Source organism: Neolamprologus multifasciatus, chromosome 20, assembly GCF_963576455.1.
Source record: "Neolamprologus multifasciatus chromosome 20, fNeoMul1.2, whole genome shotgun sequence".
In the NCBI taxonomy this organism is placed as follows: Eukaryota; Metazoa; Chordata; class Actinopteri; order Cichliformes; family Cichlidae; genus Neolamprologus; species Neolamprologus multifasciatus.
This window is the reverse complement of record NC_140458.1, coordinates 12,460,744-12,749,101: the sequence shown is the minus strand read 5'-3', so window position 1 is coordinate 12,749,101 and position 288,358 is coordinate 12,460,744. Positions and strand designations below refer to the sequence as shown.

Below are 288,358 nucleotides of genomic sequence, written 5' to 3'. Positions count from 1 at the left end.
AGACAACCTGGGGGAACAAACAAGCTAAAACAGCTACACGTAAGGCAGAGAAGAGCAGCTCTTGATGGATTTATACATAAAAATTGCAGAAGCTATTTTGATAGTCTTAACGTTAGAGGATAATATGTCTCATATCATATATCTGAACAAGATGTTCTAAGTTGTAATGTATGTCATAAAAGCACATTTTTTGTCTGTTTAAGTTATTAAATTACCATTATTTAAGTAAGAGGAGATGTTTTTTATGAGCTCCATGGTCAGGACATGTTCTTTGACCCAGTAGATGAAACCAACCTAATCTCATCAAGTTAGGTTCCATTTTCCCAAGAAAAAATAAAAAGCAAAAGATATTGATGTGTCAGGTTTGTCAGTGCACAAATGACAGGTTTATCTTAAAGAGAGGCAGACAAACATTACCTCAGAGCTGCCTCTTCCAGTGCTGCTGCAGACTTGCTGCACACCCGCAAAGACAGCGTCAGTTCACCGAGTCTGTTCTGTTCTGTCCCGGGGGGAAATTCCTTTCTAGTACTGTCCCCCTCTGAAGCAGACTGTAGTTGTCACTCTTGGGTCATATGATGATATATTTGTGTGCTTCAATGATGGAAAAATACCACTATTGTGAACTCATGCATGAACAGCAAGTCTGAAAGACGTGCAGGATTTAGATGGGGACTAGACAAGGTGTTTTAGATATAGAAAACAAAGTGCTTAGGTTAAACTGCTTGCTGGATTATTAGTTAATTCCTGGATCAACTGTTTAGCTTTAAGGCTCTATACAGGAGAAGCGTTTGGGAAGGTGAGTGATATTTGAGGGCAACGTATTTCAACCACCAAAAGAAGTGGCAACAAACATGAACCGGTGACTGAAAGTGAAATAAACCTTTGCTAAAGATTGCAGGTTAGATGTATGTGCAGTGTAAGAAAAGACTACGTCCCTCTTTTCACAAGCTGCCTCAAAGCCAGTCATGCAGGTTTTCTGTAATTAGATGAAAAATGGCTTTGGTCCCTCAGGGGTTTTGGCCACATTTGAGAGACAGAAGAGGTGTCTTTGCGTGCTTTTGTGTGTGTGTGTATGTCTGTGTTACTAAGAAAGGAGAAACGCTGACGTACAGAAGAAGCACTGACGGTTAGTACGAGTATATAGAGGCAGGTGGCAAATGAAAAGAAAACAGAACATAAAGTATCTCAGTGCTGTCCTGCTCTGCCTTATTTGATGTTTTGATAATGGTGTTACAGAGCACCATCATCATCATCTCCTGTAGGTGTTCTCTACTCATCCAACCCCTCAGTGTCTGTATGTGAACCAAAATCGTCAGCATGGATGCCAGTATAGCTCACTGGGTTGACCTACGTGTTTCCTGCACATCACTCCCCCTGATTTCTGTCTCTTTAACATCAGCTCCACTGTCCTCTCAATCAAAGTCCTTTCAGTTAAATGAATCTGAAAAAGAAGTCTAAAGGCCTCTCATGAGGCTTTAACCTGACCTAGATTTAAACGTGTCTGCCAGCATCTCTTTGATATAAAATACACGACAGGCAGTAAACTTTGTAAATCGACATCAATCAAATCTACATTACCACATCTGTCATCACCATGGAGCAGTGACACTGTTACAGTCTGTTTAAGACTGTGTAGAACTCCAAACGCCACTGGCATCGAGCATCCCCGGTTTATTCTCCAAGACTACAGTGATTTGTGTTAAATTGTGTGAGATTCCTCCCTAAATCCTGGTGATCAATCAAAACATTTCCAAAACAAGCCTTGGGTAACAAATGCAGGAAAAACCCTGTGGAGGAGGAGCTGAAGATGGCTTAGTTGAGTGTAACCCCCCCCATCCTGGGTGAGTTTATGATTAATCTAAGTTGTATCAACAGAATCAATATTTTTGCTCTGCACAAGAAACAAGCTTTGAAACTCACAATATCTGCTAACTAGGCTAATCTTCAGCCCGAGCAGATGTTGTCTGCGGTTTGATAGATTTGGGTGAGAGTAGAAACTGTCTGGAGCTCTGAAGCCTGCCAAATGCTTCTGTATCAACACCTCTTTTATCACCTGTCATCCTGCCAACTATGACAGTAATTCCATTTAAGAGGGCCACACTGACAGCACTATCATCCCATCATGGATGAGTGGCATTGACTGAGTGCACATATTTACATTTGACACGTGTTTTCTGAGAGTAGTCCTGGTTAGCGAGTGCTGTCGGCCAATGTTTGGGCTTCCTGGATTTATGCATTCAACAAAAAAAAAAATGAAGAAAAAAGATGAGCACATTCTGTCCGTGTTCTGTGCCAACCTGCATAACTGTATTTGCAGGTGGAAACCGTGTTTCATGTGTAGGAGAACACCACTAAATGGGCTGCCGTGATGTAAGGTCAATCCTCCTACATTAACACCCAGGAACACAGCGATTAAACATCAAACTCCTGATTCCTACTACTGGAAGGAGAAGAAAATACCCAGTCAACACCACCACCTGATAACTTTCAGCCTTAGGTAAACAGACTGTCTAATGGTGAGAAGAACTAGTGTTGTTTTACACTTGTCAGATTATACAAACACATATGACGTGTGTCTCGCGCTATAATCAACTAATCAAGTGGCCACAGTGAACTATACAGCAATGTGCTTTAAATAGCCTCGGTGGCTTAGGTATGTTGACATGTGCTGAGTTTTATGGGAAGACCGGCACACTAGGATTTGGCAGCTTCTTATACTCACAGGTTCTAATTAACACGTGATAAACACTTTTGTATATTTATCACTGTTCAGCTGTGTCTCACTCACAAAAACAGCAGCGTTATACAGAAAGACTCTTCTTTCCTTTCCATTTTTTATTTTTTTTTTACATACCTGTGTTTGATGTGCAAGTCAAAACGGCACCTCACGTTAACCGATTCCTGCCTGTTCTTGTGTGCTGGAACATCTTGATGCATCAAATTTAATCCTAATGTAGATTAAGGACATGAATAAACAGTGCAGGCAAGAGCGTCAAACAGATTAAGAGTTTTAAAAGAGCATTACAACAAATTATACTGCTTTGATGTCTTTGCAGAGTCAAAATGAAAAGTCCTACGGTTTTTCCAAAGTGCAGTGCTGTTTTGCATTGCCGTGCTAAATGTATTCTTATTCATGATCGTGGATCCACAATAACCGGGAACCATCAGTTTAAACCAGGTAAGGTGATATTTTTCTAATTTGCAATCAATCTTTAATGGCATCAGATGCAGTTATACTATTTTTGGCTCCTGGTTGTCTTCACTGACTGACATTATTTTAGGGAATGCTAAAAACAAATCCCTCTTCACATTTTCTTTTCACTGCAACATGCCACAGCAGAGTCCACAACTGTATGACGATTGCACCTTGAAGAGGAAAAATGCCTTTTGAAATAACAAACACTTGAAGCCAGCTCATTACTTGGGTGACATTGTTTCTTCCAAGGCAAGCCTCAACTTTTCATCATTATACAACTCTCCTATTGCTCACCAAAAGAAAATTTATTATCCTTGCTCAAATCCACTTAGGACAGTATGCATTCCATAGTTGGTTGGCTATGAGAGCCAAGCAGTTTGAGATGAATGCCTTGCACCAGCTGAGGAGATGTCAGGTTTGAAGCCACGCCTCCAGTGATTTTGACCACAAATAGATAAATGTGGGGTAATTAGTGCAGGCATTCAAGAACATGACAGTTATTCCAGAGAATCTGCTGAGGTGCGCTAGCAGCCCTGGGACTCTGCAGCTAGTAGGCGCAGCAGTGCTTTGAGCTAAATTCTAATGTCAGACTCCAAGGGCCTGATTTAGCAATTGATTTATTGCACCAGTGCAAACTGGGTTTTAGTGTTAAAAAAATGTTGGTATTTACATAGAGAGCACAGTAACAAGAGTATGTGTAAGTGGAGCTTGTAGGTTTTTGGGACTGACCTTGTTGCATACATATTTGTAGCACGTTCTCCTTCAAGGCATAAATTATAAGGAGGGAATACTTATATCAAGCACACAAACTGATTTACTAATGTTTGCAACATGAAATTTACTGCTAATTGCACTGACATTTAACACTGAACATTAAACTCACCCTGTTTACTCACAATGTGGGCTGCCACTCTATTGAATCATTAGTTATTATTAATCTCAGGCTCTCTTCCACAGTGTGTCTTTGTCCCGTCTTCCCCCCATCACCCCAACCAGTCCTGAGACTGGTTCTGTTGGAGTTTTTCACTCCAATTGTAACCAAAGTGCTTACTCAAAGGGGGTTCATATGATTGTTGGGGTTGTCTCTGTTTTCTTTGCATTATTGTAGAGTCTTTACCTCACAAAATAAAACGCCTTGAGGCAGCTGTTGTTGTGACTGAATTAAACTGAACTGAACAAAAAAGGATGTCTTATTTTTTGCACTTGATATTGAAATGAACTGATGGCGCCTGTGTTTAAAGAACAAGACAGCTTTTGTGAACCATCTGTAAAACTAACCCCACCTGTGAGGCCCGTACATCAGAATATTGTATTACATGCTGGTCTGCAATTTGTTGGCTTAATTTTGCTTTCTTTTATAATGTTGAGATGATCAAATAGACAATTGAAAAATATCAATAGAGAGACAATTATATAATGCAATGTGATATATTGTCTTTAATTCTTAGATACTGTTGTTTCTGAATCAATCTTCACAAGTGCTAATCCATTCATCCATCTTTTAGCTTCTGCTTGTCCAAAGCTGAGTAAGGGTTCGGGTTAAATTCTGTCACTTGTTCACAGTTCTCAGAGCAAAGAAAAGAACTAATGAAGGGAGGTAACTGTCAGTTACCTAGATTTTTGTCACGACCTAAAAGTACTCATTAGGATCTTCTTCTTCTTTTGGCTCCCCACTTTAGGGGTCACCACAGTGGATCATTTTCATCCACTCTTATGAAAATGATCCTGTCACATCACTCCTCTGCACATCCTCCTTCACTACATTAATGACCCTTGTCAGAGGTCCTTTTCTTTTCCTTGAGCCTGGCAGCTTTATCTTCAACATCCTTTCTCTGCACTTATCAAATCAGCCAAGCGTTTCCCTTTACAAATCATACTACTTACATTTAGAGTTATTACATTCACCTCTACACTCCTAATTTTGTCTTCAGCCAACAGCAGCACAGTTTCCACCCAATCCCTGACAGATCAAGTACACAAATATCTCTCTTTATGATCTCCATGTTTGATTTAATGATGGTTTTGCTTCAGATGCCATTTCTGATGCAACCTTCCTCATTTACCTGGGCTTTGCATAGGAAGAGAATATTTGTTTTTTATTGACGATCTGTTTTCCTTCACCCAATGGGCTCAGTTTGGCTCATATATACACAAGGGTATGGCATTAGTGACACTGGACTGTCACTTTCAACATTTCCTCTTTTGAATGTAAAGGGGCATTCTAAATCTATTCCAGTAGTTTTAGTGCCCAAACCTAACCAGGAAGTGAAAGCAAAAGTAAGAAAAGAGCATGAATAGGAACTGTAATTGGTCTTTTTTTTAAGCCAAAAAGACATTTGATTTAGTCTATCACCACCTTAACAACTTCCTAACACAGACTTTTTAAGAAGTATGCAATTTTCCCTCCAGCAGTAAAATCAGAATTTAGTGGAAATTATGTCAAAATTTTATTTGGATAAACAAAGGTTTATTAATATTCATTAGATATAGTTTAAATGAATTCAGTGCATGGTGGTTGTCTTAAAAGAATTACCTTTTTAAGTTGAATCCAATTGTAAAAACAACTGACTCCCATATGGACTTAAAAGGATATATTGTTCAGTATCTGCAGCATTCAGCGGTGCAAATTTTAACCAACATCTTTAATTTTATTTGATAGGTATTAATTAAAGTTCTTGACAGATTCACAAACTAATTGTTTTCATGGTGGTAAGAGAGAAAATAGGGGGTCAGCAAACTCATTAGTACTCATTCTCTCGTGACCAGCTGTTGTTTGGATTTCCAGGCAATAAGTCCTGTAGCTGATCAAAATATGTGACTCAGCACAGAAGCGGTAGAATGATTAAGAAACCAGCATTACCCCTAAAGCAGAATCCATTTTTTTATTTTGGAAACATCGAAAGTGTTGCCTTCATGTCACTGACGTGCTGATGTTGCCATTTCTGCTTTGAAGTCTGTGTAATTTGCATATTAATTCAGTTACTTTCAGAAACTTGCTGGGTGGGGAAAGAACACAACTGGGAGTAGACTGGCTGTGGAGACTTGCCTCAGGAGCTCTAGGCTTCAAATGTGCACAGAAGTAGAGAAAAAAGAAACACAGTTGCCTTGGCTTACACATGCGTATTCCATGTTAACTTCATTTGCTGACTTTGACATTATTAATATGACTTTAGTGTAAAATGCACCAAATCCAGTTCCTTCAAACCAAAAAGATTTGAATTCTCATCACGCATCTTTCAGATCATTTTGAGTCATCAGCTCTTGTGGGAACAAGTCTGAAGATAACCCATTCAGGAAGCCCATATTAGAGTCAATGAGGCAGATGAGAACAAAAACACAGAAAACATAGCCCTGCAGGTAAAAAATACTCATGGAAAGAGGAAGCTTGAAAGTGGCTGAATAACTTGCTTTGCAAAAGAGGCAAAAGAACTTGTAGCTAAATGTTTGCAGAAAAAAGCAGAAAAGGGAACATAAGGATCATTTACATTTTTATATTATATCAGGTGGGCACACAGCTCAACCGTCAGCTTTCAATGATGATAGAGATACATTATGTCATTCAGGAAAAACAGAACTTCCTGTGTCAGGAGTGATATATTTGTTTGGGGTGGAATAATCTTTTTCCCATCGTGAATGAAATGAAAAGAGAGGATTACAGTATCATAAATTCCTAAACAAAATATTTTCTGGTCATGAAACTGCAAAGCTTCACTACAACTGACAGGCAGCAGATAGTCACAGTTGCACATTTAAATTTGGATTCTCTGGAACCTTTTGGGACCACCCAGATCTGTGCATTTCAACAAACAAATCTCATCAAGGTAGATAAGCACCTAGCCAAAGTAAATAAGACGGCGTCATCCGTATTTTTCCTTTGCTCTTTTTTTTTTCTTTTCAGATGCAAAACATCTCACGGAAATGAGGTAAAACTCAGTCACAGGCTCAGAAAACCTTTTACACATACTGAGCCAACGACTAATTCTGTACAGAGGGAGCTATTTGGTCATTATTGCATCAGTCATAATAGCAGTGGTGGAACCACTGCAACCGTAAGTTTTATAGCTGAAGTCAAGTTTGAATCATTACTTACACTGTGTTGCCGCTATTAGTGACATAGGCCAGCCCAATGTAAGTAATGACCTTCAGTATACTTTTTTTCCTATGTGGCAAATTTCTGTAACCAAAACAGTTAAAGTTTTTAAGTCACTGATTCTTACTATTTGGTTATGCAGGCTTGGCTTCCATGCAGAAGTTGCACATATAATTAATTTGTTTTATGCAACCATCAACTCATTTAAATAATCTTGAATGGTTTGTCTTTTTTCCATTTCTATATCTACATTGATATATTTATATTTATATTGATATAAGGTGGTTGCTCCATCTATCGATCCATCCATGAATTCATTCTCTTCCGCTTATCCTCATCAGGGTCGTGGCTGGATCCTATCCCAGCTACCATGCCACAGCGGGGTACACCCTGGACAGGTTGCCAGCCTGATGGAGGGCTCACACAGAGAGACAGACAACCATATGCTCTCATAGTCACACCTTTGGGCAGTTTTGAATAACCAATTAACCTAGCCCCACTAACTGCATGGTAGCTGCAGAGAACCCATGCAAACAGGGGGATAATACAGAAACTTCACACAAAAAGGCCCCAGACAGATGGTGGAGTCAAACTCAGGACCTTTAAAGTCGCAGATACTGGACACCCATCCTGACACAACCCTGAAGGAGATTTGTTTCCATTTGGAATCAAACCAGCAACCTTTCCCTTGTCAAGTGAATATGTTAACCACTACAGAAGTACAACTGCAACGAAAAAAGGGTTCCCAAAAAAGTCCTGTAGTATTTACATAATGTAATTTTAGTTTAGTGAGTAGCCTCCTAATTAACCACTGGCTGTGTAGGTTGGCCGGAGGGGCTGGCCAGAGACTCTTTGTCCACCCCTCGCCTACACAAGTGTAAACAACTTGTTTACAAGAAAAAAACTTACAAATTACTGTGTTTTATCTATGAATAGAAAACACTAAAATCTACAAGTGATGCAGAAAGTTGCAGCATGTCCCAGACCATTTGTTTCTTCTAATATCATTTTATCTAATCTCATCTAATGCACATATATCAGCTACATAAAAAGAGAGAAATTCTAGATGTAACCTTATAACCTGCAGAGGCAGTTACTCTGGTATCCTGCAGGGGGTCCTAAACAGTAAGTCAGCTTCTCCAGGTCTAAACTGCTGCTGCTTCTGCTGCAGTCATTGTTCTTCCTAAGGTGACCCTGGTTTGATCAAAACTGAAGGTCCATAACTGCACATCTGAAACGTGATAGTACCGGCTATCTTATTCTAGTATCTACTGTTACCCAATGCAACTGGACAAACACTCCAGTACATTTCATCACTTGAAGATGTGAAGTGATTGCCAAGTACTTTGCCGCTTCTCTGACCAGCACTAATACCGAGCTTTGTCAACAACCTTTAATGCAGTGCACCTACTCATTCTAAAATTCAATAATGCAACTTAATCATGCCAAATAATTTAACATGAGTATGTTTTTAATAAAAGAGTGTACATTTGCACAACCCAACAACATGTCCATTTGAGTCTGAGTACAATCAGCTGTTTGACTCTGAGTAGATATGCATCTATAGACTCTGGCTACAGTGGAGGGCTTCATTTCCAGTGAATTGTTGGCTCAGAGCTGCCCTCTGTGTGCATACCTGCGTTTCTACATGAGTCTCTGCTTGTGTGTGTCGTTCCTTTGTGTTTTTGTTGCTTGCAACTTGCCTGCACCAGAACGTTCGGATCACAGAGCTTGAAATATGTACATTCGGTGCCAGGATCATTTGTATTACGGCACATTGCGCTGTTATATGCAAACGTGTCATGCAAATAGACGCATTTGCTGCAAACGGAAATCAGCTTTTCCCTCTCTGCAATCTATGAAACCAGCTGTCACTTTCAATCTCCTAGTACTCTTATTATTGCTCAGTAGAAACTCTCTTGGAAGCTATAGAAATTTCCAGAGTAGTCACATGATGTCTACCTTTTTTTATATAGTTATAGTGATGATTAAGGAATGCCTCTTGCTCATCTCTGATCAACTAAAGTGCATAAAAAAGAGGAGACTTCTCTTTTAAATCAGGCAGAAAGGAATGCACATTTACACTCACACGCCTTGGGGCTCATCCTGCACCAAACATGTTTTTTGGAGTGCAGAAGGAAGACTAATGGGGGTTCCTTTATCTGTTCAGCTGTTACGGCACACTGTCCAAGATCTGTCTTAAAATGTAATTTCTATTTTAGCTATGCATGAAATGTGACAAGAAAAGGGTATACCGAGTTAAATGTATTACAAGTACTTTTTCCACATATGTAAACATGTAGAACATATTGTTACAATGATTTAGATTTTGCTTTGCAATTGCTATCATATTTACAGTGGGGCAAAAAAGTATTTAGTCAGCCACCGATTGTGCAAGTTCCCCTACTTAAAATGATGACAGAGGTCAGTAATTTGCACCAGAGGTACACTTCAACTGTGAGAGACAGAATGTGAAAAAAAAATCCATGAATTCACATGGTAGGATTTGTAAAGAATTTATTCGTAAATCAGGGTGGAAAATAAGTATTTGGTCACCTCAGACAAGGAAAATCCCTGGCTCTCACAGACCTGTGACGTCTTCTGTAAGAAGCTTTTCTGTCCCCCACTCGTTACCTGTATGAATGGCACCTGTTTGACCTCATCATCTGTATAAAAGACACCTGTCCACAGCCTCAACCAGTCAGACTCCAAATGCCGCCATGGCCAAGACCAAAGAGCTTTCGAAGGACACCAGGAAAAGAATTGTAGACCTGCACCACACTGGGAAGAGTGAATCTACAATAGGCAAGCAGCTTGGTGTGAAAAAATCAACTGTGGGAGCAATCATCAGAAAATGGAAGACATACAAGACCACTGATAATCTCCCTCAATCTGGGGCTCCACGCAAGATCTCATCCCGTGGGGTCAAAATGATCATGAGAACGGTGAGCAAAGATCCCAGAACCACCTGCAGAGAGCTGGGACCAAAGTAACAAAGGTCACCATCAGTAACACACTACAACGGCAGGGAATCAAATCCCGCAGTGCCAGACGTGTTCCGCTGCTGAAGCCAGTGCATGTCCAGGCCCGTCTGAAGTTTGCCAGAGAGCACATGGATGATACAGCAGAGGATTGGGAGAATGTCATGTGGTCAGATGAAACCAAAGTAGAACTTTTTGGTATAAACTCAACTCGTCGTGTTTGGAGGAAGAAGAATACTGAGTTGCATCCCAAGAACACCATACCTACTGTGAAGCATGGGGGTGGAAACATCATGCTATGGGGCTGTTTTTCTGCCAAGGGGACAGGACGACTGATCCGTGTTAAGGACAGAATGAATGGGGCCAAGTATCGTGAGATTTTGAGCCAAAACCTCCTTCCATCAGTGAGAACTTTGAAGATGAAACGAGGCTGGGTCTTCCAACATGACAATGATCCAAAACACACCGCCCGGGCAACAAAGGAGTGGCTCCGTAAGAAGCATTTGAAAGTCCTGGAGTGGCCTAGCCAGTCTCCAGACCTCAACCCCATAGAAAATCTGTGGCGGGAGTTGAAAGTCCATGTTGCTCGGCGACAGCCCCAAAACATCACTGCTCTTGAGAAGATCTGCATGGAGGAATGGGCCAAAATACCAGCTACTGTGTGTGCAAACCTGGTAAAGACCTATAGTAAACGTTTGACCTCTGTTATTGTCAACAAAGGTTATGTTACAAAGTATTGAGTTGTATTTTTGTTATTGACCAAATACTTATTTTCCACCCTGATTTACGAATAAATTCTTTACAAATCCTACCATGTGAATTCATGGATTTTTTTTTTTTTTTTCACATTCTGTCTCTCACAGTTGAAGTGTACCTCTGGTGCAAATTACTGACCTCTGTCATCATTTTAAGTGGGGGAACTTGCACAATCGGTGGCTGACTAAATACTTTTTTGCCCCACTGTATGTCATAAATTACCTTATAGTTAGTTTGCATTGATGAAGATCTATAGCTGACTCTTATCAGGCTATAATGAACCTCCTCTTTAATTTAAATGTCAAAAGAAATCGTGCCGTTTCTGTTGTGTGTTTGTGTATGGGTGCACATGCACACATGCAAGCAAGTGGAGGCATGAGTGTGTCTAAAGAACATTCACAAGGTTTTCAAACATGTCTTCCTGCTCTGATTTTTTTTTCATTGACCAAGAAGATGCCAAGCAAATGATATTGGAGACACTTCAAGCAGCCTTTTCTGGTGCACTCAGCTCTAACTAAAACATTCGCACTTCAAAAGATCAGCTTGCAAAAGCCGAGAAGACGTGCACTGTCACAGCTTTAATGAGCTTTCACACCTTAAGCTCCAGGACAAAGAAAAAAAAATAAATGAAAGACTAATGAAATTAAGGCTTTCAAATGGGAAATTCCCTCTCTCGTTAAGTGCAGATTCATCAGCTGGCTAAATTATCCCAAAACAGAGGGATTTCACAATATTGCACACATAATCAATTAAAATGCTGTCTTTATGGGCATATTTCAAATATCGACAATAACAGGGATACACCTTAATGTGCTGTGTGTTTTCTTGTGTTCTTAAAGTCGGATCAATGATACTACCTCTAAACGAGCCAAAGCCTTGATGACAAAGGGTGAAAAGCTTCTCCAGCTTAGCCTCAACCTTAACAGTGGCACTGTGGGGACACCTAACATAGAATTAAATGCAATTATGAAAAAATGTTTCCAACCCAAGAGGTGCCTGTGAGAGAGGAAACCATAGAAGCTGCATTCATTTCACACAGCCCCAGGTGCCGAGAGGATACGGTAGTCCTTTTCATATTGGCAGCTGTTTGATCAGACTAACAGCGCTCCTTAGCCATACCATAGCTTCAGGTCTGATCTAAACTCCTCATCAAATTCAAAGGAGACACCGCGTCTCCAATGCACTCCGGGCTCTTTCCATAAACACCGCTGAATTATTCCTTTGAGCACCCCTTTTTTGATAGTGACGTCCACCTTCCTTTCACGAGGCTGAAGAAATGTTAACTACCTACCAACTACAAATTTCACAGCGGTAGATGCTTAACGATATTGGACAATGTCTCCATATCTTCCATGAAGGGTGTGAAATTGTACTGTGAGGGCATCTGATAGCTTGTAGATCAGCTGCGACTGATAGTGTTCTCTGTGGATTGTGGGAAATAAACAGGGAAAGTAGAGGGCAGCGAAAGAAAGAGAGAGAAAGAATTCATCACAGACACTGGCAGTGAAAGGAGATGTAGCTTGCCTGCCTCTGTGTTGTGTGTTGATCATGGTTATCGGACCCATGCTAGATGACTGATAACTAAGGTGTGGTGTTGTGTAATGTGTGTGTGTCTGCGTATGCCTGTGTGATCTGAATGACTGCACAACAAAGAGTCTGAATGGATTTAGTCAAAGCTCAAACTCTGATGCAGTTGCATTCCTGGAGCTTTATGATGTGAAACACCAAAGGAAAGGAAACAATGATCACATTCATAAGATGTCATTTTCTTCCACTTTTATCTGAGGAATTTCTTTAGTTTTTTGCCCCCCTTTTTTTCATAACGTAATGTGTTCACCTTTTCCAAACTGGGGCCCTGTTAGGAGGTTTTGTTTGAAAACCTGACCCCAGTCTCACTAGTAATGTACAGTATGGCTACTTAACAAGTAGCCATACTGTACACAAGCAATAACAACCATCCACACATGCACGACTCAAATTCCAAAAAAGTTAGAACACTGTGTAAAGTGTAAATAAATACAGAATGCGATGAGTTGCTCATATTTTATACATAATAGAAACATAGAAGAAGTATAACATTTTTAAAATGAGTAAATGTACTCTTTTGGGAAAAAGTAAGGCAATTTTGAATTTGATAGCAGCAACACAGCTCAGAAAAGTTGGGATGGGCCCATGTTAGTCCAACAAAAGTGCAGCATCCTCTCTTCTTTTACCTGGTTGTACACATCTGGAAAATGAGTCTGGGGTCTTCTTTGTCATATTTTTGTTTCATGATGTGCCAAATGCTTTGAACTGGTGAAAAGTCTGGACTGCGGGCAGGACAGTTCAGCACCCAGACTCTTCTACTAGAAAGCCATGCTGTTGTAATATATGCAGTTTAGCACTGTCTTGTTGAAATATGCAAGTTCTTCTCTAAATAATCAAGTCATCTGTGAAGCTTATGTTTTGTTTATAGTTTATACAACTTCTTAATTATTTGGCGAATGGGGTTGTGGTTAGTTGCGCTGAAAACAGTGTTGTATTTTCTCTTTATGGATTAGAGTGTGAGAGGCTCAGAACGAGTTGAGTGAGTCAGTAAATTAATCTAAACTCACCATTACTTTAGTTTTTTCAGTGGAGAATAACATTTTCCATAAAGTCATTTAACAGTGCTTCAAATTAGATGTGTCTGCCTTGAACCTATAATTTAAAATATGTAGTTTGGGCTATAAATTTGTGACATATCAACTACTGTATGGCTGTCAGTCTTGTCAAAGATTAAAGTTAAGACTAAGTTTGTGGAGGAGAATTTTAATTTATTAATTGAATGCTCCAGAATTACACATGCTTTTATGTTTATGAGTTTGTTTCCATAAACATTCCCAGTGCACAGAAATTAAGAAACAAAATCCTTTGTGAATTTGATGTTACCTTTGCCTTGTGTTCAACTCGTATGTTGGAAATTACAAAGGAAAGAGAAGAAAGCCACTAAAGGTTGTTCTGTGGTACTGGTCATCCCAAACACTACCAGACAGTTGTACTGAAACAACATCTCCCACTTCTAACTGCAACACCACACCATTGGATGCATTGTCCTCAGGATCGGTGGTTGTGGTTTCACGGTCCCCAATGAAAACCATGGCATCAGAATTTGTGACAAGTCTCATCCTCATATTTGTCTTATAGTTCACTATATGACCAGTAAATCTAAAGTAGTAGACTCCTCTTACTGGTGCAGTGAAATAACCTAAAAAAGAGAGAAAATGAGTCACAACTAATTGTGGTGAAATTAATGAAACCAATAATTAAATAGAAGCCTAACCTGCCTACCTGTGTTTGGGTTGTAGTGGTTTCCAGTGTTGGTAAAGACATTTCTGAAGATGAGTGTTGTTAATTCAACATATTCAATGTTACCTTCACCAGATTCCAGGAGGGAGGTAGAAAAAGCCACCTTCACTACTGTGGCAAAGAAAACAAAATAAGCAAATAAATAAATAAATAAATAAAGTAACCTCAGAGTAATTCATGATCATCCACTAATTATTCATCTACTTCTTGTACACTTATCAGGAAAAAAGAAAAGTATTTATCTCTGTTAATATTTTGAAGCTCTTGCGCTGTGGTATTTCCCCGTCAAATCACAAGACACATGAATAACCAATCAGTCAAATCATTCCATACATCCCAAACCGAAGCTTTACCTTCCCGCTGTTTCTCCAGCATTTCCACACGAAGTTCAATGACTGTCAACGTCTGCCTGATAGCACGGAGCTCCAGGTGAGCTGCTGCAAGCTCTCTAGCTTGAGCTAACATGATGAAAAGGGAGATAAATGAAATGGAAGTATATTGTGAAGGTTTACAAGTCAGAGAATAAACACCAAAACCCCTAACCCTTTACCTTCCTGCTGTTTCTCCACCTCCTCCACGTGAAGTTCACAGACTGTCAGTGTTTCCTGGATAGCGCCAAGATTCTGCTGAGCTATTGCAAGCTCTCTAGCTTGTGCTAGCATGATAGAAAACATGATAGGAGAAGTTGAAGCAAGTTGTAACAGTTTATGAGTAAGTAAAAATGAACACAGCAATACAATATTTAGGGCCGGGTGCATTTAGTTACCATCATTCTTTATCTGCAGTTCTTCAACCAGGATCTCAGCTGCAGTCATCCTGGCCTCCATGACTATAACAAAAGTGCATGTAAGCTTAGTTGCATCTATTTTTAATGAAGCGATTCCCTCATCACTGTACCTGTATTTTCTTTCTGTAAGGCCTCCACCAAGGCAAGGCAAGGCAAGGCAAGTTTATTTGTATAGCACAATTCAGCAACAAGGTGATTCAAAGTGCTTTACAGAGACATTAGAAACAAAAACAAATAAAAAGCATGATTTAAAATTGATTAAAACAAGCAAACAAACTAACTAATTAACAAACAAACAAACAAACAAAACAGTATATAAAATCAAAACAGATAAAATCAGAACAGTAGATAAAATCAGTAATTAAAATGTGAGTTTTGAAATTTAAGCCTAAGTGTGGATTTGGTGCTTTATTCAAATGCAGCTGAGAACAGGTGAGTCTTCAACCTGGATTTAAATAAACTGAGTGTTTCAGCTGATCGGAGGCTTTCTGGGAGTTTGTTCCAGATATAAGGAGCATAAAAGCTGAATGCGGCTTCTCCGTGTCTGGTTCTGACTCTGGGAACTGATAAAAGACCGGATCCAGATGACCTGAGGGATCTGGAAGGTTCATACTGGGTCAGGAGGTCACTGATGTATTTTGGTCCTAAACCATTCAGAGCTTTATAGACCAGCATCAGAACTTTAAAGTCTATCCTCTGACGGACAGGCAGCCAGTGTAAAGACCTCAGAGCTAGACTGATGTGGTCCACTTTTTTGGTCTTAGTGAGGACTCGAGCAGCAGAGTTCTGAATGAGCTGTAGTTGTCTGACTGATTTTTTAGGTAGACCTGTAAAGATGCTGTTACAGTAATCAAGCCTACTAAAGATGAATGCATGGACTAGTTTTTCCAGGTCCTGTTGAGACATCAGATCTTTTATCCTTGATATATTCTTGAGGTGATAGTAAGCTGATTTTGTTATTGTCTTGATGTGTTTTTCTAAGTTTAGGTCTGCATCCATCACTACACCCAAATTTCTCGCCTGGTTTGTGGTTTTTAGGTGTATAGACTGAAGTTCTCTGGTGACCTGTAATCGTTTTTCTTTGGCGCCAAAGACCATTACCTCAGTTTTGTTTTTGTTTAGCTGGAGAAAATTGTGGCACAACCAGTCATTAATTTCCTCAATGCATTTACCAAGAGCCTGTACAGGGCCTCGGTCTCCTGGTGACATTGTGATATATATTTGTGTGTCATCTGCATAGCTATGGTAGTTTATTTTGTTGTTCTTTATAATCTGTGCCAGTGGGAGCATGTAAATGTTAAACAGAAGGGGTCCCAGGATGGAACCTTGGGGAACTCCACATGTGATACTTGTCTGCTCAGATGTGAAGTTACCTATTGATACAAAGTATTTCCTGTTTTCTAAGTATGTTTTGAACCAGTTTAGTACAGTTCCTGAAAGACCTGTCCAGTTCTCCAGTCGTTTGAGTAATATGTTGTGGTCAACTGTATCAAATGCTGCACTGAGATCCAGTAAAACTAAGACTGACATTTTTCCACTGTCTGTATTCAGACATATGTCATTAAACACTTTGGTCAGAGCGGTTTCAGTGCTGTGGTTCTGTCTAAAACCTGACTGGAAGGCATCATAGCAGTTATTCTGTTTTAAAAAGTAATTGAGCTGTTGAGAAACTGCTTTTTCAATGATCTTACTTAAAAATGGAAGATTTGAGATCGGCCTGTAGTTGTTCATTTGTGTCTTGTCAAGATTGTCCTTTTTTAGTATAGGTTTTATTACAGCAGTTTTTAGTGATTCTGGAAACACACCTGATAATAAAGAAAAATTGACGATCTGTAACAGGTCTGACTCTAAAGTCTTTGAGACCTTTTTGAAAAAACTTGTTGGCAGGACATCTAAACAGCAAGAGGAGGAGTTCAGTTGACCTAAGATGTCCTCCAGGTCTTTGCTGTTAATCGGGTGAAACTGTTTCATGGTGTTTAAACAGTTTTTCGGTGGACACAGTACATATTCTGGATCTGCTGTTGATGTACCAATTGCTTGTCTAATCTTTTGGATTTTTTCTGTGAAGAATTTGGCAAAGTCATTGCAGGCCATGGTCGAATGAAGTTCAGCTGCCACTGACACAGGAGGGTTTGTTAGCCTGTCAACTGTAGAAAATAAGACCCGAGCATTATGACTGTTTTTGGTGATGATGTCAGAGAAGTAGGACCTCCTTGCACTCCTCAGTTGTAAATTATAATTGTGAAGTTTCTCTTTATAGATGTCATAATGAACCTGGAGGTTTGTTTTTCTCCATCTGCGCTCAGCTTTCCTACACTCTCTTTTTTCATTTTCACTAGTGTGGAGTTTCTCCATGGAGACTTCTTCCTTCCAGAGATAACCTTCACCTTAATGGGAGCAATTGTATCCATTACATTTAACATTTTAGCATTGAAGCTATTGACGAGCTCATTGACTGAACCTCTGGACAGGTCAGGTGTTAATGGGAAGACCTGGTTAAATATCTCACTACTGTATTCAGTTATACACCGTTTTGTGATCACTGCTGTTGATATATTTGTGTGGGCTGAGATTTTACTTTCAAAGAAAACACAGTAATGATCAGACAGGCCCACATCAGACACAGTAACCTTTGAAATGCTCAGGCCCTTGGAGATCAGTAGGTCAAGAGTGTGTCCTCTATTATGTGTGGGCTCTGTTACATGCTGAGTCAGCCCAAAGTTGCCCAGAGTGTTACTCAGGTCTTTAGTCCCTTTGTCCTGAGGGTTGTCCACATGGATGTTAAAGTCCCCAACAATAATTACACAGTCGAAATCAACACAGATCACAGACAGCAGTTCACTGAGATCATTAAAAAAGTCTGTGCAGTATTTGGGAGGCCTGTAAACATTAAGAAACACAACTTTGGATGGGGCCTTCAGCTCTAAAGCCACATATTCAAAAGACTGAAAACTTCCAGGAGATAGCTGCTTACATTGAAATGATTCATTAAATAAGACAGCAACCCCTCCTCCTCTCCTGCTCACCCTGGCCTCACTGATAAAACTGTAGTTAGGAGGGGTCGTCTCGATGAGAACAGCTCCACTGTTACTTTGGTCCAACCAAGTTTCAGTTAAAAACATAAAATCAAGGCTGTGCTCAGTGATTAAATCATTAATTAAAAATGTTTTCCCAGCTAAAGATCTAACATTTAATAAAGCCAACTTAAGTGTTTTAGAGGCATTACTTGTCCCCTCGTGTTTGGGAGCAGTCTGTGGCACACAAGGTATGTTTACTATATTTAAAGATCTTTTAGGGTGCAGCTCTCTGTGTTTTGACCAGGCCACATGTCTCCTTCTGTCACCTAAAAGTACAGAAATTTTAGGCTATCACCAGGCTATCCAGAACTGTCACTCTGTCTTTCAAGTATCTAAGCTCTACACTTTGCTCCACCACCAAGTCTCTCAGAGCCAACAGCTCAACCCAGATGTCAGTCTGAAGCACCTGATCGTCTTCACTTCCCTCAATGCTGGGCCTCTGTGTGCCAGCCAAACCTGTCTCATCAGAAGAATCATTGTTACTGCTGTTTATCTGGGCCCTGCAAAGATGGCAAAGCAGGAGAACCATAAATAAAGCCATGAAAGTCCTCATCTTCATTCACGAAATGCCCTGTTTGCTGTGTGTGCCTGGGTCATTTATGGGTGGTTTCAAGGCCAAATGTGTCAGGTGGATGGAGATTTGCCAAATGTGTGAGAAAGATCACAGCTACTGTAGTGTGGCAGGTATGGGATAGACAGGTGTGTGACTCAGACTTTTAAACACATATCACTGAGTGGATGGTGCAATGGAGAGCTTTGAATAGATAGACGTTTGCTAATAGGTATGCCCAGCTCTCTAAATGACTATTAAAAAAAACCCTCTATAAATACTTAGATTTCAAAAAACTCAAATGTTGCACAGAGTCAGAGTTAAATTCCTTGTTTCACAAGCTTGGCCAAATAAAGATGATTCTGATGCTGATAGCCTCAGAAATTTTCTAGGAATCCTCGAGCAACTGTTGGTGTCAGAGTGCTGTCACAAATGAATTAAATCAATTACAAAGGAATACTATGCTCTGTACAGATGAATCAAAGGTGGAGTTGCTTGTCCACAACTCTAACTTATTTGAGATTAAATACAAAATTTTTCAAGAAAAAAACCAATACCAAATACCAACTGGTGATATGAACCACTTAATACAACTAATAAACAGCTTGCAACTCGATAAAGTTTGCATGAAATAGCTGTCAAACTTTTCACCTAAACAATGCCAGCGATTCCCATACAATTATGCAAACCAGCTACTTAAAATTGTTTCTGTAATTTTATAAAAGATTAGTTTTGTTGTCCAAATACATCAAACAGCCAACAGTTCTATATGATATCCTTCTTCTTTTTTCTCCCTTTTTTTTCTTGTACACTGTAATAATGTATACATGTAGTTCACCATTATCCATGACCTACTTTCAGTGGCAAACACTGATATCAGTGTCCAGTCTGTGCAAGAGAACGGAGTACATCTAACTCGATTCTGTCAATAACACCGCTTGATGTAAACACGGTGATCATTTCCAGAGGCTCTTTTTCTCTGACAGGTGTCGTTGTTTCCCAGAAGGGATCTGGAATTATCCTCAAGTCCTTTAGCGCAAACGGGCATCCACACAGGTCTTTTGACTACCCGCAAGTTATTGTGACAAGCTAGGGAAATTTCCCACTGCAACAGGACCATTATGTGGGTGTGTTGCTTGTGAGTCATAAGCGTGTGCATCAGTGACAAGTTAGACAATTAGAGAGAAATAACAACAAATCAATCTGTCGTTAAAAAAATATTTCTTGAAGCGAATAAAGTGGTGCGAATGACATGATTTATGCTGATTGCTGCTTGTGTTTATGAATAAGAATATTGAGCAGCTGTCAGTCAGAACTCCTCACTGCCACGTACAACTGTATTCACACCAGATAAACACGCAGTCATCAATCTTTCTAAGAAAACACTCAGATGGTGGGAAAGAAAACACAGATGAGTAATAATGTTGTCCTTAGTACAGCAAAAAATACTGGATAGTTTCACTTTTTACTGTTCATAGAATTTTTCTATCTGCTTTTCTCTGTAAAAATCAAAGACCTGTCATGAAAAAATCTTTGCTGTAGGGGTAAACACAAACAAATGTGCATATCCCATAGGAGGTTTTAAAGAAGAGGGCCTTTTTTTTGGAAAGAGAACATAGAGTTTTCTACCTGTGTGCCGGAGGGGGCAGAGATAAAGACAGTAATAGTTAGACTGTGGTCACACTGGTATGCAGACAGTCATGAAAGCAGCAGTACCTGTTGCATCTTGCAAGTTCATTTGCTCAATATTGTGAAATTTAACCACTTAAATTGGGGAGACCCTTTCTTATCACAACTCTAGGTGTATGTGAATTAGTTGCAAATTAATTTAATTACAGATTATCTACTGATATACAGTTGTTTACTTGTTACTGATCAGTATCATCTTATTGTCAATTAATTGTATATGACTGTAAAATGACACTGTTTTGTGAAACCTTGTAACACTTTAACAAATGTTTAAATAATAAACAAACTATACAGTTTTTTTGCTTAAAATTATCTTTTTTTTTTTTAACTGCACTGTAGTAAACCAGCCTACACAACATATCTTATCTTTTGCCCCATATCTGTAAATACACAGCTGGTTGGTTCACAGCCTACAGCCATGCTAATGCTAACGGCTCTGTGGGACTGCAGTGTTATGAGCTAAATGCTAAAAAATGTTAGCATGTTACAAAGGACAATTCAAAGATAATCATCAAAGTTTAGTGTGTTAACCATATTAACATCTGCTAAACAGCACCCACTGGACACTCTATTAGGTACACCTTAGTAGTGTCAGGTTGGATCCACTTTTACGTCCAGAATGGCCTAAAAAAACATTCCTGAGAGATTTTGGTCATGTTTCCATAATGAGAATAAGGGGCCCAAAGTGGGCCAAGACAATTTCCCCTAAACTATTACATCACCAGCAGCACCAGTCTGATTCACTGACACAATGCAGGATGGTTCCATGCTTTCATGTTGTTTATGGCAGATTTTGATCTCTTTTTCAGACCATTTTTTGTAAAGCCTATAGAGGAGGCTGTGTGGGAAAAATCCAGTAGATAAGAAATTTCTAAAATAGTCAGACCAGCCCTTCTGGGTCCAACAACCAAGCTTTTCTCCTTCATTCAGTTCACTTCAGCAGGTTGTCTTGACCATTTTTACAAACCTAAATGCACTGAGTTTCTGCAGTGTGACTGGTAAGCATATAGTTCTGTTATTACATTTTTACAAAGTCTTAAAAGTATAGAAGCTAAATCATTTAAGTTAGCTATAATGTGGAAAATTATTAAAGTTGGAAATCACACACACACAAATCACTCACACACACAAGACCAGTTTGACATAAAAATGTGATAGTAATGTTCCAAATATGTATGCCACATCACATTCAGTGATAACTGTTTGTGGTACAGACACGCACACAGACAGTGTTGCAGGTACGTGTTCGCTTATTTACGGCAAAAGTGTTTTTCGCTTAGGTGCTTCCCCAGCTTCTCAGCTGCTTTGTCTCCAGCTCCGCTCTCCCTTGGGTCCCAGCGTCTTACAATCAAATGTGGGAAGGTTTGATTGTTATATTGCTCCCAGCCCAGTCTCCCTGGAACTCCTCTCCAAACCCACTGCACCAACTATTCTGCAGACTACACCCTGCCACTCTGTCATTTTATTGAGGTGGACGAAGAAATTTCTGAAAACAATATAAAAAGTAAGTTAACCAAACCTGCATGAGGGTTACAGACGATAATAAAAATATTTGCAAGGAATTTGGATAAAATAAACCTTTAATGAAAAATTTCTACCGTTGTAATCTTACTTCAGGGAGTCAATACAAGACACTCATAAAGAGAAAAACATGGTTTGTAGTGTCAGAAGTCCCACATGCCAAAGATATCTGGCATTACAGTCTGTCAAAATGGCAGTTAACAAGGCAGCGCATCACTTGTGACTTCTATCCCATTGGTTGCTCTCCCAGAGACTGTTGCCAAGGTACTGACCTGTGATTTAGACTCTAGTAAATCTTTCCACCCTCTGAGGTCAGTCTGCTCCTGCAGCAGTGACTCTTCCTTTCTTCTGTATCTGCCCTTCAGGCCCAATCTCATATCCAGGTCTCTTCCTTCGAGTCTGGAGACAAAGCTCTGTTAGACTTTTCAGGGCATGCATTGTGATTAATTCTATTCCCATAAATGAAAAATAGATAGTGAAATATCTAAGCGTGATAGATGACAGCTTGGTTGAACTATCAGGTGCCTCAAAGTGACAGGCACCCTTGCATACCTTCCTTCATTTTCCTCTCAGGCAAATTCCTCTTCCTCTGTCTCTTCTTCAAGATTTCCCAACTCTTCTCTTGTGTGTGTTTTTTTTTTTTTTTAAATATGTTTTCCTTTAACAAAAGACAAGCATAATCTCTTGCTCTGAAGTTTTCTACTATTATTTTTTTTCTGACTTTTAAGTTTAACCAGATAATCCTGCTATGCTCAGCCTGTGTCAATGCATTCACCCACAGGTCAAATCCTGTAAAAGAGTCTTCTTTTGTCTCTTAATATGATCCAGATTTTCTGTAAATGGTTAGTTATGATACCCTGCATAATTGCTGTAATAGAGATGCTGACAAATCGTGCAACCTGTAATCATACATCTATCAGTGTTACAGGTAATCACTTAGCAAGCTGACCAATCCCTCTAGTCCCTCTTCTGTCCAAGCCAAGCAGAGAGGATGTGTCTGTGCACCCTGCTACTGTAAGAAGTGGACTTGACTGCAGGTACTTAGCCTCAGCTTAATCTAATGATGCATACTTCCCCCTGTTTACGGCAGCCGGCGAAGAGGGAGCACTAGCCTGTGCTTGTCTGCTGCCGAGAATGCCCATTAACGCTCTTTTTCCCCCTCGGGTGATGACCACCTGAGCTATCAAAGACAAACGTGTCTGTAACACCACCCCCCCTTCCCTCCACCCTCATCATGCTCCATCTTCACCCCTCCTTGCTGTGACCTCCGCCCAGACACATGATGTACAGTCAAAACGGTTTTCCCCTGTGAAAGAGCATTTAGAATCTGTGCAACATCATCATCGTCACCATTATCACCAGTATAATAGCGATCTTTTCAACTATTATTTATCCTCTGCAGATACACAGCAGTCAAATTGGTACATAAAATATGTTCAGTACAATCCAGCACAGCAGCACCTTAGAAAGGAAGATATCCTCTCACCTGTTCACTCACTCACACAGCATCTAGCCAAGCAGATAATTTAGGTTGTAATTTGAGTTTTTAGATGTTGGTGATTTCTGCTGCCCTTTTAATTGTACTGAGGATGTAATTTTGTTTGTAAAACTGAAAAATATTCTTAATTTGTTTTTGTTTGAACTTTTTTATTGAATCTTATATGCAGCTGTCCATCCTGGTACCTTCATCTGTTTGTTAAACCGTTTCTCTTTTCACTCATTAAATGGATTCTGGAGCAGACTTCTGCACTGATATCATTACAGGTTTGTATTATTGGAGTGCAGAAATAAAACAGATTATGTTTTATGATTATTAAAGTAGTTGTTGGGGACAAAGCTGGGAGAGAGAAAAAAATAACATGGTACAAAGGTCCCTTGACAGAGAGCCAGATGGTGTACTTCACTGTTGGCAAGCAAACCTCATGCACCTGTGCCATTAAAACAGGTACTCAAAAACAAATGTTCAAAACTGACCCACTTTGGGTCACCTCACTGTTATATTTATTGATTGTTGGAGTATGATGTGCAAATCTCCATAGAAATCATACTTTTATCAATAGAAAGTCTGTAAAACAGTAAAACAGTCCAAATGATAAAGACAAAAACAAATATAAAATCAAGTGAAAACACCATCAAAGAACCAATATAAGTTAACCAAGCCACTTTTCTAAACATGAAGCCTCTTTGAGGTGGGCGCGAATTATCTATCTATCTATCTATCTATCTATCTATCTATCTATCTATCTATCTATCTATCTATCTATCTATCTATCTATATATATCATTATATATATCATAATGGGGAGTGTTTAGAAAGTGTTTAGAAAAGTGGTAACGAAATGATTAATATTATTCACTTCACCTGTCTGCTGTTTTAATGTTGAGGCTGATTACTGTACATTGACATAACTGCTCAGGGGTTTGTTATGATTTAGTACAGCCTAAGGGAAAAGCACTGCCCATTCAGTTTCCTAATCTACACAATATTATTAATAATCTTTTCAACACAGTATTATGAAGATATGTGCAGTCATGTGAAAAAGATAAAAAAAAAAAAAAATACAGCACTCTACACAGTCCTGTGAAAAGTACACTGTATGATTCACCAGCTTCATTAATGACTATCAGTCTATCTCACACGTCATTGTGGAGGAATTTTGGTCCACTCGTCTTTACAACGTTGCTTAATTTCATTCAGGTTTGCAGACATTCATGTTTGCACAGCTCTCTTAAGGTCCTGTAACATGATTTCAGTCAGGTTGAGGTCTGGATTTTGACTGGGCATTTGCAGCTAGCACCTCGATTATTTTTTTTTTCATCCATTTTGATGTAGATTTGCTGCTGTCCCTGAGATCATTGTCCTCTCTGTAGCAGTCTGACATATATATACCTCACATATGATTTGGTATGGAGAAGAATTCATGGTTGACTCTATAACTACAAGGTGCCCAGGACCTATAGCTGGAGCATATTCCCAGATCTTAACCCCTCCACCACCATGCTTTACACTTGGTTTGAGGTGTTATGCTGACATGCATTGTTTGTTTTTCACCAAATATGGTGCTGTACATTATGATCAAATGTCACCACTTTGGTGTCATCTGTCCAAAGGACATTGTTCCAGTTTTCTGGTTTCTTCTGATGCACCTTAGCAAACCTAACTTGTGTCTGAGCTTTGCAAGATCTGGCTTTAGGGAGGCTTTCCTAGGATATCCAGTCCTGGGAAACCAGTGACTTAATACAGATTTGATTGCTCCAGACCAGCAAACTGCCAAAACCTCTGCTTTTGTAGAGGTGCTTACACTTGTTGATGATTAATAATTTAAGTGAATGTCATTAGCACCTGACTGCTACTTATCCTTTAAATCCTAATGGTATCAGTAAAGGTGTAAAGGGACTGAACACTTTCTTTTTCCCATGATGAAAGACATTTGATGCATGTTAAAAAATATTCTTAAAATAAAGAAATATTAAATATATATTTATATATACATATAATGTATATCCTTTACCTTCCTTTTTCGAAGTGGATATTTAGCAGATATGTTAAAAAGCACATCTGGGATCACTGAGCCTACATGTGTCTCTATTAGAGTGACTTTCACCGCTATATTGGTCACTTCCAGAACTGCCCATTCCCATAACTCTCTTACAGTCCATCTTGCTTTGTCTAGAATATTTCACAACTTCCTGTCAGTATCACTAAACCCATAATAGATGTGTATATCTTCCCCTGTCTGGGATGCATGATTCACTGTCCCTGAAACCCAGCACCACCTAATCTTGAACAGCAGATAAAGCTAATTAGGGGAAAGAGACATCAATCAGTGCTCCAGGCCTTGTTATGTAGGCTACTGCACATACCAAGAGTGGCATCTCAGTCAATGGGTGTGTTTAAGAGCTTGAGTCAGTCATACACACATAGCTATTATTATGAGTTATGTCTAGAGGATGGCCCAGAACTTGAAGATTATGAATGCTGGATTGAATGTTTCCTTTATGTTTTTCAAACTAGCCAGATATAATAATTTTTGCCAAGTAAGCAGACTAAAATTAGAGCAAGAATTACATAAATTACTTTTCTGTTGTAATGACCTTTGACAGTATAACTCATGTGGGAGAACAGTAATCTGGCGAGGGGCTCTGTTTGGATGCGCAGCATGCATTAATACAGCTGTCAGTGAGAAACACACGCCCTTTCCGACGATTACAGCAGGTCCAGGAGGTTCACTGAACTCTGAGCAGTGACAGATTGTAGCTTGGGGGGAGGAGGAGTTATTTTTTTGTAATATACTAAAAGTGATTAAAATGTATTCACAATTAATGACCTTCAGTTTTTCTTTAGAACTTGTTGTGCAACTGTTGCTTTAGAGCCAACATTAGAGAATGTAGCATTTGTTTCATCCTGTAGGTGGGAGTGTAACACTTTCTATTTTATAAACTGCAGCAGCTGTAATGTGCAGAGTCTGCAAGACCTCACATGTTAAAATGAAAAGACTACTACGTTTTTAATTCAACACTACATGCCGATTACATTTATGAGCCATAAACCTGTATGTTGATCAACCTGTGTGTAATGATGGATGCTTATCCTAAGTTCTCGCAACTATTTGGACAAATATGAAAGCAGGTATTGGTATTTTCTATGTGTCAGGCAGTGTATATTTTAAAAGGTTAGCTGGGGAATAATGTTTATAATATACAATGTGCTAGATATTATTGGATGCATAATAAAAGTCGTTTGACAGGTGAAAAGAAATTATTTTAAAAAGCATCTCAGTGAATTAGACAAATGAGCATCTGCTTTTTGAATTGATAAAAATAGTTTTTATGTGAAATTATCAGTTTTATTTAATGTTATTGGAATTGCTGTGTACAAAATAACGAGACTTTTTCTGTCTCTTTCAGTTAAAAATGCAAACTCCACGCACCTTTGCAAATACAAATAGACCAGCACTCACCAAACCATCCGAGTGGTTTTTAAATATTTTACTAAAATACTTTGTTGTTTATGGGTTTAGCATAAAAAATATGATACATCCATCCATAATATGTCTGAGAGGTACAGAGATATAAAAATGTAACATACAATGTAGGATTAAATATATTTTGCATATGCATCAAAGACAGAACAAAAGCAGCAGTGCACAGTAAAAGAAATGGGACAGCTGTTCACAAATCATTTTTATCAATGCTATAAACCTACAAATAGCCATTAAACGCAATGATATCAGCAGAAAGTGGATATATAAAAAGTGGCAGAAGCTTGGTCATTGTCTATGATTTTGCAGAAAGCGTCATTTTTGTGGTATTTAAATATTTCATATCCCCAAATGTGTTGTTTCTGACTAAGACTTTGAATAATTTTTGAAAAGATATAATTTTTAAGTGGCACAAAGTAGAAAGCTTCTTTCCATCATTTCTATAGCCATGCTTTAATAATAACTTCTGCTGGACATTAGTGACAGTGGTATTGTTAAACAGTGCTAAAGATGAGTCCTAAGGAATGGCTTAAAGGTCCATATTGGCCACAGCACAATTCCAGCTGTTAAAGTAAGTTGCCTGTGATGAAGACGTATATCCTTGCATGGAAGGTGGTAAATGTCCCTTGTCTCCATAGCTTCATCTCTACGTTGATTAGGAAATCCCTGGGACCCTGAACTTGGCGGTTTAAGAACACGGCACCCGTGTAGGCATTCAGCTTCCTTGTGCTGAAGTAGTTTTCCTCATTTCCGCTTGTGATACTGACAATGATGTTGTCTCCGGAATAGGCAGGAGAGGGTCCGATGCGGAAGATCTGAGCGGGGATGATGATGTTGGATTGGAAGCTGAGGTAGTAGTAGGTGATTCTTAGAGGAGAGTTTTGACACTCCAGGTAGTTAGGACAGCTGATTCGCTCACAGCGCCTATGAGGGAGAAAGAAAGGAAAACGTTTTTTATACAGCAGCTTTATCACCTTCCAATAGCAAGACACTTCAAAATGACTTTAAGACACATTGTTTTAAATGCACACTGGCTCTGCTTTGCCAATGTAGCTCCATATCTGAATTTGTGACAGGTAAAAAAAAGCAACAACTACATTTCAAAATTATTCTATATTTATTCTGTACTTTGTGTTGTGCATTTGTTCATTCAAACAAGTCATTTTGACTTCTCTCTCTTACAGGACACCCTGTGTTTAAGGTATAATTCTTCTAATTGGTTATCCTTCACACACAGAAGGTTTAAACAAAAGACAGGCTGGGCTTCAAACGCTCACAACCAGACCTGTGCGCCTGAACTGATCAAAGTAGGGATATGCCATCCAAGTGACATCATACACAGCCTAGAGTAGAAAAAAACTGAACAGAAAAAATTGAAAATTATAATGATGACCTTCTGACTGAGAGGGATTATTTGTGCTTAGCTGATTTTTCAACAGTTGAAGTGATCCTTACTAAAATTATGCAACTGCCTATGACCTCCCCTCCCACCCGGCCCACCCAAAAAACCATAGACACTGTAAATTTTTACAAAGACCAAATGAATAGAATTCTTTAAGGCATGTTTTGACTTACGTGTCAGACACTCTTCGGTAGTTTGCCGAACAGCTAAAAGAAAGGCAGCGGTACCCTCCTTGAATGTTGTAGCAGGTCTCAGCTAAGGAGCAGTTATTGGCCCCTGTGGCACACTCATCGATATCTAAAACAGACAGTTTGTGCACAAGAGCTGGTTTAGTCACCGACTTGGTTAGTCACAGGGTAATGGAGGGGAAAAAATGTCCTTGTGGGGAAAAGACTATTCAAGCAAAAAATTGAATTAGTTTGACAAGATTTTTAGGCCAATAAAGTTTTACAGGCTGTGTAATTACTGCACCAACCAACAATTATATTTATCTGAGCAGAACCATTAGTGTATGCTATATAAGTGGGTGCTGAGCCATTTTTAAAGTCAGTTTCAGGGCGAAGCTCAATGGGGCACACTTGCTCTGAGGCGGCTGCAGTACAGTGAGCGCATGCATGTCGTGGAGGGCTATTCACCTCTGCAAGATCGTCCATTTGGAGACATGGTGTACCCATAGTCAGGACAAGCACACTTGTAACTGCCTGGAATATTCACACACTTATAGGTGCACAGATGGCCAATGCTTTGGGAGCATTCGTCAATGTCTGCATGACAAGGAGGATAAATCATGTCAAATTGATATATAAACTTGTCTAAACAAACGTTTTGTATAAACACGGTGCTTGCAATGTGTAATAGAGCATGCTGCACCTTCACATGTGTGGCCATCCTCCTTAAGGTAGTAGCCTTGTCTGCAGTAGCACTGGTAGGAACCATAGATGTTGGCACACTCCTGACTGCATAGGTTGGCCAGACACTCATTCACATCTGGAGATTAGAGGTTAGAGCTCATTACTGTCACAACTGACTTGATCAAAGCAGTTTCAATGTTTTTATCCTAACATATAAACAAGATGTTGTTATGAAGCCAATTATGGTTTTAATGGTTCCAGCTTGAAGGCATGGCATGATACACAGTACAATACACTAATGCAGCTAACCAGCACATGTTGTGCTGTGCCCAGCTTTCACATCAGATCAGCCTTACAGCCTGTCTATCAATGCATACAAGCATGGTGTCTCAATAAATACACAAGAACACATATTTTTATGCACAAATGCACAAAAATCTACAGTGACATGTGTCAGCATGCACAGACTGATGCGAACACACCCGTACAGGCAGACATTAACACATACACACCTTCACAGTTCTTGCCATCACCAGATAAGCGGAAACCAGAGGTACAAGAGCACTCATAGGAGCCTGCGGTGTTCTCACAGGTCTGGGCACACAGACGGCCTCGGTAGCTCCAACACTCGTTTATATCTGAAAGAAAGAGGCAGCATCATCATCATACTTAGGTGAGTGCACTTTGTGTTTGTGAGTTTGCATCCATGTGTGCAAGTGCGTGCACGCAACCAGGCATGTGCAGTTTTGTTGTCCTGCACAAATGCGTACGTGCCTGTGCGTGCTTGCGCGCATGTTAACGAGAGTGCGATGTGAGGGGACCATCTGTCTGCTGATAGTCTAAACACACGGGAGAGTCCATAATTATGAGAGTCACAACACAGTGAGTCCCGAACAGAGGGAGCAGTGGCAGCATCAGCCAGGGTGGGACAAAGTCCTCTGCTGCAGGAGACGTGATGGCTCAGCGGCTACTGCAGAGGCCAACAGCAGAGTCTGGGAAACAGCAGCAGCTCTCCCACAACAGAATAATAAATAGGGGGAGAAGAAGAGGCAGCCAAACCAGAGGGCTTGTTGTACAGTGGCGCAAGGAAAAACAGGAACTTTTTCTTCAGATTACATATGTAATGTCGTTCATACCTACACACATCCTTCTGAATGAATCATACTGATAGCCTGTTCGGCATTCACAACGATACGAGCCAGGTAAATTGTGGCACAGCTGGCCTTCTCCACATCGATGTATGTTGCTCTGACATTCATCCACGTCTAAAAAAGGCATCATTTATAAAACAAAAAAAGGAAAAAAGGCAGAAAATATATTCATGAATAGCATTTGTTTAAACAAGACACGCATACAAGACATGTTGATTTTGACCTTAAGTCTGCACATGTAAGGTTGTTTGTTCAATACGAATCTTACCAACACATCTGGACCCATCAGGACTAGCATGATAGCCACGGCTACATGTTATCTTTCTGTTGCAAATGTAGGATCCCATTGTGTTGATGCAGTTAAATCCTGGACTGCACGGCTGGGTCAACGCACCACACTCGTCAACGTCTGGCATTGAGGACACCACGGGGGGGAGGAAGATACGTTTTAAGAAAGGCGGGAGAAGAGGAAAGCCCCAAAGGCACAAAGACAAGGGTCCTGAGACCAGAGTGCAGCTTTTTAGCCACACTGTACTGCTGTGATATCAAAGCAACCACACATCACACAGTTGCATTCCTCTGGATAACTTTGTTGTTGTTTTGTGTGTGTGTGTGTGTGTGTGTGTGTGTGTGTGTGTGTGTGTGTGTGTGTGTGTGTGTGTGTGTGTGTGTGTGTGTGTGTGTGTGTGTGTGTGTGTGTGTGTGTGTGAGACATTTTCTCCATTTTCTCATTTCTCAGAACATTTCTTTCACACTCCTTTTATAGCGGCGTCTTCTGCCTCGACATGCCTCAGTTCCTGCCCCTGGGGGCTAATTCCACAGCATCAGTTTGTACTGGAGGAGGACATAGGATTGGCTTTTATCCACCCTTTGCAGCCCCTAACAGCAACTTCTCTGATCTCATGTCTGTGTGGCATTTAACCCCTCTGTCACTGCAGACCTGCTGATTCACCTGCATGACAAACAACCGTGCATCTTCCCGCACTATGATTCACCTGTGGGGGAATTTCTGTTGGTGCATCTGCCCGGATTCACTCATTTGTTTGTTTCCTTTTCTTTTTAAAAGGAAAAAAACAACAATGAAAAAATTGCTGTGGTTTGCCAATCTTAACGATTTCTCTCTGTGTGTCTCTTTTTCCTTGGCATCCTTTGTTTAGTTTTACCCGTTTAAGTTCTCTACATATTTATGGCTCACGTCTTCTGATTATCTTTTGTCAGTCCGTGTTCCCAGCATTTCCTGGCTGGTCTTTACCCCATGTTCCTGTGTTTTGGATTTAGTTTCCTTGCATCCTTGTTGTCAGTATTTGGATTTGTCTTTCTGAATTTTTGGACCATTATCTGTTTGAGCAACTCCCCGATTTTAAGCCAAGTTTTGTTCATTTAGTTTTATTTTGTTCATATGTTTATTCATCTTATTAGTAGTAGAACTCAGTCAAAATAAAAAAAATATATATAAGCAGAATATTGAGGAAAAAGGTCTTTACAACTAGTCTGAGGTAGAGGATCTTGTTTTGAAACAAATGGAAAAAATAAAGCAAAATAAAAACATAGAGACAAATATGTGATTAAAATCTGCAGCAATATCGATCATTTTGGAGTTGGACAAAACATAAGAGAAAATGATGATATGTGTCTCTGTACATGTAGGAAGGTTGTATGAAATTATATCTTTTGCTCACTTTTTGTAATAAATAAAAAGTTTTCTATTACACCTGTAACTGAGAAAACACAGTGAACTAAGCGCTGCAGGTCTAGCAAGGACATTTATTGGTTTCTCTTACCTACACACCTGCCCTGCATGTTGTGGCTAAAGCCCATAGGACATCGAGTTTTGGGGTTGCATCTGAAAGAGCCCTCTGTATTCACACACTCAAAGCCATCTCCACAGTTATGGGTTCTCTGCGCACACTCATTGATGTCTGTGGGAGAAGAGAGGGTTTAATGGGGATGGGAGAAATGATTAATTCCAGAGAAGATGTAATAGCACATTTTACCACTGGATGGCACTCTGGTTAAACAGCAGATCAAGTGTTTGACTTTTGTTGCTGTTCATTCATCATAAAGCACTCTAAGTCAAGTAATTACAACTTAGAAATCATGTGTATACTAAAAAGCTGCCATGAACAAAAGATCTTTCAGGTATATTAACCTGATTAGCACATCTAGCCAAACCAACACAAGTCTCCTGTGCATTGCATGAGTGAACACTGCGGTATATTCCCCGAGAGTCCCACAACACCTGTCCACTCAAAGATTTACCTGCTGAAAATCAGCTTTTCACATCTGCTGCCACGGTGTGAAGCAAAGCTGGAGGGAAATCATACTCTCAAAATATCAAAAAAAAAAAAATACAGATGTGTTTGTGTATGCCTGTGCATGAAAACGTTCACAGTAGTCTTGTGTTTTCAAGTAGGTGTGCAGTATTTCACTGCAAATGCTGTACAGAGGCCTAAACTAGTTCTGGCAGCCCCGCAGACACAGGGTAGGTCTCTAAACAGTAGATAGTGATTGAGCATCTCGCTCCTGACACAAACCTGGCAGACTCAGCAAGAAGCTGAGTGAGCCTGACACCAACGGAGAGACAGAGAAAAAAGCAGGAAGCAGGATAAATGTGTGAGAGACTGGTAGTGATTTCCCCACCCAGTGAAGTCAGAGGGATCAAGGAACCTTGAAAGGTCAAAGACTCCGCATGCTGCTGTGAGAGATGATTTAACCAGTCAGTTTTCTCTGTGTTTCACTTAAAAATTAAATACAATACTACTAAATACTGTAGAGTTAGGTAATGCAGCCATGTTCAGAGGTCACATTTTTAAAAAGTTATTTTGACAAATTCTTGTTAATGTTTTCTAGTTGTATTCTCTCCATCCTGCTCTGGGTGCTGAAAACGAGAAATGTAATTTTTGCAGTGGAACCCTGGGTTAGCTGTGGGCTACATATGTTTTTAATCTCCTAATATTAAAATAATTTGCACTACAGAAAATCATGCTACATTTGCTGCTAGCTGTCTCTGTTTGCAGCTACAAATGCGCAATCGAGTGCTTTGTATTTGATAATGGGAAAAGTCTTTATTTGTTCATCACGAGCCAAGATTTTCAAAATCAACGGCAAGACAGCGAGCACTAATGCAAGATTGCACAATTAATTTTCTGGTTTTAACTGAGTCATTCACTTCCCAGATGAGGGAGGAAAGCATTTGTTTCTTTTTGAAGGCTGAATGTGCTTCATTTGTGTGAGGAGGCTAAATGAGTGTTTCATTATAGCATCGTGGTAAGACATTAAGTTGGAATAAGTAGCACGGCACAAAGATGTTTTTGCATTATCTTACCTAGGGTGAAACAGCCACATTCTTGGCACATTGTGTGACAAATTAAAAGAAAGAAAAGGTCTGTGTGCTTTTGACAGACTATCATTAATTTTGCTGGTCTGATTGCTTCCAACCCGCTTTGGATAATGTTGTTACTTCAGAGCCAATGATCTGTTTGGAGGCTTACTTTCTTCTTAAATGCTCGTTTTGCCCGACTGAAGATCCTTTACATTCACAAGGAATACGGATTAGCTGAGTGTCCTTGCTCGAAATCCATCCGCAGTTTCAAATACTACTAATACTGATCTTAGAGGCCCTTCTTCCTGAACACTGCTGGTGCTTTATGAAGGAGACCACTGCACAGGCCCAATTTATGGTGCATGGAAATAATGAGACGCATAGGGAGGTTTACTATTTCATACCAAAGTTGGGCACCACCCACCCTTGAGCCTGGAAGCTCTTCATACAGTTAGCAGCAAGAAATACTATAGAAAAAGGTAGATTCTTCATGTTTTGGGTTTTTTTTGTTATTCAAGCTTACTGTGTGCTTAAAATGTCATAATTACAGGTTGATTTTAAGGTGAAGGGAGAATACTCATAAGGCTTATAAAGGTGATTGTGCTGGAACAGTGCAGTTTCATTACATTGTAATAACACAGTAGTTCACATACTCCCTTGCTGCCATTTACAATATATTCACTGTGGATGTAAGTAAATACATTGATGCTGGTTAATGCTGATAAGGCGTAGTGTACCTTCACAAATGTCATTGTTGATCTGGTATCCAGGCGGACAGGTGATCAGTCTCTGACAGACATAACTCCCTGCAGTATTCATGCAGTGCTCATTCAGCTGGCAGGCATGTGGAGACAAACACTCATTTGTGTCTGGATTTTGAAAAGAAAAGAATCAGGACAAATGTGAGAGTGTGAAGAAAGAGAATAAACAATGAGAAGTGCAAGGAAGAAGATGCACAGATTTAGAGAAACCAGACAAGATGTGGGGAGAAAAAAAATATGTCTTTGTCTGGTATCTGACAATCAGCAGTTTGACGCAGACTAAAGAGACAGGTCAGACCCTCCTCCAAGAGAAAGATCAGGAGTAAGACCACTGGGTATAAAATCCACACAATGAGAAATTTGTTGCCACAGTGAGCTGCTGTCACAGTTTGCTGCTGCCAAGTAGAGAACAGACCAATGGTTATAGCTTAAAGATAGATCCCCAGGGAAAGAGCTTACACACATAGCGCAGTAGCTGATCAGACTCAGGATAAAAAGGATAAAAAGTCCATTCTGAATGTAAATAAGAGGTATGGTATGCAGCTGCTAAGCTATATTGTGATAATGCATGGATAGTTGGGATAATCCCTTTGGAAGATCAAAACTTCTCCACTTATGTTTTCTTTTTCGTTTCCAGTTGGTGGCTAAAAGTGAAAGGGATTAAGGGCTGTATCTCCTCTGCAAATCTAGAGGTGCTGATGAGCGGAAGAGACAAAACAGTGGCAGACAGTCTTGCCAAGAAACTTCTCAACTGGAACCAAATGTCTGCGAGCTCAAGAAGAAGACTTAAATGAGTGCTGCAAATGCAAGCCGCTTTCACTTCTTCAAAGGTTTTCTGCATTATTTCAACATTTTACCTCCTTACCTTCACACGAGCGTCCGTCAGCTCTTAAAGAGAATCCTGGCGAGCAGGAGCATCGGGGCTGTCTGCCCACTGGAGTGCACTGTTGCTCACAGATGTTGTTTCCTGAAAATAATGCCGTGTAGTCAGGTCAAATGAAATGCACTGCATTATCATTACACACAGCACTACTTCAGCAGAAACAGAGGAGCGCTTGTGTTGGAGGGGGGAAAAAACACTCTGTTTACTGTAATGCCGTTTGCTTATTTTCTTCCAAGTTTCCAGGTTGATTGCTGACCTGGTCATATTCAATTTCATACTATTGGCTCACAGTGTGGCGGACCTCCACCCTGGTGTCATGGAAACCAAACAAGAGCAACAAAATGTGTCATGGCACTCATTATGATATGAAGAATGAATTACTAACACCAAAATGCCACTTGAGTTTGACATTTGCAGCACAATCACATGTGATGAAAGGGAGAGTTATATTCAGCGGCATTAAGGTGGATGTTCCGGTCTCCAGATGAATGAGCGTGCTCACTATGAGCCGCCAGATCTGCAGCTCTCTCTCCATTTATCAAGCACTGCATTTCTAACCTTCACAGGGGTCGAGTAGGACTGACGACGGAAGTGGAGAGGTGGGTTCCACTGCTGCTCTGTCAACCTCCTGCAGTCTGTTCTCCTCATCCACCGCCTCTGCACAAACATGAGTAATGTCAAGACAAAAGCGATGAATTACTCTGTAATCACAAATTCCACCTTTCCATCTACAAAGGTCTTCGAGACTTAGATCTTGTGCAATACCTGCGTTTTAGGATGATATGAGGCTAGTGGCTACGGATGAAAGTTGTAATAGCAATATAGGTGAGACAGGAAAAAACACTGCCTGCAGACAAACATTTGGTTTTATCAGTGAGGCCCATTGCTCACTGTAATTTGCTGAGAGCTCTAGCATTAGTATCCTGTTGAGACAGGCTTCTGTTGGTAAAAGCCAGTGTTGATTAAAGGCCGGTACGTTGCACAGTCTTATCTAAAAATACTCCTGAACTATGAATCTGAGCAGATCTTCACTTTTGTCTTGAAAAAAATAAACATTTCAAACAGCGTGGAAAAACTTTCACTAAATCCCATTTGACGACAGCAGAGATGTGACTAGTTGGCCATTGCTGTCAGTCAGGAAAGGGATGTTGTATGAATAGAATAATTATTATTAGGCACTATCAGGCCTTGCAGACAGGAAGGAACTCAACAGGCCAGGAAAATAATACACAGTGAATGTGTAGATAAATGGGCTCTCTCTGGGATGCATGCAGACTGTAAATCATTGCTTTAAAAAAAACAAATGGCAGAGAGAGCCTTTTCCCCATGCGTTGCTATCGCTAGAAAGGTCTTGTGGTATTTAGTGTGACAGAAAAAGACTGGTGATCTTTACTTACCTTGCAAGCAAGAGAAAGTGTCCTCTTGCAGCACATACCCGGGGTTACACTCACACCGGAAGGAGCCTATTGTGTTAACACAGATGTGGTGGCAGATGTTGCCCTCATATATGAGGCACTCATCCATATCCTCCACCTCAACAGGACTCTCCACTGCATTCTCCCCATTCTGCTCTTGACCAATGGAGAAGGCCTCTCTACGATACGGGCTGTCCGATACTACAGCACAAGGAGAGAGCAGCTGTTACTCTCACAAGTCATGGCATATCATCAAGAACAAAACCTGTTAATTACCTGCAATATTTACATGGAACATAGTAGTATGGGGGATTTATTTTATTAGTCTATTTTTGCAGGGCTGACTGCGCAGGACAACAGTGTCACGGCTGGGGCGGCAGTCGTGTGGTGGAGTGAATGAGGACCCGAGTAGTAGACAGCGGCGGAGGTGCGAGTGAGTTTTATTTACAGTGAACAATAACCAAGGTGAGGGCAGAACAGAACATAAACTGGGAAAAACTAATAAACAAACCTGAAAACATAAGGTCAGCGGGAGATACACAGAGATGACACGAAGAACGCAGGGCAGAGAGGGGCAGCGAAACGCTGATTAACACGGAGCAACACAGACAAACTGACAAGGAGCACAGACTGACACCCACTATATATATACACACACAAGGCAATCAGGTAATGGCACACAGGAGGGGAGCACAGCTGATCCTAATTCACAAGACGACAGGAAGACACAAGCTGACACAGTGATAACAGACACAGACCTTCAAAGTAAAACAGGAAATTCACAAAGACAAACTCAGGGACACAGGGGAACAGAGCACAGGAGGGAGAACACTAAAGCGCTAAACACAAGAACCAAACCCAAAGCACTAATACAAAATAAGAATTAACACAAAACACAAAATGAATCCAAAATGAAACACAAAACGCTGGGTCAACGACCCAGGACCATGATCAACAGTCACATATGACACCGTTTGCATCCCAAACAAGTTCATCGGTGGGCTATCACGAAAATCAATCCAGTGTAAGATAAATAAAATCCACCAAAACACGTGCTGTATTTCTAATTATGCTGAAGATTTAGCCATGCAATGGACTAAATGTCTGTCAACCTATAGCAGCCAAAGAAAATCAGTGTATGGTAACTTCCAATAACAGTGGACTAGAATAGAAATGAATACAGTGCAAGCAGGTACACACTAAATCTCTTATAATTATATTACATTTGGTTATTATATGTTTCTTTCAGCCGGTTTCTTTCTCAATATTGGAGAAATACCATGTTGATAAAAAAAGATTGATAAAATAAAATGACCTGGTTTGTTTTTAAAACTGGTGCCAGGCACTGCCGGATTCCCATTAATACTCCTGCTTTCAACCTGCAGCATGCCTTTCACAATGTGAATTCATGCATGTCAATATTTGTTCAGAATACCTTTTTTTGGCGGTGGAGTAAAGTTCAAAGGAGGCCTTTCTCTGATAGTGTGCCGGCCATCTTGATTCACAGTCCTCCCCTCCTCCCCCTCGCAGCAGGTTAGAAAGATGTGTCTGCAGTGAAAATCCAGGTAGTGGTGGGCTTCGCAGCGATGCCCCTCACTGCGGAACTGCAGCCCAAGGGAGCAGCAAGTGCAGCACTCCTGCAGTTCACACAAACAGCCTTTGAACGTGAAGTTGGGGTTTATGTAAGTTTTGAAAGTAGCATGGAAACAAGTCTAAAACCCACTTTGTGAAAAACAAAACATACTGTGGTCCATCCCATATTCATGATTTGTTCTCCCGGCAATGTGGGTCTAATGATGGCAGTTTTAATATTTCAACTGGTAGGTCAGCTGCATTGCCAAACAGGGAAATTACATTTTTTTATTAATCTATTTTTTTTTTACAGAGTATGGTCCCTGAGGATAATGCTTTGTGCTTTTAATGAGACCCTGACATCTCCTCTAGTAGCTCTGCAAATTGTTTTTTTAGTCAAATGTTTGAAATGGGACTCATTTCCAGAAACTTGGTGGGCATGCTTCCTGCCTATATAATTAATCTTACATATTTTCCCTTGACTCTTCATAGTGCCAGTAGCACTAAATTATAGTAAAATATATCGAGATTTGTGCTGTACTTTGTGGATTTCTTTTGCAGAGACCTGATTAATGGTTTCCAGAGGATAAAGACACTCATTGGCCATTTCTTTAGGTTAATTTGTTCAGCTGCTCATTAACACGAACATATAATTAGCCAATCACATGGCAGCAAGTGGACATGAAGTTCGAACTGAGCACCAGAATGATGAAGGAGGTGATTTAAGTGATTTTGGATGTGGTATTAGCACTGACAGGCTGGTCCGATTATTTCAGAAACTGCTGATCTGCTGGGAATTTCCCACACAACTATCTCTAGGGTTTACAGAAATTGGTCTGAAAAAGAGAAAATATCCAGTGAGCAGCAGTTATCTGAACAAAAAATGCATTGCTGATGCCAGAGGTCAGATGAGAGCAGCCTGCTTCAAGGTGTAGGAAGGGAATAGTAACTCAACCCCTTTTTACAACCAAGTACTGCAGAAGACCATCTCTGAACATACAGCAAAATAAAATCACACTGGGTGTTACTCCTGTCATCTTAGAACAGGAAACTGAGCCTACAGTTCACACGGACTCACCAAAAATGGACAATAGAAGATTGGAAAAATATTTCCCAGCCTGATGAGTCACAGTTTCTGCTGCGTTATTCAGATGTTGTGTCAGAATTTTGCGTAAAAATCACAAAATGATGGATCCATCCTGCCTTGCATCAACAGTTCACGCCAGGGGTGGTGTAATGGTGTGGGCAATGTTTTCACACTTCACACCATCTGAACATAGTTTAAACACCACCGTGTACCAGAGTAATGTTGCAGATGACTGTGTACTCATCTTCTAACATCTGCATCCAGCAGATTAACACACCATGTCAGAAAGCTCAAATCATCTCAAACTGCTTTCTTGAACATGACAATGAGCTCACTACAATCAAATTGGTTTCCATAGCGATCACATCTCAATCCAATAAAGCACCTTAAGGATGTCATGAAGCAGCAGATTGGCATCATAGATGTGCAGTGGACAAATCTGAAGCAACTGTGTGATCCTGCCATGACAACACAGACTAAATATCTTCAGCAAGTTCTTCAATTGCCACAAAGGATTAGGGTGGTTTTGACAGCAAAAAGGGGGTCTGACCTGTTACTGGCAGGATGTGAGTAGTGAGTGTATACTTGTAATGCTGGCAGTCACCTGAATGTTCCTGACTATTCCTCTGTTGCTACTGTTGCTATTTATGGGCTAGTTTCAGAGAACTGGTCCTAAAATTAATGCTAATCCTAAAATTTCATACACGGATTTATGTTCCCCTCCAGATAAATATCCCTTAACCTTTCCTCTTGTGCCATCATCAAGTCAGATAGTTTTCTCACACCGTGAAAATGAATTAGATTCCCTTAGCCTCAGATGTATTTGTGTTAAATACTCATTTCTAAATTCTTTGAAGACTTTTATTATTGTAAGCATATTAACAGACTCCTGTTAGCATTTAGCCAAGAGTACTGCTGTGCAAGAAATTCACAGAGCCACGAGCTTTTCATCTTGTTGGATTGATCTTTAGTAGTTACAAGTCTGAATTTGGGGCAGCTTTCCCCTTGTGTGTGGGCTCTCACTCGTTTTCTCTCTAGCTCTCAGCAAGATTACTGCTGCAAGTGCCCGGGAGTATGGGGAAACATAAAACTGAAGTAATGATTGCTGTGATGTAGCGTGGTTGTAGATGGAATAATATTACTAAAACTACAGGGGTTCCTCGAAAAGGTGGTGAAAGCCAATATTTAACACCTGTACAGTGCCAGTAATGGCCTCACGCTGCTCATGTGCCTCTGAACAGATGGGCTGATTTCCTTCAACAGGTCAGGTAGCAAATGAGTTACTTTGGGCATCTGGACATATAATGGTTACACAGTCATCGCGAATGGACCTCACTGATTACCTCAATGTCTCTCCTGCCCTGCTGCTTTTTTGACATCTTTAATTATGACGCCATGTTCACACAGTTTCATAGAATTGAAATCTGACATGTGAAATAGCCTAGGGCTGCTGTGAAGATAATAAAGTTTGCAAGACTGTGGGAATCTGGGGTTGTATCGGGCCCTAAATTAGTGTCTAGATTAAATAGGATCATTAAATAACAAGGGTTTGGCACAACACCAGTAAATCTCAGAGGACATCTACAATAAAATAAAATACTGGCAAATGTCGTGCTGAACTGTGTTTGCCAGGTTACCTGGTCACATATACTTGCCTTGTAATAATCAATCCCACATTTATTGCTGGCATCTTCTCTGCACATATTTCCTGCTCTGGCCACATTCACTCCAGCCATGCACCGACTTTCTCTCAGGGAACCGAGGCAGCACTGTTGTTGGGCAGTCCTGACAGAGAAAAGCACACATGAGAAATGACTGCAGAAATGTCTGGACTGCAACTGTGGCCTTCCAGCGGCAACAATTCTTCCAGAGAGTGTTACCACAGAGCTGACAGGACTGTGTTTCCAGGTTTCTGTGAATTCTATTAGATGGAGAAACTGAAATGAAAATCTTAATATTTAGCTCTGAGAATCATTCAGCAACAGCAAAGAAAAGTGAGCTAAAATGTGATTAATCGTGCAAAAAAACACCTCGTTGTAACGAAATGGGAAAATTACTTTGTCATTATGTCTTTTGTGGCCTTTAATGAGGTGAGAAATACATTCTTCTGATATGTTCAGTGAAGTAGATCGGTGTTACATAATAATGCCCTTACAAGCACATCGAGTGCATATCTTTTGCGGGTGGTTCCATGTTGTTACAGTGACCATTAGCCGAAGCCCATTTCGCCCCTGTCTCACAGCAGGTTTTCAGCTGCTCCTTGGCAGACACTGTAACAAAACACAAACACCAAGATCCAGATTTATCCTGCTCAGTGTACCAGGGTTTCAAGCCACATAAAATAATGTTGACATAATGCATATCGCTGGATTCTAATTGTACATCATTTTTATCTAAGAATCCCGTCAGCGAGATGCTGTAAAAATGTGGTTATTGATATCTGAAATACAATCAAATCTCATCTCCTGCGGGACAGAGTTTGCTGGATTCGGTGACTGCACGCTGAGAATAGCAATTACACCGTGTGTGTGTGTGTGTGTGTGTGTGTGTGTGTGTGTGTGTGTGTGTGTGTGTGTGTGTGTGTGTGTGTGTGCATTTTTTTTCTTTTCAGACTCCTTGACTCTCACTTTAAATGGCAACAAAAAGTAGGAAACCCCAGACTCTATAAAATTAGCTTCAGAGTAAAACTTCTTTTTTTTTTTTTTTGTAAAATCCTGGTTGATGACTGCTGGATCAGAATAAAGGGATAACATATTAGCACTTCATTTTAAACTGAGAGCAGACAGAGCAAAAACACATGATTCGGTTTACAGAGGAAAAAAAGAGCTTATGTGTGTTTCCTGAATAACAGGGAAGCGCATTCCTGTGCTGATTTGTGGCCCCTGCACTACTGTACAAGACAAAATTCTTTGCATTTATGTCTTCTCAGCCTGTCACAACTTGCAAGATTATAAATATCATAAAATTCACACCTAGCATTGCTATGTTTTCCTTTTTTACTCATCCAATTAACCCTAATTTTGCAAATAACATGTTCTTATCCAATTTACGTTCAAATTGAGACAAAAAAATGCTGCTACCCACTCTATTCAATACTCGACGATATATTTAAGTCAAAGCAACTTGTGTCAACATTACATCGGTGGTGATGAAAGTTAGCCTTCATCTTCTGTGCGAGATTAAATAGTAATCCATTCTGTGTTTTGGAGACAATTCAGTTAAGTCTGAAACAAAGCAGAGGATACTAGAGCATGGTAAAAATGATTTATTTTATTTTTAAAGATTTAAAAAAAAAAAAAAAAAAAACCTCTCAGAGAGCTCTAATTGGTCTCTTGCAGCATGGTCGTCTGGAAAATCAGCCATAAGTAAGAGCAGGGATCATAGAGAGGAAAGACCAAGCAAAAGTCTTTTCTAAAGAGATGATGCTCTGAAGAGAAATCAAGCATGCCTGAAGCCACTTTAGCTTTTTAACTTCCATGTTCACTTATTTTCATTGAACTATTTCTCTCTGACCTACCTGTGTAATAAGGCCCAAGCAATTACTCATAGCGGAGTGAGTGAATGCTGCAGTCTGCATAATTTAAGGGTTTAAAAATGAGGAAATCTAAACCTTGAAAGGCATGATGCCTCTTTGATACACAACTACAGTATCTGTATGTACACCGTGCAGGTAAACAAGTCCTTTTGAACCTTTCTGGAAGTATATTAAAAGACAGAGAACGACAGGGAACGTAATTATTCACCCTCTCCTTATGCCTCCTATTCATTTTCTCCAAGTGGCATCACTCCACTTGTAACAAACAAGCATAAATTCCACAAGTCAAATCAAAATGCGGGATGCATACATACAGCTCATCATCATGTTTCAAAAGGATTTTGCGTCTGTAGGAGATTATGTTTCATGAAAATAGCTACTGGGGGCAAAAACAATGATAAACTATATCAGCCAAACATGTATCTAGTCAAACCAAGTCTCTTCCTTTCTCTCTGACAGTCCTTATAATTAAGCCTGTGTAGATACATTTTCCATTCAGCTGTGCAATAATTAACTAAGCTAATTATTGTGCTTCCACGACAGCGATTCAAGATGCACTTGAAAGGTGGCTTAGCGTCATCTCTCTGTTCCAAGCTTGTCATTAAATCTGTCCATTAAAGTAACATTAACACCAGATGCTTCGCTTTTGTCTAAATCCAGAACTGGTGACATCACACCCTCTGAAAATATGAAGCTAGAATAACAACCAAAATGGGCAACTCTCAACATGTCTGGAGGTGTCATAAGGCAGCGCGCTGCCACTAATCAAGGCTCGCGTGTCTCTTCTTTTGTGCACTTGGACAGGTGGGCTGAAGAGATCAGGACCAGCACTGAGGAAAAATAGCGCATGCCAAAGGTCGCCGACATGCAAACTCAAGAGGCTGAACATGCCAGATGATTTAGGCTGAAAGCTTAAAAGCATGAGGAGATGTGTGTGTTTGTGCGTAGGTTGGGGTTAAGCGCCCGAGGAGGTGACACAATGTTCTTCCCCACTTCTACACGAGTACTTGCAGAGATATCGTGTCTTTTGAAACACACAGTCGCTATCCAAGAACAGCTGGCCGTGACACAACAGGGATGACTCACATGCTATGATTTCATTTCCAAAACAGACATTTCAGGTTTCAATTATTTGCAACTTTGGCCTTAATTTCCCTCGAGTCTGTGAGCCAATAATCGTGGGATTATTGGCTCACAGACTTGTAGTCATGGAATCCCTGAAGGGTTGTCACATTGTTTGATAGTTTTGCACAGTAAACGCCAATCCAATTACTCCTCCTTGTGGTAAAATAATCTGAATGAAACACTAATACACACTTTCCAGGGTTGCCACTATTTGCTGCATTGAATTACTTTGAATTATAGCTTCCTAATGTTTCCCAGTGTTAACACCCATCATCACAGCCCACACATTTTTGTGTATTTTGAGTTATATACAACATCTGCATCAGTGTACATTCCTCAGCACACCTCTATCAAATTATTTTCCACCGTCTTGTAATTTTAACCTACTTTCCCCTCCCTCATGGAGCCTTATGGATTCCAAGTTATGTTCACAAGCCATAACGCAGGAAATTTAACCATGTTTTGCCTGAGGAAATCCATACAAATCTTTGGACCTGACACATAGAAATAACAGCAGGGAATAATTCATACCTAATTTGTGCTTTTAAATTTTTAAAAGTCCCATTAGAAGTAATGTTTCTGCATTAGAAAAGTATAAATGAAATATTTTGTGTAAAAAGATGTATGGACTGGAGGTGAAATAGTCAATTACTTCTTGGATTACATGTATTTGTTCATATGCGTATATGTTTATGACAGAACTGCAAATGGGTGCAAGGCACAAACCTGTTATTTTTCTACAATTTATCACCAATCTCCCTTTACTTATGCTGTGGGTGAGTTTTATGAGTGGTTTCCAGCATCTGGATTTTTTTTAAAAATATATTTATAATCATGGGTGACATGAGGCTCAGGCGGTTTTTTAGTAAGCGGATGATGCATATGGGAGACAAGCCAAAATTAAATGAACTGAAAGATACTTAGATTAATTATCTTCTTCAAACTGATCTTTACAGAAGTTGGAATGAACTCTCACGTAGCCAATTCTGGATTTCACCCGCCTTTTATGCTAAGGAAAATTATACATTTCCCTTCCCCACGCCCACATGCAACATGTTGCAACAGTTTTGTTGGTAAAAACAAGCACTACTCCACATTATTTCACTTCACCTCTTATATTTCTTCGTCCTTTACTCTTGTGCCTTATCCACAGTTCCCGTTTTGTTTTGTTTTGTGGTTTGAGTTTGGTACAGCAGGAACGAAAGTTAGTGAGAGTAAGTTTGTGCAGAGGTGCGCTTCGGATGGAGTGATTACTGGGAAGATTACTGGGAAACCAGCATCCTCGTGAGAGATGGATAATCACATGGACTCATGAGGGAGAAGCAGCAGCGCCTGGCAATCAAGCCATAACAGTAGGCTCATTCATCAGATGGGTATTATGCTGCACACAGGTACAACCCCCAAGAAATCCTACACCAGGTTAGCCCCGCATTTAAACAGTCTAAACAATTCCACCCTCCTTCTGAGCACATTCTGGATCTGTCTGGGAAGGGAAAAAAGGCAAATGAGCAGGAGTTATTGACTGAAGAAAAGCACAAACACATTTGTCTTGGGCTGCAGCAAAGGCAACTCATTTATGTTTTGTGAAAAATGTCCGTGTTCTTGTTATTTATGTTTTCTCTTTTGCTGTCTAAATAACTTTGGCATCTTCAGATAATTGCACTGATAAAAAGGCATTAGTCAGGACTCTTATCAGCTGGGATTTTTCCTGCTTGTGCTTGAAGTGTCACCAAACTGGACGTCTTCCTTTAGTCCAGTCCAGTGAATTCTCACTTCATTCCATCATGCAAACTGAGTAGCCAGACCAGTTAGTTCGAGATCCTTATTGCTGGTGAAATACTATGCCCACTTAGACTTTCAGCTGTGTTGCATTATGTTTATCTTCTGTCTGTAGTGTCTTAAAAATATCCATGAAAGGATAGACGACTCACATCCTGGACACCAGACTACCTATGGATACAAATAAAGTAACCTCTCTGTACATGAGCTTCACAGTTAGTTCTTGAAGTGCGCTCCAACAGAAAAACCACATAGATGCATTCTGCATATATTGTGCATACCTGTAGGGGCCAGGCGCTGAAAGGAAAAATTGTTTCTGACAGGTCTCAACAATAAATCGTAGAGTTGGAAAGTAGCTTAACTACACACCTTTCAATGGCTGTTTGCTGGACAAAACACCAGGAATAAGTACGATTTCTTAAAAACCTCCCTTTTTAGACATTCATAATTTAGTTCACCCACCTCATATAGAAGCTCTATAATATAGTGAACCCACCAGTGCCTTAAAGCCATAAAAGCGTGTAAATGAAATTCTTCACTAAACTCGAAGCAATATAAATTTGGATTATTAAATTGTAATTATCAGATAAAGAATGCAGTGCAGATTTTTTTTTTTTTTGATTTATTGCATATATGTAAACTAACTTCACATATTAGACAGACTTCATCGTCTGCTTTCTATCCAGTACTCTGACCAGCAGTATATGCACCGAAGGGGAACTGATCTGTTAGAGAATATGCTAATAAACACATGAAGGATTTAAGCAAGTGGTGTGGTCTCACTGGAGCAAAGCAGGGAAAATATGAGACACAGACTTATTCGAAGCATTATGATGTAATAATTTTTTGTTTAAAGCAGTGCCTGGCTTACTCTTTGTTGCTGTTTAGAAACCTCGAGAGAAATAAAAATAGCATTTTCTTAATGCGAATGTATGAAAATGAATACATACTAGATATAGTAATTTTCCCTTCTGAGTAAGGTAGATAAATGATATCTTGGGAGAACAGTCTTTCCACGAACAATTGTTTTTCCTGGATCCCTGCCAGCTAAAATAGAGTGATTATAAATTCCTCCTGAAAAGAGAGAGGATGTGAGAGAAGGAAATGGAGATTTCCTTTGAAAGAGTACATCAGTACATCATCACGGTGTGATTTATTTTGAAGCAGGCCTTGAATGCATCAAAAACATTTCATGTTTCAGATTTGTTTTAAATTCAATACCTTCAATGAAAATTCACACAAGTAGGGATGCTTTGATTTATCAAAGGTTAGGATTACTTAAAACTGTGCGTTATATGTTAACTTACTTTCTGTGTAGGCCTCAGCATCTCGAGTCTGATAGCTGCTGAGTGTTTGAGGTTGTCTTTGATGCTCCTCGCCTTCCTCTCTCATCCTGACTGGAGCTCTTCTAGTGGGACTGAATTGAACTGTAGGGTATAACTGTCGTTCCTCTTTACCAGTCAGCTGCCTGTGCTCCACTGCCTTTTCATGTCCTTTGTTGGAGGCAGAACGGGGGTCGCCATGACTTTGTCTGTTGTGGCCAAAGGGCCGGCTGTTGGTACGCGCAGTGCGTGCTGTGTCTCTTAGAGTATCCTGTCCCGCTCTGTTTCTGTGACTGCCATGTTTCATGGGTCTTTCTCCAGTTTCCTGTTGTGGCCTGTGGTGCCCGGTGGTCACTATCTGTGTGGCAGTAGTTGCCTTTGGTGATGATGCTTTGTTTTCACCTCCTGTGGTAGTTGGATCCATATTATGAGTAACCTCATCCTCTGTGCTCCTTTGTGTGTTTGGGCTTACTTCTTGTAGCCTGTGTCTCCTTTCATCATGAGAGCTGAGGCTAGTGGAGCTTGACTCTGGGTAAGCTGGTGGTAATGTAGTAGATTCCAGTGGTTGGGCCAGATTTTGGATAGTGGAAGATGTTGGCTCTGCCAGAGTATAGTCATAATCCTCTGTGCCAAAACTGGGTGGGTCCTGCTTGTACAGCGGTAGAGTGTTTTCCCTCACCAGCTTGGAAAATGGTTCTGCAAGATTCGTTTGTTGGCTGTTGCGATTGCCTCGAAAGTCTCTCAAAGGATTGTTGTTCTCTGTAGTTGTTACCGACATGGGCTTATTAACACTGCGGCGGTCACAACCAGGGATGGGTGAGCACATTAACCTTCCACCTTCATCTGGACAGTGGCAAACTTGGCAATGATCTATCTGAAAGGAGTGCCCCGCTTCATACTTCTTGTTGCCATGGGCACAGCCAATACGACCACACTGCAGACATCCATCTGCAGGTTGTAAAATGTCAATGCAGTTGGGGGAAATTTCAGGGCATGGAATGAAATGACAGCTTATCTTCCCTCCTCCCTGAGGACAGGAGCACTCGGTACTTCCGAAATCCACAAAGTAAGATTTCCCCTCTGGGACTTTCCCATCCCTGAAGCCTGCTTTCACACAGTCATAGTACTGGTAGCCCTCACAGGTGCAGCCGTTTTGTATACATTTAGGACAGCAAGCGCCTTTTTCTAAAACATTTTCGATGCAGTTCTGGAGAACAGGACAGTCCACGCCTGTGCAGTCTCTCTGGCTTAGACAGACGTCCACGTACAAAATCATCGAACATAGAAACAATGTTGCTCTTTGCATGTTCATTTTGGATTTTTTTTTTTAATATTCACTTCTTCAAAATAAGCCTCCAAATGACATGGATGTTTGCATTCTTTAGCCTGTAAAAGTAAACAGTGATTATTGATATAAATTTCACAGCTATTATCAGAAGCATATTTTTCACTTAATGACCTGTCTGCTTTCATTTCACAACATGCCAGATGTACATATTTTCCATGCTTAATGTTTTGGCACCAGAGAGGGTGAAAGCTGTGGTTTATATTTTGATTGCACATGGAAATTTGGCAAACGGTGATGTTGACTAAGGGAAATATAAGCAATAATACGCCAGCTACATTTCTCAGTGCTTGAAAAAAAAATGTTGTTCAATAACAAAAACACCCTTCATACAATACAATAGTCAGTATTCAAAAATCTGTCACCTGAGTTTCTGAATGCATGTAGTATATTCTTAAAAATCCTGTCTGCATCCCTAGATTATGGTGGATATGTTGACCGAGTCACTTGCTGATATCTTTCCATAATAATTGTTTTCAGCAAACTGTGCTCTTGCTGTTGCCTACACTGAATTCATATTTTAAGTACATCAGACACGTTGATCTATACAAAGAATTATACAGGTGCTATAAATGTTTTTCATTAAAGTTCTGGAGTCTTTTCTTTGTATACAATACAGTGCAGAGACAGAGTGGCAAGATGCAGTCAGAGTGTGTCAAGCCTGTGAGAAAAGTGATGTGACTTCAGATCAGAGAGCATACTGAAAACCAGGTGGTTTCTATTTTACTTTTCCTGTTATTCCTCTCTGCTTGCTCTAGTGCCAAGCGCAAAACACTTATGTGATATTTCCAACTAAACAGTATGATTTTAAAATTAGAGAATAGCCCAAAACCGTTCTGCATGACAAACTTGTCTTAAGCTATTTCCTGCTGAAATGTTTCTAACTTAAACAGAGTTCTTCCTGAAGCTTATTCTGTTATCACGTTTGCACCAGCAACATTGTGGAGCAGATCCCCACCCAGTGAAGAGCTGCTGTAAAGGGTAAGTAAGAGTGTATGCTCAAAGATGACTTTTTCTTAAGGATAAACACCTGACTTGGGTTCGATGCTATCTAAACATATGGCTTTGAAATCTTGTTGTAAGTTTGTTTTCATGTGAAGTTGAGTAACTATTCAAAAAATATGAAATGCATCTATGCCAAGGTAATAAAATAAAGTCTAGATGTAATCACAATAGACTCCAGGTCAATAATGTGGCATCTGTTGCCATGTCTTCTTTTCATAATTCAGGCACAGGCAGAACAACAAAGTGCTTTGCAGCTCCATTTAAAGAATCAATGATGTCTTTGTGCTCCTGCTGCAAAATCATTTTACCAGATCTTACAGTCTCTAACCAGCACTCTGTTGTGGTGCTTTAGCAGTGTTGAACTCAGCCCTAAAAGCACTAAAGCTTCTGCCTGTTTGTCTATAAAACCCATAGTAAGTGAAATGGTAAGTTAAACATGGAAAGGACCACTGATAAGGAAACCATAATGTTGAAAAATAGTCTGTGGGCCGGTGTGTTCGGCTCAGGTTCGGTTCGGCTCAGGAAATATCCCGCAAAGCATTTCAATCTGTGTTTTGCCGTAGCGAAAAGGTGACCTTTACCCTTGTGCCCACCGAGACACGCGCGCGCGTGCACGCAAACACTTGTAAAAAACGCTTTTGCCCTCTGCGCAGGAGCAAACGCGCTGATTTGTCATAATTTAAACGTTTCGTTGATGGTTGATAAAACAGAGTGTCACACCTATTAATGCAAAGCAGAAACTTCCAAATCATTTACAATCATTTGTGATGAGCAACACCCCGCCTTAGAGGTGCCTTGACTGAACGTCTCAGTCACAGAGCCGCACATAAAGATTACATAACCGATGCTTTAATTCATTCATCAAATTATCCGGTCAGAACAGGAAACGGCAGTCCAAAACACTCAAACTAATATTAGCTGTAATTAGACTGCAATACACCGCGGTTAATTTAAGCGTCTGTTCATATGCTCACGTGATGTTTCATGAGATCTAAGTGAAAATCAAAAGAAGCTCATGTTTGCAAGTACTTTTTCAGTTTTATTTCTAAAAGTGCTTACCTTGCGAACAGGACCTTGCAGCGCTGGTGTGCTTCTGAGCAACAGTTGTGCGTAAAGTTCGGGCTCACTCTTTGGCTGGGAGCGCCTCCGCTCTCTTTTTTGGGGAAGGGCGGGACAGACTGCTATAGAATTATTTCCACCTTTTCCCAGCTTTTTCAGCTTCCTTTTGAGCATAATCATTCAGCCAAAGTACAAGAAATGACAACACTAAATTGTGCTTTGAGAGGAAAAAAATTAAGGAAGTTGGCGTTGTGTAAGTCTGTTTGGAAATTCAATCCAATGACGACAATGAAAAAACTGCCGAGTATGATGTGGTCTTATATGAATATAAGGACGTTTTAAACATCACGTTTGTTCTTTGTTTTGTACGTATTGCACAATTCACCTTGAAATCCTGTACCTTAGCAGCCAGATTAACACGTTTACTCACAAGTAAAGCTCATACCAGCATTATAGACATCACATGTTGTCTGTGATCTTTTTCAATGGGGTTTTAGAGAAAGCTGTAAGTGTATTACAGCTTAAATTTTTCAGACGGGATAAAAAAAAGGACTCCTCTGTGAATTCTATCTTCTCTACGTTTTCGCTGTTGTTGCTTTTTCCAGCTTAAACTTAAGGAATCACAGAGTCACTTTAGGAATAAAAACAAACAAAAGCTGCCTGGTTTGGTGAATAGACTGATCAGCCAAGCGGATGGGCAAGTGGCCACTTTGTTTCAGGGCCCTCCCTTGACTAATCAATGACATGGATGAGGCAGTTGCCCTATTATTAGTATTCTCTGCTTATTATAATCAAATGCAGGCACATTTGCACAAGTCACACTCTTGTGTGACCTCCCAGGTTCTTAGATGTATGTCCTGCTCAAATGAAATCTTTATGTCTCATCTAGTACACAGTTCAGAATAACTACTCTGCTTTACGTCTTTGTGACAGAATCCAAGGAAACAGCGCATCCAAGTCCTTGACAGCCCATTTAAACATGGTTGCACAACTTAGATTAGTGCATGAGTCAGCTACAATTTTTTTTTCATGGGTCAGTGATATGATCTCATCCAGAACGCCTGGTAGGCAACTTGTGTTATACCCCAGCAGGAGAAACATGTATGACGTCCACTGGACTCAAGTTCATCCTTGAACTGACCCACACATAAGATAATTAAAAATCAGAACAAATGAGCTAAGTGGTTGGGGAGCTATTCTGCAGAGAGACTGTTGTCACGCCTTTGCAGAGCATTGCCCTGCTATGCGTTGCCATTGTGTAGCTGTTAAAACATAGCTACACAATGGCCATCAGCTCCTGACCTTTAGACTAAGTGGCAGGCAAGTAAAATTCCCATCAAAAGTATTAAAGTTTTGCAGGAGCCTTTCTTCCACAGACAAATGACAAAGCTGATATGAAACAGATTTCCTGTTTGCACCTTCAGTAATATGTATGCTAAAATGCACTTTACTTACACTTTTGGTAATTACCACAACAATTTCAACAACCACATATGCTGGTTTCAGTTCTAAATTGTACTAAAACCAACACATTGTACCAGATTCACCATACTATACAATTAAAAAGAGGCCTGTAATTAACAATGTTTTAACAGAAATGAAATCCTAAATGCCTCTGGCTTTGCAGATCTCAGAACATTGGAGGGTCTCAGACTCCACAGAGATGTTTTCATGTTACAAGCAGGGACCAAACGATCTTTTCCCCCACAGTAGTTGACCCCACTGACTCTTCTGGGTCTTGAAACTCTCAGTGCAGTAATAGCTCTCAGCCGGTGAGATAATGTCATCTGACACGCACTGATTTAGGAGAGCTAATTGCACCCCACACTGTTGTAATTTCTTATTCATGCATGTTTGAATGGTGACTTATGGCCACTGATAATTGCCCAAGCCCAATAACTGCACCTCTGCTTTGTATTATCCTACCAAATGGACAATTTTGCTTTATTATGCAAGAAATATTGAGTTTCATACAAAGTGTTTATTTATTTTTTTATCGAGAGCAGTGACGTCTTTCTATCCTCAGTTCATTTGATGGTGACAGTGCTACGCATTAATGCAGTTGGAGTTAATGTTATCTTTCCATTTGGTGATACATTATCCTCTGCTTTTGTTTAAATAGGAGTGTTGGATAGTATTTGTTGTGACCCTTGCTAAGTAACAAGCAATATGAAATGGTGTCAGCTGATGGATTGCATATCATTTAATAGTAATTAAACAAAATGTCACTATAATCATCATAACACATAATGTGAATAAAACACTGAGCAATACAGTTTGTCTGCCCGAATCCTATCAATACGTACATGCAAACAGAATATTCCAGATAAATCTTCTAACAATACCGGTCACCAGAAACAAACCCTAACATCTGGCTAATGAACTGTAAATGTCGTAAAACCTCTTAATGAAAATGTCCCTCTTGTGCATTCCAGTATGTTTCTTGTCATTGCTCTGCTGCAGGTCCACTGGATAAAGTGAAGAGAGGAAGTCTTTAAAGTAACCAGCAACGACAGGGCACTAAAGCTCTGCAGGGGGCTACACCATTGGAAATTAGGACCCAAGTATAATGCGGTGAAAGTAGCTCCCCACATGTGTCTGCTAAAGACTTTCCAGGCTGCTGTAAAGAGCCATGTCTGCTGATAGAGGGTGCAGCCCCATAGAGCAACTGGCTTTAGTTAAACTACAGCAAAATGTTGGATTCTGCTTGGTTTGTTAATTAAATATCTAACAGTCTGTAGTGGGTCATTAAATATTAAATGTCACTTAAATAAAATCACTTCTGCAAAATTACAATGCCCACGATCATTAATGTGCAGAGCTCCAAACCCAAGCCCACTGAACTCAGACTGCTGGCCATGCTAAAGAAATGGCAAGGGAATTTAAAGCATGCTGTAGATTGTGTAAATGGATTTAATACTTGCAGCACAGCTCTTTAGCCCTCCCTGTTCTGCCTGTTTTACTTTATGTAGACCGTGTTAATCTGTAAGTAAAAAGGTGTTTTACTTCTCAAGGGAAATGTCGATGTTTAAAGATTTTTTCTTCTGTTATAATTCATAAAAACATCACCTAATGTAGCGTTGCACAGAGTAAAAAACACCCCAAAAAACAAACCCTGTGGACATCTATACTCTTATCACAGAGTTGTACCATGGTAATCATTTGTACCACTCCCATCTCCCTGTCCCTTTTTACATTTCTTGGAACACCCAAGAAAGTTCCCCGAGGCAAAGGCTTATTTCACCGGATAGTAACACCGTTTATTATGCCTACCTACAGCAGCTTTTACTGCGCCTCACACCTAGGGGACCTTTAAGGTTTGTGCTTCCAAAGCTATTTGAAGAAGTGACCCCTCCAAAGCCTATTACATTTCTGGTGAAAGGAGAACCACCATTTGAGAAGATTGCCAATAAGTAAGAGCTTAAGTAATCGCTATGGCCTTCTGCACCCACTTGTTTAGACCAAGCCAAGCATGGTGGCCAAGAAAGGTTCCTGATTTAAAATCAGGAAGGATGTGACTGCTGATGCATACCAGATGAGGAGACAATACATAAGATTGCCAAGTTCTGCAGGCATTTGTGATGCAGGAAGATGTTTAATGCACAAAGTATGAGTGCTGCAATATAATTTTGGACTCACAGTGTAGGTGAAAAACTTTGAATGACCATTACCTAATTTTTAAGTGGTTTCCCATTACAACACATTGGAAAGTGAAATGGTAACCCTTAAAAAACAACGGTTAGTTAAATCTTCTGCATAAATATTCCCATCTATTTTAGGATTTATTTGAGAAGAAATCATATAAAAATCTATCCATTACCAAAAAACAACTCAGATTGAGTACAAACACATTTGCCTTGGAATGAGCTCAGTCCTCCGCTTTGTGTTTTGTAGTCTTGAGCCTCCTCCTGCACTCACAGAGCGTGACATTCAGGTATTGTTTTCCATGTTCACAGACATTACATCATTCACTCCTAACATCAATTATATGTGAGCTGCCCATGGACAGGGTACAAAGATGAAACTAAATGTGGTACTGGAGCTTTCACAGTGCAGCCTTGTCAAAGTAAATGAAAGCTTTATTTTCTTCTCGGGTTTCATTCTCAGCTGGTATTACTGCACTAAAGAAAGATGTGTGACTTTATTTCAACCCCAAAACAGCTTGAAAAAGTCAAAACGAGTTGAAACAGCCATCACTTTAGTTCACGCTCCTTCTATAGAGTGAACGTACGCTGCATCTATCAAATATTTTGAATACAACTTCATTGGTGATATTAAAATCTGCTGTAACACAGCGCCAGACAGTGATGGACCTTTTTTTTGTTAATGCTGTCTGACGAAAACAATATGTCACCTTTGGCACAAAGCAGCATTATGTAAAACATATCAAAACCACAGTGCATCTGCTAATCAAATTGTGTCTATGTGTCTAGAAGATGAACAATTCAGGAGGAGCATTGCTGTATTAACTTCAAAGGAGACGGGAGGACGGATCAGAAATAATGCTGCTGCCAGTTGAATCCGCAGTGTATAATTAACAGTCTGTTAACAATTCATGTTTTATCTCAGGACCAATTTTTAATGCCAGAAATGATCTCACACACAAGGGGAAATAAGATTTGAGATTTTTAGAGCATTGCCCTTGATTTTTTTACGCATTAATCTTTCAAACACATCACCATTCAGCTCATTTTTATTCATATGGCCTCAAATCATTGTTCATTTGATAAATGCTGCAGTCTTTCAAGGGAATTTAAAACGAACTTTTTATGTTACTGTTATCTATGCCTGATGACAAACAGGTAGCTGTCAGTGACACCTAGGGGTAAAAAGTTGAGCATTGCATGTTCATGATTAATACTCGAGGCCCAAACAAGCAAATATTGGTAGATTTTCTTTAAATACCTCAATAAAATAAATGTAATAAGCAGATGTGAATGATTTCTGCCATGATGTGTGAATCATAGACTATGGGTTTAAAAATCTGTCATAAAGTACACATTTTCTTTATAACAGTTACTTATGGCAGCTAGCCTCTAAATCATATGCAATTTATAGTCAGTCAGATGTTTTGACAGAGCTGAAATCCAACCATCAATCGATTTATCAGCTGGATGGATGTTTTTTAAGATCACAGTTGGGTTGGTATATTTATTTTTGTAACTTATAGTTATTTGAATAACTAGAAGTTACAAAAATAAACAAAAATTAACAGTTCATTTCAATTACAGTCCTCTTAAACTCCAAGGGTTTTTCGGAGTTCGTGCTCTCAGATAACATGCCCAAAATGAATAGAGTATTTTTAGTAGTTTTGAGGTAACTTCAGCTTGTTCAGCTGTTTTCAGCTGAAAGATTCAGCTCACAGCTTTCATGTTGCATTTTTGCAGGAAATGCAAATTTTTCTAGTTTAGCTTTGGTTTAGTTTCTGTTTTCACATCTGTTTTCAGTTTGTTTGTTTTTAGTTTAGTTTTAGTTAAATATAACAAACTGTCTCTTCAATTCGGTTCAAGTTCATTCAGTTTAGTTATACTTCTATCAGTTTTTTATATTAGTATTTCTTTCTTCATTTTAATTTTTTGTGTTCAGTTAAATTTAATTTCAGCTTGTTTCAGAAGTGAAATGTAAGACATTCAGAAAGAATGTGACAACACAAACATGGCATTTTAAAGATTTCTGTATATAATCTACACGGCTACATAAGCTATATAGACAATCCCAGTCTCATTGAAGATTATGCGTCACTGTCTCCTTTTGCTTGGTGTATTGCTAAATTTGGCGAAATTTAGAAAGACTAAAACTAAAGACATTTCCTGTTTATTTACTTTAGTTAATGACTGGGAAGGGCCTTTGAGTGCAGTTAAGTTACTGCTATGCTCAAGAAACTATTATGTTCAAGATTTGATCTTTCTGATCTCTTGTGATATTGTGCACTGTTGTCCTGGAATCAGTCATCATAAGATATAAGGTATACTGTGGTTATAAAGGGATAGGTACTGCCAACAACAGCACTCTAATGTGTTGCTCAAACTATGCTCAGCTGAATTTACTTGAAATGATTTCAGTTCAGGTCTAGTTCTATTCTGTTCAGTTCTCTAATGGAGATTTGTTTGTGGTCTATATCATTTGACTTATAAGTCCTGATTTACTAAATAGACGACATCCTGGGATTTCCATTGATATCTCAATTCAATTCAATTCAATTTTATTTTATTTATATAGCGCCAAATCACAACAAAAGTCGCCTCAAGGTGCTTCATAGATACAGAGAAAAACCCAACAATCATATGACCCCCTATGAGCAAGCACTTTGGCGACAGTGGGAAGGAAAAACTACCTTTTAACAGGAAGAAACCTCCGGCAAAACCAGGCTCAGGGAGGGGCGGCCATCTGCTACAACCAAGTTGGGTGCAATGGCAGAGAGATGGGTCAAAATCAAACTGTGGAAGAGAGCCAGAGATTACAAATAACTCTGGCTGATACACAGCAGGATGAATCCATGCTTTTATGCTGTATATGCCAAATGCTGACCATAGCATCCAGACAATCTCTGTCGTTCAGCTTTGGTGAGTCTGTGCAAATTGTAGCATCAGGTTTTCTGATCATAGCTGACAGGAATGGAACCAGTATGGCTTTTGTCGTAGTTCACCTGCTTTAAGGATGAGATGTCCCTATGCATAAAGCTACTTTTGGCTGCTGCCTTAATTACAAGGGGTCACCACAGTCAGTAGCTCTCCATGTTTGACTTGGCAGATTTTTATGCTGGACGCCTTTCTCCTCCTTCCCCAACCCCTTCAGGATCTCCTCTCAGGAGTTTTCACTTGTTAGGCAAATGTATAATGAGATGTTCTTCTGCAAACCAAGTGATTATTTGAGTTACTGTTGCTGCCTTATCAGCTTGAAGCAGTCTGGCCATTGATGCTCCCCAGATATTTTCTATATATATATTTTTTGACTATTCTGTGTAAACCTCAGACATTGGTTGTGAGGGAAAATACTTAGATCAGTCCATCTGGCACCAACAACCACTTTTAAAGTCACGTAAACAACGTTTCTTCCCTGTCCTGATGCTTCATCGGGTTGTGTAAGTTCACCGACCTAATGCCATGTGATTGGCTGATTAGATATTTGCATCAACATGTAGATGAACAGGTGTCCCCAATATATCCTAGTATATTAAACTTGTCATTTGAATTATATTGAATTAGTTGACAGTATACCTTTAAGAACGAACTCACCAACTCTCCCCCTCCCCCCTTTGTTATGACGTTTCCTCACTCCCGGCATGCTCACTGGAAGTCCAATTATTGCTAATGGCGGGTATTGTATGAAACATGCGTATTTTAAGCTATCGTCTGCTGACTGTGAAAGAGTAAATTTCATATAAATAGTTGCTTTGTGTCTCGAAGAACCTTGGAATATAACCAAGGCTGAGGAGTCGAATAGAGCACCGAGGAGGACTTTGTAGTTCTTATCGTCATGCGGCAGCTCTCCGTTAACAACTGATACGAACTGAAACTGTGAGGAAGGCAGCGTGTGTTTGATTGAGAAATAGCTTCAGTGTTGGCAATGCTAGCTCACCTAACCGCCTGTCTCAGAGCCATAAGTCCAAAACTACTGCGGAAATAGCTAACTTAATGAGACGGAGGAAGTTTAGCTAGGACGGAAACTTAGCGTTCATTCATTCGACCGTTGGTAAATCACTTGTGAATCGGAAATGAAAGCGCTGACATTACTGTTGGTGTTGCTATTATTATTAACCGTTTATCAGGTTAAGTGTTCCTCCAAGCTCAATATTCCCAAAGTGTTGCTTCCGCTTGCCAGAAGTACAAGAATTAACTTCACACTGGAAACAACTGAAGGCTGCTACAGATGGTGAGTAGAAAAACTGGAAACACATAGCCGAAGGGGGTGTCAAGGTGTGTGGTGCATATGAGGCCACATGGCAATCTCTACTGTATGCACTGTGTGTACAGTTGAGGCCATAATGAGGAACACAAAGAGGCTAAACTTTTTAGGTTTAACATGGCTTTCCAGTGTCATTTGTTAGTTTTTGAGTTAATCTTTTAATCCAAATTAAAGCTAATATAAGTTAACTGATATATGTATATAATCTTAGTTTCTCTTGATGTCAGAGGGTGACAGTGTTGTTGACTAAGGAGTTCATAGTGGGTCGTCTTGGTGGTTTACTAAGCTACACTGCAATTGCTATTGTTTCTGTTATATCACCCAAGTACATGAACAAAAAAAATAAAATAAAATGTTGAAGCTTTGTAAAAGTATAATTTACAATAGAGCAAAGCAGAATTTTATAACAACAGTACGTTATAAAATAACCAGGGAGTTTATACGACTTATCGCTGTCCTTGTTCTTCAGGTCCTCCACCAGACCAGAGGTCGCAAGCATCCAGGCTGTGGATGAGGACCACATCAGGGGTTGCTCCCGGAAAGCTGTTCTCCAGGCTCTTTCCACACAGCCGTCCAGACTGACCAGTATTATCCTAGCTGAAGATATTGGTAAGAACAGCAGTAGCCTTACATCAACTGCCATTGGAAATTGATGCAGATTGTCAGATTGTCAACCAGGCCGTCAGATTAAAGAGTGTATTGTGTTATGGTTTAATAATTCTCCACACTATTGCATAAAGATGTAGAGAAATGTTCATGATCATGCAGCTTCCATCAGGGGAAAAAATTTGCATGCTGTATAATTACAGTGCGCAATCCAGCTTAAAAAAAGACGCTATAAAGTAGAAATGACAGCTTAAGGTGGAAATGAAGTACAACACTTAAGAGATATAGTCATGACAGGTGCAATGGCTGCAATTTTGCTTGTAATATTTAAATATTTTTGAAAACACCAGAAGTCTGAGGTGTATGTAGTCACTTTATTAGACCTGTGCAAGAACAAGCATGTGTCTCAAAAGACTGTTTTGGAAAATGGAGAACTAAGTGAGAGAAATGGCAACGTAATTAACCTCAGCGGCTCTGTTTTTAATTTGCAGTATGATGAAGATGTTTGTCTGATTCCCTTACTCTATTCCTGATCCAAGCAGACACATCTCCTTTCTAAGCCTGTCTGCAAAGAAGTATTTGTGCACTCTACAGACACCACTGTGAATTTCTCTGAAAAATCCTGGTAGATCAGCAGTTTCAGAAATACTCAGACAAGTCCATCTGGCAAAAACAACCATGCCACATTAAAAGTCACTTAAATCACCTCCTCTGACTGAGTGATGACTGCAAAGTTATGTTTGTCACAGTTCCAGTTCCCTGTAGTTTAATTCAAATTAGATAACAGAACTCAAACAGCCTAGAAATTCTTGATATTTACAATGTGGTGGCATGTTGTTTAGGTTTTTTTTGTATTGACAGAGGGTTCTTTATCTCACTTTTTATGGGCTTACAACCGCACATTTTTGCGGTTTAATTTTTACAACTTCATTCTTATCAATGCCCCCCCCTGGATCTCTTATTGTCTCTTTAGGGTTTGATCATTACTTTATAATCTATCCAAATAATATCTAATGGTTAGCTTCATACAAATCATTGTTGCACAACACATTTTTTCCATCCTTCCTTCTTTGCAGTTGTGAAATAAGCTGTCATCTGTTGCCTGAGACCCCGTGTCATTGCTCTGACATGGTTACCCTGCCACATACATCTGAAATGTTTCAAACAAAATACATCTATTTTTTCACAATAACTGAGCAGTTTTAGGTTTCCAAAAGCCTAATTTAATATAGCCTTTTCGCTCACTCTTTCATGCCCACTAACCAAAAAAGCCACAACATTTGACTTGACTGATAACTCTGCATACTACAAGGAATAAAGGAAGCTTTAGAGCTGCTGCTCTCCACTCTCATTTCCATACAGTCGCCATAAAATGTTTTAGTGAGGAAGTAGATTTCAGGCTTTGCATGTCAAATCAAATCTTGAAATGCATTTGATTCAATTTGGAGAAAATGTCCCTACGTACTTAATAGTCTTGTCTTCTGTTTGCAGTTACAGGACAGGTGCTGCGTTGCGATGCTATTGTCGACATCATCAGTGAAATCCAGATAGTGTCCACCACCAGAGAGCTACATCTTGAGGATTCACCACTGGCACTCAGGATTCATGCACTGGACTCTGAAGGTGACATTAAAATGGCTTCTTATTGGAGAGTGCTATTCTAATTTTAGCCTATTGGTGTTATTGATAAGGTAAATAGTTCCTCATATTGTATTATCACTCAGTTCTTAAGCTGTAAGGAGTCCACAATGTTTATGTTGTGCTCTGAGTGTTCAGAGTAATGAGTGAGCTGGCTCAAGGTAGTGTTGTCTTTGCCCCTCAGGCTGCTGCTGTGAGGTGGCTTTTTGTTCTGTTCGACTGGTTCCGTTTAGGCCTGGCACACTTAGTTTAATGAGCTGTAACTACAGCCTGATTCTTTCTGATGGTGGCTCGAGGGTCTGGTGTTATGGGTGTTATGCCATTTTTGGTTTTGTTTTTTACATTTATTTATTTTTGAAGTATACGCCATCTAAGGAATCTAAGGGTCTGTATGCATCTTGTAATGAGGTTCATTTTTGGTTTTCTTTCACCTATTTCAACTGCTTATTAAAGAGAGACAATTGATTAGTAGTAGTTTGGAGACAATGATAGCGAGGCTAAGGCTAAGACATCTTGGACAGTGTTCAAGGGAGGGATCAGTTTTAGTTTTAAGTTTTATTTAAATAGATAGAGGATATATTGAAAAAAGGATGGTATACATGGCGATGCCAGGCAAAAGGAAAAGACATGGACCACAAAGAAGCTTCATGGATGTAGAGGAGGAAATGCAGAGGGTTGGTGTCAAAGGAGAGGTGCTAGGGACAGGGTGAGATGTAGGCAGATGATCAACTGTGGCAACCCCTAAAGGCAACAGCTAAAAGAAGAAGGAAAAAAATTAGATGCAGCCACTAATGACTTTGGCCTTAAACCACAAGTTGGAATTTCATTGCAGATAATTCTCACCAAGTCTCACATAGCCATGTTTTATTTGGTGACTTAAATAAATATTTTGCTTTATTTCAGGAAACACCTTCAGCACCCTTGCAGGTCTAGTGTTTGACTGGACCTTAGTGAAAGATGTAGATGTGAACGGATTCTCTGACTCTTACAATTCATTACGGTAGGTTTGCGTGTGTTATTACTTTAAGGCTGTCTTGAACTACATGATTTATTTAAACTCTGATGGTAAACTAAAAATAAAAAAGTTATCTAGCAAACTGACTGCTAGTGTAATCATAAACAGCCTATTGAACAATCTTGTTGGATTTCTCTGTGCGGTATTTTAATTTTATATTTTTTGTCCCGTAAAAACCCATTTATCTCGAGTTTAAATATAATACAGAAGGATTACAGCTTACAATGTAGCCTCATATGTAAACTATAGCAGCTATGGATAGAGGGGTATGGAAGAAGTACTTATGTTCTGCTGTTTGATAGTTGTTTGATAGTAAAGATTAACACTTCTTATGGTATTAATCTCTTGATTTGGTGTTGGTGGTCCATTCTGAGCTGCGCCAAAAATGTAACTACACTGACTTGAGTAATGTATTTCTGATTTCTTTTCTGTGTTCAAGGGTACTTAAATTCTCAGAGTCCACATACACCCCTCCTGGATACATATCTGAAATGGAACGTGTTGGGAAACAGGGTGATATTATTTTAGTATCAGGACTGAAAACGGGACATGCAAAGCTGAAGGCAAAAATACAAGAACCTCTTTATAAAGTAAGATGGTGCAAAGGACATTTTATTTGCTGTTGTCACCAGTAAAGAGTTGAAATATTTCCCTTTTATTGTTATAATAATATTGTTTGTTTATTTATTTATGTATTTATTTTTGGACGGTAAAAAGAAGTCCGAGTTCTGGTAAAATTTGGCCCATTTTGAGTATTAACTTAGTTTGGAGACGAAGACATCTAAAAATAGCAAAATATTACATAACAGCAGTACTTTAGGATGTCAAGGCTGCTGTGACAGTTAAATTGTGTTTCTGTCTTGTCAACTTTTTTTTTTTTGTTTGGTTGGTTGGTTTTTTTTGTTAAGATGGCATTTTGTTTTCATCTGACGCACTTTTATTCTGAATAAATGTCCAATTAAGTCCATATGTAACAAAGGAAAGTTATTTTTGGCAGTATAGAAAATCTGCGAAAATGGCTGTTGGGCACTTGTAGTTTGAATTCATATCAGCATTTATAAAACTGCAATCTGTTTGATCTGGTTTGAAAAGGCGGGAAGCTGAAGCTGTGTTGTGTTGTGTAACCATGGTATCCATGCCACAGGATGTGGGTGCTGCAGAGGTAAGGCTGCTGATCTTAGAGAACATCCTGCTGAGCCCCGCACACGATATCTACTTGCTGGCCGGAACTTCGATCAGATACAGAGTCTTGAAGATAAGACAGGGAACGATAACAGGTCTGACTCTGTTTAATGAGGAGTGAAGTTCTTCATTCAATGTTTACTTAACTTGATGTACATTTCCTGAAGCTGTATGCAAAGACATTCAGTAGTACTACATGAGTTTGCATGAGTGTAGCTAATATATGAAGTGAAAATGTAGGCGAGTCATTGATGTCACAGATGAGAGGAGCAGCTCTGCATGGTACATAAATGCCAACCTTTCAGCTAATTTCTCTTTGTTTGTCTAGAGCTCTCTATGCCTTGTGATCAGTATGAGCTGCACCTTCAGAACAGTGTTGTTGGTACTAATGGAAACCCAGATGTTGCTGTGGCCAGTCTGGATCCAAGAACCTCCACTGTTACAGCAGTTCAGCTGGGACACATCAATGTGGTGCTGGATCATAAGAGTATCCTTCTGACCTATTGCACCTCTATTGAGCAGTTAATGTTCTGGTCTAGTGCTGTGCAAAAGTCTTGAGCACTTTTCATTTGTTGATATTTTACTAGGAAAATCGATCATGAACGGAATGATTAAACATGTACAAACATAAATGGAAATACAGTATATAAAACAAAAATAAAGTTGGTATTATTCTAGTGAGCTTGAAGATCAATATTTAGTATGATCAACTCTATTCTTCAACCCAGCCTGAATCTCTTTGGCAAGTGTTCATGTAATTTAAGTAGTTAAATCAATAGTTCTCTAGGCTTCTTGAAGGACACGCAAAGCTCTTCTTTGGATGTTGGATTACTTTTCTTTTGTATTCTGTAAAGATGATCCTACTGTGCTTCAATAATGTTGAAGTCTAAGCTCTGAGGAGGCCAATCCATGACTAATAGTGTTCCATTGTGTGCTATTTCTGTTTCAGTATGCTTTTACTGCATTGGCAGTGTGTTTGTGATCATTGTCAAGTTGAAAAATAAAGCCACTGCCTATCGCACACTTTCCAGAGGGTGGATCAAAATCTGATGGCACTTTTCTGTGTTCATTTGTCCATCAAATTTGACAAGATCTCAAACATCACTGGCTGAAATGTAGGCACCACACCTGTTACAGTGGATTTTGGAGTATGTGTTGTTTTTGGAATTTTTCATATATTAAACTGAACAAATGCCATCAAATTGGTAGCAAAGTGCACACAGATGTATTAAAAAATTGGTTTCTTTGCTAAACTGTCTGTGTAGACACAACATTGCTTCATCCATTGAGTTGGGTTCCTTTTTTTATCCTTGAATCCATGTTAAGGGACTTCAGAAAAATGTCCAAAGAAATGATCTTCAGGAAGTCTGGAGAACTATTGCTCAAGATCACTTGAAAAACAATTACAAGAAAGTCTGACTCTTTTGAAGCATAATATAAAGAACTGAGTGGTACCTCAAGACTTTTGCATAGTACTGTTTAATCTAATGTTTACTACAACATGTGTATTCTGTTATTTGTCAATTAAATGAAATGATTAAGTTCCTTTTTTTTCTTTATTAAGAGGAGTCTATCATTTTAATTTTCCTTAACAGTATCTTCTCAGGCCTTCGGATGCAAGGAGTGTCTCGCCTACCCAATAGCACCCTATATGTTGTTGAACCAGGCTATTTAGGTCTGTTTCTTTTTCTTCACTGAAAGTCTAATTTTAAAAAAAGTTGTGTGTTTTAGATTAAGTTGACCAATATTTTGTCTGCAATTTCTTTAGGTTTTAAAATTCACCCAGGAGATAGTTGGATTCTTGAAACTGGAAGAGTGTATGATATCCACATTGAAGTATTTGACAAATCTAGCAACAAAATTTACCTATCTGATGTAAGTGTTTCCATTAAATCATTTGCAGTGTACTAGCTGCAAATAAAAATCAATATGTAGGCAGTATTTTATAAATCTGTGTGGGTTATTTTGCAGAATGTCCGTATTGACACTACTTTCCCTTCGGAGTATTTTGAAATCCTGGAGTCTTCTTTGAATGGATCATATCACCATGTCAGAGCACTCAAGGAAGGCCTGACACTTATTGATGCAACCTTAAAAGCTGTCGTGGATAAAGTAAGTTTAGATGCAGCTTTGACCCTGGATTTATTATTATTGCTACAACCTACTGACACTTTCTTCCGCTTCAGTCGAGAGGGCTCGATCATTTCCTGTGCTATCTGTTCTCTTTCAGAGTGGAAATGTCCATCCTCTGGCCAACCCAGTCCACAATGAACAGGATGTGGAAATCTATAACCCCATAGTTCTTAGTCCCAGTATTCTCACATTTCCATGGCAGCCCAAAGTTGGAGCTTATCAGTACACAATAAAGGTAATCATTCCTTATTTAAGTGACTTCTGTTATGGGTCAGGCAATTTAAACTTAACATCCTCTACAAATTGCTTTAGTATTTGCATTCCTTCATATTCTGTGAAACACCATAGATCAAGCTTTATGTTACCACCAAGTCTAACTGTCAGATCCAAAAATTTGGCGTCATTTTTATTTAAAAAAAAAAAAAAAGACACCTGTTCTTTGGTGCTTTTCAGGCAACAGGAGGTAGTGGAAATTTCAGCTGGACTTCCTCAAATGCAGCTGTTTCCACAGTGACTGTGAAAGGGGTGATGACCACAGTTAGTGACATAGGCGTCAGTGTAATTTATGCTCATGATCTACGTAACCCACTACACTTTGGCCAAATGAAGGTAAGTAAACACAACACCGATTTTAAATGAGATATTTATATCTCATTGTATGAGATGTCATTGATTCTTCCAACTTTAACCTCATAGGACCTGGCGTCCACATATGTGGACATCACATTTTGGGTTGTCTAGAGCACAATACTAAATGGACTTTTGTTTTAAATTTTGATAGAACAGTGGCAATGTATTGTCCTTGTAAGTGTATATCAGGTAAAAAGAAAATTCTTTGTTTTTTACATTCATCAGGTCCCAATCAGCCCAAATAGAAAATAAAAATGCATGCCATGAAAGAGTTTGGGTCTTAGGAGGTCAAGGGCAAAGTACATTAATCACTTTTCAGTAACACTCTTCACCGTGTTTTGGATCATGCTTTCTTCCAGGTGTATGTTGTTGAGCCTGTAGCAATGGACTTTGCTCCTTGCCCAGTAGAAGCCAGGTTGGGCCTCATACTGGATCTGCCTCTCAGGATTTTTGGTCTGCTTGAAGAGGGGGAAAAAGAGCGGGTCATGTTAAGTGACTGTTCCCATTTTGACCTGGTGGTTGAACAGGAGAACTATGGCATCTTTGAAATACTAGACGGTGAGTCCTGTTAGTCTGCCTGGACTGGACTGTGAAGATGCAGTAAATTTAAAAAAGGATTGCCTGCTTTTTTGGGGGGGACATGGGAGGAGGAGGGATGGGAGGAGGGATGGGGCCAATAACTGCAAGTGGGGGGGGGGGGGGGGGGGTCTACTGGTGGCGCCCATTGTTGATTTCAAGTAGAAACAAACACTAGAATGAGAAAACATTTTAGATTTCATCACAGTATTTATTATATTCTACATCTTTCCAAAATCTTTAGTTTTCCGTTATGGAATTGTTTTACTTACAATTAAACAAATGTATAATTAAACCTTGTAGAGTGTGACATTTTTTTATTTTTAATAAATTGTCATATCAGATTATCATGTACTATGACTTTCTCCAACCCCATTTTTCCTGATTCACAGGGAGGCTGGCTCCAGGCCAGGACCACTGCAGTGGAGTGAGAGCCAAAGCTTTGGCTCCTGGGTATACCGTGCTTAGTGTCAGCTACACTCACGGCAATGTTCATCTCAGTGCCAAGATCACCATTGCTGCCTATCTTCCTCTCAGAGTGAGTCTAAAGGTCTTGTCCTTTTCAGGACTTGGCTCATCACGATGGATGAGGCATTTGTACATAATATTTTTTTTTAAGGCTTCCAGGATTCATGTCCAATTACTGATTTCATTTTTGGGACATTTTTAGTTATGCTCTTTTTTTTTCTGTCTGAGTGCGTGTATGTCTGAGATACACTGAAATACACAAATACTAATATATCTCAGTGTTTTCTACTGAATTGGATTCTGTTTGTGGCATTTTGGGTTGTGCAAGCAAACAAAGACACACCCATCTTCCTTTAATAAATGATACCATACATAAAGTGTGGCTGAGCTTCTATTTCAGTTGCTAAGTACCTTGTAGTAAATAAATAAATAATATATTAAGCTGGACTTTGAGGTGAAAGAAGAAAAGAAAATTGCAGTAAACTGCCAATAAGCATGGATCTTATAAGAAAACAGATTCACTGAAGAACATTCATGCAGATTAGTGAATGCAGACTAACCCTACAGAAATGCAATGATCGGCGAGTATTATATTTTTCTTCTCATTGGTTTTCTTTGGGAATTTTAGTATTGTGTTATACACAGGGGACACAGGTGTTTGTGTTTTTGTTTGTTTGTTTGTTTTTGTTGTTGTTGTTTTTTAAAATACACAAGCACTGGAAGACAAATGAATAAAACTGACAACTATCGCAGTGCAGTGAATGGATGCAACAGTTTGACATGTCACATCTTCTCTGCTAAAATATTTAGTCATTTTTGTGAACAACAGATACAGTAGCCGTCGTTTTTGTGCACATTACAATCGAGCTGTCAGTAGCATACGGCGTTGTTTAATGCCTCACGTGACACTGATTTGTGTTTTTCAAATTACTGCAGACATGTTTGTGGAGTTTCTTCGCTTGTTTTGCCCTAGCAGCTAAAGTTTGACCCAGTTTTATTTCTCTGCTGTGTAATACCTTGTATTAACATTTCCATAGCCAAGTTCTTCTTAACAGTTGAATATTATTCTGGCAGGCGATTGACCCTGTATCTGTTGCTGTGGTGACACTGGGATCATCGAAAGACATGCTGTTTGAGGGTGGGCCGCGGCCTTGGGTCTTAGAGCCCTCAAAGTTTTTCTGCAACTTGAGTGCTGAAGATGAGGCCAGCCTGAGTCTTACCCTGATTAGTCCCTTGTCTCACAACTATAATCAGCGTTTGGTCAGGGCAACCTGCAGAGCCCTGGGAGAGCAGGTAGGACCTTAAGTGTAATTGTATGTCTTGTATTTGCCATTCCCAACGCTAACTAAAATATTGTGTGTTTCTAAAATGAATATCGTGGTTTGAAGTCATAGCTAAAATCATAAATCTTATTCGTTCTATTGCCATTGCGATTAGCATAACTCAAGGGTATCCTTAATAAATTACTTTGATGGCTTACAACCATTGTAAAAGTACAGCTGTTTATCTTTCAACTGAATTTAAATGTTATTTCCAGGTTCTGGAGGTGATGGTGGGGAACAAAGCCAGTGTGACCAATCCTTATCCCGCTGTAGAGCCAGCAGTCGTCAAGTTCGTTTGTGCTCCTCCATCGCGCCTTACTCTGGTGCCCGTGTATACGAGCCCACAGCTAGACCTGACCTGTCCGCTGCTGCAGCAGAATAAACAAGTGGTATGCACGTGGTCACTTTTTAATAGACTCCTTTGCTGTGTTTAGATGTGTAGATTGATTTTTATACTGCTACTTCTTATTTATCCATTGATTTTTAACACTAGCTGAAGAAATGTCAAGTTTATGATTTATTTATTTCTTTTAATATGATCTTCTGAAATTTGATCTGTATGAAGGGGCACTGGAAAATAGCTAATTATATTTGTTAACAAAAAGAAGTCCAAGATCTTGGTGTTTTGTTTTTGTGTAATAGAATTAAACTGTTTGAAAAGCACATTCCTCATATAAACAATGATCTTCTAGGTGCCTGTTTCAAATTACCGCAACCCTGTTTTGGATTTGGCTGCTTTTGATCATCAAGGGAGGAAGTTTGACAACTTTAGCTCTCTGAGCATGCTGTGGGAATCCACAAAGGTATCGCTGGCCAGTATTGAACCCACTATGCCAATGAAGCTTCAGTTGCTCAGGGAGGGCAACAAACAGATGAAACTTCACGGTAAAAGATCATATCATTTTATATCATTTGAACTTTAAATTTATTAAATAAAAACAGGGGAAAAATGTAATCTTAGGGCATTTGAATGGAATGGTCAGTTATCAGTTTAAGTATTGCCAGGAATAGATTGTTTTTGTTTTTATCTACGATATTATTCATAAGTTGCAAAATGAAAAATGCATTGATTTCATATATTTACTTTTTACTTCTTTTTCTGATCTGTGATAGGACGGCAGGAAGTTCTTGTCCACCAGCAAACGGGCATTGCTGCCATCACAGCAACAGCTCTTGGTTACCAGGTTTCACACCTGGCTGCAGCCAAAGTCCCCAGTCCAGTAAGTCAAAATAGTTGCTCCGCTAGCAAGTCATGCAAAACAGCTTCTCGCTTCCTCTTAAAAAAGTAGAAGTGGTTAACTAAAGTATTATTCAAGATATATGGATTGTTTTTGTAATAAGGTCTCTTTTGCAAAAGAGATTCATCTCAGTGAGTTTAAGTTTTGTTTTGTAAACACTTTTCTAGTGATCAGGACTTCATCAGCTGAGTTGTTTTTTTTAAACAGTCATGTTGTCCTGTTAAATACATCTGTGACTCATAGGTCCTGTACAGGAGAGGAAAAAGATATTTTTGCATATAATAAACGTGTGGAAAGCTTTAATTTTGTTGTTGTATATTTGCATCATACATTTAATAACCTCAGTCATCATATTTGAACTTGTCTTCCTCTTCTTCTGCCTCTGTCCTCCTAAGTACGACCCCATGACTCCTGTCTCAGCCACACTGGAGCTTCTGCTGGTTGAAGATGTGAAGATTTCTCCTGACACAGTGACCATATACAACCACCCGGATGTGCGAGTAAGTTATGGGATTACTGTTCCAGTGGACAGACACATCAGTACATTTACTTTTTACCCCCCTAAGTCTGGACATCGACACTCACTGACTTCTCATGGCTTGTTTTACCAAAATGTATATTTAATGTTTATCATGAGGGATGTGATTTGATCTTTTCACCATTTCACCTCAGCAGGGCAGAAATGTGATTTACTCCCTCAGGTAACTGCTGAATTATTCAGATGGTGCTTATCACCACACCTAGTAGTAATGTGTACCCTTTGCCCCGTTTACTCAGTAAGCATTCCCCTCTTAATCATGTGTGACATGGGAGCAGGGTTAAGTAGGTGTAGGGGGTTAAATAACTGTTGGTGACCTGTGTTAGAGGATTTTAAAGAGGTGGTTATCTGTCCCCTTTTATGTAACATGCAAGGCCAGTTGCCTGTCAGAAAAACAACTGTGAACACAGATGGTCTTCTGAATCATTTTTGTGATTAATTTTCACTGCAGACTGCTCACTCCAGTTTTGTTTTGTAGGTGAATCTGGCTCTGCGAGAGGGTTCAGGGCACTTTTTTGTCAATACCAGCATTAAAGGGATGGTGAATGTGGTATTCCAGGAGGCTCAGGGCACCGCTCAGGTAAGAAGGAACATCTTAACTGTGTCTTTGAGGGAATATCTATTAGAGATGGACCGATCCGATATTGCGTATCGGTCCGATACTGACCCAAATTACTGGATCGGATATCGGCGAGAAATAAAACATGTAATCCGATCCATTAAATATCAAAAAAGCACCTCACAAAACTTGCTACACGGCGTAACTCGGCTCATAACTGACTGCCTCTCTCTCTCTCTCTCTCTCCTGCTGCTACTTCAATCGTGAAACTGCTTAATGATCAGCTGATCGGCTTTTCTGTCACGAGTCCGTCTCTCTTCTTTGTTTTTGGCCCACTCCTCACCAGAAAGAGGAAACCAGCGGCTGAACAACAGCAGCACGTTTAACCTTGATAAGCTGTTGTTAGAATTTATTTAATATTACTTTCTACACCAGGATCCTTTTCTACGTAGCTGACGGCTGGTAACTGTGCAGGGGCGGATCTAGCAAAGTTTAGCCAGGGGGGCCGATAGGGCATGAACAGGGAAAAGGGGGCACAAAGACATACTTTTCTTTCTTATTCTCATTTAAAATGTCTAACTTTTAATAATCTGAATTATCTGAATCGTACACCCAAATTTTTAATCTGATGTAAAATATATAGAAGTCCGTTACTGTATATAGTAACTGTTAAGTCTAATATACCCTAGTAAGCTATAGTATTTTTTCCTTTGGGGAAAGTACCATCTGTGAATTCTGCAATTCTGTTGAAGAAAGATGTTGAATCTATTTAATTATTCTTGAAAAATAATTTATTTCTGTGCGTTTTTCACGCTGCATCAAATTAAATTTGATTACATCGATTAAGCATCATGAGGTGGAGGGTGGGGTGTGGTTCCCTATTTTTTTTTTTGCTGGGAGTTTGCAACCCTATTAGTTAGGTTGCTTAATATTTCTGCTAAGTACTCTTTAAAATACCAGAATAGGAAGGATGGAGCAGGTTTAAGTTTATTAGATTGATCAGTGTTGCTGAACTATGAAATATTTTGGGCGCAGTGTATTTTTTACATACAGGTATAACAGAATAGCTTTAGTGTTGTTATTGATTTAAACTTGAGTATAAACTTATACAAAATGCAGCAAGATATTAAAAAAACGTTTTATTGATTAAAAAACACTATCGGATTCATATCGGTATCGGCAGATATCCAAATTTATGATATCGGTATCGGACATAAAAAAGTGGTATCGTGCCATCTCTAATATCTATAATGGACTGTGCACACATGTTACGAAATGTAGAATTTCAAAAAAGTGTAATGAAATGTAATTGTTTCATTTGCTGTTTGCCCAGGTCTCTCCCATCCTTCCAGGCATGGTTAAGGTGATGGTTCATGACCTTTGCCTGGCTTTTCCAGCACCCGCCAAAGCAACTGTACATGTTTCTGACATCCTGGAGGTTTATGTAAGAGTGGTTGACAAGGTCAGTGTCCTGCCTCAGCCCTTCATCCTGGAGGGGTCTAAGCACTACTTGACTATAAAAATCTTTCAAGATCACACATTCCTGCAATGCTTCAGTGACTTATAAGCACTAAATATGGTTATTGTCTTTGAGCACTTCCCTTTCAAATTCCACTGAAAGTCAGCTTGTCTTTAGCACTCATCATTAGGTTTACCCTTCCTGTGAACCAGAATTATTTTGCTGCTAATGGATGCTTCTCATCTCTTACAGGTGGAGATTGGCAAATCTGTGAGAGCTTATGTCAGAGTCTTGGATGATAATAGGAAGCCATTCCCTGCCAGCTATTTCCAATTCATGAATCTTAAACTCAAGGCAGCTTCTGCAATAGTCTCTCTGAAGTAAGTAATAGAAAATGTGTTTTACCTTTAGAGTGAAAGGGCATCTAAGGCTTTATTTTTTTGTTTCTGAATGTCTCCTCTGCAGACCATTAGTGGAGTCCACAGAAAGCGATACTGCTGTTTTCTTGGTGAAAGGTGTTGCCATCGGTCAGACCACTGTATCAGCTGTTGTTGTGGATAAAAATGGGAGAAAAATTGCTTCAGCGCCCCAGCAAATAGAGGTATAATTTTGTGGAGTTTTTTGTAGTCTATTTTGGGTCTTCTATTAGCGGCACATTTTATACAGGGAAAAAAAAACTTTTTTTTTTCTTCTTCTTATTGTAGGTGTTTCCACCTTTCAAGCTAATCCCAAGGAAGATGACCCTGTTAGTTGGAGCAATGATGCAGGTACGTCTAATTCGTCATTTGCTTCATTTCACACTCTAATTAGAAAATATTTAATGTGTACTGTTACAGTAGAAGATGGTCAACTGTGTGTGCAATAACTGAGCCAAACGCTCAGTTGAGAGAGAAAGAAAGGAAAAGGAAAAAAAACTCTGTCAGTGAGAGCAGGTATCCCTGATGTGCTCATCTCTGGCACATAGCTTTGACTGTGAGTGTACCCCCCACCCCCCATGCAGTAGACAGGACAACCAGTCAGAAGAAAGTTGTGTTAAAAGAAGAGGGAACAGAACTACAATGACTTTTTTCATGTGGATGGGCTGTGGGGGCTACACAAAGTCCCAGTGTATCAAAATTAGGATTATTTCAAACCATGAATCAAGCCGATCGTCTTCAGTAGATTAGTAAGAAGAACTAAAAAATAGACTTGGATATGAGCACAATAGGTCTACGCTGCACTGGAAGCACCCATGAGTTCATTCAGTTTAGTTAAGAGCCCTAGAAAAAAGCAACTTTTAGGTATTCCCTGATTAACAATGGGTACCTCTCCATGTTTTTTGTGTTTCATCCCAGGATCAGACCAGTTTTTTTGCTTGTTGTTAAATGTGTAAACCACTACACTGTGGAGCAATTAGTCAAGATTACTCTTTAAATTTATATTACTCCTTCTCTTTTCAATCCTGCTTGTTTACAGATCACATCTGAAGGTGGTCCTCAGCCTCAGTCCAATATCCTGTTCTCCATTTCTAATGAGGAAGTAGCTTCTGTTAATCCCATGGGCCATGTCAGAGGTATTGCTGTTGGAAATGTTTCTGTTACTGGACTGGTCCAAGCTGTTGACGCAGAAACCGGGAAGCTAGTTGTTGTGTCACAGGTAAATGTATATCTGTGGTATTTAAAAGTGTAATGCTTGGGTGGGTTTTGCACATAAGACAGACGAAACTATTTTGTTTCCTCAGGATCAAGTAGAAGTCGAAGTTGTGGTTTTGACTGCCATTCGAATCAGAGCACCTATTACAAGAATGGAGACGGGAGCTCAGGTGTGAACATTTTATACTTGAATCAGTACAATGGACTCAAAATCAATTCTTTGCTGTTTAGAGTTCAAATAACAATTTTAGACTCAAAATCGAAACCAATAACTGAACAGCGCAATTTTATTTTTTTGTATTTCTAAATCTTCTTTCCTTTTCTAGATGCCTGTATATGTGATGGGTTTGACCAGCAGTCAAACACCCTTCTCATTTGGCAGTGTGCTACCTGGTTTTACCTTCCACTGGTCCACTACTAAGAGAGACATCCTGGATGTCCAGCCAAGACACATTGAGGTACCCAGCATTGAGGATTTTCATTCTTGTATTTGATATCATAAGCAGCTTCTATTTTTGTCTCTCATTTACCATTGATCCTTTTTATTAGATTTACTTCAGACCTGGTGTCCATCCATTTCACTATGGTTTTTAAAACTAGCGTCTGCTTTGTCTCTGCTTTTCCCCTGCTTCCTCATCGCTGTTGCCTTTTTATTTGATTTGCTGCTTCTATTTTTGCCATGCTCATAATGGTCCTTGTCTTATCTAGGCTAATGTGGAGCTTCAGTCAGAGCACAACTTTGGCATGAGAGTGACTGGAAGAACGAGAGGGCGGACAGGGCTGAAGGTGGTACTCAGAGTTTCTGACCACACGGCTCAGCAGCTTGTGAACAACCTGCAGGAGCTCAGTGACGAGATCCAGATTCAGGTACAGCACCATGGCTATAGCTCACTTTTTATAGACATCTGTGAACAATGGGAAGGGAAACACAAAGTACCATAAATACATCCTATTCAGATATTTTATAAATACCCCTTTTATGGAGTGCTTTGCATATCTTGACTGTGTCCCCTGCTGCTTCTCCATAATGGGGAAAGCTGGCATTTAAGGCAGCAGAGCATTGAAATTGCTGAGTTTTAATAAAAATCGAAGCTGTTAACTTTGAAGTGATAACACTGCAGATTATTGGGAGCGCAGTGCATCCAACTTCAAATTGTATTAAACTATGACATGTCACTAGTGCAGAAACATCAAAGAATGATTAAGGCTCTCGCATAATTGGAGTTTCAACATTTTGCTTTGATCAAGGTCTATGACAAGCTGCACATGCTTAATCCCAAAGTAGAAGCTGGGGAGTTACTGATGGCTCCGAACTCGGCTCTGAAACTCCAGACTAACAGGTGAGTAGGAATCACCTGCACAGTGGGGTGTTTTTTTTCTGTTCCATATACACGTGAAAAACAGCTCTTCAGTATTTTATAGCATGTAATAAAAATATGTATACTGTTTGAATGAATGATGTGATTTTGTTTTTTCTTGTCCAATAGGGATGGTTTGGGTGCTCTCTCCTATCGAATGTTAGATGGTCCCGACCAGGTTGTTATTGCTCAAGTTGACGATAAGGGCTTCCTCTTCTCTGGCTCTCTCACTGGCATCTCTTCTTTGCTGGTTACCTCACAAGAGACCTTTGGTGTCAATCAAACTCTCATCCTTGCTGTGAAGGTCAGTTTAAGAGCTACAATGTGAAAAGTGTTTGAGATTCATGGTTTAAACATGATATCATGTGGATATTGACTATAAAACACATCTTCTGACCTCCTGCCAAAAACTGTGTGTGGTTTCACTGCTGAAACCTTGATTAAACAAGTTAAGCAGCTTAAAAAGCACAACAATATAAAGATCTAATGGTTTTGGCTCAAACATAACACAAGTAAACACAGTTTCTAAATGACAGTGTTATTTGTAAGGGTAAAAAACAAATTCCATACCTATATGGCCCAGTGTGAAAGTGATTGCCCCTAAACCTAATACCTGATTGGGCCAGCAACAACTGCATTCAAGCATTTGCAATATCTGGCAATGAGGTTTTTGTGGATGAATTTTGGCAAATATAGAGAACTGGGATAGGCTCCAGCCCCGCCACACCCTGAAAAGGATAAGCGGCACAGAATGGATGGAATTTTGGCAGAATTGCTGTAATTCAGCTGCATTGGTGGGTTTTCGTACATGAACTGCCCTTTTAAGGTAATGCTACAGCATCTCAATCAGATTCTGGTCAAAACTTTGACTAGGCCACTCCAAAGTCTTCATTTTGTTTTTCTTAAGTGATTCAGGACACCAAGAGCCCTTCAGCTTGACGTCACTGACACATGGTTGGACATTATCCTTCAGGATGTTTTGGTAGACAGCAGAATTCATGGTTCCATTTACCACAGCAAGTCTTGCAGGGCGTGAAGCAGCACTAAAGCCCCAGACCATCACAGTACCACCACCATATTTTACTGTTTGTATGATATTCCTTTTCTAAATCGCTGTTACTTTTACGCCAGATGTAATGGGACGCAGACCTTCCAAAAAGTTTAGTCATCAGTCCACAGAATATTCTCCCAAAAGTCTTGGGGATCATCAAGATGTTTTTTGGTAAATGTAAGGCGAACCTTCATGTTCTTTGGTCAGCAGTGGTTTTCTCATTGAACTCTTCCATTGATGCCATTTTTGCCCAGTCTCTTTCTTCTTGTTATATCATGAACCCATGAACCTTAAATGAGACATGTGAAGCCTGCAGTTCTTTAATGCTGTTCTGGCGTCTTTTGTGACCTCCTGGATGTGTCGTTCCTGCACTCTTGGAGTAATTTTGGTTGCTCGGCCACACCTGGGAAGCTTTATCGCTGTTCAAAGTTTTCTCCATTTGTGTGTAATGACTCTCACTGAGGTTCACTGGAGGCCCAAAGCCATAGAAATGGCTTTGTAACACTTTCCAGACAGAGAGATGACAGTGACTTTTATTTCTCAGGTGTTTTGTTAGGTCGTTGCACGATGTGTTGCTTTTTGAGGTCTTTTAACCTGCTTCACTTTATCAGACAGGTTCTATTTAAGTGATCTCTTGATTCAATCTCTTGTTCTGTCAGTAATCAGGCCTGAGTGTGTTTGGTGAAACTGAAGCTTTCCAAAAAATCTGGTTAATCACAGTTAATTCATGATTTAACAAGAGGGGCAATTACTGTTTTACACAGGATGCGGTAGGTTTGGATAACCTTTCTCTTAATCAGAGAAATCATCATTTAAAAACTGAATATTGTGTTTACTTGTGTTATGTTTGTGTAATAATAAAATTTTAAACATAAGTGACAAAAATGCATAGCCCTAGGAGTGATAGACATTTTTTTTTAATCTGCTATTTTTGTGTGGTATGGCTTGTATTTAAAAAAACAAAAAGACAACTTTCTTTTTGCCTTTTATTTTTCTTATTTAAAATCCTAGCTTTTTGTTTTCATTAGAACCCAGTAAGAATACAGGAGAGGGTTTCTATTGCCAGTTTTCTTTATTGAATCTTTCTAAAAATATATTATCAGTAGTAACTGCCTGTCGTATGTCGGAATGAGCCTTTCTCTTTTTTCTTTGCTCACTGAGAATTGGCCCATACTGGAATCGTTATAGCCACTCTGTAACTATTAGCAACAGCACAGGCCTTTGAAGTGACAGCTGACATCTCGCTGCAGTTACTGATTGCGACACTAATGTTATTCTTCAGGTGGTGCCTGTGTCCTATTTGCGCTTCAGTACCAGTCCGGTGCTCCACACAAACACCAAAGAGAACCTGAAGGCTTTCCCCCTGGGAACTGTACTCACCTTTACTGTCCACTTTCATGCCAGCACTGGAGAAGCACTACACAGCTCCAACTCCCACCTTACATTTACCACAAACAGGTGAGAGACTAAGCAACCTATAGGTTCATTAGCAATTCTCATTAAGTTTCAGGCTGTATGATTCTCAGATTGAAGCATGACCTCTAGACAAAGAAAAAGAGGAAGATTTATTTTTCTGTTAGTGTAATGCCCCAAGCTTGAAAAGCTATTATCCTTCTGTTCTGGGCCCTATTTATAGAGGGGGAAAAAGCAAGGCCTCGCTTTGAGTACTCATTAAGTGCATCTTCGCCCAGCCTCACATGAGCTAATGTCTACAATTATTTCAAATACAGCAAACCAAGTCATGTCAACCCACAGCCTTTCTAGCCATTATCAAATGTATTTCAGGTAGCAGGTTATTCATCAGTGTTCTCTATTTAGATTCTTGAGTGTTTTTATAATTTTTTTTATATACATATAGTATAATTTATATGTCTATGTATTTACTAGTACATATGGTATCGTTTGGCCTGTCCATGCTGTCGGCCATGAAATGAAAATGTGATGCTTTTATAAGGTGTTGTAGGTGCATAAATGCAATAAATGGGCCATTGCATCCCATTGCTAGGTGGTAGGAACATGATGGTTTAATATATCATGTATAATTCAGCTTTTGTGTATATAAATGAGATGTTACTGCTGTGAAAACAACAGGATGCTTTCATAAGGTTTTGTAGGCGCATAAAGGAAGAAAAAGAGGTCATTGTAGCTCGTTGCTAAATGGTTGCCAGGCAACCTGATGGCATCACATATCATGCATAACTGAAGTTTTGTGGAAATGAGATGTTGTTGTGATGAAATTGAAAAAATATATATTATACAACTCCTGATTGTGTAGTAGGAATTGAAAAAGAGACAAACACATGAACAGAAAATTTGTGTATTATAATAAGATATAATATTTGACCTGGAGTTTTTTGTCTTTCATTCCACACATGAGTCATCTGTGTGACAAAAAATATTGGCAACTCAGGTGATTTGAGGAAAGACTTGCATAGTACTCTGGGTCAGCACTGTCTGCTGGTCTAAGATTGGACAAACCATGAACAGTGTGCTGGAGATGTGGTCCGCTCACAACTTGGAAAACTATGGTCTTATTGTGAAAGGGCACTTTTAAAGGTCACTTAGAGTCCACGCCTCAGCAGTATAGAGTTACTTTGACTGCAGGTGAAGGAACAACAGCTTATTAGCCAGTGTTTGTCATAATGTTTGGCTCATCGGCGTATATATCTTTAATACTAACATTATTTTTGTTTTATTCTTCACCACTGCTGAGATGCACGATACTGCTCTACTACTCCTCTTGACTCATACTGTTGTACATTCATTTTCTGTACAATCCAACCACAGCAGTTGAAGTCACAACATCATCTAGTGATAGGCTGTATGAGGAGTTAATTTGATTAATTTAGAGAGGTATTCCTTTAACCCCAGTTTCAGAACGAGTTGTTTCCACCTGACTGAGCGAGGTAAATGTGTGTGTTGAACAGAGCAGTGTTGCACTTTTTCCAATGAGGGACTCCCTCGCCTGGCAATACAATAAACTTATTCTATTATGGTTTTCTCCAGGTGCTGACAGATGATTTTAGTGGGAAAGTAATCACATTTTTGATTGTTGGCCTGTGATAAAATTTGCCTAAGAGTCCCCTAAGAGCTTCTTTTACTGATGTCTAAGGCTGGAGCTGTTTTGGCCAACCTGTTTTCTAACTCGCTTGATTTGAAACACCCTGAAAAATTAGGACTTTCACAGAAACATGTACAAATGATAATCATAATTAAATCTGTTCCTATGTTCTTTTCTTTAGAGATGACCTTGTGCAGGTTGGGGTTGGGCCTGGTAATCACACCCTCACAGTGAGAACTGTTAATGTAGGACTCACACTCCTTGCAGTTTGGGACAACGAAAACATGGGTGTGGCGGACTATGTTCCAATTCCAGTGGGACATGCTATTCATATGGATGATGCCAACAAACTGATGGTGGGAGATGTGGTCTGCTTCCATATCCAGTTAACCAATCCCAGCGGTAAGAGATTTACATGTTAAAATGTCACAAATGCTGTCATAAAATAAAAAGCACAACAAAACATTGTGAAAGTTAATAAAATGTCTGTTAAATGGCACAAGTTTACAGTCTAGATAAGTATTTCTTATGTTTTCTGATGTGATTCTTCCATTGCTTTTCATTGACTTTCCATAAGGACAAAGTACTTTTTATGTCAAAAAAATGACTAAAGGAGTACCAATTTACGTGAATTTAAGTGTACTGTACATATTTTAAAAGCACAATATTATCTTTGCCTTCTCTGTAGGTGCTCATGGCACTTGGAGCTCCACTGCAGATGGTGTTCTTCAGGTGGACCCTAAAACTGGAGCCGCTGTAGCTAGAGACTCTGGGACAGCTACTGTGTACTATGAGATACCTGGTATTTTGAAAACATACAGAGAGGTATGTTACTGATAGTGCAGCTTGGTATGTTGTTTGGCCATGGCTTTAATGAATGTGCACTAATAAACAGACTTCTAATTATGCATGCAGTAGCATTTTGATCTTTCTCTGCTCTTTATACCTTTGTTCCTCTACTAGTGCAGAATATTGCAGGAATCTTCTAAACATGTATCATAACAAAAATTAAAAACAAGTGGATTGCATATCCATCATCACTTCCACTTAATTTATGCATAATGTGTGCGCATGAAATGCTGTTGTTAGGATTCTTGTACACGGTGCGTGGAAAGTATTAATTGGATCTCTGGATGTTGCTGTTCTTTAAATCATGCTTCCCCCTGAATGTGACCATAATTTAATGAATATTTGCTTTTAGAGCAGTTAAAATGTTTTTATGTTGGCTATCTATCTTAAACAGAAAAGAGCTCACATGCATTTTAAAAGGAACTGAATTAAGATGTTTTTTATCAGTGTGAGAAAGTCTTTGAAACAAGTGGGTGGAATGTTATATTCAGCACTCAGCTGTGTTTTAATTAGTTTGCTTCCCCGACGGTTTGATTTGATTGATGTAAACGGTTACTAGTGAATGCAAATTTCAGTGTGATTATTCCATGTACACACTTATATCTTCCTTAGATTTTCCTTTAGCTGTTGTCTCTTTCTCTATGCCTCTGTAGGTAGTAGTGGAAACTCCTACACGGACAGCAGCTATGGCACAGGCTACACCAGTCAGGAATGGCAAGGAGACAAAGGTTCTCCTGACAACCAAAGAAAGAGGAACCAACCTCATTGGTATTGAACTCTTATTTCGTTTTTTGTTTTTGTTTAAATGTTTATTTGTGTGTTTTAGAAGAAATGTTATAGGAATTTATTACTTTCACACAGCCAGGCTTGCTCTTTCACCCAATAATCACATTATAGTGCAGATATGGAAGCTGTGTAAATCATCTCTATATGAGAAACCATTTTAGCAGACATCCCAAATATCAGAACTTTCTGTTATTGTTGTTTTTGGATTTTTCCCCCTTTGTATAAATGTAAAGATTCATGAAGTCTTATTTTTATTTTTTTAATAACAAATTTCTTGTTCTATTGTGCCCTACAATACAGGAACCTGTTCCTCTAACCAGATTGAAGCTATTTTACAGCTGCAGCCAGAAACATCTGTAAACTGCCATCTCAGCTTTACCAGCGACATTGTCGATTTCTCTGCTAATGATGTCTTTAAAACGCACGTCACCTTTGACCCCAGCATTGGTAAGAGGCCCCCCCCACCCTTAAATTAAAAGATACTTTTAAAACATAACCCCCCTCCCCACTACATAGGTTTTTTTTTTTTTTTTATGTGTATGGTGTGCAAAGGGGGTAGGAAAGTACTGTTTACAAGGGCATAATCAATACCTGCATTGCCCATACAACGAATTTAGCAGGGGCTATAAAAGGTGTCCGGGTGATGTATTGAACCGAGCAGGCGCCCTGTTGCCTGAAATCACTGATCTAATTGTGTTTGGGATTTTGGGACTTCTCCCTAGTTGCTGGCTTATGTACAATGGGATTCACAGTGTGTTCATGAGGTTGTAACCATTCAGCTGAATTTTAAAGGGTTTCTAATAGAACTATGTGATTGTGAAGTGATACTTTCTCAGATATTCCGAGGTTAAAGGGGAAAAACACATATTTCTTGTAAGTGCCTGGCACCTTTTTTGTAACCAAAGTTATGTCAGGGCTCACATGCATGGTGGTATTCATGATCAGGTCTTGTACCAAATGTACACATTAGTAATTTATCTCTAACCATCACCTTTACTTGTGTCCAATGCCTCAGGCTTCTACACATGCTCCATGACCTTGCAGCCCATCACTGACCAGCAGACCCGCGTGCTCAGCGTATCCATGACCAACCTGCTGGTGAAGGCAGGCCTGGAGGGCAGTACTTTCTCTGGGGTACAAGTCAGTGCCAGACTGCCAATTGAGCCAGGCCTGTACTCAGACCAGACTGAGCTGCTGCTCTCAAACTTACACCCATCAGCTGAACTCACAGTCTATGGCCCTACTGCAGCCCTGTCCAATGTGGAGGTACAATATGTTTTTAAAGCTAAATAAAGCTATTATAATTTAATTCTCTGTGTTTTAGTGAACTTAAGATATGACGTTTAGAAGCATACATCACTTTGTGGTATCTTTAGGTGGCATCTACTTCTCCCAATATTGTTGTCCAAGAGAAGGAGGTACACCATGGCTTCCCCGGTTTCTCAAAGTACACCGTCAGTGCTGTGGACCCCCATTTAGCAGTTTCTGCTTCCATTTCTATAAGCAGCACTTCCTCCGACCAGAATCTTGTCATCCCAGTCACTTTGATTCACGTAGCTGATCCCAATGCTGCAATACAAGGTCAGATATTAACAGTGCAAATGAGAATCCACAGAACCTAAAGCCAAACTTGTCATTTTACTTTAAGTGTATTTTATGTGTAATATTGCAGGAAATGTAGCTGGGTTGTTTCACAATGTATTATTATAAATGTGAAGCTACTCATAGTTCATCGTAAATGATTCACATTGTTTAATCTTATAATATTTTCAATACATATCATCATTTTGTTCAATGACAGAAAATGCACATCTCAACGTACAGTGCTTAATGGTTTGTTGTTGTTTTTTTACCCTTCAATTGAACAGAAAATACAAATGTGGCCATAATGTAAAAAAAACCTACTGTATTGAGGTAATTAGCTGTTTAAATGGGTTACTGCTGAGTAATCAATGTCAGTCACGTAACCAGCCCTGCCATCTGTGGGAAATGAGGACACTGACATGGCATATTTTTAGTAACCATCTTTCCATTCAGGTATCAGACATCACCAGTGTTGTAACAACATCATTATCCTTTCTGCCGTAGCTAATATGTTGAGTGTGTTGTGTGATTTCAGCATTTCAAATGGGCTTGTTATCTCAAACGCCTCTCTCTCTCTCTCTCTCAGCAGCTGCTTCTCCAGTTGGTTATATGGAGGGGGGCCACTCCTTCCACAGCTTCATAAACTCCTACCAGATGATGTTCTGCACCCTGTTCGCTCTGCTGGCTGGTACAGCTATCATCATAATCGGTGGGTTGCCTTATTCTTGTTGGAATTACTAAGCCTTAGATAATTGGAGGACCTGTTAGATCACATTTTAAGAACTGCACGCTAGTTTGTTTTCTGACATCAAACTAATATATTTGTGTACCTGGAGTGTACCAAAATCGTACTTTTCGACAGCTGTTCACAGACCAAACCATAAGTACAGTTGGACAGTTACTTTTTTGGGGTGTGGGCATCGATTTCTGTGCACATTCTCATGCACAAAAATACTAGAAAATATGCATTTTAATAGGTTTACAAATTGCTGTTTAAAGTGTAACCTGTGTAAAAGACAGACTGTATGCTCAAAAAAGACATCACAGGTACGAGTGCCAATTAAAATGTCATTGAGTATTTTGTGGAAAATCTTTTGCACTCCTCGACTGTCTCAACTTACACTTTAATGCGTTTCTTTAAATCCACCTTCAGCTCCAGCTTGTTGTCGGGGTAACCCTGCTTGGAGTCAGCTCTTCATTTAAGTTGAGGCACATTGGAATGTTTTAATATTTACTGATGAATCAAAGCTATTCCAAGTGCTCAGCCTAGAAAGCTCTTAGGACGTTTCATCATTCAGCGATCCCAAAAGTACAGCCGAAGCAACCAATTAGTTTTGATTTGACTCAATCACTGCACACAGAATGCTCCTGTGCACCTCTACAGTCCTGTTGCCTCTGTCAGCCTTGAAATCAATAAGGCAACCATAACGGATGCACCACCTTCTCTGACAGATGAGGTGTCATGCTTTGAGTTTATCCCCCTTTTTTTTTCCTTTTCCCCTTTTCCCCTACACTACAGTCTATCATTTTGATGCAGGATCATTTTACCAACTAGGCTTTTCTATTTGTGAAGCTCGCCATCAGTTTGAGGGTATGGTCATGAAGTTGTACTATGACCACTGACAGGGAAACTGGTCATGATTACGTAGGTGTAGTCCAGTCTCTAAAATAATTTGTCCTTCCTGTGGAAGTCACATCAATTCTCAAATATCAATCAACTTCGAGCCACAAGTGAGTCTTCTGTGAATGAGACAGAACCACAGCCCAAAGAACATTAACTAGGAAAATGTCCAAATACTTTTGAATAACTGTTTGTGCCCTGAGGGGTGCATCTCACGCGAAACCCTTTCAATACTGACTTCTTAAACAAAATTAAAGTTGATACTTTGCATCCTTTTAATGTGGTACTTCTTTGTCAAAATTAATTATGCTAAAAGCACAGAGCCTGAAGAAAAGTTACTGTACTCATTATCCAGACTGTGTACAAGCAAGGTTTTTCCACTGTTACTGGAACATCCATTAAAGCTATTAACATGTTTTGTATTTTAAAAATTTAAATCCTTCAAACACAAGCTGATGCATCAGTGTATTGCAGTGGTACAAGGTCTTTCACAGTGAAGTACTTCTTTAACTTGACAGTCAGTTATCAGTGGTGGTCATAATTTAAAGCACCTAAAGTTGTAATACTATGTTTTGTGGCTAAGAGTTTTTATATAGGAAGGTCAACAAACACTCATGTTTTTAAATGTATCCCCCCGGGCAGTCCTCCACTCGGTGTTCACGCCAAGGGAACGAACTTATCATCCTGCTTTCATCCAGAGGACACCGCCGTCACCAGTCTCAGGTAGGGCAATGTCACTGTGACTTTACCCTAACAGCGATTTGTAAATAGATGAGAACATGCATTCATGAGAATATACAGCTTGATCAAAAAGCTGACTGTGCCTAAAAAGCAGAAAGATATTGAATTTTAATTTGGCTACTGTCCCCTTCAAAGTAGCCCCCTTATGCAGCTTTACACAACTCCCCACATTATCTGAAGTTGGCATCTTAGTCTGGGGGACAAATTACCTCTGTGAATGTTTAAGGAACCAAAAAAAAAGTGTGGACTATTGTTTGGACTCTGGGTGATAGCTTGACACAGAATTTGATGCTCTCTCTCTCTGCAAATTTGTTTCATCAGCTTTTCTAAACATGGACACTGGAGGTCCATTTAAAATTGGCAATGATGGTGTTTCTAACCATATATGAGGAAAAAATAATTTTCCAATGAACTGCTGTCACTGATGAGATGCGTCTTAATTTGTACTGTGAAATTATTAAAATGAGGTGCCATTGGCAGCAGCAGTGCTCTAGTGCAATAGTAGTAACTCAGAATAAGTGAAATATAAGCATAAAAGTAGCCTAGGTAGTGTTTTTCCTGGAATTTTTTTAGTATAAGACAACCAAACATGTTAGATTAACAACAGCTAAAGTGATTTTACAGTGTAACTCTTCCAGAGGTGCACAATTGTGTCATATGTTCCAACTTGAGTCAAAGCTTTTTAACCAGTTGAGTAATTGATTACTTTTCAGTTGGACATGATCAGCTGTTAGTATTTCCCTCCCCCTTAGCCTGGTTGTACTGATGTCACCTCAACATGTTATAAAGATCATTTGGATGTGAACCTAAAGCATAAATGATTTATCATTCTACAGACTCATTTGTCTTGAAGGAAGCTGGAGTGTTGATATAAGATGTATGTGTTAGCGTGTCAAATTATGCTGGTTAAATGACATTTACACCATGTAGTGTTTTCTAGATTGCTTTTATTTACTAATAACTTCTAACAGACTTCTTCCACTTCTGGTTTGTGTCACAGAGTGGTTGTGCCATTTGGCTCTTGATGGCTTGTTTACACTCTTTATTTAACATTTCTGTCTTCAGGTTTAGACTCACCATTATCAAATTCTTTCAACCGCACGTTACCCGGGACCAGCCTAAACAGCAGCCCCAGGTACCGGCTCTATTCCCCAGACTACAAGTCCTGATGAAGCCGGCTGCTTAGTCTCTCCTCCTTAAAATGAAAACACCCCAGGCCATTAAAGTGTAGAGAATGTGCCTCTGTCCCTCAGGATGAATGCTGTGGGGAGGTGACAGCAAAATCTCAGTATCTTTGTTTTGAAATGTTGGGACAGATGCATAAATGAAACAATTTCTACCGTGGAAGATCAGTTAAAAGGCAATGCAAGATTATTATTATAGGGCTGTTTTCCAGTTTTCTTGTGTGTTATGTTGTGTGTGTGGAAGTAAATATAAATTATATGTGTGTGCACAATTCTACATATCCTGTATGTATTTTTGTGGTTTGCCATGAAAATAGCTTTTTATACAAAACCACTTCATTGACTGACACCCAGTGAGCGCACTTAAAAACTTTTAGTTTATGCTCATAATTCTTTTTCTTTTTGTTTGCTTGGCTAAGTGTAAAATGCAGTAACTCAGGATAAACCACATTCTCTTATAAGACAGAAATCAACTGTTAGTTTGAAAATATTTATTTTTTACGAGCAGGTGTTGCTCTCTGTAATGTTGTAGTGTATACATTTTGAGGAAAAGTGCCGTCCACTGAATCCATCCACAAAGATAATGAACCCTTTAAATGTGCATATTACTGACCGTGAAAAGGTTGGACTACTTCTGTTTTAGGGCATTTTGGGGGGAGTTTGATTTTTCCCATTTTTCAATATTACTGATTTTCGAGCCACAATGCATCCAGCTTCTGTCTGATTCATTAATGTGAAACTGCAACGAAATGTGAACTGTCATTTAGTTTTTATCCCAGTGTTGCTTGATTGCAAAAAGCACTCAAATGTGACCAGGTCTCATTTCTGAAAATGTAATGCTTCTGTTTATTCCTACAGCCCACTTATCCTGAACAAGATTACTGTAGCATTGTTGAATTGCTTGAACATTTGATGTGTGATATTTGTTTTAAATGCCATATTTTTGTATGTGAAGAAAAAAATTAACGACCAGGAATTGTATTTATGCTAGCCACTCTGGGTTTGTTTGTTTTTTTCCAGATCCATGCCTTACTGTCACATCTGACCTGCATTTAGCACATGATGCAGTTATGAATTTGTGTGAATATACTCTCCTCTTTGCTGATTAAAGTTTTTACTTTTTCTGTTCACTGTTGTCAGAATTATTCATCAAAAACCTTTTGTGAATTTCTCTTCTTTCCACATGCTGTCAGTTTAGTATAATTGTGGCAGATGAATAGACTTACAGAAAGCATTGTCTTCTTTGAATAATTCAAAATGCAGAAAACTAGAAACATCGATTCTGTCACTCACATTTGGCAATTTTGCAACTCGCTGTGGATTTCTGCATCGACATTTCATTAATGTGCTCATTAATACATTTTGTTTTCCTCTTTGTTGCTTTTTGATGACATGATGTTCTTATCCTTTTCAGTGTTGTTGAAGTTGCATATTTTTAACTTCTCAGTAAATTGTAAACTACTTTAACACGATTAGTTTTGCGAAACATCAATAGCGGTAGAAGGAAAGAAAGGAGGACGATTTTTGCATTAGCAACGATTGACTTCCCACGTATCCAAAGGCCAGCAGGCTCTATACACGCATTCACCTTATTTCACACAAACAGAAGGGGGGTGAGGTGGGGCATCTTTCTCCTGGGCTCCCTCAAGACATGTAAAGGTCTGTGGCCACTGATCAAATATCTCCCATCTGTCTGTAACACTGCTCTGGGCTGCCGTGGTGGGACTCTGTCACCTGGCTCATTTGTATGCCCTCAGCAGCCGCCTGCATGTCAGCAAATGCAAACCCAAATAGGTGAGCAGAGCAGACCGTGCACCACAGGATTGTTTGTAAAGCAGCAGAACATCAGTCGTGGCACACATACACTACAATCCAAAAAGTAGCTCTTAGGGGTTTTCACTTTGTCGACATGTGCACTTTTTAGTAATTTACGACTTCATCTTATTTAGGACTGCAGCTAACGAGCCTGACAGCAGTTTTGATTAAATGCCTTGATCATGATGATGTATAATAAGGAAAGGCACACAATTCTTACATTTAAGTACTGAAGGCACATTTCTGACATTGTGGATTATTGGACAGGGGGATGAAGGATGACAGGCAAAGGGATGGAGAGACAGAGGAGGATGCTAGGGTGAGATGGAAGCAGATGATCGTCTGTGGTGACCCCTAAAGGAAACAACAGAAAGAAGAAGAAAAGATTATTTTTCTGATGCTCTGTTAATTAAATCATTTCAGCTCCAGTGTTGTTGTTAGGCTAGTCCCAGGGCTCAGTGGAAACCATATTGTGAGACATAAACCCTCACCGATGTAAACTGCTGCACAAGAAGAAGAATCCTGAGTGGGACTTATTCAGCTCCAGCTATAGTCTTTGCATTATTTCCCACACGCTCCTTATTTCTCAAAGGGGGTGTTAGACAGACAAAGCCTCAACTCATGCCTGAGAGCTGTTTATGAGAAAGCTCAAGAACACCAGCTGCTGTGGCCACAACGGGGGCTCGTGGGTATGCTTAAGATGTTGGCTGCCTTAGAAAAAGGAAACGTTTAACCGGTGTGTTGTGTTGTGTAAGCGAACCCGCCAACCTTTGACTGCCTTGCCACTTCAATAGCTGCTTTCAGGAGGCGCTGGTAGCAGTTGTTATTTTGCTGTCTGCTTCAGTTAAAATTCATTGAGATTCAAAAGTGAAACAGTGAACGTCTCTTAAATTACTCCCATCAACAGGTAGTTGCATGTGGCTGTACAGTATATTTATGGCTTATTAAGGCAGTCTTCCGTGGATAAATGACAAATTTATTTTCTCCATTAAGGGACAGAGGTTGTGGAAAAACTGCCTATCAGGCTGTTGTGTCTCAGGTGAAGCAAAACCGCCACCGTTCCAGATGTGTCACTATGCTGGAGGTGGAGAGGATCAATGATGTGGTACTGAATGAGACCTGACAAGAATGATAAGGCAGCTCCCACATGCTTTTCAGGACTGTGTGTGAAGATCTCTTTTTAAAGGGACGTCAGAGGCTGATAGACCTCATGACAGTATCGGTAGTTAATAGTCTTTTTTTTTTTTTTGCATATCTGTATAATGGATGTAAATACATTGCCGATGCATTTCCTAAGCAACACTGCGGCAGTATGACGAGAGAAGTGCTGAAGTTCAATTTTCAGGATTCATATAAAACACTCTAATCAACTCACTCTGTATTATTACTGTTTTGAACTATTGCAGAAGCACCATTCAGAAAACTCCCCATTTGGTTCATGCATTTATGATTTTAATTATATATTTCGTGCAATATGAGATCAGCGAGTAAATCGCTCTAACACCTACTACGCTTCCTCTCGTGTGCCATTTCAGATCCATCACACAAATGCACATCTATATGAGGTGGTTGTCGGCTCAGTAGAGACTATTTTGTATTCTCTTGGAGGGAAAAAGGAAATGTTTTCCACTCTGCTGGTGAGATTATTGGGGTCTTTCTTTCATCGCAGCTGGTAAATGTTTTGTAGGGCTGAACCTAGAGGCTTCGGGTTGGGTTTGTTTAGGGGCAAATATACTGTATGAGCGATTTCAGAAAATAAATCTCACTGGCTGCCACCCACATTGGCAACGCCGTATGACTGGTCAGCCAGAGGAAGAAAGGAGCCAAACCAAGAGCATAATACTGACAGACAGTGCGTTTGGAAGTGGTTAATACTCTGTGGGTACTGGCATTTGCTTATCCACAAAACAGGTGTTCCAGTACACTCAACTTGGAGTTGAAGGTATGGCTAATTGAGCTGTGTGGTTTGATAGTGTAATTGTGGACAAAGTTTAAAGGAATCAAATTTTTATGTTTGGGATTTTTCTGGGATTCTTTTTATCCCCACTTTCTGCCTTTAAAACACACGGTCACTTGAAGAACAGCTTCATCATTGCTGGATGGGCTTCAGTGACTTGCTAAAAGGCAATTTAATTTGTCTAAAAGACAATGGCTTGAGGGGTCCTATAAATGGATAGTAAAATTGCAGTTTTGGTGAGATACATTTTTACCTGAAGGCATTATGTGCCATCACAGAGAAATGCTTCAGAAGTAAGAAATAAAGCAAGGCATTGCGCAGCGCTGACATGTGACATTAGCCTGCGACATTCAGCTGTTAATAGCTGTATACGGTATATCCTTCTGGGTGGCATTTCAAGGCTCGTGCTGCTCTCCTTGGCCTCCTGCCATGCGGATAAGGAAGCCACAGGGAAAAACCTAATGTACTCCATCTGTACTGCACGTCCTTAAACTGCTTCCCACTGCTCCCGGTTTGAATGAATTTGCTGATGCTCTGTCTCCACATTAAAACAAGTTATCTCAGATGATCCAAGTGCAGCCGTCAGGTGGTGCAGCATAAAGGTAAAGCCCTCAGTTTCTTGGATGAAGCACTCTCCACTGCACTGTAACTGTATCCACGAACGCAGCATCTCAACTGGAGCTTTGAAAAATTGATCAAAAGAAAATGAGAGAAGGGAGTTATGAGAGAGTTGGAGCAGCAGTTTTTGACAACTAAAATGTGAGTGTGCATGTTGCTTTGATTCTTTTTCTCTTAAAAAAAAATCCAGCAATGGGGGAATGGTTACAAGAGCAAACTGCCATCTTCCTCTCAGTTCCTACACACGTGTTTGTAAAACCACATCCTGCAGAGTACCCATTGTGCTCAATTCCAACTCCCATTTTATTCTTGGACTCTTCTACAGTAGCTTTGCATACTGTTGATTTGCAGTTGAAAGTCATTTTTATTCATCTTCTTGCAGGGCATCAGTTTATTATCTGTGTGCATCAAGTTGATCTACCCATTCCTCGTGCCTTAACTCAACTTTCTTCTGATCCCTGAGACACCATATTAACAATATCCACACTTATTAACACCACAAGGAGCCAACAGTAGGGAAAAAAACACTCCGAGGTAGGCTAGAGCCCAAGCTTTTGGTTCCTGGGGATAGCTTCCAGATATCTGCCCTCATTATTTGAAACTTTGATCATGCTTAATATGAGCATCTGCCATTAGAGCAGTATATATAGGACAGGAATCAGTTCTTAGACATCGACATCTAAAAGTCTGTGTTTTAAAAGCAGGATGTGACAAACAAATGAGGTGAAACTTAAGCATCGACCTCTGTCATCAGAGTCGGGTGCTGCAGTTTGCTCTTGCTGTTGGTCTGGGACACCTCGTGTTTAATATACAGCCCCTTGTCCCAAATGCACAGAACACATCAGTCATTTCTGTTTCAAAAACTAATGTATGCTGCTGCTAACGCGATCGTTTCATTAGAGGGGAATATAGCCTGCTGGAGAAAATGGCAATACACAAACAGCATAGTAAACAACTCTGCAGGGAAGACGCAACAGCACTCTGTGTGTACCAGACTGTGTTACAGCGCAAAACACAGTCGCAACAAAGTTCTGCCTAATCAAAAATTGATCAAAATGCGTGCGGCTCTTTGCAATATGAATCCTTGTCGGAGAGAACAGACGATGCGTTTGTTGTCTGTCTGCCTGGAGAAGAGAAGAGAAGAGGACGTCCGCAGGAAATAGATCCGCTGAAATGGAAAAGGGTGGGAAAAATTAAGCTCCTGACAAACTCAACAGTCATTTACCCCCCTGCATTAGCCCAAAAGTAATTACAGCTGCCTGCAAGCAGTAGATTCATAAAACTTGAAAACCCCGCCCACTCCGTCAGCCAAGCGTCTGTTTACGAAAAGTCACGAGAACGGCATGGAGCGAGAGGGACCTAATAGAAAATGTCATACCGCGTTGCCAACGGGGGAATGAGCAGACTTTAGAGAGCCAGCCGGGATCCTCACGGTGAAGTCTGTCACATTCGGGTGAATGATATGTTGAAGCCTGCTTGACATTCCCAGCCTTGATATGTGAGTAGTTTCTAGTTTCGTGGCAGTGGGACTTGGAAACGCGTGTACCCGGGAGTATTTCTGATTCGGATTATCATCACCCTCATTGGGTTTTTTTGTTTTTGTTTTTTTTAAAAAAAACAAAACAAAAACAATGACAAGGCGTAAAAGGCGCAACGCACTGAATTGTTGCGCCTAAACCCCAGCCTGGACTATAGAGGACCATCTCCCCGGCTTCTGCGCTACGACAGGGAACGCAGGAGAAAAACGGCAGTTGGAGCGACATGGAAAGCCCAACGGAGAACCCTACTAGGGCTGCGGAATATTTGAAGGAGCTTAATAAAATAATCGAGACGCAGCAGGAGTTGTTGGAGAGGCAGAGGGGGAGGATAGAGGAGCTGGAGCAGCAAGTGTCCGACTTATGCTTGGAGAACGCCTGTCTGAAGGAGCAGTACCAGCGGCACCTGGCAACCTGCAGGCTGCTGCAGGGCAGCAACAGCCTCTCCACGCTGGGAGCCATAAAGGAGCACGCCACGCAGGAAAAGTAAGTCACAACGGCATCTTATGTTATTTCTGTCAAAGTTAAATTAATGCCGTAGAGCTGCGTTTGCTCATTTGGTCTTTAAAAAAGTTCTAAATGTGAGTGAAGTAATTAATGCTAAACGAGAGCCAAAGTGCGCGGAGCCACATTCATGGCACACAGTTACACAGAGCTGCTACTTTGGGAATCAACGGTCTCCTTTTATTAACGTCGCTGCTGCTGATGGGTTGGTGACCATACTAGCCATCGTCGTTATGTGTCTGTTGGTCAGTTACACACTCAGAGGTCTGCAGATCTAGTGCAGATAATATGCTGTACACAAACGTGATCTGTTCTGTGCACTTGAGAAAACCCCCTTTTCTGGTTCTTTTGGATTAAAAATTAGAGTTTTAAACTTGCAGAATATCGTTTGAACTCATTTAAAAGATCACTTGAAGGAGGGTTTCATGTGCGTAGACAAACACGTATCCTCCAAATATCCTTGATATGGAAAACTAGTAGTTGCAGCCTTTGGGAAACATCACACATATGCTACTTTGGATGAATCTGTTATGCAATAATAGTTTAGGACAGACCCAAAGGGTTAAGCCCCAGGCAGAGCAGATGAGGTAGGATAGTTGTGGGGCATTTGTATTAGCAGTCTGTCTTACCCTTCCTGTACCATTTCTGTGTTGAATTTCACTCCCTGTTGGCTGTATCTCCAAAATGCTTGCAGACGTTTAACTCAGTTTTGACGCTCTGCAGGATCACGTGATCGTGCTTGACCTTCATCTCCAGGGGCATGTTAGTGTCATGAAGATCACTGGCAGCAAATCAATACTGATGACTCATGGACTGTATGTCTTTGCCAGCTGATAAAGCCAGACTCATGAGATTGGGACATTGTAACACTGACCTTTAGTGAGCCCCATCTATAAATCTCACTTGGGTATTCTAGCTGATTTCGCTGGGGAAAAGCCTGTCACCATCTCATTCTGTACTGTCACAGTGTCTGAACACTATTTGAGTCCAGCTGTGGTAGACTGGCACAAAGGTTACAGAGGAGCCCCTGATTAAACCAGTGAACTTGATGAAATATGGCAGCTGTTAATAATGTAAAGTGGGATTTATGGAGGATGCAGGATTAAAAATGCCACTTAAGTGCAGTGAGTAATTTAAGGAATGCAGATGCCTTAAGCAAGACTGATTCTAAGATCTGCAAAGGTCATTTTAGCAAAGAGAAGATGGGATTTAAATAGCATATGCTTGGAAATTAAACTGTCTAGTCATGCTTCCCCCCTGTGTTACAAGGTCAGGGACAGTGGTAACAGTCGGCAAGAAAAAGAGGCCCATATATTTCTACTGAGTAACTTGTTTCTCTGAGGAATTCCCACTTTGGGAGTGTTCTCCTGTTTCGCCATATCTGTGCATACCTCCATAAGAAGGAGTGAGCAGCTTTCGTAAGGCTAGGAGATGTGCTGATACCACTTGGTGCTTTGGTATCACCCATGCCAGACAAGGACTGCTGTCCCAGTCCTTGTCTGTAGGTTAAATGAGCCACAGTTATGGTGTGTATACACGCATATTGTTTTTTGTTGTTGTTGTTTGTTTTTTTTAAATTGATCAAAGATCTACCAAAAGGTATCTACTTTTTCAAAAATATACCTGCAAAATATTAAGATGGCGGTCAGCCTTACCTGTACTTTGTTTATAGATAATTAGGATGTTGACATGCTTGTTAACTAGGGATGGGTATCGTTTAGGTTTTATCCGATACCGGTGCCAAACCGGTACTTTTGAAACGGTGCCGGTGCTTAAACGGTGCTCAAACCGGTGCTTAAAGAATGGAGAACACAAAATTGGTCCAAAAACCTCTCATGTTCAGCTGTTTTTTTGTAAAAAGATAACAATGTTAGCCTTTTCTGCAGCTACAGGGCATATATGGTATCACTCTTGGCTGGAAGCAGTGCTTAAACAATGGAAAAAACACAAACTTTGTCCAAAAACCTCTCATGTTTAACTGTTTTCTTTGGTCATTTTAGCCTTTTTGGCCAGGGTGAAGGGAGTATCTGCCATCAAACAAGAAGACAGCCGCATGTAGCTGTGATGATGTTTGCTAGTTCACCTTACATACATTAATGTAATAACGTGGTTAAACTACTCAACGTAAATTACACACGAACAACATTAAGCTACCGATGTTGCTAACTCCGGTCCGATAACAGGCACCACACCTCCAGTAGATGTGTGGAGCAAGACCTCTTGCTGTGAGGTCTTGCAGCAAGCTATCAAATACAGCGCATTTCTCGGCTTTAAAAAAAAAACCCGCTATGCGTCACCACGTGTTTCATCTGATTCGAGGTGTTACTTCCTTTGACAGTATCACAGTATCAGCTTAAAGCACTTGTTGCAGGCTGCTGAGTTTGCATCTCTTGCTGTGAAGTACAGCCAGACTTTTGACCGCTTCGCCTTGGGCATTTTTAATCTGTAGCTCTGTTCTAAAAGAACGTACGTACCTGGACCCGCCTACTATCCTCGGAAACTAAAATGATTGGCTGGAATCCAAAATGTATCATTCCATACCAGTTGGTGGCGGTAATGCACCTTTCAGTTGTTTGCCAACCGCCAATACAAATGTAAGGAAGAAGAAAGTGTATCACAGCTCAGGAAAAAAAAGCACCGAAATAAAGCACCGAAATGTGCGCTGCTTTTCGGTCTGGTTACTACCGTTTATGTCAGAACCGGTGCCATCATGGCACCGGATACCGGTACCCATCCCTATTGTTAACACAAAGTATTTAGATGGCTGTTAGTTTAGCACATTAATCCTAGCCATACAAAACTAAAATCTAATTTGTGATGGGTTGGGTTTTTTTTTTTTTTTTTTTTGTATAGGTCACCAATCATTGTACTATCATTCCCATCTTTCGACACATCTAAGAAGCTCATTTTCCATCAAAAATCCTTCTGGGCTGCTCAGCAGAGAGCTCTCATTTTGCTACTTGTATCTGCAGTTTCCTTTTCTATTTTTACCACCCAGCGCTTGTCATTGAGTCACAACAAATACTGGCCGATGAAAGGCAGCTGTAAGACTTGTATGATTACCCCCATTCTAGGCACACAACATGTCCACTCGTTTCTTTCTTCAGGAGGAGCTGCCTCCTATCTCAGAAACATGCATGCTGATGCCCCCTGTGATCACAATGAGTTTTTAAACACTTCAGTGCAAATCAAACATCACATGCCCGAATATCAAAATTATCTGCAAACAGCAGATGATAATGTTGTTTAAACACACGCACGTCAGACCTTTTAGCTTTTTGTCCTGAAAATCATCCTTCGGATGAGGCAAAGCATGCCCCCGCCCCACCCCCATGTCAACACAGTCTTTTGTCCTTTTTTTTTTTCTTTTTTACATAATGCCGGGAATGTAGACAAAGCTTTCTTTGCTGTGTCAGGCATGTCCTCTTTCCTCTTACTGTGGTAGTTGTCATTCCGGTTACGTAATGAGGAAGTGACTAGCATTAAAAGTACAGTAAAAAGGAAAGCGAATACCTTACCAGAAAAACAAGTAATTCCCCAAAACTAGGCCAGTTGTCTGTGTGAAAAGTCTCCTCTTGAGGAATAGATTGACCTTCTGATATTCTCCTTTATTTCTTGGAAATAAAGGAGAATATTAAGCATGAACTAACTAGAGTACCAACTCATGACTATATATTGGATATAAACTCCAAGAGATGCTTATTTTAACTTAGAATAACAGTCTGCCTGGTTTTTGTTTGAAGATGTCAAATATCTGACTACATCTACCTTTTTAAAAAAATTGCTTTTATTTAACCAAAATCAAAGTTTTTAAACATTTCTCTATAGTAATTTAATATGACTGTCTGATCACCTTTTTTTGTCACAAAGACAACGAGTGGTTTCGTTGAGTTTTGTCTTTCTCAGGAAGGCAAAGCCTGAAATTCAATGGTAGAGATAAACTTTTTTTTTAAGATTATGATCACTACCTTTGTAAAACTCCACCCAGTCCCATGTGCATTGTTGTTTTTACTTTTTAAAATTGATTGCGAAGCATTACAGGCAACAACATGTTTTTGTCATGTACTGGTAAATGTTGACAGCTTGGCTCTGTGCATTTCAGACTAACTGGAAGAAAATGTCACTATAGGCGTTATGTATTAGACAGTTATTCAAATGAATGGATACTTGAAAAACTGGCACTTCATTTGCCTATTTAAGCATAAAATGTCATGCAACTTCCATCACAAAAAAAATGGTGTTGATTTAAGTACTTGGGGAATGGAATTTATATGATTAGAGCTGCATAAAGTCAGTTTCTTAAAAATATTTAATAGTAATTTTCTGTGTTTTTGTTTTATTCATGGAGTGAACCAGAGATTTCCAGAATGCCCTTTGTGTAAAACGTTGACTTTAATATATTAGATTTGTTGTTATTTGTTCTTAAACAAGTGTAGTTAACACATATTTAACCAGATAAGGGCTCAATTGCATATTTTAAACGCAAAATTTCAGAAAACTGGATGTAATTAGTTGAGTGGGATTTATAATGATGTCTTTTTCCCAATTTACATGTGGTGTGATTCACCATGCTGTGGAAAGATGTTGGCTATAGATATATGTTCCCGTGAGACTAGAAAAGTAATTGCTGAGCTCATGCTGTGTGTTAAACTTTTTATTAGGAGGGGGGAAATGCATGGTGGGGGTTGGGGGCATGGTCACGTGATGCATTATGCCATTGTTTTGCTCATTTCTTTTCTTGAGATTAAAGCCATTACCTCTAACTCTTCCTGCTACATGTACCAATAGGTAGGAATGGGTATCGTTTAGGTTTTATCCGATACCGGTGCCAAATCGGTACTTTTTAAATGGTGCCGGTGCTTAAACAGTGCTCGAACTGGTGCTTAAAGAATGGAGAACACAAACTTTGTCCAAAAACCTCCTTATGTTTTTATTTTTAGCAGTCTCTTTTTTTATGCAAAATGATAAGCACCATCCAGCCCCACGCACGGGGCGATCCGCGCTAACTCGCTAATGGAGATTTACCACACCCGCAGTAGATGTTCTCGAAGCACTTGTTGCAGGCCTGAGTTTGCATCTTTTGCTGTGAAGTACAGTCAGACTTTTGACCGCTTTGCCTTGGGCATTTTTAATCTGTAGCTCTGCTCTAAAAGAACGTACATACCTGGGCCCGCCTACTATCCTTGGAAAGGTAAAATGATTGGCTAGAATCCAAAGTGTATGACATCTCAGGAAAAAAAACAAAACAAAACACCGAAATAAAGCACCGAAATGTGCGCTGGTTACTACCGTTTATGTCAGAACCATTATGGCACCGGATATCGGTACCCATCCCTACCAATATGTAGCGGATTTAGTGTTACTTCATTTTGCTCTCATTACAGGTCAAAATATAGTTTTTATTTCCTGATTGTCTTCTGACAGCGACTGTCTGCTGCAGCCAGCATGCCTTTTTTTTGTTAGATAGTGATCTTGAATAGAGTCTGATGTTTGTTCATACTGTATATGGGAAGCATTAAGCTATGCTGACAGGTTCAATTGTTGCTGGCTGAAGATGACATCTATAAGTCACTTCAAGAGGGCCAGGAAGAGAGAAACAAAAACACAACCATTGTAAAACAGCTGTGGGACTACAAGTCAAAGAAAAGGGGAAAAAGTCTACTGAATGACGCATTACCTTGCTTACTGGTGTCTCTGGTTGGCTATAAACAGACGGGTTTTCCCTGTGTGTTGTTTTTACTTTTTTTTTTCTCTTTGTCCTCTTTTGGACACAACACAGAGAGAGCAGGAAATATGATGTGAAACTGATAGTGGAACCTGTGGTGAAGAGTCAACCTATTTATCAGTGAACTCTACAGAAAAGGTTCTTGTAACATTGTCAGTCAGGTTCTCAGGATGGACAGCCACTGCAAAGGTATATAAAAAAATCTTCCCAGTTTGCACAGACCCTGTTATTTTATAAACTTGTCCACCTGGGTGACTACATAGTGGCTTAGAAGGACTAACAGAATAGGAATTATTCCCAGTCAGTGTCTGTGTGTGGCGTTCAGGCGAGAGTTAACAGTCGCATACATATTATGTTACTTCTGGCTCTATGGTGGCCTGCCTTGTCAGCCCTTTAGTTCAACAGTATTTATGCTGACCATATAGTTTCTTTCCTAATGGAGTTTGTTTTTAACAGCCCTCTATAGTTTCTTGTATTCCTTGTACTCACAGTGGAATTAAGGTACAGGTATTTCAAGACAGCGTTGCAAGTTTTCGTTGCACGCATTAATGATAAGTGGTTACATGTGCAGTTATGTTGAGACTGTGGCAGCTTTTCGGCCACGCGTCCCAGGTCAGTCTCGGAAGCGATTAAAACAATTACAGCCACAAATTAAATCTTTAATGAAACCTTTCCAGTGTTTGCGAAAAAATGTTTTTCCATGCGTGATGCAGTAGAAGCTGCTGTTTTAATCAGAGTGGATCCACTGTGATCCGAATAGGTCCTCTGGGGTTTGGGGGTAGAATACTGTTTGCTATTACTTTCATTTCTTATCTCGGAGCTGGTGGATGCATCTGCCAGGCCACATTTAGCATTCAGACTTTGTCCCAGGCCCAGATAGCCAACCGAGTGTAAACAAAATTTGTGATGCTGATGTGATTGCTGGAGTGATAACGTCTTCAACTGTAGATGACACACAGCTGATATGTCATTTCTGAAACTCTTCCTCTTCTTATTCTTTTTCTCACTCAGCCTTTTAGTTTTTAGTTTTCCAAAGTGTATTAAAGAGATATTTGAATGTAGATGTTTTGGTTATTCTATGTTTGAAAATTTGATGTAATTATGCACTGAAACAACAGTGGAAAATTCCGAGTCATGTTAGAGATTTGAGTTCAGTGACTGTGGGAGAAGACTTTGTTAAGGAATTTATTTTTTTTTTAATTCCAGGCAGTCTTTGAAAATGAAGAGCATAAAGAAGCATATGTGCTCTTGAGTGATCAATTATTAATCAATAACACAAGAAATTATTTCAAACACCAGTGCTCGAACAAGACTTCCGAATGCTTGTGAATGAGCAGCGAAGCTCTTGAGTTGCTGATGATGTGCAGTGCTAGGCTTGGTTACTTGCCAAGACACAGACTGCATAGTTTCTGTAGGGCTGTGAGAACAAGAAGAACATTTTTAGGCAGGCAGTGCATTTTCAGTATATGTTTTATAGATTCGTTTACAGTCATTTCATATATTCAGAAGCTGGTAAACTGTGCTTTGGAGCAAATGTTTGACAGCTAAAGTAGTTGGATATTTCATTTTCTTTTTAAAATGCATTTGAAATTTGGCTTTTCTTTAAATGTTCAACAACAAAATCTGAACCATTCCTATCTTGTAAAAAAATGGAGTCCCAGACAGTTTGACTAACCAGAGTCACTATCTTATGACTCCTATTGGTTGCACTTATCAATCACGGTAACGTGAGCATAAGAAACAATGAATGAGAGAGGTAAATAACTCAAGTGACACATTTATTGAAATTAAATAATAATAATCCACAAAACACCATAATACAACAATAAGTGAACAATTCTTCCCTTTTCTCTTTTTCCGTTCTCTTTTCTGTTTAGATAGACAAATTGTATTGTGCATTGTGCTGTGATACTGCTACATATCTTTGTGGTAAGCTATTGTGAGTTGCTCCATGAGATTCATTCCTAAATAAGGAACTTGCATTTCAATTTCTAAAGCTTTGGTTTTTATTATTTAATTTATCTCATTATATTGCAGATCCAGTGCTTGGAACCAAGCCTGTTAGTACTCATAGGAATTAGTGTCGTCAATTGAATCAATAGATACTCAAGTGCTTGATAAATGTCCTTTCAGGTAGCTGATTTTGGTCAGTACTCTTGTTCACTGTCATCTGTGGTTTTGTATTGCTTTCTGTGTGGGTTACAGATGTTATGTCTTGGCTTCTTTGCTGTAATTTGCTGCCTAAGAACAACTTAGTTGCCCTTCCTAAGCCCCCTCTGTTGAGCTTGTAGACTGGAAATTGGCAGGTTCATAAATACTTCACCCCATGCCACTGGAACGGCTTTAGCATGTGTTTTGGGACCACATGGCTGGAAATAATAGCATAATGGAGAAAGCTGCTTCTTGTGGCTGGTGGTGTCCACTCATTTACCCGGTGATCTGCTGAACAATCAGTGTGCCAAACCAAATTTACGAGCACATGGGCTCCCTCTCTCCAGCAAAGCCCCCTCTAATGAAATGCCCCTACTAGATTAATGTCTACACAGGGATGATTTGCATCCAGACCCACCTATAAATTTCAGGCAATGGCCAAAGAGAATTTGAAACTTGCACTCAAAATCAACTGCAGGCTGCCTTTAGGTGTAGTAGACTGTCCCTCCTCAGTGTGACTGCAGTCTTGCTGGAAGAAAGCCAGGCACTGCTGACCTCTGGTTCCAATCAGGCCTATCACGACACTGTTACAGTTGTTTTGTGTCCTTTGTTGTTGCTAGTTGCCTCATAAGATAGGATAATCATGGCCATAATGAACGCTGTTACCTCATGGGGTTACAAGTAAAGCCTTCACCAAAAAAAAACGTATATGTTTAAATCACCAAACTCAGCTGGATTTAACTTGCAAGTAAAGTCTTGATATGAATTCCTGTGGGATTTGAGAGTAATGATGTGAGTGGACTAGATAAGGCTAGTATGGCGCCATTTGACATGCGTTTCAGAAACCACAATGATTGGATTGTGACTGAGCGTCAATTCAGTGAATGAAATTTGTGAAAACAAGGATGCCTGAAAGTCAAGTTGTGTGGCTTGTTTGCATTGCGCTTAAATGATTTATGACTGGGAGCTTCAGGGATAAACCAATGGATCTGACTAAGGTGTGTTGATGGACATCGAAGCTTAAGTAAACATGCTCGTATGGTTAAAGTGTTAGAGTCATATAAACCTAACTTCTCGTGTGTTTTTCTTTTTTTTTTGGGGGGGGGGGGGGTCTTTTTAATAATTTAATCTAACTCGCTGCTGATGGTAGAGTATGAATAGTGAGGTATATCAATTGTCTCACCCTGCTCTGAGTAGGAAAGAAAGAACACACGCTGTCTTCTCAAAGCGCCGAACAGCTTTTGCAGATACAGTATTGTTTAGCCTATTCTTGCTGTTGGCCATGAAATGAAAATGATACAGTGCTGTTTTTATGGTGTTGTAGGTGCTGAAATTCAAAAATATATGGGTCATTTTAGCCAATTGCTAGGCAGTTGCTAGGCAACGTGATGACGTTATAATATATCATGTGCAATTCAAGTTTTGTGGCAATAAATGAGATGTTGTTGTCGTGAAATAAAAAAGAACAGTGTGCTTGCATGAGGTGTTAGGCGCATAAAACCTAAAAACTGGTTATTTTAGCCTGTTGCTGTGTGATTGCATGATGACATCATTATATCTGATACCTATGAGAACCTTCAGGGGCCCAAGATGTACTTATTAGCCAGGTTTGGTTGCTCAGCCCCTGATGCTGTAGTAGGATTTGGCAGACAAAGGAAGAAACTCACAAATAGACAGATATTTTGCGTGTTATAGCACAATACTGCATATGATGTAATGGAGCACTGAGCTCATAATTCACAAGTAGCACATTACAATGACAAGATTTTTTTCTGTGTTCTCATAGTTGGTTATTTTCAGAAAAAAGCAAACAAAAAACTGTTCATGGAGACAAAAACAGCTTTTTGCTATACAGTTACAATATTATGTTTACTCAAAATGTACTAAATGATTCTCATCTTTTTCATTTTTGTCAGTTTTGTGTTAAAGAAGATTTATGGATGATAAAATGTTCTCTTCTCTGTTTATTCCCTGATGTTTTTGCTTTCTTTATTATTGCAAACTGTGATCAGCACTGAAACAGCACACTTGTAGCGGCCACAAGGCCAAAGTATAGTTGCCTGTTCATTCTTTATTTCTTCACAGTTGAACCAATTATCTGCCTCACAGCTGTCAAAACCAGCTGATGCAGCAGCTGAATCGAAGGCAATTTGTAGCATAGTACCTGTGGAGAGCTGTTTGAAATGCTGCCACTAGTTTTCTGCCAAGTGGGAGTGCGATGTGTGTGTGTGTGTGTGCGTGAAAAGCTGACAAGGTGGAGGCTGAGTCAACAGTTAAACACAGATGAGGAGCTACTGCTTACACACACTCTTCTGAGTCACCATGGATAGATGTCAACACAGGCCTCGTTACAGCTGGCTAGGCTGAATTTTCTGTTGCGAGTACTTAAATGGTTTGTGTATTTAAGTTTGCTGATGGTTACTTGCTGGTTTAACAGGTTCAATTGCTTCCACTCAGGTGTTGGCTTGCGGTATGTGCGTTTCAGTGCTTGCAGATGGAGTGCACTTCTTCTCTTGTTCTTTATAACCTCAGACTTTGCAAGAGACTCTGAGGGCTCACCCAAATCTGAGCAATATGTTCAGGAATGCAGCATGAGTAAGAGTGAGATCCCCCTGTATCCAGCTCACTGTGCTAGGTCAGGTGTTTAAGACCACTTGGATTCAAAGTGGGAGAAAAAACCAGTGCGCCTTTTTAACACGATCAAGAGCTTTAAATGTCTGGAAACAAAAGTCTAATATTATTTAGATGCTATTGTAATATTGCTGATTGTGTTTATGTTTGAAACACAACCATCCAAAAAGTTGAGAGGCTGTTTATATACAAAGAAACACAAAAATAAATTTTAATTTATAAACCATTTAAGGCCTACGGCTCAGTTTCCCAGACATGAATTATACCTAGTTGTAGATCATAAACGTTTCTTTGATTTTTTTCCTTTTTCTTTTTCTTTTTTTAAATTTACTGGTTAGGCTTGGTCTGGGACTGCAGTTAATCCATGTCTGGTAAACATGCTGATTATGTTATTTTGAACATTGCATAGAGAGCTATTTTGAATCTGATGCCAGCAATCAGGGACAACATTGTTAGTTTAATTACAGTATTTACATGATTAGTTATAAAAAGAGACTCCCTGAGGGATTGTCTTCTGGGGAAAAAGTGAAATATTGTTGGTTCAAAGTGTTTGACAATATAGTACTAAAGTCAGATTGCAAAGAATTTGGGAATTCCCTTTAAAGAGGCAGAGAATCCACATCTCTGGATGAAATGGACAAAGAACTAATATTGAATGGCCCTGCTATTTGGGCCCTTAGGTATGACTTTATTAAAAATAGACATTTTCCTGTTGTGGAAATGTGTTGCTGCATCCAGAAATAATGTAGTTTAAAATTTTACCATGCAAAGAAACATAAACTATGTCCACTTACTCCTCTGGACCAGAGCTCAACTGTCCCGTGGTCTTGCAAAACAAAATTTGGACACTTTGTCCACAAAGCTAAGGAGCACAGGGAACATCCAACAAATTGTCTAAAATGGGGACGTCACCGAGCTTTTTCTTTCTTAAGCAGAGTTTTTTGTCATGCCATATGTAGTTTTTTCTCATACACAGTATAAAAGATGGACATAGCTACTAATGTCACCTGTTGGTATTTGAAGTCCCATTTTGAGCATTTCCAGCGTAGCCAAAAAAAAAAATATATGAAAAACAGGTCTGTTTGTAAAACTGCATGCTCATTGGCTAACGATTCTTAAAGTCATAAGGAAGCGTTTATAGAGTCAGAAAACTGCTACCCTATTTACTACTTCTGATGTTTTACAGATATTTAACAACTAACCAGGTGGGATTAACTTGTCCATTTTGGCTGTCTGACAATCATGGTAACTATGTAGGAATAAGGTCCCGGTCACATAGGCCTAGAAAGTGATCTGCGACCATCTGGCAACCTCCTGTCATAAAGTAAAAGTGAATATTCCACAGCTGGTTGCAATTGGTTGTTAGAGGTTGATGGCAGTTGCTCAGAAAATGATTTGCGAAGTCTTAGTTAACACAGGTCTACAGACAGGTCAGTGATGACCACAACCACAACCGGAATAAACTTTAATTTCCCAAACCAGTTTACAAACCACTTCCTTGTGATTGCTTTTGTTCGCTAGCTAATCGCCGCGGTCATAGTTTTAATGGAGGCGACAGACTTGTCTGTGAAAGTGCATCCCCTTCTGTACAACCAGTTTCACTCAGCAACATTATTGTACATGAAATGGACAACTTGCATATCTGTGAGGCCTTATTGATTCTTGACCAACATTCAAGGAAGACTGCTTAAATTAGCAAGGTGATGTCAAACCATATTCTGCACATATTTCAAGAGTAATGCTGCTTGGAAAAGAAAAACTACCAGAAAGAACCCATTGAAAATCTTTTTGCTCATTGAGTGTCTTGAACCTTTTGGGCAGCTAAAAAAAAACAGTCTTAAGCACAGATGGGAAAACTCTGACTGGTACTCCAGTGAAGATGATGAAAAATTAAAGTGGGCAAAAGAAGAATGGGGTTTTGTGCAGTTTTCTTGTACAAGTGTGAACGAATGTGTGTTTGTGAATAATTGCCACTTTCCTTTTATGCAGGAGCTGACAGCCTGTGTGGGTCACGCACCAGTAACTCCTCAGAGATACATAATTTGACAGCACCATGAGAAACAAATCACTACAGAGAGGACTCATTAGATCTGCTTAGCAAGACACATTTGTGCTTTTAATTAGCTGCTGATTAATACAGATCATTTAGGTCTCAGTAATATGGACACAAGAAGTGTGTATTGCACTGAGGAGCCTAAGACTTGATGAATGGCCTTAATTTATGTACTTGACTGGGGGGAAAAAATGGAAGTAAGAATAAAGACACACAAACAAGCATCTTACCAGAGAAGCAAGTGTAAAATCTACATCAAACATTAAAATGATGCATCTTGACTGCAGTGTTCTTTGAAAAGGAAACATCTTATAAAATATTGACAATAAATGTGAAAAGGTACACAAGAGCATCTAGCTTTGGTGTTCCTCCTCTGAGGGACCTGTCAGCGTGAGTGAGCTGTTATAGCCGACCGCAGGTTCAAGTCATTGATCATTTGATGGCATTGTTCTGAATGGAGGCAAGAGCCACGAAATTGCAAGAAGGCCTGTTCTGCTTTCAGTAGAAAGTTTTGAAAATTGAGTGCAACTCTGGATGTGATTTATTCATTTTCATCACAGCTTGAAGGAGTTTGATCGCAGAAGCTTAAAGCATTTCATAACTGCCACGCTTGCTGCTGAATTCCACAGTATATTATTCAGTAAAGCCACTAACTGTTTAGGTAACTTTGGAAATTACTTTGGTCTATCCAGTTCAGTCAAGGACTGCGACGTTCATAATGGCATTCCTTCTGTTAGCCTTGTCAAGTGCGAGGAGAAGAGGTCAGAGGTGAAGATGGGTCTGTGTGTCCTGATTGTATTTATTTATTTATTTTAAATGTTGAGGCCGATAGAACACAAAGTACAGTAAGAGAAGAGCAGTACAAATATGTGGTACAGCACTGTTTGCATGCAGTATTAAATATGGTCTCCAGTGTAGTAGTCTTATTTGCAATGTCATCAATCAAATGCCTTAAAAAAATAATAATAATAACTACAGTAGCTTCTGATATTTTCTAAATAAGTGGAAGGAAATGGGTGCACATGTTTTTCTTTATTGCCCAGTACTATTTTTTTAATTTTATTTTTGCCACATTAAAAGTGATGAAGTGCTAGAAGCTATTTCTTCAAGGCCTAACCCTACTGAATATTTTACAGTGAAAAACAAATAATGGGTTTCTAATTACATTGGGACAGGCCTTTCCTGAAAGAGGTGAGGAAAGTAAAACAGCTTTAGGAAAATGTGCCCAAGCTTTAATAATACATGGTAACGTATCTGAAAGTGAAGAAAATGTTTTACCTACAATAAGCCATACACAGTGTAAAAACAGGAATTTGTTGGAAGCAAGGTGTGTTTGTCTGTGTGTTGCACAGTAGATGATGTTCCAGTTTATTTGATGCTAAGCAGGGAGATATGATTAAATGAGCAGGCTAATGCATTTCTGCAGCCGTGTCCAGTTGCACTTACTCTTGCAGAAACGCAGATTGATAAACTCTGAGTCAGCGTTCTTTGCACTCGCTCTGGCCTCCCTGATCATTTCCTCTCTCACAACAGGAAACAGACTGTCCTCACAGCAACAGACTCTGTATCTGATCCAAAGGAGAAAGAAAAAGGGCTTAAATATGTACCGTACACATGCAGTGAGGTAAAGGGCAAGTGGAAGCCACTGAGATGGCAGTAAATGTAACACTGGTTGTGGGGTGGAAATCTTAATTCTACCACTTGAGATTTCACTTCTCTGCAGGCCGCTATTGGAGAAACCACCCTCACAGCTTGAGGAGGCCTTCCTGTGGAATGATACTTCCAATGGGATTTGGCATTTCATGCATTATTTAAAAGGCTTTGGGAATGCACCTGAAAGTGCCTGGTGTTTCAGCACAATGCAGAAGAAAAACAGCTCAACTTGGATTCTTGCTTTCATTCATGTATTTGTCATCATTAAGATGATAGTTTCCACTTAGATAAGGCAATAAAAAGTGGATTTCATTTTTATTTCCATTACCACCCAAATTAGCTTTGAGAACCTGAGTGAATTAATAATCCATTAATATTCTTTTCTCATATAACCCTACATTCTGAAGGCGCTTTTTCTCAACTCGCTGTTTTCTGTAGCCATTTCGGAAATCTAATTTAGCTCAAATCCAGTTGGTACAATTCCTGATTGAGTTCTAATGACTCAGTCAAAGAGGCAGGTCCTGCAAATCGCAGTAAAGCAGACATTAGAGTTTTTACAGTTCATTGTACATTGCTGAAAATATCAGCAGCAGCATGTCCTCAGTTTGATTCCTAGCCAGCAGGATGTGTACTTCATGCTTTCTTTCTCACCTTCTTTCTGCCTGTCTCTGCTGTGACTAATTAAGGCAAAAGAATGTCTTTAAATTGATGCACCTGTCACTTACAGCCTTAAAATGGCTTTAATTGGTGCTTCTATCATGTCACTGTAACCGTTACAGAACTTTATGGTGAGTTTCTGCTTACTGTTTAGGTAACTTGATCATTTTGACTCGTTCTAACAGCTCGTATGTGTTTTTTCAGCTGTTTCAGGCAATTCTAAAACCCACTGAGCGCTGACTGCTGGGGATGGTGAGCATCAGTTAAAGAGGGAAATATTTCCTTAAGGGATTAATAGAGATGCACGCACTGGATTTTTAGACATGAAATTCACCAAGTGATCAGAAACATGACTCTGTGAATGCTAATTTTAGTTGCTCTGTAACAGCTGGATTTGTAAATGAGCAGCTGCTTCTTGTCAGTTTCCCATATTAAATTAAGAATTGTATGAGCACTTGCATTTGCAGCCTTTTTGCCAGTGCCCTTCCATAGCCAACAAGTTAGTGACTCAGGGGCAGAAAGTCAGGCTCCATATGAATACAAATGACTGATGATACATGGAGCTGTATAAGATGCAGCAGACTGTCCATTTGTCTTCTGTACAAGGGTGACAGTTTTGCAGGACAGACCATAAAAATGAATGCCTCACCACACAAGTCAGGATTTCTGCAAATGCAGTAACAGCAATAGTAGTAGTACTAGTAGTAGTAGTAATATGAGTGGTAGTTGTAGAAGTTATATTCAATCTGTAGGCTGGTGGAGCTGTCCAGGGTACTGACCACTTCTTGTGTGCTGTGGCCACCTCTGAGGATGGTTGGTTAGAAAGTGTGAAGTTGTTTAAAAGATGCTTCACAAAGATTTGTGAAGCATGGTTTTTGTCTGATCATTTTTTTCACTGATGCATTGTATACACAGCAATCAATTTCTCCAGTAATTGTATCTGGACTGGAGGATGTGTGTCAATGAATCTCATCCCACCACTGCATTATATTGACTCCGCTGTATTCTTACCTCAGCCAATTTCCACAGTCCAAATGGGATTTGCGTTAATGAAAATGCAGACGGTATCAGGTTTCTTCTGTGCTTTATGGAAATAATTAAGATTTTTGGATGTCGTTGCTGAAAAATTGCTGACAGTCTTAAGGAGATGTTTAGGTGAGATATAAATATTTGAAATGAGAGGAATGGTACATGGCCAACACCCAGGCAAGCAAACAAGTAAAATGACTTGGAATGATGAGGAGGACAACAATCACCAATGAAGAACTATGCAGAGAATCATCAACAATAAGGCTGAACAGCACAACCCTTCCAAGAAGAGCCTTTGTATGTACAGTACCAGTAACTATACCGTCTATTCCCAAATTAATCCCTCATTGTTTTTGCCATGTGAAAAATGAAAAGTGGCGACAAAGTAGCTCATAAATCTGTCCTTATTCAGCCATACCGTTGGTTTATTGCCCCTTAATGCTTTGGTTCACAGTAGAGACTACATTTTATTTCTGTAGTGTGAATAGCACTGTACTTGCTTTTAAAATGCTTTTTACTAAAGGCAATTTCTAAAAGAACCTATGAAATGGCAGGGTCAAAGGTTCACAGGTATGACCGACCAACCTTGCAGCTAGAACTGCAATCAAGCATTTGGAACAACTGTCAATAAGTCTTTCACATCACTGTGGAAGGATATTGGCCCACACTCTTCTTTGTGTGGTTGTTTATGGTCCATTAGTCCATTGACTTTGAGTAGACCAATCCAAAACCTTTTTTCTTTTTCTTCATGGTCACTCAGATGTGAACTTGCTGGTGTGTTTGGGACATTGTCATAACACAAGTAAGCCTGAGCTTTTGGACATGACATGCTCGTTGGAGATTCTCCTTCAAGATTTTCTGCTAGAGAGGAAAATACATGGTTCCAGGAGACCATCACCACCATGTTCCATTGTTGGTATGATGTTCATTTTATGCTGTTAGTTTTACATCAGAGGAAACCTTCCAAGTCATCATGAAGATTTTTTTTTTTTTTTTTTTTTTTGGCAAATCTGAGACAAGACTTTGTGGGTTTTGTTTGTTAGTTTGTTTGTTTTTTCTGCCAGATATGTCATTCTGGTCCTGTCTCTTTCTTGTTGTTGAATCATGAACATGGAACTTAACTTAGGCAAGTGAGGGCTCCAGTTCTATTGTGGCCTCATGGATGAGTTGTTCATGTGCTCTTGTAGAGATTTTGGTAGGCCAGCCGCTCATGGGAAGGCTCTCATGAGAGAGCCACTATGCTTTCACTATAGTGTCCGTGAAGGTTCTCAGTCATCCAGGTCATCGTAGTCAAAGGAGCTTGCAAAGAAAAGCGTCTGGACTTCTTTAAGTTGCTAGAAGCCGTTTCACCTCTCATCTGAGAAGCTTCTTCAGTTCTAAGGTCAAATGGCGGAGAGTCCCAGATTTAAACCCAGTGGGAGTATCCCCCCAAAGAGGGACAAAAGGACCCCCTGATGATCCTCTAATCACATGAGCCAAGGTGTGAAAACGGGTGTGGGTCCCAATCAGCCAGAGTTTCGGGTGAGCTCATTGTAAAACCTGACCCCACCTTATCATGCGATTTCCTGAGGTCAGATGGCCCAGGATGTGAGTGGGCGTTACGGCATCTGGGGAGGGAACTCAAAACTGGATTATAGATGGCAGGAAGTTGGTGTCGTAAACCCCCGCCTCTGTTCAAAGATGGTCGCTCACAGTGGACATAGATGGCTTCTTTCACTCCTCTTTCAAACCATCTGTCCTCTCTGTCCAAAATGTGAACATTGACATCCTCGAAAGAGTGTCCTTTATCCTTTAGATGCAGATGGACAGTTGAGTCTTGTCCCATGGAGGTGGCTCTTCTATGTTGTGCCATGCGCTTGTGAAGTGGCTGTTTGGTCTCTCCATTGTAGAAGTCTGGGCATTCCTCACTGTACTGTACAGCATACACCACATGTGTTCTGGAGTTTTGTCTTTCAGGTGAACCAGTTTTTGTCTTCGTGTGTTGCTGGGTCTGAAATGCACCGGGATGTCATGCTTGACGAAAACTCTCCTGAGTTTTTCTGATACACCGGCTACATAGGGGATGATAATGTTGCGTCTGTCTTTCTTTTCCTCCTTCGCTGGTGTCTGATCTATGGTGGTTTGAAAGAGGAGTGAAAGAAGCCATCTATGTCCACTGTGAGCAACCATCTTTGAACAGAGGCGGGGGTTTACGACACCAACTGTCTGCCATCTATAATCCAGTTTTGAGTTCCCTCCCCAGACGCCTTTTGCCTTTTTGCCATTTTGCCATTTCACCTTAGAACTGAAAAAGCTTCTCGGATGCGAGGTGAAACGTCTTCTAGCAACTTAAAGAAGTCCAGACGCTTTTCTTTGCAAGCTCCTTTGACTTTCACTATAGTATGTTGACAGTCCCGGACTGGCCTGTTTTCCTGTTATCAGAGCTATGCTGTTAATTGGATTATTTATTTGTGTATTTCACAGCACTGTGGCTGTTACAACCAGAATAGTTGTAGTTTCACATTTCTTGTCCACGAGTTGTCTATTTTATTATGCAAGCCATCATGAAAGTTTTTTTTGCCTAAGGGCTAAGTGCTCTGCTATGAGCTACCCTAAAATTGTGTATTGAAAAAAAAAAAAGGCCAACCTTTTTTTAAGAAAGCACATACCTTTGCAGCTTTATACCAGGACCCATAGGGAGGAAAAAAGCAGCTAAAAAGAATTTGGCTCTGTGTCACTTTATTAACTTTTGTGATTTTCCTGCTGTGATGTGTCTGCCAGTCTGTCTGTGATGGTTTTGGTCTCTCTTGTTTCCCCATATACCTCAAGAGGGCAAAATGATAGAAATTTTACTCAATCCAGTACAGAGCGAGCAGCCACTATATGGCCTCAAAAACAACTGCAGAATTTAATCAACACCAAAGTACAAAAAGGTTGGGGTTTTTTTTTGTGTTTTTTTTTTTCTTTTGTCTTCAAGGACAAGATACTGGATTCAGTAGATGCATTTTTGACACACTCAGTGGAATATTTTGTAAATGTCACACCAAAGTTGTATCTAGAATATAAATTGTGTCCACTTCTCGGGAGACCAGATTGATCTGTTTAAAAGTGTAGCACCTGTCAGTGTCAGATAGCTGCACTTTACTGCAATAATGCAGCTGCTGAATCAAAGCCTGGTGGTTAGTGAGCCGTTTTATGTAACTTCAGTAGGACAGCAAAAGACAAGTGAAGCACTGCAGCATCCCTGTTTCTACCTGCTTAACAAAAAACATTAAAACCGTGTGTCTCATTTGTTTTTCAGATCTGAATGTGACGCCTCCAGAATGGTCAGGTATGTCCACCTGCTTTTAAAAATCTGTTATTATTGTTTTTATGTGTTTAAGTTGATGCATCTGCCTGATACTTATCTAATTTAAAGGAAAGCTTGTGCCTTTTGGGGAAATTGTCTTATTGCTCCAGAAAATACTTTGGTGAAGACACTGTCCTACATAAGTCTTTCAGTTTGAGTGAGGAAAATGAATAACCAAGGATCATGAGGCTAGCCAGGGTAAGTGAGGAACTGAGGTTGGACTGTTATTGGTGTTCCTTGATATTGCAGTGTGGAGGAAGTAATGAGATTTTTATGTCCAGTCCAAGGTCACACTCTTCTGTTGATAGTTGCTGGCTGTGTGAACTTTGATAGTTGGAGATTTATAGGTTTGTTTCTCCTGACAGAGTTAAGTTGTGGGTTGATTTAAAACTGTAATGTGAGTCCATCATTTGCTGTGAACAAAGCTGAGGGAATATGGCTTGCATGCAGAGAGCAGATGGGCTTCTCTTGCTGGTAAACACTCCTTATCTGCAGTTTCTCTCTTTAGGGATGTCTCGCTATGGGATCCAAACAGTCTCTCTCCCTGCCTCTGTAGTGCGGTGTATCAAGAACCTAACAGTGTCTAGAAAAGTTGAAAAATTGTGGCAGAGCCTTTCCCGTGTTTTTGATACCATTTTTCCAGGCTGTGTCTGTTCTTTCCTTATACTCTGTCTGCACTCCCAGGCTGCTTCTCTTCTGCTCTAAATGTCCCATTACAAATCTGAAGCAAATTCAGAGGGCCACAGCCTGAAGATGTGTGCCAGTCTTTGTCTTTGTACAGTCCCAGGATATGTGTACTTCAGTATGTGCTTGCAAAGCAGAGACGTGTGTGTATATGAGGTCTGTTTCACACTTGGTGTGTAAATCATCCCAGAAGATGGGTTATATGAAACTTTTATGTGTTCTGTATGAATTTGGATAAATCAAAGTGTTTAACGTTAATTTTCTATTTTGTTTTTTTACTATTACCAAATATTAATTTCACTTAAAACATCTGAATTGAGTTTTTAGCTGCAAGACTTTCTTTGGACATTATCAGGGTTATTGTCTTCTTCCTGTGTCTGAAACAGATGTGAACAGATTTTTTTGGTTATCATAATTAGATTTTTTTCATATACCTCAGCCCTGTAAAAGCAAAGCAGTAGAAATGGAGGACAAGGCTTGAGAGCCAAATAATCCCATCTCACCAAATTGGTGTTTTGATGTAGTTGGAAAAGTCTCAAATGGCAGCAGCCTTCTGCTTGCAATTCTTGCTTGTGAATTTGGCCATAAGTCCCAGAATCTTCCGTTCGTTAAGCGTCCCAAGACTGTTAATATGCTTATGTGTAAAATGTGGTTCGAAATTAAAGCATTAAGCATCTCTGCCAGCACAGTTTGGATCTTGCAGCTTTGCTGGAAGCTGCACACAAACTTGATACTGACTTATAATAAGTGAGACTGAATTCTTGCTGCTGCTCACTTTTTAGCAATAAAATTGATGGTAGTCTGTGGACAAATCAGTGAAAAGCTTCGTGACCTCTCACCCCACATTGCAGGACTAAATCTACACTACATTTTAGAAATGGATTGGTATGTGTGGTGAGAGAATAATAAAATACCTTTTAAGCCTATGAATAAATCCATCAGCAAACAGTTTAAGTTTCAAGCATTGATTTAATTAAATGAATAATTAGAGCAAAGTGCTGAAATGCTTTTAGGGAAGCTTGATATGTATAAAATAGTCCAATTGGTTAAAGAGGGTAACTAAATCTAAAAAGAACAATTTACCAATACAAAAACGAAGAAACTTATATTTGATTTTAAAATGAATATACACACAATCATATAACACAAAAAGCCTTTTTAGCTGTGTTTCTATGTCTGCAGACTCCTCCCACATGATCAGGAATTGAGCAAGCAAATGTGACACAAAATTATACCTTAGGCACCTGATGGTTCTTATCTATATCACGTAGTATGTCATCATGCTGCCTAGCAACCACTTAGCAGTACACTAAAAATGCCTCTATTTAGCATGTGCACTTCCTCTATAGGACCTTATGAAAGCATCATATCATTTTTACCCCTCAGCCATAAAAGGCTGATGTGGTATTATAATCACCCTGCGGGGCAGGCAGGCGGTGTACTCAAGTTTTCGAGTACAGCGATTTTATATTTTATGCCATAGGAGCATCTACTAAAAATCTCAGATGAGTTTAATCTCAGTGGCCTCAACCTTAAGCTCAAGCTCAAGGTCAGAGGTCAAGTTTTCTGACAATCTTGTGAACACAATAAATTGAGAATTATGTTACCTGAGATTTTCAAATTGACACCATAGGTGCATCTACTAAAAATTTCAGAGGAGTTTGAAACAACTGAGTCTCGCTGTTTGAATATTGACCTCAAGGTCAAAGGTCAGCTTTTCTGAAAATCACCTGGGATTTTCAAATTTATACTGTATGTACTTCGAGGCTGAGGGGTAAAACCAGTGGTTGCATGTATTTTTATGTCAAGAAAATAACATCTAATCTATATCCACAAAACTTAAGTCTTTAATTATAATATTATGATGCCATCAGGTTGCCTGGAAATCACCTAGCAATGGCCAAATAAGACTTACTTTTTGCCTTTATACACCTACAACACATGAACTCATCCCATCATTTTAATTCATGGCAGTATCATCTCATTTATATCAACAAAAGTGGAATTATGTTACAATATCGTCACATTGCCTAGCAACCACATTGCAACGGGATAATATGGCCCATTTTATTTTTTTCTGTTCATGCTCTTACGGTGCTTTTATGAGGTTTTGTATCATTTTAAATTCAGTACAATAACTAATTTATATCCACAAAATCTCAGTTAAGCATAATGTGTTATGACACCACCAGGTAGCTTGGCAGCCACCTAGCAACATGCTAACAAGACCTTGTCTTAGCAACACACCATTTGTGTTAGGTTAAACAAGTGTGCTAGTATTTTTAAAAAAAAAAAAAAAAAAGAAAAAAAAAAGTAAAATTTATTGGTTTGAGTGTAATTTGTTATCTCTTTGACTTTTGATTAATTATTTTGAGTTTTGGAAATACAAATTAGGTACTCAGTTAGATGCTTCACAATTTATATATTCAAACTGTCCACAATCTAAAATACTGTGTAGGTCAGATGTATTTACAAATTCAAGTAAAGGCAATCAATGTGATCATAGCAGTGGTGCAATTGAGATATAAAATGAGAAATTCTAAATATAAGAGCTACAGAACGGCTTTTAAATTATGATTTTTAACATTAAACATAAAAATTTGAAATGACATTTGAAACAATAAAATCTTTGTATACAAAATGTATAAATAAAGTCTTTTTTTAAGCCTATTTGTGATTCCATACTAAGTTTCACTATGCACATCTTCTGTGTCTTATAAAAAAAACTTTTTTCATGCTACTGCTTCTAATGTTGTTCCCATGATTTGGATATACTATCTCAGTGCAAATATTCTTAGCAACCAACCAGCAGCCAGATTCAAATTGCTGTGACAGCTACCATAAATTTCTCCGTCACTCACTCGATTCATCTTGGCCCTGAGTTTCCTTTTGTATCGCAGCTTAAAGCTGTTTACTGTAAAATCGCTACAACTGCCAAAACAGCACTCTGCTGACAACACACAGCAGACTTACAGTCACTTACATCTCTCACCCTGTTAATATGCCACACCATGACACAAGTGAGTCGGGTTGTTTAAAATTTTGTGTGTTACATGGCTTGGTAGGTTTCATTATCATTAATAATGGAAAAGCCACCGAACTTGGCTCAGGCGCTATAAATAAATAAGCCATGCTCCCGGAAGATTGCTTTGCACTGGTTTGATAGAAGTTTGAGTGAGCGTGTGGGGAGAGATTGGCCCAGTCGACGATGAGGATTATTCTTATACACACTCCATGGCTAATGAGAGAGGAGTAGCAACATGGCGGTGTTTAATTGGTCTGCTGTTGTGTAATCAGAATGGATGGTTTCATTCAGATGTGATTACACCCGGGCTCAGATAGGAAGGCAGGCGCTCATCAGCCTCAGTGACCTGCTTTTATTGGATTGTTCTTCAGTGAATGTTTAATGATAAGGTGTTCTCCCACTCCACATTTTGTACAGCACTCATTCATAAGCCTGACGAGCAGAACCTAGAGCTGAGGAGTAGTCAGGCACTTAATCACGCCAACTGCAATGGGAATGCAGGATGCAAATGCTCTTGTCTTATTTATACCTGTTTACTTGGGCTCGGTGAGATTGTGTTTTGTGATGGATGGCAGTTGTTATAGTTGTCTGGGAGTGTCTGAGAGCAAAGAGCAAGTTCAAATATTATATTGTTTCATATGCTGTATCCATGACTGTGGCCCTTTCGAGCACTCTACATTCTGTCTTTTTTTGTATTGAACATGTTTGGCTTCACGCACACGAAGGCCAGCTCGTCAGCAAGCTGCAGTAATAGTGGGTGACTGGAGGTATTCTGGAAAGCCTTAGCGAGGGCTGCAGCTTTGATTTCCCCGTAGTCCTCCGCAGAGAGTTGGGGAAACAGAGAGGAGGGGATTATACAGCTCAGTCATTATTGTAGGAATGACAATGAAGAGAATAAAGCTTTGCTGGGCTGTTGTTTGGGGGGCGTCAGAACCTCTTTTTAGAGTGCATCTCAAAATAATACCATAGGCAAAGCCCTTCCAATTAATTCAAACATTAAGTCAGAGTAATTTGTTATTGTAACAGGATTGTGGGAAGATTTATGACGTTCAGTGATATACTATAAGAATTAACATACAACATTAAAGACTGCACTCTTGCAACTTCTATTGCTCATGAGGCGTTTCCTAAAATAGGCTTGGAACTGCAGATTTCTCTCTGAAGAGAGGGCATCTCTCTAAAACCGCACAATGCGTGGGGTGAACTGTACTTAATTCACTCACAAATCTATCCTACAAAGAGCCGGGCTGTCCTCCAGTGCACTGTCAGGCAGCTGTACTGATACTTGTCTACAAGCACAGGAAGTGACAGGCCTGTGTCGCAGAACTGCTCCAGTGCAGTCTCGAACCCTTGGCCGGTGTACTCCTCAGGGATCACGCAAACCTATCTCGTGTTGCCAACTTCGATGGGTAGGACACAGAGTCTGCTGTTTGCACGAGTCCTTCTCGATTAAGAAAACTGCATTTCAGATCTTAACAAGGAATTGCCCTGAAACAATCCCCTACAGACAGGAGTGTGCAGTGTGTGGTGACAGAATCCAAAGATGCAAATTAAAGTCACATGACGTGTCACTCTCATGGGAAAGACCTGACATTTATTTATGGTCTGAAGCAAAGTCTGAGCCTTGACTCTGTGGGACTTTCTGAAAAACTAATGGAGGACGGGAAGAAAAATTCAGACTAATCCAAGGTTCATAACTCTCAACTGAGCCAGAGCAGAGACATTAGCATTTTTGAAATTAATAATTCATTGTGCCGAAACAGCAGCAAATGGCAGCAGCCATGACACAATTAGCCACTGCTATGTCTCAGGGCCTCGGTGCAAATTTTTTCATCTCGACGCTGTGTAGAAGCTGAGTTAAACAATGAACAATAATAGCGTTTTTCTTCTGAAGTACGATGCGGCTGTATGTTTTCGATGACGACTTCATTCTCTGGCAGAGATGGGTGGGTTGACTATAACCCACAGCTTGAGAAATGTGCTTTGCCCATGATAGACATGCAATCCAAAGGGGGGCTGGCTCAGTGAAAACCTTAACAGATGAGAGAGAAATATCTCTGTGGAAGTGATCTCCTGTGGAAGAAGATGAGAAATGCCTGAACAATCAGTAGTAGAGGAAGAAACTATTTTAACTTTACAGACAAAGCACAAGCTGTGAAGTTGCATATAATCAACAAAGGAGCTTAACTTATGTGAACGCCCAATTATGTAAATAGGATAACTTGAGAATGAGGCGACATAGGAGTTTCAAATTGGTACCGTTGGTGTATTTACTAAAGATCTCAGTGATCTCGACTTCAAGGTCAAGGTCAGAGGTCAAGTTTTCTGAAAATCTTGTGAATGCGATGCGATAACTTGAGAACATACTATTTTGAAATTGATACCATAGGTTTATTTTAGGAGGATGAGGGATTGCATTTATTTTCTTTGACGCAGTCAGATTGAGGTCTTTTTTTTCACATGCATTACATTTTACTGTTACCTACTGACATTTTACCCATATTTGTTTCAGAGAAATGTAATTATCTGGCAGTACAGACACCATTTTGTTATGTTATCAGTGTACAGCACTTACTTTGCACCACTGTTCACAAAATCAAATGAGAAACAGGTTTGGAGTAATAAAAAAAGAGTATGAAGTTATGCATACCTGGATGTATTTCTTGTACATGAAGAGTTCAAACATTTATATATCTTATTGAGGACATCTAATTGACATAATGCTTTCCCTAGCCTCATACCTTAACCCTAACCATCAAAAATGAATGCCTAAACCTAAGCATAATCTAATTGTAACCCTGATACTAAGATGACATTTTGAGCCTCTAAAATGTCTTCAAACTCATGGGGACGGGGATTTTGTCCCCATAAGTGACTGTTGGTCCCCACAAGTATAGTGCCATGCCAATTTTCTGTCCTCACAAAGAGTCTAAACATGGGCGTGTACACGCATGTACACACAAACAGACTCACACAGCCGTCATTTCATTTTAAAAATGTTTCTGTCATATCTGTCCTTGCAGGTACCACATTTCTGTTTTTTTTTCTTGTTTGTTTTTTGTAACACAGTGTGTCCTTTTGTAGGAGGCATACATCTCTACCAGCTGAAGTCACAGAGAATCCCGGGAGGTTGGTTTCTGAAGGTTGCAGAAGAGTCACCCCCTGCCGCAAGTGGAAGTCTGCTTCCTTTGGGTACAGTGAGATGTTAATTTTAACAGTTACTTCACATTCAGTTTGTCTCGTAAGCACTGCAGCAAAACAATATTTTCCTTGTCTTCCTCTTGTTAATGTCTAAAACTCTTCACTGGTGATATTGATCGCCCTGCTAATTAGCCTCTCTGTGTCAGAAGTATTGGCCGTGACAGCTTGACAGCTGCAAACTTTGCCACGTCCTAATGTTTGAGGCTTTGCAGCTGCTCTCATCAGCTTTTTATGACACAGCAGTTTGATTGCTGCAGTGCCTTTTTTTCTGATGTGCACATTGAAGTCTTCTAACCAAATGTACTGTAGGAGGAAATCATTAAGTATAGCCTTCACGAAATATGACCCTTCATTGCTGCGTACCCATTAGCCATGCTGAGCTTGGACCTTGACAATCTCTCAACAATGAGGAGGGAGCAGAGCACAAAGTCGCATCGATGGGACAGACTTGGGGGTGGTCTTTAAAAGGCATGAGAGTTTCCTAAGAGACACCTCCCTGTGCTGTATGCTTCATCATCAAAAAGCAACGTGCCCTAATCCACGGCCCAATTTTAGCTCGCGTGCAACCCAAAAATAAATCCTACTGCATAGTGGGAACATGCTCTATTTTTAAAGAGCAGTGTTCAGAGGTTTCTGATGAGTAGTAACATCTGTGGGTTGTTTTTAGACTTCTGTAACACTGCAGAAAGGAGGCTTTGCTATTTCTTGCTGATTAATATCTCATTCACTCATGCTCCATCTATTTGTCTCAATATGATTGTTATACAGTAAGTAATTTTCAGGCGTAAAGTTAATGGGTTAAATGGATCATGACTGCAAACAAGATGATGGCTGTGCTCTGAGGTTTAATGTTTTCCTCTTCAGCTCAGCAGCACTGCTTGCGTCCGTCAGTGTTTACTTATCTCCGAGTTAGAATGGGATAATTATTAAATGATGGTAAAAGAGAACAAGCCCCCTTCCTGATCGTTTTGGCTTTGCTGATTGATTTCAAATGGTCTTGCTTTAATGCTGTGTCCCAGATGTAATTATTAATGTGCGCAAGTTAATTATTATTGATCTTGAGAGCTCACAATTACCAACAGCAAAAGCAGAAAAATAGATCAGTTTGGTCAACATGATAGAGTTGTGTCACACACACACACACAGACACACACACACACACACACACAGTCGTGTTTCCATATCTTTGTGGGGACATCTAATTGACATAGTGCTTACGCTAGCCACTACCCCTAAGCCTAACCATAAAAACTGAATGACTAACCCTAACCCTTAGCCTAAACCTAACCATAACCTGGTTGTAACGCTAACACTAAAACCATATTTTGAGTCTCAAAAAATGTCCCCATAAGTGCTGTTGGTCCCCACAAGTGTTGTAAACTTCCACTTTTTGGTCCCCACAAAGATATATAAACATAGTACACACACACACACACACACACACTCATTTACACACTTGTACCGGCGCTTGCACACTCATACTCACAGGAAATGGTAAGTGACAGGGTGGACTGGAAGTTTGCAAATCAGATCACTGCATGGGCCAAAATGTAAGCAAACATTTGTTATAAAGGCCTTGGTCACAGCTGTCTTTTGTCAGGGTATGGTTGTTTTGGAGGGTATTATTTCCTTTAGAAAGAGAGGAAACTCGCTGCATATGGTGTTTCAAAGGTCCTGTGCCAGATTTGAACCCAGGATGTTGCACTGTACACCACAGTGACTAGAAAACATTTTTTTTTTTCACATCGTGTCTGAAAAGAAATGTTGGGTTATCGTTCCTTCTCGATGGACGCTGGGTGTTTGAGGCTCTCATCGACTGGGTGACTTTTTTTTGGAAGTATGTTTATGTGGCACTAACAAAATGGAGAAGGTGAAATATTAATTACTATGGCATTTGTGGCCTGCTGTGCTATGCCCTGCAGATTATTTCGGATTGTTTCAGTAATTCTTTGGAAACTAAGTTAAAGGACTTATTAGGGATTAATGGAACAAGTTTGGTGTCAAAGCTATGTCATTCACAGAGCTCGGCTTGCTCCTCATCCTCCAGAGTTAGGGCAGTCTCTGGGGGCGGCCAATTACATTCAGAGCATGTAGAGTGTCTGCTATACTGCAACAGCATAAACACACTCCAGGCACTGACTTTAATTGTTGCTTCTGCTGTATGCTTTTCTTTACTTCTCTTTACTTGTTTGCCCTGCTTTATTTACTATGTACTTGTTCTTTCTCTGTTCTCTTCTACATCAAAGCATTTACAAGCACAAATACCATTTCATCACCATTAGAGCAAGGCAATCCATTAGCTTAGATGTGAAAAACACCTTTTCATGCATAAACATGTATGTTTGAGTCAATAATGGACATCTGATTATTATGATTTTTTCCACTAAATCTGGTGATATTATTAGACTGTACAGATCAAACCAGACCAGTGCAACAACAATAAGCCTAGAAAAAGTTCACTTTCATACCACCAGTGCGGAAAAGCAATCTCCTTCAAATGTTTGGAGCAAAAAAAACTGGTCCCAGCAGGTTTTGTCAGTGCATGATTTGTTTTCTTTAATGTAGACAACAGAATGGAAATATTGTCGATTTTTCTCATTCAAAAACTGTCAAAACATCCAGAAACTACAGAGAAACACAGGCAGTAAGAGATATCATTTACAGTCTGCCCCATACATTTTGGAAAAATGACACAAATGTTGTTCAATCTTGACTACTTGATTTAAAATCTATGGTGGTAGTGTACAATGAAGTGCAGACTTTTAGCTTTAATCCAAGGGCTATAGTAAAGTTATTGCATTAATTCTTTAGGAATTAAAAACAGTTTTATGCATAGCCCCTCAAAAGTAATTAAACATACTAAGATGAATATAAGGATCTAAGTCCTTTGCCGCCGATGACTCCTGACATCTAGAATTCATGGACATCATCAAATCCTGTTTTCCCCCCAGCTTTCCTAGGCCTTTACTGCAGCTGCCTTCAGTTGCTTCTTGTTTGTGCGTCATTCTGCATTCAGTTTTGTATTTAATAACTGAAAAACAAATATGTTGAGCTGAGATCAGTTAATTGAGTTTCTAAGTTATTAGAAGGACATTGTGTGAGCTCCTCAGGCAGGTAGTTCCAAAGCTGAGGGTCCCTGATGGCAAAAGCAAAGTTGCTTTTAGATTTAATGATGGGATGCTGCCCGCTAAAACCAGTAAGAAAAACTGTGAACATTTTGCTACTCTTGGTGGTGGTCTTTAGCACCTTGTACAGGAAAATGTGTCAGCATTAGCTCCAAGCATTCACACGTAAATCACCCAGCTGAAACACTGAAATGTTACTGGTGTGATGATGGCTTGCAATGTAATAGCATATGTGAACCACAGCAAAGAAGATGGATTGCCTGACTTCTATCAGGACGCACACATCATTTTCCTCAAGATATATAATTCTTTTTCCATTCTTGACTTGCTTTAAAGTGCAGTAAATCAGGAGCTAGTGACAAATCGGAGTCTGTAGACCAAAGTAGAACAGAGAGAAGAGGAAACATCCATCCATCCATCTTCATCCGCTTTATCCGGGGCCGGGTCGCGGGGGCAGCAGCCTAAGCAAAGAGGCCCAGACCTCCCTCTCCCCAACCACCTCCTCCAGCTCATCCGGGGGAACACCAAGGCGTTCCCAGGCCAGCCGAGAGGTATAATCTCTCCAGCGTGTCCTGGGTCTGCCCCGGGGCCTCCTCCCGGTGGGACATGCCTGGAACACCTCACCCAGGAGGCGCCCAGGGGGCATCCTTGTCAGATGCCCAAACCACCTCAGCTGGCTCCTTTCGATGTGGAGCAGCAGCGGCTCTACTCTGAGCCCCTCCCAGATGGCCGAACTTCTCACCCTATCTCTAAGGGAGATGCCAGCCACCCTTCGGAGGAAGCTCATTTCCGCCGCTTGTATCCGCGATCTCGTCCTTTCGGTCACTACCCACAGCTCGTGGCCATAGGTGAGGGTAGGGACGTAGATCGACCGGTAAATTGAGAGCTTCGCTTTTACACTCAGCTCCCTCTTCACCACGACGGACCGGTGCAGCGTCTGCATTACTGCAGCTGCAGCCCCAATCCGTCTGTCGATCTCCGGCTCCCTTCTCCCATCACTCGGGAACAAGACCCCGAGATACTTGAACTCCTCCACTTGGGGCAGGACCTCATCCCCGACCCAGAGTGGGCACTCCACCCTTTTCCGGCTGAGAACCATGGCCTCAGATTTGGAGGTGCTGATCCTCATTCCCGCTGCTTCACACTCGGCTGCGAACCGCTCCAGTGCGAGCTGGAGGCCCTCACCCGATGAAGCCAACAGAACCACATCATCCGCAAAGATCAGAGATGAGATCCTGAGGCCACCAAAGCGAAAGCCCTCCGCCACTTGGCTGCGCCTAGAAATCCTGTCCATAAAAATTATGAACAGAACCGGTGACAAAGGGCAGCCCTGGCGGAGCCCATCACCCACCGGGAACGAGTCCGACTTATTGCCGGCAATGTGAACCAAGCTCTTGCAACGGTTGTATAGGGATCAAATGGCCCGTAACAAAGGGCCAGACACCCCATACTCCCGTAACACCTCCCACAGGACACCCCGAGGGACACGGTCGAATGCCTTCTCCAAGTCCACAAAACACATGTAGACTGGTTGGGCAAACTCCCATGCACCCTCAAGTATCCTCAAGAGGATGAAGAGCTGGTCCAGTGTTCCGCGACCAGGACGAAAACCGCATTGTTCCTCCTGCATCAGAGGTTCGACTAGCGGACGAACTCTCCTTTCCAGCACCCTGGCATAGACTTTCCCGGGAAGGCTGAGGAGTGTGATCCCCCTGTAGTTGGAACACACCCTCCGGTCCCCCTTCTTAAAGATGGGGACCACCACCCCGGTTTGCCAATCCACGGGTACTGCCCCTGATCTCCACGCAACATTGCAGAGGCGTGTCAACCAGGACAGCCCTACAACGTCCAGAGCCTTCAGGAACTCGGGGCGGACCTCATCAACACCAGGGGCTCTGCCACCAAGGAGTTGTTTAACTGCCTCAGTGACCTCGCCCCCGGAAATTGGCGGGTCATTCCCCTCATCCCCAGACTCTGCTTCCTCCTCGGAAGACGTGTCAGTGGGATTAAGGAGGTCCTCGAAGTATTCCTTCCACCTCCTGACAATTTTCTCAGTCGACGTCAGCAGCGCTCCGCCAGCACTATACACAGTGCAGGTAGAGCACCGCTTTCCCCTCCTGAGACGCCTTACGGTTTGCCAGAACCTCTTCGAGGCAGTCCGAAAGTCTTTTTCCATGGCCTCTCCGAACTCCTCCCACACCCGAGTTTTTGCTTCAGCCACTGCCCGAGCCGCATTCCGCTTGGCCTGTCGATACCTGTCGGCTGCCCTGTCAGGAGTCCCACAGGCTAACCAAGCCCGATAGGACTCCTTCTTCAGCCTGGTGGCTCCCTTCACCTCTGGTGTCCACCATTTGGTTCGGGGATTACCACCACGGCAGGCACCAACCACCTTGCGGCCGCAGCTCAATGCAGCAGCTTCGGCAATGGAGGCGCTGAACATGGTCCATTCGGACTCAATGTCCCCCGCCTCCCTCGGAATGCTGTTGAAGCTCTGCCGGAGGTGTGCGTTGAAGATCTCGCGGACTGGGGCCTCTGCTAGTCGTTCCCAGCACACCCTCACTACGCGTTTAGGTGCACCAGGTCTGTCCAGCGTCCTCCCCCGCCACCTGATCCAACTCACCACCAGGTGGTGATCAGTTGACAGCTCAGCCCCTCTCTTTACCCGAGTGTCCAGAACATATGGTCGCAGGTCTGGTGATACGATTACAAAATCGATCATCGACCTATGGCCTAGAGCGTCCTGGTGCCACGTGCACTTATGGACACTCTTATGTTCGAACAAGGTGTTCGTTATGGCCAAACTGTGATTAGCACAGAAGTCCAATAACAAAGCACCGCTCAGGTTCAGATCAGGGAGGCCGTTCCTCCCAATCACGCCCCTCCAAGTCTCGCTGTCGTTACCCACGTGAGCATTGAAGTCTCCCAGCAGGACAACAGAGTCTCCAGGTGGAGCACCTTCCAGCACCCCCCCCCCCCCCCCCCAGGGACTCTAAGAAGGCTGGGTACTCCGAACTGCCACTCGGCGCATAAGCGCAGATGACAGTCAGGACCCGTTCCCCGACCCTAAGGCGCAGGGAACAAACCCTCTTGTCCACCGGGAAAAACCCCAACGTACCGGCAGCAAGCCGAGGGGATATTAGAATACCCACCCCAGCCCGCCGCCTCTCACCAGGGGCAACTCCAGACTGAGACAGAGTCCAGCCCCTCTCCAGGAGACTGGTTCCAGAGCCCAAGCCGTGCGTAGAGGTGAGCCCGACTATATCTAGCCGGTACCTCTCAACCTCACGCACTAACTCAGGCTCCTTCCCCACCAGAGAGGTGACATTCCATGTCCCTATTGCCAGTCTTGGCAGCCGGGGGTCAGTCCGCCAGGGCCTCCGCTCCTGGCCGCCACCCGGCACACAATGCACCCGACCCCTATGGCGCCTCCTGCGGGTGGTGGGCCTGCGGGAGGATGGGCCCATGTCTCCTCTTCGGGCTGTGCCCGGCCGGGCCCCATGGACTAAGGCCCGGCCACCAGACGCTCGCCCTCGGGCACCCTTCCCGGGCCTGGCTCCAGGGCGGGGCCCCGGTAACCCTATCCCGGGCAGGGTAAACTGTTCCCTCGGTGTTTTTTTTCATAAGGGTCTTTTGAATCGCTCTTTGTCTGGTCCCTCACCCAGGACCAATTTGCCATGGGAGACCCTACCAGGGGGCAAAAGCCCCCAGACAACATAGCCCCTGGGATCCCTGGGACACACAAACCCCTCCACCACGATAAGGTTGCGATTCACGGAGGAGAGCTAGAGGAAACATAACTACATTAATAAAAAAAAAAAAGAAAGTTATTTTAAAGGGATGAATTCACAAAAAGAAAATGGATGACTTCCATATTAATTTTAAATTATACTGTTTTGTTATCTACAAAATGTTTTTACTTCTACATATAAAAGCAAGAAGTGAAAGTACTTACACTTGATAACAGGCTTTACTAAACCTAAGAAATGAAACTATAAAGAGATTAAGTTAAAGTTTCCCAGCAACCATGGTAAAAAAATGACATTTGGTTTATGGAAAAGTCAAATTGGGCTTAAAGTTGGTTAAAAAAGAACCTGTCTTTTACCTGTACAGCATCCGGCTGAGTGTATCGCTTACTCCTAGCTCTGGAATGACCTGCTAGAGGAAATTAAGTCGAGTCAGTCTTTCTTTGAGTCTTAAAACACATTTTATTTGAGTTTTTCACTTGCTTTGAATGGTCTACTTCCTCAGTACATTACTCAGTACAACTTATTAGAATTGATGTTGGCTTTATTTAAAATGGCCAATAAATGAAATGTAAAAAAAAAAAAAAAAAAAAGTTGACAACACGACAAATAAAACAACCAGCTGATCCGAGCACAATCGGGCAGAGAATAATAGAGTAATCTGTGACTTCTTGTTGTATTATAAGAAAGAAAGAAACACATAAATAACTGTTCATAACGAATGGTGGGAAATCTTTTTTTATTTTGTGTGACTGAAAGAAAAAAGTATTTGCCAGTATATCAGATTTTTACATCACCAAATATCTGTGTCCACATTGGTCTTAAACATCAGTGGAGCTCTAGTTTGTTTTTATTTTGTTCAGTCTTGGTTTTATTGTATTGCTCCTGTGTAGCATGTCGCAACATGATTTTTAAGCGCTGCTTTAAATAACTAGTTGTTATTATTAGTGAGCGATATACTGAAACTCAAAATACAGCCAAATATTTAGCTTTCAGTCTCATCATTTGCCATCTCCGCCTCTGTAACGATTTCTCCCACTTCTGTCTCTTCTGTGGCTCTGGTTTCATTTGTAAAGACTAGTGGCTGTTTCATTTCTACTCCTCTCCCATGACTGTTGAGCGTAGAGTGGGAGAGGTGAAAACAGGAAGTGTGTTTATATCAGACTAAGAAAGCGAAACTGGAGCATACAGCCAGTCCAATAGGGATGCAGGATCTCAGCTTATTGTGAGAAAGGATCATTGCTCTATACGGTTTACTGAGGGAAAAGAATCCAAATTCATCTGCAGGCATGTGACGGAAACTTGAAAGAAAATGGTACAAAAGCAGCACATTATATGTTATAATATAGGAATATAGACAACCACATGAAATGAGGGGTAAAAAAAAACCACATTCTCTTCCTCAGTATGTGTAAATTACATGAACAGAAAGCATGTTTTAACTGATTTTGGGTGCTGCATGTATTCATTGCCTGCAGCTGCCTTCTAGTTCAGTCCCGTCCAGATTTAAGACTTCTTCTGCACCCATCAAGCTCAGCCCAAGGCTGAATGAATGCTTTTAACTACCCAAGATGCTTTGCCTCTCTTCCCTCTCACGCTTTCCTCACTTCACGCCTCTCTTTTAATTCCCCCCCTTTTTTTTACTCCAGATATTCTCTTTGTTCTTTCACTCAATCAAATAGAAATAAATAAATAACATCTGCTGGTCTGTAATCTTTCACCTCCTTTGACTCTGTGGTGCGTATCTGTGTCTCCCTTTTTCTCTCATCAATTAAAACAACCCATCTGACTTGATTAATAGCTAAGGGGCAGAAGTAAATGTGGGATGGTGAAGTGTAACTCTTTCTGAAGTGTTTACACCCCTCTCTTAAGGCTCCCATGGTATTACCAGTAGGTTGTAAACTTGCTGTTACTGGACTGGTCCATTTATTTGAATTTGATGTTTGTATTATCTGGCATTTGACTTTTAGAAAACACCTAAACTTGGATCTCCACTAGTACATATTTAATTCAGGGGTTTTATGTTTTTAATTATAATTATAAAGTTAAATGACTTTCATAACAGGACCTGTGATTCCGTTCACTGCAGAGCTCATTGATTCCTGCAAATTGGCCTTTCTTCCTGGGATCGCAGACCCCCACCCTAACCTTCTGCTGATGCAGCCAATGTCTTATTTGCTGATGGCTGGAGGCAGCTCGGCAGCTCGGGAGACTGTGATCTAGCTGCAGGGGTGAATATAGTGCAAAGCGACATATACAGAGAAAAATGACAATATGTAGGTTCATGAACCCTGCATCATGACTGTTATTGCATGCATTTCATTGCAGCATTCCCCTTCTGTAAGGCCTTGACAGTATCCGTGGTCATTTGGAAAGGAGTTTAATGATGCAGTAAACATTTATTGTATGTGGCTGCAAACAGTCCCGGATAAATGAATGAGCAGTTGTGTCCAAGAGTTAGTGCTGGTTTTTAAAAAGAAAAGGAAGAGAAAAAAAAAAAGGAGCAATGAAAGTGCCTTCCGCCCTCCATAAAATTCAGACTGTTATTTAATGCTTTCTTTTTTGGTTCTTTTTCTTTACTCCCGTCAATATTGAAAAGGTTTGATTCCACCAGATGGGAAATTACATCTGTGCAATGATTTAATAGGCCTGTGAAATAGAAGGCCCACTACCTTAATGTGTTTGAACTCTTGAGAAAACTCTTTGAAGTTCCCAGCTTCTGTTTCGTCATCACATTCTCTTAAGAGTTAATTACAGGCTCCACGCTGCGCTCTGAAGCTGCATAGCTGGAAACACACAGTTTTGATTTAGAAGTAAACGCGGGCCATTTGGTTCGTAATAAGTTGCTTTGACTCTAAGTAGCAGAGCAGAATTTGATGCTTTTTGTTGTGCCATGTGCCTTTCACTTGACTCAGTTTTGCAGTTAATGCTTTTGGGCAAGATGCACGCATGTGTATATGGCTGTGTGGTTGATCTGTGTATGTGTGCTGTCACTTTCGCATGCAGGCAGCCATGCCGCACATAAACAGTTTTCAAGGATTGCGATGCTGTGCTATAAAGCCTGGCAAGCTGTCGGTTGTGAATGTTATGGCTATGTTTTCACTCTAACTCATTCATAATGGGGAGCATTTATGATTTTTCTTATTTTCTGTCATATATATGGTTACATTCACCTAACAGTGAAAGATTGTGCATTTAGTCCCAGGAGGACAGACAGAAAAGAAAATCTGTCAAATGAAACATTCAGATCTATCTACTGTGGTGACTCCATGTGGAGCATCTGAAAGTAGATTGTAGACAATGACACTTCAGTTCGATTAAAAACTGTCCAAAGAATTATGCAAATCTGGAAAGACTGTCGTGAACCTTCACCTTCGAGGAAGAAATGGGTTGGGAAAAAAACTTGTATAATCATGATTGGCATTTTCTCAAATGTTTGGTAAAATCAAATCACAAAAAATCCACTGTAGAACTCACAACCATGTTTAATAGTGAAAGTGAGGATATTTCCATGCATACAATGTAAAGAGAACTTGGGGTATTGGAGCTAAAGAGCTGAAGTAATCCACTCATCAGTGATCATAGAGATTGGACTCAGGAGTAGAGGAAAAAGGTCAGGTGGCCTAATGAGTCCTGTTCTAGAGTGATGGATGCAGCAGACAAAGTGATGCGCACCATCATACCTGGCGCCTGCCGTAAAAGCCTGTGGGGGCACTATTATGATCTGGGGTTTCTTCAGTTCAGTAACATTATGTGCCAAAAAATTAGGTCAGCTGACTACCTGAATATACTGAATGACCAGGTTTTTCCATCAGTGGAATTTTCTTTTTCCATGCCACAGGCATATTGCAAGATGACATTCCCATGATTCATCAGGCTCAAATTGTGAAAGAGTGGTTCAGGGAACATGAGATATGATTTCAAATGTGGAACGAAAACCACAGAATCCGGACCTTAACCCTAGTGAGAATCTTTAGGATGTGCAGGAGAGGATTTTTCGTTGTGGGCCGTAGTTTGCCTGGCAGCGTGTATTGTGGGGTTTTGTTTTATTTTTCTTCTTTTGCTTTTCCTTTTTTTTTTTTTATTGACAGTTGCCCATAATGTGTGGACTTAACTCTTTTTAAAAATGGTGGATGCTCATATTAGACATTAACAAAACTTTGAGTAGTGGTGAGTAGTCTCACCCTCTCACTGTTGTCTTTTACTTGTGAGGTATAGCATGTGTGGGGGGAAAAACATGTCTTAACACCTTATTTCAGGCTGTGGATTCAATTTCAATTCAATTCAATTCAATTTCATTTATATAGCGCCAAATCACAACAAAAGTCGCCTCAAGGCACTTCATAGATACAGAGAAAAACCCAACAATCATATGACCCCCTATGAGCAAGCACTTTGGCGACAGTGGGAAGGAGAAACTCCCTTTTAACAGGAAGAAACCTCCAGCAGAACCAGGCTCAGGGAGGGGCGGCCATCTGCTGCGACCGGATAATTTAAGCTGCAAAATCCAGTATAACATAAATAAGGTTTATTTTAAATATTATCACACAAAGCTTCTCTTGTAGAGTTCCCCATCAAGAATTACAGATGATTTATACATATCACCCACACAGCAATAAAAACTTGACTTATACTGTGTAGATGCTTATACTGCTCTGTGACTAAAACAGCTCTGACACTGGGGGGAATTAGAAAAGGACGTCCGGGGGTGCCCTGTGGGTGGGCGGTAAGTAAGTAACAGCTAACAGCATCTTAAAGGTCACAAATGTTGTTCATTTCACCTTTCAGTGGTTTTAATGTTGCAGCAAATTCAATTCAATAATCTATACAGGACTGCTAAAAGTTGTATAAAAAGACCCCAGAAAACTTGTAAGTTTTTTTTGTTGTTGTTTTAGATTTAAACTCGTTTTCAATCAGTTAAATTATATAAAATAGCTGACTGAAAATTTTTGAGAGTTTTGAGAAAGAAATAACATTTAAAGTAATTAATTCATTGTTGATTATTTTCTGCCTATTCCTTGGAAACTGAGCGTGTTTCATTTATTTGGGAAGATGCTGAGCATTTTGAAATGGTTCTGGGAAAATGTGACATGTATTTCATTTAATAAGAATTTTAAGGGTTAAATTGATTACAAAACAAAATCAATTCTAAACATGTTAGATTATTAAGTATCTGTTGGCATAGTAGCTTTTTAAAAAGATATTACCTAACATTTTGTGTTTGTTGTGCGGTCTCTATTTGGTCTGTTTCCAAGGGTAAGACCTGCCATTGGATGCACTATTACCTTGACAGTCATAATAACCACGCTGCAATTAAAAATTAAGACATTATTAAAATGAGCACACATTCTGCTTACAGTCGTAGCCTTAAAACCTTGAATCTTGAATCATTTATCAGCCAGAAAACCTAATAATAGTTTAATAATTTGCCACGACGTGATCTACGATATGACATACTGCTCTTGTTTTTAAAAAAGAAAAAAAGAAGAAAAAAAATTGTGTTTTCAGCAGATGAGAAAATAATTTTGAAAGTACAACATGTGTATGCACGGAAAAGTGGTTTAATTAGAATAAAATGTATTTGTGTGCTCCCCTTCAGAAAGGCAGGAGTTTGCAATTCTTCAGGCATGACTGAAATCCAATGTGTCTGTTATAAATGCATCCTGTCAGCAGTAATGAAAAGTCACCCAGATGTGCGGCGACAGGGCACAGGTGTTACATTTCAAGACAAAATCATGTGTGACACAAATGTGATTTGGAGAGCCTTTAGGTGGTACATGTGCAAGCACTGCACCTCCAGCTAGAAGAAAAAAACATGTCAGAGCATCCTTTTTTCCTCAACCAGTGCTTTTCTTTCACTGTATTACCCACTGCCACTTTCCGTGTTAAATTAGATATAGTGAGAGATTAGTGCTACTGTGCGACTGCCTCAAAGAGCTTATCCTTTCATTAGTTCCGTGCAACATTAATATCAGGCAAAAGAGACTGGGAGTGTTTCAGATCTATCTCTCAGTTTGATACAAGGCATTTGCAATTCCAAAGCACCGCATCAGCGCCCGGATCGAGCTGAGGGAAGAGCTCACAGGGATGAGGTGAAGGAGCAAGGAGTAGCTTATCCAGGAAATAAGACTGAAACATTTGTTCTCTTCTGCTTTTTCAGCTCTGCCACTCAAGAGCAGGGATTTGTCTGTGCATGTGAAACAAGATATTAAAGTATTGCTGCTGCTGGATGAATGATCTGTTTGTGTGGGGGTGAAATTTCCTGCAAGCGAGGAGATGAATGACAAACTGTACATTACAATTATGACGATAATAAATACTGTATCGCTCTGTTTGACCGTAGTTAAAATTTGCATGTATCTGGATTGTTTTCTTTCCTACTTGTTTTTACTATGCGAGTCAAGCAGTGCTGTAATTGGTGGAAATTGAGGCTTGAGCAAGAAAAGTGGATTTAGATCTTGCAATTTGTGACCTTACAGTAAGACAAACTTCTAATTAAACAGGATTTTTATCACAAAATGCAGTAATTGCATACTGTGTACTGTATACTGTATACAAACATGGAACCATGCAGTACATATTCTCAAAAGTAACTGAGCTTTACAGAAAAAAGTAATAGCATCATGCTACTTTTCATATTAACATTTTTAAATGAAAAGAAGACACAGATGAATGCTTTAGTTATACTGTGGAGGCTATTTCGCTGCAGTGGTTTGGATCTACTTGTTCCTTAGAGAAAGGGATCCGTGCTAATAATTACAAAGTCATGGTCTCCTCCAGGAGGACAATGCTCCATCTGAGTATGAAGATGAAGTAAATCATATGCTGTGGCCTTCACAGTCAACAGACTTGAACCGAGCTGATACCTGTTCTGTCTATACACACAGACATAGTCCAACAGTTTATTTTTCCTTTCATTTGTGTGATAAGCTTATAACTATGGATGTTCCTGGCAACTAATAACAGAAAATCTAAGCAAATATTAAATGCATGGAAGTTAAACATTGGCCAAAGAAATATTTTTTGGTTGGTTGATTTTTTTTTTTTTTTTTTTTGTGCCGTGTATAATGCTGCAAATGCACACAGTGTCACATTAATTTCCAATTTGGCTAATCTTATCAGTGCTAGCAGTGGTAGCTTAGGTTTCCTCCACTCTAGTGTCTATAACTCGGTGTAGAAAGTGGTCAGCTGCTTGGTTATATTACATTATTTGTTTTCTGACACGGCTAAAGTGGAGCGCAGCCACGCTGGTTCCTTCTTGCTCATTTACAACTTCTATTCGCAGAGAGAACGAACAACAGCGGGGCACAGCTGTTTGTTCATGGGTGGTGGCCGGTCATGCCATATGCTTTTTGAATTGGCAACTTTAATTGCACATTAATAAATAAAAAACAAACATGTTTAACTGACTTATTTTTGGCATCAACTCATAACACAGTCCATTTGTCTGGTCACCTCTCCAAAATTTGATTATAAAACATAAAGAAATTCAGCCCCAAAGTTGTTAAATTTGTGCTTATTTATAGTGAGCACCTAGAACAGTATAAAAAAGTATATAGCAATATAGTTTCCCTTGCATATGATGTTTAAATATGTCAGTTTAATTTGTAGGATTTTACATTAATTCACTAGTAATTGTGCCATAAATGATCTCTCTACGTCTTCCTTTGCATGCTGTATCAGGTATATATACCAAGTGCTGTAGCAGTATTACTGACATCGGCTTATGGAGGAGTCTAAACTTGTGATGAGCCTTAGCTGAGGCCCGAGGGGTCAAGTAATGTCTTTGTCTATACTTCATAGTTAGAGGCAGAGAGACAGCTCTTTGTTTGGCCTGCAATGAAAAGCTTGTCTGTCTTTTGCTTCTGATGTTCTTAGGCTTGAGGCCAAGTCAGTGACAGAAGGAGCCTTTGCACAGCACTGTGCCCTCTGCCAGCGAACTACAGAGAGGATGTGCAGTGTTGTTGCATGGAAAAACACAGGCAAACTAACCCTCTCACCTCTTTTCCCCAGAGCATTGTGCAGAGGTCCCCATCTAAAGGGGAGTGGTCAGTTTTCCTAGCTTTTGAGACTGTAGTTGTTGTGATTAGGAAAATGTTTTTATGGAACAAAAAAGCTATGGGTGTATTTTTTTTTTTGTAAGTATTATTACTGAAAGCTGAAAACAAAACTGAAATGACTGAAGCGTCAAGTTTTGTGATGTTTTTCACTTTAATGGTACCTTTTTGTTGGAAAGTACATAAACAGTACATAATCTTTGTTCATGGGTTTGCTTTGATACATTGTTAGCCTTCTTTCTTAAAGGGAGATTGCTAAAAAGCACATGCATTTGATTAATGTATCCAAATTAAGCATCACTGTAACATCTGGCGCAACACTAAACCCCCATGAGTGACAGCATCAGTAAGCTTACTGATCACATCCTGTCACATCTTATTGCAGAAGATGTAGTGCACTGCCACCGTGTGGTCTGTAGCTCTAAGTGCTGTGCTTAATGTCTTCTCTTTCGCTCTCTTCTTGCTCTTCATCACTCAGCTTGTCTTTGTTTGAAGTGGGCTGAAATCTCATGAGAGGAGACGGCTCATTTTAGGACAAAATATGGCTTCCTGCTGGCACAGTCGGTTCCACCAGTGCTTTTTACAGATTGTGCAGACACATGCGTAGCACTGCATTTTGAGTGTGCAGTTTTGATGAAATAGGAGGCACCTAGTCACCCGAAGAAGAGAAGAAAATAGATTGCACTTCACTGGAAATGTGTTGATGCATTGTTTTATACATAGTTTTTTTTTAAGACATTAAACCAAGCAGAACTTGCTTTATGGAGAGGACTTGTTATCTGTCAGTCTGTTATGTTTGTACGTCAACTTTAAAGTTGAGCTGAGAAACAGGTTTTTCATATTTGGACAATGGCAGTATTGTACAGCAGTAGACATTTTTAGTGTAAGATGAAGCTTAATGATTATTATCAGTGATGAAGTGTACACAGTGATGATTGTGATTATTTGTCTAAAATGTTGAACCATTAAACAACAGGAGGAGAAAAAAGTCAATCACAATTAGTACAAGAGGTTTAATCTTCCAATTGTCGGTACAGTTTAAAAAAAAAAATCAATCAATATGTGCTGTTAAGAATGTGGGCCTAATGAGTTTTAGGTTTGTGCATAAACGGTGCTGATTAATTTTCCGTCAATTAAATTATTTTCAGCTTTCATGCAAGAACATGAGGCACACTCAGTTAGCTCCTTTTGATTTGTTTTTTTTCCTTTGCTGTTTATGATCCACTAAGACAGTCCTGTGACCATCTCTATTTCCATCTTCACTTGCCTTCGTAACATTTAACGAATGTGTCTGGTGCCCCACTTTAAGAGGACAGACCTGTATAAAAGCCTGTGTGTTCATATCTTGTCTGTTTACGTATTTTATATTGGCATTCTTTGTGTCTGGTTTTGTGTGCATGCCCTCTGCATAATATCCCGCGTACCGTCTATGGCTGGAAATTCAACATCGTACATAAAGGTCGCACAGAAGCATATCTTAATGTGTGCAAAGGTACACCTGGCAATAAAATAAGATTGCAACTGAAATATCAACCTCAGCACTTGTAATTCAGTCTCGTTGTGAAGGCCTGAAAACCTCTCCTTTGTGCTGAATATGGTAACCATGAATTTAATGTTATTTGTCAGGTTTAAAGAACATCTTTCTCGCCCCTGTGCTCCTCGGTCTGTATGTGCCCTGACTACTAAATCTCTGCTCTTGGTTTGCTGTTTAACAGAATGAAACTCACCATCGTTCCCATCAGCCTCCAACCACCAAGTACCTTTTTGTCATCCAGGCCCACAAACACCTACACTGACTATGTTTAAAATATACGCCAGTTTGGTTAAAAAATTAATAAATGCACATTTTACATTACAGCCCTGTATTTTGAGTTAGAAATGGAAATAAAGCTATACATTTTAAAAATACAACAAAAAAGGCCCCGAACAGTTGAGCACCTGGAATCTTCCAGCCAGTCTTTGTCAGGTAGATGAGCAACATCCCCTCATTCTAAGAACAAATACACAATCAATCCAATGTTAAATTTAACATCAGATGTGTTCAAAACTGCAACAATAAAAATGACTAAGTGTGTGAGTTAGATGGTACAATATTCAATACATTTAGCAAAATGTTAAGTAGAACTAATATCATTGCTAACATCAGAGCCCTGGATGAGAACCGGAAGCATGTGCTGAGGTTATTAAAATGAATGCTCTTATTACTTATACATTCAACTGGTTGCCATCGCTGTCAATGTTGGGAAGTGACAAGATGTATACAGCAAAACTGTGGTATAGCCATTATACTAAGGCCTGTCTCCTTTGGTACATGTAAATTTAAATCTTAAATTTTAAATCTCACATTGCAAGCCAGGAAAATTTGACACTCTTGTCATTCGTTGTTTGGGAGTCTTGTTTTCCGTGTAGTGGTATGAACTGATCAGTGACTGTGACTGTGTTAACTGACTGTGATTAACATTACTTGATTTCCATGCACATACTCATAAATCGCAAATTCAAGACATGCCAGAAATTGAGAAATCTGCACTTTTCTTAATAATTACAGCATACACAGCTTGTGTGACTGCAATTTAGATAATGGACGTGCCGTACATCTTTAACCACTGCACATGTTCATTAACAAACATAGTGGTTGCACTAATTTGACACTGGATTGAAGTGAGGTTAACTTTGATGATGAAACACATTCTTCTTGGACTTTGAACCACAAGCTTTGGGTTTCTGTCTATATTCTACCGTGTGTGTGTGTGTGTGTGTGTGTGTGTGTGTGTGTGTGTGTGTGTGTGTGTGTGTGTGTGTGTGTGTGTGTGTGTGTGTGTGTGTGTGTGTGTGTGTGTGTGTGTGTGTGTGTGTGTAGCCTTATTAAGTCCCAATGAGAGTTGTTCTTCATACACACTATCCTCCCTACCTACAGTCTCGCTTTGGATGCTGTTGAGGGTGTCAAGTCAACAACACTAGCATGTATTTCCTAAGGGCATGGTACATTGTAGCTATAATAAGACACACTGTACATCATGTACATCTTGTGGTTGTTATGATTTATTTTTGCAAACAAACTTCAGTTTTCTCCATAATATAACTGTATTTCTGCTTGTTAGTTCACACTTCCTGTCTGGTTTTGGAATTACTTGCACATGATGCAATATCTGTGCAAGCCATGTTGTTTCTAATACCCAACTTGGTGTGTCAGAAATTACGAAGTTATGAACTGCAGTAATATGATTTATAACTTATTTACCTTTTGTTCAGATGATTATTTGCCATATTTGTCATATATCCATGAACTGATCTCCTTAGTTCTTTCATAGTTTTTAAAATATTTTTTTATGCAGACATAATTAACTAGAGCCATACTGCATCTTTACCTGCTTGCGCCACTCCTCATTAGACTGAAAAGCCCTGTGTGTTTTGAAAGACACTACAGAGAAAAGTGCATTGATTCCAGTGGAGAGAAAGATGCCGAGGGAGGGAAGAGGGGTTGGGTATGTGAGAAGAAGAGAAATGGTAAAAGAGAGAGGGAGTGAAAACAAAATGGGAGGGAGGGGAGAGAGAGAAGGCATGATAATGAGCCCTACCTCTGACACATCCTCCTGTTTCTATGGAGACCAAGGAGCCAATCATACAGCCCTGCTGAGGACTGTACTACTGAGAGCAGATAAGAGGGTGGAGAGAGGTGTACGCAGAGGCTCCTCTCTGTATATGAGAGCCAATAAAATCCCAGTAAATCTCCGAGTAGCTCTCCAGGAGGTAGTGTCTTCTTGCTTTCCTTTAAATGTGGAAGTCACCCCTGGCATTGATATCAGTAAAGAATTAGTAATCACAGAGAAGAAGAAGAAAAAGAGGAAGAGAGGCTTATCACGAGACATCTCCTTTAGAGCTCTACAAGACCCCACCCCACACCTCCTCTTCCACCATCAGCCCCACCCCCCTTAGCCCCCCACCAGCTGCCAGCCTCTTGGAGTCTCCTTGTTACATCACACGCACTGCTCTCTGGCAGCTCGTGTTTGTGACTGGGAGGGAGAGGGAGTGTGAATGTGAGTGAGCCCGTGTGCGCACGCTGTCCCACTGTCGAGTCCCGTTGACCAGCATACAGGATGGACAAACCAAGTGTTTGGCGCGCTGTGGTGAGCAGCACAGACCCCAGGAGAACAAGAGACCCCGGGTCCCATTCAAGCAGACCGGGCTCCGCCATGGGTTACCGGCTCTACGACATGTGAGTAACATGTTTTGTGCGAATGCAGACAGGATAGCCAGACAGACGGGCTCGCCTGCCTGGGCGGCACTGATGCAGCTCCCATTCATAGAGACAGCAGTTGAGTGGGTGGCGGTGGAATACAGGGTGTCTACCTCTCCGGTGTCCATGCTGAGTCACCTATGGCATCCGGACCTTGCTTCGTCCTCTTGTGTTCCCTTCCTGAGCCTTCATCGTAAACAACGTCTCTCCTGGGGAGGGGCGGCGAGGTGGACCATACGTTTGTTTGAATGACATTCTCAGTTTTCAGCAAGATGAGTTAATGCCATGTGGCTCCATGTAAATTGATAAAACCTATGTGTTGTTTGGTATTTTGAGTCTGCCATTATAACAGAAAGCACAACAGAGTCATGTGAATAATGGTTTTAGAGCCTCTGGTGGCTGGGAAACATGACTCATTTCTGGATGATGCTGTGACAGCTCGTACTGGGCACATGAGTTCCTCACAGCTTCTGCTGTATATTTGAGGGTGTCAGTGTGTTCTTGTGTGTGCTTTGTATAGTGTGTCTGTGTATGTGGCATTGCGTGTGTGTGTGTGTGTGTGTGTGTGTAAAATGCGGCTGGGTCTAAGCTGTTATTTTTGGGATGGCGATGAGTCCTACAGTCTGTGTGGAAAGCTTGCATTTCTGCTTCAGTAAATTATGTGTGAATTCTACTGTAATGAAAGAGAGACAAAATTGTCTTATGTGTTTTTGAAGCAAAATAATAGTATTGTTGTTGTTGCGCTCCACATTTTTTTTACATGTGCTCTTCTGCTGTGTAGCACATAAACACATCAGCTGAATAAGCATTTCGCTGCCTTATTTCTCTGCAGAGGGACCTTCAGGTTTGTTTTCCCTCTTAAAGCATGTCTTTGCTGCATCACTGTAGACCCTCTGATTTCCTTACAACCCTTTGAGTGTAACCATGTACTTGAACTTCACACATGTACTTACTAACTGATGCATAACGCTGAGCTGTATTACCCTGTCATGTCAGGATTTAATACCATACATGGGTATCCGTCATCTTAATGAATATGAGACCTTCATGGGTCTCCACTGAGTCTTTCACAGGCAATCTGGCACTGCCATTTAGTAGATTTAATCTCTGCCTTGTTTCTGTTCAGCCCGTATTAGTAAATATGGACACTCCTCAGATTTTAAAGTTTCTTTCATAATTACAATTTTGTAATTTTATGCTTAACTTTGAATTGCATTTCTGTTTTTTGTTGTTGCATATTAAGCAGTTGTGTTCAGAGATGGTCGCTTATTTCTTTCATCCTCATTCCCTCTCAGCTCCAAGTAAAATCTTTAACCAAAGACTGTCACATGACCTGGGTGAGGAGCAGACAGCAGGAAAGTGGAAGTGTTGTGCAAATTGTGGTTATTGTTGTCTGGAGACTGAGAAGATGTACTGCTGACTGACACTAATGCTTGTGACTTTTGTGTCTGTCAAACAAACTGAGGATCACAATGTCTGTTCAATACTCCTTTAATGAGGAGCTGGAGTTGGACAAGCATGTTGTGTTGTAAATGTCATTTCATCGTATTTGGCAGCCGCCCATCTCACTCTGGAATTCCGATGCTGTCCCTGCAGCAGTGGAATGCCAAAAGGATGATGATGTCCTGGGTTTCACCAAAGACTTTCCTGCCCTAAAGGGATGCAGAGGTTGTCTTGAGCTGAATACACCATCATACACAAAGTGTAATTTGTTCAGTTGAGTACAGTGGAACAAGCATGCATTGGTTTTGGCTCCTGTATATATAATATTCTTGCAAGGAAAACTTAAAGAAGAATAATTCAGGCATTTTCAGAAGGCATTTTATGCAAAACATTTACTCTACATCATATTCACACTGACACGGGTTGTTTTAAGGGACATAAATCAGTAGTCACTTTGCACCAGAAAAGCTGAGCAGCCACATTATTCAGTACTTATTTATTTAGCGTGTGCACAAAAAGAGTTGTTGCTTTTTAATAATAGACTATTTTTGTTTTTTTAAATCATAAAAAATGCATGTGTTGGAGTCGAGATTGCGTGACAAATCAATTGAGCTGGTATTACTGTTGTCCGTAACATTCGCATCCAGAAGGTGTGATCTTTGTCCATGGATTATTTTTTGGAATTCAGAATCACTTTCTCATATATTCTGCAGTGCACCGAATATACAACATTTCACGGACAAGGCAGGTAATAAGCATCAACTGGCTTTATCTTTCGTTGAGATGAGCCATGCATTCTTGGAGGGCATTTGTGGAGTGAATTAATTTTTAACAGATTGCCAATCCCTGTTACTAGATGTTCTAAATGCATTGCCCCCTGATCAAGTGACGCCAATGCTGATGAAAAAGAGAATGCGTCACCAAGGGGGTAAGGCAGTGACGCCACATTCCTCCACTTTGCGTGCTCTCTCAGTCTGCAGACCCAGCACACTTTGCTGTCAGAGGCTCAAGCTCAAAGACAACTGCCAGCACTGCTCTGAATATGCCTCTGCTGTAGACAGGAACTGTGAGATGCATGGAGCTATTGCATAAGACAACAACTGCATATAATGCATTGCCAGCACAAGGCACGACGAGCATGCTGTCAGTTCACATGGCATCAGCTGATGGGGCATAATGCTTAAAAGCAGGAAGTGAGTCACTTGTTAAAGCACGTGCTCTTTGTATGTACAAACCTGTCTTCATGAAAGCCCTTTGTTCTTTTTTTTTTGTCTGTGTCCATGTCCCTCATGGCAATTTTTAATTTACTCAAGGACTTAAATATATAATGTATTTGTTGATCAATTGCGTTCTCATCAGTCCTTAATTTTTGACAGGATATTTACACCTCATAACTCCCCCTCTTACCCCATCAGCATTGTTTTTAGCAGGAAACTACACAGAATATATGAAAACAAATATCATGCTTTTTTTTTTTTTTTTTGCTTTTTTTTTTGAAGGTGCAGGTGCATAGTATACTTCAACATCCAGTCAGTAATGTACCAGCAGTACAGTAGCATTTTGGTTTTCGCTGAAATGGCACAAGCTTGGCTGTGCTCAATCAGCTCAAAGGCTGTCATTTGCACACTAAAACGTCAGCAGCTGGACATCTGTCGACTGGCACTGAGATAGTGGCTGAGTTTGCAGCTGGAGCTGTGTCAGCCATGTGTGAGGATGATCAAACCAGTGGGAGCTGTGGGGCTCTCACGGGCACATCTCAGCGAGTTGAAGTTTCCTCAGGGGAGTAGCTAGTGCTGATGCATTTGTGGTTTGAAACAGCCCATAATAAGCCTCTGCCTTTGCCAATGGCACCGTCAGAAGCCTCAGCACAGAGGAGAGTTGGGTGCTTCAGAAAAGGATGCATCTCCAGAACATTTTGTTCCTTTAGCGAAAATAAAAATGGATATGCGGATGTGTTTGTCTGCAACAATGTTACATAATAACAACGAAACCAAGCGATCACTGACTACTGTTGTCTTTTCATTTTGATTGAGACTTTCGTGGTTTTCTGTTCATAATTGGAAAAAAAAAAGGTGTAACTGTCACACTTAAAGCCTTTTCTGCACAGTGCCTACCAAGTGGCTCATGCTGCCTTACATTGTTTCATACAAGACATGCTAATCCTATCAGGGATATTAAACATTTCAAAGCAGTGTACCTGCATTCACAAATCCTGGACAAGTGCATATACTATAGCAGTTCTGTTACCAGCCCAAAGGTTATAACACAGCTTCAGGATGGCTAAGAGAGACTAAAAGCTGTGAGATCCTCCTCCAGAAGCCACAAAGTATTTCCCCCACTTTGTTTTTGTTTTTTGCTTTGCTTTATGACTGTGTCTGGATTTTCCTGCTTCAATGCAAAACAAAAACTGGAGGAGTGAATTTACAGTCAGTATGGCTCATCCTCTGTTTCTCTTTCATTCTTCTAGGTTTTGCTTCCCCACCCTCTTTTGCCTCTGCTTCTGTCCTTTTTTTTCACCATCCAGCTAATGCTCTGCATGGCTGCTTTCAGGCTGACAGCTGAGCAGCTGTACTGTACAATCTGTGTGATACAGGAGCTTGTGCACATGCAAACTGTGCTGTAACTTTAGTATAAGATTAGCCGCCCTGTAGTATAAACTGTCATGCTAGTTGGACACTTTAACTTCTATGTCTCCATTTTGCTTGTAATGAAATTAACATGCTGAGCTCAGGACGTCAGCATCCCAAACAGATGGGGAAGAAAAGCTGCATGGCACACTCTTAAATTTTATGCTGCTATTTATAATAAATACATTTGTAGTGATTTAAAAATGGATCCTTTTGTGAAGAGTATTGAAGTTGGCCACTGGAGATCTAAGTGATGCCCTGCTTATGTGATGTGGTATGAATTAGGAAGAAATTACTTCCATGGTGTTTTATTTGTTTATGTATTCTTGAGTGAATCGGCAAACTTGTCGGACTCCTCGTTGCTCCGATTACATCAGCTTTTGTGGCTTCGAAGCCTTTAAAATATGAAAGTTACCCAAATTTGCCACCAGGGGGTGAACTTTTCTAACATATTCATTCAGACAGACTGTCCTTCACACAGAAATAAATCAAAAGCTCAGGATCAACTGTGTACTTAATGAAATGATGGGTATAATTATGTCATTATAATGCATGCTTATCTAGCTTTTTCCTGATGCTATAAGGCCTGGCATGGTTTTGGTAAAGGCCATCATCCTATCAGGTTCCTACTAGCAAAGGCAACCACCATCTTTCCCCATATTTTTTCCCCTCATCATGGAGTCTTTAAGCAACCTTATCAGTGATTGAGTGTGGCAGTCATGGGGGAGAAGTGGGGTCCTGTGGCTGTAGTGCTCAGTATCATCATTTATCACTACACTAGTTTAATTCAGCAGCACAGTGGAGACAAAACGTGTCACAAGGCCTTTCAAATGAGGGCATGTATTCAGACTGATGGTTGAACAGGTATTTTATAGCCTTTTTGATCTCAGAGAGTGTGGGCTGTATTGATCCACCTGCAGTGCTCTGAGGATTTCAGTCATGAAAGATTTGGAATATTTATATATTTTTTATTTTATTTTACATGCACTATACGGACAAAAAGTGTTGGCACACAGAATTTAATCTTTGAATTCAGGTGATTTCAGTCCTATTGCCACAGGTGTATAAAATCAAGCACCTAGCCATGCAATTTGGCTTTATATTTGTGAAGATCGTTCTAAAGAGCTGACTAAATTTGACCATGGTACTGTAATAGGATCCCATTATTGCAATACGTCAGTTCATGAATTTCTTCCCTCTTAGATATTCATGATCAGCTGTAAGTGGAAACTATTTAGCAACCACAGCAACTTGGTCATGAAGTTGCAAAAAATGTAAAGTTACAGAGCGCGGTCGCCAACTCTCTGCTGACTCGATAACGGCAGGGCTCCAAGCTTCCTCTGCCATTAACATCACCACAGAAATTGTCCCTGGGCCTTCATGTAACAGGCGTCCAAGCTCAAGCAGCTGAAGCCTTGTGACATAAAGCATTCGATAGTCGATGCAAAGCACACCGCCGCTGCACTCTGAAGCATTGGAACCGTGTTCTGTGGAGTGATGAATCAGACTTCTCTATCTTGCAGTCTGATGGGTCAGTCTGAGTTTTGGCAAATATCAGAAGAATGTTACTTGCCTGACTGTTTTGTGTCAACTGTACAGTTTGGTGGAGGAAGGATAACACTATGGGGTTGTTTTTCTGGGTTTGGGGTGTGTCGCTTACTTCCAGTAAAGGGAAGTCTTAATACTTCCATTCATCAAGAAATCTTTTGACAATTCTGTGTTTGTAGCTTTGTGGTTAATGCAGTTAAGACACTTTTCTGTTTCAGCTTTACTTTGTGCAATGGGACACCACAAAGTCCATAAAGGCATGTTTGAATGAGTTTGATTTGCAAGAACTTGACTGGTCTGCACAGACCCCTTACCTATACCCCACTGAACATCTTTAGGATAAACCAGAACTGAGATTGCGAGCCAAGCCCACTCAGCCAACATTGGTATCTGACCTCACAAATGGTCTTCTGGGTGAATGAGCAAAAAATCCCCTAAAAACACACTCTAAAATCTTTTAGAAGGCCTTTCCAGAAGTATGGAAGCTGTTACAGCTGCAAAGTGGGGGAACTATTCTGTATTAATGCCAAGGATTTAGGCTACGTCCACACGTACACGGGTATTTTTGAAAACGGAGATTTTCTGTTTTCGTTTTAAAAAATAATCCCGTCCACATGTTCCGCTGGTAGGAACATGCCAAAGCAACAGGTGGCGATATATTCCTAACCGTGTAGAAATGTTGGCCAATCAGAAGTCTAGAAGCCTCAGTGGGAAATAGTAAACAAAGCTGGGGCATAGAAGCAGAACCGAGTCGTATGTGTGGAGGGACAGTAACTGTGTGTGTATATGTAAGCATTTAAACACTGCAGAGAGTACAATTAATAGTAATAGTATTGTAGAAATTCATTTCACCGAAACAATAACATGGCGCACAGTGTGACGTCAAAAAAGGCGCACACCTTTGACACTGCGTTTTCTGCGTTTTTCTCGTCCACATGTAAATGCAAAAACTGAGTTTTCGAAAGTATCCACCCTGGCAGGCGTTTTTAGAAATATCCGTTTTCAGTGACCGAAAACGCCGTTTACGTGTGGACCGAAGGTGCAAACGCTTAGAAAATTTGCGTTTTCAAAAATACCCAGGTACGTGTGGACGTAGCCTTAGAAAGAGAAATTGGAAAAGCTTGTACTGTAGATGGCTCAGCATATTGGTCCACATGTGTGATCCGTGGTGTATGGACTTGTTCTCATCTGGTGCTCTTCCACTCTACTTGAGTAATGAAAATGCTTTTATACAATGTTTCTCTTTCAGCCACTGACAAACACATTCATACAAGCACTTTCTTCTACATCTAAGTGCTTTCAATCTAACATTCACACTCTAAATGCATCAAGCGCAACTCTGAATCAATTCTGAATGCCTAAGGATTCTTTGGCATGCAGACTGGAGCAGCCAGGAATTTAACCACCAACCTTCCGATTACCATATGACCTGCCCTAGCTCCTGAGCTATCGCCAGCAATTTTTGGCTGTTTGGCTTGCATTATTTTTTTTTTTTTGTAACTTGGGGCGATGCAGTTGATTACTGCTCTTGACTCTGATCTGCGCAAAAATGCACTTGACATTGTTTTACAGGGTAAAAACTTAAAGTAAAAGCCTTTATAGTGAAAAGCACCCATTTTGACCACAGTTAGCAGAACAGTTCTCTGCTCTCACATTTTTGCTCCCCACACATGTGGACGTGCCTAAGCTTACAATTTTGAACAATCATCAATCTGCTCATGAAATTACAGCCTGTTGCACTTGTATACGCACTTACTCAACTCTTTGTCCTAAAAAACCCCAAATAATAATACCCAAATCATGTGCTCTTGAATCAGAGCCGCTAAACTATTATGCCATCTATATTGTTGTAAGAGTCGTACTTCTTTGCCTTGACAGACTGTAATATGTTCTGCTAACAATGCAGTGAGGTTTTTACATACACTAACCACTGGAGTGAAAAAGAAAGGGACAACTAAAAGGGGTTTCCATCACCATTTCCAAATGGTGAGAAGAACAGAAGTTAAGTGCAGATACACGCTTTTTACCTACAGCTTAATTGTCGTCTCCATCTCTAGGTATCGTCTGATAATTTGCTTTAAATGTCACATGTAACCGTGTAACCACTAAAATTCAGAGTGCAGTAATGTACACAGGAGGGTAAGCGCACTTCTACACTTACAGCTTTCGCTGAAGTAAATTGACAGGAAGAGCACAGATTTGCTGATTTTTCTGTGAGATGTGTGTAAATCAGGAGGCCTAAGTTGTGACAAAAGCCTGATGAATGGTGCTTAGGTTCATTAATTCCTCAGTCTCCCTTCTGTTCACATAGGCTCCCACTAAAGCCTTTGTCCTGCTCTGGTCTTTCTATATCTTGGCTTGGGAAAGCGGACATGAAGCCCATATTGTGTGAAAGGAGTCATGTGGTGATTGACTCCTCAGCCCAAACAGATCTAACTATAGTAATTAGTATATTAATATGTAAATGTGAACATTACTCCACGTGTTTGTTTGTCTGTAATTGCATACGTGAGTTTAATTGTTTGTGTAAATATGTGGCATTTTGAGTGTTTGTGTGTTTGGACATAAACAATGGCTGAATATTGATGAGAGGCCCTTCCACGCCCGTTTCCCATGACTGCTGGGACTGGATGGCACTGCAGCGTGGCACTGCATCTCAGGCAGAGAAAGAACAGCTCTGTGCTTCTCTTCAAATGCAAAACCCCCTTTTGACAGAAAGGAGAGCAACGTTTTAAGCCTTATAGCTCTACAAGGACCTGCAGCACATGAGCACAAACTTATCTATGAGGGTATAATATGCCGGCCTTATTTATGCACCTGAAATCCATTCTTCCTTTAGTACATTCTTTCTGAATAGGTCTGCCAATGCACCATTCATATCTTACTTAGAGTGTATGAATCATTTTATTGAATATAATCTCACATTTGTTCCAGCAATCTAGGCACACTTATGGTTTTTATGATGATTCTATGACCTTGAAGAGTCTAAAAAAATACGAGAATTTCTTTATACTGACAAAAATCGGAGAAACCTTGAAGCTCATATTTATTTTAACAAAGCATGCATATAAACTTATGTGGTCATACAACATTGCAGCAGTCCCTCCTCGCTGAAAAGCCGACCAATCACTGGCTGCTCTGCGAAGCTTCCATTTGAAGCTTCAGTAGTACGGTAGTGTTGCCCAGCAACCAAAATCGGCACATTTCTGGGAGGTCCTGTGTGGATGGCAGCGGCTGTAACAGGGAGAGAGAGACAGAGTAAGAGGGAGAGGATGAGGAGCAGGAGACAGAGATAGGAGGACAGCAAAGGTTTGGGGTTTAGCTGGAAGAAGGAGAACAGGAGCAGTAGATGGCATTACTGAATGCATGTTGGCAGTGAGAGAAAAAATCCGGTCTCTTGCCTCATAGGAAAGTTTGTTCCTGCAGCGGGAGAAGACAGAAGAAGATTCCTGTTGAGTATGTGCTGTTCAAACACAGATGAGTGAGTTTTGGAATTCCTCTTCCTATCTGCGTTCCTACACATTCCACTACCTGTGCCTGCTGGAGCGATGCAGAGCATTGGATGCAGGCATGATGTCTCTGAGGATCCAAGGCTGACACACTGTGTGAAGGGACCAGCACAGAGGACACACGGTTGACCTGGATAAGAGTTAAAACGAAGCAGAAGCAGCTAATATAGAGATTATTTTTGGGAGGTGGAACCCAAGCATTAATACTTGGTCCAAATCAGTCCCAGAGGGTTCCTCGTAGGCCTGGCTTTCTGGGTTTGGCGATGACTGAGACAGGTCCAGAAGTGATGTGGTTGTTCTGGGCGGGTTAAAACCACTCAGGCTGCCATCCAGTGGCAGTGGCAAAGCTGGAGCTCCAGAGGAGAACAGATTTATCGTCCATGCCTGGGATTCACTGGTTGCTCCTCTGCTTGTGCCATGGTGCCTTTTAATGTTGTTCGATTCCACAGCTGTTCAACCGTTTGACTGTTTGACGTGAGGATGTGGAAGTTCAAAGCTTTTTGCCTGGATTACTGGCATGTGCTGTGTTTGCACCCACACAACAACTTTTATAAAAGGTATGTTTTGAAGCCGCTCATGTTTGGCTTAATAATTTCTTGCAGTTGCAAGTGCTACGTGTTTTGAACAGCTCGCTCGCAGCTTGTTGATGTTGCTACCTGTGCTGAAGTAGTCCCAACATCAAGCAGTTCAATATGTTAAAACCAACCCTCGACTTACTTCATAAAGAACATCTAATTGATAGAAAAACTGCTTTAGTGCTCAGCTCTGCTTGCTGACATAGTGGTTCTCATGTTGAAAGTCATAATTCAAGGGAGAGTGAGCTGGTTTAACCATTATCCATTTCTTCCAGCAAACGAGGTTACAGCTGTTATTGAAATGCTTGGTTAAGTAACTGTCTTGTCAGTGTCTGTTTAGTGTTGGCACAGCTGAAAAGAGTGGGCTGATCTCGCGGCTATCACTGAATCTATTCGTCTCCGTCCCACTGGGACCTCATCTTGTTCACCTTTCACCTACAGCGCAATCTATGCATGATTGATGAGGCTAGCGTTTTAGCTTATATGAAATTTGGCTCTGTTTTCACCTCAAAATGCCAAACTTCACCTAAGACTTGATTTAAGTGTCCTTGATGACATTTAAATTCATAAATCCCAGCAGTGAGTCTAAGCTTACAAGTTGCTCAGTCTTGACAATCATGTTTTAATTTCTGTTAAATTGAACAAGTTTTAAGACTCATGTTTCAAAGCTTCCACTTCTGTTTAAAGGTATATACTCATCTTAATTTATGCCCACATCTTCTCTCTGCCACTCTGCTGAAATCATAAAAAAAATGTGTTTTGTAATATCTGATATCCCACATATCCTTCAAGTTTAGCCCATCGACCCATTTTTTAATAGAAAATCACCATTATCTCTTTAGGTAGAATAGAAAAATACAAATGGATATATTTTCCATAATGATAAAGATGCTGTAAGGGGTGGTCTATTATTTGTTTGATGTCCAGTTATGAAGTATTTAAAGCAGCAGTTTTAGGCTCAGACACTAGTTCCCAAAATTATTACTTTCCCTTTTAAACAGTATAATTTAGGCGCAAGGTTTTAGAGCTGCACAGAAAAAGACTGCAATATTTTTTTTTGCGCCATTATCCCCCTGCTACACCAGAGAGATCTAACCACGTATGTGTGCAGAGGTTTCCTTTATGCACATCCCATCGTGCTGTTTGATGTCTCAAACAGAAGCAAGCTGCAGTGTGATGACGCTGATCAAGGACCTGTAAAAATCAGATGCACCTGCCTTCTGTTGAATCTCTGTATGTATATAAACACGCAGTTTTTCTTTGGCATTAGTACTCTGAAGGCTAGGACACAGTATGTCCATGATTCATTAATAATGCATCGTGGATTTAGCAGGAAACTGTGAATGTAGGCTTCAGGGAATCCCCCAGATTTAGGTGCATCTTTATCATTTATGCGTTCTATTATAATCGATTTTTTTAGCCGATGTTTCGTAGTGCTTTATTTAGTGCAAACTCTTGTATCAACAGCTGTTCTTACTTTTATGACTCAGTGGTTTGTTTGGAATTATTTAGGACACTTGTGTGTGTATTTTTCTTTCCAAAAACTGCAAGCAACTCATTATGTGTCTAATCCCACAGAGTTACTGGAATATGCTGGTCACTGGGTGTAACTCATTACATTGCACTGGCTTCAGTGTAGCAGCCTGTGTTGTTAAAGCAATGTCAGTGTAGTAACTCAAAACAGCCTCTCCCAGCTGCTGAACTGGGGTTCACCCTCTCTCCAGCGTGGCCTTCCCATTGAGCGCAGTGTGATTGTTGGATGCTTGCCGAAGTATTACCATGTAGACAGGCACAAAAAGCTCTCGTGCTCTATCTCTTCATCTACTTCTCTTTCTCTTGCTCACATTCTCCTTCTCTCTCTCTCTCATTAAAAGGCATGTCCACATAAACTAGTATCCATGAAACACATGACATAGGCCCAGCCCATCACCACTGGGGAGCATGCATCTTGGGAGCAGCAGATATGTGAAAGATTTCATTGGACTGAAGAAAAAGTAACAAAAAGCAGAGAGGGGTGTCTGCAGAGAGAGGGAGAGACAGAGAGAGAGAGAGGACTGGTGCGCGGTTTATTGTGGGTGGAGAGCTTTTGTTAAAAAGAGGGATGATTTTCTTCTGCTATACATGCTGGGCCTTTACCTTACTTGGTCATCAGGCAGCTTGCAAGAGCAGCAACTCTGAGCCTTACACAAACTAGGACGAGGAGAACTTTGAAAAGGCACACACAAAGTAACTTTAGCAGCGAAAGAATGAACTTCTCTGTGGGTTTTCTATGGAAAGTGAAGGATGTGGGGTGTAATTTGTGGTTGAGGAAGGAGTGAGCACAGACTGTTCTTCTTCTGGCTCATTTAAGGGGAGTTGCTGTAGTTGTTGTGTTTTTTTTTTTTTAACTTTTTTTTTTTTTAAACTTCCTCTTGCTGCCATGTACATTTTCTTCGGGCATGTCTGATGCCTCTGGTGATGTCACTGCCGTCTGGAATGCCATGTGGAAGTACTGCATATCCAGCCGAACTATAAGGTAGGAGACCATCTGGCATTGACCACTGCGGATGGCAGGGGCCTCCGAAAAGTGATGGTTGTCTTTCCGACTGACCACAGCAGTCTGTGCAGATATTTCTGACTAATCCAATAACATTCCTGTCTATATGCTCGGTGGTTTCCTTTCTAGAACTATGGAAATATACTATCACAAAGCAGAATAGAGCAGACTGGAAGCAGTCAAGACTTTTCAAGGTCTTACTTGACAGTTTACCTTATCAGGGACATGCCTTTAATAATAAAGACTTAAGAAGAATCTGTCTTTCTTTTATTTCTATCTCCTTTAAGTCCTTTCCCTTATCTTTGCCTTGCCATAGGACTACAACAGAAATGTCCTCTGACACATCACTTTGGGAATGAACACAAAAACCAACATTCAGAAAAGATCTTCTTTTCCACCTTACATTATTCAGTCTATAGTGATTGGATTTTAATACTAAGTGACCTTTTCATTGTGTCTTTTTTATTAATATTCAACTGGCAAACTGGTTATAAAGCTTGCAAGTATTCTCAGGTGTTCATATGACCTCAGTCAAACAGGCCTTTTTATAATAGTTTTGATTTGTGTCTCTTAAAATGAATTTCAAATGCTCCTAACCGACTGGCAAAACAAAGATTCCAGTCTTTATCCGTACAGGAAGTTTGGGAAGTTTTGATTTTTAGCTATCTTTTCACATCAGGGAGAAGTCACTGAAATTCATTCATTGGCCCGGATATACACCACCAATCATAAAGGACTGTTGTGAAGAATAAGGAAAAAGGAGGCTTGCAGCAGATGACGAACCCCCCACACAGCCCTGATCCTAACGTCTCCGAGCCTACCTGCGATATATGACGGTGCATGAATAATCAGGCCATTTCACAATGACAAGTCTCCATGACAGTCATAGCATGTTCAAACTTGAAAACTTGGAACCTAGAATGTGGGCGCTTGTCCACAAAATGCGAACTAAGAATATCAGTTGTTAATTTATATTTAAACATGTATCTAATTTTGAACTCTTGAAGATTTAAATCTAAAGTATATGACCTTAGGTTCTGTTTGTGCTGCTAAGCACTCAAGAAGAGTTTTCTTTTAAAAAAAGCCAATTTGCTGTTTGTGACCTAATCTACATGATAGAGGTTGGATTTCAAAGTTACACTGATGCAGAAATTGTATTGTCTGCAAATTGTCATGTCTGATGGATCTCTTTGCACAAGTGTCATGCATGGATTATATTCATTTGCACATAAACAGCTGTGTGTGCCACAGACGAGCAGTCGCTCATATTAGACTATTTTCAAGGCTGCTTGAAATGTTTCTCAAGGTCACATGCATTCTTGGCGCATTGTAGTTCAGTGTCTGTGCAGTAGAATCCTTGTGGAGTAAGACGTGTAGTGATTATTTATTTACCATTTATTTAAATAAACATTAACCTTATACACTAAAGATTCATTATAAAATGTGACAAACTTCAGTGCATATTTGTAAAGATATTTATTAGCTGGCCATGTGTGTAATTCTTTAGACAGAACCTACCCCAAATAAGTTCTTACTCCTTAAATTATGAATATAACCAAGAAAAAATAAACAGCACAGGTAGGTGGATCCTTCGCGAATGGGTTATTGATAACCATTTGCTTTGCTTAGGCGATGCATGCATGTCTGATTACATCATGACTCTTTTAGCTGTGACACTGTAGACACCAGGGAGCATTTGATCTCGCTGTTTCTATGTCAAAGTGTGTGAAGACGGGAGCATTATTTATTTAATGTCTGTGGATCTGGAGCTTTTCAGTGATGCCTCCTCAATCCACAGTGGATTTTCACGGGACAGAGTACTGAAAGGAAACTCTGCGGAGTGTATTCTGACTGAACTGCGATGCGAACCTGCAGCGCTTCGTGATAGGTAAAGAGGACCTTAATACTTGGAACGTGAGGTTAACTAGGTGTTTCAGACATGAGCCTAGTGTTTGTTGGCAGGCGGGAAACGAGAGCAGACACTGACCTCTCTGTTGGTTCCCTGCTTTGGCATACTGACTATAAGACAAGTTGGGTCTATTTGGAGGGGGGGTTGTAATGGAAAAGCAGCAACCTGCCAACACGAGCTTGCAGTTCCACTGTGGTGAGGGTAGGGAAAAAAGAAGAAGAAAAAACCCTCCCGGGTGGAAAAGCTTAGACGTGTCTAGGATAGAAGCCGTATTCTGTTCAAAAATGTCACAATGATGAAGATGTGAACAGGCTGTTATTGTTAATAAGAGGTTCTCTAGTTGCAGTTAGTCTAATGGCTTCCACATTTGGTGTTCAGTGTATTAAAGTGAGAGTAACATTTCTTTTATAATGGTTGATATTGGTCCTGATGACTTACATCTATGGCATTTGCTGGTCTGAGTGGCCCATCTTTTAACGTTCTGAAATATTAAGAAGTAGTGCGATGAAGAGTTGAAACGACTGTAAAACATTTTTTCCGGTTTATTTCTTCTATTAAAAACTTTATTTTTCCCCTGAAGCTTGACAAAATGCTTGTATCTACTAGAAAACTGGTTCCAACTGCTTCTCTTTGTATAGTTGACCATAAAAAGACCTTGATGCATTACTTTGTTCTTTTTCGCTTCAGTATTGATGTCTAAAGGTGTCTTTTTCCGATCAGTGCTTAAGTTGGAGTCAGTATCCACATACTGCTGAATAATTTAGATTCATGTCTTTACCGGAGGAACATCATATTGTGTGAAACGTTTTATTCTCTTCATTATTTCTGAAATTCATATAATCATTTGTAAGAGTTTGGTCACCCCGCTGTACTGAGTAGATGTTTGATCATGACAGTAATGGGTATATGTGCTATAGGCTCTCACTGTCTTTTCACCTTCTACTGCTGCAGGGCTGCAACATTATGGGAGAATATATTCGGGAACATTGCCTGTGCTGCAGTATCTACAGTGCTCATGTTAAGCCGTGCAGCTTTTGAAATGCTAATAAGCAAGTTTGTTTACTCTAATGCTTAAGAAAGCTTCCCTCTGGAGACACATTTCACGTTCACTGTGTTTGCTGGGGTGTCTGATGTGGAAAATGCACTAAACAGAAATGCATTGGGGGAAAAAAGTGCGATGTTTCTAGAATGTCTCCCAGTTTCCCTTTTTTTCTGTACTTTATGTGTGTGATTAAAGCAGGGCCGAAATATGTGTTGCCTCTGCTCTGCTCTTTGTGATCAGTCGGGGACAGTGAGAGCTCCGAGAAGCACAGTCGCTGTCGCTTGCTGTGGCTTTTTTTTTTTTTTTTTTTTTTTTTTGCGCTGTTGTACTACTTTTGATGACATATTCCTTTGCATCTCTTCACAGCACCTGCCCGGAGAATAATGAGCATGTGTGCTGTATTAACTTATGTAATGGCAAGCAAGAGGAGGGGTGAGTTTGGGGGGGCAGTGAAGGAGGAGGGGGAAGAGAAGAGTGATGAGCTCATGCTGCTGCACTGCAGCTCTTATAGACACACTCTGCATTTTGTGGTCTTTTTTTTTTTTTTTTTTTTAGCCATGTGTTATTGCACATGCACATATGCATTCATGCAGGCTTATTTTGTGTGTATCGGGCCGACTGATTCACTTTCACAAATAGAGCATATGTAGAATGAAAAAGAGCAGATCATAATTTTGTAATTAGAATTTAGCGTTCTGCTGCAGGCTGCCATCCGTGCTTTTCATAACTTTATTGAAATATTGCCACTTTTTTTTTATTGATAACTGATGATGAGGGAGAGACAGGAAATGGGGAAGAAAGTAAGGACTGACATTCAGTAAGTGGTTCCGCCAGCTGGTGTTCGAACCTGCAAGTCGGTCCTCAGAAGATTAGTGGTATGCGCTCTCAGCTCGATCATGTGCCTGTGGTTTCGTATTTTCATCGCTTAGCTCTGGCAGTGCTTTGCTATGAATGGGAATTGGCATGTGCACACTGTTCTTTACCTGCATCACTGTTGGTCCAGAGAGCTGAAGCTCAGCTGTGAACAAGCTGAGCCTCCTGAGCTCAGGCTGACTATTGGTGCTAATCCAGGAACTCTTTTCAGCTGCAAAGCAGACTTGCATTATCCAGAGTTAATGCCAGAAACAAGCAAGGTGGGGAAGGGTCAAAGGATGGGAGAGGGGGGGTAAAATGGCACGCCAGTGCATTTGCTCTATAAAACAGAGCGGTTCCTTTCGGGGCTTTTAGCTCTTCAAGGTTTTCAATGTCATATCATAAGAATACAAATTAGATGTGACACATAACACTCTCTGTATACTATGTGTTGTTTTCACCAATTAATATTTGATTATATACTTTATTAATCTTATTGCTTATGTGTGAGCATGATTTGTGGAATTAGCACATGTCCCTGCACGAGAGTGAAATAAGCATGTTGTCAGGGAGGCTGGGACTGCGACTGGTAAACAGTCATTAAAGTTAAATGTTTATCTTGGTTGGGGTCATTGGTTTGGACTGTTTAAATGGAGGTTATTTTGTTTTTTTATTTTACATACACATACACATATCTTCAGCATCTTTTAAAGGTATGGACAGTTCTTTTATTTTTTTTTGGTTGCTTTTTTTTTTCCTGTCAGCCTTAGCTGTTGCCTTGACAACTGGCCTCGGAGATCTGTGCACGTGCACGTAATTGTGATAAATCCTGATTTCAATCTATGAGAAACCATCCACAGAGACCCGTATCATTCAGTGCCCATCATAGTAGGAGTAGTACTATGTATATATTTTGGTTTTAATTATTTTGCAACATGAAAGCGCATAGAAACACGTTGAAGCATTTATCTATAATACCTACCATAACACATTCTAATAATCAACACTGTTATTGCTCTGTAAAAGGAAAACCCTGAAAATGGACAGTTTGAAGCATTTAATACATACAATGATTTGCTTAGCAACTTGTTATGAAAACATTTTTGATCATTATCAATCTGCTTTTAAATTTAGTTTATTTTAGTTTTTTAAGCTGTCTGTGTTTTACAGTCACGCTAGAAATCATTCATTCTCAATAAACAAGGACCGGTCATGTCAAATATATCAAACTTTTCTCCTCATGAAGACATGTACATGTCTGCCTGCAGCTTAAATAAGCTCCCTTGGGAGCTGAGTAATTTCCACTCCCTCGGTTTGTGTAGCCTTTGCTCTAAATTCTTTATATATACACTTTTTCCTCTTTTTGTAACATCCTTCCCTCTGCTGTTCTACTTTACATCAACTTTTTTCCTCCCCCGTCTTGATAAAGATGAGTGGGATGCTTTTAATCAGTCATATATCCCTAAGCACAGCATCATTCTTTGTACAGTGGACTGTACACCAGCACCATCTGTTGGTAGAAAGACTTCAGGACAGAGAAAAGCCTCAAGGACTAAGAAAATCTCCTGCGACTACTTGATAGAGGTCTTATGTTAATCTCCCTCCCACTGTGTGGATAGTCCGTGGGTTTGGCTGCATTCTCTATGAAGAAAGTGAGAAACGGTCAGAGTTGCCTGCCTGTTAATGGGCGCAGAGTCATACTAGTCGGGCTTTCCGCTGTGAGTAAGTCAAGTGCAGAGAGCTAAGAAATTAAACAATGGGAGATATTACGAGTCAAATAAATGAGTGGACCTGAATTCCACTGTGAGTCATCGCAGAAGGGAGAAAAGACAAATTAAGGCAGATGGGGGCTCTTGCTTTGTCTGGAGTCCCACAGCGGCTACTGTAGCCTTATAGCCTGTTTCTCTGGCTTTTCTCCCAGATTGCTGATACTGAGCTTTACTACCAAGGCTTACTTAACTGTTTCATATTATCTGGAAGATTAAAAATATAAAAATAACCTTTTTTTTGTTGATGAAATTGATTTCCGTCCTTATTTGATTTTCTTCTAAATAGAGAAAGCTGAGGTCTTTTTTTTTTTCTTTTTTTCTTTTTTTTGCCCCTTTGCGTTTTTCCCCATTGACACACTTTAAGAAAAAAAAAGAGAAATCATATATATAATTTATTTATTTATTTATATTTTTGATGGAAAAATGGTCACTGCAGGAAACCAAAGCACATGAACCATGGAGAGACGGAGCCTTATCCCTCAATGTGAGATGCTACAGTGTTTCTTATCCCATATAAGGAGGACACATGAAACATGTGACATAAACTGAATAGAATTCTTATTTTTGCATCAGAATTGAAGGCACTCTTAGACGACCTGTTATCTAACTAGAAATGCTCTGGCTGTCTGAGGATGTGTTCTGGTTGAGAGCTCAGATTTACCCTTTGGCAACACCATGTGTCCTAAAGAGAAGAGGGCAAAAAGGAAAAAAGGAGAAAAAAAAAATCAGTGACCTTGTAGAGCTGTAACACGCAGGCTCCACACATGCCCCCACTGTTTTACAGACATCAACCCAGCAGCTGAATAAATGACCACAGACCATTGCAGAGGCATATTTGGATGGGAGAGTGAGAAGACAGCTGATGCTAGAGAGAGAGGGGCTGACTAAAGGAAGAAAGAAGGGCAGAGATTCAAAGAAACTGAGGCTGTGAGGGACAAAGCTAAGTGAAGCTGATGATTGAGGCAGGGGGGAGGGTGCGCAGTGTGCGGAGAGCCTCCTCTTTTCATTGACGTTTAGGAGAATGTGCTGATTAGTGGAAAGTAAATCATTCAGATGGAGGTTCCTAGTCCCCCGTGTATGACTGGAGACTGGGAACAAAAACATGCAACCACGGTCACCTTAACTTTCTCTAAAGCAGCAGTTTGTCATCAGAGCCTGGCTCTGGTTTGATACTGTATGGACCAGCCTGGAGACAGATGTGTGGAGGTAGGTGGGCTCTGGTCTGAAGGTGCGTGTGAGTGCGGTATATCTGGATGTGAAGTGCAGGTTCAAGCTGTTTACATATTGTCCAGCTGTCCAGCAGCGTGTCAGGCTGGTTTGCATGCACGATCAATCATGAATTACTAACAAATTTGTTTAAAAAATATTTAAATGATTGAAAATCTATTTGTGAGAATTGTTTGTTTGTTTGTATCACGGACGGGTATCACGGACGGGTATCACGGACGATTGTTCTGTTAAAACAAGCTACTGGTCTGTGCAGATATAATATCGGGCTGAAACTGAACTGTAATAATTCATTTATGCAGACATTTAAGCTCCATATGTATGGAGAGTATATGAAATAGAGCTGTAGCTGCTGCACTGTAGTTTGGCGATACTCTAATGCGCTTTACTCTCTTCTTACTTGGTGTCTTATTTACAAAGTGCAAATTCAACCTCTTTAAGATTCGTGATACATTTCTTTCTTTTTTTTTTTTTTTAAATGTATCAAAAAAGAAAAAAAAAAAGTTTGTGAAGTGAAGACTTTTTTTCACCAGGCTGAGTCTCAGCACATTCCTGCTGATTGTCTCCTTCATAAGGCACATCCTGTTGATGTATTTTCAACCTATAGGCGGCTGCCGTTCTGTTTTTTCCATGTGTTTGCGAGAGGCCTGTGCGCTTTGTTCACTCGCACATCTTCTCATTAGTCCTCTTAACAGAATGGATGCTTTGGTGAGGACATCATTAGAACCTATTAGATGCACTGACCGTGACACTGTGTGTCCCCCCCTCAGTCTTATTCAAAACAGAGCTGCACTGTACTCCGTGTATGCAGACTTTGCATTTTCCCTACATTGCACGCAACTCAAACCTTCCTCTCAGTCTTCCCTCAGTCCATTTATATCCCTGCCCTGTGTTTACATGCTTTCACGTCACATGTATTGTTATCATTCTGTCCCCTGACAGGATGCCGCTGACTTATTGTATAGCAGATACAATTCAAAATTCCCTTCTGGGACAATTAGGCATGGCACAGCTGCTATGAATCTCAATGGCTTTTTAGTACACAGAATTTCTTGGTGTTTCATCATCGAATGCACACTAATTTCAAAAAATGGTGAACTGGCTTTTCTAAAAATGCTATTCATTATTCTTGTCCACATGGGAAACCATTAAAATATGAAAACAAAGCATTTCTTCTTCTTCTTCTATTTTTAACATGAAGCAGAAACACATCTTGTGGAAGAATTTACCTTATGTTGGCCAGATGTTTATGTACTTGAACAAAAGGTTTAGCCGACAACAATATGACCCGTCACACTCGCAGTGGCCCTCCTGTGGAACTCAAAGCATTAAGACTGAGCTGTAAGTGCTCTGCTCCAAACACATAAACAGATTAAAGAAGTATCTCATCCTGTTATCATGGCTGGTTTGAGGATGTTATGTCCCTCCCTCTGGAATGGCTCCTCTCAGCTGTTACTGCAGGATTGTTGTAGTAGGCTGAACAGTTTACTCAAAGTTTAAGTGAGGGGGTTGACCTTATTTTACAAAGTGGATTTGTTGAACAGCAGGAATGACAAAGTACACCGAAAGCTGACATTGACAGTTCACTTCAGTATAATGAAAGCCGTCACAGTGTCTGCATTTCTGTGTAGTTACCTAAACTGTGCTCAAAGTTTCAACAAAGCACTTTATACTTGAAGTCTGCCAAATGAATCTGAATCAACAGTCACTCCAGTTACTGGAATTGTAGAAAATTATCAAATTTAATACACCAACATGACCTAACTTGTCATAAAAGCTCCTGTACGATGGTTTTATTACCCTGAGTGTGACATAGACACGTGACTCCAGACCTGGAAATAAGTTTGTCAGTTTTACACGTGCAAAATTATGTCTGCTTCTCTTTGCTGTAGCCTAAATATTCATTTTTTCCCATATATTGGCCAAAGTTCTGCCAGGCCAGTATTTTGTTTTTATTATTATTATTTTTAAATTTAAAAAAAAACTCCACCAAAAGAGAAAACATTCTCCTCTGGACCATGTTGATTTTTATGTCAATCACAGATCCATGTGGGTGTGAGAATTACTTTCCACCGATACAGCCTCCTGCTTGTTATTGACCCTGGAGGCTATAAGGAAGTTCAGCTGATTAAAATTTGTCTGACAGAATTAGTCTGTTCTTTATTCAATAAAAAGAACACCAAACCAGCATGTCGAGACACTTCAGTCTTCTAGTTACACCCTTGAGTTCTCAAGGAAAAAAAGAAGGATTCCAAAAAGAACTTGAGATAGAGAAACATCCTTTCTGCCTTCTTATATTTCAACACCCTTGTCCAAACCTGTTTATCTTGGAAACATACATCATGGAAAAAAGAATGACTCAAGGTTAAAAAAACAAAACAAAAGCATCTGGTATCTTTATTTCTAATGCTGACAAGCTGACGAGCTAACGTGTCTTGACATTATTGTCATATTTGATAAAAAGAGCCAACTCCATTAAAGGTTAGCGTTTTGTCCTGTGGGCTCAGAAAACCAACCAGGGGCTTCTAATAAGTAATTGACGGGTTACAGATCGATGTACCCTGAAGCCTACAGAGACATATTTTGAGTCAATAAGACTGAAAGCTTTATGGACTAAAAATCCAAATTCACAATTTTGTTTTAAAATAAACCTTTTCCTTTAAAATGACGGGAATTTGTCTGTTCCAAGCATTGTGGTCATGCCCGACACGGCTGGCTGTCTCTTCTGTATCTTACTCCTAAAGGACTGGTTGTTATTGACTTCCAATGTGAGTTCGTAGCTGTCAAATATGCTTTGATTGTGTGCAAATTAAATGGAACCCAAACACCATCAACCGCTGTCAGTGTCAGGTAGTTTGTCACTGAGATGGCAAATTTAATCCATAGCTTGCGCCCATGTGTGACCTCCTTTTCTTGTAAAATGCTTTGGCACCATCTCAAGCGGAGGTTACAGGAGGCATTTAGAGAAATTAAACAATAAACACGGTGCTGCATAACTGCCCCTCTCAAAAAAATCTCTATTGCTCTGTAAAAGCCGGGCCTCGTGTCCCAGCCAGACTGCCTGAATGGAGTATATGTAGAAGCATAAGATCTGCTGACATGCACCCACCAGGTCTTGTGGAAATGTGGTATGAATGGAACTTGCACATTCAGGATATCTTGTTCCACTGTGGAATATGTCAACATGAATCCATTTCTCAGCACTCTCGTGACCTGCACAAAAGGTTTTCTCAGCTTCCTTTTTACGTTTGTGAGGAAAAGGAACGTAGATCGAGGATGCGTTATCTCTGTGCTTTTGTTCTGTGATTGATTGCTTCCTGGTTGTCTGTGGCTCTGGGGGGGAAAAAAAAAGAATCATGGCCACTTAGTCATTTTTCAACTTTTATAACTTTTGATCCTTAGGCTCATTGTCAAGATATGAAAACTTTGACATGTGTGTCTCTACGACTCTATAAAGAGGACAGGTGGGGATCATGAATTATTTCTTTTTTAATTCTGCTCCCATTGTTGAGGTGCTTTCAGCTGTGGCTTTCAATTAATATTTAAATACGACTGATTAAGTTTTCATTGCGGCAGGGAAAAGCTCTCATAACATGTAAACCAATCTTGAGTTTTCTCATGTTAATTCTGTGGCTGATCTGGTGTTTCTGCTTAGATGTGCAAAGTTTTTGAAAAAAGGGGAAAAAGAAAAAGTTAACAGTCAGGATTTCCTTTGACAACTGGGATCCTGATACAGCAATCCTTCCAGTACTGCTCAAACCTCCTGCCTCTTAGAGACTAAAACGATCAATGCAAGACGTTTGCACTCAGTGAACTTGTACTAGCAAATACATTTAGATATTTTTTCTTTTTCCCCAGGACATTAACAAATATTTCTTGTTGTTTGATCTGTGTTTTTTTTTATTGTTTAACTAAATTTCTCTTCTCAGTGTGGTGGTTAGGTTGATTAGAATGGAGCTAAGCTTGAAAATGCATTAATCTTTCGAGTAAGAGCTCCTCTGTGGCATGACTTGAATTGAAGCTTATTCACAGTATTTGCACACTAGATACAGTGTAGATACTCTTAGCTGCCTTCATTTCCCCACATCTGTATTCAGTTCTCCGGCTTTCTTTTTTCTCCTGAAATAACATTGGGTTTCCTGAATGATTCCTTCCCTGTCAGCCTAATGAGGGGCATTAAAATGAAATACATTTTACGCTTTCACTTCCAAGTGGAGCAGAATCTGAAAGGCGTAAAGAAGCAGACATGAGAAAAGCCGCCTTTACATGATGTGCCAATGCAAACAATGGCTTGTGCCAGTGTATATGGCCAAGTGGGAAGGAGCTCCTCAGGGCACCTCGAGGCTTAGTCGTAGTGTTTATGCTGTGGGCTTCGGATGCCATGGAGGCGCAGTTTGCTTTGCTTTTGTGAAGGGCAGCAAAGCATGGCAAGAAACTGGAGTCTTGACTGGGGAGTTCAGGGCTGTAGGAAAACAAAGTGAGGCAAGCTCTGGTAAAGCTATTAGACAGCTGTGTGCGAAGAGGTGAATTTTCGTGGAATGTAAGCAGTCTGAGTTTTATAGGAATACAGAGATTTCAATCTGCATCTCCTCACTGTATCTGTATCTCTTCAATCTCGATCATCTTCTGCATAAAATAAGAAACTTATGTAGACGATTTTAAATAAACAGTTTTCCTTTATTGATGCTGAATCGTACATTTGAAAAGAGACTCTGATTCAAAACCTTCCATGCAATTAGCATGTGTCTTCACTAGACACTTAATTATACTACAATCACCTCTAAGCCACAACATCATTTCTTGCTTGACTGCTAATGAAATCTTGTGAGAGATTGGAATGATTGAGCAACACAACGTGTTCAAGATCATCAGCTATTTAATCAGATCTCTGTTGCTGTCGGCAATGAATGGAATCTGATTGAAACAGCAATTATTATCATTGTAAGCCTTGAAGTCAATTTACCCAGTTTAATGATGTGACTTAGCTCATGGCTCCAAAATGATTGCATTGAGAGATACACGTGTATGCTCAAAAGTGCATGCACAAGTAGTTATTTTAGGAACACGTTTGGTTTATGTGAAATGATGGATTATATTTATCTATTTTAAAAAAAACAACTAAGATAATATTGATAGATAGCTCCACAGAATCTTTTCTGGAATCTGTGTAGCACCAGGACGTGATTTTGATAGTGTTTGGCAATAAATCAGGAGTCTGTTTGAAGACTGATTGGCCAGCATGGTGCTGTTAGGAAAACGGATGTTTTAGGAAGGTTGGACACGATATTATAAATATTTTCGGATATTTGTTGAAGATGTTTAGCCAATCAGTTAAGCCAAAGTTGCTTACACGGCACTGGACAACTTTGTACATTCTTAAAATGTGAGAATGTATAAAGGGAAAGCACTTTGAATATATTTAGAAGTCTATATAAGATATAGGTTACATATATAAGACGTCTTCGCTGTGGGGTCTTGCAGCATGCCACAAACTCATCTTTCCTGACCTGTAATGCATTTAAACCGCAGACTGTGTGACTTGAGACAGGTGGGGACTCTGCTGCTGCCTCAAATAGATTATTGCACAAACCCCTCCCCACCCGAAAAAGCTGGTTCGTTACATCCCGGTGCCTTTGAATAACCCAGCAAACCTCCTGATATGCAGCTGTGACAAACATGTCTGACCCCAGTTGTCCTGAATGACATCATCAACCGCATATCTGCCCCCAGACCTAATGTGCATCTTTAAGGGAACATATAGTATCATATCTAACCAGTGGGTGGCAATGTCACTCTGAGAGCCCATTGTGGACTGGGTCCAATCATTGCAAAGCCTCTGTCGGGTCTGTTTTATCGTTCTGGTGGCAGTGCTGTGCTCCTGCGGTCATCACGACCGCCATGAGTATTTATACCCGCTGTGGCTTATGTCACATTTACAGTCATGGCTGCTCTGAGTAGCACTCTGTTTACCAGTTGACCTCAAGATTTCACGGTGTCACTAAAAAACGCTGCACATCAATGCACTACAAAGAAACAGATAATGAGATGATATCAGCAGGGCATTCATTGGCCATTCTCCTGATGTGTATTCTTTCTCTTGTTCTTTACAGCTTTGTCTCACTCGGAGTGTTTACCAGAGCGTGTCACCTCACATGGGTCTATTTTTAGCAGGGGAGAACTGTGCTGTAGTATGTGTCCCTGATGGGTGGAGCTAACGTTAAGAGCTTTGGAGAAATACAGTAGCTGGTAATGGAGTGAGCTGAAAGGGGAAATATTGTTACTGGACAAAGAGGGTCTGCTTCTAATAATGGTTACAGCACAAAAGACACCACCTCTATTTATATTTTAACTGAGAGGGAGATGGCTACTTCAAGCAGACAAGATGACTTTGAAGTGATGTGTTAGTGTAGTTCTTTTTTTTCCCCCGATTTTATTTTAATGCAGACACAAAGAGTACAAAAGCATGGCTGGTTTCGTATAGTAAAGATTTGTTTTAGTTATCAGTGTCGTCTTGTGACCTGTGCCCGACTGCTGATCACAAGTTTCCTCCATTCATATTTCAAAGCTAGAGACTCCACCTGACCTGCATGTCTTTAAAATGTAAGAAGAAACCAGAGGACACCCACACAAACACAAAGAGACCAAAGAAAAACTCTAACCAAGAAGAAGTAAACCTTAGACCTTCTTTCCTTGTATGAGCAGGCCCAAGGTCATTAAATTGTTCTCAGCATGCTGGCACATTTGTAATTTAGATCAGTACATTTTTGGAAAAAGCCACACTGTTGAAATATTTTTTTCAAAACCACTATCATCTTTGCCCACATGTGATGCTATAGGCAGGAGCGTAGCATAAAACTGCATGCAGCAGAAATGGATCCTAAACTTCTGGCTCATGCTTTAAAAATTACTTGCCTGCACTGCTTTATTTTTTACATATTTAAACTCTTGCATTCATTCAGTTGTTCGTGGATTAAGGCTAAGCAATCTGTTGGAGCATTTATTGGCTGTGCATCGTGACCTCCTAGCTAAGTGTTCCTCCCTGCATCCATCCTTAATGATAATCTAAGGTAAAGTGGTATGAATATTGTAAATAAACAAGGAAGTGAATATTTTGGAAAAATGTCCCACTAAAGCTTCGAAGAATAATGAAGCAAGCCTGCTTTTTCACCAGGATTTTGTTTACTCTCGCTACTGGTCAGCCTGTCGCCAGACAATTTTCAGTCAGAGTTCAAAAGAATCTCACAATGTACTTATAGTTAGAGGAAAGGATATGGTAAATTAAAAAGTCAACTCTCCCAAAACCTTCAGTTTCTGTTTGCATCTGGATGCATTACTGCAACAATATGCAAACAGGGAAAAAGAAAAGCCTCAAAGACATCACTTGCCACCGATGATCTTTGATCATTCCCATAGGATCCCACAGGCAACACATCTGCTCCAGCTTTGCTGCCAGGATGTGATGAACAGAGTCTGCATATCCTTTAATTACTTCTATTTCAGCTCTATTTAAACATCTGCTGCCAGACCCTCCTTATGCACAGAAATTCTTTGTTCCTGAGAATTTACAGAGGAATGATGTGTTTCTTGTTTTGTTTTAGGGTTTTTTATGCCCCCTATACAAAGTTCTCTGTGTTCACAAAACTATCCCAGGCCACTACATCTCATTTAGTATGCTGTTGTATCAAACTATGACATCAGCCTATTCTAATTGTTTCCAGACCAGGCGAAGGCTGAGTTTTCATTTTATTTTCCGTTTCTTAGCGCAGGTCTCAGTCGCTCAGCATCCAGCAAAAGCAGATAATGAGTAACGGTGCATGATGTCATGTAGACAAAGCACCGTCTGCCAAACTTGTGACCAAGTTTCCAGGAAGCTATCACTTCCCCCCCCCCCCCCCCCCCTGTCGTTTCTTTTGCTTTCTTTTCTTCTGCTCTTTTTTCATTCTCTTTGCATTTGGAAAGTACGTGTTTTTTCTTTGCCTGATACTCGGGTACTACATCTGTGGGAAGCATTTGATAAAGCTGTAGGTATGTTGACCGCTTGGGGCCTGTTGGGACCGGTCCCCTGTTTTCTGTAGTTAGCTTTCTTTTTACTCTGAGACAAGAAAGGGAAGGAAAAGAAGGGAGGGTTTGGATTTGGAGGAGAGTGATAGAGTAGGAGCTGAAATGCAGAGAGACCATATGTATTGAGTTGAAGAAATACAGTTTTATGAGCGGAGAGTGGGCCTCTGCTTGGAATTCTCAATGACATCATTTTGGAGCAAAGCGTTGTGCAGCCAGGGCTCGGGAGATGGAGTGGGCCTTCACCAGACGGGACGACTAGACTGGGTTGTAACACTAGAGGAGGAGAGAGACGTGGAGGCAGGCAGACAGGGAACATTACACAGGACAGCTAGGTTTGTGAAAACTTTTACAGCCCAGTTTTACCTGGAATACCTCTAATTAGATCATTTCAGCATAACCCTCCTTGATGCCTAAACTGACGTTACCCCTGTGCCCCATGATGAAACAGTCATAATATACTTGAGGCTGATACACATCGTGCGCTCGCCTTCAAAATGAGACCACAATATTACTTCATATCGCAGTCAAAAACAAATAAACTCTAGTTAGCGGCTCCCTGTGGTCCACTGTGGGGGGAAGAGAAAACAAAGCATCTGCTGGGGCAAATATCTAAAATCATGCACATATTTCCAAACTAAATGCCTGCATCTGTGTTTGTGTCTTGGGTGAAGTGTAACAAAATGTTTGAGTAATGAGGATGTCAGATTTATTACAGGGAGGTCTTAAATTGCTTTTGTTCCCATTTTTGTTTATGGTGTGTTTGCGTGATAGGTGAGTTCTGTAAGTTGAGTCAACTATCTTGCAGCTCCATAAGGCATTAGCAGCTGTAACCGCCACAGTACGGGTCAAGGTCTCTAACTGAAATAGACCAGTTGGCCGGTTACTGTCTGTCTGCTTGCCTTTCTGCACATACTCATTGTGACTGAGTCACACGTTGCAAGTAAGTCTCCCCTGCTGTGATTCATGACACATGTTGAGATACACTTGCTTTTTCTCCTTAAGTAACCCTTTCTTATGCTTTTGTCTCTCATTTGCATCTTTCATTTGAAGCCTCAGATGAAAACAGTTCGGACAAGGTGATCATTTTAGGGGTTCGGGTCTGTAATTAGAAGAATTCAGGATCCCTCTCTTTTACAAACTGGTGTGGACGCCTCTGTGGATGATTGGTGTCCCTGTAAACTGGCTCCATGTGGGAGTCATTCTCCTCCGTTTCCTGTGCCTGTTGTCATTAGATAGAAAATACCTTTGGCTTGGGGGCAGTTTACTCCAACCCCCTTTTCTCAGAGGGGTGATTAGTCTCTGCCCTGTCTCAACAACACTGTGAAGTCCAGAGACAAGACACCATCACTGTGTGTGTGTTTGGGGCTTGGCGAGGTTTGCGCTGATGGTGCAGTACGAGGGGAATTTTATGCAGTGTGTAACACTATCCATGAAGCAGTGTTTGTTTCAAGGCGAGTGAAAATTGAAGACATAAAGATAGACAGCTTCTATTGTGTATCTGTTGTGATTTTCTGCAGCGAAAGACACCGAATCTGTAGCCCTTTTCTTAGTGCACATCTTAGCAGCCACTGCTCAGCCCTGAAAGGCTCTATTAATAGAGGCGCTCTCTTTTATTTGCAGTCGCTACCAAGTCAGTCCTTTTCCTTTTGTGTAAAAAGAGCTAACAAAAGATCCTGACATTCAAACACTCCAAACCCTGTTTCCTTCAACCACTCTTTTTTTTCTTTAAGTCACTGTCTCCTCATACTTTATTGTTTACCCATTTCTCTCTGTTCCATCTCACTCCTATTTTTCTACTATACCTATATGCACTTAACTCCTGCTGCCACTCTCTTACCCTCCCTCCTGGCTTTTTTTTTTTTTTTAGTGCATTGGTTTATCTTTTATTCCCAGCTGTCACTCTCTCAGTCTCTCCTTTTCATGTCTTTACACTGTGATAGCGTGCCTGAAAAACATGACTCTCTTTTCCACGTCGCCTCCTCTCTGGTCATGTGTGTCCCTTTCTTGCATGATAAGTGTTTCATCTCCATCTCTCTCTCTTCCTGCCCAGCTACAGAGCCTCCACACTTTCACACCCCCTTCCCAGCACCCCGCCCTCTTCCATACCGCTCGGGCCCTGGCAGAAACTCACACTCCCCTGTCTCATAGCCTCCACCCCCCTTATACTCCTACCAGCCCCGCGCACTGACGACAAAGAGGAAGAAAGAGAAAAAGAAAGGGCTCCATTTGACTGTCAAAGATTGCAGACTGCCACTTAGTACTGACCATGCACGCCTACCATTTATAGGAAACTGCTATCACAAGGCAACGAAATGAAAACGTCTGTAAGTGGCAGAGAGCTACAAGCTGTAGCAGATGGCAGTTTTGAGTTGTGTCTGTCTTTTAGAGGAGCCTTTTAGGGAGCACTGGGGACTGGTGAGGAGATCTGCTAATGTTTGGAGTACATCTTCTTACAAGTGCTGGCCAGCATGTGGTGTTTGCAGTGTAATTCAGAGAAGACCCAGTCACTGCTGGAGCTGGAGCTGAATAGCTGGTAAGAGTAATAGGAGAGTGTAAACTGTGCTTGTTTTAATGTGTGAGTGTGTGTGCTGTCATTGAATGAGGATACACCTGGCTGCTAACCCTCATAAGCCTGTGTTTAATAAACACAGGAGAGGAAGAGAGCTGCTATGAGTTCGAATCATTCACCGTGTTCCAGGACTCCATTTATAATTTCACATGATCCTCTTATAATGACGGCAGTAATGTAAAGCTTTGCACTTTAAATGACTGACTTTTATAGTGTTGTCTGCATTTCCAGCTTTGACTCCATTCTAATTAAAAACAGATCATGCCCTCTCTGTGCGTCATTGTATGCATGTGCTATCATAATATGTTTAGTCTTACTGTACAGAATCCATCTGAGTTGGATTGTTCCCCCTCCGCTCCGTTGAAGGGCATTCCTGTGGTGTGTCGTGGCCCTCCCACTTATTTGGCCGCGGCTGTGTGCTCTTTCATAGCTCTGTCTTCAAGGGCAGGTGCTGAGCGTAGTGCTGGAGGACAGCTTAATGATTCATCACTGAAAGATAATGACAGTGGCGCAGTTGTTGTTGTTTTTGTTGTTGCTGAATCTTGACATGAGGGGGGAGGATGGATGGTCAGACAGAACCAGGACTGTTAGTTACTGCGTGAGAGTAATATTGACTTTAGATTTCCTTAAGCAACAAGTCATTCAGTGGCATGTACAAACCATCAAATTACTCATCATACTGGCAGTGGCGTATGTTTCAGTTTGCTACTGTATACTTTTTTTTTTTTCATTATTGTGTGGACATTAAGTGGCACCTGATGAATGATTGCATACCTGTAATCAGCAAGCTTGATGCAAATAGAAAGGAACTTGAAGATTGTCCTCCACCAAGGCAATACCCAATTCAGCTTAGTTATCAAAAGGCTCTGCCTCAGCTCTCTCCTTGGCAGAGAAATGAAAAGCTGATTTTCCGGTATTAATAGGAATTTTACTGTTGCTAATTATCCTCAATTGGCTATGGTTGTAGTTTTCAAAACAAAGGAAAAATGTGCTTATTTTCTCGGGTATAGCTATTTAATACCCTTGGTTCTGATAACATTAGATGCCAAATGGCAGTCTGAAATATATAAAGACAGTCAGATCCTAAAACTCTCATTCTGAATGATACAACTTACAGTAGTTGACAGCCACGAGGCTTATGAGACTCCAGTTGACTATATACTGTCTGCTGCAAACTGTCAGGAGCATTACTGTTAGTCTGCTGGCCAGAGCAGCGTTCCAGCTCGTAGCTTTGTCCAACTGTAAATTCCCAACTTGCTCCTGTGTGTGTGGGTTTTTTTTTTTTTGTTTGTTTGTTTTTTGTTTTTTTTAGAGCAGCTAAAAAAAGTAATTCATTAGTCCAATTATTGGTACTGAAATGACATATACACCTGAGTGTTTTCTGGCAATTCGAGCTTTTAATGCTGGGATTCATCATTATGCCTCTGTGTGGTCTGCGAGACCTTTTACCTGAAAAGTTTATTCCATCACATCAGTGTGCAGTGAGATCTGGTGTGTGCATCTGTATTTATGAGCTCTCTGAGTTGCTTTCAAAAGAGGGAAAAACATCTGCTTTTGTTGTGCTTGGAGCGCATGCTGTCACTGCATGTGGGGCATGCGGTGCGGTATGGAAGCGCTGTTTCGTTTTATTAGAAGGGTCTCTTCACAACCTCTGTTCAGATACACACATAAAGAAATATATTTCTATAAATGGTAAGGTCCTACAAAGAAGCTACAGAAGAAAAGTAACTTTTTTTTTTATATCAGATTTGACCTTCCTCTGTAACTTTACAGGTACTGTAATTTAATATATAACAATGTCTAGATTGTTCCCCAGCAACAATGTTTTCAAACATACATGAGTCTTTTTTCTGCACATGCTAACACTTTAAGAAACTCCCCCATGAGCTGGCTTGGTTTCAATGTAATCTCACTACATTACTTACATGTTTTTAAAGTTGAAAAAATGGCAAAAGTGAGGCCTTGAATGCAATCCTAGTAGAAATATTTTTTCTATGGGTGTATTGCTTTAGTGTTTACAATTGAGTTATGCTTTAGTTTGGTAAACTTTTCTGTGACGTTGCTTGGAAGTTGTGCTAGTTACACACTGCAGCAGTCTCTTCCTCTCTAACTCCAGCCTGTACTTCATTAGCCTTCTGCTATTCCCAGAACTCCTGTAGATGTGACTCCTCTTTTCCGGGATGGAGGAATGTTTCTCCCTCAGGTCCGACTGATGGTATGGGTTGAGGCCTGGGCAGGGGCCTCGGCCTGTTTGTTCAGGATGTGTTTGGAGGAAAGCGAGATTGTCGATTCTCCCCCCACCACCCCTCCAAATCCCTGGATCCTGTGGCTGAAAATCACTGCCAGCCGTGCTGACGCGCTTATCCATGCCTACATCAGAGCTCATGGAGGGGGGGCTCCTGGTGGATAAAGAGCCAGACGGAGGGACAGTCGGGGCTAATATTGTGAGATCATATTTCAAGGCTTGTACAGTCACTATCAGGAAGTGGTGTGGCATGACATCACTGCTTCCCCCACCACTCAACAGTGGGTTCCACAATGCTCCCATATTAAAGGCCAAAACATGTATAAAACATTCATTTCAAAGTCATTTGAAGCCACTTGTATCCACCGAATAATTAATATCTGACTCTGTAATAGTTCTCCCGCTCTTTTTCCCTTTTCCACCAGCCATTTAAGCTTAAAATATCAGTGCAGATCTTAAAATGATGCACTCTCTTCTTATTCCCAGCTTTTTCCCTCCATCACTGGCAGCTGACCTCGCTCTGTAGAGTTTTCACTGACTTCTCTTGCAGTACAGCAGTACTTATTCTCACTCTGTTTCTTCCATTTGCTTTCACTCAAACACTCTTTGGATGCTAGGTTGGTAAAAAGCAGAGTAGTTATTAACAAAATGTAGCAAAGAAGCTGGCTCACAGGTCTCACCCGGGGGAAATCATTACAGTTAAAGTTTTAACTTTTGCCTTAATATGTTTTTAAATTAATATAATTATTATTTTCCTTTTTAGATGTGCACTGCTGTAATTATTAACGGTGGCATGCATATTGTGTTTTCAATGATTTCAATTAAACTCAATTCGTTTTACCATCTTATTAGCATAAATTGAAATTTATTTTGGTTCATAAATAATTACAGAAGCAATTAAGCAAAACAATGAAAAGGCAATTATTCCCAACAAATTGGTACAAAAGAAAAAAAATATTTAAACTGCATTACATAATGATAGCAATACTTTAGTCATCCTAAGAGCTCTGTCAGGTTACCGTTAGCAGGTAAATACTGAGATTAACATTCTAACATTTTCACATTAACAGTGCTAAGCTTGAATAACATCTACGGGGTCTAATGAAGCAGATAAGACACGCAAAGTTGACCTGATAATGGTGCTAGATGAAAATTAGGAGGATCAGTAAAGTCATTAAACTCACTGTGTGTACAAAATGTCATTGCAAGCAACGCAAAAATTAAAATGAGTTGAGCCACCGACCCAAAAATGGACATTGGTGCTGGTTTGGCTAAAAATGTTTGTAGAAATGAAGCCAAATGAACTAACAAAGTCAGAGAAATGTCACCTTTGTAAAATGCCCACTCCTTCTGACTAATGTCCAAATCCCTTGTGTCATCATAACGTTAATTCTTCATTTATCTCAAATGAAGAAATAAAAAAAACAATGACTGCCACCTGCAAGCACACAGTGACAACACACAGAGTGTAATTTTTAACTCCAGGGATGACAGCTTTGACAGATGGTTGGGAACTTTTATCCCAGTACTAGCGTTGTTCCAGCTATGTAAAGGGCAAGTCTGGCTCTGTTGCTGTGCACTGGTCCATACTAAAACACTATGTGTATTTTCTACCCTGAGGGGAGTTGGTAAGCATTTATTTAGCTTAAAGTTTCACTGTCTGACTGTGGGTTTGGCTGACCTTGAATGGCTCATCTCAACTGCCTCATAAGTTTACTGGCCAATTTACTAGATACATCTTGCTAAAACTTGTTTGAAACTCCTTTTGCCTTCAGAAATGCCTTAAATATTTGTGCCACAGATACAGCGAAGTGCTGGAGACACCCGTAGAGATTTTGGTTCTTATTGACGTGTTAGCACCACACAGTTGCTGCAGAATTGTCAGATGCAAAACCATGAAGTGGATCTCCTGTTCCACCACATCTCAAATGTGCTCTATTGGTTTAATATTTAGTGACGATGGAGGCCATTTGAGTACAGTAAACTCATTGTTATGTTTAAGAAACCAGCTTGAGATGATTTGAGCTTTGTGACGTGACACATTAAGCAGCCATCAAAGATGGGTACACTGTGGTCATAAAGGGATGGGCATGATCAGCCCATTAGTTTGGTAAGCTGTGGTGATTTAGCAATGCTCAGTTAAGAAATATCCCCTACACAATTGCACTGTTGATACCCGTGTGAACCATTGATACAAGGAAGAATGGATCCATGCTTTCATGGTGTTAACACCCCTACTGTCTGAATGACCCAGGCCTCAAACCAGGCACAATTTTTCCACCCATCTCTTTTCTAGTTTTGGTGAGGTCATGCAAATTGTAACCTCAGTCTCCTGACAGGAGAGTTGGCTGACAAGAGTAATACCAGTGTGGTCATCTGGTGCTGTAGCCCATCTGCTTCAAGGTTTGTTGTGTAAGTTGTTCAGAGATGCTCTTCTGCGTAACTTGGTTGTAATAAGTGGAAATTTTAGTTACTTTCCCCCTCCTGTCAGCTTGAAGCAGTCTGACCCTCGCTGGATAGTTTTTCCTTTTCGGACCGTTCTCTGTAAATCATAAAGATGGTTGAAAGTCCTGGTAGATCAACATTTTATGAAATACTCAGACCAGCCTGTTTGGCACCAACAACCATCCCACGTTCAAAGTCACTTAAATCCCCTGTCTTCCTCATTGTGATACTTAGTTTGAAATTCAAGAGGTTATCTTGGCAGTCTCTGCACGCCTAAACATATTAAGTTGCTTCTACATGATTGGCTGATTAGACATTTTTGAATGGGTGTACCTAAGAAAGTGTCCTATGAGTGTGTTCTTTCCACTTGCATCCAAATGCCATCTTAGTTTGTGGAATTAGGCTGAGTATTTTTGGGATTGTGCTTTTCCTAAAAAATATTAATGATTGCTTGGCAGCCAAGTGCAATCTGTTTTAATATTTCACTCTAAAATCTTAAGTTGAAAAGCAGTAGCGCTTTTTTGGAGGGGGGCGTTATTCTCCAAAGCATTTGTGTTGATCTGAAAACTAAGGTGCCTGAAGCCTTTGCAAACATCCATGACTCATATGTTAATCACTAATAATGACTTGCCTTAAGCCTTGCAAGTGTAGTTATTGCAATTTTGAAAACATTTTCAATTTCTGTTGCACTTTCTCTGTTAATTACAAATCTAGGGACATCAAAAGACATGCTGAGGCAGATATTACATCTGAGCCTCGCTGTCTGAGCTGAGCGGGGTTGCTCGGAAGTCACAAAAAGAGTTTACACTTATATTACAGTACATTTGCCATCTGAACTCTTGAACCAAATTCAGTTCCACTTTTTCGCTTGTGCTCTTTGCTGTGTTTGACAGGCTGTTGCCAAATGTTGATTTCAGGCAGTCCAATAAAGGAAGTAGATGTGTACGCTGCATGGGTGTGTCAAGTCACAGTTCAAACACATTAGGCTGCCAGTGAACTGTGCATTAATCGTATCGGAGGAGAAGGGAAGAAATGTTAGTTGGTGTGATGATCGTTACACAGCGGGTCGGCACCTCTGAAAGGCATTTCTGTTTTTTGACTGAGGGATCACTAAAGTTATATTTACTCACTCTTCTCCAAACTGGACTTTGTAACGAGAATTGGAACAGAGTGTCGTCGCTACTGCGAATATGATGTAATTCTCCTGGGCCACTGATTGGCCCCTGAGCTGACATAAACCTGAATTTCCTGGAGGATTCTGTGTACTCTGGACTTCATTTGACAGAAAGAATGGTGGACAAGATATGGAGGAAGAGTTGGCATTTTATTGAAAATAGACGGTCTCTTCGTAAGAGGCAGACCTCTAGTGTGGTAGAATGTAAGAGTGAGTGAGTAATCGCTTGTTTTTTGTTCCTTTCTCAGTATTTGTAAAGGAAGCAATTGCACAAGGAGTGTGTCACTGCAAATGTATTTTATTTTAGGAGCGGTTATGTGTCTTTTGTGTCTCCTAAATGTGGTACAGCAAAAACTATGACACACTAGTAATTTCTTCTGCGAAATCTATTAGTATCAGACAGCTTTGAATTTAATTAAGTGTGGTTTATGCAGTATGTCAGGATCGCATGCCCCAGAAAAGGCTATATTCATTCACACCCATGCTATTGTGCAATACCATATTTCTAATACCATACTTAATTGTATATAATGGATATTTAACTTAAGCTACTCTTTGTTCAGGCATTTTGGGATTGAACTAACCTGATAAAATTTAAATCCAGTACTGCCTCAGAGATTTTTCTTTCCTTCTACCGTCTCTAATCATCCATCTCTTTCCTGTCTTTGTAGTGTGGAAGGGGATGCACGGCCCAGTGATAGTGGCCCTTCCTTGGATGGGGGAGCCAGCTATGGCCAGGGTCCCGTGACCCACGGCTCAGCCATCAGCCCCGACCGATTTGACAGCCCACTTTACAGCCACGGGGTCCAGCCTGGGCCTCAAAGGCCCCGACGACCCAAGCTCCAGCACTCACAGTCCATCCTCCGTAAGCAGGCTGAGGAGGAGGCCATCAAGCGGTCCCGATCGCTCTCTGAGAGCTATGAGCTCTCTGCTGACCTCCAGGATAAACAGGTAAAAGACTGTTTTTGACAGAAATTCAAAGAGTCACATGATATCTGTTTTTAAAAAATCATATATTTTGAATCTTTTCTTGTCAGAAAGCTAGCTGTGTAAAGAACACTTTGTTAGCTTCTAACAGGACATCCATGATGATGACTTTATAGACCATCTGCAGCTAAGAAAACCAATTAAGTAACCCATGGGTCTTACAGTTAATTTACTTGTGTTTTTGTTAGGTGGAGATGCTAGAGCGTAAATATGGTGGACGATTCATAACTCGACATGCAGCTCGAACCATTCAGACGGCGTTCCGCCAGTATCAGATGAACAAGAACTTTGAACGTCTCAGGAGTTCTATGTCCGAGAACCGTATGTCCAGACGCATTGTACTTTCTAACATGAGGATGCAGCTCTCATTTGAGGGCCCCGAAAAAGTCCACAGCTCATACTTTGAGGGGAGGCAGGTGTCCATGACGGAGGACGGCACCCCGCTGTCCATGGTGCAGTCAGAATGCGGAGATATAGAGGTTCACCAGCAGGCCAACATGGCACACCCTCCACCGCAGGGTGACCTTACAGATGCCATCACAGAGCTGGAGGACGCCTTTTCAAGACAAGTCAAGTCTCTGGCTGAGTCGATAGATGATGCTCTGAACTGTCGCAGCCTTCAGGGGGATGAGGGTCCTGATCCAGAGGCTATCGGCTGCTCCGAGAGACAGGGGGATGTGCAGTATCAGGTGAAGTCCCACCATAGGGCAGCTGGACGGATGCGCGATGAAACGATGGCGTCTTATAGCGATGTTACTCTGTTCATCGATGAGGAGGACATGTCCCCTTCTATTGCCTTGTCCAGGTCAGGGGACCAACCCTCCAGCACAGAATCAGACTTACGGTTGCGGTCAGTTAACTCCTCCCAAGAATACTGGCCTATTGACCCCAAAGATGAGGGTCGTGACACAGACACAAGCTGCCGCAGCACTCCTTCTCTAGAGTGCCAAGAGCAGCGTCTTAGAATGGACCATCTTCCTCTGTTGACCATAGAACCTCCTAGCGATAGCTCCGCAGAGCTCAGCGACCGGTCAGAGCGGAGCACTGTCAAACGGCCACCTGTGTATGAACCTCACGGACACATTGTAACATCGTCCCAAGCAAGCCCCAAACACATTTCCCATGGGCCCCCACCACGAGCTCCCTCCCGTGACGACGACGCGCCTCTTCGCCACCGCCACAGACAGTTAGAAAGCCACTTGGCTATCAACGGCTCAGCTAACAGACAGAGCAAGTCAGAGTCCGATTTCTCCGATGGGGACAATGACAGCATCAATAGCACATCAAACTCAAATGACACCATTAACTGCAGCTCTGAGTCCTCATCAAGAGACAGCCTGCGAGAGCAGACCCTAAGTAAGCAGACCTATCACAAAGAGACTCGCAACAGCTGGGATTCACCCATATTCAGCAATGATGTTATCCGGAAGCGACACTACCGCATCGGCCTGAATCTCTTCAACAAGTAGGTACTCTGCTCCCCTGGAGCACATGCTTGACCTGCGTTTGTAGTGAAGGCCAAAAACGCATGTTGCTGCCATCACTGATGTTTCTTCTGAACTTCATAAATTTTGATCCTTTTATAGTTTTGATTTGTTTTTTTTTAAGTTAAAAAAATCATTTAAAAAAATTACTTTTATTAGGAATAAAAAAAACTAGTTTTAAAAGAAAAATGGAATAGAAAAAAATAATAAACCCACTCAACATGATGAAACTCATATTGAAAAGTACAAACTGTAATACCTCTATTTGTTTTTGACAAACAGCAGTTCTGTTGTTAAATTGCACCATCACTGCTTTAATATTTCCAGAGATATATTTCTTTCTTAATGAAAGACTTTCACTCATCTGTATTACTTAGATTTTATCTGACGTAACTACATGACAATAAGATGAGAGGTTTGAAGTGCGTGTGTTTTGTTTTTAGGCCTGCGTCAAAATTTTGGGTAATAACAGTAATATAGATGGATTTTCTAAGAACTCAAGATTAAGCAGCAGCATATCCTTCTTCCCAGTTTAAAAATGTACCAGCATCTATCCAGGAATTAAAAACAAACCATCCGGGGACATGTTGAATTTTTCAGGAAGCCAGAAAAGGGCATTCAGTATCTTACTGAGAGAGGATTCATCCCTGACACGCCAGTCGGAGTGGCTCACTTCCTGCTGCAGAGAAAGGGGCTAAGCAGGCAGATGATTGGAGAATTTCTTGGCAATCGACAGAAGCAGTTCAACAGAGATGTCTTGGAGTAAGTATCGCCACAGGAATGATCAAAAAAAATATTGTTATTACTGACAGCAACATAATCCAAAGCATACTTAGTTTTGTTATTTTAAAAAGGAGTGTGGTACATATAAAAACGGTTAAGCAATTGCTCAGAGGATTTACTCGACGAAGATCTCACAGTCTATGAGAGTGACTTATGGCACCAATATGACAAGAATTCACCGACATATCCTCCATTATAGAATCTGGGCCAAACCATCCCTGAGCTACCAGTGAATGAGGATGAGCACAAAAACTGTGGCAGTCTGTGTTTTGATGTATTTGCCTTTTTTCTCTTCATCCCTCTCCTCACGTACCAGCTGTGTGGTAGACGAAATGGACTTCCAGGGCATGGAGCTCGACGAAGCCCTGAGGAAATTTCAGAACCACATCCGCGTCCAGGGTGAAGCGCAGAAGGTGGAGCGGCTCATTGAGGCTTTCAGGTTGGGGTTTTATGCCGTATATGTAAAAAAACCCTGCAATATAAACTTTTTTTTTTTTTGAGAAAGTTTAGTGACCCAATCCTCCTACTGGAAGTGGATTTATTTACTATGATCATTAAACCGAGCTGATTCTTAACGACCCCTGTGTATTTCATATAGTCAAGTGCAGTAAAACATTAGCATTAGTGTTCATAATACTGAAAGCATTTTAATAAACATCATCGGTCTTCCTCACAGCTGTGTCATCTGCATAATTATTGGTTCATAAAGAGAACCCATTTACTTCTGTTTTCTTCAGGCAGTGTTGAAAACATTTCCTCACTCTGACTCGCTTGTATCGAGTTTAGAGTCTGAGTTTTGCTCTTCCTTAACATTACTTAATGCTCCCGTTTTCTATTTTTAGCCAGCGATACTGCATCTGTAACCCAACAGTAGTGCGCCAGTTTAGGAACCCTGACACCATCTTCATCCTAGCTTTTGCAATCATCCTCCTCAACACCGACATGTACAGCCCCAACGTCAAGCCAGAGAGGAAGATGAAGCTGGAGGACTTTATCAAGAACTTAAGAGGTAACAGAAAACTGTTATTATGAAATACATGTGAAGGCATTATATATAGACCTTAATGGGGCCTTAATATGTAAAATTCAGCTTCAAAAATAAATTAAACCTTTCACCACAGAGGGGAAGAGTAGGTGACCAACCCTTACAATTTGAATCCTCTTTGCTTTATTAATATCTTCTCTCACTATCCTGACCTTTAAAAAGAAAAAAAAAAATCATTTTACTGTTGTTCTAATCCTTGAGGTGTATGTGTACGTTGACTTTCAGGTGTGGATGATGGAGAGGACATACCCCGGGAGACTCTGGTCGGCATATACGAGAGGATTCGTAAACGAGAACTCAAAACCAATGAAGACCACGTCTCCCAGGTGCAGAAGGTTGAGAAGCTCATTGTGGGAAAGAAACCAGTAAGTTGTGTGTTTTTTAATCTTTCTGTCAAGGTCACAAAATTGTTAGTTGGATTTCTTATTTTTCATTTTTATTACAAGGCAAGGCATCACAGACCAGGGCATATCTTTTTCCCTCTCCTACGTAGCTTATTTCAGAGAAGGAACGCTAAGATGTAGAAAAGTCTTCAGACACACACTGGTGATTTCAACACACACAAGGCCTTTGTGAAATGTCGCACACTGCTGCAGTCTGATGAAAAATAGCCACATCCTGCCATTTTAACACCATATAGTACCAAAGTAGATTTAGTGGGGGAAGTAATTGCTATCCTTGAGCAGAGCAAAATCAATTTTTCTTTAACTGACTGGCATAAGTTGCATTGCTTTAATCCGTTGATTAGTTATTAGTCTGTTTATCTCTTTCCATACATACTGGATCAAAGTTATTATCAGATTTTGTTCTCCCATTACTCCATTCCCTTGTAGGCAGCTGGAGACAGCCTTTCTGCAGTATTCTGCAGGCAATACTGTTTCTGCCATGTGTGAAGGTTAAAGGTGTGATTAACTTACCCTCAGGGAGAGGCTCGTCTGGCATGGATGACTTTGTTTTAGTCGGTTTTCAGATGAATGGAGTCTGTTCTGCTCTGCCAGTAATAATTGAATGTATTGAAAAATGATTCCTTGTCACCATTTAGCTGCATAATTAAGGAGGACACATAGTAAAACAGTTTAACATAAAAGCCATGCTGGAAATCCTCTCTATAATAATCAGGTCCACTAGTGCTGGCACAGCATCTGTATTCATTCCAGTATCGTTATTGATTCTTACAAATCTGAAGACAAAGAAAAATTTACGACTTTTGCACCAAACCAATAAGGTGCATGCATTTTCATAGGCATTATAATGGGAAAACTGTTAACAAGGCAAATCCTTCTTAAGAAGGGAATGATATATATATATTTTTTAAGTTATAAGAAGCATTAGTGTAAATAATCCCAACATATTAACTGCACCTAACATCTTCTCTGTCCTCTCTTTTTAGATTGGATCTCTCCACCATGGCCTGGGATGTGTAAGTAGATTATCTGTAAATCAGATGATCATTTATTATTCTTTGTTTCACTTTGCGTCTCTGTCTCTGTAGTGCCTCCACATCATGCAGTTACTTTTTAAGTCAGCTTTCCAAGACTGGCAACGACTTTTCCCAGAGACATTACACTGGTTGGTGAGAGATGGACAGTTAGTGTTTTACGCTGTTGGCAGAATCAAAAGACATAAATTTTTGGGTGGCACTAAGCTGCGCCGTTTACAAATTCTGTGCTCAGCAGGGTGTATATCACTGCTGTGTGCTTGTCACATCAATCCTTAAGGAATGATCTATGCTTAGCTGACTTAGCACTAGTAGTGCATTCATTTGAGTGCCACGTATTCTGGCTTTTTATATATGTAAGGCTACCTAAACTTTGAATGAACTCTTTTACAGTTTTCATCATTGCGCACAGTAACCTAGGTATTTAAAACAACAACAACAAAAAACCCAGAAGGTAGCCTGTCACCTGTTACTGTCAAGTTATTGAATACTCTCAAAGAGAACACCTATTGGATCAGTCTACACAGTGTGCATTTGTACGACTGTTGGATTGATGGCTCATTACTCTTTCTTGGCATTTTTGTGGGACTTGCTACAGGAAAATAAATCACTAAACTTTGAATTCAAAAAGAAAATCCAGCAGCAGCATTCACTGTCGGACAATTTTCCCTGTGTCATGAAAAGGGTGGAGAATCCAAAACATCAGGTGGTTTTGTTATGCTAGCATGACTTCATTTGCATCCTTGCTACTGCCAACAAGAATGTGTGGGGGAGGGTTGGAGAAGACTTGAGCATGGTTGCTTAAAACATGCTCCACAGCTGTGTCACCTGTCAAACTGGTGCAAAAATCCAAAGAAGCTTTCATGTAAGAATCATTTTACAGGAAGAAATGTGAAATTCTAATCCTAAATGTCTTAAACATGTAATTAAGGTAAGTAAAGTAAAATATTATTTATATATCACCTTTTAAGACAAAGATTACAAAGCACTTCACAAAGAAATACCAAGACATTTAAAACAAAACAGACAAAAAGTCTTCGATATACAATTCTTACATATGCCTTTTTTTCTCCAAAATAATGACATTTATAACAAACCAAAATATTTTATTTCTACAGTGGCTTTTGAAAACAGAATTGGTTCACAATATTTTGCAGAATACTACCATAAATTTCCATTATGCCTTATGAAACATGCAAAAAATTAATATTAGGAGAATAAGAGTCACATTATTCATGAAAGGCAGTTCAGTTCAATTTAATACAGGTTTATTTGTATAGCCCCTAAATCACAACAGTTGCCTCAAGATGAACACTAAAACTTTATAAAGAGTGTATGGGTGTATATTTATAAGCTATTCACGGCCACAGAGACCTTGACTTAACAGTCACATACCAGTACAAAAAAACGCAGTTTTTTCAATTTAATATGCATTTAATATTCCTGTTAAATCTTATGTAAGGATCTCTTATGTGTGCCATGTTTACTTAAGAGCATAATTATCTGCTCAATAATAAGTGTTCGTCTCTTTTATTGTAAAATGTAAAAGGTTTTTTCGGAAAGGATACATCTAATTCCTTGCTCTTGGCTCCTTCAGAAGCCTCCTCTCTCCTTGTAAATTGGAGCGGTTTAGGAGTTTGAAGATCTTCCCTAATGGCAGAGGTTAACAATTTCTAGGTCACTGGAGGAAATAGGAAGTGAGGAGGCATAAGTTGGCATAATGAAAAGCGCCCAAGGGAGGAATAAATTAGTCATCTCTTGGCCATACCTTTTTCAAATTTGCAGATGGAGAATAACTTCTGTTCCTTGTTACGCAATGGACTGAGGCCATAATTACCTCTAAAGTCTTGTGCTGTTTTCCTCTGCCTTGTAGGTGTTATCGCTGCCGCACCGTAGACTGGTGTGTTACTGCCGCCTGTTTGAAGTGCCAGATCCAAACAAGCTCCAGAAGCTAGGCCTGCATCAGCGGGAGATCTTCCTGTTCAACGACCTCCTAGTGGTAAATATCGCCCTGTCCTCTCCCTTCTGCCTCCCCTCCCCTGTCCAAACCGTCCTTACAGGGTTATTTTTGTATAATTTCAGGTAACCAAGATTTTCCAGAAAAAGAAGAATTCAGTGACCTACAGCTTCAGACAGTCCTTCTCTCTATATGGGATGCAAGTCATGCTGTTTGAAAATCAGTGTAAGTTGCACTGAGAATTTTCCATTTATTATATTCCGTGTAGCATGCTAGCTGACAGTATTTACATCACACATTTTGACATTGCACATTAACACTGGCAAGTCGGACCAAATGGGCTGCGACGTTGTTTATACTCTCCAAAACTTCAGACAGAATTCACCCGATGGGTTTCGCCTCGGTTTTGATGAATGAACCTTTTGTAAATGACTCTCTCTCTTTCTCTCTCTCTGTTTCCCATTGCCCCAGATTATCCAAATGGAATCAGACTCACATCAGCGATACCAGGTGCAGACATCAAAGTGCTTATCAACTTTAATGCGCCCAACCCCCAGGACCGCAAGAAGTTTACAGATGACCTACGAGAGTCCATTGCTGAGGTCCAGGAAATGGAGAAATACAGAATAGAGTGTGAGCTGACCGTTTCCCCTCCCAACCCTCCCAACCCTCCCACCCTCGTTACTCTGTCTGCTTCAGGCTGTGTAAAGTAGAAACAGAGCATGGATCTCATTACTCAAATGCAGCAGATTTCAAGAGAGAATGTTTACAAAGTTCACAGGATGGTTACCAGAAGGGGCGGCAGATTATTGTGGACATTAAAGCGGTTTCCATTTTTACATACAAGAGCAGGATGTTAAAAATTAAGCATATCAATATTGCACACCTCATAAATTTCAGGCAGCAAAGGGTGGCTTAATACGTAACAGAAAAAAAATGCATTCCATGGCCAAAGTGAGATGTAAAACCGCTGCCACTTACCTCAGTCTTTCCTTGGCTTTTTTTTTTTTTTTTAATATTACAGCTGAGCTGGAGAAGCAGAAGGGGGTAGTGAGGCCCAGCATGTCGCAGAGCTCTGGCCTGAAGAAGGAAGCAGGCAATGGGAACATGAACCGGGCCAGTCTGGATGATAGCTACGCCATGGGTGAGGGCCTGAAGAGGAGCGCCCTCAGCAGCTCCCTTAGAGATCTCTCTGAAGCAGGTATAGCCAAAACATCTTTGCTTTTACTAGCTGGGAGAAGTACACTCCTTCTGTCATCCACATCTTTATGATGATATCAAGGGGATAAAAATAGCAAAATGTTGTTTCACAGCACCATACCTTCTTCTTCCCTTTAAATCCATAATCTAACACCCCCTCCCTCCCCCCTCCCCCATGACTGGATGGTTTGGTCTGGACGGTGTTTCCTGTCAGTGTTGAGCCTCTTTTGTACTCAGCATACTTTGTTTTAGAGAGACCTCAACTTTCCACAGCTCAAAGACTGAAAACGGACCTGTTTAAGAAGAGGTTTAGCAATGCAGATTTTTCTTTTCACTGACTGATGAAACCGACAGGCAGGTGTCACCCCTGTTCATTTGGATTATTTATTATGAGCATTTTTTTCCCCCATTTGTGTTTTCATCATCCCTTTCTTTCCCGTTATTTAGCACTTTTGCATTTGTTTAATCCAAAGACATTCCTTACAATCTGTTCCGTTTTAATCAGCAATCATGTCTCATTTCCTCATCTGTATGTTTGTAAACAACACCATTCTTAAGCAGCAACGAGATGAAGACTTAGTTTCTGTCTTGGTGTTAAGAATCACTTCATACCCATGAATATCAGTGTTTAACACAGCTGCTGTGTCTCTGAAGCAAGAATACATTTCATCCATTACAGATAACAGCTATGTGAAGTTATCAGGTGATTAACTTGATAAGAAAATGAAATCCAGTCGGGGGTCTGCCTCACTTGTTGGCAATACGATATGCTTTGTTCTTATGATCACTACCTGAATGGGAAATGATAGATCAGACAGTGAAGGAGTCTGTAGCAGAAGTCCATCTGCCCTCCTGTCTCCTTTGTTTTTTCAGTGCAGGACGTGGCATGTTAGTGCACACTTTGGTTAAGTGTTTTTTATTTTGTTTTGTTTTTTCCTTTCCTGCCATGTGACATTTCATGTGTATTTACTGTGTTCTGCCCATACACATCAGGTATTCTCCTGTTTATGTGTAATTATTGGTCATATATCATTGGCTGAGTGTGCCTAACGATGGCAAAAGTGCTCTGTCCACCTTCAGACCTTTTATATGCCTGTACATTCCATGTGCAGCAACCACTGTATTGCTTTTGATGTCTCCTCTGCGACTGTCACCGAGACTGGCTTTCTTGCCGACACTGACCTGGATGAAAATCTACATCTTGCGACAACATTAAAAATAAGTTGTCGAATTTCACGGAGGAAAAATAAAAACCGATAAAAAAAAAAAAAATCTGGGAAAATTCTGGTGAAGCAACAGTCCTGTTTGAGGTTTTTAGAAATAGCGGCTGTGTTTTGGTAAAACTTGACTGTGGACTTTTTTCCTTGTTCTGTCAAGACTCGATGGTCATGGAGTCTGTATTTATTGAGATTTATGATAATACATTCAAACATCTTTAGGTATTGCTTGACTCAGCCTCCGTATTGCGATTTAAGAACAAAATAGCTGAAATTTGAACCTGAGTGAAGATGTGCCTTCCCCATAAAGAAAACCACAGTACCACCTGTCAACCACCACCTTCTCAGACCTGAATGCCCTCCCCCCTACCTGCCCATATTTGGATCTTACTCACAGTCACAATCCACTGCACTGCCCCCTATGGGACTGGTGGGCGGCCTAAACGTGTGTAGTCGATCCAGAAGTGCTGTCGATCTCTAATCTCTGGTATTGCATGTCTCGGGCAGGCAAGCGTGGGCGTCGCAGCAGTGCAGGATCACTAGACAGCAATGTGGAAGTAAGTTGGAAGCAGCTGGTATCCAAGCTATTCTCTATGTGATGATGTGCACTGTGAAACACTCCACTTTATTTTTGGTCTTACACCTTCTTTGCTTCATAGACTCAGTCCATTTGTTTGGATCATTTATTTTTCTTCCTGGGATGCCTTATAACCTGCTTGCCTCAGTTAGTGTGCATGCGTGGGTTGCCTGCCTCTGATCCTGCCCCTTTTTTGGAAGCCAGAGAATTTCCCTGATTTGGTCATGTTATATGACCAATATACACTTTACCTTCAAACAAGCATGACTCTACTAATGCCTCCTTTGAACCCTCCCCTTGTCGCCTGTCTCTGTCTTTCATTCAATCACATCCAAGCGGTTTTCATTTGGTTCTTCTCTTTGGCAGGGTCGTAGCTCTGAAACTAGGAAACTGTACACCCTCTCCAGCCTCTCTCCCTGTCTGGGTCTTTCTGTTTTTCTCTTATCCACAACCTCTCTTAAATGATGTAAGTTTCAGGGAGGAATGTAGCCTTCCTAGCCAGGGGTCTAGCAATGGGTTTCACATGGACTTAGAAAGATGTGGATTTCATTCATTCATATTTCACTCATTTCATGTGTCCATTAGTTCATGTGTCCAGTTGTAGTCTTGGACGCTGTAAAATTCATTCTGCTTTCAAAGGCATCTTGTGGTCTTTCTCCAGTCTTAGATGAAGCATGTGCCAAAGGAAAAGCCTTTTTTAGGAGAGTCACACCTGCATATCGAGTAGTGTTGGACCCAAAACATGGGGAAAAGTGTCCAGGCGTGTTGAGAAGTCTGCACATGAGCGCCTAGTTCCTCCTGCCTTCTGTCTTCTAGATGAATGCTACTGTGTGGATGACGAGTTTGCCTGCCCCACCCTCTGCATGTGGAAACTATGCCTCATTTGATTATAACACGTTGCATGTGTGACTCTTAGAGGGGTTGGCACATTGACTACAGTGAAGAAGATTTTTTTTTCTTAACTTCCTTAATGTAATGAGTTATATTCCTAACAGTATTTATTTAATTTCTCTTGTTGCAGATTTACTGTATGTCAAGGCAGTTAGTTCCCATACAGCAAAACCTTTTTTTGGATTTAAGCTCCCTTCATCGTGAGGTCTTTTTCCCAAGCTAAAATTTTCCTAGTGTTGGTGCTGCCTCTCATGAAAACATTTTTGGTTTCTCATTTGCATGTCCTATAACATTTTGCTACTTGTTTATCTGAAAAAAAGAAAACTGTGAATTCATCCTGCTGGTGCCTTGTAGCTATAATTTAGTGTAGGTGTTCTGCAGTAGCGCAGTGTCTCACAGACGCGCTGTTACCTTGTTTTTTTCCCTCCTGCAGGGGTCCATCATTAGCAGTCCACACACACGAAGGAGAGCCAACACGCCTCGCGAGAGCGTGCCCCGCGGCCATCCATCCATCCCTAACTCGGCATCGACTTCCATCCTCGGGTCGCTCTTTGGCAGCAAGCGAGGGAAACCGGCGTCTCAGAGCCACCCTCCTTTCCCCCAACCTGGTCACCCCACTCTCATATCGCACAAGCCCCACCCGACCAACCTGCATCACACTGCGCAGGTGGTGCACGCAGTGCAGACCCAACACCACGGCCACCATCCCCAGTACTGCACGCAGAATCCCCCGCCTTACCACCACCACCACCACTACCACCCCCCACCTCACACGCAGTACCACCAGCACCCAGCCTACTCCTCACACGCACACCAACATGGCCATTCGCAGCACGGCCATTACAGCCAGCATTCCCACCACACCTCGCACTCGCAGCACTCTCACCACCACAGTCAGCAAGTGGGTTCGGCGCCTGGTGGACCCAAACCCAAACACAGTGGCATCAGCACCGTAGTGTGATGCTCCTAACTCAGAGAGGAGAAGCAAGGAGGGAACTTATTGAAGAAGGGACATTTGCTTACACCAAAGGGACTGACAGCATAACTCTATGGCCTGTCCACTGTGTTTCTGCTGCTGTGATGGAAACCAATCACATGCAGCCACCTTTTTTCACTTCCAGGTCCAATAAATATATGCAGGATGGATATTGGACTCAAATCTTCCACTAAGGGCCTTTACTAGCTTGCCTGATCAGGGACTTTGGTCCCATCGGGGTTTTGGGTGTGCTGGGTATGGGTGGGGTTCTGCACAGGAAGATGCTCTTTGTTTTCCACAAACACCACCCGGCCGTGACATCTGAGGAGAAAATAGGCTTTCTCACCAAGCTTCTCCCTGCTGCTCCATTCCCTCAATAACCTGTCTTACCTTCACGTAACCACGGGGAAAAGATGGCCTGAGACGAAAACTCAGCTGACTGTTTTCTCTGTCGCAATGACATCATTTGTCGTGCTCAGCCTTTAGGAAGTCAGTTTTTCAAATCTTTGGTTTTGCGGATCCCAACATCATCTGAATGCTATTTGTTGTTGACTCCTGTAGAGCTCATATGTAGTGAAAAACCTAGATGTAATCATTTCACACTAAATTAAATCAAAGGACAGGTGAAGAACTTGACTGAGTCAGTCATAGTAGTTCTAGTGCTGTATTTACTGTAGATGACAGCTATATGTGTTGTCTCCTAGCTCTCATAAATAAATGTGCCAATTATTACTGCATAATCTATTTAGTCAAGACTTCATGTACAGTATATTGTGTGTAAAGTAATTTGTAAGATTATACTTGCAATTATTATCAGCAAAAATGAACTTTATCAGTATTATACTGACTCTATGGTAACAGGATGTAGATCTGAAAGGAGTGAACTCCCATTTAGTCCGGCTGTTAATCTATTCTGGAATTTTTGCCTTTCCAAATGGATTAGAAAGAGTCTCTGGATGGCAGCTGTTGCATATGGGCCTCAAAATGCTGTGCAGTCACAGCTGAAGCTTCAAAGCAGACTTCACTTGTCAACTTTAGGAGCCGATAAAGTAGGTCGCTCGTTAGCTCTGCTTTCTTCCAATATTGTGGCTGCATAAGACGTAACGTAGTGAAGAATAACAGCGAAAAAGGGATTTCCAATGCTATGTGGCTCTGTTTCTGTTACAAAAGCAAAGTGCTGGATATGTTAAGTCTGTTGCCTTTAACATGTGCAACATCTGCCTCCTTGACTCTCAAAATCAGAAACATTTCTTAGCTCTTCTTTTTGCCTTGTTTAGAATATTTTTTTATTCACCAGGATTCGGTGAGTGAATAAAATCAGTTCTTACATAGTGAAGTATTTTTTCATCTTTTTTTCTATTATATGTGCAATATCTTTGTACTGATTTTGTACATTAAGAACAAGCAAGGTGTCCCTCCTATCTGTGCATTTTTCGTGTCGCGTCATTATTTATTTATTTCGGTTTTTTTGACCCCTGTCAAGAGTCTTTTCTCAGTAAATTAATGTCTGGCTGTCCTCACGGTCTCATTAGAGGTACAGACTTGGAGTTCAGTGGAATGTCAAGTAAGTGATAATTTTGCATGTAATGTTGTTGATGTGAGGCTATCCTCTGCACATTGTATAACAAGTCAGTGTTACCATAGCAAGTTTAAGTGCAATCATGTTCAGAAAATGCAGACTTGTACTGAAAGTGGAGGTCTCTTATCTTGTCGTCCAGGACAAGATTCAGGTGAAAAAATAAATCTTTTTTTTTTCATTCAAAATAAGGAAAATATATATATATATATATATATATATATATATATATATATATATATATATATATAATACACAGTTCACAGTGGAAAGAAGAATGTGTGTATATATTTTAATAAAAGGGAATATACTTCTCCTTGGGCTGAACAGAAATATTTTGCTGGATAAGCACATTTGAAAGAACACTTTCATTGTTTTCAGGAAATGCAGTTACAATATACAAAAATGCAAACTGAAGAAACAAACTGGGTATATGTAAAGAATAACTTTCTACATTCTACAAATAAAAGTCTATTCTAGTGTGTAAATTAGTGACAGTAAACTGTTTGTCCCAATATTCAGGTTGTAAATGTATCTTAACATTCACGAAGAAAAACCATCGCCATAAGTCAGGCTTACTCTCACACGTTTGTACTCATGTGAATTAAGACGGACATATCACATACTGGACATTAATGATCAGCTGAATGTGTCGCTCCACTGATATCGTATCTTTGCTATAACTCTGATATCTTGGGATGATTTGAAACTGTTTAATCTGTTTATTTTTTGGTGTGTGTTGTAGTTCTTCAAATGTCTACAGTCATTCTTTGCGAGAAAGTACCCCGGCAATGCACTGCATGGATCTGATGCATCATGTGTCCTATTCACTGTGAGCTAATGGGGGGAGACAAAAAAAAAGTTGACCTATGAATTTTGACTTCTCCTTTGGTTTTGATTAGGTTGGAATTTTCAGATGTTGATGTGTTCTTGTTGTTCCATGTTAGCCTGGTTGTTACTAAAGCTCAGCATGCATTTCATCAACAAAGCCATTGTGTAAATTATAAACATGAAGAACATTGCACTTCCTTAGCTGAGGGCTTTCATCGTGCAAACAGATGAGCTGCTTGGCTTAGAGGGTTTATCTTTATGACGCTGTTAAGGGACCAAGACTGGGGCTTAAAGGAGATGTACATAATGTGTATACGATCAGTACTCTATTCTCAAGTTAAGATCAGGATGTATATACAGCACCTCATGGATGGATGTGAGGGGTGATATATGAACATATCGACTGTCTCTGCCTCCAGCAGTGGTGAACTGACATTTGCTGTAGAAATCAAAAACAGACTGTTAGGAAGTTTCCTGCCATTTACATCCAGCTCTCTTTTCATACATACAACCCAGCGTACACACAGACAGATGACACACATCCTGCTGCAAGCTGTTCAGTCTGGCGTGAGACACATTATAAAAAAAGGAGGAGAGAGGAATGGCCTCATTTATATGTGCATTCTGTTTGTACAGTGAGTAGTGAGTCAGTAAGACCCCAGTTATTGTAAAACTTCAACTGTGACAATGTTGAACGCAAAATAAACAAATATATGACTTATGGTATACGTGTGTCGTTTGTTGTGACTCCATGGTTAATAAAAATCAATCTGTCTTCCCCCTTTTTTCGGGCCAGGCATTTCACATTAGGGTCTTATCATTAGCCTCTCATATCTCCCAATTCCAGACTTTCCACTAGTGTTTCGGTGTTTCCACTAGAGGACATGAATAAAAATGACATGAGATCTGAAAATCTGTGCCATGACACCACCTATGGGTGAAAAGTATACACAATTCTCACAAAGACCGGCCTGTGAAAATGGTTGTGCCTACACTTACCTTTCAGCTTTAATCCAGTTTTGTAAATCTGTAAATGTGATACTCTCACTCTCACTGTCCATTCTGCTTTGTAGCTCAACATTTCCATTAAGAAGCGTTTTCTCCTTGCCCTCGAGCTCAAACAGTGTTAGGTTTCCAAAAAATTTCTTATGTGCATTCTAATCCTCACAAAGCTTTTCATGCTCAGAGCTGTAATTTGCCGCAAAATGCCCCTCGTGCCCTCAGCATCGCCGTGGACGCTAGTAATAAACATTCTGTGGGAGAGTTTCAGATGGCCTCGCCACTATTTTAGTAGATAAACTCTTATCTCTTTTAAGCAGATGGATTTCCTTCATGTCGTAGGCGCTATAACCGTTTGTCATTGGTGGAATCCTCAAACTGATGCAGTTCTGTATTACGCGCGTGATTATTGTGAGCTTAGCAGCACATCCGTTACAAAACGGGGATACCTCGACATGGGGAGCATTTCTGAAATATTCTCGGGCTCAGATTTTGCACTGGACTAGGACGGTGGCAGTATGATGACATTTAAAGATGACTGGCACTCTGGAAGGTTTGTAAATTGTATATATATCTATATTTAATGGGAGGTTATTCCTTCTTAATATTTTTTTCTAAAACTTCAGGCTATCCATGAACAATTGAATTCACCTTACACATTATTTCACTCATGCACATTAAAATTTCAGTCTCTATAGCATCTTCTAAACCATTTCACATGAGACATTTTCACATTAAGCAGTTTTATTGTACTTCAATCTTTTTCTGATCCTATAGGATGATCTTCAGTTTGAGCTTAGTGTTCTTCCACGTCCTGGTAACACACAGTATCATTACGCCTTGCCACTGTTCAACCCTCGGGCCTGCTGGACTGGTAGTTAACTGCAGCGCTTCAAACCTCGTGGAGGTGCCTAATCTGCCCTCTGACACCACAGAGCTCCATTTGCAGTACAACCGGCTCACCTCGGTGTCTCCAGGCCTGTTTGACAGATATACTGGGCTGAACAAGGTTTCCCTGTCCAAGAACCCTTTCCACTGTGATTGTCAAATTCACTACCTGAGGAACTGGTTGCTGAAGAACAGGGCTATTGTTTTGAAGGAGCCCATTTGCTTCAGTCCAAGCTCTGTGGCTAACAAAGCCATCACTGAACTTAGTGACAACTACTTTTCTCACTGCGCTGTTGCAAACTGCACTAATGGGATATACAACATCATAATAGGAGTAGCGCTATGCTGTCTCATTGCTCTGCTTCTGTGGAGCTTGAGTCTGGCCAGAAATTCCAATTTCACTCTGGATATAGATGAGAGACACTCAGGATTCGAGGCCGACTCCTTACGTTCACTGAAGCCCAAACACAGGAAGAGACTGCACACTGGACTATCAGAGATCAGTGTCGACTCAGAGTCTCTCGGTCATACGGAGGATCTAGATAGGCCGCTTCTCAACATGGATTTACTGCCACAAGTTTTGGATGCATTGCACAAGAAGCACAATATAAAGATAAAGGCTACCTGAGTGATCTTAGTCCACTTGAGTTACTCTTAAAGATAAAGGGTACCCTAAAATATCCTGGCTTTTTGAAATAAAATGCACGTAATAGTAGCCATTGGCTTGCTTGCCTTAATCATTTTTCTTTAATAAATAAAAATCCCCTGCTGGTAATTCTCTTGTCCTTGACTTTTCACTCTTTTATTCATGTTTTCACACCTTAAACTATAACAGACCCTTAATTGTCCTTTAAGTCCTGAAGGATTAAACTCTGAACATTTTGGTTATTTTGTAGATGATGCATCAAAAGCTAGTTTTTTTTAAGTCATCTGGTCAATATTGAACTTTCTTTGCAGTCATGTTTTAGTGAAATATACTATACCTTTCAGTATTTCAGCTTCTTTAGTCATTATCACCCAGTTGTGCAATTTACAAATCATTTGACCCCTTTGCTCCTTTGATCACCGCATGTAGGTCCAAGTCCAAACCAATGCATTTCAGCTTTTAGCTTCTCCAACAAAACAAGGGCACAATCTTTCATGATTCAGCAAACAAGAATTCCTTGGGGAGACACATTTTGTTGCTTTGTTTTCTTATAATGCTGTTTGCTTTTAATCAGAGAAATCTTTAAACATTTGACATTTTTAAATGCACCAGAACATTTTCTGACTTGTTGTGCGAAAGTTGTTCATCACAGTTACCCTAACCTTACTCTGACCCTAACACATTTATCGGTCTGCTCAAAAAATTAAGCGAACGCTAGAAAAACACATATCGGCTCTTTAAATATTCAAGTTGAAACATACACATATACTAACAGACACTGCGTAACATCTTGAGAGCAAAATTAAATGACTCATTGAAAACCGAAATCATCAACCCCCTCATGTGCTAGATTCAAAATTACACCAAAAAGCAAAGTTAAAAACTGTTCTCCTAGTTTTCTGAGCAGTATTTACATACAGTATACACGTATAAATTTGTCTTACGAGTGGTCTGTCAGTTATACTAAGAATGACTTTCTAAATTATAACAACCATGTTATGGAAGGGTGATATGGTAACACAAAGATGAAAGGCTGATCTGTGCAAAAACTGGTCAAGGCTGTCGAAACTGAAACTGTAAAGACAGTGCTATTAGAGGAAAAGAAATTGCACATCAAACAGTGGTTTTAAAGATACAAGAATTACTCTTATATTCATGCATAGATTTACCATGACAAATGGGTAAACAAATAGCTAAAAATGCAATAACAAAAGGTCACCGTAATAATAACGATTACATGTTAATATGCTTCTTAAAAACACTGTCATTAGCTTGTAAATAAATATAGGATGGCTTCAGGGTTTGTAACAATCTAGAACAGTAGTTTTATCTAACAAAGATACTTAATAAGGTCAAATAAGGCAGTTCTTATACATTTCCTTATTGGAAAAAAAGAAAAAGAAAAAAGAAACAGGTAATGACTATCAGAAAAACAACAACAGTTATTTAATTTTTTTTTCCTCTGAAATCTCATTTATTGTTAAATTTTTGGATGACCTATATTATGTCAATGCCCTGTCAGGTTTTTAAACAAAGTCCACAGTGTTAGGCTTCTAGAGGTCTGAACATGAAGTGGTACTACCAGTTTAATGCTCGCTTTCCCTCCCTTTCCCCCTGCTTGGATCTCCATGACCACACGAAGCCTGTTGGCTCAAAATACTACTGAGGCACAAACTTTTCTTGCTCAAAGATGAGATCAACAGCTTCTGCCACATCCTGCACGATATGGCCTGGCTCCACGAGACCAGGGTCAAATATGAAGTCCCGGTGCCCGTGGAACACAGTCTCCTTGATGCAGTGATTTGCATCAGACGGCACCTCTGCGTTGGGGTTATACACCCCTGTACAGACTAGGACAGACTTACAGGAAGTAGCAGAGGGCAGAGCAAGCTCGCTTTCCCACAAGCTGTCAATCTCTTCCTCCCTGGGCACCGCCGTGGTGGACCCAGTGGCAGACACCATCTTAGCAACAGCTTTGGGGTTTTTTCTCGCAACTCTCTCCTCCAGGTAGCGGTTGTACAGATTGGCTCCATAGATGTCAGTCATGAGGTTATCCCTAAAAATGCAGAAAAAAAGGGTATTACTCTGTGCCCCAGGCAGCATGCATGAAGTTGACCTATATATATCAGTACATGTTGAAATGTGTGTGTGGTTTTTTTCCTGGTGCTGAATGCAAGTCACATGAATTAGAACAAACAATCAGCTAAAAAAAAAAAAGCTGAAGTGAAACATGCAAGTCCCCAAATTAAAGCATGACAGAATGACATGCTAACTAACACACGTAAGCATTTAAAAGCGAACAGTTTTCTCATCAAATTATTGAGCAACATTTCAGTAAAATCTTTTTCTTTTGATAGCCTATCTGTCTATCAGACAGCATGATAAGTGAGTTCTGGTCTTATGTTAAGTATAAAGGCAAAACAGAGTTAAAAGCTGGTGTCTCACCCTATAGCATATAGGGAAGTAACGGGAAGTTCCCACTGCCTCTGCATGGCCTGGCTTCTGATGAGATACTCTGCAAAATGGTAAGTCAGCTCACTGGGTTTTCCCATAAGAGCCTCATACTTCAGATCTTTGCCGGTTATCTTCTTGTAGATGTTCTCTAGACACACAAGAAATGTCCCGTGGCCAAACCTGGAACAAAATGAGACGGTGGAAGACAGATATGTCAGTACACTGATTTGATTACTTGAAATACTGTTTTAGTTTCTTAAGTACAATTTTTTTAAAACATTTTATATAAAAAGACAGATTTTTGTAACGTTTACCGAGGGGAATGTGCCTCAGCCATCCACATGAGGTCCATGTTGCAGGCCAGCAGGTGAAGGTGAGGAGTGTTTTGGGTTTGGTGACTACTACTGAGGTTACCATTGGTCAACAGAACGTCAACTATCAGCTGCAGGTTGGTTTCCCATCGGATCGGCTCGCCGAACAGAACCACAGCTGTGTGTGCAATTCAAAGATTAGAACAGCGTTCATCAAAATTGCAAGAATTTCAAAACTATCAAAGCAGATGTTAGTAAGTGTACCATGTCAATGACAAAAGATAAATGTTTAATTTGAGAAGAGCCAACTGTTTTTACCTTCAATTTTAGGAAGGTTGACAACAGGATTGGACTAAATTGAAAGAAGGGAAATTAAAGTCATGACATTATATTATACATATTTCCAACATCATGTTTGTGCACCAGATTGTAAAATCTCACCGGCAATTTTGGTCTCCTGTTGTGATCCACCATGTCCAGCAATGGGTACGATTCTCTAAGCATATCAATACTGATTACATTCTTAAAGCCCACACTAAAGACAGAACGTTAAGGAGAAATGAAGAAGTAATACTCAAGTTTAAATGTAAATATATAAATTATATTGTAAATTTAAACAAAGCAGATTTCTAGGATACTTTTTAGCAATTTCCAGGACAGGTCCTTGTCCTGACACCAAGACACACTTGTCATGGAACTTCTTAAACATCCTCAGGGGACTATGGGACATGATAACTTGGTCCTGCGTGATCTGAAAATAGCACAGTTGTAGTGAGGTTAATAGCAAAGGAGTCAGGTGAGACCAAATTATCCAAAAATAATCAGAGATAAAACGCAACAACTTCAGTTTCAGTACTGTGCACAAGTCTCAAGCTACTACCCATTTCTTTACATTTTGCTTCCAAAGAGCCAGATTTTCTTGTAAAATTTTAAAGTGGTCTTGAGCAATAGTGCTCCAGGCTTTCCAAAAGTCTTTCAAAGTTTTTCTTTGAACACCGACTTCGTTTTTACTCATTTTCAGTCCAGTCCTTTTACCTGAACATTTCCAAAAATAATAATTGTTGTTGTCATTCATTCAAGCATAAAAAAAAAAAAGGAACTCAAGAGATGAACTAGTGTTTTATATCTACAGGTTAGCAAATGGACAATTTTCAGTCTTCAGCCTATGTTGAAAAAAACAAACAAAAAGTGGCGATAGCAAATATTGACTTTAAAGCTTGTTAAAATTGTACAAACTCTGTACAAACACATGTGTTTGTACAGAGTTTGTACATTGTGCATCTTTCAATAAAATTATGCATCCATTTCTTATTTTCCTAGCAAATTATTATTTCTTTTTTAAATAAGGGGAAACTGAAAAAGTTTTGAATGCACTGCATGCACACACCAAAGAGCAGGGGATACACCATTAACACCATTAAAACTTGCACAGGAATTTAAAACTCACAGGCACTCCCAGTATGTGAGAGAGCTGGTCCGCTTTTGTTTGTCTGAGGCAATTCCCTGCATTTGTGACAAAAACGACTGGCACCACAAACCGTCCCTGAGAGTCGACCAACTTCTCAAATGCTTTTGTTGCCGCAGGGATTGGCATCCTCCCTCTGACAAGCACGCCATCAATGTCGAACAACAGCCCAAACCTTGGCTGTGGCTGCAGAAGGGAAGGACAGACACACACTGATCAGCCAAACAAATAAGAACTTTTTTAAGCGGGGAAACAACATGAGTGATTAATAGCAGGCAAATTATGTAGAATAAGGGTTCACTGAATAACCAATGGGTTTGAATGATGTCTTAAAGAGGATAATCTATTACTCTGTACAGTATGACATTTCCAATCACACTGATCATTTATCATTTTACATAACTTAAATTCTTTGTAGGCAATCATCATTATCATCGTGTAAGAATGATAACAATTGGTTTCTATTTGACGTCAACATGAGAGACAGGAATCTATAGTGAGAACTGCTATGGTGACACAGCAGTACACAGGCCTGTTAGCATATTACAATCAATCTTACAATATCCCAAACCTCAAAATTCTTTCCCCCCCTGGAGCTGGGACTAATTAAAACAAAGAAAGAACACAGTGTATCAGTGGTTGTTTTTCTCATAATGGGAGGGGGGGGGCAAAAATACAGCGAGCTACATCTGCTGCTGCCCCTGATGTCAGCGCCCCTGTTTCATCCCTGAGCGCATCCACAGCTGAGAAAGTTGCGAGCAACCCCGCACGCCACGTCGATACGATACATTGTAACAAAAGAACAATGCGAGAGAACAACAAACAAAGTACCGCCTTGTTATCAGTGTCAACGACATGTTGTTTGCCTGAGCCCGAAGCAATAGCAACAGCAACAGCTCGAACCGTACCTTGCTATTAGACTGAGTTCCGCAAAGCCCGCACCGAGAACCGACAATCCCAGCTTTACGACTGGCTTGGCGGTTACTCAGGGTGTACAAACCCCGGTAAAACGGCAGGAGTCCCCTCATCTCCTTTACTTACCCACCGGGTTAATGAAGAAAAAACAAAATAGACAATAATGTATAAATCTGAACCCCTTATGAAGCGTGAGCCGGCTCGCACCGGCCGCGCTGGCTGGCTGGCTGGTTGGGCTTGTTTTCTCTCATATATTTTCTCGTCTATAATTTGACTGGTTGAGACCAGATGACGACATATGAGGAGTAGGAGGGTCTTTTGCTGCATCTCTGCCGGAAGGAGCTGCATCTGCACCGCAACCCCCGCTGCCATTTTAGACACCGAGGTGGAGCTTTCCATTTCTTGTACGCACAAGACACGCATGGATCACAGGGGCCGCAGAGCAAAGACAAAATAGAACTCATTGATCACCGCTCATTGTCATTCCGGATCAAGTATATGTACAGCAGAGAGCTCAAAATGCATGCGGATGAATCTTATTTAGCAATGACAAACACAAATAGGTCGGTTTAGTTGCTGATGTCACATGCGGGAGTACGTAGAGTCCAAAAATTGCCAGGAATGTGCTGCAGGAAGCCTGATAGGCAAAAGCGACCCATCCAGTGAGGGAGTGTTTAACCATTTCTTAGTGAAATAAATATGTCTGCTCATGTTAAACACGGAATTTTCTGGATATAATACTACAGATGTTTTGCAACTGCAGACTAACAAAATGTCTAGATTAATATAAAATACAAGATCCAGCTTTGCATGTTGTTTAATCCCGCAATAATCTGTAGGTTATCTAGCAGATAATCCCTTATTTGAACTTCTAGGACACAAGCAGCAGCTCAAAAGTTTATCTTCTTGCACAAGATGTTCAGACGAGTTGAGAACAGAAGCATCTGTAAAGATAAAACGTGGCAAAACGAGCTGTGGTACATGCTGCGTGTATTGCAAAAGAAATCAGACAAGAAGATCCTCCCCGTGCTCCTCCAGCTTTATTGATAGTTTAAAATTACATTTCTATTTTCTAGGACTTCAGTTGCACTTTCCTTCCGACTTAAAAACTGAGTACAAGCAAATGGTATTTATACAGTAGTCTAAGTGATATTGTACAAAAATAACATTTTTGATTTTCTGTGAAAACATTTTTCATTCCCAAATAACTCCTAATTCTGCCGTTCTGACAACTGTTGATGTTAAGTTTTGCCAAGGTAAAAAAAAAAAAATTCCAAAGCCATTTTAAAAGGAAAAGTCTGCCTTGGACTACCGTGTTACTTAAATTGTAAACAGATTTCTATAAAAGAGCATGTTTCTTTTAACAACTCCAAAATTTTTATATCTTAGTAATATAACATGTAGTTTGTTATCGCCCACTTAGCTGCTGTAGGGCTGAAATGCATCATGTTATGAACTGTTTCCATGTCATACTCTCTTGGCCAACTCATATCCCACTAAAACAAACCAAAATGACCACACATGGAAGTTTGGTTTCCATTTACTCCCTTCTTCTATCTCACTTTACTGAGATACACTTCCACAAGCTCAGAGGTCCTATAGATTCCCATATGTTTAGTCCCGTTTATTCATCATCTCTGGTCACCAGTGGCTTGGAAAGGGGGGTTCTTTAACAAAGCATTATACATAACACCGCTACCAAACTAAAACATTTTTTGTATTGAATGCAGAAAGATATTTTTTTCACCCCTTTCTTTGTATTACATGTCGAGAGGCTCACTGGCCTGGGACTAGCCTCTGTTAGCCAACCTTTGGCCAGTGAAGAGGATTCAGAGAAAATAATACAACCAACCATCAATCTGAAAAAAGGAGGGGCAACAGAGGGCACTGATTATGCGGTGGCTTCAATGGTGCACTCTTTTGCCAGGTGGCCTGCCTTTCCGCAGTTGTAGCAGTTAGTCTCGCTTGCTTTACTGCAATGTACAGCAACGTGACCAATCTCACCACACCTGAAAAAGAAAGAATGTGGTGAGTGCGATAAAAGCAGACTGTAAAATTAACACAGAACCCACGCATACCTAAAGATTAGAATTGGAGGGCTTCAAAATAGTAGACAGTTTGTCAAACTGTAGCACCAGGCTTGCTTCTCCAAACAGAACAATATTTACCTGTAACATTTCACCTTATCGCACAGCTTCTGGATGTGGCCAAACCCACCGCAGGAGTAGCACTTCTGCTCATTGGCGTGATCGCAGTCACGGGCCATGTGACCAGCTTTCCCGCAAGTGTAGCAGAGCTGCTCTCTCTCCTTTTTGGGCTCCTTGCAGTCCCGGGAAATGTGACCACTCCTGTGGCAGTTGTAGCACGCTGATCAGGGGAAAAAAATGATTAACAAAACATTTCTGGGAAAGATTGGTACCAAGTAAAACTGAAGAAAAACAATTGGAATTCACACCATCCTCAGTTTGGTCACAGTCCCTGGCCATGTGTCCTTGGTCTCCACACCGATAACAGAACAGCTCTGTAATGACACAGATAGATAAGCAAAGCAGAAAACTACAAGAATTGACCTTTTCCTTTCATTTTCACCCATGCCTTCTATAACTAAATCCAGTTTATATTGGGTGTGGCAAGAATAGTATAGTACCCTTGCCTCGTCCTCGTCCCCTGCCACGGCCACGCGAACCACTGGCATTAGGGCAGTGCTTGACCCAATGTCCAGAGCGGCCACATCCAAAGCACTCACTGTTGCTGCTCATCTCCATTACCTTCAAGAAAAAACAAAACAGAAATTAGTTAACACATTGTTTCATGTACTCAATGATCCTTATGAACATTTACTTTCAGCTGTTTTTCAGTTGTTCGCTTTAGCTTTTGTGTCAATTTCAACAAAGACCCCCCCCCCCCTCCCCCTTGGAGAATGTGGCTATCATCTTTGGCACTCTCCAAACTTCCAGTTTTGATGTGACCATCAAGTCCATCTTAAGTCCAACCTCTGAGAGGTACATGTATGGACATTGTAGATGAAAGAGATGCCCTTTACTGGTGCTAAATTTGGATACCAGTTTGTGTTACATTCTATAGATGACAGTTTAAGTTTAAAATGAAGTTTAAATGTGAAATCTGCACATCAATCTAAATCCATCTCTATGTGCAGACCACTATTTCACATTTAGATTATCAAAAAAATCTTGCAATTTAATTGATGAAACAATTTAAGGCTAAACAAAAAAATTCTGCCACAAATACCTAACATCAAAAAGTACATGAATATAACAAAAATAATAATGATTTTCAAGGGTGGTCAAAGTAGGCTAACTCTTATTGTCTCGTGTTTGAAATTGCTTATGCCAGAGTCAAACAACTTTACCACACAACTGAAACACAGTTACTACAGGAGTCATTCTAGTATAATGACTGGGGGGGGGGGGGGGGGGTCTAATCTAAAATCAAACAATAGTTTTTGTTTTTTTTTTTCTTCCAAGCTCTAGTCTATCATAACTGACCACCAGACTACACTGAACTACTAAGCTAACTTACAAGGCTTCCTCAGCGAGATCATGCTGTAATTGCCCTAGGTCAAACTTCTGTTTGCTGATAGTGCTGAAGATATTCAAATCAGGAAGAATGTGAGTTAATGAGTAATCAATTCTCCCGTATTACCCACCCAAAAGAAGACCTGGGGACACAAAATGACTCATATAGATTTTATTGACTTTGCATACAGTGAAACGTGTTTCATTTTTGCTTTACTGTCCATCCAAGTGTCCGTCCCACTTCAACTTTCGTCACTAAACGCCTTCTAAAATTTCGTATAACGTTTACCTACGGGCCACATGGGGACACCCAAAGCGCCTCGATTTGATGGAGAAAGCCGTGATGAAGTAATCCTCGTTAAAACAATCAATTTAATGCCACCCACTGCTGACTGCTACGTAAATAACCACGAAAGCATGCTTACTTAGAAAGCTAGCTTCAGAGGCCAGCATGTCGCATCGTTGATTTGTTGATTTAACGCCTTCAATGATACCAGCAAACTCGAGGTACAAACAATAGCACGATATCCCGAGTCGTTTTAAAAAAAATAATGTATGTCTGTTAAATGTTCATATCTGACTACATGTTTCAGAAATATTTTGGGCTTCCAAAACAGAAATCAAATACCAAAGGTTGAAGCTACGCTAACACGGGCCTAGTCACGTTGATTTTTCTGCGTACTCGCGAGACACCAATGCTGCTGGCTAGCACATGCTAGCACACCACCTCACGACCACGATCAAGAAGCACGGTTCAGTCGACGATCAGTCCTCTTTCCCCATATAGAAAAGTGTCTCACCCACTGTTACAGCTATACATTTTCACAATACATTGTTTTCGCGGGCATTTGAGTAAATTTACCATAAGTATAAAATTTCCCGCGCAGGGAGCAAACACCAAAGTCGTTGTGACGAGCTAGCATTAGCGGGCCTGACCAAGATCCCGACGCTTCGTTGATGAGTCTAAACTAAACCAGTGCGTATTTAAAAAATCGTTTAAACGCTCAAGTAACGGTTAACATCAATCTTAACATGCCTTCGTTTCAAAGTTAAAAGATATACAACGTAAATTGATGAAAGTATTTTAATGTCGTTTTATCGCTTACCTTGATGGCTACCTAGCTATGTCAGTGTTTACGCCTCCTTCTTTGCGCTACATGCGGTGCGAGCAGGAGTTCCTGAATTGTCATTCAACGTATCCATTAAAAGCTCGCACAGTCATTGGTCGACTACTCTGCGAGCGGCCAATCAGACGTGAGAGGCTCTGGACACCGCCTCTGCGAATCAGCCAATCGTGGCTTTAGAACGGTCCCTTTTCCCTTAATCGACTGACCTTATTTTTCCCCCCTCTTCATGTTCAACATTTAAAAGCTTCTTATCAAAACAAACGCTAGAGAATGTTATAGTCTTCGCTTTACCTGCACTACACTCCTCACACTGCTACTGCGACTGCAATACAACACAGCGCTTTTATTAACTATTAATAATACGCTCTTCAAAAATTAACCACATGTGAGAGTCACAGCATGGATACAGTAGGCTTGCCTATACAAAATGCTCACAGTTCTTCATATTTAATCTGGAAACTGAAATGGTTTCTACGTGACAGTTTTTATTTATCATCTTGCTTCAGTTTACCGAGGTTAATTTGCCTATAGGACTGAGCAAGTTAAAAACTGGTTGGTGTGCAAGTGTTCACATAGGCCACATCTAAGTAAAAAATCATAACAAGTACAGCCTTTGCTCTCACAATATTTAATAAAAATGTTGGCTGTACATGTATGCCCCTATCATAGAGACTTGAGCAGTTTGATTTAACACAACTTAAATTAGCTGAGAAAGATTTCAGAAGCAACTTTGTTTACAAAATTAATACAATAAGCATTTTAGACATTTATCTTGTTAATCCAGTCAGTTGAAAATGTTTAAATGTGTTTGACGTAAATTGGCAAAGACTGGAGTATTGTTGTCATAATCTCTGACAGAGCAATCAAGCAACACTGGATTTATCTCAAATTATTTTGCGTTATTAGGTCAATTAAGAGAATAGCCCGGTGAATAATAAATATGTTAAAAATGTTACATTACACTAATGTTTTTCCTCTTATTAAGCATATCTGAATTTACTGTTTACAGGCAATCCGTCGTGTTTGTGAGTGCCCAAAGTTAAGAAATGAACATTAACATGTATTTCTGAAAACTTGTAAGGATCTGCGATATGAATGTTATTGTCAATAAACCTGTAACACTGATTATGATAAAGAGTACAAGGGTATGTGTTTCAAGCTGGTGATTTCTCATTTGCACAACCCCAGCTCTTTAAAAACTCCTAATTGCATCACATTTTGAATACAGGATAACTGATAGAGAGACAATCTGTGGGAGCTGCAAGCATCTCAGCTAACTGGTCTGAGTGCTGTGCCAAATCAATAAGTGGGAAATGCATTCATTTCAGTCTTAAGGTGGCTTTGGTTGTTTGCCTTCAGGGTGGCAATTTCTCTCCTTTCTAGTCTTAATTTTGCAGCTCACAATTTTTACTGGCGATCTGGCAAAATATAACCACCTGTAAAGTATATTTCTGCACATATTAAGAGAATTTTAATATATCTCACTGACTGATAAACTGTGCTCCTATTGTATGTGGAGTGGGGTACCTTAAAATGATCCACAATGACAAAACCCTGCCCTCATCTTCACAGAAACAGTATTGGTGTTTCTGTTACTTGTTTGGTTGAATATCTGTCATTTTCAGAAAAGAAGACCTCATTGGAAAGTTACATATGAGAACTGAAAGTAGAGTTTCCTGTTGAACTGGATTATGGATGGTAGATTTTGATTTTGTTGTTTGACTAAAATAATCTGTTAGTGCTATATGAAAACAACAAGAGGATGCTTAATCAACCACTGACTGGAACGTGGTGTTTTATTTTCAGATGGTGTCAACTACAGCTTGCTCAAAAGACCTTATGAACCATCTGTGATTAGGACACCTCAGGGGACCCAGACCTGGAAGCAACAGAGATGGTGAACACATGGTGAGTGTGATAATGTATTATTTTGGGTAGGGTGAAGTGGCGGTGTTAGATGATTTAAAAAAAAACAGCTGGGATGTTTGAAAAGCATATAAAAATCTAATAGAAATAAAACAATGATGCATTTCTGTCCAACACATTATAAGTGAGATTTGTTTTGTTTGTATTGATTACATTTTTTAATAGCTGCAGCCTGCATGGCATACCACAAGACTTCATTGTCCTTTTTGCCACATAAGTATAAGAATTTTAGCATTAAGAGGGGAAAAGGCTATAAAATTATGTCCAGGTCTACAAAATTGCACTGCCCCAAAGTCTCCAGATGATGGTGCCCTTGGAGAGGATTACTCCTTCACACCAAACCGGTAGTGGGCCTTTTCGCTTGCTTTTCAAAAGATACTTTTGCGACTACTTTAAAATAATAATAATAATTTCAATGCATGTTAAATTTTCATGCGCAGTACCATTTGAGGAAAAGAAAAACATGGTTTTGCAAGTATGAGCTCTCCGCACGATAGTATGAGGGTGGCGTAAGCTGCACAATATGGCTACAAAGTATCTTATATGTAATGATATTGCAAATTCAGATGTAATCATACTCACTCTTTTATGAGCACAAAAAAACGACAATACCAGTAAAGTGGGAGGGCTTAGTTTGTGCTATAGTTGCGCAGTGTGTATGATGCTTGCAACTCTTGATATGACTGCAAGGTCCTGTTTCAATCAGTGGCGTCAGGCGGACGCACGACACCAACTTAAACTGCTTCACCTTCTTCTCCCGACCAACGTAAATATTGAGCTGCAAAGCGAAGCAATGCGGACCTACTTTTTGTGGGGGGGGGAGGTTTTAATTTGAAAGTGCTTCGCTGGATTTGAAGAATATCCCTCGTCGTGTCACTTTGAGGGTCCGACGGACAGACGGATTTTTTCGCTTTTACCACGAATTGGAGATTAAAAAAAAAGAAGAGGAAGAAAAAAAGTTTTCTTCTCTTATCTTGGGTGGTTCGAAAAGGAGACCCGCCTATGACCTTACCCTCTTACATTAATGCAACATTTACCGGATACAGGGTTATTTGATACAGTGTCTGGATCTTTACCGACTTGGAATTATTCCTCTTTTCTTTGAATGCGTTGCAAATATGATGATGTCACCGAGGCCACTTTTTCCTGAAGTTATGGCGGAGCACAACTTTTTTAACTTCTCTTGGTGAGCATATACAGGCTACTGGCCCCTAGCATTGCTACTCTTTGACTCATGTTTGAAGTGCTAACTCTTTAGTTAAAACCGCTTCACCACGACTCGTATTACCAAAGAAATGAATCGTTTGAGCAAGAAAAAGTTGAATGGAGGGCGAACGGAGCCGTGCAGTGAAGTTTGACGATATAGTCCGCGTTTGACGGCCTTCAGGCAATTTTATAGTTATAACTGGATCAACCAGGCCTTATAAAACACGTAACTTCTAATAGCTGCTGTAGCAGAACAAAGCACTCACGCACTTCGGTTATAGCCGTACCTTCTTTTGCACGTTTTTATTTATTTGGAAAAAGTTCAAAAGTAAAGTGATCCCCTCAACCTAACACCTACAAATAATGCTAACCTGCTGAGATTGCTCTCACCTACATTTGCGACTTTGGAGACTTGTCACAGGATCTCATGTGGATGCCCCACTGATGTGGGCTTGTGTTGCTTAGACTGACTTGCTATGAAGAACAGATCAAAGCTGATGGGAGTAAAATCTTAATTATTCTAGATTTGGCAAACATGCTTTCTCTTTGGGCTCTTTCCTGGATGGGTGACAGCACTTGTTTTGGACACAGTTGCAGCAGCATGGTGGGGAAGGTGGCCCAGCCACAGTTCTGCAAGTTCCTGCTTTTGTGTACTTCTGAAAAAAACAAAACAAAAACAAACCTGTGTACCTGCTGTGACAGATAACCATTGCTAACAGGGCTTTGTTTAAGTGACACCACAGAAAATTAGGGTATACCTACTAAATGTGATGACCTGTGTAAAGCGCTATAGTTTATATTGAAAACAGCAGGGGGGGGGGGGGGGGGGGGGGGGGGGGTAGTAACCTATTTGTTTGTGGTAGGTACATACACCTTGAGTTGTAAGGACTAAATTTAAGTCCCAGTTAACATGAAAACTACCCTTTTTTATTTGTTTCAATTCATCATGTGTTGAAATAATTGTGAACCTTGTCTGTGAGTAACTGTGACTGACCCCTCTTAGAGATTTTGTTGGTTTTAATATAGTCTATTAAAACTTAATATAATATAGTTTACATTTCTTTTACAAGACTAAATGGCAAGACTACTAAATGATACATTTAAACCAAAATGTGGTTTACTGTAACTCAAATAACCACTAATTAGATGCTATCCGAAAGATTCCTTTAACGTTTCCTGTCACACTTTAAGGCATCCTGCTTAGATACCCTTCATATCAGCATTGGGCCCAATCTTGCTATAATCTAAGAAGTCTGCACTCTTTGAGGTTATATTTAGTAATTGCAGCAAAAAAGTTGTCATTGCATTAACCAGTTGTCTTTGTTGTGGTACCTTTGCATTCTGTGTCACCATTTGATTCAGTTGTAGATGGCATGCATACAAATCAACTGTGCTTGTCTCTATTTTAAAAAAATTTTTTTCAGTACAAGCAGGTTAATATTCAATCCTGTCAGAAAGATAAATGGTCAGGTGCAGCTGATGTCTTTCATGTTCTTTAATTTGCAGGCTTTTAAACCTTTCCACTGTCTTCTTAATCTTTTATTTATTCATCTTGTATATTTTTTTACATTTCAGACTATTGTAAGCACTTGGCTTTACTAATGGCGCACCCTCAGGGAGTATGGAAGAGCCTGAGCAACGGTTTTGGAATGAAGGACTCTCCGTTTGAGGGCCCCTGCCTTTCTCCGACCATAGTCCAGGGCTATCCCTGCCAGCGTCGCTCCTCAGATGACAGCAAGATGCCCGACTCAAAGGCTAGCAGCACTATCCGTGTCTACCTCCCAAACCAGCAACGCACTGTGGTGAGTTGATTTCCATTAAAGGTGACGTACTGGTGCTTCAGAAAATTTCACCATCATAACTGCAAATAGCAACAGTTCAAAAGTATTGTACTGGTATAAAACTACTCGTGGCAATATGGAACATCACAAAAAAATAACTGATTTCTTTTTTGGGGGTATTTTTTTGTCATCTCAGGTAAACGTGCGACCAGGTATGACTCTTTACCACTGCCTGATTAAAGCACTGAGGGTGCGGGGCCTGCAGCCTCAGTGCTGCGCTGTCTTCAGGCTGAATTCAGGACAGGGGAGGTGAGCTCAGGACTGCTGTCGATTTTCAAAGCACGGATAATAAGAATCAGAGCTAAGTGTAGCTGCTTTTCAGATTTCTCATTCCCTTTTTTTACCTCCCTCAGTAGAAAATCACGGATGGATTGGAATACCGATTCCACTTCACTAATTGGGGAAGAGCTGCAGGTGGAGGTTTTAGATCACGTCCCCTTGACGACGCATAATTTTGTGAGTACCCAAAAGCACTCAAAAGTATCCTCAGCTCTCAAGAGAGTGTCACTGTTAAAGAAACAAATAAATATTTATCCCTGTCTGTTTCAGGTTCGCAAAACATATCTGAAACTAGCGTTCTGCGATATTTGCCAGAAGTTCCTTCTGAATGGTTTCCGTTGCCAAACATGTGGCTACAAATTCCATGAGCATTGTAGCACCAAAGTGCCCACAATGTGTGTGGACTGGATCAATATCAGGCAACTCTTGTAAGTATATGAAAGCGTTTAAACAACTTGTCATTATTTTTGTATGTTACATCATAAATAATTTTGGAATTGTAACTATATATGTGTGTGTGTGTGTGTGTGTGTGTATATTAGAGATGGACCGATCCGATATTACGTATCGGTATCGGTCCGATACTGACCCAAATTACTGGATCGGATATCGGAGAGAAATAAAAAATGTAATCCGATCCATTAAATATCAAAAAAGCACCTCACAAAACTTGCGACACGGCGTAACTCGGCTCATAACCGTAGCACGTCGGAGCAGTGTGGTCACGTGATAGAGCGGCTGTGTGTATTTGTAGCCTGCTAGCAAACATTTCATCTCTGAGGAAGTTATCTCAGAGAGAAGTAAAGCAAGTGTGTAAGTTCATCTCTGAATGTTTGTAAAGCATTCCCACGTTAAGCTTAACAACCGATATATGGAGCGACTGCCTCTCTCTCTCTCTCTCTCTTTCTCTCTCTCTTTCCTGCTGCTACTTCAATCGTGAAACAGATCAATGATCAGCTGATCGGCTTTTCTGTCGCGAGTCCGTCTCTCTTCTTAGTTTTTGGCCCACTTTGCACCAGAAAGAGGAAACCAGCGGTTGAACAACAGCAGCACTATTAAGCTTGATAAGCTGTTGTTAGAATTTATTTAATATTACTTTCTACACCAGGATCTTTTTCTACGTAGCTGACGGCTGGTAACTGTGCAGGGGCGGATCTAGCAAAGTTTAGCCAGGGGGGCCGATAGGGCATTAACAGGGAAAAGGGGGCACAAAGACATACTTTTCTTTCTTATTCTCATTTAAAATATCTTGCTTTTAATTATTTAATAATTATCTGAATCTTACACCCAAAGTTTTAATCTGATGTAAAATGTATAGAAGTCCATTACTGTCTATAGTAACTGTAAGTCTAATATACCCTAGTAAGCTGTAGTACTTTTTCCTTTGGGAACCATCTGTGCAGTCTGCAGTTCTGTTGAAGAAAGATGTTGAATCTATTTAATTATTCCTGAAAAATAATTTATTTCTGTGAATTTTATTCACCCTGCATCAAATTAAAGTTGATTACATTGATTAAGCATCATGAGGAAGAGGGTGGTTCCCTATTTTCTTTTGCTGGGAGTTTGCAACCCTATTAGTTAGGTTGCTTAATATTTCTGCTAAGTGCTCTTTAAAATACCAGAATAGGGAGGATGGAGTAGGTTTAACTTTATTAGATTGATCAGTGTTGCTGATCTATGAAATATTTTGGGTGCAGTGTGTTTTTTTTTACATACATGTATAACAGAATAGCTTTAGTGTTGTTGTTGTTTTTCAACTTGAGTATGAACTTATACAAAAAGCAGCAAGATATTAAAAAAACAGTTTTATTGATTAAAAAGCACACTATATCGGATTCATATCGGTATCGGCAGATATCCAAATTTATGATATCGGTATCGGACATAAAAAAGTGGTATCGTGCCATCTCTAGTGTATATATATATATATATATATATATATATATATATTTTATGAGGTAGGATTTAACATGCAGACAGGATAATAAACAAAAAAGGTTTTATTGATGCTACAGTTTTTACATGTAGGCCTAAGCTCATATACACAGTTTTGCATGTTTGTGCTCAGTTACTTGTATTTTGCATGCAGGCTGTGGGTAATCTTTTCGAGATCTTTATCAATGACACTGAATAGATGAGCTATTTCCCCTTACAACCACTGTACTGTGTAGCCGTCAGCTTTTACTTGATTAAACACTGGTGTGTTTGCACGAACTAGTTGGTAACACTTTGTTTCTGTCAGATTGTGTCAAACGCCCGGCGAGAGCAATGCCCCGTCTGTGCCACCACCTTCGTCCCGGCGTATGAGAGAGTCTTTAACACGGTTTCCAAGGTGAGTCTCTGTATAATTTGCACTTTTAGCGTTATTTTAAAATAAAACTCAAATTGTTAATGTATCTACTAGGGGTGCAACGATACACAAAATTCACGGTTCGGTTCGATACTTTGGTGTCATGGTTCGATATTTTTTCAATACAAAAAAATGTTCATGCCTTTTTAATTTGTCATTTATTAAAATTATAAATCTAATATAATAATTAATTATTATGTTATAATTATAATAATAATAATAATTTTAACTCAAAAGTACAGTTTTTAAATTTAATGTTGCTGAAACAAAGTAATAAAAAAATCTCTGATCGAGAAATCACTCATCTTTGGAAAAGAGAGTTTATTACAGAGAAATGGCTCTTTCCAAAATAAAAGCTATACAATAGCTTCTTCTGGGCTATACTCTCAGCAGCATATTAAACATATCAGGTCCCCATAAGGAGAATCATGTGCTAACGGCTGTCTAAATGACTCGGGTAAAGTTTGTAGCATGCGTGCTTGTTGTTTTTGTCTGCTTCCACTTGTCTTTGCACTAGGATGATGTCGGAGTAAATGTGCAGTCATATTCATTGTGTTCCCACTAGTGCTGTCAGCGATAATCTCGTTGAAATGACGTTAACGCCACAACACGGCAAATCTCCGTTAACGAGCTACCGCGGATCGCCCCTTGCGTGGGGCTGGACGGCCAACACCTTAACGAGCTAACTGCGCTAACACACTAGTTTCCACCAATGTAATTGAGCATTGCGTGGCACATCCGACATACTGTTTTACTTTTGTCCATGACGCGCTTACCTTCAGGGTCATACGTCACATGAAAACCAAAATAGTTCCAAACGCCAGATCTGAATGAGGGTGGGGGAGGTTCAATTTGCCATGTTGCAACGAGAGCTTAACTTCTGTCTCTCTAGCTTGCCCTGCGCTCAGTGAATCTGCGTTCGACTACTCCGCCTAGGCTGCACTGTTGAGCGCAGATCCACTGAGCACTCAACACAGACAGCATCGTCAGAAGAAAAGTTGATAAAATAAATAAATTTTTTTGTATTGTTCGATACATATGCGTACTGAACCGAAAGCACTGTATCGAACGGTTCAATATCGATACGAGTATTGTTGCACCCCTAGTATCTACCCTTTTCTGAAAAAGCCTAAAACAACTTCATTTTTAAAAGGCTTCTCTGAAATGTTTTAATATATTTTACACCCTTAAAAACAATGACATGACAATGACAGAACGAAACATTTTTTAAAAAAAAACAGCAGTCGAAACCCTGTGTTGATTTTGGCTGATACCTGCATGTTACCACCTGCAGATCACTTGGATAGTTTCAGTCTATTAGCAGCATGTGTATCATGTCACTAGCATGCATTTGTATCAAAGTGCGTGCCTGTGTGTGTGAGAGAGATAAACAAAATGGGGTTTCAATTATGTAAACGGCTTCCTGGAACTAGCAGAAGAAAGCAGAAACCACAGGGAACCTTTAAGTTCATAAGGTGTAAAGGCTCTGATCATGAATACATATGTGCTGTTTGAAGGTTGGTTTTTTTTTTTGTTTTTTGTTTGTTTGCTTGCTTTTGTCCAGCGTTTGTTTTTGTTTTTTGTTGTTGTTGTTTTCCCTATCAGGCATTGTTTGATGTTGTAGGGAGAGCTAATAGTGCAGGGTGCTACTTGTAACTAGATGAGAAATATAGAAAGAAAGTACTTTAATAATTATTAAGATGTTAATATTGTATGCATGCGTGTTTGGGAGAGGGGTGCTGTTGGATGGCTATACTGTAAAATCACAGTTGGTGTGATGTTCTTATTTCTACCAGAACCATAATCTTAATTACATTAAATCTTGTTTTTGAATGACGTCCTTGGCTTTATGAGGGCTTAACCAGTCCGAGGGCTGAAGGAGCCCGGTGTGAAAAGAATCTGTTGTTTCAGTAGCTCTTAAAATGGCTAAAAAGTGCTCTGAGCTGCCAAATTAGCACTTACAAAGTATCAAGTTGTTCCATGTAGAGCACTCCCCAGTGCTCTTTTGAAACATAGTGGGATATTGCCAAAAAGGGGATTGTGCTCAAAGAGTGCTCTCCATGTTTGTGGGTGTGATATAATATGATCTCTGTTTATATACGTCATTGAGCTGGGGTTCTGCTGTCCCAATTTTAACCAGCAGCTACAATACATTACAGCTGGTTCGGTAACAGTGGGGTGTACCAAGAGGCTTGAATAATTAAAAAAAAGGAAGCTTTCATTCATGCAAAATTGTGATCATAAATTTGTGGATATTTGAACTTGGGTTCAAATGATTTGTTTTGCCTGTAAGTGAACATCTTAAGTGAGTTATGTTTTTAGATGTTAGTGAGCTTTGTTCTCTTCAGCTGAGCCAATGCTGATCTTGGCAAATATCAAGGACAAAATACCTCTGAATTTTAAGTTTGCCAAAAATGGCATGAGAAGATGTCTACAATGCAATTGGCTAACAACTACTTCCCTGTAATGTTTTTTCTTTCTTTTTCTTTTTTAATTTCCCTTTGTTTTGTTGTTGTGGTTACACTATGGTATATTGTATATGACTTTGTTTGTTGGGCATCTGTTGTTGGCAAAAAATGTGAGTTGGGAAAGGGAATGGAAGAAAAATGACAGAAATGAAACCAGAAAGGCTCTAGACTAACTATAACCACACCCAAGCTTGGCCCAAATTTTAAAGAAGTTACAGAATTCAGTTTGTTTCTTTTAAATGTCAGTGGTTTGTGCCATCTGAAGCACTGACATTTAAAACCACCTCATTCTTAATATTTAAAATCTTGTTATCCCTCACAGCTCAGCCTACCGTTATTCCACCCCTCATGCCTTCAACTACGCACCACCCACTGGTGGCGGTCTCTCCCAGAGGCAGCGCTCCACTTCTACACCAAATGTCCACATGGTTAGCACTACCCTGCCTGTAGACAGCAGCGTGATTGAGGTAACTACACACCATATGGGCCCCTTGGGTGCTCCTGTAGGTTCAGGCAGTCACTCCTAAAATATCTTGTGCTTGCAAGTGTTCTTGCCCTCCATTCCAATGATCTTTGAGTTGCTTTTCTTTTTCCTACTTATCTACCTGAGTGTTAACTAAGCCACTGAGAAGGGCTCGGTCTGTTTTTCAGCCCGATAGCATCCTGTTTTAACAAATTTTATTATCTGTGACAATTGACTTCCCCCTGGTTCGTTCTAGCTTCTGCTTTATTGCAGCTGCTGTTCTTGCATAATCAGCTCAATCATTTTGAATGCTTTGTAGATCTTTTCCCCAGTTTCTGTCCAGGTAAAACCTGGAAATCCATTTTGTCTTTGTTCTTTCCTCACTTTCCTTTGCTCTGTCCCTTTGCCTCCTGTCTCTTCACTGGCCTGTTGTATTGTACCCTTCTGGGGAGTAGCTAGACTGCCTGAATACCTCCCCCAGCTCCTGGTGCCATAGATTCTGGCTGAAGAGGAAAGTAGGTATTGTGCACTTCTCCCAGTCTTTTGTTGAGGCCTCACCTGAGAGTCCAGAAAAGGTTAGAAAGCAGAGTGTCTGTGTGCAGTCTCAATGGCATGCCTTGCAAGCAGGCTATCTGCATTCACATCTCTTAGATCTACTGTCAAACCATGAGTGACAGCACAGCACAAGGCCTGGTGTTTGCACAAGCTAACAAAACTTTGCTTGTGGTTTTTTTTTTTCTTTGTCTCTTCAGGATGCAATGCGTGATCATGACTCGGGTAAGTCTGCATTTCATTAGCTTCATGTCATGTACTTTTGTGTCTTCTTCCTCACTTCAGTTTCCTATTTTGTTGTGCAAAACAAAAAGTTCACAAATTATTTTGACTAACTGAATATCTCACGATCTCCTGCTCCCTCTAGTGTTTTGTTGATATGCTCACTGAGCATTAACTACCATCATGCATGAAAAGAGTAGGGATGGGAATTCACAATTTCACAATTCCGATTCCATTTTTGATTCTGTTTAACAATTCGATTCTTTATATCGATTCTCCTATCGATTCTTATTTTTTAAAAAGGAGAACACTAAGGTCGATTAACTTAGAACTTTGTTTTATATCTTCTCTTTGAACAAGATAGAAATTTAGGAGTAGCATAGCCTTACAAACCCAACAGTGAGATATTAAGAGATCCACAGCCTTTGATGGGGTGTCACGGGGTCCCCAGAAAAAAAAAAAGTTTTTTTTCGGGGCATCTGCTGCGGCAAATGGGTGCAAGCCTTTTACCACAAACTTAGTCACTGCTCGCTGACATTCGTCTATCCTGGCCTGAAAGGAGATGCTACCGGTAGACTGCAGCGAGAACTGCCAGCATCTGAGCCAGCCAGACTCTGTCACTCTCATCGTGGTCACCTAAATGCAGCGCACAGTAATGGCAGGTTTTGTAATAAGGCAGATCGCGCTAACATAATATGCAATGTTAGTTGATTATTTACCTGCCGTGTTAACGGGAGAGGACGTGCAAACATTACCGCCGCTGCTGCTGGGTCGAGATTCACGAGTCCAGAGCGGAATTAAAAACACGGCATTCATTTAAAGTTATCGCGTGTTTTGTGAGCTGCTTTTGCATATTCGTAGTGTTTCCTCCCTTTAATGAAATATCTACTTTGCAAGTATTGCAAGTTGCCCTGTTGTCATCCGTTCTCATGAAGTATAACCAAACTTTTGAGTGTTTGTGCCGCTTAGGCGCCGTATTTCCTATTAGGTAAATGACGCTACGCAACGTGGTGACGTCATTCAAGGCGACTGGAATCGATAGGGAAATCGTTTGCAAAAATGGCAAACAATTCCAATTAATTGAAACAGTAGGAACCGGTTCTCAACAAGAACTGGTTTTCGATTCCCATCCCTATAAAAGAGTGAACTTGATGAGATGCCTATATAAAACATAACCTGGATCCATATCATTCACTAAGTCTTCTATGCTTAATTCCTATATACTCTTTTGCTTTGTATTCCTGAAGCGGGGAGTTCACCCAACCAGAGTCCTACAGGCTGGACCCAATCCCAATCCAAAACCCCTGCACCTGCCCAGCGAGAGAGGGCCCCATCCCTCAACACTCAGGACAAAATTAAAATAGTAAGTTTTGGTTTTTTTGGTATCAGACAGTTTGGTGTCATTTCCCCTTCAGAATGAAACCTTATGATAAAAGTGTATTTCTGCTTTGTATGACATCAGTTGCATCTTTTTGATTCCTGTTTACTCAGAGGCCTCGGGATAAGCGTGACTCCAGTTACTACTGGGAGATTGAGGCCAGCGAGGTTTATCTGCACTCCCGCATTGGTTCCGGCTCTTTCGGAACTGTATTCAAAGGAAAATGGCATGGTAGGAATGAGCTGCAGATGCTACACACCATCAAGTGTATCACTTCCTAGAGTTTCCTGACAGAAAAAATAAACAATGAGCAGAGTGAATGCAGAATTGCTGGTCATATGAGTTTTGTGGATTGCTGTAGGTGATGTAGCAGTAAAGATTTTAAAGGTGACAGACCCTACACCAGAGCAGTTCCAGGCATTCAGAAATGAAGTGGCCGTCCTCAGGTGAGAGTGCATAAAAATGTTTTTCTTACCAGCATTAAGATTTTCAGGTGTTTTTAATATTTTATATTTTTGACTTCTTATTGAGTCATCTACATTTCAAATGTTTTTTCTAATCTTTGATATGGTGATTTCCTCTTCCTTTCTGCATCTGGTCACAGGAAAACACGACATGTCAACATCCTGTTGTTCATGGGTTATATGACTAAGGACAACCTGGCCATTGTGACACAGTGGTGTGAGGGTAGCAGCCTCTACAAGCACATACATGTCCTGGAGACAAATTTCAAGATGATCCAGCTCATAGATATTGCCAGGCAGACTGCTCAGGGCATGGAGTAAGTTGTACAGAATCTCTCTTCTTTCTTAAAATCAAATCCACAATAACTGGGATATAATTATTTTTTTCTTCATTTTCAGCTATCTTCATGCAAAGAACATCATTCACCGAGACATGAAGTCAAACAGTATCCTTTCTATTGGTTTTTCAGTGTCTGTTAATGAAAAACAAAAACAAAAAAAAACAACAAAAAACGTATCCACCTGGTGTACAGGATGTGTTTTTCCTCAGTGTAATTCCTTGACTGTAGTGCAGACATTTTCTTGCATGAAGGGCTAACAGTAAAAATTGGCGACTTTGGTCTTGCTACAGTAAAAGCAAGGTGGAGTGGCTCACATCAGGTCGAGCAGCCTTCTGGATCCATTCTTTGGATGGTTAGTAACACCATATGGTGCTGATCCAAAGTTACATTTTTTTAATTATCATCTAATGATGCAATTATCATCATCCTTTTAAAAAAATTTATCATAGATTATATAAAGCATTGAAACAAGCTGGGACTGTCAGTCATTGAGGAATAAGATTATTTTAACTATGTTAAAGTTTGAAAGTTCATCCATAAAAACTTAATTCTGCTGCAGCGGGGGCTATATTAAGGGACTTGATGAGTTGTGATTAGATAATAGCATTAAACCAGCTATTCATCTATTTAAAAAACCTGACTTGGTTTCTTTTTCTATGTTTACAGGCTCCTGAGGTTATCCGGATGGAGGATAATAATCCTTACAGCTTCCAGTCTGATGTCTATTCCTATGGAATTGTTCTCTTTGAGCTCATGACGGGAGAGCTCCCATACTCCCAGATAGGAAATAGAGATCAGGTAAAGATGTTTAAATGTATTACACTAATGGTTTAAGAGTATATCACTGCATCTTTGATGACATTAAAGCACTTAAGTTTCTTTTGTCATACAAATAAAAGTCTCTTGGCTAGAACATTGATTTTGTTTGACATAGTGTTAACTTAAGGGTTCCAGTGCTGTATGCCTGCAATCAGACACATGTCTAAGCTGTAGCTCTCTGCAAACCTAGGCTAGAAGGTGGTGGAAAGACACTGTGTCACTGTCTGAAGGGGGTTGTGGAGCTGGCCCAAGGCCCACTGTGGAACAGAGGCGAGCGCCATGGAGCCACTGGCCTAATTTTAGACCCCGTAACACAACCCTGTATGTGTGTGAGAAAAGGGGAGCATGGGTGTGCATATGTGCATGTTTAGGTGTTTTTGTCCTCTCGTAGACCACGAGTCCCGTCCTGGGTCATATGTGGCGTCTTACTGAATTTACTTCACTGTGTTTGTATTCAGATTCAATTAAAACCTTTGCACAGTGCACCCGTAAATCTTATGATCCACTATTCTTTTCTGTTCTCCTTGATACTGTAGCATGACTTTGAACAGTGCTGATCTGGCAGGCACATAGAGTACATGTCATCCTTTATCTCTGCTGCATCGTGCACTCATGCCATATCTTTATCTGCAAGATGGACTGATCAAGCACTGATCAGTCGTCCACTACAGATGTACTGGCTTTAATCAAATTTTCAGTTCTAAAATACTTTAAAATGTGATTGCTGTTCTACTCGGTCTGCTATTTCTGACTTTCCCGTTAGATTATCTTCATGGTGGGAAGAGGCTATCTATCTCCAGACCTCAGCAAGCTCTATAAGAACTGCCCCAAAGCCATGAAAAGGTTGGTGGCTGACTGCACCAAGAAGTCCAAGGATGAGAGGCCGCTCTTTCCACAGGTGAGCTACTCTCATGGCAGTTGTAGATCATCAAGCTCAAATGTTAGCGTTTTGTTTAACCCTGTTTAAATCTCTCTTTTTTAAAAAAAAATTTTAGATCTTGTCCTCCATTGAGCTTCTCCAGCATGCCCTCCCTAAGATAAACCGCAGTGCCTCAGAGCCGTCCCTGCACAGAGCCACTCACACTGAGGATATTAATGCCTGTACTCTGACCAGAGTGCCTGTTTTTTAGAGGCTCAGACAGCACTACCCTTCCTCCTCGGCTTCCGCTCACCCACCTCCTCTGCCTCATCGACTTATATGAATTAGCTCAAACATTCAGTATTCCCAAATTCTCCGTAAAGATGCTAATGTAGCTCGACAGACACATATCCAGTCATACAAGACATACATACATGCTAATCAGTAAATTGTGTAAGAAAAAGAGGAGAGAGGGAAGTGCATCTGCAACTATGGAAGGGATTGATTAGTGTTGGATTGCATTTGGATGTACACATGAAGAGGATGGCATAAGATACGTCAAGGTGATGTCTTGGTTATCACCATATATATTTTAAATGTATGCCAGGGCTTCATGCTGGCATTGGATTTGGTATAACTTGTAAATAAATGCACGCACACCTACCTAAGACAACCATGAATGGACATTGAAGAAAGCTCAAGACAGATGTTTCTCTCAGTTTGGGCTCTGTGATGTGAAGCCTGTTCTCCTACCAGAATGTTCTGTTCTCTGATGAAAAGGACTTTTTAAGCTTACCTGCCTTAAGAGGAAATGAAGCCTGGATTAAGATCCTGCACAACTTCACCTCCTCCTGTTATCACAAAGCAGTTGGATGTAGTCCATTTAGTTGCACAGTAGTAGTTGATTTATATTTTTATTTTTTTGCGTTGTCTTAAATGATAATGGAGTAGACGTGGGGGGATTTTTGTCTTTGTTTTTGTGTTGTTGTTGACTTCTTTTAATTGTCTTTATTTTTTGGGGTCCTTTTGGATGAATTATAGTCTGTCAGACAGCTGGCATATGTGATGTTGGATACATGCACATTTTTCAAAGCAAATGCAATGGATATGTTTCAGCAGTCTGCACAAAGGTGTCATACCTCTGAGTAAACCGATACCCACACGTCTTTATCACTTCTTACATTGTTAGGTTATGATGAGCTGGACATTAGGCAGTTGTCTTAAATATTTAAAATTCTTTGGAAACTAATTTGTATTTGGTTACCATGTCACTTTCAGGCAGTTAAATGTTTTATTGTGAACTTGGTGAGAAAGTTGTTTATTTGATATTTTAATAAAAATTAAGTTAAATTCCTTTGCCAAAATAGACTATATGGATCGTCTTTGTAACTCATATGGACATGTAGGTAGTTCTGTGAGATTTTGGACTGTAACATATTTTATTGTTTTTTTGCCTCCACGGTGGGTTTTTCAATCACTCATATGTGATAGAAGTATAGACTTCCAGCTTTAATACAGAAAGTTGTATTAGCTGTTGAAGCTGTCCTCTACTTAAGTGAATGGACAGTTGACTGGGGAGCTGTTTCACTTGTTACTTCAATATTCCTTGACAAGTTAAGCTGATAGAAGATTATTTCAAGTTGTATTTATATACTGTTCATTAGAGCACAAAATATGCCAGTGAAAGAGGCCATCATTAAACTGAAAAACCAAAATAAATCACAAAACCTTTGTAGGAATCTGGTACAATCTTTACAAGAAGAAATGCACAGGCCAGTTCAGCAACTTCAAAAGGCCTGAAAAACCACAGACAACAAAGTGATTGCAGAATTTTATATTTTATAAAGAAAGACCACAATATCTAACCAAGTGGAAAATACTCTTGAGGCAGATGTGTCACTTAAGAGATGGCTTCATGAATGTAAATAGAAACTGTTGAAAACAGTTTAAACTAGTTGCTCTGAAGAACTGGAAAGAGAGTTTAAACTTTGCCAGAAAACCTCTAAGAGCCTCCACAGCTCTGGAAAAAAAATCTTTGGCTAGATGAAACTACCAGATTAATTTGTACCAGAATTTTAGGAAAAGAAGTGTGGACGAGAAAAAAATCTACCACATTATCTGTCAAACATGGTGGAAGCAGTCTTCGAGGATGGGCATATAAGGCTGCCAATGAAACTGGTTCATCTGTGTTTATTGATGATGTGTACAGGGTTATACACCCTGCTCAGATTCAGCCAAATGCTGCAATGCAAAGCTAATTGGGGGGAACCTTGCACTGAAAATGGATAAAGACCAAAGCAAACTGTAAAAGAAACTCGAGAGTGTTTCAAGCCTGAGAAATGTTATGTTCTTCAAGGGCCAGAGCAAGGTTTTCAGTTACTGAAGACAAAACAAATGGCAGAGACACAAACAAGCAGCAACAGAAACCAGCTGGAGTGATGCTTATGAGTTCTAGATGTCAGGCAGTCATTGAGTGAATCTTCATGAAGGTTTTAAAAATTCTATGTATATTTGAAATTATATTAGTTTGTCCAGTTACTTTTAAGCCTCTGAAAATGGGGGGTGGGGAGGAAATGTACAAAAAAATTGAAGCCATCCTTCAGCAGTAAATGTAATTTTTGTTAAATCTTTTGAATTCAAGCTGAAAGTCTGCGCTTCAATCACTTCCCAATAGTTTGATTTAAAATTCACTATGGGAGTGTACAGAGGCAAAGTTACAAAAAAAAAAAAGACTTGACCAAAACTGCATATTGATTAAAAATACTTTAAGTCCAGCAATGAAAGCAGGTGATGTAGACATTGTTATTATTGCCTTAGTTCTTGTTCACTAGCACAGCAAAATCCCACACATGTGTAAGAGTTTGTGGCGTGCTGTAATGTTTGCTGTAGCAGTGGCAACGTACTGCAACCTCACAGGGGATACGGTCCAGACACGCCCCCAAGGGATTCCACCATTGGCTGATGACACTGTGCACTGTATAGCCACTGGCAGACTCAGTGGAACAACAATCATTCAGCAAGGGAGGGACATGTGGTGGAAAGAGAGAGGACAGTTATTTTGTTTTAGTGTAAACATCCAATGTGCAGTTCCTGCTGGGCAGGACCACTTAATTGGTTTAGTCCCAAGAGCAAATTTATAGTAAATATAGGGGGGAAATGACCATGCTCTAAATGTGGAAAGTTTTGTTTGTATGTGGCCCTTTGCATTGAAGACAGCAGAAAACAAGAGGGAAGCTCTTTGAGTTCTTCTTTTGTTTTCCTTTAAATGATGTCTTCAGAAAAGCCCAGCACAGGGGGGAAATACAGAATGACGTGATCAAAGGTAGAGCAACACAACAAGAGCAAACTCTTAGGTCAACCACTAGTCATCTATTTTTACAACTGCTATATGTGTTTATCTGTTCTATTTCTGCAACCTGACAAGCCACACAAGCTGGTTAAAATGAAGTCAACAGATCCTAACTGCCCTACTTTCTTGACGTACAATAGCACCATCTACTGGTTTTTCATAGGTGTTGATAGTTGTCAGTAGAGGAAGATGTAATGTCATCAGAAGGTATGTACTTTATCACAAAACATCCCTACTGGACATATATAAATTGCGATATCACGATACACCGCTGCATTAATATTTTTCTGATGTAGCAGGGTGAGATGAGTCTGCAGTAGTTTCCTTTAAAACTGCTACTTTAGACAGTTTAGGTATGTGGGTCCAGGGACCGAAATGTATCTTCTCTTTTTTTCTTGGTCACAAATTTTTTTTAGGTTAAATTTATTTATTTATTTATTTATTTTGGTAGAAATGTCCTCACTCATAGACATCTCAATTAACCGGATAATCTTTTTTGTGAGGGCTCACATGTTAAAAAGGTTGAAAAGAATGTTATTCATTGCCAGTGCACAAAAGAGCATTAAGAAACAAAAATATTGTTTATTTGTGAATAAAATTGGAATTTTGTGCTAAAATTCAAAATCCTATTTTAAGAAAAAAGTTGAAATGTGGAGATTAAATCTGTTGTTTCAAGTCAAACATCTACCACAGATTATACCTTCTATAAAATGCCTTGTGTGCATGAGTTAGTGAAGTTTACTTCAGAATCAGTATTGGTAACAGGAAATATAGGTTTAAACAGACAGAAACTAGAAATACTTTGAGGTAAAATACAGTTAGAATACAAGCATTTGAACTTGTAACGTAATGAACTGCCACTGTAAGTATAAAGAGAGCAACATAATAGCTGGTCTACAAATGTTTTTCCAAAACCTTTTAAGAAAGAATATGAAACCTATTAAATCATCCAAAGCAGAACACCAGAAGCCATCACTGCCCTTTAGACAGAGCTAATGTAAGAAAAAACAAAACAAAACAAAGCCTATTAATAATGCTTTGTGATGAAAACTGTCCATTAAAAAAATTCACGAGGAATCAATCATATGTGGATAAGCCATGGATCACAAAGGGAATAGAGAGTGCATGTATAAAGAACGATGCACTATAATAGGATGTTTTTAAAAGTAGAACTAAGTAAAATACATTAAAATAAATAAATATTTAGTGACTCAGTGAAAGGGAATAATTACAAGATCTTGACACCTTAACTAAAAAAGTAGTGAAAAAGCAAACTATCCTAATTACACTGTAAAAATAATATAGATAATAGAATAATAGAATAATAGAATAGAATATAGAGACTAAAGATCTTAATAGTTAACCAGTCCTTTTTTTGTAATTGTTGGCTATAACATAGCTAATGAGATTGTGGAGTAGAGGAGATAAGATGTGAACTTAGGAAACATTAATTTAAAGAAAAGCAATAGTAAGGACAAATATGAAAAGGGGTGTATATCTATTTGAGGGGTAAACATGTGGAATAACTGTGAGTAAAAGCAAGTAAGACTGTGTAGTTCAGTGTCTACATTTTTAAAAAATGTTTAAAAGTCAGATGGTAACTATTATCATTGTTTATAAAACATTTTATTTTTACATTTTACACCATCTGATAATTGTTCTGAAATTATTCTTTTCTTTGATCTTTGTTTTGGGAGATCTAGTTCAATAAAAAATGTTGCCATCTGAAATATGCTTTAAGTAAAAGGGGAAGGTGTAATAACCTTAAACTCCAGTCTACACCTTATAGCCTCCCCACAAAGACAGGCAGGGCACAAAGAGATGTATTCTTCTCCGCCATTAGACTAATGCAGTTTCACAAACGACCTGAAAACATGTCGTACCAATCTTTGATTTATCTGACGTTGTCTGCCAGACAGCTACTTGCCTTTCAAGGGTTTTACCTTCTATAAATAATAAGTAATAATAAATAAAAAGCAATTAATTTCCTTTTTTAGCTGCATAGTTGATCGCTGTATTCTTGTGATGCCAGTGAATGTATTCTGTGAAAAATTGAAGGTACACTATGCAGCTCAAGTGGCTAGTTATGCAATCTTACAAACTAAGATACTATATATAGTCTTTTTGTACCTCAACTCCACCAGCAGATGGCAACAATAAAGCTCAATATTTCTGTTCCTTTATTCTTCAGTTGATTTACAGAAACATAACCAGTCATGTTTGAAACAAGTGCATTCTAGATCCAGCTCTTCACATAAGATGAAATATAACTTTTTATGGTCTTATATTATTGTAAACTGAATAAATTTATATTTTTTATTTGATAATAATATATTTGTTTTCATTACACATTTAATATATTTTTATTAGGTTTAAAATTTTAAGTAAGACACAAGTAGGATGTCACGTTCGGCATTTGTGGTAGTAATGTGTTAGTAGTTTTTAATTAATTAATCCTAAAACAGTCAGCTTGATTGACAGGTTTGATTTAATTTAATTTATCCCCTTTATTCACATTTTTGCGAAAAAAACAAAAAACATCTATATAACATGTTAGAATTGGGTGCAATTAATGACATTCAGAGAGGCTGCTGTTTATTGCAGGTCACTTTTACATTTTCCTTCATTAGTGGTGATCCACTGTGATCTTCACCAGATGGTCAGTGCAGCGTGCCCCTACAGGCCACAAAGTGTTCGTGTTGAGCAGCAGCTTGGCAGACAGCTGGCAGGAGTCTGGACAGAAGCTCCTCAGCTGGAGCTTCAAGAACCCACATTCATTCCTCTTGAGCTCTTCAGAAGCTTCAACCGGCCAGGTCAGTCTGCTGGTAGTGAGGAGAAAGGACCATCTGTAAGTCTGACAAATGCTGCCTGTGGAACATATTTTATCTGTGGGAGACAGCTAATATTTGTTCAAACAGATAAAATTAATCTGCTGTGTGAATATTGATATCTTCTAAAGTAAACAACAGACTTGATAGTCATCTAACTCCAGTAGAATTCATAGCAAAGCTATGCATCTATTATAATGCAGGATGGCTTCTGCAGCCATGTCAATTATTCATTGATCATCTGTCGGCAGAAAAAATTAGTAGTGCTGACTGCTGTTCTGTGCAGCCACTCATATCAGGAAGAGAATGACCACACCACAGCACAAATTAAGTGAAAATAATGAAATATTATGTTCATGAAGACTTGATATAAACCTATTTAAGTATAGTTAAATGTTTAAAATTTTATAGAATGCATATTCCAAAAAGTGTTGTTGTCCTACTGGAGAATTTTTCTTTCTGCTCACCTGATCTGAATCTGAGGTTGACACCAAATGTGTATTTGTGACATCAAAAGTGATTAGCCAGGCATGGTCTAACAACCATGGTCTGCAACATGTATTCTGAAGACTCCAGGGTTAATCTTTTCAATCAGACAGCAGATGCTCTGTTATTTCAATCTTTCAATAAGAAAACAGGACTAGAATGAGAATACAATCTAGTCCTTACTACTACTTATTACTTAATGCATAAGAAAGCTTAATAAGATACACATAGTGGAATACTAATACTAGAAACAAATAACTGAGCTGTAAATACAAGCGATGCATTTTTATCCAAATTTTCTCACATACACCTCAAAGGTATGAACAGAGTTACAATTAAAAATTCTCCTGCAACCACTTTTTATGCAGAGTATTTTGTAATTATTGTAATAGTCATTTTATATCACCAGAAGACACAACAGTGCAAGGTGCAAAAAGTACACAAATGTCTATAACTGTACTATTGATGATAACAGGTAACAGGTGATGCTAGTGTATATAGGTAAAATATAACACTAGCTTTACAATCAGAAAATCGAAAGTAAAATGTCCTCATAGTTACACTTGAAATACATTCCCTGTGGGGAAAAAAAACTTTTGAGATTTCAGCAATTTTGTGACGATGCAAAAACTGAAAATGTAAATTTTCATGTTTTCAATTCTTTATTTATATCGTTTTTTGTATATCTTGTTATGGCAGGCCTCAGAACACCAGGCACTTTTCTGTTTATCTTGCAACATGTTGAATGATACAGGTTGAAAATTACTTCTTTTTTTCAGAAAATAAACTTCCTGTAGTTGCAGATGGGCTGTGTCTTCACTGAAAATGCAGAAAAAGCGCATTTCTTTCATTCCAGAGGCACTCCTTAGAGATTGGGATTTACTGAAAAACAGGAAAATCATAACCTTTTAGGTGCAGAGTCAATCAGCATGTGTGTGGTTGTGTGTGAATTCATGCAAGAGTATATTTGCTCTCTGAATAACTGAAAACCAGAGCCCTGATGTGAGCATTGATGGCAGAATCTATGTATTCCTATTTCATCTTTGGAGGTCATTGTGGTTTTTCCTCACTGTCGTGCTCTTTTTTTAGTGGTTTTGGTGATTTATAGCTCTGTGTAGATAGGTAGAAGTGTTTTTATGGAGAAACTGAAGTGTTGGCTTCAATCCTGGAACTTGAGTGCACTGAAAATATTAAAGTTTTTGAATCTTAAGTGTCTACCTTAGACTTTCTTGGTACAGAGTCTGAAAAACTCTGCTATGCTTTGGATTTTTTTAACACTTTATGGAAGATTTGAGGATGAGCTTTAGAGCAGGTGTTTGTGAAAATAATAATTATGATTGTAATCACAGCTATGGAGACAAAATGATAAATGAAAGCTTCATATGTGTTCATATGTAGAGTAGCCAGTTCTCCATAATTACTGTTTTATTTATTAACTTGTCTGATACAAATAAAATATCCCACATTCTCAACATATAAGACAAACAGCACAATATGAAGGCACAAAGCAGAGGAGATGTGTTATCACCATCTCTTTCACAATACAGATATAATTTCATGCACTGGAAGCATCGCAGTATGTGCGCTTAGCAGCTGAACTTTTGCCCACTAGACTGTGTAATTTAGATGAGTCTGTCATATTACCCAGTGTTGCCATAATGAATAAAATTATTAAAATTGTAACACATACGAGGACACAGACCAAGCATGTATTGCAAAGGAAGCTTTATTGCCAGTGACAGAGGTTGAATTTCCAGAGTTTTTTTCCCCTCTACAATATATTGTCCTCTGATCTTGATACGAACAGCTCAACACTGGCCTCAGAAGTACCACGGTCTTTAACGCATACAGTTCACTAGGTCTGAAGACACAAGTTCCACCTCAACACAGTGACCAAATAATCACAATCACCGACCAAGGCGTCACCATGCAGCTATTACTGATGGGGTACCTCTGCATGTTCTTCCTTTGAAAATCATTGTCATGGCATACTTCCTATTAAACAGAACAACACATCCAATAAGCCGCAGGCATGGCTTTTACAAGGACACGCTCACAGTTACAATGGCACTTTATACAACTTAGAAAAAGACTGCACACAGAACTTGCTGAACATGTTTTATACTGTTGTAACAAACAAATTGTTGGAAAATGGTGCAGATTTATTTTTTACAGTTGATTTGGTTGCTTTTTAGCTGTTACACCATTTATTGTATTGGATATACGAAATGGCTTCCACACAAAAGCCACTGGACAACGATCGATTGTCTAAAAAAAACAAAAAACAAAAAACCAACAACCCACTTGTCTAAACACAATTTAATGCATGGATGGCTATAGCTTTGTCGTATCAATTTGATGATTGGTTGGATTAAAAAAAATACATTATTGTTCTAAAAGAGTCAAAATGAATAAATAAATTATTGCAATTTCCAACATCTCACAGGAATCTTTGAATGGCAGTAACGGGGACACAGTACTACTACCGGAATCCAGACTAAATCTCAGAGCACATACACTGTTGTCATGGCAACACCACCAATGATAGCTGATCTCCAGAGTAAGAGTAAGGAATGGAGGGGGCAAATCATACATTACACAGCTTTTTATTATCAGAAACAATGTCTGCCTCCACACAACAGCTTGAATGCAGCGTCAGTTCACTGCTGTGTGACTTACAACAAGCAATTTGAAAACATAACTGTTATCTTGGAGCGCTCTGCTCTGATTAAATTGCACACTCCGTGTGACAGCCGTAGAGTTAACGGTCTCATCACTGGTACTTACGTTGTGGGTTACTGGAGTGCAAAGACTGATTAAAAGTAACCGATATGTTCTTTGGTTCAAAATATATAGAAGTTGTCTGTAGATACCTGCACACCTTCTGCATAATAAAATCATCAATACATCTTAGACTAATTCTATTATCGATTAAATATCTATTAAAACTCTGTATAATCTCTTTTCTAGTGAAACTAGTAATGAAAAAGAGAAAAAAAAAAGATTTTGGAAAGGCAATATACTGTATGTCTCTACTGTATGTCTACACTTTATCCTGTACAACTTATAATATGCATTTCTTATGACACATTCACAATGCATGAATCACAGGGAACACAGCTTAGATAAATACAGCGGTGTAACAGCGATGTTACGTGAACATCCCACTTGATCAGACATTTATAACTGACTTGCACCTGCCTTTCTATCAATCATGCAAAACAAATGAAAAAAGACTCTATTTATTAGTATTAGTACGAAAATAATCACTACTACAACCATACACACCCACTGTTTACATATTGAGATATACACAAGTTTCAAACTGTACAATCTTCCACAGTTTGAACAATATTTAAAGGTACACACCAAAACAAAAAGAAAAGGGGTGGGAAGGGCAAATGAAAGATCCATAGCTGGGTTGAACGAGTAGCACAGAGCAGCACCGAACTCAGTGTAGGCACAATCTGCTTTTTACATCATCAACAACAGCCCCAAAGAAAAACCACAGCTACTGTAACACAGGTGTCCTATAAAAGCACACTTAAATCAACAGGTCAACAAGTAGACAGTACGTTTTGACACTGCATAGAGTTTAAAACACAGTCCAGGCCAGCACTCATCTGTACTGAGCTCACGCCACCAAAAAATTTGACTCTAGCTATGAGCATCCACACACGCACACACACATACACACGTCTGTGCATGTGTTCAGCAGGTACATCGCTGTTATCTAGACTTTCAGATATCCCCATTCTACTGGGTTACTCAGTTGGCCTGGACTGGTTTCGGACCCACTGCAACGCCATTACAGTCAAGAATGTACTGCAGACAACCTTGAGGCGGGCGCCCAGCACCGTTCTTGGTGGGTTCACCAGTAATCTCTCCCTTCTGGCCGGTCCCCTAAAAACAGAATTTTTTTTTTTAGGAATTTACTCATTCAACAGTTAATTGGTGAAAAATTATAACTATTTTTTTTTTAATCTTATAGTACACACCACTGACCATATTCAAAAACATAAACAAAAACAAAACTAGCACAACGCTACTGCTTCTAACTGCTGTGCCTGTGTGTTGCTGTACCTGGGATGGTTGTATGGTGGTGGGTCTCTTAGGAGCATTAGCTTCTTTCTCCACTAACTCGTTCATTTTTGCTAGCACCATGTCTGCAATGAGCTGTCGATCCTCAGCCTGGTGTTCACCTACCAGCGGCATGGAAGAACCAACCACCTATGACAAGTGGAAGATAGTTACAGTAGAGAGACAGCAGAGGGCAGTGTCTTGTGAAAAGCCTGGCCTAATATAAAATGTGACATTCAAACAGTATATTCAGGATGTTTCAAATGCACAAGTTCACTTTTAAACATGACAGTCTTAGATTCCTACCTCAGTGATGTAGTCTCTGCCATCTTTCCCATGGATAGCTTTAACTGCACAAATATCCAGACCCCCGAAAATCTCTGAGCAGGTGTCAACCCACATCTTGTACCTAACAAAAAAAAAAAGTAACTTGAAACTAGGGGTGCAACGATACACAAAATTCACGGTTCGGTTCGGTTCGATACTTTGGTGTCACGGTTCGATATTTTTTCGATACAAAAAAATGTTCATGCCTTTTTATTAATTTGTCATTTATTAAATTTTCACGGCACATTCTGCACCACATCTCTGTGCGTTCATCATTTGTTTGAAGCCAGCTCACCTCCTGCAACCACTTTTCCGAGAATACGTGCTTCTTTTGTGGTTCGGACTCCTTCTGACATTTCTTTGGAGGTGGAGGAACATCACAGTAATTGCTTAAAGGAGCTTCTTCGACATCTTTAAGAGTTCTAAACAAATGTCTGTCCTCCTCCTGAAAATCTTATGTACGCAAACACGCGTTGCAACTTCTTATCTTGTGCGGGTTTTTATTTTGACAGTGAATGCGCACCTGCGGACCACTTATGTGCGCCCTGGTTATTTAGCTCGTCATATTGCAGCCACAGAAATTCTTTTGTCCATGAAACCATAAAGCTGCACTTTCTTTTTGCCTTATAGTCTGATTTGTCATAACTTTTCCGTTTTGTCACTTCTTCACCCTGACCTGTCTTATTTGGCTCAGCAGAACTAAAATATATATCCTGCTGCTTTTACACACGCACTAACATAACGCTCAGCGATTCTCTGCGCGATCAACCTCTCACATGTTTAAGCTGCGGGAGATTTCACTTGTCATGTTTGCATAGTAAGCTAACGATTGATAAGACGATGTCAGAGGAATTGGTGCGCAAATTATCATCACTCACCAATCAGTACTGTCGCTCTCTATACACAGTTCACACGATTGCAAAGTGAAAGCAAAAAACAAGCGCAAATTCAAACGCGATTTCAGTATGTCACATATTGACAGTGGCCGATGCCAATGACATAATTACCCAGCTACATTTCCGAAAGAATGCAAAAGCATTGACATATATTTTTCCTTCCTACTATAGGCCGACGGGCAGGGCAGAGATAGATTTTGGTAGCCCGACTGGAAAAAAGCCCCAGGACGTCGGGCTAGCGATTTTGCGAGCCCTGTATCTGATTGAGGAATCACTCATCTTTGGAAAAGAGAGTTTATTATGGAGAAATGTCTCTTTCCAAAATAAAAGCTATACTATACGCTTCTTCTGGGCTATATTCTCAGCAGCATATTAAACATATCAGGTCCCCATAAGGAGAATCATGTGCTAACGGCTGTCTAAATGATGCGGGTAAAGTTTGTAGCATGCATGCTTGTTTTTGTCTGCATCCACTTGTCTTTGCACTAGGATGATGTCGGAGTAAATGTGCAGTCATATTGGTTGTGTTCCCACTAGTGCTGTCAGCGTTAATCTGAAATGACGTTAACGTCACAACACGGAAAATCTCCGTTAACGAGCTACCGCGGATCGCCTCATGAGTGGGGCTGGAAGACGTCAACACATTAACGAGCTAACTGCGCTAACACACTAGTTCCCACCAATTGAGCATTGCTGGCACATCCAACATACTGTTTTACTTTTGTCCATGACACGCTTACCTTCAGGGTCATACGTCACATGAAAACCAAAATAGTTCCAAACGCCAGATCTGAATGAGGGTGGGGGAGGTTCAATTTGCCATGTTGCAACTAGCCTAGCTTCTGTCTCGCTAGCTTGCCCTGCGCTCAGTGAATCTGTGTTCGACTACTCCGCCTAGGCTGCACTGTCGAGCGCAGATCCACTGAGCGCTCAACACAGACAGCATCGTCAGAAGGAAAGTTGATAAAATAAATTAAAAATGTTGTATTGTTCGATACATATGCATACCGAACCGAAAGCACTGTATCGAACGGTTCGATATCGATACGAGTATCGTTGCACCCCTACTTGAAACCAACTAAATACATTTAGGCATACAGACATTGCCATGATGACCGGTTGAAATTTAAGTTGAGCAACTCTAGGCAAAAATGCTTTGTTGATGCCAAATATAGGAAGAGAATTGCCAGAGTGTTTTGAGCTGAGAGAGCCAACAGTAACTCCAATAACCATTCTTTGGTTAGGTATGAAGAAAAGGATCTCTGAATGTACAACACATCAAACCTTGACGCACCAGGTGTCACTCATGTCAGCTAAGAACAGGAAACTGAAGCTACACCAAAACTAAAAAAAATGCCTGTCTGATGAGTCTTAATTTCTGCTTTAATACTTAGATGGAGGGGCAGAAACAACATGAAAACATGGATCCATCCTGTCTTGGATTAATGATTAAGGCTGGTGGCAGTGCAATGATCAGGGAGTTTTGGTGTAGCTTCAGTTTCCTGTTCTTAGCTGACATGAGTGACACCTGATGCTTCAAGGTTTGATGTGGTGTACATTCAGAGATCCTTTTCTTCATACCTTTATTTATTTAATTAAAGGCCTTTAGTACCAAGTGAATACTATTTAAACACCACAGCCTACATGAGCATTGTTGCTGACCATCTATCCCTTTATAACCACAATGCTTACATAAACATCAAACACTGACTGTAGCATTCTCACCTATCAGTCATGGCCACTTGTTCAAGCATAGCTGAGCCCGTGTTGGTCTTCCAGTTACCAGATATGGAAGTTCTCCTGATATGGGTAAATTGCATAAATTAAAGCAATGTCAGCCCATCTTCTGTTTTATTTGTAATGCCAAGCAACAAAAGTGTTCTACATACATGTAAGCTTTGTAGTCGGTGCCAATCTTCTGGATTCTGATATCGTACTTGGAGTCAATGAGAGGCTCTGTGGTGGTGTAGGTCTGGGTAAGAGCCACAACACTGGCTATGTCCTGGAACTTACTGTGGTTGTCCACCTTCACCTGTGCACAAAGGTGAAGAGACAGAAAATAGTAAAATATTGAAAAAAAGATAGTTGTTTTAATGAAGAGTATATCCACAGTCTGCATACTTTCATATTATTGCAACAGGAACAACCTGTATACCTTTCCAATACCAGAGTGGGCGTGTCCAATCTTCACAACAACAGGAAATGATGGCATGCTTACCTAAAGTAACAAGTTATAATTTTAGTTACTTTTTACGTTATCCCTTCACACATTAACAAAGTTTTTAATGTCAATAACAAATAAAAACATTTTCAATTTGTGCAGTAAAAATGGGGGAGATGACATGGTTCTCACCATCTCCTTGTAGTTTGGGTAAAAAGTCTGTTCGATCAGAGGGAACTTCTCAGGACCTAACTTTCTGCAGGTGTTGATAAGCTGGGCAAACTGCACATGCATAAAGATAAACAAACATATATAGAAAGAACTGACAAACATACAAAAGTTGGAAATTGTTTCACAGAATTTTTTTTAAACAATATGAAATGCAATCCAGAACCAGGGCATTCAGAAAAGATCAGTGTTTTCATCCATCTGCCTGCTACTATTGTTCTAAGTAAACCACTGCCTGACTGCTGATTGCATACCGCCCACGGCTTGTCACACAGGTTGTAGATGGACTCGAGGGAATTGATGCTTGGCACACCACCATACTGCAGGCCAATGATCAGGTTGCGAAAATCTTCATTTTGGGTCATACTGAAGGCATGTTGACGAATGAGGACAAAGTCTGGCTTGAATGACCTAAAAAATAGAATTACAGCATAGATGTGGCGAGAACTCACCATAAAAATGACAGGCTGTTTAAAGTGTTGATAACAATGTAGATAAATCAGGTAGGGACTGTTAGTGTATATATATTGATTTAAAAAAAGAAAGCGAAAGTGACTCTGTCATTTTGTTAGATTAGCTGGTGAAGATGAACTATGGGATCTGAAGTAGATAAGAAGTGTGCAAAGTAAAGGGCTGCATGACTGTATGGTTAGATGTGACTTGCAGTCTAAAGTATTTTGAGTAAAACTAGAAAAGTGCTACATAAACAGCACTTTACATTGAATCTTCTCTGTGTGTGTTTGCATGTGTCTTACCTGACAACCTTGGTACCATTTCTTAGAACCTGCATGTTAACATCGCAGGTTCCATTTGCATGAGCTATGACATTGATCTCGTTGAATTCAGCCTAGGGAGTTGATTGTTGGAAAAGAGAACAGTGCATTTAAACTTATGAACTCGCAAACTCTGCACTCAAAGCGTACTTGCAATGGATTTCATTTGGCTGATGAATTGTACCTGTTCCACTTTGATGTCATAATCCCCAAGTATTTTCTTTCCGCGGAATAATTTGGCCCTGGGTAAAAAGAAAGCATTAACTTTTAATGTAATCACAAATACAACAACAGGATTACAGAGATTTCCAAAATAGATTCGCCTGACTGCACCTCTGAGTATAATGATCATATTAGTTTTTACTTTGCAACAAATATAACACAAAATATGGCTCATAAATCACTGCTCAATATGTGCAAATGTGTGAAGTGCATGAAGTATTACAATCCAGACATGTCACTTTGTGGTTTTCTAACTGCAGATTTCCAACACCTTTCCCCCTCAATCTGGCAGGGACATCCATAAAACATTACAACACTAAATAAAATACAATAAACTGTATTTATAAAGCCAAGCCTTACACAGTCTACACAGAGGTGTAACTGAGCATTTCTGACTGCTTCGTCCAGTAACAGTGGTACCTACGGGGATAATACGGATGATGCAATGAGGCAACATTCGCTGAATTCAAAGATTCCCAAAATGGTTGCACCTTTCAGACTTGTAATTCAGCTCTTAAAAATAAATGTGACACCCCACATTTTCCGTCACCTGGATCACTGTTGAAGAGGAAGTCTTATCACGGGGTTTTACGATTAAGGTGGATCAGTGACCAAAAACTACACGTGGATGAAAACTGCCAAAGCCTCACAGCGATTTTGCGCCTATTATTTCTGTGTCTCTTACTGATATACAGGGGATGGCCCAGACAAGATAAGCTGTGGCCACAGATACTACTGGGACAAATCAATACTAGGGAGAGCACTAATAAAGATCCTTCCCTCAAGTTGCCGTTGTTAAGCTCGAATTTTGGTTTGAATTTCCAAAGGTTCAAGTTCATACTAAATCTAACCACCAGCTACTATAGCGCAAGTGTGCTACATAAATTATTATAGCTATATTCAAAGAAAATTTGTAGACAATATGACATTATGACGCATGATGTAAGTATATTTTGCAAACATGTTTTTCACTTCCTACTTGGTCTTCCTTTTCATTTGCATCACCCTCCTGTCACACAGGGAGGAAAAGCTGAATAATTCATTCAAAATTTAATTAGAGCATTGGGATCTACTTGGCTGCTGAAGAAAACAAGCATTAAAATATGAATCACCGCTCTAATATTTAGGAAAATTAAGAGCCTGCTTTGCACTGCAATGAATGCTCTCTGCCAACATATACAAAAAAGATATTATTTCCAAAACATGATCCCTGAAATCAAGTGCATCATGCACGATAAGTTTTATTTTGTACAAATAAGCTTTTTTTAAAATTAATATTTATAATAATAATATTTTTAGCATAAGGAATGACTGTATAGAAGAGGTGTGGTTATGTGATTGATTCATGGTTATTCACTGTGCAAAGAACGTCTCAGCTCAGCACACTGAAAAGGCCACCGAAGCCAGACATGTAAAGAAGTGATCTTTCAATGCACTGCATTAATATGCATTAGAATGAGATTCTCTGGCTTACATCTATACACATTCTGTGCCAAGTTTAGCTTTTGCCCAAAAACCAATGACTTTATTTTTATATAAAGCTATATTTATTTCTTCCTTTGGATTTGACTGCTGGCTTCACACCTGCTTGGTTTGAAACGAGGAAGCATGACAGTAGATGTTTACATGGATCATTGATTTGTAAGAATCAACAGGGGTTCTTTTGACTTGAATTAAACATGAGATTAAAAAACAAATAAGAAATTAATGTTTTGTTTTCAGTGATAACGCTTTTAAAACTACTTCAATCTGAAATATAAATAGGGAAAACTTTATTATAATTCTTTTTATTTTAACCCTTTAAAGGGCAATATGTTTACATAGCTCCACAAAAAACTAAAATAATTCATTTAATTCAACGAGAGTTTGATTATTATTTGTATTGCACCACACATAAACCATTATCCAACATCAATAGTGACACACACTTATCACTTTAGTAGCTCCAAAATTCTGTGCAATGTTCCTGCACTAATGCTCATACCTATAACTATGGCTGCAGCACAGCTGCATAAACCACCTGAGCAAGAACCAAAATAAACTCCAATTTTGTTTTGATTCTTGCTTATGAGATATCTTTGAAGCTGTGAAAGGTTACCATGTAGGATCAAAAATTTTGTTTTCAATGGGGTATTTTTTGCCCTTTGGATAAAATGTGGCCGTTTTTGCATAGCTTAGCCATTTTAAGCTCATTTAAGGAACTGAGACAAGAATTCTAACATTCTAACATTAAAGAAATTAATATCCTCTTTCGAATATGAGCTATATTCATTCAGCACAGCCAAAATAGCCTAAAAATATAAAATGGAATGGCACACAATGTCCTCAGGATCATCTAAGGTTTAAGGGGATGCTGGTTTTGGCTAAATGCTGTAAAACATTTGCCAAATTAAAGATTGCTGTGAAAGACATTTTTCAGATGAGTCACTGAGGGCTTGGTAAGACAGAATCCTTGCTGAATGTTAATGTCTTATTACTTTGCTTGCGTAACATTCACTCTCACATATTGGCAATGTCAGAACTGGATTAAGCTCACAGCATCTTCTTCTGATATCAGATGAAGCAGTAGACTAATTATTTTTTGGGTAATTTTTAACATTGAGCAATTCAATTAAAGAAATGATGTTTCTGAAACTGAGCTACATTATATAGTGTGTGCAAGGAACCAAGGCATCTCAGCCATTAGTCTGATAAGTAAGACAGTGAACCATCTGCTCCTCCTGTCCTGTAAAAGCAAATTATAGCACAGCCTTCCTGGAACAAAATAAACAACTCTTCATCACTGACAGCCTCATCTAACAAGTCAAACACTGGCTGAATAACAAAAAGCATCAGTCTGCGCTCTGACCCTGGTAAACACCCAGATTTTACGACACACTGTAAGTATGCTGCTTAGCTTGTTGTATAATGAAGAGAATAGAATGTCTATACTAATGTCTGCTGTTTTCTCTATATTCTAGATTTCGTGTCATTCTACGCTTACTGTGATTTCATCTTTGCCCAACATGAGATATCTAATAATAAAACATATAAGTTACAGGCAGTTAGATATGTTACAGAAACGTTCAGAAGTGAAAAATGAAAAAAATATATAAATTGTTGGTATTAAATGTTTTAGAAAGTAAACAGAATTTAATGGTTGAGCCTTCTCACAGATGCAATTAGCCTGGAGACCTCTCTTGATTTCAACTGTGTCCTGGGCCAGCAGGTTCTCATTAATCTTCCTTACATTTGCAGCAGTGTGCAGACAAAAGTCTGGACATCCTGCCACACAGTGAGCATGTAAGCAATACAAAGCAAAACCTTACACTGTGCCAACATTGCAAAGGAAAACAAAACATGTATTAATATAAAAACATCTATTCTGAAGCTTTTTTCACCGAATTGTTCTCGGGTAGGGTTTTTATGCTCTAACAGAATGAGTACAAAGGCTAAACAAAACAAAGCAATCCCAGCCTACACTATGTAAACTGATTTATACTGAAATAGTAACCATAAATCGCTAGGCAAAAGGTCCCACAAAACCTGTCCCAAAGAAACAAAACCTAGTCAAACATGTAATACCTCCTTCGTGGTGATAATGAGCAGGCCTAAAAAAAATAGATGCAGGCTTAAGAAAGAGGAAGCCCTTTGAAAGCTGATCTCCAAAGTGGCTATGCACAAGATGCACATTGCAACAACAGTAAACTGCACATGTTATGAACACATCAAGCTTCAAAATGGATTTATCTGCAATATAGGTACAGTCAGGGCAGATAATTACCTAAGGTTTTAACACAGGAGTTTCTCCATATCAGCTCCTGTTGTATACTGACAGTAAATATAATGGCACATCCTATCAGCTCAACCTACATTATCTATAAGAAGGGTCTTTGATGAAGGGCAAAACTTTAGTTTCATTTATTATATCTTGTTTGTGTGCCAGATATGCAGAGCAATATTTGATCTTCCTTTCCTCTCATAAGAAGTATAGAACAAGTGAATATAAAAGCTGGCATCCATCCTGCTGACGAGGGTCTCGTCTTATTAACAACAACGATCAGGGTTTCTAATCCATTAATGGCCAGTCCTGCACAAATAAACACACACACAGTGGCATTTAGCTAAGGTTGATACATGATATAGAACAACGGTAACATACTAACCTTCTGAGACATGATGTGTTGACAAATTTTACCATGCTGTCTACCTATTACTGTATTTCTTCAACTATTGGTGTTTTCATCCATCCAGCTAAAAATTTTCTTAACTGCTTATCCACTTTAGATACACTGGGGGGCTGAAGCCTATCCCAGCTGATTTGGGGGAATAATAGACTACACCTTTGAATAAGGTGTAGTCTATGAATATGAATAAACATGTATTTTCAGCAATGTGAATAAACAAATTTCACATTGCTGAAAATACATGTAACTGCAAGATATCTTATGTGTATATGTTTAAAAGTGAAGCAAGCTGATTTTTTTCATTCTTTTTAACTGTATACCACTGTATACTCTGTGGTACACAGTTAAAAAGGCATCAAAGGCATTAAAGAGTTAAGTTACAGTTCTATGCTTTCTATGTCTAGGTGGTAACTGAAAATGACTGGATATGCTGCAGTGAAAAACATGCCACCAGTGTAAATAAATGTTTGTCATGTGGTGAGAGAGTTAATCAAATATATTCTATTGTTTGACAACACGCAAAGTAATTTCCATATAAATCCATGCATAGACTCATTTAGAACATTTTAAGTCCTTCAAGCAGTCGACTGACAAAGATGCTTGCTTTAAGCCACCTCTGACTAAGATCCCCTAGGACACGGCTGCCAGTACAACTGCTTAATGCCTTAAGGTTATTGAGGTTAAGGGTTGAGAAACATAACTATGTTATACATTTTAAGGTTGGACTCACAACTAAGAGAACCCTATGCACCATAGGTTTATTTTCTTGTCATGCCATGTGATCTTCCATCAGTGAGCAGGGGGAAACCCCATTGATTGAGGGGAAGCACTGCAGTATTAGAAATAACATACAGTTCTCAATGCTGCACAACCTGTGGAACACCATTCCTTTTTTAAAAAATGGTGAAAAAATCACATTCCAGTGCAGTATTGTACCACATTTAATTAATTAATCAGATTTTTGTACAGACAGATGCAAAACTAAATAAAACGATTAAACAAAGCATTTGCATCTATTACAAAAAAGAGCAAACAAAGGACATTTAAAGTCCTCCATCTTGGGATAATGGCATTGCTGCTGAGAATCAGTGGATTGTTTTTGATTAAGTTTTGGCTGCCTGAGTGTATTATTCTGAACACTGGCATGGTGTAACATCAAACCACAGCAGCACTCCCCATTCATCTCTGCAGGGTGCTTGATAGAGATGTTGTTTCAGCAGTTCTTTAACCATTACCTAACAGCTATATGGCTGGAACATAGAAACAATGCCTACAGCAGCATATGAATGACACAACACGAATGATATAAGAGCAGCATTTTCTCTTACCACTCCTGTTGTGGTTCATCAATGACCAGGAGAATTTTAAACTTCTTAGGTGTCGTGACTTGGGTCTGCTCCACTAGCCCTGCAGAGGCAGCTGTCTGCTTAACAACGTTGGTAATGGAACTGAAGAAACCCGATCCTGTCGACTGAACTGGCTGGGGTTTCCTCTCTGGAGCAGGGGAAGTGGCTGGAGGTGTTGGCCCAGATGTCGGAGACTTGGCAGGGGTGTTGGAGGCAGGTGGAGGAGGCTGAGCAGGATCGGGCCTCTGAAGGTCTGTCATGTAGCCATTGGGCAGGTTGGAGATGAACGTGCTGTCTGAGAGACGCCGACGCAAATAATTCATGGCTGCAGAGGAGCAAGAAGAAGAGTCAACAAGCACTGGGTGTGGAAAAGTATTCTGCCGAGAAGCCCCTGTTCTCAGTGGTACAGCTGATAATGGCTGAGCTCTCAGTGCAAACTCCCAACAAATGTATTCCCTCTCAGCTCAGTGGAGCATCCTCGAAGCTCCCCCTCACTGGCAGTGACGCTACACTCTCCCATAGCCAATCACTTTACCCCGTGCTTTCCTCAAGCATTGCAAATGATGCTCTGGCTATGCCTCTCCTTCCTGCTATCGCCCTCCACTCTCTCCTCTCTCTCCCCCCGGCATGCCTGCCTTTTCTACCCCTCCCCCATTTTCTACTGCCTTAGAGACGTCATCCTTTTTTGAACCAGAGCATGAAAAATAGAGGGGTTTCCAGTGAAAGTGCAAGAAGGTGTACTGTGTAGTACATCATCCTCCCCTTACTCATACTCCCCTTGTTACTCAGGTTCACCCTGCCCTCTGTCTGGGTGCTGTTTTCCCTGCTTATAGAATGCAGCCATGAAATCTAAAATGGCTGTTAGGACTGGTGAATGAAAAGAAGCGTCATCAGCCGTCCCTTGAGAAACAAATTCATGCACTAAAACTCTCTGTCTTGATTGTTTAATGAACCTCTCTCTATGTAATAATTTTCCTTATTATAATTTACTACAATAGTTGTTTAATTTAAAAATATTACAAATTCAATTGGCTAACATGTCTCCATTACGGGTGGCACAATTCATTGTGTTCCTTATATTTTATATAATCGTTTGATGCTTATGAGAGCATAAAAACACTGCATACAATATTCTTAGCACTAATTATCACAAGGTTCACTAAAAACACAGTAATTTCTGTAAAGCACTTATTAATTATATTATCAATACTTATAAGACAAAACAAAAGACTGGATTTTTTAAACAATTCAATAAATCAATAACTTGTGATGTGCAGTGGTAAAAGATTGTTAAAGTGTAAAAATATAAATTCAAACATAGGCACACATAAAAAAGTCAGGACATTGAATCTTTATATCGCAGTTTGAGTATATTTTCTAATGAAGGGCTAATATTACTATATGACTTCATTCATCATGGCATGACTTGTTAACTAGAAATCTTACAGCCCAACTTCAGTCCTGCATTTTAACGGTTAATAACAAGGTAAAATATTAATATAATACTTTTTGAGATATTATAAGATACTTGCACATACCGTGTATATTTTATATGTTTATGACATTTTGCTAAATTTTTACATGGAATTAGTTTCGTGCTTTATAAATATTTTTACAGAATTTGAAGATTTCCTCTAATACTAAAAATCTGAAATTGGAGAAAATTCCTCTGTTGCTTGGCAACGTGACACAATAATAATAATAATAATAATAATTTAAATAATTAATTCTATGGAATATAAATTTACCTTATGAATTGAATTTCAGGTCTACAACTATTTATTCATTAATTTTACGTTTCACTGATTAAGGGAAATTCTGGGAAATATGATATTTGTATTTTCTGACCCTGATCTCTGTCATTTGTGCAAAATGCCTGTAAACCTGTTGACAGTCAGCTACTATATATTTTTCACTGACTCTGTAGGACTAGTTGTTAGCAGCAATTTGGATTATGTTTAGTGAGCCAAAGCAAATAAATGGTGCTTAAAAGAGGAAGGAGAGAAGACGGCAGGATAAGTATACCTCTAGGACTTTAGATTTGAGCAGGGTCCAGGCCTGCCCTCTACTAACTGTGCCCCGTCAGCTGAATCCTACTGACACACTTCAGCTACAAGTTACTAATTCATAAAATTTGGTAATGTAAAGTTAAAGCTCATTTCCCTAATAAGCTAGTGTGGGCTCACTTTATTTCTTGAGTTTAAATAATTTAGTGCTTCTGCAGCAACTGTAGTAACTAACATGACTAAGGAGTACACTGAATAGATGGGCCTATGCAGGTCAGACTTTGGGGAGCACCCCTCATGTCTCTGCAACTAAAAAGATGTCATTTATCAACTTGTGCAGCTTTAATACATGACCCTACTGAAAACTGCTAAACAAATGGGACTGTATTGAAGATATTGTGTGCTCACAGCCAACTGTCCTTGTGTGTGGTGAATTCATTGATCCACTTCTGTACTGAGAGAAAAATGTCTCTTGTGTTTGTATCCTGCTTTGGCATGTTTACAACTGTTACTAGCTGCTATTTCTTTATGAATGTACTATGCATTAATACTTGTAGCTGTGCATCTTGCATATGGGGGGGGGGAATACCAAGATCACTTGAGCCCAATTCTCCCCTGTCAAAGCTTTTGCTAGTCCAGTTGATATGGTGTAAAGATTTGTGATTAACAGGCTCCTCTCTTTTGTTGAATGCCTGAAGACATTAGAGTTATCTTTATGTCACTTTAACAAGGGTGACTTTTGTTTTTGGGGTTGTGGCAGCGTAGTTGAGGAAGATAATATGAGTTTATGTGTGCTATTGTGACACCATGTGGTAGTATCAGTGTAGTGAGCAACAAAACCAACCTCATAGTGATGGGATTTCCGGCTCTTTTTAGAGATCCGGCTCTTTCGGCTCGGCTCACTAAAAAGAGCCGGCTCTTTCGGCTCCGAACCGGCTCTTCAGGTTGTTTTGTTGCTTTAATTATTTAATCATTAACAATAATATAAAATTATGCAGAAAAGGAATTACTAATGTAAAAAAAGTGGTTTTATTTATATATGTTTATATATGGCCCCTAGAGACAAAGCACGTACAAACTCTAAAACACATTTCTAGCGTTTACTGAACTTCCAAAACAGAGCTACTCAGATCACTTAAATTACACAATTGAAAGCATGTGTGTATGGTTTGTGTATTTATACACAAGCACTCATATATATTCAAATAATTAAAAAAAAAAAGAAGTTTATTTACCTGTTACTACCACACACCAAATCCGGTTGTTGATACTTGCTGGCTTGTGTAGCCACTAGGTAACAAAAGCTCAACACTGCGCCCTAGCATCCTGGAGCACTTCTGTTGTCTTTTGTACGTGATTCTGAGTTTGTACATGCTTCTGAGTTTTTACGTGCTTCTGAGTTTTTACGTGTTTTGGAGTTTGTACGTGCTTCTGAGTTTTTACGTGTTTTGGAGTTTTTTCGTGCTTCTGAGTTTTTACGTGCTTTGGAGTTTTTACGTGCTTTGGAGTTTGTACGTGCTTCTGAGTTTTTACGTGTTTTGGAGTTTGTACATGCTTAGGAGTTTGTACGTGTTTTGGAGTTTGTACGTGCTTTGTCTCTAAGGGCCACCATAAATATACTTTATTTATTCACTCCACATAAAATGTAATAAATAAATCATATAATACAAAGAACAACTATTTACATTTTAAACTTTTAACTATTTAAATTTTCAGCTTTTTCCTTTTGAACAAACTTAACGTGAAACAACACAAAACACTTGCAAACCACAACACAATTAAATATAAATTAAAATATTAAAACAAAAAGAAGATGCACATTCTCTGTCATATGGGCCTGCATGATTTCTGAATCCTTTATCATCTGCAACTGAAAATAGTGGATGATTACTATACCTTTCTAATGTGAAGTTGTTGTCCCTCGCTCTCTTTCTCTCTGGCTCTGTTCCTGTGCTACTGTGAGTGTAACTAACGCCCCTCCCCCCTCTGCCCAGCGCAAAGTACAGGCCGTGCATGCGGAGTTTAGCGGAAAAAAGGACGAGAGAGAGGGTGAGAGAAAGAAAAAAAAACCTCACTCCCAATAAGGAGCCGGCTCGCGTCGTTCACTTCAAAGAGTCGGCTCTAAGAGCCATTTCGTTCGCGAACGACCCATCACTACAACCTCAGCTTTGCTTAAGTCTGAAACCCAGCCATTCTAGTCAGATGTCTGTGGATGAGACGCTCCAGCAGGGCATTGTGCCCTCAGTCTGTCCTCAATGTGTTGTGCTGCAGTCAGACTGCAGGAAACTAAACTCACTGCAAACTCCTCATAATGATTCGTGTAAAATCAACAGCAGTTCAGAGAAAGCAGCTCTTTGTATGTTTACTTTCTTCACATATCAAAAACATTATGTATATGGTCAGTAGTGGCATTAAAAAAAATCAAGTAGCCTATTGTGTTTCACGTTAAACCCATTTCATTTGGGCATCTTCATAGGCTGCGTAGCTTGATAAACTTGAAAAACAATGTTACTTTTAGGATGATAGGAGAATTTATTAATGGTCAATATCAAAGTGTTCATACCGTATAAAAGTACCTTTTAAATATGCTTCAAAAAGCCCCGGTTCGCCTCGTATCTCTCCGCTAGGGCCGCTCAGCTCTCTTTTGTTGTCTGAGGACTGCTGCTGTGTGAAAGTGCGTGAAGAAGGCAGAATACGTAGGCAGACTCGGCTAACTATGGTGTTGCCGTAAAGCTAATTTTTGTCGAAGAAGTAAGTATCATGGAAGAATAGGAATACCCATTTTTTGGAATTCAGTTTGTTGGATATAGACTATTGAACCTAACCTGGCACTAAGTAGATACTGACTTGTATTTTTTTTAAGACTTTTGCTAGTTAAAACGAAAACCATTGACCTAGAGCACTAAAAAGTTAGCGACTTGGCTAACGTAAGTTTGTGTCGTGAGTAAAGTAGACAAAGTTCGCTGTCTTGTATTTTGGCTTCAGCAACTAAGCAGACCGCTGGTCGCAATACACGTATAACATTGTATTTTAATAATAACAACCTCTTCAATATAAGCGTTTATAACTTCGTAGTTTAATTTAAAGCTCGCACTGATGAACGGCTAGTAGCAACTAGCTCAGCGTAGGCTACGTGTTTAGCTAGCCGCACTAAAGCCTGTAGTCTTCAGTGTCATGAAGTGCCTGTCGTTGAACAAAATAAAGACTAATGTCTTTTGGGATTACCATTAACTGGCGTGTAAACGTATGCCACTTTTAAAAACATGACAACATTTCTATCTCCTTTAGGATAGCTTGCTAACGTTAATGTTAGCAAGTAGCCTGTTCGTGTAAATGCTAGAATGGACATGATAAACTCTCAGTTCCTGGACAAGATGAACAATAACATTGGGAGACTGCACTACGAAGGTAAGTTTGTCTTTTTTCTTTCTTTTGGTCCTATAGTTCCTGAGTTCATTTATAAAACGCAACACGTTGTGGTTTCCCTAAATTCAGCGCCAGATACTCCTGTGTTGTGATTTGCGTTACCCTTTTGACTATCCTGACGCTAGCGTCGAGACTGACGACATGTTAAATAACTTGTTGGTGCGGAGAACAACGACTGTTTTGTTTAATAACATCGCAACTTTAAAATACGATTTTTATAGCCTGTATTTAACAAGTTGGCATTGAATAACAATAACATTCATTTGAAATTTGTAGAAATTCCCAAGCTATAACGGCATACGCTACAATGCTGCTTCATGTGATGTAGCAGTGATTAAGCTTCAGGTTGTGTAACACTCATTTGTGCCACTGCTTAGTCAAACATCTAAAGAAATCAGGAAATTTTGCTCAAAAATTTGCTTTATCATGTTTCTACACACAGTTTCCTTTGGGCTTCGATGAGTGGGTGATTTTTAACTGCTTGTGTATTGCTCCATTGGCTTTCTTGATCAAAGTTTACTTCTCAAACAAATTGCACCTCCATACATGAAACAAAGTCAGAGTCGTTCTATAATAGAAATTCAAAAAAATAAATGTAAATTATAATTTAGTTGCCATTTACTTAATTTATGATCTCCGGTCCCCCAGTGAATCTGGTATTATTATTTTTTTAATTCACCAAAACCCAAAGTACTTCTCCATTATAACTATATGTATCAAGTTTTCTCCTTTGTGCAATAGCCCCAGATTATGTAATATTGTCAACTTTTCCGTCTTCTGCTAAGCACTTTAAATTGCAATTACTTGTGTGAAAGGTCCTTTGAATACATTTTACACAGGTTATTCAAACTTGGTGTAAAAACAGTTATTTACATTGTTTTAACATTAAGCAATATGTACTTAGTCAAACTGGTTTCTACTTTGCTTTTTGTAGCTCATGGTTTATTAAAATCTGGCCAAATTGTATTACTTGGTATATTTATGAAACTCTTGATCACCTACCAGTGCAGTCTCAAAAAGTCAGTTTAAAATGAATTGATGGAATACACAGAGTCCTTATAGTTTACTGTGTTTATTGTGTATTTTATTCTGGAAACTTGCTTTTAGTCTAAATTAATTTAATTAAGTTATTTCTACTACTGAACTCTTTCCCACAGATGAGTCCAAGATGCCCTCCCTTTCTGCCACTATGTCCAATATAAGTGGGCCTCCTCCTCACTGCCCAAGCAAACGAAAATATGGCGAAGAACAAATGGAAGACCGATTCCACTGTGATGAAGACCACATGACCAAAATGAGCAGATTGTTTGCCACCCAGCTGTAAGTGGCTTTAAAAAATTATTATGATTTTGTGTGGGTCTTGAAATTATTGCTGTATTGTTTTTTTAATATTTGTTGGATTGAATAAATTGTATGCAGTGCAATATATGAGTTGTAAATGTAATACATCATGTGACAAGTGTCATGCATTACAAACGGGGTCCCCCTGATACTTTTCTGATTGTCATACAAACATGTAAAATTATTAAGAAGCCCTAACCTTGTATTCATCTCCTTTTTTTGTTTGGTTTCATTTAAGTCTCGAAGCCAGCATATGGTAATATTTATTTATTTATTTATTTATAAATACAGCACTCAGTGTTTCAGTGTGTTCTGGCTGTGAAACGTATTTATTTTATCCAATATGAGTAAAAACATTCAGTCTGATGTTATTCAGAATACAGGCTGAAAGGGAAAAAAAATCTGACCATGACTTTAATGATCAGCCTCTTAAAGTTTGATGGTAAAGTGTGACACAGAGAACCCCAAAAAGTTGATTCTGTTGGTCTGGACATACTTCCTTACCTGGTTGGTTGAGCATGCATCAAGACCTGACACAAAGTAGTTCACTGATATAAACAAATCTTAAAATGAAGCTGTATATAATCTTAAGAAAAGTCTACAATAATAATAATTATAAAGCTGCACATTACAAATGAAAACCCCTTCCTGTACTTCATCTGTGTCTGCTTAAAAAAAACATACCCTCTGCACAACAATTAAAACAAAAGTTGTCCACGAAGCTGCTAGTACATTTTATTTTAACTGTCTTTATCAAGGGGACGTCCCTCTGCTGGAGACAACCGTAGTGAGCACTGGAGCCTCAGCCACAGTCCTGTGGAGCACGTTATTTCCTCCTCTAATGGTCTCCATGGGAACCATCTGTATGCTTCCATTGCTGGCTATGCTGTAGACCAGCCGATACCTCTGACCAAAAGCAGCCATGACATTGGAGTCAGGGGAACAGAGAGGTCTGTCATAAGTGGAACTGTAGAGCGACAGCAGGTACGTCAACTTGTAGCGAGAGCATTGTGATGTTTTTTTTTTTGTTGTTGTTTTTTTAGGTTGCACACACTTAATTTTTTTCACCTTTCTTGTTGTTCAGTGAGATATGACCAGTGGATGGATAAAACATGTACTGAAATGCATTTACTGTGTGCAAAACAACAACTATCTATGATCGCTTCTGTTGTGAAGGGGGGGGGGGGGGGGTGTATTGTAAGGCTGGCAAAATCAGTTTTGAGAAACTGTTTAAATACTGACCTGATTTTTCTTATCTGCCTGTAAAGACAACATATCAGTTTATTTTTAATATCTTTATATATTTTGGCTTATGTATTTAAGTCAGTGTAAGGAGATCAAAATAACAGATATGTATAAAGGTAAAAGTTGCTACATGTGATGGCCAGCAAAGATTTAATGCCACGATTAACACAGATGACAGAATAAAGACTGTGTTCACAGTGTGTTGACCATGTTTCCTGTTGTCCTGTTACTAGAGTTGTCTTGCAGATTTGGGGTGCACATAGGTGGTCCGCAGCTGCGCATTCGCTGTCAAAATAAAAGACGTGCACCAGATAAAAAGTTGCAACGCGCGTTTGCATACATATTAAAGGAACTGTTTTTGTCCGCTAGAGTGGGATTTTCACAGCATATTCTGCACCACATCTCTGTGCGTTCATCATTTGTTTGAAGCCAGCTCACCTCCTGCAACCACTTTTCCGAGAATACGCACTTCTTTTCGGACTCCTTCTGACATTTCTTTGGAGGTGGAGGAACACCAAAGTAATTGCTTAAAGGAGCTTGCTTCTTCGACATCTTTAAGAGTTCTAAACAAAGGTCTGTCCTCCTCCAGAAAATCTTATGTACGCAAACGTACGTTGCAACTTCTTATCTGGTGCCCATCTTTTATTCTGACAGTGAATGCGCACCTGCGGACCACTTATGTGCACCCCTGTATGTGTGTGTGTTTATGTATGTATGTGTATATATATATATGTGTGTGTGTATATATATGTGTGTGTGTGTGTGTGTGTATGTGTGTATATATATGTGTGGCTGGAAGTACTGTGTAAATACTTTATGGTTGATCACAGATGGATAAAAAAACCCATTTAACCAGTAATGTAGGTCAGTAATGAATTGGGTGGCTGTAGCTCAGGTGGTAGAGCAGGTCATCTACTGATCGGAAGGTTGGTGGTTCGATCCCTGGCTTCCCCAGTCTGCATGCCAAATATCCTTGGGCAAGATACTAACCCCAAATTGCTCTCCGATGCATCCATCGGAGTATGAATGTGTGTGTGAATGTTAGTTAGAAAAGCACTTAGAAAAAATGTGCTTGTGCGAATGGGTGTGAATGGGTGAATGTACAAGTTGTGTACAGCGCTTTGAGTGCTCAGAAAGAGTAGAAAAGCGCTATATAAGAACCAGTCCATTTACCATTTAATGAATCCTTTTTTTTTTTTTTTTTTCCCTCTCTCTCTCTTTTCTTATACAGAATCGTCCCTCGGTTATTACCTGTGCCCCTGCGAGCAACCGCAACTGCAACCTCTCTCACTGCCACATGAATGGTTGCACTACTAGCCCACATACTGATCCGAGAAAGGCTAATGGTAAGTCCTTTAAGATACTTGCACTAACAAACTAATATATTTGTCTTTCCATGTACTGATTTGCTAAAGTATGACAAAAAAAAAGATCTAAAAGACATGTGGAGTTTTAAAGTCAACAGTGCTGGGTGGTTGCACAAAAATATATCCATGTTGCATATTTTTATTTTGCTAATTTAACCAATTTATCAACGTTAAAATCCAACTTTGTCAATAATTAAGAGCAATTGCTGCCACAAGTTGGTGTCTCTGTCCCTTGTGTATGTGTTCTCAGTCTCTTTGCAAACATAAAAGTAATATGTGGTTGTACATTGGCCAGTTTGAAAATTCTTGAGTTATCATGCAGCCCTAATCAGATGTAGTGTGAGTTTTTGACTCACTGTTATGCAAACTAGTTTATTGCAATGGTTGCATACAACAAAAGCTTATCCTAAAACAGGGCTCGCAAAATTTCAAAATCCCTGGTAGCCCTTCGGGCAGGGACTCTTCAGTTTTTGGTAGCCCAAAATAAATTTAAGTAGCCCGAATAAAAAAGAGAGCAATTTTTTGATTGATGTTTTGTTTCCTGTTTTGTTTCCTTTACAATATTATACATTAAAGTATAATATTGTAACGGAAACAAAACCTTAATCAAAAAATTGTTGAAACACAAATTACAACATTGTATAAAAATTACAACCATCAATTCAAATACTTGGTTCTAATTAAACAGAAATTTCTATGAACTTGTAAGAACTGTGTAGAACATGAATCAGTCTGTGTCAGATCCTGAATTTGAAATTTCCACTGAAGTCACGGGTAAGAGGCAAGTGGAACCAAGATCTAGGCCATTTGCTTTTTGAAGTTTGCAAAGACTGCTAAATTTTGCCAGTAGTAGTTCACTCTTTGCAACATAGTACGCTGTTCTAAACAGATTTTTCAGGTTTATTTTTAGTATGTTATTTGCAATTGGTGTTTGTTCTGGGAAAGATATTGCAGACTGAGCAATAATGCATTTCTTGCATTTCTCATGGGTTCTAATGGGGGTCCTTCTTAAAATTACTGGTCTCAGTAACAAAGGCGCTTGTTGACTCAGAAATCGAGGGAAAACCAACAACACACCCGGCAGAACATTATGTTATTTACACGAGTGCACATAAGTGGTCCGCATGTGCGCATTCGCTGTCAAAATAAAAGACGTGCACCAGATAAGAAGTTGCAACGCGCGTTTGCGTCCATATAAAGGGCAGTGTTTTTGTCCGCTAGAGTGGGATTTTCACGGCACATTCTGCACCACAACTCTGTGCGTTCATCATTTGTTTAAAGCTAGCTCACCTCCTGCAACCACTTTTCCGAGAATACGCGCTTCTTTTGTGGTTCAGACTCCTTCTGATATTTCTTTGGAGGTGGAGGAACATCACAGTAATTGCTTAAAGGAGCTTCTTCGACATCTTTAAGAGTTCTAAACAAATACGCAAACACGCGTTGCAACTTCTTATCTTGTGCGCGTTTTTTATTTTGACAGTGAATGCGCACCTGCGGACCACTTATGTGCAGCCCTGGTTATTGTTTAGCTTGTCATATTGCAGCCACAGAAATTCTTTTGTTCATGAAACCATAAAGCTGCACTTTCTTTTTGCCTTATAGTCTGATTTGTCATAACTTTTCCGTTTTGTGGTAGGCTTTTCTTTGGCTGTCACTTCTTCACCCTGACCTGTCTTATTTGGCTCAGCAGAACTAAAATGTATATCCTGCTGCTTTTACACACGCACTCACATAACGCTCAGCAATTCTCTGCGCGATCATGTTTAAGCTTGTTGCGGGAGATTTCACTTGTCATGTTTGCATAGTAAGCTAACGATTGATAAGACGATGTCAGAGGAATTGGTGCGCAAATTATCATCACTCACCAATCGGTACTGTCGCTCTCTACACAGTTCACGCGATTGCAAAGTGAAAGCAAAAAACAAGCGCAAATTCAAAGGCGATTTCAATATGTCACATATTGACAGTGGCTCACAGATGCCAATGACATAATTACTCAGCTACATTTCCGAAAGAATGCAAAAGCATTGACATACATTTTTCCTTCCTATGATAGCCCGACGGGCAGGGCAGAGATAGATTTTGGTAGCCCGACTGGAAAAATCGCTAGCCCCGGGATGTCGGGCTAGCGATTTTGCGAGCCCTGCCTAAAATGAATTACACCAGTATATTGCACTAGATTGTTTTAAGATTTCTGATTTAGAAAGGCAACCTCTGAAAATGACACATACCTAGGAAAAACTGTAGTGAATCAAACAAATTGTATCTGAATCCGTATTTGATCTATTGTAAGTATACCAAATAGTGTAACAAAATGAAATGGTTAAAAAACAAACTAAAAACTAAAAAACTAATTTTCATGCACTCAAGCTATTATATGTTCTGCACTTTGCATCAAATTTGCAATCAAAGCTATTTTTCAAAATACCAAGCTGTGTTTTTCCTAGACTTTGATAAGAGAGCATCCCCAATCTGCTTTTTTTTTTTTTTTTTATTGAACTGAGAAATCAAAAGGTATTTATTCAATTTTCAGTTTAGATGCATGGAAATAACAATTTCTTTTTGGTCTTCTTCCTCCACGTGATGTTATTCCATCCAATTTAGTATGCGATCCTGTGATTGAGGAGCACTTTCGTCGAAGTCTTGGAGAGAACTACAAAGAAGCAGAGTCTGTGTCTAACTCAGTGTCCATAACGGGTTCAGTGGATGACCATTTTGCCAAGGCACTGGGAGATGCCTGGCTCCAAATCAAGGCAAGGGGTGGGGGCCATCAAACTCCAGACGCTGATCCGTGAATCAGAGGGGAGTAAACATTATAATCACTTAAGTATGTGCATATGAGAGTAGAGATCGCTCGCTCTCATTTCTTGCCAAGAATCAACTTCCCTTAACCAAGAACAGAGTAAGACATATGGTGCTCACACCGGCTGTTCGCTTGTGGACCTCAAGGGTCAACCTTCTGTTAGCTCAGATTTGTAATCTGGAATCATTAAATCTCTTATAATAGAAGAGAATCTTAATATTGAATAGTTGGGTTGACAGTGTTAGTTGTGGAAACAATCATAGATTTTATTTTGAAATGAAAATGAGATTCACAGAGTGGTCAGTTGTTCAGAGTTCATGCTCTGTTTTACCTGCCTTTCACCTGCCTTGATAGCCAAAGAGTTTCCTGCCTTTCCAATCAACATATAAGCCATGGATTTACTCTTTATTTTCATCTAAATCACACTGCTTTTGAATTTATATTACTTGAAAAGGACAGCCAGGTCTCATTTGCACTATTACATTTCTGACCGTTTAAGGTAGCAGGTTACCTGTTTCAGTTGGAACTGATGTGTTCACGAATACATTTGTGATTGTGATAATGCAATTAAGGCTCTGGTCCCCCGCTTTGTGAAGACACTAGCCTAATCAGTCTTCTTTATGATGGTGAACTGGACGTATCCACTGTTGAATAATTATAGTTTCCTGTCTATACACTCACTGTGGGCGATTACTTAATAAACTAATATCACAGTAGATATCTAACTAGACAGCATGTTTTAAATAGCTGGGTTCTATTACAATCCTTATTCTATACTATATATTTACTCAGAATTTATTTTTTATCTGTAACATTTTAGAAATACTCACTGCTGGTACAGTTGTACTCAATATATTTTTTTGTATCCGGTTTTCATTAGTATATGTAGATGTATATCCTAGCATCCATCTACAAGTCACAGCCTCTGGCAAGGTTGTATGAATACAGTTAAATAGGCTGCATTGCTTTTTTTTGTTTGTTTTGTTTTGTTAATTCTGTGGAGCTGAACACTGCGGCTTTACACAAGACTGAATACAGCTAAATCTGACTTTCTGTAGCTTTTTATTAGCAGTGACTTTATTTATTCTTCACATGTTGATAGTTTCATGTTGACTTTTGGCAAAATGCAGTGACAACAGAACTTTGACTTTAATGTGTTTCTTTTTGTTGTTGTTCCTTTTTTTTTTTTTTTTTTTTAATGGTTCATTCCATGAAAAGTTCATTAGTGCCTCCCACCTCACCTCCTCACAGTAAGCACATTTATTTTTTTCTACAGTAACTACAGTAATAATGGATTGGATTTATATAGCGCTTTTTCAAGGCACCCAAAGCGCTTTACAATGCCACTATTCATTCACTCTACAGTATGCTTAATAAAGCCATAGAAAGTTACAGGAAACTAAATGGTGCATTCAAAGTTTTAGCACTTTTTTAATTTGTGATATAGAGTAACTGAAACAAGCTTTAAAAAAAATCTAGAGTAATTGGTCATTTCATACATTTGATACTAGGCTGATCTTCTAGCTGTGATATTTTTTCCCATTAGTTTTGTAGTCGTCATTGTTTTGGTCACCTTAAGGTTGAACAGTTCGATAAAGTGCTTTCGGTTCGGTATGCATATGTATCGAACAATGCAAATTTTTTTTATTTTTTTTTATCAACTTTTCTTCTGACGATGCTGTCTGTGTTGAGAGCTCAGTGAATCTGCGTTTGACTAGTCCGCCTAGGCTTAGGCTGCACTGTCGAGCGCAGATTCACTGAGCGCAGCGCAAGCTAGCAAGACAGAAGCTAAGCTCGTTGTAACATGGCAAATTGAATCTCCCCCACCCTCATTCAGACCTGGCCTTTGGAACTATTTTGGTTTTCATGTGAAGTATGACCCTGAAGGTAAGCGTGTCATGGACAAAAGTAAAACAGTATGTCAGATGTGCCACACAATGCTCAATTACATGGGTGGGAACTAGTGCGTTAGCGCAGTTAGCTCGTTAATGTGTTGACGCCGTCCAACCCCACGTACGGGGCGATCCGCGGTAGCTCGTTAACGGAGATTTGCCGTGTTGTGGCGTTAACGTCATTTTAGATTAACGCTGACAGCACTATAGTGGGAACAAAATGAATATGACTGCACATTTACTCCGACATCATCCTAGTGCAAAGACAAGTGGAAGCAGACAAAAACAACAAGCACGCATGCTACAAACTTTACCCGCGTCATTTAGACTAGTGATGTGCGGATCCATCCTGAAATATCGATTCCTCCGATACCAATCATTTATGTTCTAGAATCAATTCTCACATTAAAATATCAATATTTTAGTAATTTAGGGTAAGTTTGTAGTTTATCATTAACAGGAACACAGTGGAAAGAAACTATAATATTCGGATTGTCTACATTCAAAGGAAGTACTTCCTCTTCCGCTTTTCATAGTCATTTGCGAAATAGGCTGTCTGTCTCGCAGCCCCTTGGCGTGCGCACTCACAACAATGGCTGAGCGTAATTGGAGTCATGTGCGAACCTATTTTACCTCCACAAAAACTGAGACGTGGTTTGCCATACATGTGGAAAAAAGGTGAGGTGTTGTGGCCACAGTAGGGAGACATTCAAAAAGGCTGTTGGGGGGGGGGGGGGGGGATAAATACATTGTACAGTGTTTATTTATCGGATAAAATACGTTAAATGTCCGGATACAGCGGGGGTGTCCAAATTCAGAGGCTGCTTCCACCTGAGGACCCGGCCTTCACGATCTAAAGAAAGCCGAGTATACGGCACGAGCTCCCTTGGTGGAGTGAAACTGCCGTCTGCTCCTTGCTATCTAAAATATAACCGGACGCTGGCGTAAACTCTCGACCGTCTCACACTTCTGTTTAATCAGTTTTCTGTTTGACGTTTATTCAGCTGTGTGAAAACCCCGAGGAACCCTCCTGATTTTATTTAATCTAATCTAATAACTTTAATCTCAGCCAAACTGATTTACTCACGAACAAATAAAACACTGAAAAAGCCAAACAATAATATTTTAAGTTATCTAAGTGACTTATATATCATGTTTAACCCGAGTAGCGAAAGACCGCGGGGGTTAGAAAACAATGTGTTGATCGGCTCAGATATTTGAAGTTTACACGGCTACATTCTCACCTGAAAATATGTTAAAAGTTTTTTTTTGCGACCCAGAAAGAGAAATAAGAGTAATATTAAAACTAAGTAGCTGCCGTCATTGTTGGAAACAGGTACTCTGATGTCCTGTAATCATTATGATGCTATAATTTGAGATACAATAAATAAAATAAGTTTTTGTACAAAGTATCGGTATCGGATCAGTATCGTCGATACCACCCTGAATATTACTTGGTATCAGATCGGAAAGGAAATCAGTGGTATCGCACATCACTAATTTAGACAGCCGTTAGCACATGAGTCTCCTTACGGGGACCTGATATGTTTAATATGCTGCTGAGAGTATACCCCAGAAGAAGCGTATAGTATAGCTTTTATTTTGGAAAGAGCCATTTCTCTGTAATAAACTCTCTTTTCCAAAGATGAGTGATTTCTTGATCAGATAGATTTATTATTTTATCCCTTTGTTGTTTCAGCAACATTAAATTTAAAAACTGTACGTTTGAGTTAAAATATATATTTATAATTTTAATAAATGACAAATTAAAAAAGCATGAACATTTTTTTTTTGTATCAAAAAAATATCGAACCAAATATCGAACCAAACCGTGAATTTGCTCAAACTTTGAAGGTAACTACTTTTATGGCTTCATCAAACACATTCATAAAAAAAAATCAGCTAATTCGATCAGGTGGGGGCTTTTTTTTTTCCCCCAACAGTAAGAACAACAAAGGATTTCTCCATTGCTTTAGATTTTCATGCACATGCAATATGGGTGTCCTTTTATAAGTAGGCATCAACATTCCATCACTGCTGCCTGACGCAAGCTGTCACTTCAGTTGTGTTTAGCTTTTACTGTTACACGTATTTTGTCTGTTTTGAATCAAGGTGATGTCATGGTGTGTGCTGCAAAAGTTTTTGATTGAGGAAAAAATGAGAAAAGTTTTGTCTTTTTATGCAGTGACGTTTTGGTTAAGTTAAAATTTTCTCCTCTTGTCAAATTCTCTTTTGTTAGCGTAAACTATTTGTCAACACTGACTGAGATGGGGGTATTGTAAAGTCTAATTTTGGTCATTTAACTGCCTGTGAAAATCTATACATTTGTTATTAATATTCTGCAATTTTTAAGTCATTGCATACACTATCCTGACTTTATACTTTAATTTACTCACAAGACTATCATTGCGCCGTGCGGAATGATTGATTTTATTATTATTTTTTTCTTTCGGTAGTGTACTTCTCTGTAGCATGGATGCTCAATATCTTGTAATCATGGATTCTAACTTTCTACAGGTTGATTATTTTCCCACAGTTGTCAGATGATTATTACGTGCAGGAACACAACAGCCTCTTGATCCAAGACTTTCTTTGTGTCAAAAGTACTTCTGTAACACTATTAGTTTGTGTAGGATTTGTTCGTACCATAGTAGAAATTAGGGTTTGTCACAGGATCTGCTTGTTTGACACAAGTAGGGTTTTCAATAATATGTTTGGGGTTTTAGTCAATTGTTATTTAATTTCTGTATTTACACTACCTGTATCTCAGACTGTTTAAGGTGTCATCCAAATACAAAAAACAGTTGTGCATTTTTGTCCTTATTTCTCTGGAAGAAACACCACTTTTTGTTTTGCTTTGGTTTTTTTTACTTACATTTCTTCAAAATAAACATATAATGCCTGCCTTTGCATATGTCTTTTTGTCCTTTATAATCACTTGTAACTGAAATTAAGAGAGTAGTGGCAAATACAGTGAATGGTTACAGTTTGAGATTAGTTTATTGTCTACACAAATCTGTAGTTACAATAGTTTTTTGCCAGAAAACAATGGGTATGATGTTTGTATGAGCTGAAATAAATAAAACCTCACAATCTTCCCATACAGTGCTGACTTGATTCAGAGTAGTGTATATGGGGGATTTACACAGTATTCAGACTGTTTCACTCACTTTACTTCATAATGTGAAGTGAGTTTAAGTTTTATTTATTTAAATAAAAACACCTGTCACAAAAATATTCAGCCTTCGTAGCTCTCGAGCCAGTGTTTAGGTAAATCCTTTTTTTCAAACTGTCCTTGATGTGTCAGCGATGTGTTGGGAGTCTGCTGCCTGCCTGGAAGAATAAAGGGGGAGCCTAATGAGACATGCACAGTGTGCTTGCTACAAGTGCTGCAAAAGGCACCTTGACAAAGTGCTGAATTAATTTTTTAAAATATTTTTGAAAATGGGGAGCTTGTGTTTTGAAAGACACTTGAATAAATTTGCAAAAACAGTTTTAAAACATGTCTTCACTTTCTCATTATGGGTTAATCATTGTCATGTGATAGAGAAGAAACAAGTTTAATCCATTTGGAAACATGCAATAAAAAATGTGCAAGGAATGAAGGGGGTTTGAATACTTTGTGAATTTGTTGTACATAAAAATGTTCCATTGTTTTACATTATTCTGATTAACACAAGTGTAGCTGTTGACACTGTATATGGCATGCTTATTCACATACAAGCTATTTGAGGGTTATCTGGAGATCCAAAAAGCTACGTAGCAAATCTGAAGATTATTTATGAAATTGGAATGGTGCAATCACACGGTCCCAGTAATTAAAGCTGCCTTTTATGAACCATCTTATCAGGAATCATTGCTCATGTTCTGTTTTCACTTACTGCTGCTGGTTGAAATGAAGTGGTTTATCAATGTATTAGTGAGATCACTTAAACAAAGTGGAATCAGGGCTGGGGAATGGCAGTGTCTAATGGTGTTTCATCACCTGCTTTTCTGTTACTATTTTGTTAACCCTGTGATTTTTGCCTTTTGAAAACTGCTCTTCTGAAAAGCCACTAACATAGCAAAAATATTTTATTTTCTATAAAAGATAGCTTTAGAAAACTTGGATCACACTGGGTATGCAGATTAGCAGCATAGTATGCAAAACAAACTCTGCTTTGAATATTGAAGACACATTAAAACAAGCCTTTATTTAATTGTTACTGCATTATTTTACTCAAAAAATGTAATAAAATTTTAAATAGTTACTGTAGCATAGTTGATTTCCTCAGATGTTGACAGGTCAAGAAGTGCGAGTAGAAACTGTCCACCTTTGGCGGTGTTGGAGCTTGATGGAATCTGACACTTCACACAACAACTTTGGGGCTTGCAAGAAGTGGCAGTTAAGGGGAACTGTGGAGGTCAATACAAATTTTGGGAAACTAGGAAATGTATGAGATAAAAATGTGTATATGTCGGGCATACAAACAGATTGAAAATTCACACAAATTACACAAATGCACTGCTCCACTGTATCATAAGCAAACCCAGGAAATTTTGATAAAGAGGGGTCGACAAATGGGTTGATAAGAGTTGTTTTGGAAGCATTTGTGCAAATAGACTCCAAACTGTGCCACTTGTCCACAATTAACAAAAGTATGTTTGGAGAATATAAAAAAGTTTGATTACACATGAGAGTTGAAACATTAACCTGTGGGTTGCAACTAGCACCCCCCCCCCCCAAAAAAAAAACAAAACAAAAAACAACCCACATTAGATGGGTAGAATTTAAAAAAGAGGTTTTACTAGAAGTAAAGAAGGGTTCCACCAAATATTAACAAACTCAGATTAGAAATTTAATGCGCTCAGTCATGAAAGTGAAAAATTGAAGTTTTGAAACGACTCTCACAGTTCCCAGACTTGAAAGTCTTTAAGTAGAACTTAAACATGCTGTTTCCACACAAGGGTATGAAACATCTTAGAACTAATGCATGACATGTCTTAAATAAAGAACAGAACGACTTTGAGTTGGCTGCAGGTATTTACACACTGTCAAATGTAGAGTAGGTAAAATTTCCTTAGTACAAAACACAATTATCTTCTATATTTGAAACATTAACTTTTTCCCCAGAGGTACCCATACTTTTTCTAAGCAAATATTCCCTCCTCAGTTTAGTGTCTTACAAATAAAGTTGACAAAACTTAAAGAATTACTCAGAAATGTTGCTTTTTAGTTACATACCTGAATATTTGCTGACACCGTGAGACTTTTTCCTCTCTGTCTTTGTGTTTCGGTCCCTGTCCCATTTGCGGTTGCTAAAATGTCCTCTATAGATTTAGTTTTCCAGTAGAGCATAAAAAGCCTGTTGACAAAGTGGTCTCAAAACAGCTGTATATTTAATGTCTTTCTATTTCTACTTACTGGCTGTGTGTGCATGCAATAAATTATATGGCCAAGTTGGCTTGTTCTCCACAAGCAGCTGACTTCTTCCCCTTGACATTGTGGTTGAAGCCTCTTTGCGCTCAGCTGGCCATAGATGGTGTTTGTTTGATTTGGTGTCATGGTAACAAAAGGCTGGATAATTGCAGCTGGAACAATCTTACTTTTAAGGCAAGAAAAAGGGGAAATTATTGCTGGTGACTCAGTGGTGGGGATTGTCTGAAGGACAATTAAACATCAACCCAGAAAAAATGTTATACCTTGAACTAATAATGATGGAAAACAATTGTAATGGTATCTGGGATTTTGTGATGTCTTCTTTTCAAACAGCAGATGGCGTTGTTAAACTGCGCTACAGCACGCACAAATTCTACAGTTGCTGAAGATCAAACAAAGAGCGTCATCATCCTGGGAAGGTTGATTTGGATGCAGCATTGCTTTTAGTGTGTCTATTGGTAATATGCAAATGCACTTTGCACATAAAAAGGTTCTATAAGTAACAATACATTGCTTTAATGCTGGGAGCAGAATGCGTTGCTCTCACTCAGTATGTAGATTACTCAACATGGCCCCAGATCCTAGACTTCTGCTTTCAAGGGTCTTTTATCACATTTTATTTTACATTCATTTTTGAATTGGAGAAATTGTGGTGGATTAATGATTTTTTTTTAAAGGTGAGCTATAAATAGAATTCTCAAAGGCTGAATGAAAATGTAAATTAGCTTACCTCCACTTTACTATAGCAAATTTGATTTCCCCCTCCCCCCCTTTTTTTTGTGGTTTGGTGTTGCTTTCACCCCTCAGGCTCAAATCTGCTCAAAAGCCCCTCCAACAGACCACTGCCTCCACAAGATTAGCCAGCCATTCACCAACCACAATGCCCCTGCTTCTGCTGCTGCACCGTGCCTTCCAAGGAAGCCTCCTCATGTGGGATTACGGGGAGGAGATCCACATTTTCCTGCTTGCGCAAAACCAATCGCAGATACTCACAAAACCGACTCACACAAGCACACATGCACGCACGCAAATATCAGGCCGCATCGTTAGTCGACACGAAACAAGTGTCTAAATCGAGATGACACATCAGGGTCATGCCAAATTCAGCTTGGCCTCTTCAATGTGTGAAGGCCACAAGGAGCATGACATCTGTGCTCGGGATGGAGGACTGGTCTCTCATTCGCTGCCTCCTGCTACAGCTGTAACAGAACGGACTCTGCTGCTTTCAGACGTAGTCGAGACAAACATATGTCGAAATCTGTCCTCGTCGTTTTGTGCTCTCTTGCTTACCTAAAAACTCATGAACCAATGAAAACAGGCTCCGGACACAGTATGGATTTATAATCGGCCTAATTGAATAAATGCATGATTTCACCATAGACTAAATTTTTAAAAAAGTGGTCCTTGGAGTGTCAGACATGTTGGCTCACATATTGTGCACATGCTGGCCTTTGCAAATGGCTGATAGAGATCTCATTCATTCGTTTGCATAATTCCAAATTTGTTGTGCCTGAATAGAATCCAAGGCTGCATCCCTATCTACAGCAACCCCCCTGTGCACAGTGTCTCGGGAATTTGCATGATTGCCTGTAGATTATTTGAACATCATCTATTCCCCCTCCTCTTTTTCTTATTTCTGTGGCTCTCTGCTGTGAGGATGCACACACATCCTTGGGCAAAAGAATCTAAAATAGATCATACGAGCAACTGGAGTAGATGCACAGGCACAGGAAGCAGCTCACGGGCAGACTTGAGTCATGCTGGCAAGATCATGCACCCTGAGCTGACAGCCCAACACACCCGATTACCAAGCACGTCATTTCTAAAATGCAGCCGCAGCCTCACCATAGGTCATAAACAAAAGAGGAAAAGTTGAGATCCAATGCGGGGTTACACCTATAGGACTCCTGAATGTGTTTTAATTACACGCAGGGGTCTTTTGTGCTTTAAGAGTGACCTGATGAACGTCTCTGGCTCAGGCAATTGTGCCTCATTCATTGTGTCATGTGGACTGCTGGCAATGGCATAACCTTTGTGGAGGGAAGGGAAGACAACACGGTCACTCTAGATAACAGTCTTGCAATGAACAGAAACAGACCCTGTCAGGCCATCTCAACATCAGTTTTCAGCTGCACACCATTACAAACACACTCTACCAATCACTCGTTGCCTTTTCCGCTCTTCCTCCATCCATCAGTTAAGACAGATCCTTCTTCATAAGGCCTCCTTGTGTGGCACGCAGGCTACACTGATTTGGCAGGATCCTATACATACATTTCTCCTTTACATCCCTCTACACTCAATCAGCTTCATTATTGACCTGCTTTGCTGAACACTTTGGCGGGCCATATCGCCGTATGGTGCGCGATACAGCCAGTGATCTCCCACTGATTTAGTTGGCTTAAATTCCTCTCTTTTATATATTATTGATTTGTAAATGATTGATTTAAAGGGCCATCTGCTGCACAATAGCATGAATGTTCTGTTGTTTTGTTGTTCCTTTAAAATAATAAATTGCTTCCAATTAGGACAATCAAATGATGCGCTAATATTTCTGTTTAGTTTGAGACTCCATTCTTACTAAATGTTATAACGACACCATATAATTATTTAGATTTCCTCTCTTAACAACTGACAGAAAGGATATGCATTGCAACATTGGGCTTTGGGCACTGAACAGAAGATAGATGTTTGAACCATCACTGAGGGGCATTCTCATCTCTCATTATACAGCTTGTTAGGGCCCACATTACAGCTGCTCGACTGAGCACCCATAATAAGGAAAATGACCCAACACCGATATGAGCAGTAATGTTTTTCTTCTCACGGCCGTCTACTACTGGCTTCCATGGCCCTATCTCTTTCCTCTTGTCTGTCTGCCGCCCCCCTTTGCCACAGCACCTCACCACCACCAACACTACCACTCCCCCCTGTGTGTTTGGCAGTCACACAGTGGGCCATGTGTGTGCTGAACACGTTACATAATGCCCTCCTTTCACTGCACTCTAGATCAAAGAGAACAATCCAGCACAGAAAAATTGCTCCTTGCTGATTTTCCTTCTCTTCCACCATCGCATTGTTTTATCAGACTTCAGTACCAAGAGACTGTACAGTAGATTGTATCATTATCCGCTTCAGCATTCCCCTTCATGTTGAAAACCAAACAGCAAAATGGGGAATGATCTGAGGTTGACTGTTAAAAAAAGAAAAAAGTTAGGTCGGCAGGGCATGACGATGCTCCAATTGAGCCTCACTTTTGGAGGTCAGAAAAAAAAAGTCTGCAGTCAGTATGCTTTAATAAAATGAATTTAAATATCCTCACGCTACTCAGCTTCATCTTTTTCATATATCCTCAAAAAAACTGATGCAATTATAATGAAAACGTTTTTTTTTTTGTAAGAGGCTTTACAATCAGCATTTTGCAAAATTCTCTTTTAATTCCACTAAACACCTGACTAGATGTATGCACGAATCCAGCAACGAAACAGTCAAATAAAAGAGCAGACCATGCCACCTCTTATTCATGCTAAAATAAAAGTCTCCATCAAGAGGAGGAAACAGCAGCACCGAGAGACAAAGAGCAAGAGAGCATCAAACGCTGTCAGAGGGGCTGGGCCTGTCCACAACACTGTGAGGATTGAAGTAATGAGTGTGTGCTGGAGGGACATTTACCTCTATTTTGAGACTAAAGGGTGAACGTAAAAAAATGCACCAAAAGAGCTGAAGCTGTTCATTTTTTAGAATAAATGCTCTAAAGGAGCAAACACTTGCCAGTGTGCCTTGATATGTGCAATGACAAAAGTTACATTTGATACATAAACGTATACATGCCATGTATACAACATTTTTTCTCAGTGTCTATCTTCACAGTGAGCGTCAGCTGACTTAGAAGTATTTGATCCCCTCCAGACAGCTGGGATCAGCACCAGTCCTTATCTCTGTTAACCCCCCAGTGATGGAGAGTGGTTCACTGGTCCAAGGGAACAGAGTGGCTGGGCTATCACTGGCCCTCAGCCCAGGGGGAATGAGCAGGTGAACCAGGAATAAAAGCATCTTTAGGACAGAGCACATGCTTGCAATAGTGCATAGCAGACCATAAGTTGCGCAGCTGCAGCATCAAATGAATTGCGGGGGAATGGGAGAGGGCAAGGCTTCAGAGTGGGTTTGCCGCTCAAACTGTTATCACACCTGACAGTGTCTGGTTTGGGATCCAGTGGTGCACGCGGCATACGTAAGCGGCTGGTCATCTGTAAGGCAGAGTGATAGGGTGTGACGTGTCACACGCCACATTAAGCCCAGCCAGAGGATGTGTTTGACAGACCACAGGAACTTACTCCAGCTTTGCCTTGACTCATATTGTCAGACCTACTTGGTAGTTCCAAGTTCTCATGTGGAGCCTTAATCAAATAGAGACTTTGATTACAGTTTCATCCATGATTTTTTAAGTTTTTTTTGTGTGAATGTGATGTGTTCATGATGTCATATCACAATGATACCTTATTTTCTTAACATAACAGCTTAGGGCAAGACTATACAAGTTTTGGTTTAATATGCCTCCTTTAAGGTAAAAAGAAATTATCCAAAATATGTAATTTGTATGTTTAAACATAAAAATTCAGTTAACTTGTAATAGAAAGAATAATTGTTTTAATTTTAGTAAACAACTAGGTGACATGTATAAGTTTTTACCAGTGAACAGTATTTTCAGGTGGCAGTCATGGGTGAAGGTCCTGGTAGTCCAGTCCCTGGCTGCTGAAACTAGCTCTTGGGGAAGAAGCCTGAGCTAGTGCACGAGGTTCAGAGATATCATCTGGATAGATTGCCCTTGGTGAGAGGTGGCAGAGGTGTGTACACTAGTTTCCCCCCAGTTCACTGCCTGCATGTTGGGATTTTCCCAAGTAGATGAGAAAGTGGCTTCCTTGCACTAGCTCAGGCTTCTTCCCCAAGAGCTAACCATTGTCTTGCTAGGAGACTTCAATACTCATGTTGGCATCAACAGTGAGGAACAGCCTTCCTGATCTGAACGAAAGTTGTGTTTATTATTGGACTTTTGTGTCAACCACAAACACAGTTCAAGCCAAGCTCCACTCCTTCATTGCTTACCAGTAAAAATATATGAAACGTTATAATATGTATTTTATTTTTTAAATCAGACATTTATACTTACATACTCAAATGCTTACAGACACCAAGCCTCCCATTTTACTGCTATCTACAAGTTTTGATATATGTGTGCATGTTTTAGGAGTAAAATTATGGTAAAAATGACTTTTTTCCATGGTGCTTAACAACCATCTCATTTTTGTTTCTGAAATGTATGTCAAAGGTTAAATTTCGAGTCATTTGTACCAAATATTTAGACAGATAACGTATCATTTTGTAATCGAAAAAATATCTAAAGGATTTCGACTGTTTTATCTGATTATTACATAAATAAGGGGCCAAGCAAACATGTACCTCAGACGCAAACAGGAAGATTTACCAAAAAAAAATCATTGCTTACTTTGTTTTTTCTTTACTGTCAACTTTGACAACAACCAAAAGAAAAGTGTTCTGTAAATTACACATTCAATAACCAATTACAGTCACTGTTATGAAAAACAAACAAACTGATAAGCCTGTCTAGGACTGTGATTCATCAGTAAGAGATTTCTTCAGCGTGATCATTTTTCTCCACCTAACCTGCCATGTGAGCATGAGATCATTAAGTCCTGTCCACATATTGCATGATAAGTAATAAGAAAGTTAAGAGATCTCCAACCACGCCCTCACTAACCAGCACTTGGATTGATTATCAGAAACTAGACAAGGAACCACTAAAGGACACAATATAAGTTACACTTTTAATGAGGTGCAGTTTTTATTTATACTCAGCTACTAATGGTAATAAAAAATAAATAAATCAAATGCATATTCGGCTGCTTTGCTATTACAACAGCACAAATCCTCAGTATTCCTTAGTTAGTTAAACTAGCATGTCGAAGAACTGAGCACTGATTTTTTGTGTGTGTGTGGATTTATGCTGTCTCAGTTGTTTCTGTGTCTTCCTGTAATCTCAGTATTGTTTTGATGATGTTGAGATCAAGCCTCTGTGGGGGCCATGCCATCTGTTGTAGAACTCTCCCTTCTTGTTGCTGAATAGTCTTAAAATCTTAGGCATTAATGTATTCAAGACACTTCTATTCATCTATGATACTATCTACAAATGGAAAAAAATGTCTAGCTTATGCTAGACTTATGCAGACCTTGTGCAGCTTTTGGGTTTGCAATAATTCTAAAAAACAGTTGAAATAATATTTGTTCTCAACACTGTTTAGCTTAAAGGTAGTTTTGACCATAAAAACTGATGATAAACCATAATAAATAAACAACAGTGCTACCATCTTCTACATATAATATAAACAACACTGACTTTGAGGGAAAAGACCAAACTTATGTTGATCCAAGAAACCCAAACTATGACTGAACTTTGGCCTTAGGCAAATGCATTACTATATCTGAAAAAGTAAAAAGGAACATTATGCTTGTTTTTTTTCTGTCTGCACATGTCAACGTGTTTCTTTTGGTTGAATAGAGGTTGGTTCCGCTGTTGATGTGTGTCTTGTGAGGTAACACCAATGTACCCTGTTTGCTCCAGTGCTTGGCTTCTTCTTGACCTCATTCACCTCTGCTGCGCGTCCATTCGTCTGCTCTTTGGGGTGTCTTACCTGTCATTATTTAGCTAAAGGGAGGGAGTGTGCAGAGCCGAGGAGCCCGAGGTGAGGACGACAGGCCGCTGTAGCCCAGCCTGGTCCGACTCACTCATCTGTGAGCACAGTTCCCAAACCTCTCTGACAGATCAGAATAGAAAGCGTGCACCACATCATAGCTGTGATTCACTCCAGCCTCAAGTCCAAGCATGCCCAGAAGACCCTCAGCACTCTTAATCATCGTGTGCGTATGTGTGTTTGCGTGTGTGTTGTTTAAGGAAGCGAGTGAGACAGACAGGGAATGAATGAACTTGTTTGCATATGACAGTGCTTCTATAAAAGTTGCCTGTGTGTTTTCTGCATGTCAGAAAGAGTAAACAGCATCCTAACAGGCCCTCAAAATGTCTCCTGAGAGCACAGCACTGTACGCGTCTCATGTGCTCGCTGCAGTTTTCGGCTCATATTTGAGCGAGGAGGGTATTTATTCATGTGCGGCGACTGAAATTTCTGAGTCTTATTCTGCACAGTTAAAATGTGCAGTCAAGGGCATAACTACATGAGTGAAAATGTCATGCAACTGTAGGGATAATACATGCAAAGCACGTGTGGAGGTCACTTGGCCACATTTGCATATAACAATGTGCCAAAAATAATCAAATTAATATTCATTTGCTCACACCAAAAACATAGACATCCAGAGAAGGATTTTTGCCTGTAATATATCCAAATCACATTTAAAAGAATAGAAAAAGTAAATCATATAATCCATTACCTTGTTTTGAAGTGAAATAACAATAGCTTAAGGTCATGCCATGAGCTTTCCTTAATCACCTGCTCGTTACTTTCCACTTTACTTTCAGGTCCCAGCTGTAATAAACTGAGTAGACTCAGCCAACATCCTGAGGAGTGAAGTGTAAAGTGTGTGCCTGCGTAATCTGACAGAACTTATTTAGAATGCAGGTCTTTACTAAAGCTGTGCCTGAAGCAGCTGCCTGGTCCTGTCTTCACACTTAACAGGAGCGTTTGTACGTATTCTCATACAGTAACAACCCCGTACACACATGCCGACGGAAACACACACATGCATATACATGCGTATCTATTTTATGCAGAAATTACTGTATAAATAAAGACATAATATTCATGTATTACTATGCAAAGAATGCAGTGAAAAAGACGCATGAACGTGCAGCGCTGCAAGTCAGTGTGGGTTAAGATCCTGGAGATTAGCTTCACAGTAATGAAATTCAGTGGAACACAGGGTATGTTTTCTCTGTTGTCATTTTTGTGTAAGGGCAGGAAAACAAATAACTCCATTTGATGCTGGAAGAGTTTTTCATTTGTCAGCTATTATCAAAGTCCCACAGCAAAAACTCCAGAATAAAGAGGCCCAGGGTAGATCACAGGCCCATTTGGGTAGGGAATCCAGGAGAAAGCCATTAGAGGAGCTTCACTGGAGAACTAGCATTTCCTCCCACTGGCTTCACATCAGACCACAAGATTGTGCACAGCACCCACTGTGCGTGACATCCACGCACAGCAACATGTGAAGTGGCCCCGTTTGGGAAATGTTTAGCATGAACTATTCAGTTTTGTAAATTAGGCTTCTCTAAAAATAGTTAACATTAGAATACAGTCGTTCAGATTTTCTAACATTTTCAGAATACTTAAATATATGCATCTGTATAAATTTAGATACACACACACACGCATTTGGAATTTAGAGTACTTCACATTTCTAGAATGGGAACGAAAGAAAACATTGCTGTTTGCTAGATATTTTTCTGCACCCTGATTTTTTTCCCTCAGTGTTTCACTTTGCATATTCCTCGTCCTGATTTGCATTCAGTTTTTGACCCAGGCAGTAATCTACAGTGACTCCCCCATAAGCCTCTGGCACATTGGGGAGACGTTATAAGCTGTGACAAAAGACAAGAAGCACTAGAGCAAACTGAAGGTAGCAGGGGATAGTCTCCTGATTAGCTGAACGTGTCCCTAAATTCACTTTCACTTATAGAGATTCATATTAATCATAGCTGCTTTTTTGAAGTCTTCCTTCAGTCAAAGTGCTTTCCACTGTTTGGGTTACACTTTAAACTACTTTTTTTGATATTATTATCAGAGGTGATGGCTTTTGTTGCACAAATATACAGAAGAGAAATTCACCAGTAGAAATATTTACCTTAGACACCATGTTGGGCAAAGACGCTTCTTTGCATTGTAATATTATAGGTTTATGAGCTGCTACAGAAGCAATTCAAGGGTCGGCATGAGTTCCAGAGAAATAGGATTTGTTCATTCAAACTTTCAGATATTTTACAGGACACTTAAAAATCTCTTGTGATATGTAAGACAGGTTAACCATTTTGACCTAGCCTCCAGAGCATCTGTACCAAAACTGCATGCTCTGTTTGCCTCTGAGCTTTGAGCTATGAAATATTTGCTGTGTCATGAGAACAAATAATGAAACAGCAAAATCTTTGGGAATCCACCATTTCAGATGTCTCAGAGTGTGTCCGTTAAACTCACATCTCTCCCAGGTGCAGTGCATAAATGCATGCTTAGTATGCAAGCAGCAGTGCAGCTTGCGTGCATGGGCAAAATGAGACGTTGGATCCTTAAAAGTAAATTGCTAAACAAGTTCATTTTAGCAAGGTTCATATTCAAATTGAGAAAATGGAGCCCGATTAGCATACGTGCAGAGAGGCTTTGCATGCTTGACATCCTCTCAGCCCCTCTGCTGGAAATAGCCATGCACACAACATCCTCTGATTACATTGATATGTAGATTCATGCATCTGCAAAGATTAGTTATTCATTAATGTATTTGCTGTGAATTCTCGTGTGAGTGTACCTCAGCCAGGAGTCTGGGGCAAGCCAAATGCATCTAAGGAAAAATGTCACAAATGATCACACAAAATCCACAGAAAAAAAATGCAGGTTCAGTGACCCCACAATAGAATAAATCCATATGGGTGCTGTGATTAAGAAAATCCTTTGGCACTGGGGTTAAAAACAGAGGAAGTATAAACATAATTATCAGCCTTTTCATCTTCAACGCAGAATTGTTTTTTCTTGCTCAAAGTGGGCTATGAGGATTAATCATTGCCGTCTGTGTGAGTTTATAAGCGGTAGCGTTCTGTCATCCTTTCATAAAAGCATCATGGATCACCAGTTTTCTTCTTCAGTGTCCTCTCTTGCAGCCACACTGCAAGCACTTTTTAACTTTAAAAATAGGCTCACGACAGAGAGTGCCAAGGAATGCTAAATAACAAACAATGTCCCCTTGCTCAGATCTGTCCACAAAATGGAGCCGATCAGCACAGAGACACCGTGCTCCACATGACAAAAGAAATAAAAAATAAAAAAATACTATCATGTCTTTAAATGCTGTCTACTTCAAATAATGTGTGCAGTATTCTTCAAAAACCCTTTAAATACGGAGTCACAGAGGGTCGTACAGTGTCGTCCTCACTAGACTTTGGCGGCGTTTCCTTTATCTGCTTGTTAAGACCAAAAAGAGAAAATTGCCTGATTAGCAGGGAGAATAATTAAGAAGAGGCTGTTTAGGGAGTCAGCACCAATTTATTCATCAGAGGAAGAAATGCTAAAATAGATGTTATGCTGAAACAGGAAGAACACAGATGAGCTGTTAGTGCTCTATAGACAGATCTATGCACAAGTGGCCACCACAATGAAAATTTGTGACCTAATCAAAATCTTATTGAGTCATATTTTTAATATATATTTTTGGTGAAATAGATTTGACAGAAGGATCATTTTTCTAGATGTCACGATGATGAAGTCACCTGAAGTGGCAATATGGCCGAGATTCCTTTGCAAAAGATGGAAAAAAGAGGGAAAAAGTCAAAAAATAGTTCAACTGCTATGTTGGAAAACAAAAATGTCTCGATTTTGGACCATAGCCATAATCCCACCCTAACACCAAAATCCCATTGTTTTTTTGGTTTTTGTTTTTTTAAACATTTTGCTGGGAGCATTGGTAATGCAATATAACATTATAAAGTTATATCTGTCACTGGGGAAACTGCAGAAATTGCCTGCCCTAACCAAAAGCTAATTGTGTTCTGCTAGATTGCGCCTAACTAATAAAGAGTTTCTTCTTCCTTTCCCCCTCTGCCAAAAAATGATGATGCACCTCTCTTTTGGACAGAAGACATCAGTTTGGGTTGTCTCACTGGTGACTGGTTTTGATAGGTAATGATGTTAAATTGCACAACTGGGAATAAAGGAGGCTACTAAGTCATCCATCAGTGGCTAGTTTATATGAGCTGCGATTAGAGGCATTATTCAAAGCCTAGTCCACTCAAACAGATAGCTTTCTATCCCTGACCTGCCTCTTTTTCTCTCTTTGCTCTCTCGCTCTCTTTCTTACACACACACATGCACACACGCGCACATGCCCACATGCACAGTTTGCCATGAGCTACTACAGGGGACAAGTCATTCTTTTATCCACGGCGGGTCATTGTTGTGGTGTCAGCTGGTGCCGTCTCTTTTATCACACTGGAAGCTAATGGAAGCAGCAACTGTGGTAGGTGGGGGAGAAGATGCAGGCGCGCGCGCACACACATGCACATTAATACACAAGGAGCCGTAAGAGGTTGGGGAGAGGGGGCGGGTGGGGATGCCAGGCCCTGGGGCAAGAGTTGTTTTGTGGTGATGTTTTTCTTGTTTGCTGAGGCCTCTCTATCAGCTTGTGTTTTTGACACTCAGTAAACCACAAGGAAGGGCTTCAGTCAATTTCGCTTTTGATGTGTAATTGCTTTTTATTTACTTTTTAACTGTAATGATGTTTAATTTTACCTCCATGATAGAGTTAAACTGGATGTCATCTTCACCCAAAGCTACCTAGGCAGCTATTTTACATGTCCCACCTGGTCTCATTCTAAAATAAACAAAAGATGAATGCAGCTACACAACACTTCGAGCCCCCCCCCACCAAATCCCTGCATGTAATTTTATTGGTTTCACACTTTCTTATATCTTTTGACTAGAAATGCTCTAAGGACAGGGTTTATTTACAAGCGAGAGAACAACAGCCAATTACTGCAGGAAGAGTCAGTGCAGGATATTTATTTATTTATTTATTTTTTTGATAGGATATTTGGAGTTGACCTAATTTTCTGGTAACAGTGTTACCAGAACCACTATTTCTTTCTGCTTGTTTAAAAAACAAAAGCTATAAGGGACATATGCCAGGCATGTGTTGTATTTATATTTTCTATAACTCTTTATTTTTTCAGTCTTTTTCTGTTTGTAGAACATAACAATCGTGCTTTATCATGTGACACCATTTAGATACATATCATGTTTATATTATGTTTTACATTAGGCAGTGAGACAGTTAAAAATATACAAAACAATATTGTTTTTTACTAGACATAGGTTCTATTTTTAATATAATCGTCAGCATCTTCATTGCCATCATCATCATCATCATCATCATCATCATTTCGTATATTTCTGTAAGATATGTGCTTTAGCTTCTGTGATCAAAATATTATTGCAGAAAACAGCAACTCAGTTTTTTCAACATTTAGACAATAACTTCCAATGTATTACAGACATTCACAGTTACATGTTTTACACAGTACAGTTTTACAACAAACTTCCAGAGAAAACTGTGGTAGATTAACTTTATACAAAATTCACAGGACATGAACTGTAGCCATTTCACATTTTCGCTCAGTTGTTTTGCTTTTCAAAGTAAACATGTGCTGTTCAACCAGATGCCTTTCATAGTAGCTGCCATAGAAGCAAACTAACATTGTCTTGACACACCATGGCAAAACTCTGGTAAAATTAAAGCTTATGCTTTTTCGGTTGTAAAGCAAAGACAACATCAACAAAAAGAGAAACAGACCACTTGCTTAATGGCCTGCGCTTATACACCTACGTATGTATTGCTGAATACATATTGATCAAACTATATTTGATCAAGACACACAAAGAAAAAAAAACATGACTGTACTTAAACACAGAGTTGGTCCAGTTTTTTTTTGTGCTAGCATACAAAGTGCTATTTTGTACTTCTGCCCAGTCATGTAAACAGACTATGGCTTAGTTGGAATTGGTGTACTGGCTTAAGGCCTACTCTGTTTCTCTTCTTTTGTTTGTCAGGAGACATTTCAGCAGTATTTCACTGATGTTCCTGAGGAAAGCATGCAAAACGTAAACAGGATTGACTGTCAGCATTAAGGGATAGTCGATGTTTGTAAATCGCTTTTCGAACCCTGTGCTTTTTATTATTATCATCATCATTATTATTATTATTGTACTTCTTTGTACCCTGTGCTTTACCAACCGAATACTTAATAGCGTAGTTTTTGCTTTTGTCTGCCTATTGATTTTGGTCCTCCATCACAACACATATAGTATAAAACATCCTAAAAATAATTCTAAAAATGTTTTGATCACATAAAAGTTTTCTCTCTTTTTTTCACTGAAAAAATGAAGGAAAAATAACAGTCTCTCTCACACACATAATCTTTTGCAACAAATACTGGATCGCTCCAGAGCTCCTTAACATGAACTTCTTATTGGCATTGTGCTTACTCAGAGCTCCCCGTTTGCCGTGTGGCCATGTTTTACCTCACAGAGAGCAACATTTGGAAAAGAGACAACTGTGTGAGGTTTAGAAAACATCCACAAAAAAAAAAGGAAAATTGACGCCATCCTTTGCACTCTTCAATGATGTCAATTTTGTTCACTACTTCATCTACTATATTCACACGGAATTTACTTGATTCATGAAGATATTCAACAAATCTCTAATCTATATCTCTAAGTTTTTTTTTCTTTTCTCACAGTATTACACAGTATGTTTACATTTTTTTTTTTTTTTTACCCAGAATTATGCTTGTATTTGTGGACACTAACAGTCTTTGATATTGTTTTCGGAATGCAAACCAACAATAAGACATCGTTGGCTTGGTTTTACAAATGCAGAAAAAAATTAAACATGGTTTGAAAATCTGTTTTGATCACATATTGCCCCTGGAGGTAGGTGAATCAATTATAATCTTGGAAGTCCTTTGTAATGTTCTCTTTTGTCTACATGCTCCATGAGGGTTTCTTTGTTGTCTACACGTTGGCCTCGGCATTGGTCAGGTTAGAGGTCGGGCTTGTTGGGTTCGGGGGGCTGACAGGCTCTGGTGGGCTAGTTGGGTTGGGTGGTGGGTTGGTTGGGCTTACTGTTGTGGTGGGAGGGTTAGCCGGACCAGTTGCGGTAGTGGTGGTGGTGGTGATAGTGGTGGAAGGACTTGTCACAGGATTCACAGGGCTAGAGGCGCTGGCTGGATTAGCTGGTGGAGGGGCAGGTGTCACTGGGCTGGTTGAGTTGACAGGAGCTGGACTGGTGGGGCTGGCGGTGTTCGCAGGAGCCGGGTTGGCAGGGCTGGCAGCACTGGTTGGATTGGCAGGGCTGGACAGGTTAGCGGTGTTGGTTTCCACTTGCTGCTCCGGTCCATTTTCCTGAGGTCGCCTGACAACCGCAGGCGGCTGAAGCATTATCCGAAGTCGCTGAGAGCAGAACACGTGGTGAAAATAATTACATAAGAGAAGGAAGATACTAAGTTACAGAGTGAAGCTAAAAACCTATAAATAAAAGCTGGCAAAATCTGTGCTGTTTACCCAGTGACCCAACAACAGATGATTTCCTTCTTACCTCTTTGTAAGTGCCCTTGAGCCCGAGATACATGTAGATCATATATCCTGGTATGAGAATCATGGAGGACAGCGCCATGAGCCAGCCTACTCCCTGACCCCAGCTTGGGAACACATAGTCTCCCATTGTGAGAGGAACCATTTGTATGGCACTGAACAAGAACACCCCCTGTGGGAGACATGAAACCCTTTATGCATCCTGACACCACTGACTACAGGCAGCGCTGTCTTAGCCTGACATGGCTGCAGGGAGGTAATATTGACTTTATTTATTGTTTCATTTTTCATGTCGTGACTTTAGATGTACTGTTCTGTTAGTTCGGAGGACTCACTGCGACAATGAGAGGGGTGAATACAACCCAGCACAACTTCCACCATATGCAAGGCTTGTAACCAATCATCTCCTGGATGTTGTCATAGAACTTGTTCACACCTGCGAGACAAATGAATCTATGATCAAAATATTCATATCCAATTTATTTCAATTTGCCCCTGGTCTGCCATGCATGATGATGAGGATGGTGGGGTGGAACACATGAGTGCTCGTGACCTTGAGGCTGAACGTCGCTTGAAGTTGTGCAAATATCTCTGGATGCACCTGAGGCTTTCAGCCTTTCACATATTAGATTTTTTTTTTTTTTTGCAAACCTATTTTAAAATTGTAAAAAAAAAAGAAAAAAAAAAGCTTATTTTGTTTCTCTTGCTACATTTAATGGAACATTCCCGATACACACCGTAGCACCAGGATATGGAGATGCATTCAAAGAAGACCAAGAACAGCAGGGACATTCCACTGGCAGAGTAGTAGTCGAACAGTTTGAACACATAGATTCCTCCCTGGTTACAGAGAAATTAATAGGTGTTATTGAAAACTTTATGTGCAAATATACTCTAGTGCTGTAATCAATTAAAGCCACTGATTAAAATATAAATTGCATTTTGCATAGTACATAGATGCACATGTTTTACTTGTATCTTTTAAAAAAAAAATTTCCTTTCTTTCACTGATTTGTTTAACGTAACGCCATGAATAGTCAGTGGTAATATGAGAAAGATGCCCTGCTGTACCTGCGTGATGTTTGAAAGTCCAATCACATAGGACACCAGACAGACAACTGCGATGAAGAGCTCTCGTCTACCTCTAAGAACTCTGGGAAACTCATCCACCAGAGCAGTGATGAAGCCTTCAACAGTGCAGAACTGAAGGACAGAGTCATAGAAACAGCATTAGGGATAAGTATGAATACTAGCACTTTTTTGCACTTTGCTGCTTTTATAGTCTTTAATGTGGGTGTTTTTAAAAGATTTCTACGTTTTGCAGAGATTTGCAGTTATGTAGCAAAACGCATTCTTTAACAGAGAACCTTTATTTGACTGGTTAGACTAACAAAGAACCGCAGTGTGCAGCAAACCATGGGACAAAATCACTAATGTAATCTTCTGAATGACCAAGCATTCACTTCTTGGATGCCATTTTGGTAATAGCTCTTGTATGCAAAAGCACTGTTGATATGACATTTAGAATAGGGTTAAAATTTGTCTTTTCTTTGAAGTGCTGATGCTCATGGGCATTGTGTAACTGCATATATGGTGTTCAAATTTCTCTAGCTTTATTCAAACTGAGCCATCATATATTAAGAGAAAAAACACACGCACACGTAAAGGGACCTGCAGGCAAATGGAGGTGATAAAGTTGCATTAAAAATACTTGACAGCCAATGTCAAAGCCCAGCTATATCTGTCCACAAGAAGCAAATTGCATGCTTATCATGCAGAGAGCAGGGGTGAGCTGCATGATATGTACCTGCATTTAAAATATTTAGGTCAGCCCATGAGCAGATCATCTCCAAGCCCCTTACCTGGCTGTCTATTCCCAGCATGAGCAGCATGGAGAAGAACAGAATGGCCCAGAGAGGGGAGACGGGCAATTGGGTTACAGCCTCCGGATAGGCCAGAAAAGCTAAGCCAGGACCTGGTTGGAAAACAGGAAAAATCATATTTCGTCAGGGTTCCTCTCACAGTATTCTGATAACGACATGCATACATATTCACACAGAAGTGTCGACTGATGCTGTTCATCAGTGAGCATCAATGACAGTGCAGCTTTTTTGTGCAGACGCAGAATCATTGCAGAAGAAAACAATCTGTAGTTACCTGAAGCTGCTACATCAGCGATGGGTCTCTTTGTCACATGTGACATGAAGCCAACAATAGAGAAGATTACAAAGCCAGCAAACATGCTGGTACACGAGTTGATGCAGCACACAATGATGGAGTCTCTGGGGAGAGGAAATGTAAAATACAGCTTGTGTCAAAGACTTAAATGGACTAACTCTTGTGCTTCTTAACTGATCTTCCCTGAAAAACCTCAAAATGAGGTCATCATTGTTACCTGCTCCTTTTCATTGTAGTGTTTTATATATATATATATACAATATTTCTTAATTGTGAATGATATAAATATATTTCCATTCAAAATCTCACATCAAACATGACCATTATCACATTTTTATACATATAGATGTTGTAGAAAGCTAGATCCATTTGAATCAAGGGCACAAAATGCACAAAATGAATGCAACTATTTTTATGTAACTGATTGTTTATGTGACCCAGAACCATGGGGCTGCTGGAGAAAACAGGCTTTGCAATAATAGTACTTTTTTTTCCTCCAGCACACACACCAACAGAAAGAAGCTGCCTTAGATTTTTATTATATTCATGCCAGGAACTGACATTTATAACCTTATTTTAAAAGCTTCTACCAAGTAAGATCGAATTGGATTAAGTTATCTTATAAAGTAGCAACAATTTAATTACTTCTATCTTCAGGTATTGCAATTTACTCTCATATATTAAATTCAGAAGTCTTTGTCGTTGTCTCAAAGATTACATCCTGTTCATGAATCATCACCAGTCTTACCTGTAAACATTATTATTGAAAGGGTTATAACTGCCTAGAGCTATAAGTGACCCCAATCCCAATCCGTAGGAAAAAAAGATCTGGGTAGCTGCATCGAGCCATACCTGAAAAAAGGAGAAAATAACTGCGTGAAGCCGTCGTCTGCTCACTCAGGCATGCAGTACATGGGTATGAATCATGTAATAATATGTCATTACCTCAGATTCTTTGAGCTTTTCAAAGTCAGGGGTGATATAGAACAAAATTCCTTCTCTAGCTCCAGGTAGAGTCACCCCACGGATGAAGAGAATAAACAGCATGAAGTAAGGATATGTGGCTGAGAAGTAAACGACCTGAAAATGTAAGACCATTATCAGCAGGGTAACATCGCTGCATTTTAACAATATATATGATCCATAGATTTATACATTTTCATGAGATCTGTAAAGTTTCTGTAGCTTTTCCGAACAACAACAACAACAAAAAAGCAAATGAAACTTCACTTACAGCTGGCCTGTTTGTCTCTCTGAATTTCTCACACAGTGTAAGATATGTGTGTGCAAAGCATGGGGCGATGGGGGATGGGATATTTTGTGACCAAACCAAATATTATTTTCCACGGTCATGTGATAAACCACACTTTCAAAATGTGGCACCCCAAGAGAGGGAATCTGCCCCAAGTAAAGGGAAAAGATAAAGCCAGATTCTTTCAAGCGGCTGTTTGTTGCTCTACCTATCACAAATCCACACGCAGGGTAGAGGAAGTGTCAGGAGAAGCAGAATTAGGGGAGCCACCATAAGGCAGAGCAGGATTAGTGAACATGAGTTTTTGCTAACTCCTCTCCTATTTTTGAAACAAATCTGGACGATACTGATTGCAATTTGAATGATTGATGAGCTGATATTAAAGTGATTAATATTGCATAGCTCACATAGTGTTCCACTTTGGGAATCAGCATAGCATCAGAGGTCTTGGGTAACCAAATCTATCAAACATCTTACCTTTCCTGTCCAACCAACCCCTTTCCAAATACAGAAGTACACGAGGACCCAGGCAATAGCTAGCGTTATTGCCAGTGGCACTCGAAGCTGGCCTGGTTTTTCCAAGCCATCAGTCATTTGATGCATGTTGCGCCTATAAGTCAGAGGAAGCAACAATAAGACTATTATACACACACAGGGAAATAACCATGCAGCAGAGGAGGCTGTCTTTTATGTAGCTCGGGAAAGCATGCAGGACAGTTTAAAGCGCTGCTATTGTGAAAAGCAAGAGAAAGCAGTCAATATCTTACTCCCAAAACTCCACCACTGCACTGGTGAGATTGGTGGTGTCTGCAATGCTGTAGTTTGTATAACATCTCTCTGTGTTCCATTCATTGTTACATGAGCTCCATGGAAGTTCCTGAAAAATAGAAATGTGCGATTTCTTTCTCCATGACAAATTTAGGGATTACCAGTTTCTTGCAGATATTGCAGGCTACATTCCCAATGAACAACCTTGCTTTTATCTTTCCTTCAGCTTTAAATGAAACACACTGTATAATACTTACAGTGGTGAAGGAGTTGTACAGGTAGTAAATGGCCCAAGCAATGATTATAATGTAGTAAATGTTGAGCCAGAAGGACAGAACAGCCGCTGCAAGGCCCACACCTGTCACAGAAAAATGAATTAGCCACTATACAACTATTATTGGATTTGAGTGTGGCCTCCACATTTACTGATGGCCATACTTATTTCTTATAAGCATCAACATCATAAATATTCATGCTTTTTTCATCAAAGTAAATATTTTCTGGTTACCTATAAATATTCTGTTCATATACCTTTAAACATAGGAGCCAGTTTCCACACACCAAGCCCTCCAATTGATGTGTATTGACCGAGGGAGCATTCCAACAGGAACAAGGGGACCCCAGCAAATATAAGGGTCAAAAAATAGGGAATTAAGAAGGCCCCTGGATGGACAAAAGGAGATTACGTTATGCACTTACGAGTTATCAATTTTAGGCTAAAGTAAATTAATTACATGGCGATGATTTAATTATTTTTATGTTATCAGCATGATCACTTTGGTCAGCTCGACTATGTGTATCATAGAACTGAATGATACATGCAGATAAATTAGCTGTGAAAATAATCTTTACCTCCACCGTTTTTTCCACAGAGATAGGGAAATCTCCATACGTTTCCCAGTCCAATTGCATAACCCACACACGACAGAAGAAAATCAAATTTCCCCCTCCATGTTTCTCTATCAGGCACCTCCTTTTTCTGCTTTTCGGGTTTCACGTCCAGTGACTTGGGTTTGTCATTATTAGTGGCCACCTCATTCAGTTCTGTGACTTGTCCATCCGTTTTGGTGCCGTTCGTCGCCATGTCTCTGGATTTGGCAGAGGTCCTGGCAGTCGGACGGGAGGCTTCAGCACCAGTCCACGTAGACAGCAGCTTCGCGGTTTTTCGACCTAACCCCTGGACCAAATGTCTGGAGATGAAGCCTGTGCGCACAAGGCTCGTCAGTCGTCGTTAACCTGTAATAGAGTAGGCTAATTGATTGTCTCTTCAAGGGAGCGCAGAAAAAGTGGTTATTTAATAAGAAAATATGAACATGTTATACTCCCGGCAGGTGTAATAAAAGAATGGAAATCAAATATAAACACTGTTTATCTCTGATGTATGAATATGAAAACGCAGACTAACGAACCTCCCGATCATTTGGCACCCTTAAGAAAAAAATTCCATTTATGTCAGACTCAACAAACAACAAAAACCATCGAGGGCAAAGTCATGCTGACTTGCCCCAGAACAAAAACACAGACGGTAGATTGCACATAAATTAACAGCATTCAAAGCCAGACCAGCAGACATGGAAGCCTAAACAATGTTTGCAATTAATTATCCAGCAAATATTATTAAAAGATACCGAAAAAATATTTATAAAAAAAAGCAAACAAACTTGGAGACAAATTACAGGATCCAAAACATACACATAAGCGCAAGACGCACCGTAGCGATAGCAAATAGCCTATGAGATTTAAGCACAGCGAAGTCCACCAATTACCACCTACAGATTCTTAACAGTTAACCACGTAAAGAGCTGAAAGCAGCAGGGATACAAAATAAACCTCTCAAACAAACTCGAATGCAAAACGCATTGTAGGGACAAAGGGATGTCCGATGCGTAAAAGCTTTACGCACCAGGCTGCACAAATTCCTACCCCAGTCTACCCGAATAATTGAGAACCTTGCGCGTTATTAAACGCATGAAATCGCGTCCTCTCCACACTTGCAACATCCAAATGACTGGCATGCAGCAATCAATACACCATTTAATTGGATACAGCGCGTAGGTTCAGAGATCATCGTGCAATTTACATGAATCCCAGCTACATGTCGCTAGCCCCATTCACAGTTTAATCATTATCACATGATAAGAAAAATAATATAAATAAAAATAATAACCATGCTTTAACCAGCCTCGTTTGTATAGGTGTTCAAACACGTACACACGCACAGACAGACGCAAGAATTCAGCACCCAGTTTACTCACAGTCAATCTGTGATCTGTGCCGCCGAGGATACGCTGCTTGCCACAAATCTCGGAACGAGGTATCCGTAGATTCCTCCTGTGGGTGAAGTTGTAAACTCCCAATATTTCTTGAAACATAAATAGATTTTACTTCCATTAAAAGACTTAAAGGGACCATGCAGCATTAGAGGGGTCCAAGCAGGAGCTGTCCAGCGGGGAGCAGTGCTGAAGACCAGGAGGATGAAGAGGAGGAGGAGGAGGAGGAGGAGGCTGAATCAACACGGGCAGCAGCCGCTTCGCCTTGTGCGACTAACATCAACAACCAGAGACTCAACTCCCATCTACACAGCCTCAATGTCATCTCAAAGTCGCCCCCCCCACTCATCCTCCTCATCCTCATCTATAGGCTGCACTGACATCGCACTTGCAGCCTGTTTGTTTTTATTATTTCAAACGATTTCCCCCTTTACATTTTAATTAATGCTGTCAAATAGGTAATCACATTTTTTTCTTTTTGACTATTATCCCCCCCAAACAAGAAGAGCAACTTTGTAAAACACTGGCTGAAATAAAGATTTCCCATTCACAATTATTTCTCATTTTAAAGCGATAAACTGCGATTATCTCAGGGGCTTAAAAAATAATTTTATTCAGGTGGCAAAATGAGATTTTGGGATCTTCTGCTCCTGGCTACACAAAAGATGACCCCCCCCCCCCCTCCACATTCAGATACACACGAAAGCCCCCCCGCACTAATAAATCGAGGTGCAAAATGGAAACATATGGGGGCTAATATAAGCAACATTATCTGCTCCAAACGCGTGTATTTGGAAGAGGAGGCCAGTTACCGGCTGTCTGCAAATCTGGCAAATTGTGATAAAGGGAGCCCGTCAATAAAGGGAGGGAACATTGGCTGGTTGTCTAACTCTGCCTGTAATCGTCCAAAGCCCGACGTCTTCCACAAATGGGGGGATGATATGAGAAGAATAAACACGTGGACTATAAGCTCGCAATTAAAAAAGAAAGACTGAAAAAGAAAATGGAAAACACTTAAAGATTTAAAAAATGGTTTGAGGGAACTATTAAACACGTGGAACAGCGAAGAATGGATCCACTCGTGGTAGGTTTTTATTTTTTCTTTATTCTTGCTTCTAAAGTAAACCTTCTGGAAGTAGAAGACAAGAACGAAACATCTTTGTGGAACAGCTTGTGAATTTAAAGTGCAAAGGTAAGTAAATTACATAAATATAGGCCCACTTGTTTGATTTACTTCAAATTTAGGAACAACTTTGTTTTCTTTAGCTTAGCTATTTTTCTTGCGTGATCAGTGATGTCACGTTGGCTTATCCTGCCTGTCCTTTGAGTAACTTGAAAGCTTTGTAGTTTGCCTCCATGCTTGTAGTTTGCTTTCATACTCCACACGTGCTGACTGCTAACACTTAGTTCCCTGCTGCAAAATTTGAAAAATGTTTCATGTGACAGAGCTGAGGTGGAGGGAATACAAGCTGACTGTGGAGCAAACTGCTGGAAATGCTCTGGCAGAGAGATCAGGAGCAGAGACTCCGGTGTGAATGTTCCTATCACAGGCTGAGAGGGCACCAGATGGCAAACCAATGAGGGGTGAACTAACCTACTAAATGATACCACATTAAATGCAGCATTTAAAATCCCATCTGGGTTGCCGTCCCTGCGGACATGGAGTGTGAAACATGACACATATTTATACACCTGCTGATGGAGCACACAGGCATGTCCAATAGGCTGGTGACATGCACTCTCAGCCAGCTGACCTCCTAACCCCTCAGCTTTGGTTTGATTCAGCTCACTGCCCTTTTCACCAGCCCTTTTCATCAGACTCTTAATTTCAGCCAGAAGCCTGTATTTGGCTCCAAGTGAATGCTGTGTGTGCTCCATTAGTTTGGAATTACTTGTCCTTTCTTGTAATGGCTTTTAGAGTACGTGAGTGAGATTGAGGCTTGGGTTGCCCCTCTTTACAGGCCCACTGGCTGTAAAATCATTTAAATGTTAGGGAGGTGTTTGCAGAAGGATGCAGCCAAAGTGCAATTCACTTAACACTATTTGCTTATTGTCATTTTTCAACCCTAATGAATAGATGTTTTTTAAATTGACACCTTAGATATGTGCCTATATGTGCTTTAAATGCATTTCAAATAATGTATAATTACTACGTACTTTGGAAAATTAAAAATAAAATATGGCCAATTCTTCAGTTCTATTAATATAATAAATAATGGAAATTTTTAAAAATAAGAAAAATATTAAATCAAGAATTTAAAAAAAAAGAGCTCTTAAATGTTTTGTTTAGGGTTTTAAATATACGTTTTTTTTCCCCAAATGGGTAAAAGCATTAAAATTTAATGTAAAACCTTTTTTTAATGTCTGAAACAGTGCTTAAATACTCTCCCGAGGATGAGGGCAGGTCACTCCATTTTCTATGTTGGTGTCAATACTGTTTTAATAACCTACCTTGAAGTGATTGTTTTAACTGCCAGGTAATCTCTATGCAATTCTCTGTTTTCACATGCATCTTCATGGACTCATTTTTCAACACCCCTCTGCAATTTGAGGCCACAAAATGAACTGATTAGCATGATGATTAGTCATTAGTATGCTAATCATAAGCAATTCACATATTTTATTCATATTGTCGCAGAGTTGTTTTTCTCCTTCTGCTGGAATTGTGTACACATCCCATTCTATGTTTATTGTAAACATGCAAGTCAGTGTGGCGACTTGCTGAGAATGTACAGTGGAAACGATGGTTTTACTTGTAGTGTTTTTAGTTTAGTTTTTTTAAGCTGCAGTGTCTAATAAGGACGGATGAATTCATTCATTGGACTGAGGAAATAAAAACAGGGCATCTGTGACGTGGATTGCTCCTTGTCTTCAGCATCAAGAAAATGTTTTTAAATTACCACATATATGTTGCAGAAGAAGAAGAAAAGATGTTTCAGTCCAATTTTAAAAACACAGAACATGCAATTCAAATATATATTTAAAAATCAACATAAAATATTTATAAATCCTTTGTTTTAACACCAAGTCTGTCTCCTACAGGATATTTAAAATATAAGTCTGTCTTATTAGGTAATCCCTGTAAGAGTTGTGCTGTCAGAAGCCTGGATGTGCAGCCTCTTCTCACCTGCTGTCTCCCTTTTCAACAGCCTGTAACCATGATTGCTGCTGTACATTTTTTTGGACTTGTGTAGTATAATATTGATGCAGTACCACTTGTGTCTTGATCATAGAGGGACTAGCCTGCATGTATTCCACTAGGGAAGTAATGCATAACTGAATATATGCTCACTCAGTATTTCTGTGTAGAGCATAATATAATTTGATCTTCCCTTCCAGGAATGATTTATTAAATTTACCTTACACCTACAGACGCTGCACAGAGATGCTTGAGACTTCATGTACACAGTTTCTTATGTTTTTAGCCACCATGTCAGAATATTCACAGTACACAGACTCTAAAGATACTGGAATTACTTCAAGGCTTGATACTCGTATTTGTCTGTGCTTCCTTAGTATAGCATTTGTTTAGCATGACCTAAATTGCTGTGAAGTGAGTGCCTCAGCAGCTCTGTCTCGCCTCTTTCTTTTTTTTCTTCCCTACATCTCTCTTTCTCTCTCGTTCTTTGTTTGACTTCTTTTTTTCCCTTTACTCTCTCTCTCTCACACACACACAAAAATATGTATATATAACCAACCCCCCCCCCCCCCCCCCACACACACACACACAGAGACAGACACAGACACACACACGCACAAGATTTACAACCAGGCAAAACAAGCTGAGGGAACATTTTTTTGGTTGTTTAAATTTTTTTTCTTTTCTTTTCTTTTCTTTTCTTTTTTTTTTTTACAACAAACAGCTTTTGCCAGATTATTTACACGCGTAGTAAGTATTGTGGGATGTAAGAATTATTTATGTGGGCTGACTAATGAGATTTCAGCAATACTGAGTGAAGCATCTAGCAAATTTGCAGAGCTTTTGTTTTGTTTCTCTTTTCTGTGTTATTTACCCTTATTCTACCTTCTTGGAGGGATCAACTGTGCTACGCTGTAAAAGACTAGCTTTTTCTTCCTTTGGGATTCAGACGCTGCGTTTGCCACTCATTCAAAAGAAATGCTGTTTCCACAAATCCATGGAATTAGATAGTCATGATTTAAAAGACATTCAGCCCAGCTGCAGCTTTAGCATGTTTGGCATCGACCTGTCACCATGCACCGAGACAGGTACTCATGCTGATGTGTTGACAACCCTGTGTGACAGCCAGCACACGGTGTGGATTTAGTAAACATATGACCTCCATGATAACCAGTATGGGGGCACTAAATCGCTTCAAATTTTGTACATGCGTTGCTAGGCAACAACATAATCGGCCTCCGTTTCTCCCTCCTTATATGGCTCTCTACTGGGATTGCTGTGCCTCTATCACTGAAAATGGTTAATTAACTTCTACAAAAAGTCCATTAATGGTGCAGATTAGGCTTCTGAGGGTTAAAAAAACACATCTAGGCTACTCAGAATTACACTCCAACATACAAATGCATGGCCAAGATTAAAAGGACGTTTGAAACAAATGATCCTAGACCCATGAGTTTGACTGTATTTTAGCAAAAACAGCTTCAGTCATTGTTTTAAATATCATAATAGATCAAAATTGAAAAGGTTATTTGGCACACTGGACATACTGGTTTCAGTACACACAGCCTAATTTCCAGACACTTACTACATATTTAAGTGATGAAATGAGAATTTACAAGAAATGTTACAATAAATAGTCTCCTTTAATAAAAAAAAAACTCATAGCCTGAATTTATGCTGTTTGTATGAATGGAGCCATAGCATACATCGAATATAGATATAACATATTCTACATTGTAATCATTATATTATAACTATTTTGATCATATTAATTGTTTATATAACATTGTCTGTTGTGTGCAGCTGAATCTTATCATTTCTCCCATATGAATAAAACAAAAACTGGCAGGGGAGACGTCACTCTTATTAATTCAATTGGCAGCATATGTTGTTATCTAACCCCTTTCCTCACTCTTAGGAGAGGGCTTAATTGGATACATATCTATGATGTAACACTTTTACCATTTTCCCTAAATTTACCTTTTAACAGATCACAACAGATTTTTCTACTCTTCACTTTATGTCGATATTCTATATTAATGTACAATCTGAAAACATTGTATCTAGTGATACTTTTAATATTTTTCTTATTACCATAGATACATTTCTGAAACAATAGTCTGGTCTCAGATTGAATCATTTTATATATCTGCCCACCTTCGATAAATGACATGTTTATATGTTAACCACACAAGTGAGTCAAAAGCACCCTGAATTATATGCCGATTGTCTCTATCTTCTTACTCTTCTTGTACTTTATTTGTGCAATTAGGAGTTGTATATCAGCTCCCATAATCTTTTGCTTAGTAAGGCTCTCTGAGCATTACATAATTACAAACAATGTTGCAGAGTGATAGATGAAAAATAAAAGTTTATAGGATTAACACAAGTTGATTACAAATGGATGGCAAATCCACAATAATCAGCTTCCTAAATGCTGAATAATTATTACATTAGGAGTGTTTTTTTATTGAAGGAAAATATGCATACACAAAATGAAACCGCTACTACGAGTGCCCTACACACTATACAGATTTAAAATCAAATTTATTTGAACATCAGCATGACTTAACAACAGCATCTTGTGGAAGTTTATATTGTAAAGACATTACAATATTAGAGACAAGATGATTTGGTATGAGCAAGCGTTTGGTAACAGTGGGGAGGAAGAACTCCATTTTAACAGGAAGACTTCCACCAAAACCTTGCTCAGGGAGGAGCAGCCATCTGCCATAACCGGTTGGAGGTAACGGGAAAGAGAAGACACAAAAGAGGAGTGTGTAAAGAGACCAGAAAAAACAAACAGGACCAAAAAAAACTATGGGTGAAAGAAGACAAAGGTTACTGACATGCAATTAATGGTATACATACATATATGGAGCATGAAAAAAAGGGGTTTGGAGAAGAAGCAAAAAATAAATCATGGGAAGTCTTCCAGCAGTCTGAGCCTATAGTAGCATTAAGCAGTGGTTTAGGGTCACATGACCAAGCCCTGAGTATTATCTTTTTTCAAAAGGAAAATTTTTAAGTCTAATATTAAAAGTAGAGATGGTGTCTGTCTCATGAACTTAAAAAAGGAGCTGGTTCCACAGGAGAGGATACTGATAGCTGAAGGCTCTGCCTCCCATTCTACTTTTAGAAACTCAGGAACTGTAAGTAAGCTGCAGTCTGAGAGCAAAGTGCTCTATTGGTTTGATGAGGTCTTTAAGATATGATGGGGCATGATCACTCAAAACTTTGTGTGCGACTTTGCACATGCCTAAGGGAAGCATATATAAGAAGTATCAGCCCTAGCACAGAACTTTGCGCATTCTGTGCTTATATCAGATAGATACAATTCAAACAAATGCACTGCTTTTCAACTAATTCCAGTGGTGTGTCCTTGTCTCACTAGTAATTTGCTGCACTTAGATTTTGCAGGACAAATACAGGTCTAAGTCCAGTATCTGAGGCTATGAGGAAATTAGTAGTAGTGCTTCATGCAGTGAAATAATAATCACATTGTTTCTTTCCAACAACATCTTTTGAGACATTTGAAAATAAAATGAAGGTTGTCTGTAATTGTCTAATAGATCTAAAAAGTATATAAGAGGTCTTAAATATGTACTGAGAAAACAGTCAGCACCTTTTTGGGGGGTGCAGCTTGAAGGTTAAATTGCTGTATCATGCAGCATGTTAATTATTTGAATAGTTTGTCCTTGGTTAGTGTCTGAAGCCAACCTTGATGAAATAATTACCCCCACCCTTATTTTTTGGTATGTAAATTATGCACTGGTGTCATATGTCTCTGTGCAAAGCTGGCTAATCACATATTTTACACCTGAGAAACCACCACTGAGAAGGAAGTGGCAGTTTCAGTGCACATAAAACGTGTCTGTGTGAGGTGTGGGAGTGAAGGGAAACGAAAGGTCCATCATCAGCATATCCAAATAGGAAGGAGCCACGACATGGAACTCTTTAAATGGAAGCTTTGACAGAAGCCTGCAATCCTTTCTCACCACACTGCCCCTGCTAATCCCCTCCATTCAACCACATCACTATGGAAACTGTCTGGATGTCTCACCCTTGCCGCCTAACTTGTGCCATGCAGCCATGTCGGCCACTGACATGGAGGTTGTGCAGCAAAATGCTGGCTGTTCACTGTCTCCCTACACGCCACAGGTCTCTATGTGACATTACATGCTGCTAGACTCATAGTGATTTTTTTTTTACCCAGGAAAAAGAAAAATGCTCAAGAAGAGACAGCAACTGCAAGTTCAAAGCAGCGCGAGAATAAGCACTTCAGCCTTTAAGAGAAAGACAAAAAAACCTTGGCTGTATGGTGTGGAGTTCAAGGTGGTTGGAGCAAATTTTCATATTGCTTGCTCCCGATACCTATTTCATTTCTTTGACTTTCCTCTGGCAAAATTGCAGGAGAATATTTGTCATGGTTTTAAAAGGTTTATCAGCTTCAAAGCTGAGGGAGCTGGTCGTCCAACCCATCAGCAAGACCACGCAATCCTTCCAGCGCTGACAAGAATGGGTGAGAGCATGTGGACAAAATTTCCCTGCTAAGCCCCCAATTCAGAGCTTTTACATAAAGCTAGAAGAAGCACATTTGCATTTGCCATTGACGTCAGCTTTAATCCATCCCAAACCACTTCTCCAGCCCCCTCAACATCTTGGAGAAGAGCTTCGGTAATTGCTAATTACAGGAAAAAAGATGGTTATAATCACAAGCACCAACGGTCTAGTCAGTGCCAACGCCTGTGACCTAAAATCTGCTGAAATCAGCTGTAACACAGAGCTCATAGGCAAGCACAATCTTAAACATAAATGTATGGTTAAGGCTGGACTTCTTGTTTAATTAAAGCAGCAGTTCAGCTAAATCTCACATTCATGTATCTTGTGTGTTGCTGTCCTCTTACCTCTTTTTATAAAAGTGCCAAAAGCATACCCCGGACATGAATTACCTGCTTGGGTGATTTTATTTTTCCCCTGAGCAGTCGCTGATGGTATAGCACAGCATTGCATGGTATTTAATTGGATGCTTTTCTGGCATCTTATCAGGGCTACACTGTTTTTTATGTATTCATCATTTATTAATGATATATAAAACCTACAATGTCTATGTGTAATCTAAGTCTGAAGTAATCTAAATTGCCTGTTTTGTCAAACTTGACTCTCCTTTAGGAGAAACGGATCCAGCTGGCACAGATATCAAGTTTTAAGTGATATCAGATTTTTAAAAAGGTATTTAACAAGTTTTGACACTCTATCTATGATATCTAAATACAAATCAAGTATTCCCTATGATATATAAAGACTATAGACATACTTACTTGGCAATACTTAATCTGAATTTTTCCTAACATTTTCATTTAAATGCTTTTTATCAATAAACCTATTGGAATAAATGTACAATCTGTGATAAACTTAAACAAACCATATTTTCTTTTTTTAAAATCACTTTCCACAAATTCATTGTCTTGTGTGTAGCGCTTCAGTATATTGTGAACTACAACATGAATAAGTGATGCACTTACTAAATCACTTATAGATCATTTGGTCTTACAAGTTCATGTCTACCATTGCCATAACCTGCAACGTTTCAAAATTCATGAGGGTGTATTATGATTAAGTCATTTGTTGTTAAAACACATGTTGTCTCAGTTTTGTCACAGAGAAGAGATCATGCTTGACCTAAAACAATTGCAACAATACAGTTTCTTTGCACCCCCCCCCCCCCCCCACACACACACACACACACACCACCCGATCAGTGTGTTGATATTCTGCAGATTAAAGTACATCTTTGTACTGCTGGAGGTGCTAGATGAAAGTCAGGTAACACACTAATGTTTGGTCAAATCTGACTGTATATAAAAGATGGCTGCAGCCCCATTGGTAAAATGAAGCCAGGAGTTTCTGAGTTCTTTATGATCATCAGGAGGGGGCGACATGTCTGGTTGCAAAAAGATTTGCAGTTGTATCGAAGTCTATGGGTAAAGGACTTGATAGATGACCTCACCAAACACTTTCCTGATTAGTTTATGGTCTCATTTGATAGTTTCAGCAACTATAACTTTATAATAAATTGTGTGCTGCTGTGCACAAAAATAGCTTAATCAAGAACAACTGGGCTTTCCAATATTTCTAATGTTTGTTCTTTTACGTCATTGTCTACAAATATCTTGGAAACCTATGCACCTGGCTGTGCAACCAGGCTAGTCGGCCAGCAAAATATGCCCCCTAAGTGATGCGGGAGACTCAGATTTTAGCCTTTGCCAATGATGCTGTGTGGATTGTGATTGATCAAAAAAGTTTTTTTGCAATCCCAGTGGATTTCTTTATCAGTTATTGAATAATTTAATAATATGCTATAAGTGACTTTTTATATGCATAATTTGTAATCCACCATAATTAAACTAATAGAGACAGTTAGATATAGAAATGAACCAAACCAATACAGATTAATGAACTCCATATGCTTTCATGCAGAACTACCTTTCGATTGACTAATAACTTTTATATAAGTGAGCAGTGTCCTTGATTTTCCCAGTCAGATCCACCACTTGCGCCAAAGACTAACCAACCACCCACCATTGCTAACCATAAAACTAATACTAAGTCCCCCTCCTCTGATTATACTGTAAGGTGCATTTCTGCGCCACTTGAAACCCCCAGTGTACTGCCTGTCTCTCAGCAGAGATGTTACCTGCCTTTATTTGGAAGTTTGACATGACAGATTACTTTAAAGCTTTGTGCACAAATCCCAGACTTGTTAGATTCATCACCACTCAGCTTACACAGAGGCAGAGCCACAATCTGCCAGTCTTGCTCGTGTGCTTTGGCTGATAGTTTTGTTACTTATTTCCTCCCTGATTTCCCATGTCTCCCCAAGGCACGGTAAACTGAACAAAGTAAACCACATTTTATTCAGAGAGACCAGTTGCACACTGAAAAATGGATTTTAATTTGCCCAGTGAATTTGTGCGATGAGTGTTTTAGGACATGGGAGGGATATTTCATTAGTGGCTTTTCCACTGGGGCCGTTGGAGAGTTTCACGGGTTTTGGACACACATGGGCACTTATTTCCTTTTTACTTTAAAACATCTACTAGTTACGGTGTTGTATTTCTTTGCAGCAGACTACCTGATATTCTACTTTCCTTTGCAGATTTTTGAACACTGTGTTCCTATTTTTTGTCTGATAATGCAACATATTTTTGTGGTACTAGAACTTTCCACACAGGTACTCATTCATTAACAGTAAGAGGTACAAAAAGAGGTAACACAATATTAGGAGAGACATGCAAATTCACAGAAAAGCTGATTTTCATTCTTTTATATAATGGTTTAAGTTTAAATTAGGTTATTTAACCTTTTGTACAGAGCTGGTATAAAGGCATTGCATCATAGTTTGCTTTATCAGAGAAGCTGTGGAGATGTGTTAATATACTGCTGTCACTTTCACAAATGACATGCATGAGGACACGTATGTGTGTGTGTGCATGCTTTTTGTGTGTACTGCCAGAAATGTATGTAGAAATGATTGTAGTGGTGTCTGCACAAAATGATGCAGCAACTCAAATATATCCATTGCCTAAAATGGGAGAAATGCATGAGCAAGAGATGAAGTCACTTAATTTAGTTGTTGGCAATGGCATCAGAAAACATTGACCTTTCGTTGGTTCCTTGAGGCCATTAAATGAGTCACATGACAGCTGGATATTTACAGTGCCTCTCGTCACTGGCCTTGTCAAATCACAGCACACTTCACTGAAGCCTAGGAGGCCCTAGGCTGGACTTTAGCTATGCAGACAGACATAGGTGTTTTTTACCCTTCTTTTAGCTCAAGCTCACGGCAATTTCATGAAACACAAAAGAACACAAGGGCGTGAGGGTATGTGTGTGTTTGTGAGCTTGTTCGAGTGTTGCTGCTAAAAAACAGGAAGGAGAGAGTGAGACATACATACAGAAGCACAGACAGTCTGCAAGACCAATGAATTTCAGGCCAATTTATCTTATGAATGAGCCTCTGGAGGGCATTCACTCCCAGACAGTTCCATGAACTGTACAACAAATAAAACTGTACTTCTGGACCCATATCTCACACGAGACAAACTGAGAGTCTTTTTTTTCTGTAGCTGTTTCATTTGAACCAAGAAATAAACAGATCAAATCTATAATGTTTCAATGCTGTGATGAATTTCACTCCTTTTTAAAAATGTGCTAATATTAACATCTGTGGAAAGGTTCTGTGCTTTAGCCTTGTCTCAATCTTATATATACATGCCTCATGTAGCAGCCTGACATGCTTGCAGCCAAGGCTCAACTACACAGTTGTCAGTTTTGCTTCCAATACCAGTGTAAGGAGCTGTGAAACCAAGAATTTTTATGTCCTCTTCTAGCAAAAGTAATGTCCAAATGTCCAAAAAAAAGAAAAGGAAAGGAAAGAAAAGGAAAGAAAAAGTAAAACTGCTGATTTGACAGGTGCTATTGTCTGTTACATCCCTGCATAGTGATGTAGTGAAGTGGAGCCATAGCTCAGGTAGAGTGGTCTACTACCTGTCTACAAAATGCAGGGTTGGCAGGTTG

General features: G+C 39.8%; 11 protein-coding genes across 29 annotated transcripts; 5 read left to right on the top strand and 6 right to left on the bottom strand.

Moving 5' to 3' along the window:
• Nucleotides 1-13,048: 13,048 nt before the first annotated feature.
• LOC146494540 (cerebellin-1-like) lies at nucleotides 13,049-15,294 on the bottom strand. 2 transcript variants are annotated; one of them, XM_085146711.1, is made up of 6 exons: nucleotides 15,248-15,294; nucleotides 15,117-15,179; nucleotides 14,901-15,005; nucleotides 14,704-14,808; nucleotides 14,333-14,461; nucleotides 13,049-14,249 (listed from the first exon to the last, which is right to left on the bottom strand). In XM_085146711.1, the coding sequence occupies exons 2-6, from the start codon at nucleotides 15,175-15,177 to the stop codon at nucleotides 13,966-13,968; spliced, it is 684 nt and encodes a 227-aa protein (XP_085002837.1). In that variant the 5' UTR covers nucleotides 15,178-15,179; nucleotides 15,248-15,294; the 3' UTR covers nucleotides 13,049-13,965. The 2 variants fall into 2 exon arrangements, with proteins under 2 accessions (XP_085002837.1, XP_085002836.1); XM_085146710.1 differs by having other exon boundaries at nucleotides 14,333-14,458; nucleotides 15,248-15,271.
• A 12,054-nt stretch (nucleotides 15,295-27,348) lies between these two features.
• Nucleotides 27,349-50,755, bottom strand: LOC146494539 (fibulin-2-like). Of its 2 annotated transcripts, XM_085144922.1 has the most exons (17): nucleotides 50,571-50,754; nucleotides 47,147-48,547; nucleotides 41,556-41,670; nucleotides 41,056-41,185; nucleotides 38,177-38,378; nucleotides 36,724-36,942; nucleotides 35,885-35,983; nucleotides 35,309-35,410; nucleotides 34,420-34,551; nucleotides 32,142-32,279; nucleotides 30,629-30,769; nucleotides 30,346-30,474; nucleotides 29,722-29,847; nucleotides 29,229-29,345; nucleotides 28,994-29,122; nucleotides 28,532-28,655; nucleotides 27,349-27,880 (listed from the first exon to the last, which is right to left on the bottom strand). In XM_085144922.1, the coding sequence occupies exons 2-17, from the start codon at nucleotides 48,471-48,473 to the stop codon at nucleotides 27,523-27,525; spliced, it is 3,588 nt and encodes a 1,195-aa protein (XP_085001048.1). In that variant the 5' UTR covers nucleotides 48,474-48,547; nucleotides 50,571-50,754; the 3' UTR covers nucleotides 27,349-27,522. The 2 variants fall into 2 exon arrangements, with proteins under 2 accessions (XP_085001048.1, XP_085001050.1); XM_085144924.1 differs by lacking the exon at nucleotides 34,420-34,551 and having other exon boundaries at nucleotides 50,571-50,755.
• A 7,046-nt stretch (nucleotides 50,756-57,801) lies between these two features.
• nup210 (nucleoporin 210) lies at nucleotides 57,802-91,701 on the top strand. 2 transcript variants are annotated; one of them, XM_085144912.1, is made up of 40 exons: nucleotides 57,802-58,442; nucleotides 58,945-59,084; nucleotides 60,573-60,704; nucleotides 61,623-61,719; nucleotides 62,174-62,324; nucleotides 62,879-63,011; nucleotides 63,245-63,403; nucleotides 64,523-64,591; nucleotides 64,685-64,791; nucleotides 64,888-65,028; nucleotides 65,147-65,284; nucleotides 65,503-65,658; nucleotides 66,039-66,237; nucleotides 66,648-66,793; nucleotides 67,798-68,016; nucleotides 68,261-68,434; nucleotides 68,738-68,930; nucleotides 69,159-69,265; nucleotides 69,679-69,783; nucleotides 70,300-70,401; nucleotides 71,714-71,842; nucleotides 72,092-72,219; nucleotides 72,305-72,440; nucleotides 72,544-72,606; nucleotides 73,295-73,474; nucleotides 73,560-73,640; nucleotides 73,797-73,928; nucleotides 74,179-74,337; nucleotides 74,719-74,810; nucleotides 74,958-75,132; nucleotides 77,162-77,337; nucleotides 79,122-79,342; nucleotides 79,629-79,765; nucleotides 80,443-80,557; nucleotides 80,876-81,022; nucleotides 81,591-81,841; nucleotides 81,952-82,156; nucleotides 82,746-82,868; nucleotides 84,423-84,503; nucleotides 85,587-91,701. In XM_085144912.1, the coding sequence occupies exons 1-40, from the start codon at nucleotides 58,285-58,287 to the stop codon at nucleotides 85,688-85,690; spliced, it is 5,661 nt and encodes a 1,886-aa protein (XP_085001038.1). In that variant the 5' UTR covers nucleotides 57,802-58,284; the 3' UTR covers nucleotides 85,691-91,701. The 2 variants fall into 2 exon arrangements, with proteins under 2 accessions (XP_085001038.1, XP_085001040.1); XM_085144914.1 differs by having other exon boundaries at nucleotides 57,803-58,442; nucleotides 82,749-82,868.
• A 32-nt stretch (nucleotides 91,702-91,733) lies between these two features.
• iqsec1a (IQ motif and Sec7 domain ArfGEF 1a) lies at nucleotides 91,734-188,652 on the top strand. Of its 7 annotated transcripts, XM_085144915.1 has the most exons (16): nucleotides 91,734-92,116; nucleotides 111,314-111,343; nucleotides 118,155-118,262; nucleotides 173,636-173,915; nucleotides 174,140-175,416; nucleotides 176,036-176,197; nucleotides 176,535-176,657; nucleotides 177,061-177,227; nucleotides 177,489-177,628; nucleotides 178,654-178,683; nucleotides 180,575-180,700; nucleotides 180,784-180,883; nucleotides 181,130-181,291; nucleotides 181,683-181,859; nucleotides 183,583-183,632; nucleotides 184,977-188,652. In XM_085144915.1, exons 1-16 carry the CDS (start codon nucleotides 91,857-91,859, stop codon nucleotides 185,502-185,504), a joined length of 3,720 nt encoding a protein of 1,239 aa, XP_085001041.1. In that variant the 5' UTR covers nucleotides 91,734-91,856; the 3' UTR covers nucleotides 185,505-188,652. The 7 variants fall into 7 exon arrangements, with proteins under 7 accessions (XP_085001041.1, XP_085001047.1, XP_085001042.1 ...); XM_085144921.1 differs by lacking the exon at nucleotides 183,583-183,632 and having other exon boundaries at nucleotides 184,977-185,123; XM_085144920.1 differs by lacking the exons at nucleotides 91,734-92,116; nucleotides 111,314-111,343; nucleotides 118,155-118,262 and adding exons at nucleotides 156,952-158,260; nucleotides 158,314-167,064.
• On the bottom strand, nucleotides 187,301-196,502 carry LOC146494536 (haloacid dehalogenase-like hydrolase domain-containing 5). Its single transcript, XM_085144932.1, has 8 exons — nucleotides 195,598-196,502; nucleotides 194,672-194,875; nucleotides 193,863-193,975; nucleotides 193,666-193,759; nucleotides 193,543-193,576; nucleotides 193,228-193,402; nucleotides 192,905-193,093; nucleotides 187,301-192,515 (listed from the first exon to the last, which is right to left on the bottom strand). Exons 1-8 carry the CDS (start codon nucleotides 195,715-195,717, stop codon nucleotides 192,119-192,121), a joined length of 1,326 nt encoding a protein of 441 aa, XP_085001058.1. The 5' UTR covers nucleotides 195,718-196,502; the 3' UTR covers nucleotides 187,301-192,118.
• Nucleotides 189,349-196,936, top strand: gp9 (glycoprotein IX platelet). The gene is made up of 2 exons (XM_085144940.1): nucleotides 189,349-189,478; nucleotides 189,703-196,936. Exons 1-2 carry the CDS (start codon nucleotides 189,444-189,446, stop codon nucleotides 190,439-190,441), a joined length of 774 nt encoding a protein of 257 aa, XP_085001066.1. The 5' UTR covers nucleotides 189,349-189,443; the 3' UTR covers nucleotides 190,442-196,936.
• On the bottom strand, nucleotides 196,628-200,376 carry cnbpa (CCHC-type zinc finger, nucleic acid binding protein a). Of its 4 annotated transcripts, XM_085144945.1 has the most exons (6): nucleotides 200,247-200,284; nucleotides 199,145-199,207; nucleotides 198,252-198,372; nucleotides 198,060-198,125; nucleotides 197,773-197,971; nucleotides 196,628-197,613 (listed from the first exon to the last, which is right to left on the bottom strand). In XM_085144945.1, the coding sequence occupies exons 3-6, from the start codon at nucleotides 198,367-198,369 to the stop codon at nucleotides 197,496-197,498; spliced, it is 501 nt and encodes a 166-aa protein (XP_085001071.1). In that variant the 5' UTR covers nucleotides 198,370-198,372; nucleotides 199,145-199,207; nucleotides 200,247-200,284; the 3' UTR covers nucleotides 196,628-197,495. The 4 variants fall into 4 exon arrangements, with proteins under 4 accessions (XP_085001071.1, XP_085001075.1, XP_085001070.1 ...); XM_085144949.1 differs by lacking the exon at nucleotides 199,145-199,207 and having other exon boundaries at nucleotides 198,258-198,372; nucleotides 200,247-200,376; XM_085144944.1 differs by lacking the exon at nucleotides 199,145-199,207 and having other exon boundaries at nucleotides 200,247-200,375.
• A 1,478-nt stretch (nucleotides 200,377-201,854) lies between these two features.
• Nucleotides 201,855-216,799, top strand: raf1a (Raf-1 proto-oncogene, serine/threonine kinase a). 5 transcript variants are annotated; one of them, XM_085144927.1, is made up of 19 exons: nucleotides 201,855-201,965; nucleotides 202,074-202,175; nucleotides 204,975-205,201; nucleotides 205,377-205,489; nucleotides 205,594-205,696; nucleotides 205,790-205,947; nucleotides 207,762-207,851; nucleotides 210,660-210,804; nucleotides 211,256-211,375; nucleotides 211,553-211,577; nucleotides 212,822-212,937; nucleotides 213,066-213,183; nucleotides 213,314-213,398; nucleotides 213,557-213,733; nucleotides 213,816-213,862; nucleotides 213,991-214,109; nucleotides 214,424-214,555; nucleotides 215,340-215,474; nucleotides 215,572-216,799. In XM_085144927.1, the coding sequence occupies exons 3-19, from the start codon at nucleotides 205,001-205,003 to the stop codon at nucleotides 215,704-215,706; spliced, it is 2,019 nt and encodes a 672-aa protein (XP_085001053.1). In that variant the 5' UTR covers nucleotides 201,855-201,965; nucleotides 202,074-202,175; nucleotides 204,975-205,000; the 3' UTR covers nucleotides 215,707-216,799. The 5 variants fall into 5 exon arrangements, with proteins under 5 accessions (XP_085001053.1, XP_085001054.1, XP_085001052.1 ...); XM_085144928.1 differs by lacking the exons at nucleotides 201,855-201,965; nucleotides 202,074-202,175 and adding an exon at nucleotides 202,844-203,379 and having other exon boundaries at nucleotides 205,597-205,696; XM_085144926.1 differs by lacking the exons at nucleotides 201,855-201,965; nucleotides 202,074-202,175 and adding an exon at nucleotides 202,845-203,379.
• Nucleotides 216,800-221,266: 4,467 nt separating this feature from the next.
• On the bottom strand, nucleotides 221,267-236,896 carry syn2a (synapsin IIa). The gene is made up of 11 exons (XM_085144931.1): nucleotides 236,280-236,896; nucleotides 230,748-230,805; nucleotides 230,546-230,637; nucleotides 230,045-230,201; nucleotides 229,755-229,844; nucleotides 229,557-229,619; nucleotides 229,291-229,433; nucleotides 229,127-229,201; nucleotides 226,485-226,587; nucleotides 226,182-226,328; nucleotides 221,267-226,001 (listed from the first exon to the last, which is right to left on the bottom strand). Exons 1-11 carry the CDS (start codon nucleotides 236,618-236,620, stop codon nucleotides 225,867-225,869), a joined length of 1,404 nt encoding a protein of 467 aa, XP_085001057.1. The 5' UTR covers nucleotides 236,621-236,896; the 3' UTR covers nucleotides 221,267-225,866.
• Nucleotides 236,897-240,925: 4,029 nt separating this feature from the next.
• vgll4a (vestigial-like family member 4a) lies at nucleotides 240,926-282,793 on the top strand. Of its 3 annotated transcripts, XM_085144943.1 has the most exons (7): nucleotides 240,926-241,054; nucleotides 241,592-241,711; nucleotides 242,887-243,049; nucleotides 243,829-244,054; nucleotides 245,547-245,661; nucleotides 277,761-277,835; nucleotides 280,371-282,793. In XM_085144943.1, exons 2-6 carry the CDS (start codon nucleotides 241,645-241,647, stop codon nucleotides 277,814-277,816), a joined length of 627 nt encoding a protein of 208 aa, XP_085001069.1. In that variant the 5' UTR covers nucleotides 240,926-241,054; nucleotides 241,592-241,644; the 3' UTR covers nucleotides 277,817-277,835; nucleotides 280,371-282,793. The 3 variants fall into 3 exon arrangements, with proteins under 3 accessions (XP_085001069.1, XP_085001067.1, XP_085001068.1); XM_085144941.1 differs by lacking the exons at nucleotides 277,761-277,835; nucleotides 280,371-282,793 and adding an exon at nucleotides 248,287-270,104; XM_085144942.1 differs by lacking the exons at nucleotides 240,926-241,054; nucleotides 277,761-277,835; nucleotides 280,371-282,793 and adding exons at nucleotides 241,061-241,230; nucleotides 248,287-270,104.
• LOC146494531 (sodium- and chloride-dependent GABA transporter 1-like) lies at nucleotides 267,716-275,453 on the bottom strand. The gene is made up of 14 exons (XM_085144925.1): nucleotides 275,222-275,453; nucleotides 274,901-275,032; nucleotides 274,627-274,727; nucleotides 274,369-274,478; nucleotides 274,079-274,211; nucleotides 273,295-273,429; nucleotides 273,098-273,201; nucleotides 272,329-272,453; nucleotides 272,034-272,146; nucleotides 271,243-271,374; nucleotides 270,909-271,011; nucleotides 270,507-270,607; nucleotides 270,176-270,343; nucleotides 267,716-270,030 (listed from the first exon to the last, which is right to left on the bottom strand). Exons 1-14 carry the CDS (start codon nucleotides 275,451-275,453, stop codon nucleotides 269,593-269,595), a joined length of 2,127 nt encoding a protein of 708 aa, XP_085001051.1. The 3' UTR covers nucleotides 267,716-269,592.
• Nucleotides 282,794-288,358: the final 5,565 nt, after the last annotated feature.

Coding starts and splice junctions, on each gene's coding strand:
- LOC146494540 (XM_085146711.1), bottom strand. CDS start 15,177: ATGGAGGCCAGGATGACTGCAGCTGAGATCCTGGTTGAAGAACTGCAG. Junction 15,006..15,116: donor ACTGCAGATAAAGAATGATG/GTAACTAAATGC, acceptor CTATCATGCTAG/CACAAGCTAGAGAGCTTGCA. Junction 14,462..14,703: donor GCTGGAGAAACAGCGGGAAG/GTAAAGCTTCGG, acceptor TCTTTGCCACAG/TAGTGAAGGTGGCTTTTTCT.
- LOC146494539 (XM_085144922.1), bottom strand. CDS start 48,473: ATGAACATGCAAAGAGCAACATTGTTTCTATGTTCGATGATTTTGTAC. Junction 36,943..38,176: donor TACTCCACCGCCAAAAAAAG/GTATTCTGAACA, acceptor CTTGTGCTGTAG/TATCGGACAGCCCGTATCGT. Junction 34,552..35,308: donor TGACGGACGCTCGTGTGAAG/GTAAGGAGGTAA, acceptor TTCAAAATCCAG/ACACAAATGAGTGTTTGTCT.
- nup210 (XM_085144912.1), top strand. CDS start 58,285: ATGAAAGCGCTGACATTACTGTTGGTGTTGCTATTATTATTAACCGTT. Junction 69,266..69,678: donor CAGCCAAAGTCCCCAGTCCA/GTAAGTCAAAAT, acceptor TGTCCTCCTAAG/TACGACCCCATGACTCCTGT. Junction 74,338..74,718: donor GTGACGAGATCCAGATTCAG/GTACAGCACCAT, acceptor GCTTTGATCAAG/GTCTATGACAAGCTGCACAT.
- iqsec1a (XM_085144915.1), top strand. CDS start 91,857: ATGGAAAGCCCAACGGAGAACCCTACTAGGGCTGCGGAATATTTGAAG. Junction 118,263..173,635: donor TGGAAGTCTGCTTCCTTTGG/GTACAGTGAGAT, acceptor CTGTCTTTGTAG/TGTGGAAGGGGATGCACGGC. Junction 178,684..180,574: donor TCCACCATGGCCTGGGATGT/GTAAGTAGATTA, acceptor TCTGCCTTGTAG/GTGTTATCGCTGCCGCACCG.
- gp9 (XM_085144940.1), top strand. CDS start 189,444: ATGATGACATTTAAAGATGACTGGCACTCTGGAAG. Junction 189,479..189,702: donor GATGACTGGCACTCTGGAAG/GTTTGTAAATTG, acceptor CTGATCCTATAG/GATGATCTTCAGTTTGAGCT.
- LOC146494536 (XM_085144932.1), bottom strand. CDS start 195,717: ATGAGGGGACTCCTGCCGTTTTACCGGGGTTTGTACACCCTGAGTAAC. Junction 194,876..195,597: donor GAACTCAGTCTAATAGCAAG/GTACGGTTCGAG, acceptor TCCCTTCTGCAG/CCACAGCCAAGGTTTGGGCT. Junction 192,516..192,904: donor ACTTCCCTATATGCTATAGG/GTGAGACACCAG, acceptor CTGCATTTTTAG/GGATAACCTCATGACTGACA.
- cnbpa (XM_085144944.1), bottom strand. CDS start 198,369: ATGGAGATGAGCAGCAACAGTGAGTGCTTTGGATGTGGCCGCTCTGGA. Junction 198,126..198,251: donor GGGACGAGGACGAGGCAAGG/GTACTATACTAT, acceptor GTGTCATTACAG/AGCTGTTCTGTTATCGGTGT. Junction 197,972..198,059: donor CTGTGACCAAACTGAGGATG/GTGTGAATTCCA, acceptor TCCCCTGATCAG/CGTGCTACAACTGCCACAGG.
- raf1a (XM_085144927.1), top strand. CDS start 205,001: ATGGCGCACCCTCAGGGAGTATGGAAGAGCCTGAGCAACGGTTTTGGA. Junction 212,938..213,065: donor CTCAGGACAAAATTAAAATA/GTAAGTTTTGGT, acceptor CTGTTTACTCAG/AGGCCTCGGGATAAGCGTGA. Junction 213,399..213,556: donor AATGAAGTGGCCGTCCTCAG/GTGAGAGTGCAT, acceptor ATCTGGTCACAG/GAAAACACGACATGTCAACA.
- syn2a (XM_085144931.1), bottom strand. CDS start 236,620: ATGAATTATTTGCGTCGGCGTCTCTCAGACAGCACGTTCATCTCCAAC. Junction 230,202..230,545: donor AATGGTACCAAGGTTGTCAG/GTAAGACACATG, acceptor TCTATTTTTTAG/GTCATTCAAGCCAGACTTTG. Junction 229,202..229,290: donor ACCGACTACAAAGCTTACAT/GTATGTAGAACA, acceptor TACCCATATCAG/GAGAACTTCCATATCTGGTA.
- vgll4a (XM_085144941.1), top strand. CDS start 241,645: ATGGACATGATAAACTCTCAGTTCCTGGACAAGATGAACAATAACATT. Junction 241,712..242,886: donor TGGGAGACTGCACTACGAAG/GTAAGTTTGTCT, acceptor TCTTTCCCACAG/ATGAGTCCAAGATGCCCTCC. Junction 243,050..243,828: donor AGATTGTTTGCCACCCAGCT/GTAAGTGGCTTT, acceptor GTCTTTATCAAG/GGGACGTCCCTCTGCTGGAG.
- LOC146494531 (XM_085144925.1), bottom strand. CDS start 275,453: ATGGCGACGAACGGCACCAAAACGGATGGACAAGTCACAGAACTGAAT. Junction 275,033..275,221: donor CTGTGGAAAAAACGGTGGAG/GTAAAGATTATT, acceptor TTGTCCATCCAG/GGGCCTTCTTAATTCCCTAT. Junction 274,728..274,900: donor ACTGGCTCCTATGTTTAAAG/GTATATGAACAG, acceptor TTTCTGTGACAG/GTGTGGGCCTTGCAGCGGCT.